This window comes from Pelophylax lessonae, assembly GCF_965119305.1.
Source record: "Pelophylax lessonae genome assembly, chromosome: 10".
NCBI lineage: Eukaryota > Metazoa > Chordata > Amphibia > Anura > Ranidae > Pelophylax > Pelophylax lessonae.
This window is the reverse complement of record NC_138777.1, coordinates 174,146,955-174,435,312: the sequence shown is the minus strand read 5'-3', so window position 1 is coordinate 174,435,312 and position 288,358 is coordinate 174,146,955. Positions and strand designations below refer to the sequence as shown.

Here is a 288,358-nt window from a genome sequence, read left to right as displayed (position 1 = left end):
CTATTCAACAGCTTAAGTAGGAATCATTATCCTCTTTCACTAATATACCTTACTGTATTTATTGCAATATGTTTCCATTTAGAATTCAAATTCATTTTCAGATTTGGATAATTTGTTTCCTTAGAATTTATTTTGGATTCGTTGAAATTTGTTACTATTGTGTGCCTGCGTCCTCCTGCCCCCAGTGTCTACAATGGATACAGCTTCAGTCTCCTCCATGCCTCCTGAGTCCTAGTGTTCTTCAGAGTCCCAGTGCATCCTCCATGCCTGCCATCAAACCTCAGAGTATTTCCTCCATGCATCATCAGCTGTCAGTGACCACAGTACCTTTGCCCCTCCATTGCACCCCTGTACACCCTATGACTCTAGAGCACTCTGTGTCACCTAATTCAGGGCTGGTCCAAGACATTGTACTGCCTGGGTCCAAGAATAAAATGCTGCTCCTCCCCCAACTGCCCAAAATATCACGCCCACCAAAAGGCCCCCACATTCTATATTTTATATAGATAGAAAATTTAGAAAATATTATATTTATACTGTTATCTTCTTACATAACTCACCACCAGATCAGTCCACCAAACACCCACTGTCTGTCCCCAGTCCTCCTGTCAATACTGTGTTTGCCACGAGCATGCTGGTGTCTGAAGTCATTGCGCACACCACGATCACGTGAGGGACGTTCACAGGAGGAGACGCTCTGTCTCCTCATACTCGTCATCAGTTTGCACTACAGACGGCATTACAAAATGTGCAAATGCCGCCAAAGTGCCAAAAGAAACTGAAAACTGCTGAAAATAAATCTTGGGCATCAATTTGCTGCCCCTCTCAAAGTGCCGCCTGGGTCCAATTGACCCAGCGGGACCCATGAAAGGGCCGGCCCTGACCTAGTGACTCCAGGGTGCCTCTGTGACTCCAAATGTACTCAAGAGTACCCTGTGAAATACAGTGATTCCTAATGCACCTCTGTGCACCCCTGTCACTCCAACATATTCTGTGTCATTTAGTGACTCCTATGGGCTCCCATGATTCCAAGTGCAATCCAAAGGCATCCTGTGTCATGAACTGACTCCAGTGGTCTCCTGTGCACCTATGTGACTCCCATTGAACCCCAGTGCATCCTGTGCCATCTAGTGACTCCTATTGCACCCTGTGCACCTCATGACACCTAAGTCTTCATACAGCCTCCGATATGCTTCTGCATCATCTGAATGGTCCTTTTATTAGTGGAATTAGACCCGAGTCCACGAGAGTTTGCTCAGACCATGAATCCAACCAATGAACCTCAGTCACCTACCAATATGAATAATGGCGCTTTTCCACTGCATGAAACCGAACGGTTTGGCTCGCTTTTGTGCTTTTCCACTGCTGGTACCGCATGGTATAGTGTAGGAACGGTTCGGTACGGTACGGTATGGCGGCGCTTTTCCACTGCATGGAACCGAACGGTATGGCTCTCAAAAACAGTACCTACTCGATTGTGGTTCCAACAGGTACTATACCCGGTACCATATCCCACAATCCTTTGCATGCAGTCACTACTAGCCACAGATTGGTCAGAGAATCCCACCCACCCCGTTGTTATCCCACCCACTTAACTTTAGTACTACTTTAGTGGAAAAGCAAACCATACCGTACCCTACCGAACCATTCCAACACCGTACCATGCGGTACCAGCAGTGGAAAAGCAACCCGGGCCAAGTAGGGCCGAGTAGAGCCGAGCCGGTACTTGCATTAGTGTCTGTCTCAAAGAGTCCATGCTCAGCATAACAGACAAGTCAAGGTGATATGACATTTCTACATTTACTCAGCTCTCAGTCTCCAAACCTCTTGCCCATCTTACCCTCCTCCTGCTCAGTCATCTGTGATGTTTGTGACCTCTACACTTCACTTACTGCCTCCTTCACATTTCTTCAGGGATCCCAAGTGGCCTATTTAATTTCCCCACTCTCTGGGAAGGCTTTGGCCTTGGCATCCCTGCTCTGAGAAAAAAAAGGCAACCTTATGCCTAACAACATGGCTGCTTTTATGTCTCCCTTTCATTCAATGCTTGATGAACCTTCTCAAGCCTCCTCTGCAGCATGTGCCCTGCCACACCTCAGCCAAGGTTCAATTACTGAATGACTGAAGTTGCAAACTCTCAGCAGGGCCGGCGTTAGGGGGGGGCAAACTGGGCAACTGCCCAGGGCCCCGAATGTCCAGGGGCCCCGGGCCCCATGTCAGTGTCAGCAGCGGCTCCAGGGGCGGACTGAGCGGTCGGACACTTCGGGCGGGAAGGGAACCCGCCGCCCAGTACAGCACTAATTCACCCGATGTTGTCTCAGAGACAACATCGGACTATCGGGAACCGCCGCAGCGCCGCTCGGCGACCAGCGCTATGGAACTAGGAGGTGGGGCCCGGCGGCCAGTTCTATGTTGAAGTGTGAGGAGGGGAGACGACCTGTAACCCCGCCTACACATCAGCCGAGTCATTCTTAGCCCCGCCCTCTGTGATCATTAAGGACGCCTAGCCCCGCCTACACCACAAAGAGTCCCTCTTAGGCCCGCCTTCTCATTGGTCCGTGGCCGTGCACATTAAAGAGCTCTAGCCCCGCCCACACTCCTAGCCCTCCCCAGTGAATATTGACAGGTAGCTCCACCCACACATTGGCCGAGTCACTCTCCTTCGTCACGCTGAGGGCACCTAACCCCGCCCCGTCACGCTGAGGGCACCTAACCCCGCCCCGTCACGCTGAGGGCACCTAACCCCATCCACACCTCAGCGGAGTCACGTGAACGTGACGTTGTGAAAGGTCCTGTGGCCCGCTCCGCCTTCGGATCTATGGTGTCCTCATAAGTGGTGAGGTCAGGTCAGTGAGTAGATAATAACAGGAATACAGTACAGTAGTACAGGTTTTGTTCAAAGCAAACACCAGCTAACTACCACATCCACTGACACCCCCACCAACATGTGATCTCCCCTAAATTCACCATAGTGGTGAACTTGGGGGAGATCACATATTGGTGGGGGTGTCAGTGGTGAATTGTGTGGTGGGGGGACGATGACACAGCAGTGGTGAACTTGGGGGACATCACATATTGGTGGTGGTGTGGGGGGAATGACACAGCAGAGGGGAATTTGGGGGACATGATCACATATTGGTGGGGGTATCAGTGGTGGTGTAGGGGTGGGAATGACACAGCGGTGGTAAATTTTGTGGGGAAATCACATATTGGGGGGTCTGTGGCACAGACCCCCTACCAATATGTGATTTCCCCACAAAAATCACCACCGCTGTGTCATCCCCCCCACCACTGACACCCCCACCAATATGTAATCTCACCAAATTCACCACCGCTGTGTCATTCCCCCCCACCACTGACACCCCACCAATATGTAATCTCACCAAATTCACCACCGCTGTGTCATTCCCCCCCACCACTGACACCCCACCAATATGTAATCTCACCAAATTCACCACCGCTGTGTCATTCCCCCCCACCACTGACACCCCACCAATATGTAATCTCACCAAATTCACCACCGCTGTGTCATTCCCCCCCACCACTGACACCCCACCAATATGTAATCTCACCAAATTCACCACCGCTGTGTCATTCCCCCCCACCACTGACACCCCCACCAATATGTAATCTCACCAAAATCACCACCGCTGTGTCATTCCCCCCCACCACTGACACCCCACCAATATGTAATCTCACCAAATTCACCACCGCTGTGTCATTCCCCCCCCACCACTGACACCCCCACCAATATGTAATCTCACCAAATTCACCACCGCTGTGTCATTCCCCCCCACCACTGACACCCCACCAATATGTAATCTCACCAAATTCACCACCGCTGTGTCATTCCCCCCCACCACTGACACCCCACCAATATGTAATCTCACCAAATTCACCACCGCTGTGTCATTCCCCCCCACCACTGACACCCCACCAATATGTAATCTCACCAAATTCACCACCGCTGTGTCATTCCCCCCCACCACTGACACCCCACCAATATGTAATCTCACCAAATTCACCACCGCTGTGTCATTCCCCCCCCACCACTGACACCCCCACCAATATGTAATCTCACCAAATTCACCACTGCTGTGTCATTCGGAGGGAATGACACAGTAGTGGTGAATTTGGTGAGGAGATCAGTGGTGAATTGTGTGCGGGGGGGTATGATACAGTGGCGGTGTAGCCCCCCCCTAAACCACACAATTCACCACTGACAACCCTACCCTAATATGTGATCCCCCCACCAAAATCACCACACCTTACCGTCCGCCGTCAGAGAAGAGGCACCGGGCGGCGCCGACCGAGTCGCAGCGCCATGGAGGAGGAAGAAGTCGACTCCCGAGCAGCACGGTCGCCAGGGAGTCGGGATGGAGACGGGTGGCGCGCATGCAGGTCGAGACGAGGACTCGGAGGGAGAAGACGTCCGACCGAGTCCCGAGCAGCACGCCAGGCACGGTGACGGCGGTGGCACCAGAGGTAAATGAAGTCCTCCGGGGGGGGGGGGTCACGCATTGATGGGGACATGCTGGACACTGCATTGATGGGGGACATGCTGGTCAGGTCACTGTGCATTGATGGGGACATGCTGGTCAGGTCACTGTGCATTGATGGGGACATGCTGGTCAGGTCACTGTGCATTGATGGGGGACATGCTGGTCAGGTCACTGTGCATTGATGGGGGACATGCTGGTCAGGTCACTGTGCATTAAATGGGGACATGCTGGTCAGGTCACTGTGCATTGAATGGGGACATGCTGGTCAGGTCACGTTGCATTGAATGGGGACATGCTGGTCAGGTCACTGTGCATTGAATGGGGACATTCTGGACACTGTGCATTGATGGGGGACATGCTGGTCACTGTGCATTGATGGGGGACATGCTGGTCACTGTGCATTGGTGGGGGACATGCTGGTCACTGTGCATTGAATGGGGACATGCTGGTCACTGTGCATTGGTAGGGGACATGCTGGTCACTGTGCATTGAATGGGGAAATGCTGGTCACTGTGCATTGGTGGGGGACATGCTGGTCACTGTGCATTGATGGGGGACATGCTGGTCAGGTCACGGTGCATTGAATGGGGACATGCTGGTCAGGTCACTGTGCATTGAATGGGGACATGCTGGTCAGGTCACTGTGCATTGAATGGGGTACATGCTGGTCAGGTTACTGTGCATTGAATGGGGACATTCTGGACACTGTGCATTGATGGGGGACATGCTGGTCACTGTGCATTGATGGGGGACATGCTGGTCACTGTGCATTGGTGGGGGACATGTTGGTCACTGTGCATTGAATGGGGACATGCTGGTCACTGTGCATTGGTAGGGGACATGCTGGTCACTGTGCATTGAATGGGGACATGCTGGTCACTGTGCATTGGTGGGGGACATGCTGGTCACTGTGCATTGATGGGGGACATGCTGGTCACTGTGCATTGGTGGGGGGCATGCTGGTCACTGTGCATTGAATGGGGACATGCTGGTCACTGTGCAGTGGTAGGGGACATGCTGGTCACTGTGCATTGATGGGGGACATGCTGGTCACTGTGCATTGGTGGGGGACATGCTGGTCACTGTGCATTGAATGGGGACATGCTGGTCACTGTGCATTGGTGGGGGACATGCTGGACACTGTGCATTGAATGGGGACATGCTGGTCACTGTGCATTGAATGGGGACATGCTGGTCACTGTGCATTGATGGGGGACATGCTGGTCACTGTGCATTGATGGGGGACATGCTGGTCACTGTGCATTGGTGGGAGACATGCTGGTCACTGTGCATTGAATGGGGACATGCTGGTCACTGTGCATTGGTAGGGGACATGCTGGTCACTGTGCATTGAATGGGGACATGCTGGTCACTGTGCATTGGTGGGGGACATGCTGGTCACTGTGCATTGATGGGGGACATGCTGGTCACTGTGCATTGGTGGGGGACATGCTGGTCACTGTGCATTGAATGGGGACATGCTGGTCACTGTGCATTGGTGGGGGACATGCTGGACACTGTGCATTGATGGGGGACACGCTGGACACTGTGCATTGAATGGGGACATGCTGGACACTGTGCATTGATGGGGGACACGCTGGACACTGTGCATTGAATGGGGGACATGCTGGACACTGTGCATTGATGGGGGACATGCTGGTCACTGTGCATTGATGGGGGACATGCTGGTCACTGTGCATTGGTGGGGGACATGCTGGTCACTGTGCATTGAATGGGGACATGCTGGTCACTGTGCATTGGTGGCGGACATGCTGGTCACTGTGCATTGGTAGGGGACATGCTAGTCACTGTGCATTGAATGGGGACATGCTGGTCACTGTGCATTGGTGGGGGACATGCTGGACACTGTGCATTGATGGGGGACACGCTGGACACTGTGCATTGAATGGGGACATGCTGGACACTGTGCATTGATGGGGGACATGCTGGTCACTGTGCATTGATGGGGGACATGCTGGTCACTGTGCATTGGTGGGGGACATGCTGGTCACTGTGCATTGAATGGGGACATGCTGGTCACTGTGCATTGGTGGCGGACATGCTGGTCACTGTGCATTGGTAGGGGACATGCTAGTCACTGTGCATTGAATGGGGACATGCTGGTCACTGTGCATTGGTGGGGGACATGCTGGACACTGTGCATTGATGGGGGACACGCTGGACACTGTGCATTGAATGGGGACATGCTGGTCACTGTGCATTGGTGGGAGACATGCTGGTCACTGTGCATTGAATGGGGACATGCTGGTCACTGTGCATTGGTAGGGGACATGCTGGTCACTGTGCATTGGTAGGGGACATGCTGGTCACTGTGCATTGAATGGGGACATGCTGGTCACTGTGCATTGGTGGGGGACATGCTGGTCACTGTGCATTGATGGGGGACATGCTGGTCACTGTGCATTGGTGGGGGACATGCTGGTCACTGTGCATTGAATGGGGACATGCTGGTCACTGTGCATTGGTGGGGGACATGCTGGTCACTGTGCATTGGTAGGGGACATGCTAGTCACTGTGCATTGAATGGGGACATGCTGGTCACTGTGCATTGGTGGGGGACATGCTGGACACTGTGCATTGATGGGGGACACGCTGGACACTGTGCATTGAATGGGGACATGCTGGACACTGTGCATTGATGGGGGACACGCTGGACACTGTGCATTGAATGGGGGACATGCTGGACACTGTGCATTGTGGACACTGTGCATTGATGGGGGACATGCTGGTCACTGTGCATTGTGGACACTGTGCATTGATGGGGGACATGCTGGTCACTGTGCATTGTGGACACTGTGCATTGATGGGGGACATGCTGGACACTCTGCATTGAATGGGGACATGCTGGTCACTGTGCATTGATGGGGGACATGCTGGACACTGTGCATTGATGGGGGACATGCTGGTCACTGTGCATTGATGGGGGACATGCTGGTCACTGTGCATTGGTGGGGGACATGCTGGTCACTGTGCATTGAATGGGGACATGCTGGTCACTGTGCATTGGTGGCGGACATGCTGGTCACTGTGCATTGGTAGGGGACATGCTAGTCACTGTGCATTGAATGGGGACATGCTGGTCACTGTGCATTGGTGGGGGACATGCTGGACACTGTGCATTGATGGGGGACACGCTGGACACTGTGCATTGAATGGGGACATGCTGGTCACTGTGCATTGGTGGGAGACATGCTGGTCACTGTGCATTGAATGGGGACATGCTGGTCACTGTGCATTGGTAGGGGACATGCTGGTCACTGTGCATTGAATGGGGACATGCTGGTCACTGTGCATTGGTGGGGGACATGCTGGTCACTGTGCATTGATGGGGGACATGCTGGTCACTGTGCATTGGTGGGGGACATGCTGGTCACTGTGCATTGAATGGGGACATGCTGGTCACTGTGCATTGGTGGGGGACATGCTGGACACTGTGCATTGATGGGGGACACGCTGGACACTGTGCATTGAATGGGGACATGCTGGACACTGTGCATTGATGGGGGACACGCTGGACACTGTGCATTGAATGGGGGACATGCTGGACACTGTGCATTGATGGGGGACATGCTGGTCACTGTGCATTGATGGGGGACATGCTGGTCACTGTGCATTGGTGGGGGACATGCTGGTCACTGTGCATTGAATGGGGACATGCTGGTCACTGTGCATTGGTGGCGGACATGATGGTCACTGTGCATTGGTAGGGGACATGCTAGTCACTGTGCATTGAATGGGGACATGCTGGTCACTGTGCATTGGTGGGGGACATGCTGGACACTGTGCATTGATGGGGGACACGCTGGACACTGTGCATTGAATGGGGACATGCTGGACACTGTGCATTGATGGGGGACACGCTGGACACTGTGCATTGAATGGGGGACATGCTGGACACTGTGCATTGTGGACACTGTGCATTGATGGGGGACATGCTGGTCACTGTGCATTGTGGACACTGTGCATTGATGGGGGGCATGCTGGTCACTGTGCATTGTGGACACTGTGCATTGATGGGGGACATGCTGGACACTCTGCATTGAATGGGGACATGCTGGTCACTGTGCATTGATGGGGGACATGCTGGACACTGTGCATTGATGGGGGGCATGCTGGTCACTGTGCATTGTGGACACTGTGCATTGATGGGGGACATGCTGGTCACTGTGCATTGTGGACACTGTGCATTGATGGGGGACATGCTGGTCACTGTGCATTGTGGACACTGTGCATTGATGGGGGACATGCTGGACACTGTGCATTGAATGGGGACATGCTGGACACTCTGCATTGAATGGGGACATGCTGGACACGCTGCATTGATGGGGGACATGCTGGTCACTGTGCATTGATGGGGGACATGCTGGTCACTGTGCATTGATGGGGGACATGCTGGTCACTGTGCATTGTGGACACTGTGCATTGATGGGGGACATGCTGGTCACTGTGCAGTGAATGGGGACACGCTGGTCAATCTTGAACCAACCTAATGATTGTTTGTTAAGTCACGCAATTTTTTACAGCGTTTTTTTGCCGCAAAGCAATGCCTATTACATTTTTCTGTTTGCGCCCCCCAAAAATTTGGAGCACCAGCCGCCACTGGTAATTCGTATGTGTCCTGGATTAAAGGGGTGAGGTAGCAACCCTACCCCACCTAGACCTGGCAATTTACTATTGTAATGCTCTGGTTTTGTCTATGTATGATTTTTGTAATGCACTGGTCTTGGTTTGTGAATTATTTATATTGCACTTGTTTATAAATTATTGCACTTTTGTTCCTTGTGTCTAAAGATTGTGTAGGGTGTCTGGAGGCGGGATGTGGGTGTGTCTGGAGGCGGGGCAAGGGTGAAACTGGAGGCTGGACATGGGTGGGGTCTGGAAGGGGGCCCTTGATTTATTTTGCCCGGGGGCCCTGAGGGTTCTCAGTCCGCCCCTGGCGGGCTCCATTTTACAAAGGGGCCCTGTCACTGTCAGGAGCCCATAGCACCGATCTTACAGATTCCTAGCGCACCTGTGGAAGGACACGGCCCCTCTCTTCCCTTTCCCTTGCCGGTTGGTGCAATTGGGTGCCGCGCAGCATATGGCGCCTATATTTTTGGTAGAATATAAAAAAATTTGGGGCCCCACTTTTAGGTTTGCCCAGGGCCACACTTTGTCTAAAACCGGCCCTGACTCTCAGAGCTGAATTTGCCTAAAATAATGAAACCCTCCTGGCCACCTTTTGAAAGGGTTTGTCTAAACGAATTAAAGATGAACTGACTGGAGGTGATATTCCTACTGTTCTCGATGACCTGGTCACCCTGGTTATACAGACATTACCTTTTAGGAGGGCTCCCAAGAGAGTTCTTGCCTACTTCACCTGCCCTAGAGGAGCCTTTGCAACTTGGTTGCTCACGACTATCCCAGGAAGTATTGTCCTAATGTCAATCCCAAGGCCTTGGTATTTACTGTGGACAAAAAAGAACATTTTATTCTCAATATCTACAGTCACTTGGAAAATTGTATCCTCTAGCATGCCTGTAGAGACCATGCTAGACTACTCTACTCTCCCCTCCTCATAATTACCAACAATTCTAGTGCAGCTGCACCTTGACGAGTCCACTGTCACCTTGGAAACCCTCATGAATTCAGAAGCAGCAGGCACCTCAATTTCCGTGTACCTCATCCATAAATTTGCCTGGTCATTTGAGCCTCCCTTCAATCCCTTTGAAACTCCACAGTAGATGGCACCATCTTTTCCAGTGTGCCCATCTGATCTCAAACTATGCCGTTTGTGTCTTTTACTATCATTCTCATTTCTTTCTCATTCATTCTACACCCTAGGCCTTCCCTGGCTCCAATCTACACTACCCAGTGCTGAATTGGTCCTTTTCTAAGTTAATGGCTTAAGGGGTCCTCCTGTCATTCAATGTGCCTCACCAAAGACTTACCAGCCAAGCTTCTTCCATTGCTATTTTTGAGGTAAATTCCTCACTTCAAGCTCATTACCTGGATTACCAAAATGTCTTCTCTAAGTGCAATGCAGATCAGTTCCCACCACATCGTCCCTTCAATTGCGCCAGACTCTACTCCCCTTGGAGGACAGGGACTGCATACACTTTTAGTCTTCATGTCATATAATACAAATACAAAAGGGTTTTATTAGCAAGTCTTCTTTTTCTGCTGGGGCAGGATTCCTCTTTGTATAAAAGAAAAACAGTACTCTCCACCCCTGTATTGATTAAAATGAACATAATGCCATCACTCTCAAGAACCGCTACCCGCTGCCATAGGCGTCCGCAAGGGGGGGCAGGGGAGGGGGAAGTGCTCCCCCCTGGAATCTCAACTTCCCCTTTAAAGTTGTTGGTAAGCCACTTTATACCATCCTGTCTGATCTTTTTAATAATCCTGTGTGCCCATGCCCCTGTGTATGTGTATGAAAAAAATAAGCCGTTCTTTACCAGTTTTCAGAGCACCAATTGCTGCTCACGTGACCCGCCGGTTCTCTCCTCTCCCGTCTGACAGCTGCCTGCAGTGGGCTGGGCAGAGGATTCTCTGCTGATGTCAGTCGGGAGGGGAGGAGGAAAGGCAGAGAGGATGAGAGAGGCGGCGGGTCACGTGAGCGGCAAATGGCGATCGGCGCTCTGAAAACTGGTAAAGAATTACTTGTTTTTATAAAACACAGACACAGATGCACACAGGGTTATTAAACAGACTGTAAACAGGATATGAAACAACAGCAGCAGCAGGGGAGGATGCGGGCACTGACACAGGAGCAGACAGGCAGAGAGGGAGGGGGGAGAGAGGACAGCGGAGGACAAGAGGGCTGCGAATGATGGAGGCACGTAGACTGATCACAGTGTCAGGGCTCAGCAGCCATGGTATACCATGATCAGTTTACAGAGGGGAGGACATAACCAGGCAGGATCAGACAGATATTTTAGGTGATAGAAGGGGCCAAATTACACAGCACAAGCACTGTGCTGTATAACATGCTTTAAGGAAACAGGATAATTTTTTTTTTTTTAAGTTAACAAACGCTTTAAAAATAAATTCTGCCGTTTCCCATTTAAAAATAAATACTCGTGAGTCCCGGCTCACATGGTGACTGACGTTGCCTTCATGACATTTTCGAAAAGGGGCAGAGCATGGGTGACCCTAAAATAATGCCCCCCCCCTGAAAAAATTTCTGCGGACGGCCATGCCCGCTGCCCCTTTCTTAGGACATTTTTGATCTCCTCCATGGAACCCAAGTGTTCACTAAACTTAATCTATGATATGCTAACAATTTAACTTGAATCAAAGGAAACAAATGGAAGACTGCCTTTAATAATAGGGATGGTCACTATGAGTACCTAATCTGACAGGAAGCCAGGTATATTAGTGCGTGTTGTCACAGACGGGAGATACATTTCTGCCTTGTTTAGACAATTCACCAATTACTATCAGGTGTCGGCTGCGGAGGTAGCCAGAAAGGTTTAAGGGCGTTGGAAAGCTTCAGCTATTCAGAATGAGGCAATTAAGGCCTCTATAAGTTATCCAGAGGATAACTACTGATTGCTGCATCCTGAGGCTTTTTGCATTAAGGAGAGCAGTGAGCTGAGAAAGACTTCTGAAGGTAAGGTGGTGTTGACTTTTTCTGTGTGAAAAGAAAACAAATAGACTATTGGTTTTCTGCTGTATGACCAGCAGTGTCTGCCCAGCAGTAGGTTGGGACAGACTCCATAGGTAGGTTCCTGTGTTGTGAAGGTAGACGCCCCAAGTGGCCAGGGTTTATTTTATGTTTGTTTGATTTATGCCGTTTAGATGCTTGCACTTGTTTCCAGCAAATTGGAAGAATAAACCATAGACCGTTGTTTTCAACCACTCCTCGGCTGTCTCTCTGTGTAGCGAACCCACCCAAGGGGTCACCCACACCCGCTACCGAGCCAACCCCTTACACTAATAATACCCTTTGGCATCAATAATGCCCCTGCAGTCTTCCAGCACTTTGTTAGCAAAATTGTTACATACTTGGTCGAAGTCAAGTTGAAGAGAGAGAGAGAGATTAGCCTTACTTCATCTTACTCTCTGCATTAACATAGTGTAGCAGGATAAAGAGTGGTATAGGTGCCTGCAGTAGATCCAGACACAGTGGTTGGTCAGAAAACAGGCTTGGGTCTGATGAGATGCTGAAGCTGCTAAGACCAGATCTAGCACAAAAAGCTGAAGCAGGTAAGGCACTGGATCCTACAGACCCATGACATAGTCAGGATGAGCAGAGGTCAGCAACAACCAAGCAACAGAGGTACTGATTCAGTAGGCAGTAGCAGCATTACAGTCCAGACCAAGGTCAATACCAGACTGGTAGCAGAGCTACCAATCCTCCAAATCAGACGAAATCCTTTGTTCCCTGACCATGTGTAAGTAAGAAACCTACACAAATACTGCCTCCAATCCTACCAGCCAGTGGCTCACATTGGTTAACATACCAGATCTCTGACTTTAAAACTTTACATTTATTATTTATATTTGAAAATTATCAGAACCCAATCATAATTTTTTTTTCTCAATCTCCATTGTTAATAGTTTCTGCTCTTGTTTTCCCAGTTTTTTTTTCTCATATAACTTCTTTCAGGTACCAGGAGAGGGATTGGTACTGGAAAGGAATCTTGTTAATCTCATTCTCTTACCCTATAGCTGTACTTTTACTAGCATACTATTAATCTTGAAGAACTGATTTATTTTCTGCAATTGTGAATCCTATGCCAATTTACCACCATTATCTTTATAGTGCCAAGAAGGAAAGGCAACATGCAGTGTATACTGGCATCACATGCTGCACGCCATCACCTACTGACTAACTGTCTATCACTATCTTAATACTTTTACATGGATGTAGCACCCTCCTAGGTAAACTAAGTTTTTGGCTTCTTCTGTAATTAGGGGAGCAGTAATTGTTTGTTTTGGCCTGCTCAGCGTTTCACAGGCTGGAGGCTTGATTACTTCCCCCTGCCTCTGGAAGAAGCTTCAAAATAAACAACATTTTTGGCTTCTTTTTTAATCAGGGGAGCAGTAATTGTTCATTTTGGTCTGTTCAGTTCCACAGGCTGGAGTATTGATTGCTTTCCCCTGCCTCTGGAGGAAGCTTCCAAATAGCCAGCCTAAATATTTATCATCCTCCAGCCCATCACTGGAGAGGAGTGTCCAGAAGGGGGCTTAATGTGTGATAAATAGTCTAAGGCACTGGGGAGCTGGGTTCCTTCTCCCCAGGAGGGTTCCAGAGCCTTAGGTGCTGCTGCCCTCAGGCAGCCAATGGACTGTGCAGTTGCTCTAGAGGCCTCAGTGGTGTCAGGACTGAGGGCCTGGATAGAACTGCTTAGAAGCTAATTGCAGGACCACACCACAAGAGATCTGGTCTGGAGAAGGGCCGTCTCACTCACTGGACTGTGTTCAGAGGAAGCTGGAGGATGGCAGCTGTACTGGGGACTTATGAGTAAAGACCTAAAATGGATTCCTAGGACTGTGCAGTGTTCTGGAACCCGTTCTGTGGATCTTTGGAGTGTTAAACTGTGGGTCCGCATATAGCAGTGTAGCCAAGGCTATATTTCTCCGAAGTGTTCTTGTCTGGAGTTTTCAAAACCTGCCTGCCAAGAAGTAAATGAAAAAACAAGAATATCAGCGCAAGCATGAATAAATAAATGGATGGAAATAGATAAAAGCAGCTGACACCAAGGTAAAAAATATGTAAAACCCAATGTAAAACTGATAATGAAAAGTGCAGCGCTAAAACAATAAGACAATAAAAACATCAATGGATAAATGAAGAGTCTATGAATGGCACACAGTAGTCTTGTAAAAAAGAGGAGAAAACAGTCCAATAAGAAATCCCAATGAAAGTGCTCAGTGCTGATCAGTAAACAGGACACAAGTGCTTGTTCAGTGCAATCCTTCACCAGAGGTGCTAGCCTCTCACCTGTAGGCTGTGAAAAGACAGCCTTAAAAGTACACTCCCAGCAATGTGAAAATCCTGACCAGGACAGCAATCACAGAGGGCATCTCTCCTTTCTGTTAAGGTGTTCACAACGATCCCCATGTAATAGAAAGGGGGCAGACCATAGTGCAATATGTTTCAAACACCACAATTTATTGAAAAAACAAATGGACAGCCTCTTACTTCAAGGTAATGCAAAAACGAGCAGTACAGCAATCCAGCTGGTCTCCAGACAGAGCGGAACTCTCTGCTGACAGGGGCTACGAGTGACGTCACGATCTCCTCTCCTTGCGCACGCGTATCGTCCGTGGGAGCTGCCAAGAAGTAAATAGACCCATGGAGCTTTGGACCGGTTTAATTCCTCAGAAGTTGTTAGCCATTCCCTCTCTAATGGCATGCGGTACTTTTCCTTTCCTGGCACCGATCTATGGCAGCATACTGACCCCATCCAGTTCTTTCCTAGCATTTTATAGGGAGTGGGCTATTGTGTGGACGTCAACACTTTATAGCTATGCATTGGTCTTGGGGCAGAAGTTGGCAGGGCTATTATCACCTGTATTTTGCCATGGATTGGTGCCAGAAATGGAAAATTATGAAGTAAGTATGCTAGAATTTTTATTTTTTCTCAAAAACTCTTTTACTTCCCTCCATGCTGTAGAACCAGTCCCCGCAGCCTCTATCCCCCCCCCCCCCGTTCTCTGCTGGTTGCAGGTCCTCTGATATCTTCAAGTAGGATGCAGAGCCCAAAGCCCTGCTATAAACGTGAGGATACAGTGGAACATTCCACTTCCAGAGCAGAGCGGAGTAGAGGAAAGCGCCCGCTGCCAGGGGAGCAGAGAATCGGGTATTTAAAGCTTCTTTTTGCTGATGTAAGGTAAAGCAGATTTCTGCCACCAAAAGGCCAGTGCAGACTTATGCTTGTGCTTGTGCTTGTGCTCGTGCACATTGCACACGTGCTAATATTTATAAGCGGAAGACCAATGTCACTTCTGCATTACCAGTTCATCGCACAACACTTGCACATACCAATTAGCACTTGGCCCCAGTGGCCTATTTAAACTGCTCTATTACTGTGAGCAGTTGCTGAATGGTCTTCAGCTTGTTCCTGTGTTCCTGAGACCTGACCTGTTGTTTCTTCTGTTTACCCGTGTATGACCCGGCTTGCCTTTCGACTTTGCTTTTGCTTGTGCTCCAGCTCTGTTACCTACTACTCCGACCTTGGCTTGCCTACTGGATATGATCTGCCTGCTGACCTTTTACCGCATTGCCCTGCTGTTAACGACCTTGGCCTATCCTCTGGACTTGCTTGCCTGCTGATTCAGTACCTCACTGCCCGGTTGCCGCTGACTGCTGCGTGTCTCCCGGTTCTACTCCCGTCCCACGCTTTGGTGCCAAGCTGCTACTGCATCCAGTTCCGAGGACTGCGACTACCAGCTCTACCCACCTACTGGGAGGACATTCAATGCCTTTACCCTCTCTGTTCCCACCTTCAGGAGTGTTAGGTGGGAGGTGCAAGAGAGGCCTCCAGTTTTCACCAGATATGTGATATATGAAGGCCTAAAGGAGCATTTAACCCTCACAGTGTGGGGTCAGTCACACTGCAACACTGCAAATGAGCATTTTTCCTTTCCCTGGAGAAGTGTTACAATTGGTGATAAAACAATAATGTAAATATAAATACATAGGTGTCCTTTTATGAAACGGAGATGAGCAGTGATCCTGCTGATCACAGCTCATTTCTGATCATTCTCAGTTTATGAAACAGAAATGATCAGCGGAGAACATGTTCTTCGCTGATCATCTCTTCACACGGGAATCTGTCATTGCCTGACACAGAAACAGCCAGGCTATGAAGCTGCGATCTCCGCACTTCACTGGCGATCTGTGCCAGAATTCACACTCCCCGATTCACCATCCTGGAGCTTGTGAAGCGGGGAGTGAAGACAGAATCGGGGGAGAACTGAGGGGGAAGAAGGAAGATTATCGACTTCCTTCTTCCTCGTTCAGACCCCCCAACACAGTAATCATGTCCCCCTGCCATATTTATGTATATACTGTATATATATACATGTATATATATATACACACATACATGTAGATATATATTTAATGTGTATATATATATATATAAAATCTATGCGTGTGTGTATTCAGTGTGTATATATATATATATATATATATATATATATATATTTATGTAAGGGGACTATTATTTATTAACCTTAGTGGGGATCGTGTACTCAGCAGTGATAATTTATCACTGCTTGTTAAAGAGCGCCTTTGATTTTCATACTACGGTAATCTCGCTTTGTCTCACGAGATTACAGGCGCTCCCATTCACTTCTACACAGATCTCAGAGAAAACAGTTCTCCTCTGATCACCCTGGGAGAACTGAAGTTCTCCGCTTCATAAAAAGGGTGCCAGAGGAGATAATTTTCCCCGGAGAACTGCAGAGAACCGAATAGAGAAAAAAATTCACCCTTTCATAAACGTACACCATAAGCCAGATTCCTCTCATACAAAGTTAAAAGTGCATTTGTTGGCAAGCCGATTCCTGCCAAGCTGGCCAGGGGCTCCCCTCAGCTTCTTCTCCGGATAGAGTACGTATATACCTATTCTGCCATTTTTGTCTCTCTCACTTGAGATCTGAGTCTTACTCCTGCCACAGTTTCTTCAATAAAAATAGAAAAAAAGAGTGCTACTTCAACAATTTACTGTAGAACTGAAGGTTATTACATTGACACGTCACAACTTCACAGTTACAATGTACTTCAGTCCAGCCATCTTCCCAAATGCTCTCTTATAAGTTCCCCAGCAGTGGGTTCTCACATAGAGTCTTTTCCCTGTGCCTAGGCCCAGCAGACCTACCAAACTTCCCGGCTACAGACTTACAGCTGCAAGAAAAAGTATGTGAACCCTTTGGAATTATATGGATTTCTGCACAAATTGGTCATAAAATGGGATCTGATCATCATCTAACTCACAACAATAGACAATCACAGTCTGCTTAAACTAATAACACACAAAGAATGAAATGTTGCCATGTTTTTATTGAACACACCCAGTGTTGCCAACCCCCCGGAGGGAAATTTACTGGCAGAACGTCCAAAATTTACGGACGGCACAAATTTTTTACTGGCATTGCAAAAATGTACATAAACAGGCTGTTTTCAGTGCTAAACCGTGCAAATATCAATACTTAAACTATTAACATGTAGATAGTGCTATTAGCAATGTGTTTAGGTTAAACAAAAGTCAAAAACCATATTTCTCCATTTACATGAAGATCAGATTAATATAACCCAGCCAGCACAGCGTTCCCCCATATATCAGAGTGTGCAGGATTCCCCCTTACAGTGTAACTCTGACGTAAAGAGGAATGCTGCAGATCTTGTTTTAAGGGGGAACTCTGATTTAAGTGGGTGCTCTGGTGACCAGAAACCGCCTTATATCAGAGTCCACTGCATTCCCTTTTACATCAGAGTTCCCTTTTACATCAGGGTCCGCAGAGTTCCCCCTTCGCACTGTAAGGGGAGAATCCTGCAGACTCTGATGTAGAGAGGAATATCAGGAACTCTGATGGGGGAGGGGGGGGGAACTCTGGTGACCAGAGACCACTTTCCACAGATTAATTACACTAAGGTAAGGGGGGGATTCCCTGCTATAAGGGGGAAACCTTTATATCAGTTCCCCCTTACATTATTGTATTTACCCAGCCCTTGCATCAGTGACCCCCCATTAGCCTGGCCTGGCAGCGCTGTCACTTACCTGAGGGTGGTCAGAGGCTGCGGAAATGAAACGGGAGGTGGTCAGATGCTGTGGACATCATACAGGAGGTGGTTAGAGGCTGCGAACATGATACCGGAGGAGGTCAGACTACGGACGTTCTACAGGAGATGGTCAGAGGCTGCGCGGACATGGTACAGGAGGTATTCAGAGGCTGCAGACACCCCCCATTCCCCCCCCAAACAGTAGTGTCCTAATCTGCCCCACTTCACCCTCCACATCAGTGTCCACCTCTGCCACCTTTTACATCACCCTCCCACAGCAGAGTCCTCCTCTGCCCACCTTCATATACCCTCTACAGCACTGTCCTTCTGTGCCTCCTTCAGCCCCCATAGCACTGTCCTTCTGTGCCCCCTTCAGACCCCATAGTACTGTCCTTCTGTGGCCCCTTCAGACCCCATAGTACTGTCCTTCTGTGCCCCCTTCAGACCCCATAGTACTGTCCTTCTGTGTCCCCTTCAGCCCCCATAGTACTGTCCTTCTGTGCCCCCTTCAGACCCCATAGTACTGTCCTTCTCTGCCCCCTTCAGACCCCATAGTACTGTCCTTCTCTGCCCCCTTCAGACCCCATAGTACTGTCCTTCTGTGCCCCCTTCAGCCCCCATAGTACTGTCCTTCTGTGCCCCCTTCAGACCCCATAGTACTGTCCTTTTGTGTCCCCTTCAGACCCCATAGCACTGTCCTTCTGTGTCCCCTTCAGAATCAGCCCCCACAGGCACTGTCATTCCCTGTCCCCTTTAGTCCCCACAGGCACTGTCATTCCCTGTCCCCTTTAGTCCCCACAGGCACTGTTATTCCCAATTTCCCTGTCCCCTTTAGTCCCCACAGGCACTGTCATTCCCTGTCCCCTTTAGTCCCCACAGGCACTGTCATTCCCTATCCCCTTTAGTCCCCACAGGCACTGTCATTCCCTGTCCCTTTTAGTCCCCACAGGCACTGTCATTCCCAATTTCCCTGTCCCCTTTAGTCCCCACAGGCACTGTCATTCCCTGTCCCCTTTAGTCCCCACAGGCACTGTCATTCCCAATTTCCCTGTCCCCTTTAGTCCCCACTGGCACTGTCATTCCATGTCCCCTTTAGTCCCCACAGGCGCTGTCATTCCCTGTCCCCTTTAGTCCCCACAGGCACTGTCATTCCCAATTTCCCTGTCCCCTTTAGTCCCCACAGGCACTGTCCTTCTCTAGCTCTGCCGGGTCTGCCCCCTTCTCACAAGTTCTATGAGTGTCCTCCTCTTCTCTAGCCACAGCTACTCTCACCGTGGATAGGCTCAGGCAGGGGGAGGTAGCGGCAGTGGCGGGAACATTCTGGGCGGGCCATGGGCAGGGCACAGGCGGAGGCGGTCAGGCGGGGGAGGAGGAGATGATGATGAGACTCAGAGACTGACTGATGAGAGTGTCCGGCGACGAGACCAAGGCGCACGCCGCGCATGCACAGTCAGATTGTCTCGCTGCAGCCATCGTTTTAACTGGCACTTTTTTCCTGCTACGGCATTTACGGGCAGGAGAAAAGTGCCCCGATTTTACGGGCTATCCGTGAATATACGGACGGTTGGCAAAACTGAACACACCATGTAAACATTCACAGTGCAGGTGAAAAAAGTATGTGAACCCCTAGATTAATGGCATCTCCAAGAGCTAATTGGAGTGAGATGTCAGCCAACTGGAGTCCAATCAATTAGTTACAGCTGACCTGCCCTATAAAAAACACACACCAGTTCTGGGTTTGCTTTTCATAAGAAGCATTGTCTGATGTGAAGGATGCCTCGCACAAAAGAGCTCTCAGAAGACCTACGATTAAGAATTGTTGACTTGCATAAAGCTGGAAAGGGTTATAAAAGTATCTCCAAAAGCCTTGCTGTTCATCAGTCCAAGGTAAGACAAATTGTCTATGAATGGAGAAAGTTCAGCACTGCTGCTACTTTCCCTAGGAGTGGCCGTCCTGTAAAGACACAGCGCAGACTGCTCAATGAGGTGAAGAAGAATCCTAGAGCGTCAGCTAAAGACTTACAAAAGTCACTGGCAAATGCTAACATCCCTGTTAGCGAATCTACAATATGTAAAACACTAAACAAGAATGGATTTCATGGGAAAATATCACAGAGGAAGCCACTGCTGTCAAAACAAAACACTGCTGCACGCTTTCAGTTTGCACAAGAGCACCTGGATGTTCCACAGCAGTACTGGCAAAATATTCTGTGGACAGATGAAACCAAAGTTCAGTTGTTTGGAAGAAACACACAACACTATGTGTGGCAAAAAAGAAGCACAGTACACCAACATCAAAACCTCATCCCAACTGTGAAGTATGGTGGTGGGGGAATCATGGTTTGGGGCTGCTTTGCTGCTTCAGGGCCTGGACAGATTGCTATCATCGAAGGAAAAATGAATCCCCAAGTTTATCAAGACATTTTGCAGGAGAACTTAAGGCCATCTGTCTACCAGCTGAAGCTCAACAGAAGATGGGTGTTGCAACAGGACAATGACCCAAAGCATAGAAGTAAATCAACAACAGAATGGCTTAAACAGAAGAAAAAACGCCTACTCAAGTGGCCCAGTCACAGAGTCCTGACCTCAACCCGATTGAGATGCTGTGGCATGACCTCAAGAAAGCGATTCCAACCAGACATCCCACGAATATTGCTGAACTGAAACAGTTCTGTAAAGAGGAATGGTCAAGAATTACTCCTGACCGTTGTGCACGTCTGATCTGCAACTACAGGAAACGTTTGGTTGAAGTTATTGCTGCAAAAGGAGGTTCAACCAGTTATTAAATCCAAGGGTTCACATACTTTTTCCACCTGCACTGCGAATGTTTACATGATGTGTTCAATAAAAACATGGCAACATTTCATTCTTTGTGTGTTATTAGTTAAAGCAGACTGTGATTGTCTATTGTTGTGACTTAGATGATGATCAGATCACATTTTATGACCAATTTGTGCAGAAATCCATATCATTCCAAAGGGTTCACATATTTTTTCTTGCAGCTGTACCTGCAGGGGTAGCCAAGTCCCATCCACCTTCTCCCAGGGCCCCACCTACACCAGAATATATAAGGTCCAACCAGGGTGCCTTCTGGGCTTATCTGGGGTACCTTGGCCAAATGCAAATAAAATTGCCTCACATTTCCCAAAATTGACAACAAGCCGACAGGTGGTACTCACCTGCATTTTGTTGCACAAAGCCACAGGTTTTGTGTAATAAACAGATTTTGCCTGTTTATTGACTACATTTCTGCCTGCCGCCTGGACCAAGCCTTTGCCTGTTTGCTGATCACATCTCTGCCTACTGCCTTGAATGACCTATCTGCATGTCACACTGACTATGTTCATGCAATACACCAGTCCTGGCCGTCCCTTGCAGACAAGTGCACTTCGGAAAACACAGGAACTCTTTTATTCAGCCTCCTGTACTTCTTGGACAGTGAACATGGTAGTTCTGGGGGCAGGCATGTTCCAGTAGGCTAGGCTGCTTTGGCTTGGTAGGGGGACTGCTAAAGGTGTCACTACACCAAGCTATGTTGCTTGACCACTCATACAGAGACAATCATTGCGACACAATGTTTTTGATACAATGTTGGTTAATTTTTGCAATACACAAGATACAATGTCTGATAGATAACCAGTCCAAACACTGAAAAAATCTCACATATGTGGTATCGCCATACTTGGGAGGAGCAGCAGAATGTGTTTTGGACTTTAATTCTATTTATGCCAATGCTGTTTGTGAGAAATATCCTATTAAATTGACATCTTAGTGTACAAAAGTAATTTTAATTTTCTTTACGCATTTTCCCAAAAATTGCGGCAGAAAAAGGAAATCTTCAAAAGATTCTTTATGCCTCTTAGAAAATACCTTGGAGTGTCTGTTTTAAAAAAACATGTTAATTTTGTGGATGTTTCTACTGTTCTGGCACTCCAGGGCCTTCAAACAGGTGATACGTAGTAATGAAATTATATGCCCAATTTATGCCCAGTGAAAGCTTGAAGGTATTCCTTGGATTTTAGGCATCTCTATGCGGCTAGACTGCAAAAAGTCTTACAAATGTGGTATCTCCACACTCGGGAAGAGTAGCAGAATGTTTTTTGAGGTATAAATCTAAGTATACATACACCTATAATTATTTAGATGTCAGCGCACACCCTTAAAGTGGTTGTGAACCCACTTTTTTTGACATTTACCTATAGGTAAGCCTATATTAAGGCTTACCTATAGGTGCTATAAATATCTCCTAAACATGCACCGTTTAGGAGATATTTACCGTGTATGCAGCCGATGACGTCATCAGCACATGCGCTCTGAAGATACGGCCACCCGTGCCGTTCCTTCAGAGCCCAGTGCCATGAACGGCGGCTTCCGCGCATATGCGCAGTGATGTGATCGTGCCTGCGGCCAATCAGATGGCCGGAGGACGCGAACAAGGAAGCAGGGCGGCCGGACATGTCAGCCGCCCTGTTGCTGAGCGGTCGGCACTGCGAGGGCTTCATTTTAAGGTAAGTATTTCATAATGAGCTAATATGCGATGCATACTAGCTCATTATGCCTTTGTCTTTACAGGTTTTTTTTTCTCTTTTTCTCCTTTTTTTTTTAGGGTTTACTTCCACTTTAAGGATCGCTACAATTGCTGATCGCTAAGACTACAATTGTTCTATGTAAATCTTAGTATGCCCATGCTGTGTATGAGAAAAATTATTAATATATATTAATTGGCAGCTGTGTGCAAAACAATATGCATTTTCATGTTTTTTCTTCACTTTTCAAAAACTTGTGTTTTAAAGTATAGCGAAAAAGCAGTACTAATAACCCGTACACAATCGTATATGCGTTCATGGGTGCAAAAAATATAATTACAATAACTACATACTTTTTATATAGCTGACATGTTTAAAGAAAAAAAAAATCTTGCATATGTAGAATTGTTTTCTAAAATGTCTGCATATATAGAATTGAAATTATTATTTTGTAAGAAGAAAATATCTGTCATTTAGATGTATTATATACATGCGTGATTAAAAACAGCTAACTACATTTTTTTAAAAAACTGTATAATCTTGCTATGTCCTGCATAGTGAAATGCTATTTTAATGCCAAATATGTGTTTTTTTTGCAGTGTGTGGATCCATTCATGTGCAGAAGATGCTTCATTTATCAGAACAATCCCCTTGAGAAAGAAGAAATCTGCTGAAATCAGCAAATGGCGTGCTATCCGCTCTGCAAATTTCTATTTGCTTTGATTCATCTGAATGAGCACTTGTACATCCAGTACAATGCGTTATCCACAATTTTTCCTATTAAACGAAAGTTAAAAAAATTGATAGAAATCAGAGTAATAATTGTAATACTTTTTAGGTTAATCATGCATTAATGCTTAAAATAATTCTATATACAATAAAAAAAAAAAAAATCTCTTTTGTAACTTAACAAACGTCTGTTTCCTCTGTCAGTCTGTGTCTCAAACAGTATTCATCTCCTCTTTGTCAGACATAGTATTATCTTGTAATCAGCACAATGTGTAAGGTAGTAATTAGCTTGGGCTGGTTTGTCTGTTTGGATAATGTGGGCGAATTTTGATTGGCTGATGGTGATGTCATCCTGTAAGGAAGGGAGGGTGCTTGCAGTCGTCATTCAGTGTCACCCTCTGCACACACTAGACACACACACACATATACACACACGCCAACAGGCTCAAACACAAAGGACATGCACAAGCACTGACACTGAGGAGTCAGTCATGCACAAATGAGGCCAACTATTAAGGAATCCATATTAACTGAGGAGGGGAACAGCTGACAAAGGTACAATTGTTTGGAATTATATGCAATCACTAATGTATCATTTTTTTTAAATTCTTGCATGTTTTTACATTACAAAAAAAGAAATAAGTATAATACAGAAAGTATCATTTTAAATATATATATACATTTATTGTGCATGCTAATCTTTTTTAATTCTAAGCAAACGCTATTTTTAAATACTCTTATTGCTGAGCATGCATTAAAAATTCCTCTAATCCTAAGTAGTGACTATTATCCCGATGTTCAATGATCATAGATTACAGTTGATGCACTGCATCCTAGCGGTACAATTACATACTGTGATACTTGTGGGGATATGCATGCCTATGCAAATTATACAAGTCATTACAATATTAAATGCAACATTTTTGTTACATCAGTTTTGGATAGCAGGCTTTTTTTTTTTGTACTGTGGCGTATTTGGTGAATATGGCCTGTACATTGTGTTTTGCAAGGCAGCAGTGTCGTAGAATCCCTGCAGTATGTGAAGGTGATCTCTGCGTATTAGATGGAGCTCACGTTTGAAAGAGGCAGCCACTGCAGAACCACAAACAGCAAACAGGCAGCACAGCAAATCAAATGTAAAGCAGAGGAAATGAAGACAAGATGCATAAATCCACACTTTTTTGCTCAAACAATAAGGAATGCAATGTGTGTAATAAAGACCCAGTGTATTGTTACTTATAATAAGTGAATTAACTTTAAAATGAACAGTAGCTATGTACTGTATTGTTTGTCAGTCTTTGCAAGGCAACCCAAAAGACATTATTAAAATGAGTCATATTATTTTAGACTCTTAATGGAAAATGATGTAGTTTAGACTCCTGTATTACATGGTTATTAATTGGTAATTCCTATTTTTCTTTACAGCATTATGCCCCCTGTTCCTCTAGAAGATCGTTCTGCTCCCCTGCCTCGTCCCCGCTCCCTTCCTTTGCGGGTTGCACCTCATACGCGTATGGCTCCTGAAGTCAGAGGCTTGCAGCCTGCCCACCGGGCACCATCACATGCTGACCTCACTTTACCTGGACCTCTTCCACAGCTTCAACCCCCCCGCTGGCCACGGGAATCCTGTTCTCGTCGGAGGGGTTCTCCTCCATCACCATCTACACGCTCCCCTTCATGCTTCCGTTGGGCACTTCACCCTTTAAAATGTGGGTGCAAAGGCTGCTGGCGCCTGCTACGTCCTCCAAGAAAATCTGTGGGTTCCTCCTGTAGCTGTGACCCTATCGTGACTTTTGATCCACAATTTATGGGGAGCTCAAGGGTGAGCTATGATGAGGATGATGATTACAGCGTACGTGCTATTTGGCCAGATGAGTTGGCTCGAAAAATTATGTCACGGACAAGGGGTGGAATGCTTGGGGGATCACCCCTGCTACTGGACCCCAGAGGTTTAGAGGGTTTGGAGGTAGATGAACCAGCACGTCCCAGTTCTCCTCCTCCACCATCAACACCACCACCACCTTTGTCTCCAATTGAAGGGACAAACCGGAGGATTCAGAGTCTGTACCTTCTTCTTGAGCCATTAACGGACAAAGAGAGTTCAGGGGGAACAGGCAGAGGTGAGTGTCAGGAATTAAAATGAAAATGTGCAATGTTTTTTTTAAAAAACAAAGGAGAGCAAATTATTTCATAGGAAATGCACTGTGTGGCAAATAATATACATCCTGACATTAAACTTTTCCTTATATCTTGCATATAAGATTCACTGACCATTTGTACCCAACTTTGAAATAGTCTCAGATAACAAAAGCTGTAACAGTTTAATAATAGACCACAATGAAAGGATTACATGGTCCATCAAAATTTTTGAAAAATAGAGAGCTTTATTATACCTTTTTATATGGCTAATTGGGTAGGATAAAGTACCAAGCAGTTAAGCATTTGTATTTTTCATAAAGACTATATGGAAAACATAACCTGCTAGTGGACATTAAGGACAACATTTGCAAAACACTTGACCGTATTGTGCCTAACGAAGACGCTTGTGTAATGCCAGTTTGAAATTTTAATCTGTTAAATTAAGAACAGTTATTACAGTTACTGCAATCATACAAGATGAAGGTGACAAAAAAAAGAAAAACAAGTGAAGATGCAGGGACAAAAAAGTAAAACCTATTTAAGACCATCAAAATAAGAATGTACCAATCAGACTAATGGCCAAATATTTGGATATACAATTTTGTAAGAATTATTCTATAAATGATAGCGAATTTCTCTACTGATAAAGTTGTACTTTTACAAAAAACACAGGAATTAGTGACAAAATTAAATCAGTGGAATTTCTAGGTACCACCTGCGCATGTGTATTGCATGTTCAACTTTGGTCAACATTCTCAAAAAGTTCTCATAGCTAAGAGTGATGGAGCATAAAAGACCCTGACAACATTTTTTAATCACTGAAATATAAACGGATCCTTCATAGAATGAAAAGTTGGCTTACGACAGGGCAGGTAAAAGTCCCAAACAAGAGGCACGTGTTAAAGGCACCATAATTGAGATACAGGGATGGCCCAATGTACTCAGTGAATGTGACTATGCTAGTTCTAGATGCAACATACGGTGGCAATGAACTGTACTAATAGCAACAAGACAGGTCATCAAAAACAAACATGTAAACAGGAAGGCAGCCGATATGCACGTGACTGTGATTTATAAGAGAAACATGTTTGCTCTGTGACACACAGACTCAAATATGCAGCTAGTTCTGAATTGTCTGTATGGCGGCACTTGCAGAGAAAATGAATGTGTCCCTGAGGAGTGAGGTCAGACAGATTCCTATTATAATAGCATTTTTCCTGTTGTAAATGAGTTAGAAGCACCCTTGAACATGGACTATAGATGTCATAGCTAAATACATAACCATGCATCTAAAAGCATACACAGCACATGTCTGAAAGTTGTGCATTGGTCTTAGGTGCTTCGGGACCATGCATTTAGACATTTTTTTCAGTGCAAAGATAAAACATGAATTTTTAATGTAATCTCCTATGCCATATCCCTACACTTAATACTATACCTCTTACAAATAATAAAACCAAAACCATAAACTAACAAACTTATCACTTAATTTATCCTAATCCTCTAAAATAATATATAAAAAATCCTCTAAAATAATATATATAAAATAATAAACACTTCCTTAACACTTAACCTTAACCTCCATCCCAACCTTAAAGCGGAGTTCCAGCCTCAAAAATTTATTTTCGATAAAAATACACCCCAGGACAGTCAGGGCTAGTGCATTTCAGCAGTGATAGCCTCTGAACTTTAACCGGGTTCACTTACCTTTTAGAAGAAATACTTACCTTGAAAATGTCTTATCCAGCGCTGCCATCTCAGGTGTGGGCAGCTGAAGCCAGATCGTCCTCTTCGGTGACATCGGGAGTCCCAGAACGCCCTGCACCGGCCCTGCTTGTCACTTCTGGTGCAGGCACGTCATCCATGCCCAGAAGCTGTTTAGCAGAGAAAGACGCGCCTGCCCCGGAAGTGACGAGCAGGGCTGGTGCAGGCGCATTGACACATGGGAGCGATGACGTTCAGCTCCCAGGAGTCAATGCCAGCAGGAAGAGATGGCACGGGCTGCGATGCAGAGGGAGGAAGTGGAAGGAAGGTAAGTATATTTTCTTCAAAAACAAGGTAAGTAAAGCAAATAAAAATTGTGATTATACAATTCTTTTTCAGGTTACTTAGAGCAAGCGGATGTCAAATTTTCATTTTGAGGCTGGAACTCCACTTTAACCACTTAAGCCCCGGAGGATTTGGCTGCTAAACGACCAGAGGGTATTTTGCGATTCGGCACTGCGTGACTTTAACGGACAATTGCGCGGTCGTGCGACGCTGTACCTAAACGAATTTGGCGTCCTTTTTTTCCCACAAACAGAGCTTTCTTTTGGCGGTATTTGATCACCTGTGCGATTTTTTGATCACGCGCTATAAACAAAAAAAGAGCGTAAATTTTGCAAAAATAGCAATATTTTTCCCTTTTTTTTATATGAAATTCCCCCAAAAAAAATGTAAAAATCAAAATTTTTTAATATTTTCGGCCAATTTGTTTTATGCTACCTATGTTTGGTAAAAAAAAATCGCAAAAAGCGTATTTTGATTGGTTTGCGCAAAAGTTATTGCGTTTACTAACAAAGGGAAAGATTTTTGTCACTTTTGTTGTTTTTTTTTTTAACGCGTAATGGCGGCGATCTGCGATTTTTTTTGCGGTACTGCGACATTGTGGCGGACAGATCGGACCCTTGACTGACATTTTTGACACTTTTGGGGTTACCAGTGACATTTCTACAGTAATCAGTGCTATATATATGCACTGTTACTGTAAAAATACACTGGTAGTGAAGGGGTTAACTTTATTTGAGAGGGAGGGGCTGTGTGTGTCCCTAGGGGCGTGATTCTAACTGTGATTGGCTGTGGCTTCAACTGTATGCAGAGTGATCAATGGATCTACATAGTAGATCCATGTGATCATCTCTCATACAGAGAGGAGAATGACAGGCAGCTTGTTTACACAAGCTGCCTGACTTTCTCCCTCTCCCCCGCCGATCGCAGAGTGGCCGGCGGCGATCGGGTCCGCCGGTCACACGCGCGGGGGGGTCCGTGACCACGCGGGAGCGCGCCTCCGGCGGCGCGCGCTCGCTCCCTAAACCCTCACAGGCGAGCGACGTAGACCTACGTCACTTTGCCTGTGAGGGGCTGACCGCCGCCGTAGATAGTCGTGCGGCGGTCGGCAAGTGGTTAACCACTTCCCGACCGCCCTATTACAGATTGACGGCGGGAATGTGGTTGTATTATCCTGACCGGACGTCATATGACGGCGGCAGGATAATACAGCTCTGGGCGCCCCCCCGGGGGCGCGCAGAGCGGCGATCGGTGATGCGAGGTGTCAGCCTGACACCCTGCATCTCTGATCTCGGTAAAGAGCCTCTGACGGAGGCTCTTTACCATGTGATCAGCCGTGTCCAATCACGGCTGGTCACATAGTAAACAGGAACAGCCGTTGATCGACTTTCCTTAGTTCGTGCCTGACAGGCACGAGTAAAGGAGCGCCGATCGGCGGCTCCCCTGACAGGGGAGGGGGGGGGTCGGCACTGGTAATCAGATCATTGATTACCAGTGCAGACCCTCGGGGGGGGGATGCCACTAGAACCACCAGGGATGCCCACTATGACCCCAGGGATGCCCACTATGACCCCAGGGATGCCCACTATGGCCACCAGGGATGGCAATCAGGGCTCAAGGAGCCCCCATTGCCCTCCCCATCAGTGCTGCCCGCCAGTGCCCTCCCTATCAGTGCTGCCCACAAGTGCCCATAATTGCCAGATTTCAGTGTCGCCCACAAGTGCCCATTATTGCCCACCAGTGCCGCCTATCAGTGCCCATTAGTGCCCATCAGTGCCGCCCGTCAGTGCCCATCAGTGCCGCCCATCAGTGCCGCCTATCAGTGCCCATTAGTGCCCACAAGTGCCACCTATCAGTGCCCATCAGTGCCAACTATCAGTGCCCATCAATGCCGCCTATCAGTGCCCACCAATGCTGCATATCTGTGCTACCTATCAGTGCCTATCAGTGCCACCCCATCAGTGCCTCTTCATCAGTGCCTGTCAGTGCAGTCTCATCAGTGCAGGAAAAAACGTATTTATTTACAAAATTGTATAACAAACAAAAAAACTTTTTTTTTTCAAACTTTTCAGTCTTCTTTTTTTATTTGTTTAGCAAAAAGGAAAAAACCCAGAGGTGATCAAATACCACCAAAAGAAAGCTCTATTTATGGGGGGAAAATGACATAAATTTGGTGTAGGTACAGTGTTGCATGACCGCGCATTTGTCTTTCAAAATGCAACAGCGCTAAAAGGGGAAAATTGGCCTGGGCAGGAAGGGAGGAAAGTGCCCTGTATTAAAGTGGTTAACATCCTAATCTCTCATTCTAAAGCCTAGTACACACTGTTAGTTTATTTTTCATTCAACTCAGCAGGCTGAGCGAAAAAAACTGACAGCACAGGTCAGAGCCGCAGTATGTACAATCTGATGTTAGTACAGCGATGCTCTGCTATTGTGTTCCGACAGGGGGATGCCCCCTCCAGAACACTCGGGTCAGCACACTCAACTATTGGCTGAGATCGCTGATCGGGAGACGGTTGGCAGACTCTTTTTGTGTAGTGACCCTTAGACCACCCTCTGTCCGACCAGCTGCAGTACACACGGGCCAGTCGGCCTATGCGTACAGGGCTTTAGACATAGAAATACGGAAGAGTGATGGCAGAAAGAAGACTTATGTGGTCCGAGTCTGCCCCATTTTTTTTACTTTTTTTGTCTTGCGTATAGATCTATAATTTTCCCAAGTATGCTTGAATCTAATCGCCGTTGACTGACTCACTACCTTTCCTGTAAGCCTATTCCAAGCATCAACTATTCTTTCATCAAAATAATACTTTCTAGGGTTAGTTTTGAACTTTTTTCCTTCTAGTTTATGGTCCTGTCCCTGTGTTGTTGACCTTAGTCTTAGGTAAGATCAAGACTAAAGATAGGTCTATATTTTACCATTTTAGTGTTGAACATAGTGGTGAATTGTTATAAAGCCTACTGTTTTTTTGCTTTTTTTGCCATCTGTGTCCCCGCAGGAACATTTTTCTGTATTTTCTGCCCCAGAGACAGAGCAGAGGAGATCTCTTCAAAGAGAGGGGATTTCCATTCTTGGACAGAGGTCACCACAATGTGTGTTTCCATTTGAAGTTATACCCTCCTGTTTTTGGGACAACTTAAAAATGTTGGATTTACCATCAGTTTCTGTACAGGAGAAAGTGGTCACCAGGACCAATAGTGAGGTTAAAAAAATTAAAGAAGGGAAACAGACAGCAATGAAACCTGACAGAGATTCTCACCCTTCCCCATTCTATCCAAAAATAGTTTTGGGTTTACATTAGTTAACCCCTTAAGGAACCTGTGTAGAGAGCTGAGAGAAATGTGGGAGCTGTCATTTGCTGACCTCTTCTTCTGAGAATGCTAGTTGCCTGGCTGTCACGTGTCAATAATTCTGTAGTCACTGGCATGTACCAGTATGCAAATCAGGGCTTCTGAATTCACTTTAACTTCACTGGATGCATGTATGTTTCAGGTCACTGACTGAAAAAGTAATTATAAGAGAAATATGGCTAAAGCAGGCTAAATCCCACTGTTGACTGACATCACAGAGTCACTCCAGGCTCTGGAAGGATCCCAACATTCATGTCAGGATCCTACCAGATGCCTGACCGGCAGCTGGCTCAGGTTCGCAACATGCCAGAGCCTGACACTCCTTCCCCTCTCCATTGACCGCTGGAGGGGCAGAACAGAGAGCAGTGACTGACAGTCACTGCTCTCTGCTCAGAGCAGACAAAGAACTGAGCAATCATCAGTCATGTGATCACTCAGTTCTCGGGTTTAGAGCTACTGGGGGACAGCTGCATCACACTGAAGCCACAGCAAGGAGGTAAGTATGTATATTTATTTTCTTTGTTTTTCCACACTTCTCCTTTAACCACTTTCATACTGCGCCATAATAAAATGACGGCAGCAGGAAGTGTTTGTTGATCCGGGCGGCTGTCATATGACGTCCGCCCGCTCTCGCCGCTACTGTGCGCCACCGAGGGCATGCAGCGCAGGCGATTAGGGATGAGGCTCGTCCCTCGGACATAGCCCATTCCTGATCTAGGTAAACAGCCAATGAAATTGGCTGTTTACCACGTGATTGGCTGTGTCAATCACAGCCAATCACATGAGCGGCTCCAGCGCGAGCCACTCGTTCTCTCCTCAATGCGCGCCCCGGGGGGCACGCAGCGCGGCGATCGGGCCACGAGGCTCGTCCCTCGGACAGATCTAGGTAAAGAGCCAATGAAATTGGCTTTTTACCACGTGACCGGCTGTTAATCACAACCGGTCACAGAATGTCAACAGAGAACACGGTAACTAGCTGTTCACTGATCCTGTGTGAGGAGGAGATTGTGGTAGCAGCTAGTTACCGATTACAGTGCACCCCAAAACACACTGATTGCCCCCCCCCCAATAAAGAGGACCTGTCACTAGCCCATCAAAGTACCTGTCACTAGCCCATCAAAGTACCTGAGTACCTGTCACCAGCCCATCAGAGTACCCGAGTACCTGTCAACAGCCCATCAGGTACTCTGATGACAGGTACTCGGGTACTCTGATGGGCTGGTGACAGGTACTCAGGTACTTTGATGGGCTAGTGACGAGTAAAAAAAAATATATATATATATTTCTTCATTTTTCCAAGAATTGTGGGAAAGAATTACAACTTCAAAAAACTCACCATGCCTCTTACTAAATACCCTGGAATGTCTACTTTCCAAAAAGGGGTCATTTGGGGGGTATTTGTACCGTCCTGACATTTCAGGGCCTCAAGAAATGAGATAGGCCGTCAGTACATCAGGTGTGATCAATTTTCAATGATTGGCACCATAGCTTGTAGACCCTATACCTTCACACAGACTAAATAATACCCACTAATTTGGGTTATTTTTACCAAAGATATGTAGAAGTATAAATTTTGGCCCAAATTTATGAAAAAAATTACTTATTTGCAAAATTTTATAATAGAAACTAAAACAAAATGTGTTTTTTTCAAAATGTTCGCTCTTTTTTCACTTATCGCAAAAAAATAAAAAAAACTAGTGGTGATTAAATACTACTAAAAGAAAGCTCTATTTGTGTGAAAAAAAAATAAAAAAAATTTGATTGGGTACAGCGTTGTATGACTGAGTAATTATCATTCAAAGTGTGAGAGTGCTGAAAGCTGAAAATTGGTCTGGGCAGGAAGGGGGTGTAACTGTTCTGTACGGAAGTGGTTAAGTCAGAGTAACCACGCAATCTTTACATCACAGTCAGCTACCATTTTCAGCAATTGCAGCTTCCATACTCCTCTCGGTAAAGGTTTTCTTTGATCTCAAAAATTAAATTGTCACTGGAAATATTAAATGATACTTAACTTTCACCTGAATACTTACCTAATGTTCACTTTACCCCATGCCATTTTTTTACCACATTCTGCAAAAAGACATTTTGGTGCCTAAATTGCAGCACAGCAAACTCCTGCTCTGCCTGGTAACATGCATCCCAAAAAGAAAGAACAATTTTGTAATGTGCAATGGTCCTTAAATGAAGATATAATTGTTTCCCCTAAACACAAGACTAGTTATGCTGTGAGGATGCTAAAGTTAGTTGAATCAACCATTATAATTTCTCATTCCCGGTATGATTTCTCATTTCTCTACATTTAAAAACAGTTTTTATACAAGAGAACCTAATGAAGTCCATAAATACATGTGTAATAAAAACTCAACAGCTTGAGAAACGTATTTGAGGATTTGATGGATTTTCAAGGTCACTTGTAAGAAATATTTTTATACTATTAGCTGTTTCAGTCTAGCTAATGAAAATTTTTTATCTAGATCGCTAGAAATAATCTTAGGAAACCAAGCATGCATAAGACACAATTATATCCTCATACTGTTTGATAATTGTCTCAAATAAATTAGTATCTTCAACTGCAAATGATAAATTGCTTTGCACCTGTTGCATTCAATGTACAATATATGTATAACACAGATTTTTTTTTTTTCTAGCTTTGAATGATGCCCCGGCTGATGATTGTGTTCTGCCAATGGAGGTGTCTCCTCTTGTGCCACTATCTCCTGACCTTGAGAAAGCTGAGCTTAGCCTCATCTTGCCTTTTTTGTTCCTGGGGAATGAGAAGGATGCCCAAGACCTAGCCTGCATGATTACCCTAAATATAGGGCATGTGTTGAACGTCACAACTCATCTGCCATTGTACCATGCTGACTCTGGGGCCTTGAGGTACAAGAGACTACCAGCTACTGATAACAGCAAGCAGGACCTGCGTCAATACTTTGAGGAAGCCTTTGAATTTATTGGTAAGTAAAATGCCCTAAGAAAAAATGTTAGCAAATTTCTTATCGGTCATTGAGGGATGAAAATTTTACATTGTAGAACCGTAGAGTGCAAAATCTGGTGCAGCTGTGCATGGAAGCCAATGAGTTTCTAACTTTAGCTTGCTCATTTAAGCGCTAACAGAAAAATCTGGAAGCTGATTGCTTTGCAGAGCTGTACCCGATTTTGCACTCTTCAGTTTTAGTAAGTCAACACCCTTCTTCTTTCTCTTTATATACTATTTATATACTATATATACATTTCCCAAAAGATACACTATGTTGTCAGAGGTATTGGCACACCTGCCTTTACACGCACATGAACTTTAATGGCATCCCAGTCTTAGTCCATAGGGTTCAATATTGAGTTGGCCCACCTTTGCAGATATACCAGCTTCAACTCTTCTGGGAAGGCTGTCCACAAGGTTTAGGAGTGTGTCTTGGTATACTGCTGCCTTAAGGCTACGTTTACATGTTAGCGTAGCGGACCCAGAAATCATTGCAAATCGCGGGACGCATGTGTGTTGCCGCTGATTTGCAATGGCACCCCAAACGCTGTGCGATGTTGCCACGATTTCCGCCTGCCGAATCGCGGTAACATCGCGCAAACAAAATCGCAGGTCGCATGACACCCCAAAGAAGCTCTTGTACCTTTTTTGAGCGTCATGCGACCTGCGATTTTGTTTGCGCGATGTTAACGCGGATGAGGAAATTGCGGCAACATCGCACAGTGTTTGGGGTGCCATTGCAAATCAATGGCAACGCACAGGCGCCCCGCGTTTTGCAATGATTTCCGGATCGCGGGCAGAACCGCGGTGATGCTGCCGCGGTCCGCTATGCTAACATGTGAACGTAGCCTAAGAGTTCCCTTCACTGGAACTAAGGGGCCCAGCCCAACCCCTGAAAAACAACCCCACACCATCATCCCCCCTTCACCAAATTATTTGGACCAGTGCACAAAGGAGCATACAAAGGAGATACTCCCAACAGAAACACGTCTAAAGGGATGCAGACCCAGCAGATTTCCTCATTAGTGCTCTGCAGGCGCCACAGCTGATTGATAATTATAAAACCACTCCCTTTAGACCCACATAGCACAGGGGCACTGAGGAACAAACAGGGATTCCTTTAGAATAACAAAAGGTAGGAATCTGCAACTAAGTTTGTTAGAATCCTTGTAATGTACATAGATCCCCCAGAGGGGAATGTTTTTCTTCTCAACAAAAGTGGAGTTACACTTTAAGCTGTTTCACCTGTGATAGAATTTGTATTTCCTGTTATGTCTGTCTGTTCAGTCCTAAGATTTACTGTGCACACATCACTGTTAATTTGGCGACCTGAATTTTCTTTGCTGCAGGTTAACCAACAAAGCTAGGTTACTGTCCTTTTCCTAGCCTATGACTGGACAGTATAGGAACAGCGACAGACTAATGACGTCATCTCTCTGCTCTCTCTCCCTGTCAGCTTTTTCAGCACATGAGAATGCATTCTATAGATGTTTCTCAATCATCTCTTCTTATCTCTTGTAGAAGAGGCTCAGCAGGAAGGCAAAGGAGTGCTGATCCACTGCCAGGCTGGGGTCTCTCGATCTGCGACTGTGGTCATCGCCTACTTAATGAAGCACACTCTGATGACTGTGGGAGATGCATACAAGTTTGTCAAGGGGAAGCGCCCAATTATATCTCCTAACCTAAATTTTATGGGGCAGCTTTTGGAATTTGAATCTGATCTGAATGCTGGAATTACCCCAAGAATTTTGGTCCCCAGGCTACGTGGTGTTGAGAGTGATGTGTGATGAACAGAAAAGAAGAAAGGAGAGACTTCGGTGTGGAATGGGGGGGGGGGGGGGGAGAATGGAGAGGAACAAAAATGAGTCATGATTAAACATGTAGCAAAATCTACAAAAAAGCAACATATCACTGACAGCCTGCAGCCCAATTAGAAAAGCAAGAGTCAGATCCCAGTGGACGCACAGTCTCGGTGTCTGCAGAAAATCCATCTTTACACCCCAGCAGTCTTGAAGCCCATTCACAGTAAAATACTACAGCAGCAGTGTGCAATCCCAGAGGAGCCTCACAATCTCACATCTCAATTCCCACAGACTCCGTATTTAACGGACAAAAATGAGATAATCACATAATGTGATTTGGATGCAAATTTCTATGTCACGGTTCTCTAATTGCTTTTGCAAAAAATGGCGCATCCTGCAGTTTAGGTTCCAGAGATATCAATACTTTATAATGGTTACTTTTATTTTATTTTCGTTCAGCAAGGAACTCGAGTGACCTCTCGAAAGAGCTAAACATCATTTGTCCAACAACAAGTTAGCCACCAATGCCCCACAGGACTGAGATATTACACATATCGTGCAAGAGTGGCATTTGGTGCTTTTGCTGACGTGGAGATTATTTTGATGCCCTCAGATTACTTTAGGTTAACTAAGGCATGTCTCAGTGTTTACTCACTGACCATAGCCATGCTTAACCTAGTTTGGATGTCTGCATTCCCACACCAGATTACTACCACCTACTCCAAACCTCGCCAGATCATTTCGTTATTGCTAGGCCACATCTGCCTGTGCAAGCAGGTTATGGCTAATGTTGCTGTTCTCTCCTGTGGTAACATGGCCTTGCTATGTGCAACACTCATAACTAAAGCAGAGTTCCACCCATTTTTTCATCATCATTGCAAGACCATGCCCAACCGCAGAACAGTATGTAATGGCAATCATTTGTTTTGTTTTTTTTTTTTAATGCTAAATATCTTATTTTTATCTCTGCTGTTTGCATTTCCTGTCCCGACCGCCTAGGCGGTTTCGTCATTAGGCGATTCCCTAGGACTTCTGGGATATCGTCATCATTTATCCCAGAAGTCCTAGGGACAACTAACAATGAAATCTCGCAGTATCTAGAGACAGGAAGTTCTGTGTTGATAAACAGGTTGCCATAATAACAGGACGGGAAATTCTGCCGATGCCGAAACTGTTATGGCAACCTGTAAACAATACGCCACGCCACGTATTGTCATTACTGCGCAGGTATGAGTCGGCTGCTCAGAATCCTGGAAGCAAATAGGAACGGGCTTCAGATGCCCACATTACGAATGGTCGCTGCCTGCCTTCTGGAATCCTGTGGATAATACCAAATTGGTTAGTAAGAAGAAGGTTTACACTTCAAGCAGTAACCCAATTTTATAGTACAACTAACAAGAATCATGGGGGTGCTTTTTGAAGAAAAATTGTCAAGGAGGCTGGAACTCCGCTTTAAATGCTCATATGCATACACAGTGCTGGATGGAAGTATTGTACTACATTCATAACCAGCAAAGTGATGCACTGAAAATGTATATGTATATTTTTATACATGTCTAAAAATTACAGCCTAAAAGCTTGTGAATTTATTTCTTGTCAGCCAGCAAGTTCTCATTATTCCAGAATGAATTTACTGCCCGTCTGAGCAGTAAATGCTTATATTGGCAAACTACATGGGCGGTATCAACTGGATGGACAACTGGGCTGGCTGACTTAGGCCAGCCATAGATGGAATGAATCTCAGCCAGTTCCGCAGGGGCTGGCCAAAATTTCATCCATCTATGGGCAGGCTGGTTGTATTGAAGTCAATCCTATTGATTGAGTTTAATACAACTAGCCTGTCAGATTTATTTTAATGCGATCACTGCCAGCGGCTATAGCTGCAGCAGTGATCACTGCATTCTGCCCGCAGGGAAGGATCCCTGAGGGCGTAACACATTAGCACTGCGGGAGGGATTCCCCCATCAACCCTGACTGCATTGTTGGGGGAATCGAGAAATTTTCTTTCCTTTCACCTATGGTGGAAGAAAAGAAAATTGCATACATTTTGGCCTGCTTTTGATTTGTTCTGAAAGTTTATCCCAGACAGAATGAAAGCACCATGCATTGTAGCTGTAAGTTCCTTAAAACGGAAGTAAACCCATCCATTTAACCATTTTAAACATGGCAGCTGTAAATTAAACAAGCTGTCCGCTTCCTTGGCTGAAAATAGGAGGGTTTTTTTTAAGTCTAGGTCAGTGATGGCGATCCTTGGCACCCCAGGTGTTTTGGAACTACATTTCCCATGATGCTCATGCACTCTGCAGTGTAGTTGAGCATCATGGGAAATGTAGTTCCAAAACATCTGGGGTGCCAGGGGTGCCAAGATTTGCCATCACTGGTCTAGGTTCACACCAGAACGCGGTGCTGGAAACCCACCATCCGTGTGTTCAAAAAAACGCACTGTGTTTGTGATCTGCAGCGGGTTTCAGTGCAATGTTAATGACACCCCAAATGCAGGTCGCAAATGCAGTGTGTTTGCCTGCACCGGATTGCATAGTACAAAAGGCTGGTTGCAGTGTGTTTCCAAAAGTAGTGCATGCACCACCTTTGGTGCGATGCAGTGCGATTTGAGCCCATTAAGAATTAATGGGCCCAAATGCACCACACTGAATCTCATGTGAATTGCAAAGAAATGCGCTGTGCATTCCTGTGAGATTCATGGTGTGAACTGGGACTAAAGCCGTATCAAACCATAAATGTAATAAATTGCAGCACCTGGTGATCTGGCCAGTAACACACTGACTGTATTAGAGTGCCCCCACTCTGGATGAAGGAGAAACAGAGACACCTTTAGGCAGCAACATTGTTAATCTGGGGGAGCGGAGTGCTAGCAAATTAAAGCCAAACTCCAGTTTACACTTTTTATAAGAAGTTTACAGCAATGGTTTTGTTCCTTTTGGGATAAAGGATTTACATAAGCCTTGGTTCACATATGTCCGGTCGCAGTTCCCAGCATGGGGTCCGGTGCATCCCTGTTCACCGATTCAGGTGCGATTTAGTTCCAAATTTTTGCCTAAATTTGCAGCTGAACCAGACCCAAAGACGCACAGCACCCTTTTGGAATGCGAACCGTGGCTGGCCCCAACATGTGTGAACCGGCTCCATTGCGAGCCGGGCACTTTTGTATGTCATGCGAATTGGATGCAGGGAAACCAACATCCAACACATATGTGAACCCAGGCTAAAGGAATAAAAGCTGACCATTGTAAGCATTGTCTCATCACTCCAACTGATACATCTGCAGAACAGTTTGCTAGCTTACTAGCTGGATCACCAGGTGAAAAAATAAAGACCAAAATAGAAAACGAATGCAGCCATCACATCTAAGAACTGGTAAGCTGCAATATAATGTTTTTCTTTTGGGTTTAATACTGTGTTAAGTACATTATTAAATTGATACATATAAATAGTATACCCAAAATTGCCTTGATATCAGCCTCTTTCTTCCCCTGCACAGCAGAATAGGGGAGGGAGGGGTAGCACTTAGAGCCAATCAGGCTCTGCTAAATGCACATGTGCTGAATGGGAACATGATAAAAATGACGAGAGACAGAGCGGATGACTTACCTGCATCCTCATTTTCCAATAAGTAGGTTGTAAATAGGGATGTGACACCAGTTTATCCCTTATTGGTAACTGAGACATTGGCATCAGCCTCCTGACTTTGCTATTTGTTAACGATGTATGAATCACAAACATGGCTAGATAAAATGAAGAAATTCACTTTACATATTTGCATTTTAACTATGTATTTAGCGGTTTGTTTGGCGTCCAGCTTTATATGGGATTGGTGGAGACTTTGCATACCAATTGACTAAATATATATACAAACAAGGAGAGAGATAGATGTACGCTATTAATATGCAAAGGCTGCATACTAAACACATCATTTTTTTTATGGCTTTTGCATTTTATACATTGAACTGTTACATCACATAAACCAAGTACAGCAGAGATTCACATGGAACAAGAAGAGATTACACAATTACACAACATTAATCTGCTGGATGACAGAGGTAATCCCTTTTTAACCACGCTGCATGGAACGATAAATGAAAAGAAGAACAATAAAGTATACCAGGGTTTTTTACTTGCAAAAAAAAATGAAAAAGAAATTGGACATCGAACAATATTTTTTTAAAACATTTTGCAACATATTAATCATGTGCAATAAGGACGTGACAGACTTGCGTGTTTTTTTTTTTTTTTTATATTCCATTGTAAAGCAAATTAGGTATTTGCCAGAAACGTAGCAACCTTTGCCCATTGCTGTCCAAACCAGGGGTGTTTTCAATGCCAACTTCTGCCCAACTCCTGTTTTGTGTGTCTTAAATCTTCCGTGCTGGAGACTGAATTACCTCGGGCGTTAAATCCCCTAATTACACTGTGAAACTGGGCATCCTCCAAAGATGGAGGAGGTAGCAACAAAATGCCCTCCATCCCAATGTTTTCCTCATTGCTCCCTAAATTTTATCTGGGGAACATATGGTCTTTATTTATTAATCTATACTATTTATTAAAATAAAGTCTTTTTACAAAAAAGTGCGTTTGTGTAATGATAATTGTAGTGTTATGTATGGGGGTTATGCTCGCTTCCACAATCATATTGCTCATTGAACAGCTCACAACTCACAGCTTACATTTCCTTTTACAGCAAGCTTATGTTTCCTAATAATTTACATATTTTTTGATTTACTGAGCCAGCTAGGAGGTTAAAGCAGGAGTACAGCCATACACTAGACCAGTGATGGCGAACCTTGGCACCCCAGATGTTTTGGAACTAAATTTCCCATAATACTCAACTACACTGCAGAGTGCATGAGCATCATGGGAAATGTAGTTCCAAAACATCTGGAGTGCCAAGGTTCGCCATCACTGCACTAGACCATCAAAAGTATTGGGACACCTGCCTTTACACGCACATGAGCTTTAATGGCATCCCAATCTTAACCTGGATACAAACTATACACCTTTTGTTGTTTGATTTCCTTTAGATTTAAGCCCTGTACACACGCACAGATTGTTGGCCAACTGATCGGCCAACTTTTGTCCAGTGTTGTTTGTTGGTTGAAATGTGCTCTAGACTTGCAATGGACTTTTGTTGGCCAACAAAAACCAACTTCAGAAGTGATGTCATGTGATGGTTTACTTTCAGTGTGTTTTTTCTTCTCTGAGCATGCCCAGTCTTGCTCATCTGATTTTTGTCTGCCGAAATCTGTACTGACTGAAGCTGGATACACACTATCCAACTTTTGTGGTTAGATTTCCTTCAGATTTACCTTTTCTTTGTAGTGCAAGGGCCGGCCAGATTGCATACAAATTGAAAGTGTTTAGGTTTGACCTCATATTATATGGTTTTGGTAAGTCTAAAGGAAAAAGTCTTCAGAAAATCTTATAGTGTGTACGGCCCATGAGGAACAATCGGCCGTTCTTTGTTGGCCAACAAAAATTTTATAGCATGCACACCAGATTTTTTTTGGCCGAAAATTTGCAGTTGGTTGTCGGAAGCATCATACTAACAAGCCTACAATCGGCAGATCGGACGTTGGCGTCCAATTTACGGCCAACAATCTGTGCGTGTGTATGGGGCTTTACCTTCAACTATGTAGTGCAAGGGCCTGCCGGACTGCAAACATATTTAAAGTGTTTAGGTTTGACCTCATATTATATGGTTGTGGTAAATCTAAAGGAAAAAAACTAAAGAAAATTGTATAGTGTGTATCCAGCTTTAGTCTGTAGGATTCAATATTGAGTTGGCCCACCCTTTGCAGCCATAACAGCTTCAACTCCTCTAGGAAGGATGTCCACAAGGTTTAGGAGTGTTTCTATGGAAATGTTTGACCATTATTCCAGGAGGGGTATATGTGAGGTCAGGCGCTGATGTTGGTGAGAAGGCCTGGCTCACAGTCTCTGCTCTAATGCATCCCAAAGGTGTTCTATCCAGTTGAGGTCAGGACTCTGTGCAGGCCAGTCAAGTTTCTCCACCCCAAACTCGGTCATCCATGTCTTTATGGACCTTGCTTTTTTTGTCATGTTGGAACAGGAAGAGGCCATCTCCAAACTGTTCCCACAAAGTTGGGAGCATGAAATTGTCCAAAATGTCTTGGTATGCTGATGCCTTAAAAGTTCCCTTCACTGGAACCAAGGATAAAAGAAGGGGGAAGAAGCGCCACTTGAGTGCAGTAAAAAAGGTTTTATTGGACAAGCAAGATATGGTGACTCACATCTGTACATTCATTGTAGTGCGCTCCGTGGTGTTGTCAGTGGCTGGGTGCCTGCTCTGGATCCGGTGCAGTCCGATCATCCGGGAAAGGTCCGGGGGTAGGCTCAGGCGACTTCCGGGTCGGATCGGCGGTGGAACATGAGGAGAGCTGTAGCTGCGGCCGGCAGCGTCTGACGTCACGGGCAGTGTGGGCTGTGTGGGCGTATCCGGGCTTCACTACGCGTTTCAGAGCATGCGCAACATGCCACTGTCGGGCATGCGCACTCCTTTATCAAGCGCACTACAATGAATGTACAGATGTGAGTCACCATATCTTGCTTGTCCAATAAAACCTTTTTTACTGCACTCAAGTGGCGCTTCTTCCCCCTTCTTTTATGCTTGATACAGAGCTGCTTCGCTCACCCGGATAGCAGCCCAGAGTGCCGCCCAGCCCACCTCCCCCCCTCCACCTGAAGAACAGTGGATTCACACCCCTGCCTCTCCCCTCCCTGAACCGAGACTAGCCCATCACCACCACTTTATATCACAGGCACATGAACCCTCCATCCTATCCCCTCTAAGGCCTTTCAAGCTTGCAGCTTTCCGATGTGCCAGTGCCCTTATTGACTACCACCTGATCACTTGCTTTTACTAGCAGCCAACAAAAAGAGTAGCACCCCCTGTGAGCGCCTAAAATATACTTTCTAATCACTGGAACCAAGGGGTCAAGCACAACCCCTAGAAAAACAACCCCACACCATAATCCCCCCTCCACCAAATGATTTGGATCAGTGCTTAAAGAAAGGTCCATAAAGACATGGATGAGTGAGTTTGGGGTGGAGGAACTTACACACAGTCTTGACCTTAACCTGATAGAACACCTTTGGGGTGAATTAGAGCACAGACTTCGAGCCAGGCTTTCTCGTCCACATCAGTGCCTAACCTTACAAATGCGCTTCTGGATGAATGGTCAAACATTCCCATAGACACACTCCTAAACCTTGTGGACAGCCTTCCCAGAAGAGTTAAAGCTTTTATAGCTGCAAAGGGTGGGCCAACTCAATATTGAACCCTACAGATTAAGACTGGGATGCCATTAAATTTCATGTGCGTGTAAAAGCAGGTGTACCAATACTTTTGACAATATAGTATAGGTGTGATGCTCTTAATGGCGTATTCGTAAAACTGGAAATATACAATCAAATAGGGGTGCGGGTCCCCAGGCAGTATGTGCATTGACTAGAGGCTCACGCAAATAGCATGGGCAATAACACCCTGAAAGGAAGCCAATGATCCTGTGGTAATAACCAGGATGGCCGTGAGGCCACCGAGTTGCAGAACAGGCACCTACCTATTGCTCCATGCACTTGCAGCATGACATTTTATTGGGGTGTCCCCAGGGTGAGCAAGAAGTCACATTGACTAGAATTGGCCGTCATATCTACCAAAAGTGCACAATAAGTCAACAAACTAGTTGACCTTAGAAAGGAGGAGAGCAGTTAGCTAAACTAGAGCTGGCCCCCACAGAACAATATAGCTTATGCATTGTCATTCCCATGCATGTGGAAAATGACAGGGCTCCGCATGTGCTGGAAAGTAGATGTTACTAATTAGGCTTGTGACGGTATCAGATTTTCATGCTGCGATTAATTGATTAAGGTTTTGCCACGGTATACGGTATTATCACGGTATTCAATTATTAAATTTAAATTATTAAATTTCTACCTCACTTGAATTTCATTGCTGAATTTAGGGACTTTGGTTCACTTATGCACATTATTAGATAGTCAGTCAGTACAGACTCTGTGAACCAGGCCTAAAATAGGTCATCAAGCAGTGTCTGGCCTAACTGGTCCTGGCGCTCGGCTCCGATCCGATGGCCTGGTCATTAAGGGGGCAAATCCTTGTGGTCAAGAAGTGGTTAAACCTGAAGGAGGTGTTGTTATTTATAAATTACTTTACTATTGCTTTAGGCCTGGCTCACATGTATGCGGGTTGGCGGCCCACATTTGCACAGGCATAGCAGACCATTGATTTGAACAGGCTGCTATGCCCTCATTTTCTGCAGAAAAAAGGGGCATGCAGCATTTTTTTTAATTTCAGTGGCCTTGAAATCCATCCTGCTTTTGCACCATGCTACTTACCTGCAGTTCCTGCTCTGGCAAGCTTTCTGCATTTTTTATATACGTGGGCACGGCATTTAAAAACACAGTTTGCGTGTGCAGCAACGGCAGGTAAGTTGTATGGTGCAAAAGAAAGATGGATTTCACGGCCACTGCATTTTTTTAAATTCTGCATGCACCTTTTTTCAGCCAAAAACGCAGGCATAGCAGCTCAAGCCCATTCAAATCAATGGGCTGCTATGCCTGTGCAAATCTGAGCCGCCAACCCGCATACATGTGAACCAGGCCTAAAGCAATAGTAAAGTCATTAATAGATAAAAACACCGGTCCTCCTGCAGGTTTAACCACTTCTGGACCGCAAGGATTTGCCCCTTTAAAGACCAGGCCATTGGATCAGAGCGCCAGGACCAGTCATCACCAGGTAGGCCAGACACTGCTTGATGGCTATATAATAATGTAATGTGGGCTGCTATGCATGTATGTATGTATATATATATATATATATATATATATATACACACACACTGCTATGCCCATGTATGTATGTATATCTCTATCTATCTATATATAAATATATATATATAATATCATTCTATCTATCTAATTCTATCTGCAGAAACTTGCTTGTATTAGCAGTGTTTCTGTCTGTCTGAGCCCTGGAAGAAGCATGTGGGTGTGTGCTGAGTGGGAGCCGTCTGATTGGTTACAGGGAGGAGCTAAGTCTCTCACTCTAGGATCATATTACCAGAGCTGTTTCTATTGAGTGAGTGAACTGCTGAGTGAGTGAATGAGTCATCCAGCTCACTGAAATGTATCTATTCAAAAGGTCAGACTTGGGGCTCTTTCACACGGGCTTTCCGTGTTAAAGGTCCGCTGCGGGACTTTTTTTTTTTTTTTTCACGGAGCGGATGACATTTCTGTCATCCGCTCCGTAGGTCCGCATATCATCCCATCCGTTTGCGGATGATATGCGGACCTAATGTAAGTCTATGGGGATTGCGGATGTCAGCGGATGACACCGCTGACATTCGATTTTCCTTCCTTTCCGTTTTTTGAACGGAACAAAAATAGGATTTTTTCAGTTCCAAAAAACGGAACAGAACTGACAGGAGGAAAATCGGATGTCAGCGGATGGTATTCCGCTGACATCCGCAATGCCATAGACTTACATTATGTCCGCAAATCATCCGCAAAAAAATAGGATGATTTGCGGACATACGGAGCGCCCGTGTGAAAGGGCCCTTGAGGAGCAGATAAAGACGGTATTTTAAAAATGCCACAATAACAATACCGTGGGTATGCAATACCGCGATATATCGAATTACCGAAAACCGGCATATGTCTAGTTACTATTAACCACTTCAATACAGGGCACATTCTTCCCTTCCTGCCCAGGCCAATTTTCCCCTTTTAGCGCTGTTGCATTTTGAATGACAATTGCGTGGTCATGCAACACTGTACCTACACCAAATTTATGTCGTTTTCCCCCTACAAATAGAGCTTTCTTTTGGTGGTATTTGATCACCTCTGGGTTTTTTCCTTTTTGCCAAACAAATAAAAAAATACCGAAAAGTTTGAAAAAAAAAAAAAAAGTTTTTTTGTTTATGTTATACAATTTTGTAAATAAATAAGTTTTTTCCTGCACTGATGAGCACTGATGAGACTGCACTGACAGGCACTGATGAGGAGGCACTGATGGGGTGGCACTGAAGGGGTGGCACTGATAGGTAGCACAGATATGCAGCATTGGTGGGCACTGATAAGCGGCATTGATGGGCACTGATAGGTGGCACTGACGGGCACTGATAGGTGGCACTGATGGGCACTGATAGGCGGCACTGGTGGGCACTGATGGGCGGCACTGATCGGCACTAATGGGCACTGATAGGCGGCACTGGTGGGCAATAATGGGCACTGGTGGGCGACACTGAAAGATGGCAATGATGGGCACTTGTGGGCAGCACTGATAGGAAGGGCACTGGCGGGCAGCACTGATGGGGAGGGCAATGGGGGGCTCCCTGAGCCCTGATTGCCATCCCTGGTGGCCATAGTGGGCATCCCTGGGGTCATGGGTGGGCATCCCTGGTGGTTCTAGTGGCATCCCCCCGAGGGTCTGCACTGATAATCAATGATCTGATTACCAGTGCCGACCCCCCCCCCGTCAGGGGAGCCGCCGATCGGCGCTCCTTTACTCGTGCCTGTCAGGCACGAACTAAGGAAAGCCGATCAACGGCTGTTCCTGTTTACTATGTGACCACATAGTAAAGAGCTACCGAGATCGGAAATGCAGGGTGTCAGGCTGACACCTCGCATCACCGATCACCGCTCTACGCCATATGACGTCCGGTCAGGATAATACAACCACATTCCCGCCGTCAATCTGTTATAGGGCGGGCGGGAAGTGGGCAGGAAGTGGTTAAAAAAAAAAACCCTATGAGCTTTACAACAATATGAGCTTTTCAGTAAGGCTGGAGGGTGGTAAAAAAAGAAGGTAGAGCTGCCCTTGTGCCCCCACCCTTAACCCAAGACACTGGGGTTGATTTACTAAAACTGGAGAGTGCAAAATCTGGTGCAGCTCTGCATAGAGACCAATCAGCTTCCAGGATTTTTTTTGTCAAAGCTTAAGTCCTCATGAACACAGGGCGTTTTTACTTTTTGCAGTGTCAAGACGTTTTTTCTTATAGCTTCAGAACGCCTCTCCATGTTATTCTATGTGTCCATGCACACACAGGCTTTTAAGAGCTTTTAGTGGCATAGGCGTTTAGAAGCTGTAAAAAAAACCCGGGGCCAGAGCGTTCTGGAGCAGCAGCGTATTGCCAGGAAAAATGCTCACAGCTCCTAACTCTCTCAAACCCCGCTAAACGTGTCAACCGTTTAGCAGAGTTTTTGTTCTTTTTTGAAGTGGAGGCCGCCGGTGTCTTTAACAACCAGTGATTAGCTGGTTATTAAAGAGCAGGGCTGGGAAGCCGCCCACTCCGTCCTTAACAACAGATTAGTCATCAGCTGTCAGCGAGATTCCTCGCTGACAGCTGAATTAAAAAAAACGGAATTTTTGTAAAATCTTACCTGTAAAATTCCTTTCTCTGAGTCCTCCGACAGTCGCCGCCTCTTCATATTCGTCACATATGGGGTATTAGACTTTGCTCCGAAGGAGTAGCTAGGCAACAGAATATGTTAACAATAAAGCTTTAACATATCCCACCCTCAAGGGGTGGTCCCCTCAGTCAATACCCTCCTACTTCCTGCAACAATATCTCAGTTTTAGTGGAATAGCAGTAGAGTATACATTCAAACCCCAAAAGAGGGGCGGGGGCGGCGACTGTCGGAGGACTCAGAGAAAGGAATTTTACAGGTAAGATTTTACAAAAATTCCGTTTTCTCTTACGTCCTCCGACAGTCGCCGCCTCTTCATATTCGTCACATATGGGGACGTCCCAAAGCAGTGCAAACATGAGGGGTGGGAAACGCATCCGCGCCGAAAGGCAACGCAGTCTCCACATCAAAGAAAGGAACCTTACCAAAGGAAGGAAACCAGCTGGGCAACAGCAAAAATAAGTGCTCAACAGGAGCAACAACCCAGGAAAAGACAAAAAAACCAGGGGATACAAAAAACTATCCCAACAGCCAGGAGTCCCCAACAAGGGACCCTATGGAACAGCCGCACTGAGAACCTTGCGGCCAAAGGAAGCATCCGCCGATGCCTGAACATCTACTTTGTAGAATTTTGTGAAAGTGTGCACGGTCGACCAAGTCGCCGCCTTACACACCTGGGCTACAGAAGCCCCATGACGGCAGGCCCAAGACGTACTCAGAGATCTAGTAGAGTGCGCCTTCACAGGCACAGGGGGAACCTTCCCCTGCAAGGCATAGGCCTGTTCAATGGTCTGCCTGATCCATTTGGCGATGGTAGAGGCCGAAGCCGCCATGCCCTTCCGAGGACCCTCTGGAAGAACAAACAAGGAGTCCGTCTTACGAAAAGACTCAGTCGATTTAAGGTAAACCCTTATCGCCCGAACAACATCCAGAGAGTGCAATCTCACCTCCTTTGGATGTGTAGGCTTCGTGCACAACGAAGGCAAAACAATATCCTCGTTAAGATGGAATTCCGAAACTCGTTTCGGCAGAAAAGAAGGATTAGGTCGCAAGACCACCTTATCCAAATGAACAACCAGGTACGGAGACTTGCAGGACAAAGCCGCCAGTTCCGACACTCTGCGAGCCGAAGTGATCGCCACCAAAAAGGCGACCTTTTTGGACAACATAGACAACGAGATCTCCCTGATCAGTTCAAAAGGAGTACGTTGTAACACAGATAGAACGAGATTCAAGTCCCAAGGGGGCAAAGGATCCCTCCTAGGAGGAACCAGATGCCGCACACCCTGAATAAAAGTGCCAACCAAGGAGTTGGAAGCCACGGGACGTTGAAACAGAACGGCCAGCGCAGACACCTGACCCTTTATCGTAGCCAGCGCCAAACGCTGATCGACACCCGTCTGAAGGAAAGACAGCACACGGGAAACCGAGAACGTGCGGGGTGAAAACCCCCTGGACTCACACCAGGCAAAATAGGCCTTCCAAGTACGGTAATAAACCTTCCCCGAGGAAGACTTCCTCGCGTTGATCAAAGTATGAACGACCTCTGGAGAGAGACCCTTCTCCTTCAGGACCTCGGTCTCAACAGCCAGGCCGTCAAAGCCAGCGACTGTAAAGCAGGATGGTAAATCGGTCCTTGAGACAGTAGATCGTCTCGAAGAGGCAGACGCCAAGGGGCGTCGACCGCCAGATTCACGAGGTCTGCGTACCAGGACCGGCGAGGCCAGTCCGGTGCCACAAGAATCACCGTGCTGCGTTCCGAGTGTAACCTGCGAAGGAACCTGGACAGCAACTGAATCGGTGGAAACGCGTACATCAGCCTGTACTGATGCCACGGGGCCACTAACGCGTCCGACGCGTCTGCCCGAGGGTCGCGCGTCCTTGCCACGAACCTCTTCACCTTGTAGTTGAGGCGAGACGCGAACAGGTCCACATCTGGAAGACCCCACTTCGCGCACAACATCTGGAAGACAGCCGGGTGGAGAGACCATTCCCCCTGATCCAGGGTCTGGCGACTCAGATAGTCCGCCTGCCAGTTCTCCACTCCCGGAATGTGAACCGCCGTTATCGCCGGGACATGAGTCTCGGCCCAAGACAGAATGTCGGCCACTTCTCGAGCCGCTCGGGCACTCCTGGTGCCCCCTTGGTGGTTGATGTAGGCCACCGCCGTGGCATTGTCCGTCTGCACCCGAACCGGGCAGCCCTGCAGCCGGTCCGTCCAGCGATGAAGACAGAGCCTTATCGCACGCAATTCCAGAATTTTGATCGGGAGGGAAGACTCCCCCTCCGACCAGGTCCCCTGGGCGGACAGAACGCCCAGAACACCACCCCAGCCCGACAGGCTGGCATCCGTGGTGATTATCGTCCACGAGATCGGACGAAACGACTTGCCCCCGGACACCAACGGGGACTGGAGCCACCACAGAAGGTTTTCCCTGGTGCGATGACTCAACGAGATCTGAAGATCCAGAGATTGAGGTCGCCCGTCCCACTTGGACAGGACCTCCGCTTGGAGACCCCGCGTGTGAAACTGCGCGAAAGGAATCGCCTCGAAGGCCGAGACCATCAATCCCAGACATCTCATACACGTCCGCAGAGACGAGTGTGGAACGTCCCTGAGGGACCTGACTTCCTCCTGAAGAGTCCTGAGTTTGTCTTCCGGCAGGAAGACCTTCGCCTGCACCGAGTCCAGTATCATTCCCAGATAGGGGAGACGAACCGACGGACTCAGTGTCGACTTTGGAACATTTATCGTCCAACCAAACTCCTGCAGAGTTTGCATTGTGACAGACAGGTCCTTCTCCAGACCCTGTCTGGTCGCAGACCGAACCAGAATGTCGTCCAGATACCCCAGGACAGAAATGCCCTGGGCCCTCAATAATGCCAGAACCGGTGCAAGCACCTTGGTAAAGACCCGCGGAGCCGAGGCGAGACCAAAGGGCAACGCCACGAACTGGTAGTGATCCTCCGCAATGGCAAAACGAAGGTATCTCTGATGACCCTCGAATATGGGGATGTGAAGGTACGCATCCTTCAAATCGATGGAGGCCATGAATTCCCCCGGAACCAGGGCAGCCACCACCGAGCGCAGGGATTCCATGCGGAACTTGCGAACCCGCACAGAGCGGTTCAGAGCCTTCAAGTCCAGAATCGGACGAACCTTGCCCTCCTTCCTGGGCACGGTGAACAGATTGGAATAAAACCCCCGAAATCTGTCCCGATGAGGCACCGGAACCACCACTCCCTGAGCCCTCAGGTCCCGCACCGCCAGGTGCAGATCCCGCAGGCGCTCTGGAGACAGTTGAAGATTTGAGGGAAAAAATCTGCTCTCCGGCCGAGAGAGAAACTCGATCTTGTAACCAGATCGAACGATTTCCAGAACCCATCTGTCCCGCACACGGGCCAACCAGGGCTGAAGAAAACCGAGCAAGCGTCCCCCCACCCCAAAACTGGGTGAGGGCGCCCCTTCAGGCCGAACTGTTATGGGCAGCAGGTCCGGATTGGCCGGACTTCTGTTTCCCAGACCAGGGCTTCTTCTGAGAGCCTTGGCCTTTGAACGGTTTGCCCTTGTAGTGCGGCCGAAAGGCACGAAAGGACCCCTGAGGGGGCCGAAAATTAGCATGCTTCTTCCCAGAAGCCCCCTTAGCCTTGGGGAAATGGGGCAAGAGAGTGCTCTTACCCCCGGTGATCCCCTTAATCAACACATCCAGGGACTCCCCAAAAAGGCGAGACCCATCATAAGGTAGATTGGCTAAGGTCTTACGTGAAGATTGGTCCACCGACCAACATTTCAACCAAACCAGGCGGCGAGACAACACCGCCACGCTGTGCACACGTGCAGCCAACGGAATCAGGTCCAGGTCCGCATCACACAGATACATGACACCCTGGTGGATCTGATCCACCATATCCAGGGTCGCCGCCGAGGCCGAATCGGCCACTAGGACGCGCCTAAGCATCTGCGTCCAACTTGCGATCGCCTGGGCCGCCATGAGAGAAGCAAACAGAGCCTTAAGCATAGAGCCCGTAACAGAATAAGTATGACGGGCAAGAGACTCCAGTCTCCTATCCGTGGCATCACGGAAAACAGGGGAACCCTCTGCAGGAATCGCAGTGGCTTTGTTCAAAACCGCAATTGCATGATCCACTGGCGGAGGCACACACCACCGTTCATCAGTGGCAGGCGAGAAAGGATAACGCAGCTTGAATTTACTTGGTACCGCAAAAGGCTTGCGCAGATCGCGCCATTGATCCTTAACAGCGCGCTGAAAATCAGCATTGCAGGGAAAAACCTGCGGCGTCCTGCGTTTTCTCTGCGTCCCATAAGCCGCCAAAGCAGCGGGGGGACACACTTCGTCCTGCAAACGTAGCGTTTGCTTAATGGAAGCAATCAACTCATCCATGATTGCAAGCTCTTCAGGCGAGCCAGGGGGAGAATTATCAACCCCCTCAACTTCAGCCTCTACCTCAGACCCCACTAGATCAAGAGAGGAGCGGGACCCCGATAGGGGGGTCCCTGCCAGAACAGCCCCATCACCTTCACCCTCAGAATCAGAGGACAGAGCAACTCTGGGCCGTTTAGTAGATTGAGCAGCCACCAGCATTTGCACCTGGGCAGCAAGGCCAGCCACAATAGTGGCTAAATCCCCCCCTGGGGGGGAAACAGCGGTCCCCTGGCTTTCCACCAATACTGTAGGAAACTTGCCCTCCTGAGAATCCATTGCCCCTGTAATGCCAGACAACCAAGGGTTAACTGCCCCCTTTTAGCAAGCGCGGCAAGCGCAGCCCACCGCACCACACTCAGGCACAATGAGACCCCCACAGGGAATATACAAACTGAGTACAGGCAATGGAGAACAAGAACAGAAGGATAAACCTGAGGAGACCCCGCTGCTGCTGCTGCCTCGATCGGTGTTCCAGGAGAGAGGAAGTGATGCTGCTAGGGCGCTCTATGCAAGCCTATGGAGGCTACAAGAAAATGGCCGCCGTGCATGTAAACCATGCGGCCGGAGCGGGCGCCGGTAAAATGGCGTCGTTTGGCGCCGAAAACGCCGCTCCACAGTGCATACAAAACACACACATTACATCCCAATATAAGGATACATGTTAGATCGCCGCAGCGATCGCTGTATATGCCCAAACATGCCAAGAAAAAACATGCCCCACAGCACACAGCTCCTCACACTGCCCAGCCTGACACACACAGTGTCATACAGCCCCCCCCCCCCCCCTTGCAGCCCACAGCATGCAGCCGAGAGATAGGGAGACAAGCAGTGTGATTAAAGGCAGGTTACACAGTCCCAGACTGAGACCCCCCCAGACAGACAGGTCCCCACATAAATACACTTACCTCACATGGCGTGGGGAACCCGCACAGGCGAACAAGCCGCTGCACATGAGGCAGGGAGAGTCGCAATTCAAGACGCACATAATGGAGGTTAAGAAACCGCACAGCGTCCGGTGAGGTAGCCACCTCACCAATCATCCCTGCACCGAACAGGGATGGGTCGTTCACTGTGCCAGGAGCGTTACCTGGCTGAACGCTCGATGGCAGACTGGGAAGCCACTGACCCACGACCTGCGACCAGGGGGATCAGCCCGAGACCCAGTCCGCATGATCCTCTTCGTCCGAAGAACTAACTAATGCTGACAAAAATAACAGCTAAGTAAAGGTAGAGAGAAAACTCAAACAAAATATTAAAAAGAAGAAAGAGTCTGGGACAAAAAGTCCCAGCACAGAGAGAGCCAGCCACTCCTGACAAGCTAGACATTAAAACTGAGATATGGTTGCAGGAAGTAGGAGGGTATTGACTGAGGGGACCACCCCTTGAGGGTGGGATATGTTAAAGCTTTATTGTTAACATATTCTGTTGCCTAGCTACTCCTTCGGAGCAAAGTCTAATACCCCATATGTGACGAATATGAAGAGGCGGCGACTGTCGGAGGACGTAAGAGAAAAAAAACATTGTTGGCAATACAAAAAAGTGAAAAAAAATGGCTTAGGATCACCCCAAAATCCATACCAGAACCAGTATGAAGCCTAGCAGCTGCCAGGAAAAGGGAAGGGAACAAGCGAGCGCTCCCCCCCTCCTGAACCATACCATACCACATGTCGTCAACATTGGGGGGGGGTGCTTTGGGGCCCATGTTGATGGGAGAAAGGGCCTCTTCCCCACAACCCTGGCTGGTGGTTGTGGGGGTCTTCGGGCGGGGGCTTATCGGAACAATAAAGGGTCCCATTTCCCGCCCTCCCCATGTGAAAAAGTGGGGTACTACTACTCATTCACCAAAAAAGTGTTAAAAACAAAATAAATAAACAACATAAGTTTACTGTGTTTACTGCTATTCACTGGTTGTTAAGGACACCGGCGGCCCCGCTCCTTAATGCTGCAGCTACTACACGTAGCTTACACACTAGGCTAACACTGCTAAACGCCAGCAAAAAACACTAAAACATTAGTGTGTTGTGCATTTTTACTGAAGCTTTCTAGTGTGCATGAGGCCCAATTGAACAAGCTGAAGTTAGAAGCTGATTGGCTACCATGCACAGCTGCACCAGACTTTGCACTCTCCAGTTTTAGTAAATGAACTCCACTGACTAGAATGGGTTGTGCACATATCATGGCTGCAGACTTTTCAGGGTTACGCAACACATTGCCTCCCAGCCACCTGTCAACAGCCCTATTAAAAGCTTTCCACCGCTGACCGCTTTTTGGAGGAACAATAGTTGCCGCTATTGTAAACGAGGCCTAAGCACTAATTGCAGCAGAAAATAAATGCATAGTATGTCATCTTCGCAAATTATTCAGGGAGACGAGTTACGTCATCTCTAAAAAGAACTGCCAATGGTATTTTCTCTGCCTCTGAATTTGATTGAAAAGTCAGCAGACTGGAAGGACACTAGAAGATAAATAACAGTAGTGTAATAGTAGGAGGTCCGAGGTGTAGCCTTCTGTTTGCCAGGTCATGGGTTTGAGACTAGCCATTCTTACCTACATTTGTTTTTTTTATTCATTCTTTTAAAGCTGTTGTATACTGAAAAAAAAACAAAAAAAAAAAAAAACAAACCCTGCAAGACAAAGGCATAATGAGTTAGTATGGAACTCTGAAGGTCCGCCGGACCTTCAGAGCGCATGCGCTGCTAGCGTCAGCGGCTGCATGCAGTGCAAATATCTCCTAAACAGTGCAGGTTTAGGAGATATTAATTGTACCTACAGGTAAGCCTTATTATAGGCTTACCTGTAGATAAAAGTCACAAAAATTAGTATACTACCGCTTTAACCACTTGCCGACTGCTCACAGTATATTTACTGCGGCAGTCAGCCCCTCACAGGCAGAGCGACGTAGGTCTACGTCGCTAGCCTGTGAGGCTCTTGGGAGCGAGCGCGCTCCCGCGCGGTCACGGATCCCCCCGCGCGTGTGACCGGCGGACCCGATGTCCGCCGGTCACTCGGCGATCGTCGGGGGAGAGGGAGAAAGTCAGGCGGCTTGTGTAAACAAGCCACCTGTCATTCTCCTCGGTGTAAAAACACTGATCACACGGATCTACTATGTAGAACCGTTGATCTGTGTCCTTACAGCTCAAGCCACAGCCAATCATAGTAGAAAGCACGCCCCTAGGGACACACACAGCCCCTCCCTCCCAAATAAAGTTAACCCCTTCACTACCAGTGTATTTTTACAGTAACAGTGCATATGTATAGCACTGATTACTGTAGAAATGTCACTGGTAACCCCAAAAGTGTCAAAAATGTCAGTCAAGGGTCCGATCTGTCCGCCCCAATGTCACAGTACCGCAAAAAAAAAAAAAAAATCGCAGATCGCCACCATTACGCGTTAAAAAAAAAACAACAAAAATGACAAAAATCTTTCCCTTTGTTCGTAAACGCGATAACTTTTGTGCAAACCAATAAAAATATGCTTTTTGCAATTTTTTTTACCAAACATATGTAGCATAAAACAAATTGGCCGAAAATGTTAAAAAATTTAGATTTTTACATTTTTTTTGGGGGAATTTCATATAAAAAAATGTGAAAAATATTGTTATTTTTGCAAAATTTACGCTCTTTTTTTGTTTATAGCGCAAAAAGTAAAAAGCGCACAGGTGATCAAATACCACCAAAAGAAAGCTCTGTTTGTGGGAAAAAAAGGACGTCAAATTCGTTTAGGTACAGTGTCGCACGACCGCGCAATTGTCCGTTAAAGTCACGCAGTGCCGAATCGCAAAATACCCCCTGGTCGTTTAGCAGGAAAATCCTCCGGGGCTAAAGTGGTTAAGCTTAGGTTTTTTTTTACTATTTTAACTATTCAGAACATGCTTGGTCCTTTCATATCAGCCACTAACCTATGCATGATATTACCTTAGGAACATTGTCTGCAGGACAATAGAGTTATGACAAGGCTCTGCAAGTGCAGGAAAGTAGAAAGCTTGATTTTTAAACATAAGAAATTGAATGAAAAGGACATATATTACTATATAAAAACAGCTTGTCAGTAAGAGCTTATTCCCATTTGCGGCCTGGGGGGGGAGTAAACATGAGGTGTGCTTTTACTGCTCCTCTCTTAACACAAGACAGTGGGCAGAAAGTGTTGCACACATGGCTGTGGGATTTCAGGGTTAAAACAAATAGGGAGGAGGTGAGCATGCTATTTACCTAGCTAACTAAATGGTCATTTGGAAAGTGAATGTTAGTGAATAGGGCAAAGCAATGTCCCTAAAGCCCCGTACACACGTACCGATGGTCGGCTTACAAATGTTCCTCTTTTCTCCCCGGGATGTCGGTGTCTGCTGAAAAGTGCAAAGACAGCACAAGGACAGCACAAGAATTTTGTCCGCCGACTGCAGAAGTGATGTCATGTAATGGTTAACTTTCCCTGTGTTTTCTATTTTCTGAGCATGCCCAGTCTTGCAAATCTGCGGTCTGTCGGCCGAATTGTGTACTGACAGGCGAACAATCGTCCGTTCTGGTGTCGGCATACAAATATTTTCATGTTTGCACGAAAGACTTTTGTCCGCGGATTGTGCGCAGACATCTGTCGGAGGCACCATACTAACACACGTACAATCGGCAGATCCTTCGTCCACCGACGTTTGTATGCCGACGATCGGTACGTGTGTACGGGCCTTAAGACACACAGAGCGGGCCCCCACTACCACCTCACTGGCTGTGATTGACAGCATGGGGAACCAATGGCTTCCACTGCTGTGTTTGAGCCAATGAGGAGGGAGAGAGCGCCATACTAACAATCCGAAAATCGGCAGATCGGTCGTCGGACGAAATTTCCCTTCCGAATTTCTTACCGTGTGTACACGGCTTCAGTCAATGCTCCGGGCCAGGAGTCATATCAGTATAAATTAGTCAGGTAATAGGATTTACTTCAACAGCTCTGTGTACTCCTTAAACACATTTGTACTAGTAGAACCATTTTTTAAGTAATTTCTCCCAAAGGCCTTTTCCCGTAGCCACCAGGTCCTCCATCTCATTGATTGAAATGTACAAGAGAGTTAGGGCTCTTTCACACACTCCGTCCGTTGGACGGAGTCCGTTTTTCTCAGCGGGGGATCGAGCCGCCGATCCCCCGTTGAGCAGCAGGAGGACAGCTGTGTCTCCGCGCTGTGTGCGGAGACACAGCTGACAGTTCCCCATGCATCTCTATGGGGGAAATCGGATGTCAACGGATCGTCAGTCCGTTCTCACCCGATCCCATCCGATCCGCTGGACGGATGGAAAATAGGGTTTCCATCCGTCCAGATTTGACGGATCGGATCGGGTCGGATGTCAGCGGACATGTCTCCGCTGACATCCGATGCCCCATAGGAATGCATAGGGGGACCGTTCAGATCCGCCAAAAAAACGGACAGGCGGATCTGAACGGTCCGCCTGTGTGAAAGGGGCCATAAGGATTCCTCTACACACCTCCAACAAAAGTCAGAGCATTGGGGGAACATCCTCTGGATCTTCACTGACGTATGGTACCGCCGGGTCAGAATCTTAAACCCAGATTCCTGATGCTTACGCTTGGCAAATTTAGGCCACATTTTTTATAATAACTGTGTGGATTAAGAAAATGTATATTCCAGTCAAATATTTCTTATGTGGCACTATTAAGTCACAATAGTTTTTCTGCATTTACACATTTTTCTTCTCCTTGTCACTAACTCTACAGTGAATATGATCTCAGAACATAGTATTGTTTCCAGTTTTTCCAGTCATTACATTACTCTATAAATCAACTGGCTACAAAGAAAAAATATGATTGTGCAATAATTTAATAAAAGACATAAAAAAAAATGGGCAACAGTTTAAGATTATGTCATATTTAAAACGTGTCCCTGTGCTGTATTATATAAGTAATGAAAAAACTATATCTTGATATTTTTTTTGTTTCCAGGGAGATTAAATGTAATCTCTTGTACCCATAAAACTGGAGCAGGTTCATATAAGGATACTTTACTTTCCCGCTGTTGTGATGGTGCTTGTAGTTACCTTCAACTTAGTAGCTTTATTACTGAGTACATGGTAAGGCATGGACTGTGAGAATTGAAAATCAAATTTTTTGATTTGCAGCATCTTTACTTCCAAAAAACTTTAATTGAAAGATATTTTTAACATCAATGCCAAAATTACAAAGCAGCAAAGCAAGCTGTTTTTAAAGGGAAAAAATTATTTCCAGCATTTCTATTATTTTTCAGTCAATGAAACTGTGTGCAGGGAGAGGACAAGCATAATTAAGTGAATAGATAAGGTGGTGGTGGTGGTGGGGACAAGCATAATTAAGTGCATACATAAGGTGGTGCTGGTGCTGGGGGCGGGGGGGTTAACTAGCAGAGGTAGGAGTGCATCTTCCTTAGCTCTATTTTTTAGCAAAGGATTTGTAATCTTTGCAACCACTGTCTCTGTAATAGTGGATTGCAACAGTTTTTGCAAACACCAATGACAGATTTAGTTTGTAATTATGACAGTTTACACAATTCCTCAGCATGCAGCCCAGCTAGCCTTCTAAAACCGTTTTAATCTAAAGTTTAAGTTCACCTTTAACCCCTTCCCACCGACATAACGCGAATATGTAGCCTCGGCTTCAAGGGGTTGTACGAGGGTGATGCCTGCAGCTAGAGGAATCAACCCAGTACCATTTTTTAGAGCCAATGGTCAGCTTACTTTTAACCACTTAAGGACCGGAAGGGTTTACCCCCATAATGACCAGGCCATTGTTTGCGATACGGCACTGCGTTAATTAACAATATTTTTCACTTTCTGCTATATTACATTCCCAATAAAAAAAAAATTTTAAATCTAATTTTTTTCATAATTTTAGGCCAATTTGTGTTCTGCTACATATTTTTTAAAATCCCAATAAGTGTATATTGATTGGTTTGCGCAAAAGTTATCGTGCCTACAAACTAGGGAAAAGATTTATGTCATTTTTATTTTTTATACCAGTAATGGCAGCGATTTTTAGCAGGACTGTGACATTGCGGCGGACAGATCGGACACATAACTGACATTTGACACTTTTCAGGTGATCAGTGACATTACTACAGTAATGTGTGCTAAAAATATGCACTTTTACTGTACTGACACTGGCAGAGAAGCAGTTAACACCAGGGGTGATCAGACGGTTAAATGCGTGCCTAGGGTGCTTTCTAGCTGTGTGGGGGGATTTACTAACTGAATGAACACAGAGACCTGTGTTTCTAAATAGGAGGAACACAGGATCTCTGTGTTCATAACTGACAGAACAGGGGTCTGCCTCATTTACGTGTTCCTCCTATTTAGTTACACAGGTCTCTGTGTTGAATCCATAAGCCCATCCCCCCACAGTTAGAAAACACCCCCTAGGCTCACATCTAACCCTTTGACTGCCCCTGAATTAACCCTTTCCCTGCCAGTGTCATTAGTACAGTAACAGTGCATGTTTTTAGCACTGATTACTTGTCCCCCCAAAAGTGTCAAAAATGTCAGTTAGGTGTCCGATCTGCCTGTCGCAGTCCCGCTAAAAATCGCTGATCGCTGCCATTACTAGTAAAAAAAAAAATAAATAAATAAAAATTACATAAATCTTTTCCCTAATTTGTAGACGCGATAACTTTTGCGCAAACCCATCAATATACGCTTATTGGAATTTGTTTTTACCAAAAATATGTAGCAGAACACAAATTGGTCTACAATTATGAAAAAAACTGAATTTTTGTAAAATCTTACCATAAAATTCCTTTCTCTGAGTCCTCCGACAGTCGCAGCTCACTCACAAGTCTTCACCAATGGGTATTGACCTTTGCTCCGCAGGAGAAGCTAGGCACAAGATTTGCTAATAACAAAAGCTTTTAGCATAGACACACCCCTAGGGGCTGTCCCACTAGTCAATACCTATCTGCACCAGCATTCCCAACTCAGTTTGGTAGCATAGCAGTAAGAGTACACAAAAACCCCAAAAGAGGGGCGGGGGGCGGCGACTGTCGGAGGACTCAGAGAAAGGAATTTTACGGTAAGATTTTACAAAAATCCAGTTTTCTCTTACGTCCTCCGACAGTGGCCGCCCACTCACAAGTCTTCACCAATGGGATGTCCCAAAGCAGTGTAGACATGAGGGGTGGGAGACGTAGCCGCATACCAAGCAACGCAGTACCCACATCAGAGAAAGGAACCGTACCATAGTAAGAGAACCAACCGGGCAACAGGAATACGTGCTCAACAGGAGCAACAACCCAGGAAAACAAGTAACACAGGGGCAAAACACCCCAACCGCCAAGGACCCAAAACAAGGGTCCCTAAGGCACTGCCGAACTTTTCGGCCAAAAGAGGCATCGGCCGATGCCTGAACATCCACCTTATAAAACTTGGAGAAGGTGTGAATGGACGACCAAGTCGCCGCCTTACACACCTGGGCCACTGAAGCCTGATGCCGGAAAGCCCAAGACGTACTCAAAGACCTGGTAGAGTGCGCCTTCACAGGGAAGGGTGGAACTCTCTCCTTCAAGGCATAGGCCTGCACAATGGTTTGTCTGATCCATTTGGCGATTGTCGCAGCCGACGCCGCCATGCCCTTCCGAGGTCCCTCAGGAAGGACAAAGAGGGAATCCGACTTGCGAAAAGATCTAGTGGACGACAGGTAAACCCTGATCGCCCGGACAACATCCAAGGAATGTAAGGCAACCTCCTTAGGATGCTTAGGCTTCGCGCAGAGCGAAGGCAAGACAATGTCTTCATTGAGGTGAAAATCCGAGACCACTTTCGGAAGAAAGGATGGGTTAGGTCGCAAGACCACCTTATCCTTGTGAATTACCAAGTAGGGAGAGCTGCAGGACAAAGCCGCCAGCTCCGACACCCTGCGAGCCGAAGTGATCGCCACCAAAAAAGCCACCTTCCTGGACAACAGAGGCAACGAGATCTCCCTGATCTTTTCAAAGGGAGCATGTTGCAACGCGGACAGAACTAGGTTCAAGTCCCACGGAGGCAAAGGCTCCCTCCGTGGAGGGGCCAAATGGCGCACCCCCTGAACAAAGGTGCGAATCAATGAGTTTGACGCCACAGGGCGTTAAAAAAAGAACGGCCAGCGCAGAAATCTGGCCCTTAATCGTGGCCAGCGCCAAACGCTGGTCCACTCCAGTTTGGAGGAAAGCCAACACTCTCGACACCGAGTATGAGCGAGGAGAATACCCCCTGGACTCACACCAGGCAAAGTACGCTTTCCAAGTACGGTAGTAAATCTTCCCTGAAGAGGCTTTTCTAGCCTTGATCAAAGTGGGAATGACCTCAGGGGAGAGACCCCTATCCTTCAGGACCTGGCTTTCAACAGCCAGGCCGTTAAAGCCAGTGACTGTAAAGCAGGATGGAATATCGGCCCTTGAGACAGAAGGTCTTCCTGAAGCGGCAGGCGCCACGGAGGTTCGACTGCCAGATTGACGAGGTCTGCGTACCAAGACCGGCGAGGCCAGTCCGGTGCCACCATAATCACCGTATGCGGTTCCGAGGCTAACCTGCGAAGGAGCCTGGACAGCAACTGAATCGGGGGAAAGGCATACATCAGACGATACTGATGCTAGGGCGCCACCAACGCGTCCGAGGCGTCCGCCCGAGGATCGCGCGTTCTTGCCACGAACCTTTCCACCTTGTTGTTTAGACGAGACGCGAACAGGTCCACATCTGGTGAACCCCACTTCGCGCACAACATCTGGAAGACATCCGGGTGAAGGGACCATTCCCCGTGGTCCAGGGTCTGGCGGCTCAGATAATCCGCCTGCCAGTTCTCCACCCCCAGTATGTGAACTGCCATTATTGCCGGGACGTGCGTCTCGGCCCAAGACAGAATGTCGGCCACTTCCCGAGCCGCTCGGGCACTCCTGGTGCCCCCTTGATGGTTGATGTAAGCCACCGCGGTGGCATTGTCCGTCTAAACCCGAACCGGACGGCCCTGAAGCCGTTCTGACCATCGTAGAAGGCAAAGCTTTATCGCTCTCAATTCCAGAATGTTGATCGGAAGGGAGGATTCCTCCTCCGACCATGTCCCCTGGGCGGACAGATTGCCCAGGACACCACCCCAGCCTGACAGGCTGGCATCCGTGGTGACCACCGTCCACAGCCATGGACGAAAAGACTTGCCACCCGACACCGCCGGGGACTGGAGCCACCACAGAAGACCCCTTCTGGTGCGGCGGCTCAATGAGACCCGCAGATCCAAGGACTGCGGTCGCCCATCCCACTTGGCAAGAATCTCCGCCTGGAGATCCCGCGTGTGAAACTGGGCAAAGGGGATCGCCTCGAAAGCCGAGACATCTCATGCATGTCCGGAGAGACGAGTTTTGGTTGTCCCCGAGGGACCTGACCTCGTCCTGAAGTGTCCGGAGCTTGTCTTCCGGTAGGAAAACCTTCGCTTGTACAGAGTCCAGAATCATCCCCAGATAGGGAAGGCGAACCGAAGGACACAGAGTCGACTTCGGAATGTTTATGGTCCAACCGAACTCCTGCAGCGCCTGCATCGTGGTGGACAGTTCGGTCAACAGGCTCTGGCTGGCATTCGACCTTATCAGGAGATCGTCCAGATACCCCAAGACCGCAATGCCCTGTGCCCACAACAGGGCCAGGACCGGCGCCAGCACCTTGGTAAAAACCCGCGGAGCCGAAGCGAGACCGAAAGGTAACGCCACGAACTGGTAGTGTTCCTCCGCAATGGCGAATCGAAGGTACCTTTGGTGACCCTCGAAAATGGGGATGTGTAGGTATGCATCCTTCAAATCGATGGAGGCCATGAACTCCCCCGGACTCAGCGCAGCCACCACTGAGCGCAGGGATTCCATGCGGAACTTCCGAACACGCACAAAACGGTTCAGAGCTTTCAAGTCCAGAATCGGACGCACCTTGCCCTCTTTTCTTGGCACAGTGAACAGATTGGAGTAAAACCCCCGAAATCTGTCCTGATGAGGCACCGGAACCACCACCCCCTGGGCCCGCAGGTCCTGCACCCCCAGGCGCAGATCCTGCAAGCGCTCCGGAGACAGCTGAAGATTTGAGGGAAAAAATCTGCCCACCAGCCGAGAAAGGAATTCGATCTTGTAACCCGATCGAACGATTTCCTGAACCCATCTGTCCTGGATGCGGACCAGCCAAGGTTGGAGGAAACCGCGCAAACGTCCCCCCACCCCAGAAGCGGGTGAGGGCGTCCCTTCAGGCGGAAGTGGAATGGGTTGCAGAACCGACTCGACCGGATTTCTGCTTGCCTGCCCACGGCTTCTTCTGTGAGCCTTGGCCTTTGAAGGGCTTGCTCTTGGATTGCGACCGAAAGGCACGAAAGGACCCCTGAGAGGGCCTAAACCAGGAGTTCCGCTTGCCACGGAAGTACTTGTTCTTGGGATTCTGTGGTAAGAGAGTACACTTGCCACCAGTAACTACTTTCACTAGAGTATCCAAAGCTTCGCCGAAAAGGCGAGAACCAGCGTAGGGAAAGTCCGCCACCGTCTTGCGAGATGATTGGTCGGCCGATCAACTCTTCAGCCATATCAGACGACGGTTGAGCACCGCAACACTAGACAGGCGGGCAGCCAAAGGGGCCAAATTCAGGTCTGAATCACACAAGTACATGACTTCCTGATGGATCTGATCCACCATAGCCAGCGTGGTCGGCGGAGCCGAATCAGCCACCAGGGTGCGCTTTAGCACCTTCGTCCAATAGGCCACCGCCTGAGCTGCCATAACCGAAGCAAAAATAGGCTTGAGCATAGAGCCAGCAACCATGTATGCATGACGGGCAAGAGACTCCAATCTCCTGTCCGTAGGGTCCCGGAAAACCGGTATCCTCAGTAGGAACTAGGGTAGCCTTGTTCAAAACGGCTACAGCGTGATCCACCTGGGGCGCCACACACCAACGCTCGTCGGTGGAGGGCGCAAATGGATAAAGCAGTTTAAACTTATTAGGCACAGTAAAGGGCTTCTTTAAATTGCGCCACTGCTCATTAACAGTGTGATGAAACTCCGCAGGGCAGGGAAAAACCTGCGCTGATTTGCGGGTTCTGTGTGTCCCAAAAGAGGACACCCTAGCAGGAGGAGGAGTGGGCTCATCCTCCAGGTGCAGCGTCTCCTTAATGGAGACAATCAGCTCATCCATGAGTGCAAGCTCTTCAGGCGAGCCAGGGGGAGAAGTGTCAACCCCTTCCACCTCTGCCTCCCCCTCAGACCCCATAAGGTCCAGAGATGAGCGAGACCCTGAGAAGGGCACGCCAGCCCCAGCAGCCACATCGCCCTCTGAATCAGAGGAAATGGATAACCTGTCCCTCTTAGCAGATCATTCAGCCATCAGCACATGCAGTGTACAGTACAATGGAGGAAAAAACCTGGAGAGAGCACAACAGGCTGCTGCCACCGATCGCTGTTCCAGAGAGAAGAAGAAGTGATGCAAGAACCGGCTGAACTTATATAGCCTATGAGGCTACGGCAAAATGGCTGCTCGGCATAAGGGAAAGAGGCTACAGTAAGATGGCCGCCGGCATGTGCTCGAAAAAAAACTAGCGCATGTCCTCGCCAAAATGGCGCCGATTGGCGCCAAAACACAGCGCTGCACCAGGTCCAGAATAAACTGGCCGCCCACATCACATTACAAAAAAATGGCGGACCGCTATAGCGGCCGCCGCCGCCACATGTCTGCACACATATCGCTCCCAGAGGAATTCTCACAGTAGAGCGGGGAGAGTCCCCCCCCCCCGCAGCCCATAAGGCATGTTACCCCCAACAGGGATCTACCAGGGAGCCCGCACCTAACAGACATGGGGGGGTATACACACAGCCACAGACTGACACCCCAGACAGATGGTCCCCACACAGAAGGTGCTTACCGTACCGGATGGCGTGGGGAGCCGTCTCCAGGCGACAAACCGCTATCCTTAATGACAGGGAGTGCCGCAGCCAGGACGCAGTGGACCGCAGCACGAGACCGCAGAATGGCGTCCAGTGAGGTAGCCACCTCACAGGCAGCATCCCTGCAGCGAGCAGGGATGGGTCGTTCATGGCGCCAGGGCGAACCGTAGCTGAACGCTCGATGGCAGGCTGGGGATCCATCTGGCCCTCAGCCCTGGGATCCAGGGCGGCCAGTGCGAGACCCAGCTCCGCATGACACATCTTCATCCGAAGATCCCTAACTAAGAGCTGACAAAATAACAGCTAGTAAAGTAAAGAGAAAATACTTGAAATAAAACCAAAAAAAAAGGGTAGAAGGCTGAGACTGAAGCCCCAGCACAGGAAAGCCTGCTACTCCTAAGCTAGGCAAAATCAAACTGAGTTGGGAATGCTGGTGCAGGGAGGTATTGACTAGTGGGACAGCCCCTAGGGGTGTGTCTATGCTAAAAGCTTTTGTGATTAACAAATCTTGTGCCTAGCTACTCCTGCGGAGCAAAGGTCAATACCCATTGGTGAAGACTTGTGAGTGGGCGGCGACTGTCGGAGGACGTAAGAGAAATTTGATTTTTTATTTTTTTATTGGGAATGCTATATAGCAGAAAGTGAAATATTGTTTTTTTTTTTCAGAATTGTCGTTCTTTTTTTGTTTAAAGCGCAAAAAATAAAAACTGCAGGAGGTGATTAAATATCATCAAAAGAAAGTTCTATTTGTTGGAAAAAAAGGACATCAATTTTATTTGGGTACAGCGTCGCACGACCGCGCAATTGTCAGGTAAAGTAACGCAGTGTCAAATCGCAAAAAATGGCCTGGTCATCAAGGGGGGAAATCTTCCGGTTCAGAACTGGTTAATCTCCTATCTATACCTCTCAGCGTGTACATACAAGAGGCATTCTAATTGGTCAGCATTGTCACATGGGCGGTAGTGACCAATTCGAATCTGCCTAGCTTGTCCTTTCAGCGCTGTGAGTAGAGGAGAGAAAACCATGAGAATTTCAAAGCCCTGGACTGGAGAAGCCCCACAGCGAGGATTTGCGGGACTACAGTACAGAGGGACCAGGGAGGATGGGGAGGGGGGGGGGGTCCAGTGTAAGGCTACCTTACAGATTCATATTTATTTTTTTTTTGTATCTTTATAACCCAACTTTAAGCACCTGGAAATCTGGAAGATGTGACCAGTAAGTGGTCCCTGAAGACAGGTTTGATAACCACATTTAAGACTTTCCACAGATGTAAGACAGTCCTTGTAGGACTTGCTGCTGATTCCTCAAATTGTTCTATACATAGTAAGAAACTCTCTTCTAAAAATTTAGGTAAAAGGGTTACCCAACTTTTCATTTTCCAGATATGTGCCTATTGTACCATGTACTTGTGTTAACAAGTATCCAATCCAACCAGTTTCCTGTTTCAAACTGACCACACTAAATATGTGAGCATATCCATTTCAGTGTAGTCAGTTTTCTGACTGTGCTGGGAGGACAGCCTGGCTGTAAATTAATGATCAGACTTGTGATGACACGCCCCCCTGGAACAGCCATTTACTGGGAAGATCAGTGTGCTGCTGTTTCTCCAACCCCACTAGTTTAAGCCCCTTTTTGCAGCTGAGAAAAAATATGGGATCACTTTAAAAAAAAAAGAAAACAAAAATGTATTTATAATATTTTTATTGGTATATACAAATGTTTTGCCTTATAGGTTCTAAACTAAATGGGTTGTTTTACAAGGTGGGGGTTCACATATACTTTAATATTTTATGCCAGAAATGTGTTTTTCTACTTTTGGATAGAATGGGTAAGGATTAGAAGCGCTGTCAGGATTTGCTGCTTTCCAAAGCTCCATCAAAGAGATTTACCTTCACTTTCTGTCCTGCTGATGTCTTCCCCAGAGGGGACAAGAGTCCATAATAGCAGACATGCAAATAATGGATTAGCAGGCTCATCCACAGGGAGTGATACTAGGAGATTTATGCCCCGTACACACGTGCAGATTATCTGCAGACTTTTGTCTGCAGACTTACCTTTTCTATGTAGTGCAAGGGCCTGCCGGATTGCATACAAATTGAAAGTGTTTAGGTTTGACCTCATATTATATGGTTTTGGTAAGTCTGCAGACAAAAGTCTCTGCACGTGTGTACGGGGCATTAGAGGGAACACCGTCACACTCCACCACCACTGTGCCAGGAAAAGTGTAGATGAATTGGAGACTCACCAGATCACACTCTCATGGATCAGGCATAATCAGCGTGTCACCATCAGTTCACCTCATCCAATCCAAATCAGCACTTATCCTGTAGTAGTTCCTCTCATACATGTAAATGGGGATAAGAGCTGGTTCACACTATTACGACTTGCCAGGCGACTTGGTCAGCCTGGCAAGTCGCGCACCGTCGGGTCCATTGAGTAGTACAGGACCCGTTCTAATAGGAGTGACACAAGTCGCTCCGACATAGAAAAAGGGTCCTGTACTACTTCGGTGAGACCTGGAGGCGACTTGCATTGACTTCAATTATATGAAGTCAGTGCAAGTCGCGCCAAAGTCGCGGTGCACGCGACTTCACAGGTCGCCCCCGTAGTCGGAGCGACTTAATGTGAACGGGGTGTAAGAGAAAGAAACCTCCACTAGCGCGATACCGTTTTAACTGTAGTGTTTATTCAATAAAACCAGCACACATTAAACTTACTTGTTGGAAGAGCAAATCGCACATTAAATCCACATGCAGGAATAGGAGTCGCTAATGATCACCAGTGAGCTCCACGCTGGACGGATAAGCAACCAGAGGCTCCCACCGCTCTATATAAAACCAGATTATGGACGCCGTATAGCCGCGCTCTGACGCGTTTCGTTATATCCGACTTCATCACCGGGGACGCCCCCGGTGATGAAGTCATATATGTTATCATTGGCGACTCCTATTCCTGCTTGTGGATTTTAATGTGCGATTTGCTCTTCCAACATGTATGAGAGGAACTACTACAGGATAAGTGCTGATTTGGATTGGATGAGGTGTACTGATGATGACACGCTGTTTATGCCTTAACCATGAGAGTGGGTAGGCATTGGGATCTGGTGAGTCTCCAATTCATCTACACTTTTCCTGGCACAGTGGTGGTGGAGAGTGACGGTGTTCCCTCTAAATCTCACTAGTATAACTCCCTGTGGATGCACCTGCTAATCCATTATTTGCATGTCTGCTATTATGGACTCTTGATGGACTATTTTAATGACTTTTATGATCTTAGGATTAAGTGTGCAATAGTCCGGTGATCATAGTACAGTCTGGTGCATTAGAGTGACCAGTATCTTTATTATAAACAACATTTGAAGGTGGGAAGGGGATTCCACCATTCCTGCACTACTGAAATTGATGTTTGGTATTTACCTTACCTATAGTGTAATATTTCATACAAATTTCATTTTTTGCATATTGTTTCTGTTTAAGTAGCAGCATTGTGGTCTTTGGATACTTTATACTCCTAAGCTCTTAGGATCACTGTAAATCGCCTGTCTTTTGATAGGCAGTTGTGCAAGCGTTTTCTCGTAAGAAAAAAAAAAGACCAAACAGTGTTTTGAGAGTTAAAATCCTATGCACATGAACAAAAGGTTTTCACAAATAGTTTTTTCAGGTAATTTTTTATTACCAAGAAACACTGAACTGTGTAATCATTACTAATAGGGAGCAAAGACTTTCTGGTTCTAAGTGTGCCTATGTAGCATTAATAGCACAAAATAGAGTTGCATTGCATTGCTTATCCTTCTTGTTGTATATCAGCTATATACCTCACGCTGTGAATTTGTGCTCTTCAAAACACTTTCAATTTTCTCTTGTTGTATAGCCATATAGTCCTCTGCGTTCATATTTGGTTCGTGATTTTTGTGCAAATTTGGCTGACTTTCCATCTCTTCCTGGCACATGTTTGTGTCACTTATTCTGCTTCTGTCATGACATAGAGAGTAGATGTGCTTTTCTTTGTTCCAAGTCTTCCACAGGGCATTGCGGGTTTTTTCAGGGTAATGGACAGACTCTGGATGGCGACGTTGGGCATGACGTTCAAAAGTGCAGCTTCTTAGTGATCGCATGTGCAACCCACACAGTATACAGACAGCTTCCTCTGTCTTCCAATCAAAGTCTACCAAGTACTTCTGGCGCCAGTGTTCCTGGAAATTACGCATGTGTTTTTGTTTTTTTAATACCAACTGCGGGATATCTTTTTTTCTGTGGGTATTCAAAATGTGTTGGCTATCTGGCTGCTTTAAGAGGGTACCAGATTCCTTATCTTCATGTTGTGTTGCACACTGTACAGTGTAATACTCGGGCTGATTATTTACCCTGTTTTCATTATGTGTGCTTTGTGGTTGCTGGACATACAGACATTTCTGTGCCTTCTGCTGTACTGGGAGTCTGGCGTTATGCTGCACAATGGGAGTCAATTTATCCTGCGTAGCTTGCCATCTTTTTATTTCAAATTCTTCCTTACAATCTTCCTGCCATTCCTGCAGTTCTGAAAAAAATAAAAATATTTAGATACTCAATTTACTTGTAGAGGATTTGGGATATGTAAACTGTCTGTCAAATAACAGTGATTTTGTTGAGTTAGGAGATGGAGTAGGAACACATCTGAAATTTAGGTTCCGTTTACATCAGGCATGTCCAACTTGCGGCCCAGAACCGCAGGCAATGCGGCCCACTGCCCCCTGACAATTTATTTATTTTTGCTGGGGAGAAAGGAAGTCGAGTCAGGGGCACGACCACAGAGGCAGCCTCGGAGGGGATCATCCACTAGTTGTATTAAATTAGTGCTGGGGGGGGGGGGGGCGCGGCAGCGTTTTATTACTTATATACCTTAACTAATAGTATATATTTTATATTCGGCCTGAGAGAATTTCTGTACACTCGATGTGGCCCAGAGAGCCCAAAAGGTTGGACACCCATGGTTTACATACAGTATCTCACTAAAGAGAGTACACCCCTCACATTTTTGTAAATATTTTATTATATTTTTTCATGTGACAACACTGAAGAAATAACACTTTGCTAAAAATGTAAAGTAGTGAGTGTACAGCTTGTATAACAGTGTAAATTTGCTGTCCCCTTAAAATAACTCAATACATAGCCATTAAGGTCTAAACCGCTGGCAACAAAAGGGAGTACACCCCTAAGTCAAAATGTCCAAATTGGGCCCAATTTAGCAATTTTCCCTTCCTGGTGTCATGTGACTCGTTAGTGTTACAAGGTCTCAGGTGTGAATCGGGAGCAGGTGTGTTAAATTTGGTGTCATCACTCTCACTCTCTCATACTGGTCAATGGAAGTTCAACATGGCACCTCATGGCATAAAACTCTGAGGATCTGCAAAAAAAAAAAAAAAAGAATTGTTGCTCAACATAAAGATGGCCTTGGCTAGAAGAAGTTTGCCAAGACCCTGAAAATGAGCTGCAGCACGGTGGCCAAGACCATCCAGCGGTTTAACAGGACAGGTTTCACTCAGAACAGGCCTCGCCATGGTCGACCAAAGAAGTTGAGTGCACGTGCTTAGCATCATATCCAAAGGTTGTCTTTGGGGAATAGACATACGAGTTCTGCCAGCATTGCTGCAGAGGTTGAAGGGATGGAGGGTTTAGCCTGTCAGTGCTCAGACCATACGCCGCACACTGCATCAAATTGGTCTGCATGGCTGTCATCCCAGAAGGAAGCCTCTTCTAAAGATAGTTGCACAAGAAAGCCTTTAAACAGTTTACTGAAGACAAGCAGACTAAGGACATTGATTACTGGAACCATGTCCTGTGGTCTGATGAGACCAAAATAAACGTATTTGGTTCAGATGGTGTCAAGCGTGCGTGGCGGCAACCAGGTGAGGAGTGCAAAGACAAGTTTGTCTTGCCTATAGTCAAGCATGGTGGTGGGAGTGTCATGGTCTGGGGCTGCATGAGTGCTGCTGGCACTGGGGAGCTACAGTTCTTTGAGGGAACCATGAATGCCAACATGTACTGTGACATACTGAAGCAGAGCATGATCCCCTCCCTTCAGAGACTGGGCAGCAGGGCAGTAATCCAACAACCCCAAACACAATGCCAAATAGACCACTGCCTTGCTAAAAGTAGTTGAGGGTAAAGGTGATGGACTGGCCAAGCATGTCTCCAGACCTAAACTCTATTGAGCATCTGTGGGGCATCCTCAAACGGAAGGTGGAGGAAGGCAAGGTCTCTAACATCCACCAGCTAAGTGATGTTGTCATAGAGGAGTGGAAGAGGACTCCAGTGGCAACCTGTGAAGCTCTGGTGAACTCCATGCCCAAGAGGGTTAGGGCAGTGCTGGAAAATAATGGTGCCCACACAAAATATTGACACTTTGGGCCCAATTTGGACATTTTGACTAAGGGGTGTACTCACTTTTGTTACCAGCGGTTTAGACATTAATGGCGATATGTTGAGTTATTTTGAGGGGACAGACAATTTACACTGTTTAGGAAGCTGTACACGCACTACTTTACATTGTAGCAAAGTGTAATTTCTTCAGTGTTGTCACAGATATAATAAAATATTTCCAAACATGTGGGGGGGGGGTCTACTCACTTTTGTGAGATACTGTATATGCGAATTGAATGCATTTTGAACCACATCTGATTCGCATGACTTGTGAATCAAACCGTTTTTCTATGGAGCTGGTTCCTATATACGCGGTGCAGCGGCAGTGCAAATTCGCTGCAAATTTAAAGAGTCCTGTGCTTTTCTGAGCACTGTGGTGCGATTCAGATGCAAATTAGAGGGCTCATTGCTTTATGCGGTTAAACATCTGATTAGTTTTAAACACGAATTTGATCAGAAAAGAAAAAAAAAAAAAAAAAAAAAAAAAAAAGATGGAGTGGGGTCCCCCCCCCCCTGAATCCATATCGGACCAAAAATGTGCATCTAAACCGCATCTATATCGCAGCTGATCCAATAAACAGCTGCTTTGGAAATTCACAGAGAAAACTGGGGGGAAATTCTCACTGGACATGTGTGAACCTAGCCTTAAAGTAAACCTGTAAAGAATGAAATATGAAAAATGCAACGGCCTACTTGTTTTTAAAGGTGCAGGTATCTGTAAATTGGCTTTGTTACCTAGCGAGTCACTGACCTTGGACAAGCAAACAGTACATAATGCGTACACCTATATTGATCTCCTTTGTATAGACCATCTTGCCCTTTGGCTCTTGCAGTCGTCGTCTATGAGGAACATTACTATTTCCGATCATGCCCCGGTAACGGTTACTCTTGCCCTGCCACCTGGCACCCGTAAGGCCTGGTTACAGATGTCTTGACTCATTATTTCAAAGAGAACAGTACAGAGGGTATTGGCAAAGGGATTGTCTGGGAGGGTCATAAGGCAGTGGTGAGGAGGGAGCTGATTTCCATTGGCACTAAGCTCAAGAAAGCGCGCCAAGCGGAATTTCAAAAAGGTACTTCTTGCCCTTCAGCAAGCTGAACTTCAGCATAAAAATAGGGGAGACCCTGAGGCACTGACGAAGCTGACAAGAGCTATTCTCACGCTTGCTGGATCGGCAAGCCCGTAAGCAGTTAAGATACTAGTCTCATAAATATTATGAGCACGGAAATAAATGCAGTCGCATGCTGCAAGAGCTCTTCGAAAGAAACGTGCCCAAGCGTATGTTCATAAGCTTCACTCCTGGAGAGATTTTTGCCCAGTCCTCTAAAACTGCCTCGGGGTTTCGCGATTATTATCCTGAACTATACAATTTAGACTCAAACTTCTCCCCAGATGCTCAAGCGGCCAAGCTGATGGCTATACACGAATATTTATCCTCTGTTAGCCCCCCTAGCGGATGAACAACTCTCCACTTTGGAGTCCCAAATCACTTCTACGGAGGTTGAATCAATTGGGAAGTCCCTACCTAGTGGGAAAAGTTCAGGACCCGATGGGTTCACTAAGGCATACTACAAGGTACTTTTCCCCCCCCTTCTATCTGACACCATGTGCAATGATTTTAATTCCATAGCAAGGGTCAGTGCAATCCCCCCCAGAGGCTCTTTTAGCACACATCTCAGTACTCCGGAAGGAAGGTAAGGATATGACTGTACCCCAAACCTACCGCCCCATATCCCTTAAAAAAATTCTGGCAAAAATTTTAGCAAACAGATTGAAACACCTTATGCCCCATATTATCCATCCGGACCAAACAAGATTTATTACAGGTCGGGAAGCTAGAGACAACTCCATTAGAGTGATACAACTCATTCACTGGGCACGTAATTGTCAAGATCCCTTACCCAACATCGTTTTGTCAAAAGCATTCAATCAAGTTGATTGATCCTACCTGTGTGCGGTGTTGGAGACTCTGGGATTAGGTCCCAATATGCTCACATGGATTATGGCTTTATATTCTGCCCCAAGCGCTCAGGTCAAGGTTAATGGACTTTTTTTTCCCTCCAGGTTCTCCTTCAGGAGGCGGGGCATGAGGCAGGGGTGTCCCCTCTCTCCCCTTCTTTTCGCTTTGGTACTTGAACCTCTATTACGCAAACGAATATGGACATTAAGGGATTGAAGGTCGGTAATGCTGAACACAAACAGCATATGCTGATGATATGTTATTCCACCTCACAGAACCCTTGATTTCACTGCCCAACCTGATGCAAGAACTCGCATTTTGGAGGGTCTGGACATCCCTCTTTCTCCTGTTCATTTCCTCTTGCATATCCCTCCTATACAGATTAGCCAGCATAAGAAGAGCACATTGCACCATCTACTGAACACCGCAAAGCATTTGCTCCCAATATATTAGAAGCGAGCACAGGTTCCTGGCCGAGAGGAGTGTGGATTCGCAAGGTTAATGATATAAGGGAAGGGGAGGATTGGATAGCGACTTGCAAAAGGTAACCATGAATGCTTCTCCAGCATTTGGTCGTCTTGGATGGATTACATTTGTGACCCCAGACAAATGTCCTCCAGTTTAGATCTGGCATTGCTGGAATTGGCAGAACCATCTTTTAGGCAGCGTACCCAACCTCAGTAGCAGTGAGACGAGGGTCATTGTTTTTTTTCGTGGTAGACACGACTACTCCTATTTCTTTACAATTTTCTTCCCTCTAGGATGTTGGGCTTGGTGTGGGCGAGAGCACTGGTTGCGAGAACTAAAGTACGTTACTACTCCCTTTTTCTTTCCCTTCTCTTTGAACAGTTGAATACGTTTCTTGTTTTTTGGGAATCTGGTTTAAGTACTACCTCATAATGCACTAACATGATGGGCAGTCCCAGTGTTTTGTCACTGAGGGGGAGGCCTCCTCTCCTGAGGGTGGCACTACTTCTCCCCTTCGGTGTTTACATTAGGACTCAGGGTGGTACCAGTGCTGGCCGTGTAATGGGGGAGGTTTGATGGAGGCATATTTGCCCCCCTCCCCTAGCATCTGGGCCAGCCGGGCGGCTCTATATTTCATTTAACACTCTTATTAGCACATGTTGGCCTAGTGCTGGCCACTGGGTCCTCTTGTCAATACCTTTTTTTTTTTCTTTATTTACTTATTTCTGGATTCACGTATTTACACACTAGTTGGTGACAGACTCAAGGAGGCAACCTCAATTCCTTGAAGAGAGAACTCCATTATTACTCTGTCATACAACTGTTGTTCTTCCTTTTATTCTCTTGTTTACTACTTGTACCTCACATTTAATACGTGTCTTTGAAATGTATGTTTTTTGCATTATTGAAAACGTTGATGTGATATGTTACTTTCTCTTAAATAAAGATTATATAAAATAACAAATCAGCAAATGTAGCATTTTGCTGCATGCCCACATTTCTACACTCACATGTTAGACATATAGGCTGTATAACCTCACCCTCGCCCAGACCTCTCATCGCAGTTCTGCTGAAATGAAGTATGCGTCAGTATTTACTCTTTATCTTTATGAGATTCACATTTGTCATTCATTGTCTGTCAATTTAAATGTGGTGATTTCACTAATTATATATACACACCTAGGTGACATCACCGGACAGAACAAAGTGTTTCCTCATACAGATGAGCTTAATGCTGGGATGCCAGATTATGTATCTCAGACTTCAATAAATATTCAATAATAAATAAGCTATAAGAATAGCTTATCTGTGACAGCATTATGCTTTTAGATGTGCTTTGTGGCAGACAAGCTAATGATCCACATCCAATTTCAGACTGGTCTGTTTCCTACACAAATAAATCTATTTATGTCCAGTACTATGTTCATTATTACAGACTGATGAACATAGTCCTGAGTCAAAAGTAGACCCATACAAATTCAACATTGGTAATTAATAACCCAACTGGAGAATTAAGGGTGCTGGAGTTTGAAATCCAAGTACATGTACTTTTAGCATTCACATTAAGGCTGGGTTCAAACTGATGCGGTGCAGGAACCACAGCGATTCCTCTGCGGGTTACGGCACCACATCAGAATTGCAGGCAGTTCACACTGCTTGATGCCATTTCACCAGATCTGCATCAGTGTTTGAGCTGATGATATGAGCATTGTACTTATACCTTTGTGAGTGTTTTATCCCATTTTTATCAATAAATACATTTTGGTATAGAGAGCTCTATGGTTTCTCCATTTCAGTTTTACGATATATTCAATGTAAATCGAGAACAAGAGACGGAGGTTTAAGGATTCAGGTGTGCCACCAGAGGGTACGTTCCCGTATTATCCAATACCATCTTTAATGGAGGACAATTAAAGGCTGGTTTGACTCTGTGGTGGGGTCATTTATTGGAGGTGAGCAGGAATTCTGGCAGAAGGTGATGGGCACAGAACACGTTTGGATACAAGTTATTTACAGTACTACAGTTGCACTGCGGTGGATTCACTTGAATGGGACTTGGATATTTATATTGTTTGTTTAATATCAATTGGTTTTTGTTATGTACATGTTGTTTTACTGACAGCACTACACTTGTACGTTTTATTATAGTATTGTTTCATGAGGTGGGTGGACACACTCTTAAAATTGTGAGCAGCAGTCATATAGTTCTTTTTAGTGTTTTAGCACTTAATATTGTTAAAAGTATATTTTTGTTTTGGTTGCGCCGATTATTTTTATACACATACTGGTTGAATTAGTTCACACTGCAATCTGCAAACCTCTTCGGGTGTCAATATAAAGTTAATGACATCCCCCAAATCGGATTGCAAAGCAAACTGCAGAATCCGATAGAATCGAATCGCATTGGGTCTCAACTCCCATGCGATCTGATTCCAGTGTGGACAAAAAAGGATCCTGCACTTTTTTGGTGCAGGTCCCGTATATACATGATGTATGGCTCAATTCGCACCGCACTGAATTAGCTTGTCATTTGCACAGGAATCCGGTGCAATTTCTGTACAAATGACATGCAGTGTGGTAGACCGCATTAGTGTGAACCCAGCCTTAGGGCTAATTCGAATGACCAAAAGAAATCCAGTGTTGACATGCGCATAGTTCTGTGTGCATCTAAACACAGCACTATGGTAATCAATGAGCTCATACACACAGCTGTACCTATCTGCGAAAATGTGCACTGCATTTAAATGCACAGAAACAAAGTAGGACACTTCTGTGTCCAGGGCCACACAAATCTGCAGATTTATGGGGTCCTTTCACACGGGCGGTCCGTATGTCCGTTCTTCATCCCCTCCGTTTGCGGATGAAAAACGGACATAACGCATGTCAATGGGATTGCGGATGTCAGCGGATGACCATCCGCTGACATCCAATTTGCATCCTTTCCGATCAGTTCAGTTTTTGGAACGGAAGAGAACCCTATTTTTCTTCCGTTTAAAAAAAAAAGGGACCGGACGCAAAAACGGATGTCAGCGGTGTCATCCGCTGACATCCTCAATCCCATTGACATACATTATCTCCGTTTATCATCTGCAAACGGATGGGATGATAAAAGGACTTACGGAACGGACACTCCAAAGTGTCATCCGTGTCCCTTTAAAAAAAAAAAGTGCCTGAGCAGAGGAAAATACGGACCGCCCCATGTGAAAGGATCCTTAGGCACCTAAATGCAGATGCAAGTAAATGTGTAGCCATTCATTTGAATGAAAGAAGAATTGTTCACGTCTAAACGCTGTATGCATCTAAACGTGTCTAAATGCAAGTACTTTAGATGCATATTTTCTGCAGGATCTACTGCCAGCAAGAACCTACATTCATGCAGAAAACGCACACACGCCCGTGTAAATGGACCCTTATAACAGAGATTCAATAAGTCGACATCATCTGATATTGTGCAAATATTCAGACATTTGTGTTTTCACTACATTTCCTTAAAGTGGAGCTCCACCCAAGAGGGGAAGTTCCACTTTAAGGCCTTCTCCCCCGTTCCTAATTATGAAATTGAGCTTTTGGTTGGGGGGATTTTGACAGGTACCCAATCCCACTTCCGCACTGACCACCTAGGAGATCGGAAGTGGACGTTCTCCTCCCCCTCCCTTCCGCAGTCTTCTGGGAAACGTAACAGGTCCCAGAAGACTGCGGGCCCATTCACAGTGTGTAAAGCTTCTCGCACATGCACAGTGGGCACCTGGCTGTGAGGCCATAAGAGGTCACAGCCAGGTGCCCATGGTAAATATTGCAGGGAGAGAGGACGCAGGTTTAATACGGCTGGGCAGGGCACAGTGCTGGATCGTGGAACAGGTGAGTGGCTGAATATTAAGAGTCGGCATCTATAGTTTTTGTAGCTGCTGATTTTTAATTTTTACATAGGAGACTGGTGCTCCTCTTTACCTACTTTTACACCAAGACATTTTTTGTACACATGTGAAAATCTGTAGCTTTTGCTGTAAAATTTCTTTAAATCCCCAAATAATAATATTTTCTGAAAGCAGAGGCCTTGTCATATCAAATGGTGGTAGTTGCAATTTTTTATGTTGCACAATATTCGCACAACTATTTATCAAATGCATTTTCAGTCAGTGTTGGAGGAATCCGTACTGCAAAGTTATTGTGCTCTCCCGGTGGAGAGGGGGGAACCCTCCCTGCCGGGAAAACACCACGATTATTGCGAGCGGCTATAATCGCATGTAAAAATTTAACATGCTGGTTGTACCCAAGCCGATCAATGGATCCGCTTGGGTATAACCAGCCTGCCCATACATGATTTCAACCTCGGCTGGATTCTGCTGAACCGGCCGGAATTAGAAAAAACATCTATGGGTGGCTTAGGTATAAGACTCCATTCACACCTATACATGGGCGAAAATGCACATGTGTTTTTCGCTCATCACAATAGGGAAGCGAAAATTGTACAAAAAAGTGCATATGCCTTATTCTTTTTAAAGCATTGACACTGGGACGGGATGGGTTGATTCTCTCCATGACACACACAGACTTTTTTTATTTTTTTATTTGTAGATTGGAGAAAAGTTTGTTCTTTGTCGGATTTTAACTACTCTCTGTGCACAGACTCCGTGCTGCTCAGCGGGGGATCGATACACTGATCCCCGCTGAGCAGGCAGATGACAGGTCCCTCTCCGCTCTGTGTGCGGAGAGGGAGGTGTCAGAGCCCCGCTGCTCTCTATTGGGAATAGGATGAGAGCGTACCGCCTGTCCGCTCTCATCCGATCCAAACCCCTGGACGGAAGGAAAATAGGGTTTCCATCCGTCCGGATTTCACGGACAGGATCGGATGCGGATGGCAGCGGGTGTCAGTGGAGATGTCTCCGCTGACATCCACTGCCCCATAGGGATGCATGGAGGATCTGATCAGATCTGCCTAAAAAACTGACAGGCGGATCTGATCGTTCGTGTGAAAGAGCCCTTACTGAACAGATTATTTTTACTTTCTGTGTAGTAATTGGGGCAGAAAAGGACAGAAGACCTCCCTAATGGAAAAACAGCCAGAAACAAAAACCTGACAGGGGTACTAACCTTTTCTTGTTCTGACAAAACCTTAAAGTTCGGTTCCTGACTACTTTTTTGGCATAAATGTCCCCCAAGTTTTAAAAAAAGCAGCTAAGGCTACAATACCCACCTTCAATCCAAAGTTTTTCCCCCGTAGTATCGATTTTCAGTCACAAAATCTTTCAGTGCCACCTAGATAAAGGTAAGCCTGTGGATGTGTTGTATCTGGACTTTGCAAAGGCCTTTGACACCGTTCCCCACAAACGCTTACTGTTCAAACTAAGGAAGGTAGGTATGGACCATAAGGTGAGTACCTGGATAGAGAACTGGCTCCAGGGGAGGTTGCAAAGGGTGGTGATTAATGGGGAGTCCTCAGATTGGGCGGGTGTAGAAAGCGGGGTCCCCCAAGGTTCTGTCCTGGGGCCAATCCTGTTGAATTTATTCATAAAATGATCTAGAGGAGGGGATATCTAGTACAATCTCGGTATTTGCGGATGATACTAAACTAAGCATGCCAATATCTTCTATGCAGGATGTGGAAACCTTACAAGCGGACCTGAACAAAATAACGGGATGGGCAACTATATGGCAGATGAGGTTTAATGTTGAAAAATGTAAAGTAATGCACTTGGGTGCCAGAAACCAGAAAGCAAGCTACTCATTAGGGGGGGAACCTCTGGGTGAGTCTAGGATGGAAAAGGACCTGGGGGTACTGGTAGACAACAGGCTTGGCAGTGGCATGCAATGCCAAGCCGCTGCAAGCAAAGCCAACAGAATACTGGGATGTATAAAAAAGGGGATTCACTCCAGAAATAAAGAGATTATTCTCCCACTCTACAAGACTCTGGTCCGGCCACATCTGGAGTATGCTGTCCAGTTCTGGGCACCGGTCCTCAGGAAGGATGTGCTGGGACTGGAGAAAGTCCAGAGAAGGGCAACAAAAATAATTAGGGGAATGGAAGACATCAGCTATGAGGAAAGACTACAAGCACTGAACCTATTCTCTCTGGAGAAGAGACGATTGAGGGGGGATATGATATCAATGTACAAATACTGTACTGGCAACCCTAGCATATGGAAAAACCTATTCAGAGAAAGGGAATACAATAAGACACGTGGCCACTCACTAAAACTAGAGGAAAAATGGATTTTTGTAAGATCTTACCGTAAAATCCTTTTCTCTTAAGCTCATTGACAGACGTAGTCTTCTTGATTCTCAAGAGCTGGGTTATGTTGTCTCCGCAGGAGTAGGACTAGGCAGAAAGACAAAACGTTCTGGCTCCACCTTAGGGGCAGTCCCTGAGGGTATATCCTCCCTCTCTCTGCTACAGGGAATCAGTTCTGTTCTAAAGCAGTAACAGAGAATTTAACCCAACCCAACTCAATGATAGAGGGGCGGGTACTACGTCTGTCAATGAGCTTAAGAGAAAAGGATTTTACGGTAAGATCTTACAAAAATCCATTTTTCTCTATCGCTCATTGACAGACGTAGTCTTCTTGATTCTCAAGAGCTGGGACATCCAGAAGCAGTGCCACAAATGAGGGGTGGGATTGACAAAAATCAAAATCCAATCTAGAAGGCCCAACCGGTGCCAAACTAGAAGTTTTAAAGGCTCATTATAAACAAAGAATGAGACTCAAAAGAAAAATTTCCAACGGAAAAAAACCCTTGAGGCAGACCACTGGTCTCCTCAAATGGCGGCCTGCAAAACCTTGCGGCCAAACACGGCATCAGATGATGCCATTACATCAACTTTATAATGTTTTGTAAAGGTATGCACCGACGACCAGGTAGCCGCCTTGCACACCTGGACCACTGACGCCTGATGGCGAAAGGCCCATGACGCACTAAGCGCCCGAGTGGAGTGCGCCTTAACAGGGAACGGGGGCTCCCGACCCTTAATAGAATAAGCCTGTACCACCGTCTGTCTGATCCATTTGGAAATGGTCACGGCAGATGCAGGCAACCCCGTTTTGGGTCCATCCGGGATCACAAAAAGTGAATCCGTCTTGCGAAACGAGTCTGTCGTTTTTAAGTATACCCTGATCGCCCGGACCACATCCAAGGAGTGTAAAGCAAACTCCCGAGGATGACTGGGCTTAGGACACAGGGAAGGTAATACAATTTCTTCATTCAGATGAAATTCTGAAACCACTTTTGGTAGGAAGGATGGATTCGGACGAAGAACCACCTTATCTCTATGAACCACCAGATATGGGGAACGACAAGATAATGCGGCCAGTTCTGACACCCTGCGTGCAGAAGTGATAGCCACCAAGAAGGCCACCTTCTGGGACAACGTAGGTAGAGGAATCTCCCTAATATCTTCAAAGGGAGGTTTCTGAAGAACTGACAATACTAAATTAAGATCCCAGGGTGGTAACGGCGTGCGCTCTGGCGGAGCCAGATGTCGCACCCCCTGGATGAAATTCCGCACCAAGGAATGAGTAGCCAAAGGCTTCTGAAAGAAGATAGCTAATGCTGAGACCTGACCCTTGATAGTGCTCAAGGCCAGTTTCTGCTCAACCCCTTGTTGCAGAAAAGCTAATATTCGACTAACCGAATAAGACCGTGGACGGAACCCCAAAGGTTCACACCATGCAATGTAGGACTTCCATGTGCGATGATGAATCTTTCTGGAAGTCGCTTTCCTTGCTTCAACTAGAGTAGGAATAACTGAAGCTGACAATCCCTTGTCCTTCAGCACCTGGGTCTCAATAGCCAGGCCGTTAAAGCCAGCGATCGTAAAGCAGGATGGAAGATCGGTCCCTGAGACAGTAGGTCCTCCCTGAGAGGAAGTCTCCACGGGACGTCCGCCACCAGTCTGACCACGTCGGCGTACCAAGCTCGACGAGGCCAGTCCGGAGCTACCAGAATTACTGGAATTCCTTCCTCCTCTATCCTGCGAAGAAGTCTTGGCAGTAACGCGAGAGGAGGGAAGGCATACATTAGCTGGTATTGCCCCCACGGGGCGATCAGTGCGTCTGCGGTCTCTGCTAGAGGATCGCGGGAGCGAGCCACGAATCTCTGTACTTTCCTGTTGAATCGTGATGCCAACAGATCCACATCCGGGGTGCCCCACAGTAGGCACAACTGGTGGAAAACGTCTGGATGGAGGGACCATTCCCCCTGATCCAGAGTCTGACGGCTGAGATAATCTGCCTGCCAATTCTCCACCCCCGGAATGAACACCGCAGAGATAGCTGGAACAAATCGTTCCGCCCAGCGAAGAATGCAAGCCACTTCTTTGGCCGCTCGGACACTCTTGGTGCCCCCCTGGTGATTGACATAAGCCACGGCCGTGGCATTGTCCGACTGGATCCGAACCGGGCTGCCCTGGAGCTGCTCGGTCCAGTAAATCAGACAAAGTCTGATCGCTCTCAGTTCCAATACATTTATCGGCCACCTGGATTCTTCCAGGGACCAAAGTCCCTGGACAGATAACTGACCAAGAATTCCTCCCCATCCGGATAGACTGGCATCCGTGGTCACTATCGTCCAATATATTGGCAGAAATGACTTTCCCTGGCTGAGCATCGGAGACCGAAGCCACCAGACCAGAGACTCTCTGGTCTGTTTGCTCAATCGGATCCGATTGTCCAGGGATTCCGGATTCCGATTCCATCTGAGAAGAATCTCTTGCTGAAGAATTCGGGTATGGGACTGGGCAAATGGGACTGCTTCGAAGGAAGCCACCATCAACCCCAGAACCCTCATGCAAGTTCGAAGAGAAGACCAGCTGTTGGATAGTAACAACTGGACTGCTAATTGAATCTTCCGGAGTTTCCCTACCCGAAGAAAAACTCTTGTCCTGACTGTGTCTAGAATTAGACCCAGATATTCGAGCCTCTGGGTGGGAACCAGAAATGACTTTTGCTGGTTCACCAGCCACCCGAATTCCTGTAAAAAAATCATAGTAATTTCTATGTTTTGTAGCAAGGTCTGAGGAGACTCTGCATGAAGCAGAAGATTGTCTAGGTAACCAAGAATCGATATGCCTCTTTGGCGCAGTAGTGCCAACATTGGGGCCAACACCTTCGTGAAGACCCGAGGAGCCGTGGCGAGACCGAAAGGTAACGCCACAAACTGATAGTGGTTCTCTTCTACGGAAAAGCGTAGAAACCGCTGATGTCCTGCGAAAATGGGAATGTGAAGATAGGCGTCCTTGATGTCTATGGACGCTAGGACATCCCCTGGATGCAGGAAGGCTGCTACTGTGCGAATGGACTCCATTCTGAATTTTCTTATGTTGACAAAAGAATTGAGTGCCCTTAAGTCCAGAATTGGACGCACTTTGCCCTCTTTCCTGGGTATTGTAAATAGGTTTGAATAAAACCCCTGAAAACGTTCTGTCCAAGGAACGTGGACTACCACTCCTTGTTGTAGTAAATCCGTGACTGCTCTCCGCAGATCTTCTAAACGATCCGGAGATAGTCGAATATTGGAAGGGAAGAATCGCGCCGGTGGGAGAGATCGAAACTCGATCTTGTACCCTGACCTTATGACTTCGCAAACCCACTTGTCCGGGATTCTGGAAAGCCATGGATCCGGGAACCGGCGAAGACGTCCCCCCACCCCAGTTATGGGTGGGGGCGCACCTTCAGGCTTTGGACGATTTATCTTCAGGTCTGGAGGGGGCGGGCTTTTGCTTGCCCGACCAACGTCCCCTGAAGCCTCCTGAAGGAGCTTTGGAGGACTTAATTTTTTCACCCGCGGGACGAAAAAACCTCTTGTGAGCAGAAAAAGAAGGCCCTCGTTTTTGACGAGTTCCTTTACCTTTAACATTTTGCGGTAAAAAGGTGCTCTTTCCACCCGTGAGATCCTTAATGATCTCATCTAAGTTGGCTCCAAAAAGACGCTCTCCTAAAAAGGGGATATTAGCCAATGCTTTTTTGGAACCTTGGTCGGCTAACCAACCTTTTAGCCACAGTGTACGCCTGAGAACCACCGCTGAGACTGATGCTCGCGCCAATAATGGAGTGGCGTCTAACGCCGCATCACACACAAACTGTAACCCCTGTATCATTTGTTCCAACAAATCTGATACCGCCTGAGGGACCTCTTCTAAGTCCCGGCGTAACCACTTGGTCCATTCAGTTACAGCCTGCGAAACCAGACCAATAGCAATTACTGGTCTGAAAGCTGATCCAATCAAGGTAAACATGGTGCGAGACATAGCTTCTATCTTGCGATTCACTGGATCTTTAAAAGACGGAGCGTCTTCTAGAGGAATAACCGTGGCTTTATTCAATCTAGCAATTGGTGAATCCACCACAGGTGGTTCTGTCCATTTCTTAATGAGGGTTTCCTCAAACGGATAACGCCTGTTAATGCGTTTAGAAATAGTAGAAGTGCGTTTTGGCAGACTCCATTCTTCTTTGATTGGATTGCCAAAACATTTGGGCAATGGAAAAACCTTCGCCACTTTGATGCGTTTTTTAGTCCCAAAAGGGATTTCAGTTTCAACTATTTCCGACGGAATACCCTGTAATCTTAAGGTTTCTTGAGCAGATACAATGAGTGAGTTTACCAACGCTTCCTCTTTGGCTATGGCTGATGCCGAAACATCCTCCTCACTGTCTGAAGAGACAGTACACGAGACACCAATCCCAGATGAGGTACCTGCAACTGCAGAAATAGGCTCAGAGTCTGAATCCGAGGTTTCAGATAATAAGGGGTTAGGCGGGGGTCGCTTTCTTGCGCCCTGTCCCTGACAAGCCACTTCCACCCGGGACACAAAAGTTTCCATAATAGCTGACAATGATTCAATGATCAGTGGGGTGCTGGAGGATGCTGCAGACCCCTCGAGGGGATCCGGAGGAGATACATGAGTGGCAGGGTCCATGTTAATTCAGGACACCTTTGCCAGAAAAACAAACAAACTTTTTTTTTTTTTTTTTTTTTTTTTTTATGCGTCTCCCCCTAGCGCAATAGCGCCCCTCAGAGTACCTGCTTCTCGATCCCCACAGAGAGAGAGAGGGACCCCCAAGGCTCACCAACCGATGCAGTGAAGTTTTCAACCAACTGCAGTCAGCGTCTGTCTTTTACAGACTGGAAGGAGCTGTTGCTTTTTCCCGGGTAGAAGGACGTGGCTCTGCCCCCTGTGTACGCCTTCCGGCGTTCCCAGCTCTCCACGAGGTAGCTGGGCTCATGAAACATGGCCGCCCCCATACAAGAGACATTAGACTCCAAAAACATGGCGGCCGGCGTGACCTGAGGACATACATGCACCTGGTCTACGGCAAAATGGCGGCGGACCGCCGAAAATCGTTTTTCCCAGCAAACCCACCTGCATCTCTGCTAAGTGGCGATTTATTGATCTACAGGAGATACACTACAAATAAGGTAGGATTATACCTCCTATGTCTGCTGTAATGCTACAGTCTGCTGGGTAGAGTGTTAGCTCTCAAACCAAGTCCACTTCCCACAAACACATACTGTATTTACAAGGGGGACTTTTAGTGTCAGATATATACTGACCATGTATGGAGGGGCCCATAATTCATACTGCCTCATAACGAGGAAAGAAAAAAGGGAACGTTTACTCACCATACCGAACCGACAGGCACCCTCTCTTCACAATACCCTCTCCACCGGGGTGGGGGGTTGTGGACCACTCCGGACGCCTCGACTCTCTGGTTCCTGGCGTCCAAGCGAGACTTTTAACTCGCAAGGTCAGTCCCTCCACTGGGACTCCGTCGCGGCCGACCCAGCGCGGAGCTCTGGTCTGCACGCGCTCGTAGGCAGAAACCGGGGTGACCACTGGATCTCAACATCCAGCCCGTCGCCCGGCCCCGCATACTTACTTGAATGTGTCGCGGCCGACCAAGCGCAATGCAATGGTCTGCGCGCGCTCGTAGGCCGGCTGGGGTGACCACTAGTGTCGCCCAGTCCGGCGTTTTTGCTTGAAGATCTCACAGGAAAAAAACACTGGAGAAAAACTACCTAAAAAATATTTTCTCTAAAGAAAAAATCTTGCCAGGACCAAAAAGATCCCAGCAAGGAACTTAGGTCCTTACTCCTGACTAGACAGAAAAAAACTGATTCCCTGTAGCAGAGAGAGGGAGGATATACCCTCAGGGACTGCCCCTAAGGTGGAGCCAGAACGTTTTGTCTTTCTGCCTAGTCCTACTCCTGCGGAGACAACATAACCCAGCTCTTGAGAATCAAGAAGACTACGTCTGTCAATGAGCGATAGAGAAAGGCGGTTTAACCTTAAAATACGCAGGGGGTTCTTCACTGTAAGAGCAGTAAGGATGTGGAATTCTCTTCCGCAAGCAGTCGTATCAGCAGGGAGCATCGATAGTTTCAAAAAACTATTAGGTGGGCACCTTAAAGACCACAACATACAGGGGTATACAATGTACGGTTAACAGCAAACACACACACACATGATAGGTTGAACTGGATGGACTGATGTCTTTTTTCAACCTCACTAACTATGTAAGTGTCATTTTTTTACCAGTGACAAGAAAACTCAAAAAAGGAGCAGGATGGAAAATCTCTCAAACAAATTTCTAACATCTGCCACGTCAACATAAATGTACAGGTGAGAATTTTTAAATGAATGCTTGTACAAATGTTTGTTCAAAAATCTACTAGTTCTAGTACTAGGTTTGCTTTATCCTGGGTTCACACTATTGTGAACACAGAGATCGCATGTGATTCGCGCCGCATTGCTGTGCAGATCACATGTCATTTTGTATGGCTGAACTCGCATTGCATTTGCATCAAAAAAGGTGCAGGAACCTTTTTTTCCCACATCACATGGATGTTCACACATACGCGATTTGATTCCTATCCAAATTCACAGTTCGCACTGCAATCTGAGAACCAATCTGGGGGTGTCATTAACTTTGTATTGACACCCACGGTGGTTCACAGAGGGCAGTGTGAACTGCCTGCGGGGGAAATGCAATGCGGGAACTCTCACTAGAATCTTGCTGGTTCCATAATCGCAGTAGTGTGAACGGGGGGCTTCTTCTCTTTTAAAATCTGCAGTTGCCATTGTGCTGCATAGTAGTATTGGCTGACTTTACTTTCCAATCTTCAGTTTGTAAAGTAAATGTCCAGACAAAACCTAACTAACGCTAAACCTGGTCTGAACCACATTCTAAACCTAATCTATCTAACCTTGTAAAGCAAAATTGGCTATACCTACCTTTTCTGCACCTGATCCGGTCTCCATCGACGAAAACTGTGTGCAGGGGAGGACTGACAGCGGCTGAGAAATGAATGGGAAGGGAAGTCACCCATAGACTTACTATGGGGCTTCTGCTGTCGGAAGCCTCTCCTGCACACGCCTACACACTGAAGCCACGTGGGACAGGACCGGATTGGCAACAGAATAGTTAAGTACAGTGATTTTTGCTTTACAGGGTTAGATAGATAAGGTTTAGAATGTGGCACAGAGCAGGTTTAGCATTAGTTAGGTTTTGGCTGGACTTATCCTTTAATTTGCCCGACAGAGAAAATATTATAGTATGTGCATATTAGGCAGCCATATACCCCCTGTGGTTCATACCTGGGTCACAATGCTTGATGAAACCTGTTTGGCTCTCCATCACATTACTGCACACTTTAAAGTCACTCATTCCACTTGCAGCATTAAGGAGAGGAAAGCTGTGCTGCCCTTTGTTCCAAGATTCCCATAAAGCATTGCGCGTTTCCTTTGAGTAAAGCATGGACTCTGGGTGGCGACGTTGTACATGTCTTTCAAACGTGCAGCTTCTGAGACTGCGCATGCGCAATCCACATACTAGGCACACAACTTCTTCTGCCTTCCAATCATAGTCTACCAAGTATTTCTGTTGCCACTGGGCTTGGAAATACCGAGTTTGTTTTTGTTTTTTGCTTGGTGAATTCTGTATGGTATTTACATTACTCTGAATATTAAAGTTTTGATGGGTATCCGATTCTCTCCTCTCGTCATTATTTGCTACACAATGTACAGTGTAATCCTTAGTCTGGTTGCATAACCTACTGTCATTAATTGTGTTCTTTATTTCCTGGACATGTGAATAGTGCTCCAGTTTCTGCAGTGTATTTTGCTGCATGCTCAGAGAGCGGGATGTCATTTTTTCCTGTTCATTTGGTAAACTTGTCATTTCACGCTTCTCTGTACATTTTGTCTGCAGCTCCTGTAATTTGTGCAGCCCTGTAAAAAGAATATACAGTCTTAATAACTAAGCAACCCTATCACCATACAGTATAACCAACACATTACACAGCTTAAAAAAATTCAGAAAAAGTATTACTAAACCCACAACAATAAAATCAGTCTGTATATGCAGTAAAGCATGCTTGTTATACTCACTGTGGAACCTAAGGGGTTAATCCTCCACATTGTTTAAAAATGCTGTTTGATCCTATCTCTTTGATCCTCCCCTTCTTCCACTGTCCCCAATTCAATTGTTGATAGCACAGAGGAGTCACTGGAGTCATTTGTAGGAGTCACTCTGCACATGCTTAGTTTGGTGTGTATTGCTACAGAGTTTTTTTTTTTGGGCGGGTGCATGTGATCAGCACAGAGCAAATGGGCACTGTCCAGACAGGAGGTCAGGGGTCATGAAGCCTCATAGGACAGCCAGAGGAGAATGAAAACTCCTCCTAAAAGCTTTAACCAGTGCTTAGCTGGACACTAATAGAAGTCACAAGACTGCTATATACTGCTGATGAGAAAAGGTATTTGGCAGTTTATATTTACTAAACTAATTGCATTTTCGATGTTCTGTGTACTGTGGGAGACCAGCTATAGTGAATGCAGGGTCCTGGGTTTAGTAACACTTTAACTGCCATTTGGCTCTAACACATTACTATAGCCTCACATGGTTGACGGGATGATAAAAGCTGAAAGACAGTGGGGGAGATTTACTAAAACTGGAGCACTCAGAATCTGGTGCAGCTGTTCATGGTAGCCAATCAGCTTCTAACTTCAGCTTGTTCAATTAACCACTTAAGAAGAAGATTTTACCCCCTTCCTGACCAGGGCCTATTTTGCGATTCGGCACTGCGTGACTTTAACGGACAATTGCGTGGTCGTGCGACGCTGTACCCAAACTAGTTTGACGTCCTTTTTTCCCCACAAACAGAGCTTTCTTTTGGTGGTATTTGATCACCTGTGCGATTTTTTGATCATGTGCTATAAACAAAAAAAAGAGCGTCAATTTTGCAAAAATAACAATATTTTTCACTTTTTTTTTATATGAAATTCCCCCCCAAAAAAATTAAAAATCAAAATTTATTTAACATTTTAAGTCAATTTGTTTTATGCTACATATGTTTGGTAAAAAAAAAAAAAAAAAATCTCAAAAAGCGTATTTTGATTGGTTTGCGCAAAAGTTATTGGGTTTACTAACTAAGGGAAAGATTTTTGTCATTTTTGTTGTTTTTTTTTGTTTTTTTTTAACGAGTAATGGCGGCGATCTGCGATTTTTTTTGCGGGACTGTGACATTGCGGCGGACAGATCGGACCCATTTTTGACACTTTTGGGGTTACCAGTGACATTACTGCAGAAATCAGTGCTATACATATGCACTGTTACTGCAAAAATTACACTGGCAGTGAAGGAGTTAACTCTATTGGAGAGGGAGGGGTTAAGTGTGTCCCTAGGGGCGTGTTTCTAACTGTGATTGGCTGTGGCTACTAGTGTAAGAACAGAGATCAACGGTCCTACATAGAACCGTGTGATCTTCATTCTTACACAGGGAAGAATGACAGGCGGCTTTGTTTACATTAGCCGCCTGCCTTTCTTCCGGTGTAACGGACGATCGCGAGTGCCCGGCGGACATCAGGTCCGCCAGGCACACGCGGGGGGGGGGGGGGTCCGTGACCGCGCGAGAGCGCGCCTCCGGCGGCGCAAACTCGCTCCCTAGAGCCTCATAGGCTAGTGACGTAGTACTATGTCGCTTTGCTTGTAAGGGGCTGACCGCCGCAGTAAATAGTCACGCAGCGGTCGGCAATCGGTTAAGCTGTGACGAGAAGACCTGGAAGCTGTTTTTTGTGCAGAGCTGCACTGGATTTTGCACTCTCCAGTTTTAGTAAATCTCCCTCAATGACTTGCTCTTTCAAATGAATCACAGCAGCATGTGGAGGAAAGAAATAGCCTGATTTACAAAGAGTCTGAAAAAAACATTTGAGTTGGCCAAACCATCAAATCAAACTGCCAAGTGGAGAATAACTAGAAATCACAGAGCCCCACAGTAAAATGTTGATGAACTCCCCCACCATCCTGGCCTTTTAGGGACCTCTCACTATGGCATCCAGCCTATTTTACACACCTGATAATAGTCCCCTTTACAATTGGTAGCCAGCAGACCTGAGAGAGCCATAACATAATACCCACAATATGTGTTTCCTTTAGCACGGTCAAACAATAGAGTAATATTTTACAGCTGTATGAGCATGGGAGGGGACATTGAAAAGGGGCAGAGCAGGGGTTGTAATGGTCATTTGTATTGGGCACATGAATAGCTGTGTGTGTAGCAGCAATTTTGCTCACATCACAAGCCTCCTTTGCCACTTTTTCGTTTCAATGTTTTTATTAAAGTTTCCATTTCACAACATAACATACAAGTAAGCAGTATTAAACATACAAACAAGCACATGAACCGTAACATACTTAAAGCTGACTGCCTTCAGTAGCACTGAAGGGGCATATATGAGTGGGGTAGGCTATAACCAAAACGACATCAGTAAACAACAAAAATGAAGTCCCTCATAATCCCCAACTCTCTTGCTGTAGGGCTCCGCCTTGTGTGGGGTCCCTATGGGTATGCGGGACCCCAAGGGTGCCTCAAGAAAGTTGGGTTTGGAAAGACCACCCTAGAAAGAGAGAAAGGAAAAGAAAGGAAACACAGAGAAAAGAAGAGTAACAAAGAAGGAGAATATTGGATAGAAGGAAAGTACTTCAGGGCTGTGAGAAGTGAGGCACTCAGTGCCGACTATATAGCCAGTCTCATACGACCTATAGGCTCCTCTATACTGTCTACAGCTGTCCAGCTCGGGGGTCCCCCTCCAAATACCGAAGCCACGGGCTCCAGACCTTTTCAAAAATTTGCACTTTATCAGCGAGGATGGCCGAGAGGCGCTCCTTAATCATTATCCAGGATAATTTTGCCTTTAGCAGGTCGAAAGGTATGGCTGCAGACTTCCATGACCTTGCAATCACTATCCTGGCGGCCACAAATATGAATCTGATTGTGTGTGTTTCGCGGATCTTCGTAAATTCACCTGGGTCAGGGAGTATATAAAGTTGTACAACCGTATCCAGTATTGTCTCACCTTAGGACACTGCCACCATATATGGAATGCAGTGCCCGGTTGACCACAGCCCCTAAAGCAGAGTGGAGAAGCCCCCAAGACATATGCGGCCAATCTGGTGGGGACCATATACCATCGTAAGAGAACCTTGTAGTTCGCTTCAATTATGGAAGTCCTTTGCCACTTTTTTAATAAGAAGGCATAGCCACAGTGACCTTCCCCCCCCTCCTTCCTTCAGTTTATACAATACACAAACTGTTAACTGATACCAGAACCTTCTGATTAGATCAGGACAGATACAGGCCCTCTCTTCCCTTTTAGCCGATTCCACACTCTGAAAAACCTTAATAAAAATGTCTGACTTGCCCGCTTGAACGATTGGAGTTTTAACAGATATCTGCAGCTTTACCCCGATCATTAACTCCGTAGCACTCTACATTCCTGATAGACTGGTTAGCAACAAAGACTAAAACTTCAGTATATTTCATAACTCATGAAATAATAACAGCACAGCCAGAACAAGGACGCATTTACCTCCCTAAGTTAGTTAATTTGTAGGATTTTGAAACACCCCTATGCTAGGAGGTACCAGAATGGATTAGGCCTCCACACTCCTATGAGAAATAGATATCCGAGAGCTGTCATATCTATATTCGTTTCAATGCTAATTTCATGTTGGACAATAATATGCAGGGTAGCCAACTGTACCCTGCAGATATTCAGAGATATGAATACTTATAAAAAATTGTATCTGGGCCTTGGTCATAAACGTGATGACATCCCAGAAACCACCCCTAAATCGGATGATTGGTCAGATGGGTCTCTATCAACACCCTCCTTGATGTGAAGAAAAGTGGAATGCATCCACATTTCGGGAGCTCTCGTGTACCAGCAAACAAAAGAAGACCTGTCAAGTTATGAGAGCCAATAGATCGCTTTGCTCATGGATATAATTCTGCTGAAACAGGACTTACAGGTGTAGCACCCTACAGGTAGGTGCTAGGCAAATGTATAGTGGGCCTTGTCTGCCTAAAAGCAGGGCCATGATTTCTTTTTGCCAGGGTGTCATGACTTCCAGGTGTTCCTGCTGAGAGGGGAGTCTCCCCACTGGTCCCTGTGAGAGGCTTCTCATAGGGGGGTGGAGGAAACTCAATCAGGGGACACATTCAGGCTTGTAACTACCCCAGAAGGCAGATTATGCAGCAAGGGATTCTGGGAGTGGGTATAAGTTTGTGGGAATGTGCGTGACTGGGTGTCTTTAGCGGGAGCAGAGTCCCAGGAGGGAGAGGACGGCTGTCTCTCCTGTTTGAGGAAGAGGATGTCTCGGGTGCTGCCTGAGAATCCAGAGAGTGCTGAGTTGAGCCAAGGGGGATTCGGTGTGCTGAGAACCAGCGGAGAGCGAGAGGGGTCCAGTCCCAGGAAAGGCTACACAGAGTACTGAGGATTGCCCCTGGGGGTTTGCCTGAAGTGTTAGAGGGGACCACTCTGGAGAAGGTTCTAGGATCCAGATATCAGCTAACTGTAAACGGGGTACCTAGGTTGAGGACCCTGAAGTGACAGAGGGGGTACCTAGTCAGGGGACCCTGAAGAGTTAGAGGGGGCACCTGCAGTTTGGGCCCTGAAGAGACAGTGTGCAGTGTCTTAGTTGAGAGTTGCAGCCATACAAGAATTCATATAAATCTACCTCAAGCCAGTGCAAGGCTGGAGGAAGAAGTCAGTGACTTTGCAGTGCAGCAGTGTTAGAAGCTCATTGTTCTATAGTCCTGGATCTTCTGGACCCCAAGTCAGGGATTCAGCACTTCCTTCAAGTTAGTGTGTTCTGAGCGTCAGTGAGCGTTGGCTGGCGTCAAGACAGCGTTGACAGACATTTTCTGAGAAAGTACCAAGTTCTACTTAGTTGAGCCTAAAGGAGTATCCCACTCATTCCCTTCTCCCATCCCCTTAAATACAATAAAACAACAAAACAAAGATGCCGGAGTTGTCCATGTCTCAGTTCTCACACCCAGGGTCGCAGCTCACAAGGGCTGGAGAGGTAACCGGTAACAATGACAGACCCATATCAGGCCCAATGCCTGGAAAACCTGCTACACAAGTATTTTTAATTTTTCACCCCTTTATCTTCTGTGCTTATTGTCTCTTTGTTAGCTTTGTGTTTTTTTTGTAATTTTATTTGCACCATTTTACCCTTTTCAATATTACCACGTCCCTCCCGCCTAACCTAGAAAACAGACTGAGTGAATCTGTTTCATTCAGTAAAAATGGTTGCTTATACCAGTGAAATTCATTCCATTCATTCAAGAAAAATCCTGATCACTTCCCCAGAGTAGTACAGTGCTACTATGTATTAACTGTATATAACTGTATTGCTCAGGTCAGTGTTTAAAAAAGAAAAAAAAATGTAACATTTATTTATTTATTTTTACATATGATCACCAGTCAGTGTCCCTGATCACCGCAACACCTGTTATACTGCACGGGTGACAGTGGGATTTATTTATTTTAATTAATTTTCACAAAAATTGTGACAAAAAATTACTACTTAAAAAAAAAAAAAAAACAACTTGCCCTGCCTCTTACTAAATACCTTGAACTGTCTTCCAAAAAGGGGTCATTTAGTCTGGTTTAACAAAAAAACACAAGTCCATCTAGTTCAACCAATAATGAAAAAAAAAAAAAAAAACACATACAATGCCATATACACAATCCTATACCCACAGTTGATCCAGAGGAAGGCAAAAAACCTCAGCAAAGCATGATCCAATTTGCTACAGCAATGGGACAAAAAAATTCCTTCCTGATCCCCCGAGAGGCAATCTGATATTTCTTGCAATCTACTGAGCTGGCCAGAACCACCTCTGGAGGGAGTCTATTCCATATTTTCACAGCTCTTACTGTGAAGAAACCTTTCCGTATTTGGCGATTAAATCTCTTTTCCTCTGGATGTAAAGAGTGCCCCCGTGTCCTCTGTAAAGACCTTAAAGTGAATAACTCAATACCAAGTTCACTATATGGACCCCTTATCTATTTATACATGTTGATCATATCCCCACTAATCTCCTCTTCTCAAGAGAGAATAAATTAAATTCCTCTAATCTTTCCTCATAGCTGAGCTCCTCCATGCCTCTTAGTTTGGTTGCCCTTCTCTGCACTTTCTCCAGTTCCCAGATATCCTTTTTGAGAACTGGTGCCCAAAACTGAACTGCATATTCCAGATGAGGTCTAAATAATGATTTGCACAGGAGCAAAATTTTATCTCTCTCTGGAGTCCATACCTCTCTTAATACAAGGAAGGACTTTGTTTGCTTTGGAAATCGCAGCTTGGCATTGCATGCCATTATTAAGCTTATGATCTATCAAAACCCCCAGATCCTTCTCCACTATGGATTCCCCCAGTTGTACTCCCATTAGTATGTATGATGCATGCATATTCTTAGCCCCCAATTGCATATCTTTACATTTATCAACATTAAACCTTATTTGCCACATAGTGGCCTTATTAAAAAGTGCGTGGAGGTCAGCTTGTAAGTTGGAGACATCTTGTAAGGCTGTTATTCCACTGTATAACTTGGTGTCATCTGCTAACACTGAAATGGTACTTTTGATCTCAGACCCTATATCATTTATAAAGATTTTAAAAAGTAAGGGTCCCAACACTGAACCTTGGGGTCCACCACTGATAACCTTAGACCATTCAGAGTAAGAATCATTAACCACTACTCTCTGAATTCTATCTTTTAGCCAGTTTTCTATCCATTTACAAACTGAGCTTTCCAAGCCTGTAGACCAGGGATCCTCAAACTAAGGCCCTCCAGCTGTTGTGGAATTACATGTTCCATGAGGCATTGTAAAACTCTTGATATTCACAGACATGACTAGGCATGATGGGAAGTGTAGCTCCTGAGCAACTGGAGGGCCATAGTTTGAAGATCCCTGCTGTAGACTTTACCTTACACATTAGCCGTGTGTGGGGAACTGTGTAAAACACTTTTGCAAAATACAAGTATACTACATCCACAACCACCCCTCTGTCCAAGGTTTTACTTACCTCTTCATAAAAATAAATCAGGTTTGTTTGACAACTTCTGTCTTTCATTAATTTATGCTGTTCGTTGCTTAAATATTGTTTTCAAGCAAGAACTCATCAATGTGGTCTTTTATTAAACACTCCAGTATCTTCCCAACTATAGAAGTTAAACTAACAGGTCCATAGTTACTTGGCAAAGACTTTGATCCCTTTTTAAATATAGGCACCACATTGGCCCTACGCCAATCCAGCGGTACTATTCCAGTCATTAAAGAGTCCCTAAAAATTAGAAACTGTATAAGGATAATGTGATCTTTACTGATTCCTACATCACAGTGTGATAATAATTTTATCAACACATTTATGATGAACCCTATAAAGGTTTAATATTAAAATAGATGATAAATTAGGGTAATATATTAACATATCCTAATGTATTTTCTATATTAATAAGTGTGGCTAAAATGGCGCTTGTGAGTTTGTTAAAATATGTTTTCTAAGATGTTATCAGGAGAATACCACCGTGGGCAAGTTGCCATTTACTAATGTGCCATTCCTTAAATGTGTGTTGTGTGATAAGATACCCTGTAAAAGGTGGGTCTGATATCCATCAGATCAGAGCATACAGGGCGGCTTTATAGGGGTGTGCTCTCATTTATCTACGTAATAAACCTTTGAAATTTGGAACTCTCTCTTCTGGAGGTTGATTTCATTTCAGGTATTCCTATTCAAAACAATGGCATCGAAATGACAGAGCTGAATTCTTTGGTCCAGGTGCTTTATCCACCTTTATTCTGTCTAAATATTTATGGACCATATCAATGTTGAGCCATTGTGGATCATTTGGGGCTGTGTCAATACCATCCCCATTATGGACATGAGCTCCCCCATGCTTCTTTGTATACATAGAGCTGAAGGAAAGTATTTCATAAATTTGCCTTCTCTTTGTCCCCAGTCACCCACTCCAGATTATTTTGTAAAGGGCCTACATGCTCAGACCTGACCTTTTTACTATTAATATATTTAAAGGGGTATTTGTACTTTCCTGGTGTTTTCTGGCCTCAAGAAATATATAGAGATTTATATCATAGTCTGTGGACTCTATAACTTTCTTACAGACTATTAAACACTGATTTAGTGATTTCAGAAAAAAAGCAGAATACATTTTGTCCTAAATTTATGAAGATTATGTATTTGCTAAATTTTATAACAGAAAGTAAGAAAATGCATTTATTTCACAATTTTCTGCATTTTCTTTTTCATTTTTTTAGCAAAAAAAATAAAAAAACCCAGTTTAAATATCACCAAAAGCAAGCTCTGTTTGTGTGAAGAAAAAAATAAAAATGTACTATGGGTATAGTGTTGCATGATCGTACAATTGTTATTCAAAGTGTGACAGTGTGAAAATTGGCCTGGGCAGGAAGGGTGTGAAAGTGCCCTGTATTGAAGTGGTTAAACTATATTTTGAAAAGTGTTAAAACGGTCTCTAAATGCATTAAAGTAAAAGTAAAAGTATCCCTGTCTCTTGAAGAGCCCTACTATAGTATAACCGTCTGAACACACCTATGAAGAAACAAGCAGAGCGCCTCAAAGTGCAGTATTAATTTATTCCAGGGAAGCACAAAATATGAATAACTCTCATGGGGTAAAAGATCACAGGCTCTGTATCCGTCCGGTGGTCCGCGGGGATAGCTGTAGGATCCAGCGTCCGGATATGTAAGGATGGTGGAAGCCAAGGAGATGAAGCTGGGAGACGGAGAGGCCGGCTTTGCCTGTTTCCGGAAACCAAGCTGGAACACAGCGTGCGCCGCGTGACGTCACCGGGGCCGGAAAGATGACACAACGCATTTCAGAGCATGCGCCAAGCTTACAACGGGCATGCGTGCTCTTTTCTCAATACCTACACTTGAGAAAAGAGCGTGCGTGCCCGTTGTGAGCTTGGCACATGTTCTGAAAAGTGTTGTGTCATCTTACCGTCCCCGGTGACGTCACGCGGCGCACGCTGCGTTCCAGCTTGGTTCCTGGAAACAGCCGAACCCGGAAGATGCAAAGACGGCTGCTCCGTCTCCCGGCTTCATCTCCTTGGCTGCCACCATCCTTACATCTCTGGACGCTGGATCCTACAGCCATCACCGCGGACCACCGGACTGATACAGAGCCTGTGATCTTTTACCCCATGTGAGTTATTAATATTGTGTGCTTCCCTTGAATAAAATAATACTGCACTTAGAGGCGCTCTGCTTGTTTCTTCATATGCTTTCTCCCACAGAGCTGACTTCCCTGTGCTGTGGAGCCAGCCCTTACTGCAGTCTTATACAAAACTCCTACGGGCACACTGTCTCTTCCCTGTGACTTTTATCTACTACTATGGAATATCGTCCATGGTTCCCAATGTATATGATTGTTTTCTTATACATTACATAAGTTATATCTAACCTTTTTTAATCCACGATTAATTTTTATTGTCCGACCATTGTTTATATATTGGTTACATCCGACCCCCCCCCTACAGAGGTGCCCCAGAGCGCTTGCTTTTTTCCCCATTATACTGCATCTATGAACACACATGTCTGTAGTTTTACCCCCTTCCTGCCCAGGCCAATTTTCAGCTTTCAGTGCTCTTGCACTTTGAATGACAATTGGGCGGTCATGCAAAACTGTATCCAAATAAAATTTTTATACTTTTTTTTTCACAATAACAGAACTTTCTTTTGGTGGTATTTAATCACCACTGGGTTTTTTATTTTTTGCTAAAAAAACTAATAAAGACCGAAAATTAAAAAATGGGACTGCACTGATAATCAGGACACTGATAATCAGTGTACATGTTTCTTTTACTGAAGCTGGTTATCAGCTCTCTTCTCCTTGCATCATGCATGCCAGCATGAGGAAAGGACTGCTGATAACTGGCTTCTGTTTACGTCCGTGATCAGCTGTGATTGGACACAGCTGATCCCTTGGTAAAGAGCTGCTGATTGGCTCTTTACCTCAATTTGTGATCAGCAGTGTCCTCTTCCCACTGCTTCTACAGAGTGCGCTGCCTGTAATCACGGGACGCCGTCATATGCTATAGCACTGTAGCCGTCATTTGGCTATAGCGTGGTTAAAAGGGTTAATTACTTAGTTAACCTAACCCAGTGACAATCACTCTCAGTCTGTTGGCACTTAAATTGTGGTCCTGCAAGCTGGAAAATCTATGGGCTGAGAGTGTCATTGTTGTGTAGGTGACAGAGCGGTGTGAGGTTGACCAGTCTTGTCATGAGATGGTAAGAAAGGGCAGTGGTCCGGCACCACGTTTCGACACAGGGGTGTCCAACCTGCAGCCACTGGGTCGCATGTGGCCGAAGATTGCTATGAATATGGCCCAACACAAAATCATGAACTTATTTAAAGTTATGATTTTTTGGGAGGTAATATTTGTAAAAAATGGATTTTTGTAAAATCTTACCGTAAAATCCTTTTCTCTTAGCTCATTGACAGATGTAGTCCTCGGTGATACAGCACCTTCGGGTTATGTTGCCTCCACAGGAGCAGGACTAGACAGGAAATAAAAATGCTCTGGCCACACCCCAGGGGCAGTCCCCGAGGGTATATCCTCCCTCTCTCCGCCACAGCAAATCAGTTATGTCACAAGAGCACTGCTTAGAGAATTTAACCCAACCCAACTCAAAAACAGAGGGGCGGGTACTACGTCTGTCAATGAGCTAAGAGAAAAGGATTTTACGGTAAGATTTTACAAAAATCCATTTTTCTCTATCGCTCATTGACAGACGTAGTCCTCGGTGATACAGCACCTTCGGGAAGTCCCAGAGCAGTATCACAAATGAGGGGTGGGAAAATGGAAATCAAATCCAAATCTAGAAGGCCCAACCGGTGCCAACTAGAAGTTTACAATGCTCATCCTTAATGATGAGACTCAACAAAAAAATTTTTCAACAGAAAAAAAAAACCCTCGAGGTAGACCACCGGTCTCCTCAAATTGCGGCCTGCAGCACTTTGCGGCCAAAAGAGGCATCCGCCGATGCCATCACATCAATTTTATAAAATTTTGTAAAGGTATGTACCGACGACCAGGTGGCCGCCTTACATACCTGGACCACTGACGCCTGATGGCGAAAGGCCCAGGAAGTACTGAGCGCTCGAGTGGAGTGCGCCCTAACAGGGAACGGAGGACTCTGACCCTTAATAGAATAAGCCTGTACCACCGTCTGTCTAATCCATTTGGCAATAGTCGCGGCAGATGCAGGCAACCCCTTTCTGGGGCCATCCGTGATCACAAAAAGTGAATCCGTCTTACGGAACGATTCCGTAGCCTTCAGGTATACCCTGATTGCCCGAACCACATCCAAGGAATGCAACGCATGTTCCCGATGATGATTGGGCTGAGGACACAAGGAAGGTAGTACAATATCTTCATTCAGATGAAAATCTGAAACCACCTTGGGAAGAAAGGATGGCTTAGGATGGAGTACTACCTTATCCCTATGAATCACCAAGTATGGGGACTGGCATGATAAAGCAGCCAGTTCTGACACCCTGCATGCAGAAGTGATAGCCACCAAGAAGGCCACCTTCTGGGATAAAGTAAGCAAGGGAATCTCCCTGATGTTTTCAAAAGGAGGTTTCTGTAGAACCGACAAAACCAAATTAAGATCCCAGGGCGGTAAGGGCGCGCGGACTGGTGGAGCCAGGTGCCGCACCCCCTGGATGAAATTCCGCACCAAGGACTTGGTAGCTAAAAGTTTCTGAAAGAAAATTGCTAATGCTGAAACTTGACCCTTGATGGTGCTCAAGGCTAGCTTCTGCTCAATCCCTTTTTGCAAAAAGGCCAATATTCTAGTCACCGAATAGGTACGTGGAGGAAATCCTAAAGATTCGCACCACGCGATATAAGTCTTCCATGTGTGATAATAGACTCTGCTGGAAGTCGCTTTCCTTGCTTTAATAAGGGTAGGAATGACTGAAGCGGACAACCCTCTGTCCTTCAGTACTTGGGTCTCAATGGCCAGGCCATTAAAACCAGCGACTGTAAAGCACAATGGTAGATTGGTCCTCGAGACCGCAGATACTCCCTGAGACGCAGTTCCCACGGAACGTCCGCGACTAGCAAGTCCAAGTCGGCCAGGCCGGCTTGACGAGGCCAGCCTAGAATTTCTAGGACCACTGGCACTGACGAGATCTGAACCAGGCGTCCCTAGAGCTATCTGGCCCTGACCATCTGACAAAGTCTGGTCGTTTTCTGTTCCCACACATTTATCCGACACCTGATTCCTATCAGGAACGGTGATCTCTACTGGTTGAATCTCAGGGACCGAAGTCACCCGGCTAGAGGCTTCTTGGTCTGTCTGGTCAACCAGATCCGATTCCTGTGGGGAATTGAGACTAATTTTAGGAAAAGGTAAAGGAAAAGATCTATTCAGGGAACAGTGACTACCGCTCCCTGTAGTACTTAAATGTTGGAAGGGAAGAATCGCACCGGTAGTAGTAGTCGATGCTCGATCTAATGTCCTGAATACCGGTGAAAACGTCCCCCCCACCCTCAACCCGGGTGGGGGCGCACCTTCAGGCTGTGTAATCCTTTGCTTCGGGTTTGGCTGAGTCGGTCCTCTGTTTGTCCGACCAGCCTTTCTTGAACCCTCCTGGAGGAGTCTTGCCTTTCCCGCTTGTTCCAGCCGGGCGTGCGAACCCTTTATGGGCGGTAAAGAAAGGTCCTCGCTTGTTGCGAGGTCCCTTAGCTTTAGCAGCCTGTGGCAAGAAAGTGCTCTTGCCCCCAGTGGCGTCCTTAATAATTTCATCTAGGGTGGCCCCAAATAGGCGATTCCCCTGAAAGGGGAGATTCGTCAAGGTCTTTTTGGAACCTAGGTCAGCTGACCAGCATTTTAACCACAGCACACGTCTGAGGATTACCGCTGACATAGATGCATGCCCTAATAGGGGGTAGCATCCAAGGCTGCGTCACAGACAAACTGTAGCCCTTGTATAATCTGTTCCATCAAATCAGATGTTCCCTGGGGGATATCTTTTCCCCTTAGGTCTTGGCGTACCACTCTCGCCCATTCCGTTAGTGTCTGGGAAACTAGACCAATAACAATTACTGGTCTAAATGCTGACCCTATCAGGGAGAAGATAGTGCGGGACTCCGCTTCCATCTTTCGATCCACCGGATCCTTAAAGGACGAAGTGTCCTCCACTGGGATAACCGTGGCTTTATTCAGCCTGGAAATAGGTGGATCCACCACTGGTGGTACCGTCCATTTCTTAATGAGGGATTCTTCAAACGGATAGCGTCTAGCAATACGCTTGGAAATAGTAAAGGTACGCTTAGAATGCTCCCATTCTCCTTTTGCTTCTTCCTGAATTATAGCGGGAGAAAGAACGTCCTCCTCACTGTCTGAGGGAGCTTTACCTGAGATAACAGCCCTTGCAGAGGGACCTGCAGCTGCAGTGACCATCTCTGAATCTGAGTCAGAGGTGTCAGATAATATAGGGGTAGGCGGGGGTCGCTTTCTTGACCCCCGTCCCTGACAGGCTGCCTCCACCCGAGCCACCAAAGACTCCAAAACTGCTGTAAATGCATCCATACTCTGTGCACCGGCGGGTCCCGTGGCCCCCTCGAGGGAAACAGGTGGGGGTATTTGTGTGGCAGGGTCCATGATTATTCCAGTAATTTCCCGGAAAATACAATTCAAATTTAAATAAAAAACTTTTTTTTTTTTTTTTTTTTTCAGACCCCCAGCGCCACAAAAGCCCCTCAGTGTTACCTGCTAGGGATCCCTATTGATCGAGAGAGAGAGAGAGAGAGATAGACCCCCAGGCTCACCACTTGATGCTCAGAGTTCACTGCAACAGGTTACAGCGCTGTGTTCACAAACAGGAAGTCTTTTGGCTGGCTGCCCAGGAAGAAAGGAGGCGGCTCCGCCCCTCTGCACGCCTTCCGGCGCCTCCCCTAGCTCCACGAGGTGTTTGGATCACCTCAAACATGGCCGCCCCCATGCTGGAGACACGAGGCTACGCCAAAATGGCGGCCTCGTGCGATCTAGCAAACAATGGCGGCGGTTAGTACCGAATAGCGGCGTGACTGCAGAGCATCACAACACCTTCTCTACATGGGGATTTAGCCTGGTCGGCGGTACCGGCCCTGGCGGACCGCATGGCCGTTCGGAAGGCCTGCTATCGCTGGAGACTTGACTAGGAAAGCAGTCTACATGTCCGTGGCTACTGACTGGTAGGGTACTTATATTATCACAGTAAGATACCCATACTGCCACTAATTACAATCTTTTTAACATGTTTACAATTAGATTGTCAGCTCCCAAACCAAGCCTCCTGGCTTTTTGCACATAAAATCACACTCAAAGTAGGGGGATCTGTGCCATGTTATAGGATAGAGGGGAACTCATCCTTACCATACAGAGAGGGGCCCGCGTTCACCACAAGACCCGTCAGGGGAAAAGGGGGAACATGCTACTCACCATACCGGAACCAGGCGGGCACCAACTCCTGACAGTACCCCTCTCCACCGGGGCGGGAGGGCTGTCGACCAATACGGACGCCGTGACTCATGGTCCTTGGCGTTTCAGCGAGACGTTTAACTCGCGGGGTCAGTCCCTCCAGTGGGACTATGTCGCGGCCGACCCAGCGCGGAGCTATGGCCTGCACGCACTCGTAGGCTGAACTGGGGTGACCACCGGATCTCAACATCCCGCCCGTCACCCAGTTCAGCTTTCTTGCTTGAAGATCTCACAGGAACACTGGAGAAAAAAGCTGTCTAAAAAATATTTTTAAGAAAAAAATCCTGCCAGGACCGAAGATCCCAGCAAGGTATCTAGGTCCTTACTCCTGACTAGACAGAAAAAAACTGATTTGCTGTGGCGGAGAGAGAGAGGATATACCCTCGGGGACTGCCCCTGGGGTGTGGCCGGAGCATTTTTATTTCCTGTCTAGTCCTGCTCCTGTGGAGGCAACATAACCCGAAGGTGCTGTATCACCGAGGACTACGTCTGTCAATGAGCGATAGAGAAAAGGGAGTTTACATCTAGCAAAACCAAGTGGCCAAAGAAAGATTTGACAGTGCCTCTTTACTTGACTTTTAGAAGTTTTATCTTCTCAAAGAAAAATATTCCCACTCTTCACAATCACACCTTATTCATGTCATCAGTTTTTGACAGTACCTATATTTGTGAGAAACTATTTTCAAGGATTAAGCACGCAAAGGGCAAAATAGCTGATAAGCACCTTGAGAATTGCTACTACATCCATCGAATCAGATATTTAGGCGTTCGTTTATAAAAACAGTGTCAAATATCGCACTAGTGTTATGTTGCCTACTTTTACTTTTATAAAAAAATATAACAAAAAAATTAAGTTGACTCAGATAAGTATATTATCTATATTAGTGATCGTTAAACTTGTGATCTGCCCAACTTTTTATTTTCATCGGCAATCCTTATTGTTGGTGTCAGGGGGGGGGAGTACCGCGCTTAAAAGGTGCTTAGTGCATATTATTCATACTAATTACATTTAATAATTTACTTTCAGTGCTTTCAAATGTTTATAATAAAATATCAATATTCTCCAGTGCATAAAATTATATAAATATTCTCCAGTGCATAAAATTTAAAAAAATTCTCATTAATAAATAAAATATTTCTTACAAGTGATGTAAATATGTGCTATAAACAATCCTTAAATATATCAAAATTTGTAAAAATAAAGTGCCAGTGATAAATTATGTGCTTATAAGTTTCCAATAATTAAATAATTCAAAAGTGAAAAAGTGCCAAAGTGTCCTTATATATATAGATAAAATGGTGTATATTCAGACGCCTTTTCTTTCCCAAAATTCATGCAGGTGCTCTTCCATGCAGTGGCCACTAGGTGTCCTAAGCGCTCACCTCAATTGGCTTTATAACCAGCTTTGTATGGTATCATATGTAATCCTCCTTTTCTATGGTTGATGGGTCCGGTCACTAATTCTCACACTTATCCCTTTTAACACGATATTCCAGGGGGTGTGTGTGGAGCCTTTGAATCTCCAAAATAAATGGGGCCACAATAGTGAGGTACCGTTTGGTGATTTTATTAAAAGAGATTAAAAATAACAGACTCACATTTTCCTTCGTCTTTGCCAATGCATAACAATTGTAAATGTCGCTACGTCACTTCCGGTTTGGCGTCCTACGCGTTACGCTGCGTGCCCACACAGCTTCTTCCAGGGATCCCTGGAAGAAGCTGTGTGGGCACGCAGCGTAACGCGTAGGACGCCAAACCGGAAGTGACGTAGCGACATTTACAATTGTTATGCATTGGCAAAGACGAAGGAAAATGTGAGTCTGTTATTTTTAATCTCTTTTAATAAAATCACCAAACGGTACCTCACTATTGTGGCCCCATTTATTCTGGAGATTCAAAGGCTCCACACACACCCCCTGGAATATCGTGTTAAAAGGGATAAGTGTGAGAATTAGTGAGTGGACCCATCAACCATAGAAAAGGAGGATTACATATGATACCATACAAAGCTGGTTATAAAGCCAATTGAGGTGAGCGCTTAGGACACCTAGTGGCCACTGCATGGAAGAGCACCTGCATGAATTTTGGGAAAGAAAAGGCGTCTGAATATACACCATTTTATCTATATATATAAGGACACTTTGGCACTTTTTCACTTTTGAATTATTTAATTATTGGAAACTTATAAGCACATAATTTATCACTGGCACTTTATTTTTACAAATTTTGATATATTTAAGGATTGTTTATAGCACATATTTACATCACTTGTAAGAAATATTTTATTTATTAATGAGAATTTTTTTAAATTTTATGCACTGGAGAATATTTATATAATTTTATGCACTGGAGAATATTGATATTTTATTATAAACATTTGAAAGCACTGAAAGTAAATTATTAAATGTAATTAGTATGAATAATATGCACTAAGCACCTTTTAAGCGCGGTACTCCCCCCCTGTTATAAATTTCTGAATTGCGTAGGTTACCAATAACAGTACCTGCAGCTTTAAAGGAATTTAGGATTCATATAGAGTGACAGCGCGAGAATTTCACCAACCCAACTTATTGTTGGTGTATTTTAGGTGTGGCCCAAAACACATTTTCATCTTGCAATGTGGCCCAGGAAGATCAAAAGGTTGTTACCTTGGCGTAAAGCGATTTTCTTTACCCCTGTTTGGAGGCCTAAATTGCACCCCTTCTGCGCAGAAGGCCAAAAAGTAGCCACATGCTTTGAGTTGCACTTCTGTTCCTTGTATCATTGTTGAATTCAAGTTAGGCCATAACAGTAGGTGTTCAAATGGTTATGATGAAAAACAGAAAATATGTATCATTTCACACACTGAAGACATAAGTTGCTCACCTTGTCTTCTCTTCCAGGCCTGATGTATTTCCTTTCTCACACGGTGTGGCAATTCGGCCGAGTACGGGTGCCAGTTCCTGATGTGACAGGCAAGATTGTCCATCTTGGCAGAGTTAAGTCTTTTGTCACATACCATGCACTGCAGGGTAGAGTTTTTGCCAACTGCCACCAAAAACCTCCACTTCCATAAGGTTGGTACCTGTCCTTTCCTTGTTCTTCCCTTACCCTTCATTTTACTCTGGCATGGTTTGTGGCATGCTAGCCGTTTCTCAGTACGCCATACATGCAGGATATGACTAACACTATCCGGATTCAGGTTCGTATTGTGGACTATTTCAGAGAAAGGCTTCCCCATATACCACAGGGTAATCACTTTCAGGCACTGATCACGGAGTATAGACAAGGCAAATATCCTTCTACTTGACAAAGAAATTTCATTAGTTCCAGTCCCCTTCTTTTCTTGCAGGTTTTCTGCATTGTCGTGTCCAAGAACCTTGGATGTCACAGCACAGGCTTCGAAAGAAAATTGTGAACCTGTCAACATGTAGACAACAAACTCTTAGACATTGTAACTCAAAAAGCAAAGTCAAGACCATACATGGATGCTATAGATAGAGGAACACTCTGGCTTTCCTATTTGGGAACACTAATAATTTTTCATGTCTTATTAATACTCAATGTTAGTTGAGAAGTCACCTGACATACGTTATGGTGAACCCTAAATATATACCCTTTGAGTTTTGTATATTCACCTGTTAATTCGAACATGGCTACTGTAGGGTTGGAAGTATACATGTATGTTTACTATGATAACATGTGAATGTCTGAGGCCCCGTTCACACTGGGGCGATCCGACTTCCCGGGGCGACCTCCGAGGTCGCGGTGCGAGCAGCGCGCCGCGACCTCTGAGCGGCCGGCACGGACTACATAACATTGAAGTCTATGACGGTCGCTCTGGGTCGCCCCAAAGAAGCTCCGGACCCTTTTTCTAAGTCGGAGCGACTTGTGTCGCTCCTATTAGAACGGGTCCGCAGCTTCTCTATGGAAGGCGACCTACGGCGACCTGTGAGGCGACCAGGTCGCCTCACAGGTCGCCCCAGTGTGAACGGGGACTCATGAGCTGGAATTGTTTTCTTTAATTTCTGTTATTTTATTTTCTTGTTTCTACTTTTTTTTTGTTTTTCTTTTTGTACAGTTTGTTTGTATACATGCAAAAAGTCTAATAAAAATTTATTGGAAAAAAAGAAGTCCTAGAATATTTGGAACAGGAAGTCTGTTGTGTATGGGAAAATCCTTCCCCATGAAATGTAAAATCTTAGTTGTGATATGTGCTTAAACTTTACAGAGATACTGCCAAAAGTATGTGAACAACATTTAAAACAAATGAGGTCAGGTGCACAAAGCCAGGTATATAAAGTCATAGAGGAAATTTACTTAACCACTTAAGCCCCGGAAGATTTTACCCCCTTTCTGACCAGGGGGTATTTTGCGATTCGGCACTGCGTGACTTTAACGGAAAATTGCGCGGTCGTGCAATGCTGTACCTAAACGAATTTGACGTCCTTTTTTTCCCACAAACAGAGCTTTCTTTTGGTGGTATTTGATCACCTGTGCGATTTTTTGATCATGCGCTATAATCAAAAAAAGAGCGACAATTTTGCAAAAATAACAATATTTTCAAATTTTTTTTATATGAAATTCCCCAAACAAAATGTAAAAAATCAAATTTTTTTTAAATTTTTGGCCAATTTGTTTACTGCTACCTATGTTGGTAAAACAAAAAAATCACAATAAGCGTATTTTGATTGGTTTGCGCAAAAGTTATTGCGTTTACTAACTAAGGGAAAGATTTCTGTAATTTTTTTTTTTTTTTTTTAACGAGTAATGGCGGCGATCTGCGATTTTTTCTGCGGGACTGCGACATTGCGGCGGACAGATCGGACCCTTGACTGACATTTTTGACACTTTTGGGGGGTACCAGTGACATTACTACAGTAATCAGTGCTATACATATGCACTGTTACTGTAAAAATGACACTGGCAAGGAAGGGGTTAACTTTATTAGAGATGCAGTGACTATGTGTGTCCCTAGGGGCGTGCTTCTTACTGTGCAGGGATGTGGCTGTGTGTGTGTAACAGTACAGATCAACGGTCCTACATAGCAGGACCGTTAGATCAGTGCTTTTACACAGGGGAGAATGACAGGCGGCTTTGTTTACATTAGCCGCCTGCCTTTCTCCCTTCACAGCGGACGATCACAAGTGACCGGCGGACATCGTGAACGAGCCGCTATTGGCTCCCAGGCTAGTGACTTACCGGTACGTCACTTTGCCTGGCAGTGGCTGACCGCCGCAGTATATGTACTTGCAGCGGTCGGCAACCAGTTAAAGTAGAATTTCACTCTCCCAATCAACATTGATTATTTTTTAATCATCATGCTACTAGCATTAGTAAATGGATAGGAAAGTATATCATACTTGCTTGTTTTACACTTTTTTTTTTTTTTACATTTCTTCAGTTAGTTACTTTTTTGGTTTCTTGCCTGGGCAAATGAGGTCATACATCCCAGGAATCTTCAGGAAAGGAGAAGGAGGAGTATTCACAGCTCAGCCCACTCTCCTGCATGCATACCTGAGCTAAGGGCAGGAAGTAAACGCTACATGAATCATTTGCCCTTACTCCAGATGTAATTTCTCACCAAAATAAAGCATGAAGACATGGATGGATTGGGGGAGTGGGGTTTACTTTGAATAATAAAAATGAATTTAATAGTGTTTTTGGTTTGTGGTGCTCAGATGCAGTAACGATCCGCTTTAAAGAGGAGCTCCAGGCTCCTGGAGAAAAAAAATTAAAAGTCAGCAGCTACAAATACTGTAGCTGCTGACCTTTAATATTAAGGATGCTTACCTGTCCAGGAATCCAGTGATGTCCTCGCCCGAAACCGATTTTTCAATCAGCTATCAAGTGCTGCTGCCGCCATCTCCACTGAGATAAACTGGCAGTGGAGCCGTGCGACTCTCTAATTGGGCCGGCTGTGGGGGAAGTGGGATCGGGTAAAACCAGGTAACTGCTCCCCCCAAAAGGTGCCAAATGTGGCAGTGGAGGGGGAAGAGGAGGTAGATAAGCAGAGCTTCCCATTTGAGTGGAGCTCCACTTTAAATTGGAGAGGACAGAATCTGGAGCAGCTGTATTTGGTAACCAATCAGCTTCTAGCTTTGGCTTGTCCAGTTAAGTTTTCTAAATGAAAGGTAGTATCTGATAGATTGTCTTTGCACAGCTGCTCCAGTCTTATGGCAATGCACACTATATGCGGCGACATATGTATGACTGCATGGTAAAACATTTGTCACTGCAGGGACACATAGGAAACAGTGTCCTATTCACAATGCAACGCAGCCTAGCGCTGCGCTGCACCGAGAAATGCAGACATGCTGCATTTTATTGCAGCGCACCGGCCCAAATCACACTACAATGTCAGGCAGCGCAGTGCATCGCGCCAACCTACACTGCAGTGAATTAAGTGTACATTTTGTGCACTTCAAATAAAGTTATACAAAACAAAAAAAGGATCAGTGCGATGCACAGGATTGCGCAGCACACTGCCCCTTAGCGCAGCCATCAACAGAGAACTGTCATGGCAGTAAAGTGCTTCAGCAGCTCTCCTTACAGAGTGAATTCCCCCTTAGTGCTCTTTCACACTCGCAGTAATGCTTACCTGTTGTGTGGCAGCAGCTGGTAGGCGTTCTGGAGGCTACCGATGCCTGCTGATGCCGATTTTCTTTTTTCTCTGGTCGAACAACATCCTCTTACCCACAGCCACCATCACATTTTAAAATCAGCTTCATATAGCCAGGTCATACACTCACATAGATCTGTGTGAATGTATGTAAATGAATAATCTACAAGACCCATATTCCTTTGCGGCAGATGGCTCATAAGTCTCACTGAACTTTGAGTCTGCTGATGGGTGCACATATAGTTCATTGACACCTACTCCAGCTTTCTGCCCGTACCTGTGGAGGATGTGCATGCAGGAGCCGGGCATTGCACCTGCAATCCACGGATTGTGGGCGCAATGCTTTGCTGGCTGCTGGAGGAAAGAAAAAAAATCATAAAATGCACATTTTCTTTTTTTATGGCAAAAATATGTGAATTTATTATTTATTCCTTAGCAAACTTAGCCTTTCAGTAAATACCAGCAAAAGTGTGCCTATTCCAGAACTGGCAAGGTTAGGGATGGGGTAGGGAGTCATGAGGAAGTGGTAGCTGAGGTGGTTGCATTTGTGATGAAGGGGGGCAGAATTAACTTTAGCTGATCGTGACCTCCAGCAGAAATCTCTTGAAAAAATTACATGACCAACCCAGGTGAGTTCCTGCATCAGTGATTTTCCCAGAAAAACTAAGTATTTAAGTCCTTCTCTTTATAAGATGTAGTTAGGCAACATATTAATGATATTATTGTACTCATAGTAGTACTTAGATTGGTATTATCTTCATCACTGACACTTAACTGTGCTTTTAGGGGCTTTAAAATACCCACACTAATATAAACACTATATTGTCAAAATTATTGGACCCCTGCCTTTACATCCACATGAACTTTAATGGCATCCCAGTCTTAGTCCGTAGGGTTCAATGTTGAGTTGGCCCACCCTTTGCAGCTATAAAAGCTTCAACTCTTCTGGGAAGGTTGTTCATAAGGTTTAGGAGTGTGTCTATGGGAATGTTTGACCATTCTTCCAGAAGTGCATTTGTGAGGTCAGGCACTGATGTTGGACGGAAAGGCCTGGCTCGCAGTCTCCGCTTAAATTCATTCCAAAGGTGTTCTATTGGGTTGAAATCAGGACTCTGTGCAGGCCAGTCAAGTTCCTCCACCCCAAACTCGCTCATCCAGGTCTTTATGGACATGCTTTGTGCACAGGTCCAAATCATTTGGTGGGCGGGGGATTATACCAAGACATTTTGGACAATTTCATGCTCCCAACTTTGTGGGAACAGTTTGGGGATGGCCCCTTCCTGTTCCAACATGACTGCGCACCAATACACAAAGCAAGGTCACTAAAGACATGGATGAGCGAGTTTGGGGTGGAGAAACTTGATTGGCCTGCACAGAGTCCTGATTTCAACCCAATAGAACACCTTTGGGATGAATTAGAGCAGACAGACTAGTCACATGACACTCTCAGACACGACCAAGTACTACACCTCCCGCTCACCGTTTCCAACACAAATATAAAAGTGTGGAAACTTTTTGAAGACCCCCTCGTACATACACACAGTACTGTGGAAAAGTTTTAGGCAGGTGTGAAAAATGCTGTAAATTAAGAATGCTTTCAGAAATAGAAGCATTAAGTGCCCATTCACACTACCGCGACTTGTCAGGCGACTGGTCAGCCTGACAAGTCGCGGTCCATGCAGTGCTACGGGAACCGTTCTAATAGGAGCAACTCAAGTCGCTCCGACTTAGAAAATAGTTCCTGTACTACTTCGGGGCGACATCGGAGCGACTTGCATTGGCATTCATTATATGAAGCCCGTGCAAGTCGCGCCGAAGTTGTGGTGCACGCGACTTCACAGGTCGCCCCTGAAGTCGTGCCGCGGTAGTGTGAACCGACACTAAAAGTTTTTTTTTTTTTTTTTATCAACTAACAAAATGGAAAGCAAACAAACAAAAAATCCAAATCAATTTAGGAACCATCTTCAGCATAAAGAAGCACAAGGAGCCCTGGCCCTCACAGAGCCCTGATCTCAACGTCATCGGTCTGGGATTACATGAACAGACAGAAGGATTTGAGGCAGCCTACATCCACAGAAGATCTGTGGTTAGTTCTCCAAGATATTTGGAAGAACCTACCTGCCGAATTCCTTCAAAAACTGTGTGCACAAGCACTGTGTGTACTTAGAAGAAACTGATGCTGGTTTGTGGCCAAAGGGTAGCCACACCAAATATTTATTTGATTTAGATCTTTCTTTTGTTTTCTCAGTTTGCATTTTGTAAATTGATAAAAAAAAAAATATATATATATATATATATATATATATATATATATATATATATATATACACACGCACACACACATTATTTATAATATATATATATATATATATATATATATATATATATATATATATATATATATATATACATACATACATACACACACACATACACACTATATATATATATATATATATATATATATATATATATATATATATATATATATATATATATATATATATATATATATATATATATATACATATATACACACACATATACACACACACATACCCATATATATATATATACACACACACACACACACACACACACACACACATGCTTTTTTTTATATTTATTTTATCATTATGGTAGGAAATAGAATTCAAACTTTCATTACTGTTCAGATCTATAGTGATTACCTACATGGTGTCAGAGACCTACTGTAAACTAAATGCTCCTCACTCACTAACCACCTAACTTGATTTACAGCAGCAATGTCTCAATGTCTCTTGAGCTAACCAATCAGAGTAACCAGTAAAATCCCCTGTGGTCAAGGGAAACAGCTGGAGCATCTGCAAAAATCAAACAGAGCATTGCAGCAAGCGCAAATTATTGGAGAACTTTAGTTCAACAAAGAAGTTAAGATCTCTAATTTGTGGGACTTTTTTTCCCGGTCTGGAACAGTTAATTTTGTGAACCTTAGCAGCTCCCTGACCACTTCCATTCTTTTGCTGCACTACCCACTTGTCTGGTGACTGATAGCAGCTCCAAAAAAAACAGAGTCAGGAAACATAATAGCTGGAAGGCTCCCTTCACACTTGTGCGACTTGTCCTGCGACTTGGGACTGCAAAGTCGCATGACAAGTCATACCCCATGATTTCCAATGGGTACTGTCCATATCTGTGCGGCTTCAAAGTAGTCCCTGCACTACTTTGGTCTGATTTGAGGTCCATAAACCTCAAGATTACACAGGCATTGCTTCAAGTCACATCAAAATTGCGTCCAAATCACGTCAAAGTCACGCAACTTTTAGGTCGCACAAGGGTGAAAGGAGCCTTAAACTTGCACCACAGTATCATAACTGTACACATACACACATTTATAAGTACACACAAACATGGGTTACTTTCAGATTTCACAAAAATATGGGTACACTGACTTACTCAGCACATCTTGCTTAGAGCTGGATAAATCCTCGAAGTCTAAATACACCTCAATTTCGGCTGGACTTTGTACAGATATTTCCCTTGCTATGCAAAGTTCAGATATATCCGATGGCTTTGATTTTAGGGGCAGGGAAATTGTATTATCCTCTTTCACTATAGTCAGGGGAGCTTTCTCACGCTCATGTATTGCAGAACGGACTGTCTGAATATCTTGTATTTCCGATGAATCAGATTCGGCTTCCATTTTTACATTGATAAAAAAACCTGGAGATTCTACTTTGATCTGGAGAGGGGGAGTTTCATGCAAAGCACTCCATGCTGTAACTGGCAAATCCTGCTGTTCTTCTTTAATATGGACCGCCTGCTCTTCCTGTTTGATAGTGATTTCTTCTGATAGATCAGAATCTGCTTCTTCTTTTACATTACTAATGATACCTGGAGATTCTACTTTCACTAGGCGAGGGGTAGTTTCATGTAAAACGTTCCACACTGTAACTGCCAATTCATGTTGCCCATCTTTATTAGCGACCTCCTGCTCTTCCTGTTTGATAGTGATTGTTTGCTTTACTTCTTCCATAGTGACCCGCTGTGGCTCAGCTGTATTAGCTTCTTGTTACTCCACTATTATCATTACTTCTTGCACTTTCCAAATACTGGCATCTTGCTCTCCCTTACTAATAGTGTCTTGTTCCTTGATGCAATCACAGAAAAGTTGAATCCTGTGAATAGAAATAATGTTTATTGTGAATGACCATAATGTCCAGCTGACAAATACGTCCTAGACAAAACAAGAAGCTGACAGAAATTTAGCACGTGGAGTTAGGCTTTAAAGTGGACAGGAAAGAACATTTTGTGGGTAAGTGGAAGCCAATAAACTGGTACATAGAAAATGTAAACAAAAAAAGTAACTTTATAACTTATGAACCCGTATGGAACTGCAGGAGAGCCCCTAAGCCTCTGGTGCCCCCTTCACTTCCATGACCATCAATCGGGGGTTAACTCTCATTGCCCCTGACCATCAATGTGAAGGGGAGGGAAGGGTTAAAGTTTACTGCCAGTTAATAGTACTGACACCAGTGACCTATAATAATAGTGATCTATTATTGCACTCATGACACCAATGTTGGGTTTTATTATTGCTTCCACTGACTGAACCAATGTTGTGGGTTGTTATTGCGTCCACTGACACCAATGTTAGGGATTAATATTGCATCTACTGACACCAATGTTGGGGGTTACTATTGCCTCCACTGACACAATGTTAAGGGTTATTTATTCCACTGACACCAATGAGTGATATAGGGAGCCTGCCTATTGCACGCTTCCACCAGCGCTTGCTACACGATTATAACATAGGTAATAATAGCCGTGATTAGATTTATATCCTAAAATACATATCAATGAATAATAATCTTATACCCAGTGATTACACATAAAAAAGTGCATCATATATAATACATATGTGCCAATGCAAAGTGTCCATAAAAAAGTGATTCATATTTGGCATGGGTGCGGGGTAATCTATCCAAGAAGCAGCAGGATCGTTCTGAGATTTCCTTTCCTGATCAAGGTGATCACACAAGCGTGATTTGATCTTGTTGCATCTGGGGAGTTGGCAATTTATTAATTCCTCTGACAGCACGGGGTGCTTTATTTTATACTTAACACCCACAGGGAAGGAGTTCTGACGGCTGGTCTTTCCATTTTTACCTTTTCTGAACTAAATGAATCACTTTGTTTATGGACACTTTGCATTGGGCACATATGTATTATATATGATGCACTTTTTTATGTGTAATCACTGGGTAAAGGATTATTATTTTCTGATATGTATTTTAGGATATAAATCTAATCACAGCTATTATTACCTATATTATAATTGTGTAGGAAGCGCTGGTGTGAGCATGCTATAGGCAGGCTCTCTATATCACTCATTTAGTTTTTGCCCACAGCACCTGCTTTTTAATATAACTATACACACATATTTATCACCATTGTTCATATTATAGTTATTGTTTAATATGGTTAATTTATCTAATTGCATTGTGTAGCAAGTGCTCGTGGGGACGTGCAATAGGCAGGCTTTTTGTATTATTATCCACCGACACCAATGTTGGGGGATTATTGATTCCACTGACACCAATGTTGGGGGTTATTATTGCTTCCACAAACACTAATGTTAAGGGTTATTACTGCATCCACTGACACCAATGTTGGGGGTTATTATTGCATCCACTGACACCAATGTTGGGGGGTTATTATTGCTTCCACTGACACTAATGTTAAGGGTTATTACTGCATCCACTAACACTAATGTTAAGGGTTATTACTGCATCCACTGACAACAATGTTGGGGGTTATTATTGCATCCACTAACACTAATGTTAAGGGTTATTACTGCATCCACTGACACCAATGTTGGGGGTTATTATTGCTTCCACTGACACTAATGTTAAGGGTTATTACTGCATCCACTAACACTAATGTTAAGGGTTATTACTGCATCCACCAACACTAATGTTAAGGGTTATTACTGCATCCACTGACACCAATGTTGGGGGTTATTATTGCATCCACTGACACCAATGATGGGGGGTTATTATTATGTCCACTGACACCAATGGGGGGGGGGGGTTATTTTTTCACTCACTGACTGCACTTTGGGTCCTTTATCATTTTCAAGTTGACCACCACTGCCCTAAACCAGAATCTTGCAGCAGATTGGGTACCACAGTCCACTGTGGTTTATTTATTTTTTCCGTATTATTATTATTTTTATTAAAGCTGAACACTAGGACAGTAACTAAATCTCTACAATAATTATAATAAAGCAAAACCGCTTAAGTTGCAGTGTTTAAAATGTTACACTTTTGTAAAAACTCACTATTTAAAATTCTGTGATGTCATTGCTTCAACCCAAATATTCATTAATCCCCGTCTCTAGGAGGAGGTATCTCAGAATAGGCGACGTCACTTCCTCTTAGTATTATTCCACTGTTTTCACCATCTGGAGTGACTACATGTAAACAGCAAGTTGCTGGAGGAGATTAGCAACCCCTAAATGGAAAGGAAAAAAAAAAAAGAAAAACAATATATTATAATAAAAAAAAATGCATTTTTCAGGATACAGGGTTCTTTAGCAAAATGTAATCCAGTTATGGTTTTACATCTATTTCAACACTGTTTAATATGACATGGATAAAGAACTATCTACTGTATATTCAGAAGTCATTAATGCAGAATTCCTGAAAATAACGGCTCACAAATGTATTCTAAGAATTGCATTTTTTACAGATTTCCCTAACTCATCTCCACCAAGCCATTTTTACTGGTTTCTCCACCCACTGCTCCATCCTCGCACAAGTTATTTCTCAGTTTTTATTGTTCTCCCTCCTTGTCCTGGGAGTCCCCTACTGTTTATGTAAGGAACTCAGTACGACTGCCATGTACTTCTCAGGAAATAAGCTTGAAATAAAGGGGTCTATTTACGAAGCAGCGATAATCTACTGCTGATGAGATCGCTAGCATTCTCCTCTAAGTGCCAGTTTATTAAAGCATGTAGATCGCTTTTCATAATGAGAAGAGAAAAAAAAAAATCTACAAACTCTTTCAGCTGGTGAGAACACAAGAGAAACACAAGAGAAGGGAGAAAGCAGCCCGTAATCTCGTGAGACATCAACAGGTTACAGTAAAAACTGTTTTAAAAGTTAATGTAAAGACACCAAATAACACAAAAAGAAAAAAGAAAAGGTTCCCTAAAAACTCAATATTATGGAAATCCCACAAATGTTCATATTTTCACATACAGTGCGGTGAAAAAGTTTAAGGCAGGTGAGAAGAAATGCTGTAAAGTAAGAATGCTTTCAAAAATTATATATTTAAAATTGTTTGTTTTTATCAATTTAGAAAAAGGAAAGTAAGCGAACAGAATAGAAATCTAAATCAAATCAATATTTGGTGTGACTACCCTTTGGCTTCAAATCAGCATCAATTCTGTACACTTGTACAAAGTCAGGATTATAGGATTAGAGTCAGGTGTATGATTAACCATTTATATCAAGCAGGTGCTAATGATCATCAATTTCATATGTAGTTTGGTAGTTTGGAATACAGTTATTAACCGCTTGCCGACCGCCGCACGACTATTTACTGCGGCGGTCAGCCCCCCACAGGCAAAGCGACGTAGGGCTACGTCGCTAGCCTGTGAGGCTCTAGGGAGCGAGCGCGCCCCACCGGAGGCGCGGTCCTGGACCCCCCCTCTTCCGTTACACCGGGAGAAAGGCAGGCGGCTAATGTAAACAAAGCCGCCTGTCATTCTTACCTGTGTAAGAATGGAGATCACATGGTTCTACTATGTAGGACCGTTGATCTCTGTTCTTACACCAGTAGCCACAGCCAATCACAGTTAGAAACATGCCCCTAGGGACACACTTAACCCCTCTCCCTCTCCAATAAAGTTAACTCGTTCACTGCCAGTGTCATTTTTACAGTAACAGTGCATATGTATAGTAATGTCACTGGTAACCCCAAAAGTGTCAAAAATGTCAGTCAAGGGTCCGATCTGTCCGCCGCAATGTCGCAGTCCCGCAAAAAAAAAAAAAAAAAAAAAAAAAACGCAGATCGCAGCCATTACTCGTTAAAAAAAAAAATGACAAACATCTTTCCCTTAGTAAACGCAATAACTTTTGCGCAAACCAATCAAAATACGCTTTTTGCGATTTTTTTTTACCAAACTTAGGTAGCATAAAACAAATTGGCCTAAAATGTTAAAACATTTTGATTTTTACATTTTTTTTTTGGGGAATTTCATATAAAAAAATATTATTTTTGCAAAATTGGCGCTCTTTTTTTGTTTATAGCGCATGATCCAAAAAAAAAAAAAAAATAATAAAATCGCACAGGTGATCAAATACCACCAAAAGGAAGCTCTGTTTGTGGGAAAAAAAGGACGTCAAATTCGTTTAGGTACAGTGTCGCACGACCGCGCAATTGTCCGTTAAATTCACGCAGTGCCGAATCGCAAAATAGGCCCTGGTCAGGAAGGGGGTAAAATCTTCCGGGGCTTAAGTGGTTAACTGAAATGGAAACAGCTATGTAGGAGGCTTACAATTGGGTGAGTAACAGCCAAACTCTGCTGCTGAAGTGTGGCTGTGGAAGACAGTTTCATGTCACAGGTCATACACCATGACAAGACTGAGCTAAGCAACAAGACACAAGGAAGTTACACTGCATCAGCAAGGTTTCTCCAAGGCACAGATTTCAAAGCAGACTGGGGTTTCAAGCCATACCTCTGATGTGGAAACAAGGCTAGATGACTAAGCTATGCATAAAACATAGGAACCGGAGTGCAGATAAATGGCAGCAGGTGGTCTGGACTTAGGAATCAAAATTTGAAATATCTGGCTGTACCAGGTTGCCCGGAGAAGGGCTGGAGAGCAGTACAATAATGGGTCTTCAGGCAACAGTGAAGCATGGTGGAGGTTCCTTGCCAAGTCTGGGGCTGCATTTCTGCAAATGGAGTTGGAGATTTGGTCAGGATCAATGGTGTCCTCAATGCTGAGAAATACACGCAGATACTTATCCATCACTCTATACTATCAGGGAGGTGTGTGATGTGCCCCAAATTTATTCTGCAGCAGGACCATAACCCCAAACATACAGCCAATATCATTAACAGTGTCTAGTAGGTTCAGTCCTTCTGCTCTGCTGCCAGGATCCCCCCTGTCCCAGTACAATGCACTTTAGCTGTGATTAATCACAGCTGCATTGAAAAGTACACAGAGAAGGTTCCAGCAGCAAAAGATGCTTAAAAAAAAAAAAAAAAAAGCAGTCTGGCAATGTTTATCAACAACATTGCTCAGCTGTGAATACAGAACGCTACAATGAAACTATGGGGTGGATTTACTAAAGGCAAATCCACTGTGCCCTACAAGTACACTTGGAAGTGTAGTCACTGTAGATCTGAGGGGAGGATCTGAAATGAGGGGAAACTATGCTGATTTCTATCATCCAATCATGTACAAGAAAAAATGCTGCTTATTATTTTCCTTGCATGTCCCCCTCAGATCTACAGCAACTGCACTTCCAAGTGCACTTGTAGTGCACAGTGGATTTGCCTTTAGTAAATAAACGCCATTGTAACTTTCTGTTTATTCATTTACAGATCAAAGGGATGAACTTCAATCTGCAAATGAAGTCAGTTAAATCAACCTGACAAGTAAAAAAAAAAAAAAAGGTGGAGTTTTTTTTTAAATCCTCCTCTATTAAACCTCTTATTAACCCTTAGGCCCCTTTCACACATGGGAGTCCGTCGGTGGACTCAGTTTTTCTCATCAGGGGATTGATCCGCCGATCCCCCGCTGAGCAGGCGGATGGCAGCTCTGTCTCCGCGCTGTGTGCAGAGACAGAGCTGTCAGGTCCCTGCTGTCCTCTATGGGGAAACAGGTGGTCCGTTCTCATCCGATCCCATCTGATCCGATCCGCTTACCCTATTTTCCATCCGTCCAGATTTAACAGACCGGATCGGATGTCAGCGGACATGTCTGCGCTGACATCCGATGCCTCATAGAGATGCATGGGGCATCCGTTCAGATCCGCCTGAAAAACCGACAGGCGGATCTGAATGGTCCGCTAGTGTGAAAGGGGCCTTACTTTACAAATATGACAAATATGCCTGAAATTTACGGCTGAAAAAGGAGATGCTCAAACAGGAGTATCGTGTGTAAGAGGCCTAACAGCACCCTCTTTAGCCGGTAAAACATCACTACTCAGTGCCAGAGACTTTGTAACAGCATGGTGAAAGCAATAGTGAGATTCCCTCTGGGGCTTCTTTCTTCTGGGACGAGGTCCCAGAACAAATCAAATATACTTATTTTTCACCATGGTCCTGCGCCCAATGCTGATCAAAGAACATTATTTGCATTGTGCTGTTTGGGCTCATTCTGTCATGTGGCAGCCTTTGCTGCCCTCTGAAAAGTGATTGGTGGTGCTTTTCAGAAAGGCATGTGGTTGCAGGGTAGATACAGCAAAGCCCCATACACTTAAATAGACTTGTTTGGCGGCACTCCAGCCTGCCAAATGTGGCATGCATTTTAGATTTTGCTGTGGCATGTGTACATCCCTGCCCTTTTTGCATACATACAGCTGGCCACAGATGACTAGCATATACAGGTAACCGCTTCCTCGAGGGCTTTCACACGTGGGTTCACATCCTAGTACGAACACGTCCAAGTTCATGTAAACTAATGTCAACAATGCAGAAGCCTGTGCATTGTACCAGCGACACGAGGGGAAGATTTACTAAAATAGTGCACACACAATCTGGTGCACCTGTGCATAGAAAACAATCGGCTTCCAGGTTTTGTTGTCAAAGTTTAATTTAACAAGCTTAAAGTGGTTTCAAAGCCGCTTTGTTTATTTAATAGAACCCCCTATGTTCCACTAAGTTATGTGCCCTGGTGTACGTTTTATATAAAAGATATGTCGTTTTATACCTTATTTCAGAGTGCCGCTCCTCCCCCAGTCTGATAACTACAGCGGGAGGGTCTGAGAATCCCCCGTTTACATCAGCCGGGAGTAGGGGAGGAGTGGAGAGGAGGGGGATGGTCACGTGAGCGCCGCTCTGAAATAAGGTATAAAGTTACAAATGTTTTATATAGAACATACACTGAGCACATAACTTAATGGAACATAGGGGGATTCTATTAAAGTGTTACTAAACCCATAACAGTAAAATCAGTATGTATATGAGTAAAGCATGCTTTTTATACTAACTGTGGAACCTAAGGGGATGTCTTCAATACATCTTTTAAAATTTACAGAGCCAAAGGACAAGCTGCACACACTCAGTTTGGTGTGTTTTTTATTCTTTGGAGAGTGCATGTGATCAGCACAGGGCCAATCAGTACTGTCCAGACAGAGGGTCAGGGGTCATACATTCTCATAGGGCAATTGTGGGGGAATGAAAACTCCTCCTACAAGCAGACACTGATAGAAGTCACAAGACTGCTATATTCTGCTGATGAGAAAAGGCATTTAGCAGTTTATATTTACTAAAATAATTGCATTTCTATGTACTGTGGGAGACCAGATATAGTGAATGCAGGCTCCTGGGTTTAGTAACACTTTAATAAAACACAGTAATTTTAGCAGCAGGAGGGGAGGGGAGGGGAGCAGATTGGCACTGACACTAACTAACAGGCGGGGAGAGGGGACAGAGGAGAGACAGCTGGATGACAGAGGCACATAAACTGACCATGGTATCAGGGCTCAGCAGCCATGATAAGTTTGCTCAGTTTACAGAGGGGAGGGCATTACCAGGCAGGATCATCCAGGTATTTAAGATGATACAAAAGGTACAAATACACAGCACAAGCACTGTGCTGTTATTCATGCTTTAAAGCAGGGGTGTGGAACCTTTTTTCTGCCAAGGGCCATTTGGATTTTTGTAACATCATTCGGGGGCTGTACAAAATGTATACATAAATGTAATAGGCATTGGTTTGCGGCAAAAAATGCTGTAAAAAATTGCGTGACTTTGAGGTCACAAAAGTGTGAAAGGGGCGTTCAGTAATCAAGGTATAGTGTGCCCCCTTTCAATGCAGACTGACCACAGTGTGCCCCCTTTCAATGCAGACTGACCACAGTGTGCCCCCTTTCAATGCAGACTGACCACAGCATGCCCCCTTTCAATGCAGACTGACCACAGCATGCCCCCTTTCAATGCAAAGTGACCACAGCATGCCCCCTTTCAATGCAGAGTGACCACAGCATGCCCCCTTTCAATGCAGAGAGACCACAGCGTGCCCCATTTCAATGCGGAGTAACCACTGCATGCCCCCTTTCAATGCAGACTGACCACAGCGTGCCCCCTTTCAATGCAGACTGACCACAGTGTGCCCCCTTTCAATGCAGAGTGACCACAGCATGCCCCCTTTCAATGCAGAGTGACCACAGCATGCCCCATTTCAATACGGAGTAACCACTGCATGCCCCCTTTCAATGCAGACTGACCACAGCGTGCCCCCTTTAATGCAGACTGACCACAGCGTGCCCCCTTCAATGCAGACTGACCACAGCATGCCCCCTTTCAATGCAGAAAGCCAGTGCACTTATCTGCAGCGGCGGCTTCTCCTCAAGTCCTACCACCTCCTCCTCGACCAATGGCATGGTTTCGCCTCTCGGCCAATCAGGAAGCGGGTCTCGGACACGCTTCCTGATTGGTTAGGAGGAGGATCCGTGTGACAATAGCTAATTTTCATTCGCTATTGTCACACAAATGGGTGGGCTCTGGGCGCACTGCTCTGCGCCCCGGGGTCACCCTTTTCTGAGACTCACACTGTCATCGGCTCCTTCCGACAGCTCCGCTGGCATACACAGGCTCAGCGGCACGGGTGGACGCAATGATTGTGCGGGCCGCAGGTTCCCCACCCCTGCTTTAAAGGAACAGAAATTCTTTTTTCTTTTGGGTTACAACCACTTTAAGTTAGAAGCCGATTGGTTACTAGGCGACACTTTACCAGGTTCTGTGTACACACGTTTTAGTAAGCCCTGGAGTGACTTGTCATGCCATTTGAAAGGCCAATTCGCATGACAGTCGCATCTTATTGCCGGCAATCACACTGTTCAAATTGGTACGACGGCAACTTTGCAGTGCCCCATCAATTTGAAAAAGTGGTAAATGCACTTCTTTGGTGCGACTTGAATAGATATCTGTGCATTTTTTTTTATTGGTTGAACTAGATGGACTGGTGACTTTTTTTAACCTAACTATGTAACTCAAAGTCACACTAAGCTTGGCATTGGAATCAAGTGATTTCAGATGAAATCGCATGATTTTAAAGCCAACAGTCAATGTAAGCGGGGGGCTAAATCTCCTCCATTTACTGTGAAAAGAATTCCATGCAGACTTTGATGCAAAAAATTTAATAAATACATTTTTTTTTATTCTAATAAAGCAGAGATAAAGTTTATCTGTTGTTCAGGTTTTTTTATTGCGGAAGAAGAGGCAGGCAAAATACACCCACCTGCCTGTTCACAGCGATCCCTGGAATGTAAACTGGGCTGTGCATGTGAAGCTCAGCTTACCGTGGCCAGCCTGATCCCTGTATGCCGGAATGATGGCCTCCTGCACGGGCGCATCAGTGATATCATCTCGTGCTGACCAATAAAGATGAAAAAAAATGGCACACAGACGAGTATGGTGGCGTCAGGAAATGATGGGGACTATCGGAGGAAAGGGGAGTATAAGCTGCCTTTAGTTCTGCTTTAACCATTTCTGGATTGGAATATTTTCACCCCTTAATGACCAGGCCATTTTGTGCAATTCAGCACTGTGTTTCTTTAACGGACAACTGCACGGTCATGCGACCCTGTACCCAAATAAAATTGATGTCCTTTCTTTCCCACAAATAGAGCTTTCTTTTGGTGGTATTTGATCACCTGTGCGATTTTTATTTTTTTTGCGCTATAAACAAACAAAAAAAAAAAAAAAAGATGAAAAAAAAAAAAAAAAAAAAAAATATATATATATATATATATATATATATATATATATATATATATATATATATATATATATATATATATATATATATATATATATATATATATATATATATATGTATTTTTCACATTCTGCTATATAAAACATTCCCCACAACAAAAATGTAAAAATCAATATTTTCCATCATTTTTATGCCAATTTGCATTCTGCTACATATTTTTGGTAACAAAAAAAAATCCCAATAAGCGTATTTTGATTGGTTTGCGCAAATGTTATTGCGTCTACAAACTAGGGGAAAGATTTATGTCATTTTTATTTATTTATTTTTTTTTTTAACTAGTAATAGCGGCGATCGGCAATTATTAGCAGGACTGCAACATTGCGGCGGACAGATCGGACACCTAACTGACATTTTTCTACACTTTTGGGGGGACCAGTAACATTACTACAGTAATCAGTGCTAAAAATATGCACTGTTACTGTTAATAATGACACTGGCACGGAAGGGGGTTAACCCAGGGGCAATCAAAGGGTTAAGTGTGAGCCTAGGGGGTGTTTTCTTATTGTGGGGGGGGGATGGGTTAATGGAATCAATACAGAGACCTGTGTTCCTAAATAGGAGGAACACAGGAGCTCTGCATTGATACAAGAGAGACCGCTGTTCTCTGTTCACAGGGAGCGATCGCGGGTGCCCGGCAGAAATCGTGGATTGGCTTTCCTGCTGGTAAGTGGGCGCGCGCCCGCGCCACCAAGATCGCTCCTGCGAACCGGCATACAGGTACGGTGATTCGCAGAAACCTTCCGCCGGTGGCTGGTCAGCAAGTGGTTAAATAGGATTCCATTTCTTTTTTTTTCAAAAAGGTGGACTAGGTCTTTAAATATAAATAATATTCTATACATCTTTATTACAAAGACAAACATTGCCCTGCACACTGATGTATAAACATGATACAACCTTTGTTTGATTTACAGTATTTCCTGGTCGAAGCACACAGCCTTGTTCCCAGCATGAAATAAAACACAAAATAGGCAGAAAGATTCCATACACATAACAGTGAGTAATGAGCTCTCTTTGCACCAGGTGTATATAAATGGCAGAGGCTGCTGAGAAAACTAGACATTCCTAGGAAACAATACTGACACAGCCGTGCCATCTTACCAACACCCAAATCCTGCCATTCTGCTGCACATCTGTCACTGGGCACACAGGGAAACATCGCTTGGAGGACTGTATAACTCGCACCATAGAGGTGAAAATATTCAGGAAGCAGAAAGCCCCTAACAACAAACTTTATTGACAGCTCCTGAAGTGAAAACACAGCTAACGGAAATGAGAGTCACAGGATAGAGCGTCTCCTTCCCGTCCGCCCTCAGATCATAGAGTAGAAGGGGGCGTGGCCGCTGTAACTCAGCCTCCAATAACCTAACATGTGGATGGGGAGAGATGGTGGAAGGGAAGTGCCCTGGGACAATAGCATTTCCTAGAACAATTCCCAATCTATTCTTTGGGGAATAAGTATGTTTTGTCTAATAAAGATTTGCAGTGTATAACAGTCCATGCAGAAGTAATAGTTACATCACACCTATCCAGCTATTTTGTGTTCCTTGGAATTTTTGTAAAAATTATATTGCAGCTTCATGAAATGTTGGGCTGTGCTGTGGGCTTGGACAATCGTAATCGATCCACCAGCCAGTCTCCAGCGTCACCTCACAATCAATGACGTTATGTGAGGATGGATAGTAGGATTTCTGTCCAGACCTTCCGGTCCGTCTAGTGTTAAAGGGAAGGGGACTGTGATGGGGACACCGGATGGACCAAAGGATTTACCCCTTAATGACCAGGCAATTTTTTGCGATTCAGCACTGCGTTATTTTTACGGACAATTGCGCGGTCATGCGATGCTGTACCAAAAAAAACAAAATTGATTTCCTTTTTCCCACAAATAGAGCTTTCTTTTGGTGGTATTTGATCACCTGTGCGGTTTTTAGTATTTGCGCTACAAACACAAAAAGAGCGACAATTCTGAAAAAAAAAAAAAACAATATTTTTTACTTTCTGCTATATAACATTCCCAATAAAAAAAAATCAAATGTTTTCATCGTTTTATTTGTATTTGTAATTTGTATTCTGCTACATATTTTTGGTTAAAAAAAAAATTCCAATAAGCGTATATTGATTGGTTTGCGCAAAAATTATCGCGTCTACAAACTAGGGGAAAGATTTATGTAATTTTTTTTTTTTTTTTACTAGTAATGGAGGCGATCAGCGTTTTTTAGTGGGACTGCGACATTGCTGCGGACGGATCGGACACCTAACTGACACTTTGACACTTTTGGGGGGACCAGTGACATTACTACAGTAATCAGTGCTAAAAATATACACTGTTACTGTGCTAAAGACACTGGCAGGGAAGTGGTTAACACCAGGGGCGATCAAAGAGTTAAAAGTGTTCCTAGGGGGTGCTTTCTAACTGTAGGGGAGATGGGCTTGCTGCATGAACACAGAGACCTGTGTTCCTAAATAGGAGGAACATAGGATACCTGTGTTCATAACTGCCCGGTGGCAATCGCGGTCGCTGGACCTGCTAATTAGCTTCCCCTGTGGCGAATGGGTGCGCACGCGCCCCCGCTAGCGGTCCCACAACCCAACGTACAGGTACATCGTTTCGTGGGACAGAGCCAACCTGCCGCAGTAAAACTTGGTTGGTCAGCAAGCGGCTATGGGCTGGTTCACACTGGAATAAATGCGTTTGCACACTTAATATCACCTGTACGTGTCCAACATGGGCAGCGCCTTCCTGTGCGGGAAATGTGCACGGAAACGTCTTTCCAGCACCCTGTACTATATAGAGTTGTCACCTCATCCCTTTAAACCTGAACACATATGAATTACACAGGTTCTGGGGCTAATTTAATGCAGATAAGGCACCAAGTGAGTTTAATTACCACCTTAATCAGCCACAGAACCTGTGTAATTAATATGTTTTTGGGTGTAAAGGGATGAGGTGGCAACCCTAGTTCCATACCTCCCAACTTTTTGAGATGGGAATGAGGAACACCTATTAGCAAAAGCATAGGACACACCCCCTGCCACACCCTCTTAACCACTTTACCACCGGAGGATTTTGCTGTCTTACGTCCAGGCCACTTTTTGCGATTCGGCACTGTGCGACTTTAACTGACAATTGCGCGGTTGTGCGACGCCGTACCCAAACAAAATTTACGTCCTTTTTTTTCCACAAACAGAGCTTTCTTTTGGTGGTATTTGATCACCTGTGTGATTTTTACTTTTTGCGCTATAAACAAAAAAAGAGCGTACATTTTGAAAAAATAACAATATTTTTCACATTTTTTTATATGAAATTCCCCCCAAAAAAATGTAAAAATCAAAATTTTTTAAAATTTTTGGCCAATTCGTTTTCTGCTACCTATGTTTGGTAAAAAAAAATCACAATAAGTGTATTTTGATTGGTTTGTGCAAAAGTTATTGCGTTTACTAACTAAGGGAAAGATTTCTGTCATTTTTGGTGTTTTTTTTTTTTAACAAGTAATGGCGGCGATCTGCGATTTTTTTTGCGGGACTGCGACATTGCGGCGGACAGATCGGACCCTTGACTGACATTTTTGACACTTTTGGGGGTACCAGTTACATTACTACAGTAATCAGTGCTATACATATGCACTGTTACTGTAAAAATGACACTGGCAGGGAAGGGGTTAATTTTATTGGAGAGGGAGGTGTTAATGTATGCCTGGTGCTTACTAACGTGTGTGGGGGGAGGTGACTGAGTGACACAGGGACAGATCGCAGGTTCAGCTATGCTGAACCCTGCAATCTGACCCTGTCTGTCACTTAGGAGATCCGCCGGCTTTGTTTACACAAGCGGGCGGATCTCCAGACTCGATTCCCCGACGATCGTGGAAGAGCGGCGGTGATCATCGCCGCTCCTCCCCTGGCCCGACTCCCGCTGTGACTGAATACAGCGGGAGCGAGCCTCCGGTGGCGCGCGCGCGCCGCCCATGAGGGGATGAGTCCAGTGACGTAGGTCTACATCGCTGGACGGGAACGAGCCACTTTGCCGCAGTACAGTCAACGTGACTGCTCGGCAAGTGGTTTAAAGTGGAGTTCCACCCTATTTTTATACTTACCTCCATCTTCTCGCTCCGGGTCACCTGAAAAAGAAATGGATAATCGCATTTTTTTTTTTTTTTTTACTTACCTCGTAGCGAAGAAAAAATACTTACCTTACTTCCTTCTTCCTCCTTCCTCGGCCGCGGCCCGTCGTCACTTCCTGGCTCTGCAATGATTCCTGGGAGCTGAACGTCATAGCTCCCAGGAATCATTGCGCCTGCACCGACCCCGACGTCACTTCCGGGTCGCGCGCGTCATCCCCTTCTAAACAGCTTCTGGGCATGCCCAGAAGCTGTAGAGGAATGACGCGCGCGACCCGGAAGTGACGTCGGGGTCGGCGCAGAGCATCGTGGGACCAAAGAAGGCGGAAGAAGACGCCGAAGGGGATCTCGCTGGCTTCAAGCTGCCCACATCTGAGATGGCAGCGCTGGACAAGACGTTTGCAAGGTAAGTATTTGTCCTAACAGGTAAGTGCAACCCGGGACAGATCAGAGGCTAGCCATTGTGGAATGCACTAGCCCTGACTGTCCCGGGGGTATTAAAAAAAAAAAAAAAATCCAGGGTGGAATTTCGCTTTAAGGAGAAATATACAAAAAAAAATGATTAGTTAAACCCACAAGGGATTTTTCTTTTTACCACTGCTATTCCTTTTTACTGGCTTTTTACGTTTACAAATGCAGCAATTTATAATATGGATGAAAGGTTTAGCAAAGGAAAACACTTTTAAAAAGCTAAAACTACATGGCGAAATCACTGAGTTGAAGATTAAACAGGCAATTAAGGGCTTACACCCCTCCAAAGCACCTGGACCTGATGGATTTCCGGGTATATATTACCGCAAATTTCAGGACATTCTGACCCATCTCTGCGCATTTTTTAACGCAGTACGTCTGGGGGGGGGGGGGGAACCTCCCACCTCAGGAGAAATTGGCATTCATTCATGTCCTCCCGAAACCGGGGAAGGATCACAGTACTTGTGAGAACTATCGCCCGATATCCTTAACTAGTTCTCATCCGCGCTACAGCCTATATACGGCTGCAGCGCGGACTCGAATTTTCGGGAGGCCGTTTTTAAACGACCTCCCAGTGACACGCCCCCCGCGCGCCCCCTGCAAGCGCGCAGCGGGGAGAATCTGGTGAATCTGGCCATTCACCACGATCACAGATCGTGGTGAATGGCCAATCACAGCGGCCATTCACCACGTGATCGGATCATCCAATGAGAGATGATCTCATATGTAAACATATGAGATCATCTCTCATCGCTGGCGCTCCTTCCTCACACGGAGCCTGCAGTGTGAGGAAGGAGGGAGAGCTGCACAGCGCCAGGGACAAAGAGACATGTAATCAGGGCACTGATCACCAGTGCCCTGATTACTAAAAGGTAAAAAACATACACAGTGCCCCCCCATCAGTGCCCACAGTGCCCGCCATCAGTGTCCCCCATCAATGCCCACAATCAGTGCCCATAGTGCTGCCAGTCAGTGCCCATCAGTGCCTGCTCATCTAGGCACTGATAAGCACTGACTGGCAGCACTATGGGCACTGAGTGTGGGCACTGATGGTGCTGCCCATCAGTGCTCATCAGTGCTGCCCATCAGTGCTCATCAGTGCCACCCGTCAGTGTCCATCAGTGCCATCCGCCAGTGCCCATCAGTGCCGCCCGCCAGTGCCGCCTCTCAGTGCCCAGCAGTGCCACCTCAGTGCCCAGCAGTGCCACCTCTCAGTGCCCAGCAGTGCCGCCTATCAGTGCTCATCAGTGCCGCCTATCAGTGCCGCCTATCAGTGCCACCTATCAGTGCCGCCTATCAGTGCCACCTATCAATGCCGCCTATCAGTGCTCATCATTGCGGCATATTAGTACCTCCTCATCAGTGCCCATAAGTGCCACCTCATCAGTGCCCATCAGTGCAGCCTATCAGTGCCCAACAGTGCCGCCTCATCAGCGCCCTTCAGTGAAGGAGAAAATTTTATTTTCAAAATTTACTCACAGAAAATAAGAAAAACTTTTTTTTTTTTTCAAAATTTTCTGTCTTTATTCTTTTTTTTTGTAAAAAATAAAAAACCCAGAGATGATTAAATACCACCAAAAGAAAGCTCTATTTGTGTGAAAAAAAATGATAAAAATTTCAAATGGGTGCAGTGTAGCATGACCGCGCAATTGTCAGTCAAAGTGTGACAGCGCTGAAAGCTGAAAATTTGCCTGGATGGGAAGGGTGTTTAAGTGCACAGTAGGCAAGTGGTTAATTAATTCAGACTTATAAATTTTGACAAAAATTATGGCAACTAGACTCGGTTCTTTCCTGTCTCGCTATATACACCCTGATCAGGCTGGGTTCGTCCCGGGACGTCAGGCCTCTGACCAAACTAGATGAGTATTGGACATCATTTCAGCAATCCACTCAGATTGGGATAGGGAGGGCCCTCGAAAGAGTATGCTCCTTTCATTAGATATTCATAAAGCTTTTGATTCCCTTTCATGGGAATACCTATTTGATGTTTTGGCGAGATATGGCTTTGGCAAGCCCTTCCTCACCCTGTTGAGGGCTCTCTATAGCTCTCCCACGGCCACACTCGTGTTGAAGGGTTACACGTCAGGTCCCATTTCCAATTGTAGGGGAACCCGCCAGGGTTGTCCCTTATCCCCCTACTTTTTGTGTTGGCTTTAGAACCACTGGCACTCAAAATCCGTGCATCTGCGGATATTAGGGGTGTGGTCTGCGGGGGATCGGAGCACAAGTGCATCTTGTTTGTGGATGACATTTTGGCTCTGATCTCATCGCCGATCACGACTCTTCCCAACCTTTCTGTGCTGCTTGGAAAGTTTGCATGTATATCGGGCTTAAAAACGAATCAAGCCAAATCGCAAATGATGAATCTGGAGGGATCGACGGTCGCCGTCTTGCAACAGTCCTATAAATTTATTTGGCAAACAGAAACACTGCCTTACTTAGGCATACATTTGACACCATCCTTACATACGCTATACACTAGCAATTATCCGCCCCTCTTTGCTCGACTACTGGCTGACATGGACTGGTGGCTGCTTCACCCCCCGTCGTGGTTTGGCAGACTACACTGAGTAAAAATTAATATCCTACCAAAAGTGTTATATTTGTTTCACACATTGCCTATTGCTTTGCATAGAACTAATGTACAGAGGTTTCAGGGTAAAGTGTTGTCTTTTATCTGGGGGAACAAGAGACCTAGGGTGAACAGACAGACGCTCTTTACTTCTAGAAACAGAGGGGGCCTGGGGGTGCCAGATTTGATGAAGTATTACTATGCTGCACAACTGGCCCAACTAGTGAAGTTTCACTCGACCTGTTCCCCTACCATCTGGATGCAGCTGGAGGCGCGCTCTGTTCCTGATAAGCTGATTTCTCATATTTTGCAGCAACCGCCTAAAGAGCGCCCCCCCCATATTATGCCTGGCCCTATCCCATTCATTGGCCATTTGGGACAGACTGTCTAAAGCTCACAACCTTAAAGTGGAGTTCCACCCTCATTTTATACTTACCTCCATCTTCTCGCTCCGGGTCACCTGAAAAAGAAATGGCTAATCGCATTTTTTATTTTTTTTTTACTTACCTCGTAGCGAAGAAAATATACTTACCTTACTTCCTTCTTCCTCCTTCCTCGGCCGCGGCCCGTCGTCACTTCCTGGCTCTGCAATGATTCCTGGGAGCTGAACGTCATAGCTCCCAGGAATCATTGCGCCTGCACCGGCCCCGACGTCAGTTCCGGGCCGCGCGCGTCATCCCCTTCTAAACAGCTTCTGGGCATGCCCAGAAGCTGTGGAGGGATGACGCGCGCGACCCGGAAGTGACGGCGGGGCCGGCGCAGGGCATCGTGGGACCGAAGAAGGTGGAAGAGGACGCTGAAGAGGATCTCGCTGGCTTCAAGCTGCCCACACCTGAGATGGCAGCGCTTGACAAGACGTTTTCAAGGTAAGTATTTGTCCTAACAGGTAAGTGCAACCCGGGACAGATCAGAGGCTAGCTATTGTGGAATGCACTAGCCCTGACTGTCCCGGGGGTATTTAAAAAAAAAAAAAAAATTCCAAGGTGGAACTCCGCTTTAAATCACTCCACACCCCCCTGGCTCCTGTGCTCAATAATAGCGGGTTCCCCCCGGGTCTCTCTTCATGTGGTGGACGAATAAGGGGCTCATACGCATAGCAGATTTTTGTGACCATAGGGGAATTCTAACAAAACAGAAATTGATTGAGAAATATGCCTTGCCTGTGTCTGAATACAATCGATTTACCCAAATCGCACACTACCTACGCATTTTATCCCAGCTCTCAGATATCACCACCATGACCCCTATGGAATATTTGTGCCCGAAATACGACAAGCTGCACAGCTATATATCCGCATTATATAATATGCTGTCAGATTCTTCCGTGAAAATGTCATATATGGTTCAGTGGGAAGCTGACCTGGGATAGTATTGAGCTTGCCCACTGGCGACTTATAGCTCAGGACGCCTCCAGATCGTTAATTAATACTTCAATTATAGAAGCGAACTACAAAGTACTACTGCGCTGGTATATGGTACCGGTGCGAATATCGAAATATGTACCTGGGGCGTCTTCTTTGTGCTTCCGGGGCTGCGGTAAGCAAGGAAAAATGTTCCATATCTGGTGGCAATGCCACAAGGTACACCGATTTTGGATACGGGTATACAGATTTATATACACCCTTACACAAATTAACCTGACTAAATCCCCACAACAGGCCTTATAGGGTCTGAAGGTGGAGACAGCCACGAGGGCCCAGAGAAGGCTTATTACATTTATTTTCACGGCTGCGAAAATTACGATAGCACGGTCTTGGAGGTCCCCTGTCCTGCCATTCAAGCAGCTCCGTCATAAGCTTTCATTGTTCGGCATTAGCTACCCCGGAGCTGTGACACGGTGATAGGCTGAATAAATGGCTGATATTCAGGTTCTGTGTTACATCCTTCATTTCTTGCTCCTAATGCTCATTGTAGCCTGTTGCTTGTATCAACCAATACTTGATTAATGTTACACTGTTTAAAGACTTTCCACTTTCTCAGGGCGACAGATCCAAATGCACAGCACGATAGTGCACCATGATTGTTTATAATGCTTGTCTTTTCTCCTTCTTTATTTTATGCTTGCAGTGGGACAATTGGGACTGATGTGCCTATGTTTACAGTTTTCAATTTGTACCTTTGATGTTCCTTCTAAACAAAACTTTCAATAAAAATCAATGAAACAGAAAAAAATAAAAAGCTAAAAATACAACTATTTAGATCAGACCAAATCAGGGACTGTCCCTTGAAATCAGGGACAGTTAGGAGCTATGCCGTTCTGGTGTAAACAGGCTCTGGAGGGGACACCTGATGTATGGGAGAACTCTGATGGGGAAACTATATGTGAAGGGGCACACTAATGGGGACACCTGATGTAAAGGGGCAATCTGATGGGGGACACATGATGTAGGGTGACATTCTGATGGGGACACCTAATTTAGGGGTTGCTCTAATTGGGACACCTGTAAGGAGGCACTCTGATGGGAACCCCTGATGTAGGTCAGCACTCTGATGGTAATACCTGATGTAAGGAGGTACTCTGAGGAGGACACATGATGTAAGGTGACATTTTGATGGGGACACCTAATGTGAGGGTGAGGGGGTACTCTGATAAGGGCCACATGATGTAAGGTGACATACTGATGGGGACACCTCTTGTAAGGGGGTTGCTCTGATTGGGACACCTGATATAAGAAGGCACTCTAATGGGGACACCTTCTGTAAGGAGGCACTCTGATAGGGACACATGATGTAAGGTGACATTTTGATGGAGACACCTAATGTGAGGGGGTACTCTGATGGGGACATCTTATGTAAAGGGGCATCCTGTTAGGGATGCCTCATGTGAGGGGGCAATCCGATCGAGACACCTGATGTAAGGGGGCACTCTGATGGGGATACCTGATGTAATGGGTCACTCTGATGGGGACACCTGATGTAAGAGGGAATTCTGATGGGGACACCTGTTATAAAGTGGCACTCTGATGGGGACACCTGATGTAAGGGGACACTCTAATGGGGACACTCTGATGGGGACATCTGTAGTAAGGGGGCATTCTGATGGGGACACCTAATATAAGAGGTCACTCTGATGGGGACACCTGATATAAAGTGGCACTCTGATGGGGACACCTGATGTAAGGGGACACTCTGATGGGGACATCTGTAGTAAGGGGGCATTCTAATGGGGACACCTGATGTGGGGGGCATTCTGATGGGGACACCTCATGTGAGAGGGCACTCTGATGGGAACACCTGATGTAAGAGTAGCACCCTACAGGTAGGTTCTAGGTAAAGTATAGTGTGCCTTGTCTGCCTAACAGCAGGGTCATGATTTATTTTTGTCAGTCAGTCCAGGTGTGTCTGCTGAGAGGGGAGTCTCCCCACTGGCTCTGTGAGAGGCTTCTCATTGGGCAGTGAAGGAAACCCAATCAGTGGCCCAGTCAGGCTTGTATCTACCCCAGAAGGCAGATTCTGCTGCAGAGGATTCTGGGAGGGGGTATAAGTTTGAAGGGAACGCATGACGCAGCGTCTTTGGCGGAAAGCAGAGTCCCAGGAGGGAGAGTACGGCTGTCTCTCCTCCTGTCGGAAGGATCGGGTGTCTCGGGTGGCGGCCTGGGAATCCAGAGAGTGCTGAGTTGAGCTGCAGAGGGAATCCGGTGTGCCAAGGACCAGTGGAGGAAGAGGGATTCAGTTCCAAAAAAGCCTGCCAAGGTCGTGAGTACAGTGAAATGCCCCTGGGGGTCTGCCTAGTGTAGAGGGGACCACTCCAGTGAAGGTCCCAGGGATCCAAGAGTCAGCTATCTGTAAAGGGGGTGCCTAGTCAGAGGACCCTGAAGTGTTAGAGGGGGGTACCTAGTCAGAGGACCCTGAAGTGTAAAGGGGGCACCAGTGGTTGGGTACTGAAGAGTCAGTGTACAGTGTGCAGTGTATAGAGTTAAGAGTTGCAGCAGCACAAGCAGTGACAAGGAGCTACCTCAGCCAGTGAAGGGCTGGAGGGAACTGTTCAGTGACTTTTGAGCTAACTCGAGTGTCAGGAGTCAAGTGTTCTACAGTCCTGGATCTTCTGAGTTAACAAACAAGTTAAAGTTGAGGTTCCAGCAAAGTTCAGTATCACAGTGATTTTTAAGCGTCGGGAAGCGCTGGTCGACATTCAGCTGGCGTCAAGACAGTGCCAACGGGCATTTTTCTGTACAGTGTCCTAGTCAAACCTAGTTCAGCCAGAGGAGCATCCCACTCATTCCCTTCTCCCATCCCCTAAATACAATAAACAAAACAACCCAAAGATGTCGGAATGGTCATTGTCTTAATTCTCACACCTGGGTTCACAACTTAAATGTCTTGGAAGTGTCACCGGTAACAATGACAGACCCACCTCAGGCCCAAGGCCTGGAAATATTGCTATTTATTAACAATTTTTTGTTTGTGGGTTTAACTGTATAGCTATCACAAGGTAGCAAATTGCCTCCTCACTGCCTGTAAATGCTCTATGAAATGCAATCCACTGCCTCAGAGGGACAGAAATAATAGTCATGTGTCTGAACAAGCCCTAAAGTCTGCCATATACAGCTCCAATTTCAGCCAATCAGACAAAATTTGTGCCATAGGTGGCCCTGTTTGTCACCACCTGGCTTAAAGCGGAGTTCCGGCCTCGGAAACTATTTTTCAATAAAATACCCCCGGAATAGTCAGGGCTAGTACATTTTATAATGGATAGCCTCTGAACTGTCCCAGGTTGCACTTACCTTTTAGAAGAAATACTTACCTTGAAAATGTCTTGTCCAGCGCTGCCATCTCAGATGTGGGTAGCTGAAGCCAGCGCGTCCTCTTCGGCGTACTCTTCTATGTCCTCTTCATCCCAGAATGCCCTGCACCTTCCCCGCTCATCAGTTCGGGTGCAGGCGCGTCATTCCTGCACAGCTTCTGGGCATGCCCAGAAGCTGTTTAGCATTGAATGACGCACCTGCACCAGAACTGTCAAGCGGGGCCGGTGAAGGCGCATTGATTCCTGGCAGCTGAACGTCTTCGCTCCCATTGCTCAATGCAAGCAGGAAGTGACAGCACGGGCCACGGCCGCAGAGGGAGGAAGTGGAAGAAAGGTAAGTATATTTTCTTCTATAACAAGGTAAGTAAAGAAAAAAAAATCCTCATTATCCATTTTCTTTTTCAGGTGAATGTCAGCATGCGGATGGCCCAAAGTCATTTTTGAGGCCGGAACTCTAAACTGGTCTTTAACTGGTAAATCAAAAAAAACAAGTGGAAATTTTTTGTCTGAACAGTGATTGCATCCAATCAGATGCAATCACTGTTCAGGTGTTCAAACTGCAATAGTTGCTGGCTGTCTGAAAACAAAAGCAGGCAGGGGAGATTTCCTCCATTCATGTTGTTTAGTGTTGATGGAGAAACCGATTCAATTTTTCTTGTTCAGTCCACAAAGTTGACTGAACAAGAAAATTCTATGCATGTATGGCTAGTCTATTCTTCTTACCTCTCCTTACCTTACCTTCTCCTCTGACCTAAAATGTTATTTTCTCCAAGCCAAGAAAGGATGGTATAATGGTAAATCTATGCAACATGGACACAGTATATTGGAGAAGAGATATAACTTTTCACACTGTTTTATTATTATTATTCAGGATTTATATACCGCCAACAGTTTGTGCAGTGCTGTGCAATCTAAAGGGAGACAGTACGGTTACAATACAAGGGGGTTAAGAGGGCCCTGCTTGTAAGAGCTCTTGAGGCACTTTTCCTTCCACCGATACAAGGCACTATCCACCCCCACTGACACCAACAATGGGGCACCATTCCTCCCACTGACACTAGCAATGGGGCACCATTCCTCCCACTGACACTAGCAATGGGGCACCATTCCTCCCACTGACACCAACAATGGGGCACCATTCCTCCCACTGACACTAGCAATGGGGCACTATCCACCCCCACTGACACCAACAATGGGGCACCATTACTCCCACTGAATCTAGCAATGGGGCACTATTCCTCCCACAGATGCTAATGATAGGACACTGTTCCTTACCCTGATACCAACAATGGGGCACTATTTCCATCACTGATACCAATGTTGGGACTTTTTTTACTTACTGGCCACAGCTTGGCCCCCAAAGGTCTGAAGGACAGTAAACTGGCCCTTTGTTTGGAAAGTTTGGAGATCCCTGCAATAGTAATTATTAAAACAAACATTCCTATGAACATTGTGCGAAAACTCTCAGTACATTCAATGACTTGATGAATGTCCTTTGAATGTATTTCAAAATTTAGTTTTCTTCTAACAATAATTTTAGGAGTGAATGAATTTTCCCGAAAGAAAACCACATTCACTGTTAGAAAGGTACAGTATTTGTTTGGGAATCAGCTTTTAAAACCTGTCTTCTCCCTATACCTGTTTCCTGGGTTGTTCTGTTTCAATAGACATACTCCACACATGGTGCCCTATGCTCTCTAGGTTTTGTCCTAAAACCTGTTTTTGTCCTTAAACTCTTATAATCATGACTAACTTGTCCCTTTCAAAGAGAGGCATGGTACAGTATGTCCTATTACACCTGAAACCGCTGGGCCTCACTAGGTCTCAATTTAACCAGTTTACAATCGCCCGCCGCAGATGTACTGCGGCAAGCAGCTGCTCCCAGGCAATCGCCGTACATGTACGGCGCTAACTCTCGGGAGGCTAGGGGACGAGAGCGTGCTGCTGGCGGCGCGCTCCCGCTCGTCAGCGGGAAAGCCGATGCAGCGGGCAGGTGGCTCCGATTGCCACCTGACACCCGCGATCGTTCCCCGCTGAGAGAGAAGAACGGTCAGCTGTTGTAAACACAGCTGACCGTTCTTCTCCCTGAAATGATCACAGAGCGCCTGTGATCCTTCTCTATAGAATCACATGTCTCTATGATCATTTCAGAAGCCACGCCCCCCCACAGTTAGAATCACTCCCTTAGGCTCCCATTTAACCCCTTGATCACCCATAATGTTAACCCCTTCCCTGCCAATGTCATTATTACAGTAACAGTGCATATGGGAACAAAAAGGAAATCATTTTATTTTGGGTACAGCGTCGCACGTCCACGCAATAGTCCGTTAAAGTAATGCAGTGCCGAATCGCAAAATAGGGCCTGGTCAGGAAGGGGGCAAATCCTTCCAGTCTTAAAGTGGTTAAACTGGCCGCATATGAATTTTTCTGTTTTTACCAATGAAAAGCTCTCCAGTCTTCTCCTAGACATGCATGGGAAAAGTTTTTTAAAATATGGACCCTGTGGATCCAATATGCTCATCTTTCTATACCTATAGTCAGTTATGTACTGGTATAGGCACTTGATTCCCTTAGATTCCAGCTAAAGTGTCCCCAACATCCTCTCCCCTTCTCTTTTCTTCCCCTCTTTACACTTTCCCCCTTTCTATTCTCTTCGGCTCTCCTGCAGGGGAGGCCTCTGTCTATAGATTTCTATGTTCTCTACATAGCGAATTTATTATATTTGCATTTAACTAATGAGTTCCTTTTACCTTGTTATTGGCGCTCAGTTCCAGTTTTTATATACAGTTGTAACGCTCCTGCGTTTCTTATATGGTGTGGATTTTCAGCTGCAGAAATAGTTCCACGTCAGTAGTCATGTAAGAGATATGCTGAGATACCATTCCCAACCTCAATGACTCATCATGTGTGGAAGGTCTTATTTCAGCCAGTAAATACACACAATTAGCAAGCTGGTTCCTAGAGTGACTTTATGTATGTGGTAACACAATGATGAAGGTTGAGGGATAGGTTGAGTGGAGGTGGTAGGTGATAGACACTTGAAGGTGAGACAGTAGCAGATGGATGCAGGAAGGTTTAGCAATGTTGTATGGTAGCAGATGACAGAATAGCAGGTGGACATACAAAAGAGATCAACCCAGTGCAGAAAAGTAGCAGTAGTCTCAAGAGCTAGCAATCTAGTTATGCAGATGTGATAAACAGTCTTTACTATGCAGAGCTAGATAGTGTAAGCTTAGTATAAGTTTATAGAGAATTCCCCTGCGGGGTACTTAGCACTATTAGCGATACAGCCGAAGGGTGGTTCAGGAGAGGCGGATGATCCAGTAGCGGGATACAGGGATCAGCGCAGCGAGGTTCCGTCAGCGAGGTAAGCTTGCAAGCATGGAAGCTTCAAGCAAGGTTAGCATCCAGGTAAGGGTGTTTGAACGAACACATGTGAGTGAGAACCGGCGCTTTAAATAGCCATCTAGTCCGGCGCTGGGTGATGACAGCTCCAGTCTTAAAGGTGTATGCGCACCTTTCCAAAAGTAAATGGTGGGGCGCATACACTTGTGGAAAGTGTAATTTAGGGTACCAAAGGTACCGGAACATTACAACAGTACATTGTTCAATTGTTATTGCACAATTAACGTGTACTATGGTATACTTATTACTCTGCCTTTTGTAACTCCTTTTATACTTGATGTGTTGCTACTGTTTTGTAAGTCACTGATACTCCAATTTTACTTATACATTTGTATAAAGTTATACGTCGTATCCTTTAAAATCTTTAATAAAAACATATTGAAAGAGAAATTTTTTTGTTTTAGAAAAAATTTCTATCCATCTCCTTCAAATTTTCTTGTGACTATGGTCAAAAGCAAACATCTATTTGATCTCACTAACAATTATAAAATTAAATGAACTTTCTTAAAACAAAAAAGTTTAAATAAAATTGTGCTAGTGTATGGCCAGCTTTAAAGTGTTTTTTTTTTTTTTTTAGGCCTCACGTACACTGCTGTTTATAAACGGACATTTGATCTCACTAAAAATTAGAAAATTAAATGAACTTTCTTAAAACAAAAAAATTTAAATAAAATTGTACTAGTGTATGGCCAGCTTTAACCACTTTACCACCGGAGGATTTTGCTGTCTTCCGTCCAGGCCACTTTTTGCGATTCGGCACTGTGCGACTTTAACTGACAATTGCGCGATCGTGCGACGCCGTACCCAAACGAAATTTACGTCCTTTTTTTCCCACAAACAGAGCTTTCTTTTGGTGGTATTTGATCACCTGTGCGATTTTTACTTTTTGCGCTATAAACAAAAAAATAGCGTTTATTTTGAAAAAATAACAATATTTTTCACATTTTTTTATATGAAATTCCCCCCCAAAAAAATGTAAAAATCAAATTTTTTTAAATTTTTGCCCAATTTGTTTTCTGCTACCTATGTTTAGTAAAAAAAATCGCAATAAGCGTATTTTGATTGGTTTGCGCAAAAGTTATTGCGTTTACTAACTAAGGGAAAGATTTCTGTCATTTTTGGTGTTTTTTTTTAACGCGTAATGGCGGCGATCTGCGATTTTTTTTGCGGGACTGCGACATTGCGGCGGACAGATCGGACCCTTGACTGACATTTTTGACACTTTTGGGGTTACCAGTGACATTTCTACAGTAATCAGTGCTATATATATGCACTGTTACTGTAAAAATGACACTGGCAGGGAAGGGGTTAATTTTATTGGAGAGGGAGGGGTTAATGTATGCCTGGTGCTTACTGACGTGTGGGGGGGGAGGTGACTGTGTGACAGAAGGACAGATCGGATGTCCAGCTATGCTGAACACTCCGATCTGTCAGTCCCTGTCACTATGGAGATCCGCCTGCTGTGTTTACATACAGCGGGCGGATCTCCAGACTCGATCCCCGACGATCGGGGCAGAGCAGCGGCAATCGCCGCTGCTCCTCCGCTGGCCCGACTCCCGCTGTGAATGAACACAGCGGGAGCGAGCCTCCGGCGGCGCGCGAGCGCCGCCCACAAGGGGCGGAGTCCAGCGACGTAGGTCTACGTCGCTGGACGGGATCGCGGCACTTTGCCGCAGTAGCCTCCATGTAAGCGGAGGTAAAGTGGTTAAAGTGTTTTTTTTTTTAGGCCTCATGTACAGTGCTGCTTATAAACTTACGGACATTTAGGAGCAGTTGGGGTTTTTTTCAGCAGCCCCTGAACTCTCCTCTATGTTATCTTATCTGTCCATGTACACTACGTTTTTTTATAGTCATTTATAGGCAATTGCATTTAGAGGCATTTTCTTCAAAGCAAAAATAAATGTGTTCAGGACAGAAGTTTATAGGCATTTGAAATGCCAAATGTTTCTAACAGCGTGCAAATGTGTCTAAACACGGTAGAAATTTTTAAAGGCAACCTTCTCCAGAGTGCTCTGGACCTCAGACTGGGCCGAAGGTTTACCTTCCAACAAGAGAATAACCCTAAGCACACAGCTAAAATAACGAAGGAGTGGCTTCACAACAACTCCGTGACTGTTCTTGAATTGCCCAGCCAGAGCCCTGACTTAAACCCAATTGAGCATCTCTGGAGAGACCTAAAAATGGCTGTCCGCCAACGTTTAACATCCAACCTGACAGAACTGGAGAGGATCTGTAAGGAGGAATGGCAGAGGATCCCCAAATTCAGGTGTGAAAGACTTGTTGCATCTTTCCCAAAAAGACTCCTGGCTGTATTATATCAAAAGGGGGCTTCTACTAAATACTGAGCAAAGGGTCTGAATACTTAGGACCATGTGATATTTCAGTTTTTCTTTTTTAATAAATCTGCAACAATGTCAACAATTCTGTGTTTTTCTGTCAGTATGGGGTGCTATGTGTACATTCATGAGGAAGAAGAATGAACCTAAATGATTTTAGCAAATGGCTGCAATATAACAAAGAGTGAAAAATTTAAGGGGGTCTGAATACTTTCCGTACCCACTGTAACTAGATTAACTAATCTAAATGAAACAAATTTTTTCGTCATGCACATGTCTAATTTCGAGTTGTTCTTTGGTTGTAGGTTAAGGTAGTAACAAGAAATCAAACATATAAATATGTGATAGTGCGGCTATTAATAAATAATAATACACAACCTCACTAACTATGTAACTATTGTAAGAACGGTAAGGATGTGGAATTCTCTTCCACAAGCAGTCGTATCAGCAGGGAGCATTGATAGTTTCAAAAAACTATTAGATGGACACCTTAAAGACCACAACATACAGGGGTATACAATGTACGGTTAAAAGCAAACACACACACGCATCATAGGTTGAACTGGATGGACTGATGTCTTTTTTCAACCTCACTAACTATGTAACTATGTAACAAAAATATAACATGGTGTAAAATAAAGTGCTAACAATATAAAGAGTTCAGTGAAAAAGACGTCTCTAATAGCTTGATGTGCAATCCAAAATAGACCACTCCGTAAGTGCAAAGAGTGCAAAAAGGTCCAATGTCTCTGATCAATTAAAGTACATGTGAAAGCCACTCCTTCACTTTTGTGCTCAAATCTCCAGGTGCAGTGCCCGCTCACCTCCATTGTATATCCACACAGGGTCAATATAGCAGATGTGAAAATAATCTCTGGCGTCCAATTTTTATGCGACTCCACATTGGTTACATATGCTCCAGAAGGAATAATATCCAATAGTGCAGTACCCGGGTTAGTAGTTTCAATAAGCCACAATGCCCCAGCTTCATACCTTACACTCAAATTTATTAAAAGTAAACAAAGCATGTATAAAATCAATTCCAGCAGTTCTCACCGCTTGGCACCTCTACACGTTACGCCACATCCCACATGGCTTCATCTGGAGGGTAAACCGAGCATTTTTAGGGGCAATTTATGTGTCTATAGAGTCAATCAAATTGACAGAAAATATGTTCCGTGCGTGCACGGTGACCCCGATCCGTCTCGGAGGTTCGTGCATGCGCATTGTGATTGCTCTAGTAGAAAACAGAGCGGTACTCCACTAAGATGGCCGAATTAAGGACAAAAAAACTATATTGCCTGCATGTATACAGCAGATCGGATATTAACATTGATAAATGAATAACATAGAACAATATATATATATATATATATATATATATATATATATATATATATATATATATATATATATACACTGTGATTGAAAGTTTGGGCACCCCAGGTAAAAATTTGTATTAATGTGCATAAAGAAGCCAAGGAAAGATGGAAAAATCTTCAAAAGGCATAAAATTACAGATTAGACATTCCTATAATATGTCAACAAAAGTTAGATTTTATTTCCATCATTTACACTTTCAAAATAACAGAAAACAAAAAAAATGGCGTCTGCAAACGTTTGGGCACCCTGCAGAGTTAATATCTTGTACTGCCCCCTTGGGCAAGTATCACAGCTTGTAAACGCTTTTTGTAGACAGCTAAGAGTCTTTCAAATCTTGTTTGAGGTATCTTTGCCCATTCTTCCTTACAAAAGTCTTCCAGTTCTTTGATATTTCTGGGCTGTCTGTCACGCATTGCTCTTTTAAGGTCTATCCATAGATTTTCAATTATGTTGAGGTCAGGAGATTGTGAAGGCCATGGCAAAACCTTCAGTTTACGCCTCTTGATGTAATCCCTCGTGGATTTCGAGGTGTGTTTAGGATCATTATCCATTTGTAGAAGCCATCCTCTCTTTAACTTCAGCTGTTTCACAGATGGCATCAAGTTACCATCCAAAATTTGCTGAAATTTTATTGAATCAATTTTTCCTTCTACTCGTGAGATGTTCCCTGTGCCATTGGCTGCAATACAACCCCAAAGCATGATTGATCCACCCCCATGCTTAACAATTGGACAGAGGTTATTTTCATTAAATTCTTTGCCCCTTCTTCTCCAAACATACCTTTGCTCATTCCGGCCAAAAAGTTCAATTTTAACCTCATCGGTCCACAGAACTTGTTTCCAAAATGCATCAGGCTTGTCTATATGTTCATTTGCAAAGTTCAAACGCTGATTTTTGTGGTGAGGACATAGAAGAGGTATTCTTCTGATGACTCTTCAATGAAGACCATATTTGTACAAGTACTGTATCTCTTTATAGTGGAATAGTGTACCACAACTCCAGTGTCTGCCAGATCTTTCTGGAGGGATTGTGCAGTCAAACGTGGGTTTTTAATTGTTTTTCTCACAATCCTGTGAGCTGTTCTGTCTGATATTTTTATTGGTCTTCCAGATCTTTAACTTCCACTGTTCCTGATGACTGCCATTTCTTAATTACATTCCGAACAGAGGATGTTGACATCTGAAAACGCTTTGCTATCTTCTTATAGCCTTCTCCAGCTTTGTGAGCATCAACTATTTTCAGTTTCAGTTCTCTAGACAACTGCTTAGAAGATCCCATGGTGCTGATTGTTGGGGCAAGGTCAGATGAGTCTGGGCATTTAAAATCTTTGAGATTGACATCACCTGGTCTTCCCAGACGATGATTGAGAACAATCCATGACACTGGCAGGTCTCAGCCTTGCAAAGGGGGCAGTGCATGCTATAAATTCTGCAGGGTGCCCAAACTTTTGCAGATGCCATTTTTTTTGTTTTCTGTCATTCTGAAAGTGTTAATGATGGAAATAAAATCTAACTTTTGTTGTCATATTATAAGAATGTCTAATCTGTAATTTGATGCCTTTTGGAGATTTTTCCATCTTTCCTTGGCTTCTTTATGCACATTAATACAAATTTTTACCTGGAGTGCCCAAACTTTCGATCACCACTGTATATATAAATGGTCAAAAATTATTATGTAGATAAGGTAAAATACATACCTATTACAGGTATAACTGGGGAATAAAGAACATACGGGACTATAGTTACTAGAAATAGCTGCAAAATACTATGAAAACACAGCTATCTCAAACAATTAAATTGTATTATTAACAAACTAAATCAATAAAAAATCCCACTAAGCAATGTAGAACTAAATGTTATTATTATTAAAAATAAAAAGATATATACAGTATTAATAATCCTTGCTAGTTAAAGGGACAGTAATAAATATAAAATAATAAAGGATAAAAAACAACCTTTGAGTGAATAATTAAATACACTAGCAGAGTCCAATATGTTAAAAACCCAAACTGAGTAGGGTACATATGCCCAATTAAGGGGCCAAATGGGAAAATAATCTAATATAAGAAAGTAGCGTAGCAGGTTTTCTAGGCCTTGAGCCTAAGGTGGGTCTGCCATTGCTACCGGTGACACTTCCAACACATTTGAGTTGTGACCCCAGGTGTGAGAGCTGAGACAGTGACCATCCCGGCATCTTTGACTTGTTTTTTTTTATTGTATTTAGGGGATGGGAGAAGGGAATAAGTGGGATACTCCTCTGGCTCAACTAGATACACTTTAGGACACTTGAAAAAAAATGCCTGTTAGCGCTGCCTTGACGCTGGCTGAATGCCAACAAGCGCTTCCTGATGCTCAAAGATACTGTAGTACTGAAACTGTGCTGGAACCTCGACTTTAACTCAGAAGATCCAGGACTGTAGAACACTTGACTCCTGGCACTGCTTTTAGCTCAAAAGTCACTGAACAGCTCCCTCCAGCCCTGCGCTGGCTTGAGGTAGCTCTGTGTAAATACTTGTGCTGCTGCAACTCTTAACCTTGTACACTTCACACTGTACACTGACTCTTCAGGGTCCAAACTGCAGGCGCCCCCTTTAACACTTCAGGGTCCTCTACCTGGGTACCCCCTCTAATACTTCAGGGTCCTCTCACCAGGTACCCCCTTTACAACTAGCTGACTCCTGGATCCCTTGAACCTTCTCCGGAGTGGTCCCCTCTGACACTAGGCAGACCCCCAGGGGCAATCCGCAGTACTCACGACCTTTGTAGGCTTTCCTGGAACTGGACCCCTCTCTCTCTCCGCTGGTTCTCAGCACACCGGATCCCCTCTGCAGCTCAGCTTCATACTCTCTCAATTCCCAGGCCGCCACCCGGGACACCCGCTTCCTCTGACAGTGTGTCTACCTCCTGGGACTCTGCTTCCCGCCAAAGACACTGCGTCATGCGCCCCCTTCAGACTTATACCCACTCTCAGAATCCTCTGCGGCAGAATCTGCCTTCTGGGGTAGTTACAAGCCTGCATGTGTCCCTGATTGGGTTTCCTCCACTGTCCAATGAGAAGCCTTTCACAGGGCCAGTGGTGAGACTCCCCTCTCAGCAGACACACCTGGAAGCCATGACACCCAGACTGACAAAAATAAATCATGGCCCTGCTGTTAGGCAGGCAAGGCCCACTATACTTTACCTAGCACCTACCTGTAGGGTGCTACACTAGTTTAAAAGGAACCATATTAAGTAACTGTAAGCAAGGACCAATAACCAATTTCTAAAAAATGTGAATGGATAAATAAAAACCCTACTGTACAAAATTGTGTAATAAATCAATATATGTATGTGAACTAACATATTAAATATATGGCAGAGATAAGTAGCGAATATGTAATTAATAATTGCTAATAAAGCAGTTGATGTCAAATTCTATGTTATGTCCTAGTGGTTGGAGGGTCTGCATTTCATGGATCCAAAAAGATTCTCATTGGCTCAAGATGGTGATTTTATTGCTCCCTCTCCAATGCGAGTGATACTTTTGAATTTAATAAAAAGAAGACAGCGCTAGCAAAAATGATACATACCAGAATTCATATACTCAAAAAAATATCTACATAAAGTGGACAGTGCTAGAAAGCATATAGGTGAAATCATTTACAGTGAAATGAAAATCAATAAATAAATATAAATAGATAAAGTCCAAATCTTGTGCAGCTAAATGTTCACAATTCTTGAGGAGCTAGAATGCTGGAAGTGCTGAAGTGCTGGGGTGCTGAGATACAAGAAATCCGTGCAGGGTGCCTTAGATCCCTCCCAGAGCCGCACTTACCAGATATGGTGGACCCCTAATAGGGGTCAAACAAGTTTGAAATATGAACGATACTTTTGAATTGCCCAAAAAAACAGGGAGGAAGGGTCCTTGTTATGATGTGTAGCATAGTGTTTAGACACACTATGTTTTGGATAGCCCTTAGTGATATTTTGAATATGCTCCCTCATTCTTTTCCACATTGGGCTTTGGTACGGCCTATGTACTGGATCTGGCAGGGGCATTGTAGGGCATATACTACTCCTTCCATGTGATACAATCTTTAATTTCATATTCCATTTCTGTTGTGGTGGATAAGAATGTATTCCTTTTGATATGCTGTATTTTTTGTTTTTTGTTACAAAGTACATGCATAACATTGTTTACATGGATGGAAACCTTTTCCTCTAAAAAAGGTAAAGTTGGGTTTTTTGGGGAATCTAACACATTTTTGCCAGTTTGTCACGTAATGTGGGATCTCTCCTGTATGTAAACTTAGGATTCATGAGTAACACCTGTTGTAGGTGTTTATCAGATGTCAGGATAGGCCAATGTTTCCTAAAGAATTTTTCTATTTTTTTTTTTTTTGTTTCAATAATTTTTATTAGAACGTTTTGTAAAAAAGTACAACAATACAAGTATAAAAGCATGAGAACGGCCCCCGTGTAGGAGACAATAACATAAACCGACGGCGTCAAACAGATAAAGGGTCCATGACGATAGAGGCTGTCAATCTGTGAAAACATATTTTAGCAACGTGGGAGTATGGGCGGGCTCAAGAGAAACAACCCAAAACATGCACCCCCCCCACCCCATTCAGCTCCAACTCCACACCATCCTAGACAAATAACAATACGGGGGAAGGAAAGTATAGGGGAGTGGGGGGACTCACTGCCTCTGACCCATAGGTCACCATGAAACGTCGTCCCCGTGGAAAGACCTATAAACTAGTACCTTGAGGGGGAAGAGAAGAAAGAGAAAGGGAAAGGAGAGAGAGAGAGAAAGAAAGAAAGAAGAAAAGGGGAAGAGGAAAGGGGGGTGAGGAAGGGGACATAGAATCAGCGCATTGGATTCCAGCTGGCATAACTAAGTGGCCATCCCTAAGGAAGTACTCGGCCTCCCTCAAGCCTACCCCAGAGGGGCCTCAATGACCCAAGAGGCTCAAATCAACCCAAGTCGGTCCTGGGGTCTCCCTCCAAATATCACAGCCATTTTTTCTATTTTTTTATGTTGTACTCCATAGTTTAAAATAATTGGTATGTTCTCTTGGTATTTATCTGTTTTCTCTTTATCTTTAAGCAGATTTTTTCTATCCATTTGATCAACTTCTTCAATTTGATGTTTAATGAAAATTCATCATATCTCTTCTGCATAAATCTTTGGCCAAACATTGATGCTTATTCCTTGAAATCCTTTTCTTCCGTGCAATTCCTTTTCATCTCATTATTTGGCCTTTCAGGATATTCAATAATCACGGGGCATAATGGCAGCTTTTCATTGGTATATATCCATTAAAAAATACACTTTTTGGGGGGCTCCTTCTCCCCTGTTCGTCTCTGTAGGTTTGTATGGGTGTTCTGTCCTGTTTTCCATCCTCTAAAAATGCCTGGGAACATCCTACCTAAGTATCCTAGGCACTACGTTCTCTTTAATAAATCTATCATGTGAGATAGTGTCCCACCATGTATTAAGCTTTCTCTTCATTAAATGTCCCAATTTTCTAAATTTATTTTTAACATCTTGCGACTGGTTCATGTCTGTGGTGTTAAATATTTCATCTAAACTTACTTCCCGTGTTTCTAAAAATCCAAAACTTCCATGGTTGCTGCACAATTCAGAGTGAATATATAAGAATAAATGGAAAACAAAAATAATTGTGCGCTACCAATGTGAATCCTATGCCAAATCAAAAAATCTAATACAACAATATAAATAATATGTGTATAGCTACTGCTATCACCTAAATGTGTTCCCACATCAAAGGCATCAAACGTGTAAATATGTGATTTTTTTTATTGATTTATTTTGTTAATAATATAGTCTAATTGTTTCAAATAGCCCCGTTTTTATAGTATTATGCAGCTTTTTCTAGTTACTACAGTCAAGATGTTGAAAATGCATTTAGAAAATTGGGATATTTCATGGAGAAAAAGGTAATGCATGGTGCTCACATGATAAATATATTAAAGAGAACCTAGTGCCTAGGAGACTTGGATGGGATGTTCCCATCAATGATGGACTTGGTGATCAAGAGTCCATAGAAGAATGGTTCCAATTTTTTAATTCCAGAGGATTAGAATTAATGACATTTTTTTCTGGAAAAAAAACTGAGAAAAATTAGAAAGTTAGAACAACAGATCACTGAACATAAAAATTAATTGGAACCACTTAACCACTTGCCGACCGCCGCACGACTATCTACGTCGGCGGTCAGCCCCTCACAGGCAAAGTGACGTAGGGCTACGTCACTAGCTTGTGAGGGTCTAGGGAGCGAGCGCGCCGCCGGAGGCGCGCTCCCGCGGGGTCACGGACCCCCCCCCGCGCGTGTGACCGGCGGACCCGGTTCGGCGGGGGAGAGGGAGAAAGTCAGGCGGCTTGTGTTTTATTGTATTTTTTGCAATGCAGGATATGCTTATTTTTTCGTCTTAAAGATATATGTGTTATGTTTTATCATTATAGTTGTAATTTCGCATTTTTTGGGAGGAGTTTTCCATTGAGACCTGTTCCTGACCGGGGGATGGCGCTGCGTCCTGTGGTGTGCCCTGTGTGGTGGTGCCACCTGAGTGTATTTATGCACTATAGGACCATTAGTGTCCTTCCGGTGAGAAAACACAATTATCTATAATGTCATCGGTCCTGCAATATGGATTCGAGTCTTACTTGTATGGGATCATCGAGATATGCTGTTATACAGCGCTCTGGAGGTTCCCATATGTGTAATTGATTAAGTTTTAATTGACATATTAATAACATTGGTTTGATGTCCGGGGTGCTGGCACGCAAATTGCTAGCTTCCGGTTCCGGACCGTGTTGATTCCGATGTCAGGGATGCTGGTACGCAAGATACTGGCTTCCTGTTCCGGACTATGTTAATTACGACCTGCTAGTTCCAGTCGTTGGAGCGCAATCGCTCAGCTTCCGTGATCCGGGTCGATGATTGGATATCCCGCCCCATCAGCCTCGCTCAGCATATAAGTATTGATGGTTTACCGCAGGCCACACACCCTGACGACGTCATTGGCTGACGAAACGCGTAGGAGGAGCCTGCTGCACGCCACGCTGAGACACACGAGGGGACGCGGCGGCCATTTTCTTGGTTGGGAACCAGGTCCTGGGATCGCTCCCTTGAGATATATGCTCTAATATCTCCTTCTAAATGTGAGTTGCCACTTTTTAGTCCTTGCTTTAATAAATTTGTGACTGTACTTCACTATGGGAGTTGTCCCCTTTCTTTATTTATGCACTCATATCGAGCGGAGCTGATGTGGTTACCGTAGTGAGCTGGGCTGTCATCTACATGGTTCATCCGATTTCCAACTTAAGCGGTTAATGATCTCTGTGGTGGGGATCATTGTATTGTGGTAAGGGGCCATTTCTCTCCATTTGGTGGTGGTCTTTATGCACTGGACTTCAGGATGGTGAAAGTGTGACATGCATTACGGGGAGCACATCTCTCTTTCTTTGATGGACTTGATTTCCAACTATTTGATTTTATTTGGACTGTTTAGTTCAATATACTATTAATATGAGCGCTACACCATATATGCTATATCAAAAAATATATGCTGTCTAAACCTCTAGAGAGCAATATGATACATCAAAACAATGACTACCAACATACGACACTAAAGAATAAATCATTACTCAATCCCACAGTGAGTGATAATGGCCACATAGAGGTATTTAAAAAGTTAGTCACACAAGACTTACAAAAAATTGAATTACGGAAAGCTAAAGAAGCCAAAGATATTGAAATTTGGATTAAACAGTTGGAAAATCGAAAAAACTTGGTGATTAGACCTGTGGATAAGGGGGGAGGAATTGTTCTCCAGACAAACGAGGCCTATAAAGCAGAATTAGACAGACAACTTAAGATCATTACAACTTACTTACCCTTTAAAAGTAATCCCAAAAAAACATACAAAAAGGAGCTGGAGAAACTGGTGGATAAGGGTTTAAAGAAAGGGCTTTTAGATAAGAAAGAAGCAACATACTTGGTTCCAAATACATGTAGGACCCCCCTGGACATCCTATAGTGGACGGTATACAAACAGTTGGAGCCAGGATGGACCAATACCTAGATGAATTTCTACAACCCTTTGTAAAGAAGACTGAAGCATATCTGAGGGATACTAAACATGTTATTCAACTGCTAGAAGAATTGGAAATAGAAGATGTGCCTTGTATATTAGCTACAGCTGATGTTAACTCTCTGTATACAATTATTGGACATCACAATGCGATGAGAGCAACCAAATAGGCATTAAAAAATTTAAGTGATCTAAAAAGGAAACAACAAGCTTTTCTGGCAGAAAGCTTAGAATACTGTTTATCACATAACTATTTTTGGTATTATGATATATTTTACAAACAGATTAAAGGGATTGCCATGGGGGCACATTTTGCGCCAAGTGTGGCAAATATTTGAATGGCCAATTGGGAAGAAAACTAAATTTACCAAACCAGACCAAAACAATTAAAACATTTACAAAAGGTATATAGATGATGTAATCATAGTCTGGAATGGAGATGAAGAATCATTACTCCCATATCTTAATAGTCTGAATCAGAATGACAAGAACATCGCTTTTGCACTTTTTACAATAAGGAGTAGATTCATTTCTTAGACCTCACCATCCCACTAAACAATAGATCAATTATGACCAAAACCTATTTTAAAATGTATTTTTATTTTATTTAAAAGCAGGCTTCCAAGAGAATTAAATAGCGGTAGTTCCAATTTCTTATGTCACATGTTATTACCGCTAAAGTCTAGGAAGCGTAAAATTTCAGTAAACAATACACCAAAGTTAATTTTAGGGCACACAAACGTAATATATTACCCAATTTTTTGTTAAAATCTGAAAGATGAGCTTGCATTGAGTAAATACTGAAGATACCCAACATCTCAAACCTTAAATTGGTGTGCGCCTGTGAAATGGTGACAAACTTCAGTACCCTGTAACACTTTAAAAGCCCCCTATAGGTCATCAGTTTAGTGTTACAGGGGAGGTCTGTTGGTAGAAATAATGCTCTTACTCCAGATATGTAACATGTGTATCACAATAGGTGTTTTAATGCGTAGGCACCTCGATGCGTACGTATGTATATGTGGGGGCCTCAAAAAAAGTTTCAGGAGGGGGGGAATTTTATGTGCTTAGGTGCAACTTTAACTTTTTAGTATTCATTTTTTTTTTTACTTAAAGTGATTGTAAATTATCACCTTGTAAAACAACCCATTCAGTTTAAATTAGAAATGAAAGTAAAAATATTTCTGTACAGATATAAAAAAACATTATAAATATATTTTTTCTCTTTTTTTTTTTTTAATGATCCAATTACCTCTGTCCTCAGCTGCATACGAGTTAGGGGGAAAAGCTGCAGCACACTGAGCTTCCCAGTGAATGGCTGTACAGCGGGGGGGGGGGGGGGGTGTCAGGACTAGTCTTAGAGAAGAGTACACTGAGTTCCCAGCATAGCTAGAGAACTGACCAAGGTGAGCTCTCCTGCATAGTGTGGTCAGGTTTTAAAAGGAAGCAAGGGGACTGGCAGGATCGCCAGGAATTTCACACAAAGGAAACAATTCAAAGAGAACGGGATACTTTATCATACAACTGCATGGCACAGCAGGCACATATCAGGAAAATGAAGTGTTGGGGTAACAAACACTTTTACTTTTTTTTTTTTTCATCACATATGGAGCTTAAAGTCCCATATGTGATTATTTTTGACGACAGATTCTCTTTAATGAGACATCCAGGGTCTAAAAGACTCCCTAAAAGGGGACAGCAGCTAGCGATACCTGCCGTAATCCTGAGGAAGAAGTGAAGAATGAGGTCAGTTGAGGTGCAGGTAAACTGCTGTGCATCCATGTGAAAGCAGCGTAAAGCCTCTTTTACACTATCGGTCGATCGGGTCCACCCATCTGTTTTTAAGGTGGACCCAATTGGACCCTCCATTCTCCTCTATAGAGTGGCAGATGTAAACGGACTTGTGTCTGTTTACACCCGCCTATTTCCAATCCGACCCACTTAAAAAAACATAAAGAGATCTGTCCCCTTCTGTCTGGGTGGATCGCATCGGAGGGCCCATAGGGTAGAGCAGGCTGTGTCCATGTCTGCGCTGCATATGCTAAGTGGACACAGACCTGTCACCTGCCAGCTAGGATCATTGTGGCCTGCGACCGGTTACCAAGTCGCTAAAGTGGCCCTCGCTCCTCAAAGGGTATATATATATACAGTATATATATATACATACACGCACACTTTTTTTGAGGTGGGGGGGATATTGGGTGAGTTCCCACACTTTTTTCCCCAAGACTTGACCCCTGCAGTTAGGGTGCCATTTTCTAGCCTGTAGAGGTCTGTGCATTCCTCCATGGATCTGCCTCCCCAGACCATCACTGACCATCACTGGCAAATGCCAATCAAGCTTCACGGTGCCGGGCAGTGAGCACAGGGCTCACTAGAGAATGTCGGGCCCTCAGGCCACCCTCATGAAGTCTGTTTCTGATTGTTTGGTCAGAGACATTCACACCAGTGGCCTGCTGGAGGTCATTTTGTAGGGCTCTGGCAGTGCTCATCCTGTTCCTCCTTGCACAAAGGAGCAGATACTGGTCCTGCTGATGGGTTAAGGACCTTCTATGGCCATATCAAGCTCTCCTAGAGTAACTGCCTGTCTCCTAAAATCTCCTTCATGCTCTTTAGACTGTGCTGGGAGACGCAGCAAACCTTCTGGCAAAGGCATATATTGATGTGCCATCCTGGAACAGTTGGACTGCCTGTGCATCCTCTATAGGGTCCAGGTATTGCCTCATGCTACCAGTAGTGACACTGACCCTAGCAAAATGCAAAACTAGTGAAAACAGTCACAAAAGATTTCAGTGGCCTCCACCTGACAAACCATTCTGTTTTGGAGGTTGTCTCATTTGTGCCCATCTAGCGCCCCTGTTGTTAATTCCATTAACACCAAAGCAGCTAAAACTGATTAACAGCCCCCTCTGCTACTTAACTGACCAGATCAATATCCCAGGAGTTATTTGACTTGATGCCATACTGTGATTAAAAAGTGTTCCTTTAATATTTTTTCCTGGGTATACTGGCTGGCAACACCAAGAGGCGGACCCGGAGGTGGTGTCAAACACATCATTTTTAAAGTCAACAACAAGGAGGGGAGCAGAACGGACATGTGTTCACTCTTCTCCCTCCCCTCTACCTGGCAAGTGGAGCCTGGGATACATGGCAGGGGTGTGCTGTTGCTGGGATTGTATGAAAACATACGCAGCTCACTGTGCAAGGGCAGACATTCAGGTAACTTTGATGCCGAAGAGACATAACATATCTCTTCTGAAATAAAAATACTACTGTTCGCTGATTTGTAGTATTTGCCATAAAGTTCAACTTTATGTTCTCTCACACATAATTGGGTATTCAAAGTAAACACGTTTCCCTTTATTTACTAACATTTGCTTTGCAAAATCCTTTAAAACTCATACATAAACAATATTGTCAAAAGTATTGGGACACCTGCCTTTACAAGCACATGGCATTCCAGTTTTAGTCCATAGGGTTCAAAATTTAGTTGGCCCACCCTTTGCAGCTAAAACAGCTTCAACTCTTCTGGGAAGGCAGTCCACAAGGTTTAAGAGTGTGTCTATAAGAATGTTTGACCATTCTTCCAGAAGCTCATTTGTGAGGTCAGGCACTGATGTGGATGTTCCTACACCACAAATTCGCTCATCCATGTCTTTATGGACCTTGCTTTGTGCACTGGTGCGCAGTCATGTTGGAACAGGAAGGGGCCATCCCCAAACTGTTTCCACAAAGTTAGAAGCATGAAATTGTTCAAAATGTCTTGGTATGCTGACGCCTTAAGAGTTCCCTTCACTGGAACTAAGGGGCCAAGCCCAACCCCTGAAAAAAAATTCACACCATATTCCCCCTCTACTAAATGTTTTGGACCAGTGCACAAAGCAAGGTGGGTGAGCGAGTTTGGGGTGGAGGAACTTAACTAGACTGCACAGAGTCTTGACTTCAACCTGATAGAACACCTTTGGGATGAATTAGAGCAGAGACTGTGAGCCAGGCCTTCTAGTCCACATTAGTGCCTGACCTCACAAGTGCACTTCTGGAAGAATGGTCAAACATTCTCATTGACACACTTCTAAACCTTGTGGACAGCCTTCCCAGAAGAGTTAAAGCTGTTATAGCTGCAAAGGGTGGGCCAACTCCATATTGAACCCTACGGACTAAGACTGGGATGCCATTAAAGTTCATGTGCGTGTAAAGGCAGGCGTCCCAATACTTTTGGTAACATAGTGCAGCCTTTTTTAACCAGGGTGCCCTTAGGTTTCTTTAGGGGTGCCTTGGCAAAATGCCTAACAGCAGTAGGGGAAGTCAGTGAGTGAGTGAGTGTGTTCACTGTGTCATTTATAAAAGGAAGAGGCCAGTAAATGACTTATTAGCTAGGCTTTTCCCCCGCTCTCCATCCTAAAACATCCTCCGCAGCAGCCGAGGAAAGAGGAGAGAAGCCCAGGCAGTAGGGGAAGTCAGCAACACACAGAGTGATTAGGGTACACCTGGCACACCCCCTGCGGGCACCTATGATTACAACCTTCCAGCCGTCGATGTCCTAACAACTAATGATGTCATCGATTGATAAGGAGGACGTGGAGTGCGTGCATGGCATCTTTGTTTTCCCCTCTCCTCTCCCCCTTCATCAGCAATGGGGTCACATTAGCTGAGCGAGGGAGAGAAACATTGGAACCCTAATCAGTACCAGTGTGCAAAGGTGTATATGCTTTGGAAGAACAAGTCATGTTGTGTGTTTTGTATGGGTGGATTTTGCTATGTTACGTAAAACTATTAGGCTCCATTCACACCTTAGCGTATTTTTTTCAGGCATTTTTTTTTGGTCTTTTTTCCGGCGTTTTTTGCAGGTGTTTGGAGGCAGGCATTGACATCTGACCAAAAACACCTGTAATCAGCCAAAAAAGAGGCTCATATACTTTTTGGAGCATAAGGCATTTTTCTTCTAGGCGACAAAACGCTCAGATGTGAACAGGGGCCATTAAAATGAATGGGATTTTGCTTGTTGGGCATTTTGAGACTTCAGAGTTGAGCGTTTTATGAGCTGAAAAACGCTCAGGTGTGAATGGGGCCTTAGTTTCATTTTAATGGGGTGCCTTAACCACTTAACGCAAACTGACGTAGACCTACGTTGGCTGACTTTAAGTGGTTGTACCGGGATGACGTCTCTAGCTAGAGGCATCACCCCGGTACCGTTTGATAGAGCCGTCGGTCGGCTTTCTGGCGGTAATGACCGATGCGGCTCGGGAGCCGCTTGATTGTTATCCCGGCGAGTGGGAGTGGACGCCCCCCCCCTCCCGCGGCTTTGCCCGGGTCTTCCGTCCCACCGGGAGACCTGAGCACCCAGCCGGCACGTCCGTCGGCTGGATGGAGTCCCGATCAAAGCCGGAAGCGGCTTTGATCAGGTCTCCGATGGCGTAACCCGGAGGCGGCATCCATGACGTCACGTCCGGGTTACTCTGCTGCTAAAGGCGGCAGATTAAAAAAGTGACTGTATTCAAAAATGCCGTTTTGGGCGTTTTGAATACATTGAAGTGCAGTGGAGGGGTCTAGGGTCTTTTAGACCCTTGATCCCTCCATAAAGAGTACCTGTCACTGCATATTGCTGTCACAAGGGATGTTTACATTGCTTGTGACAGCAATAAAATGGATCCGATTTTTTTTTTTTTTAAAAACCTGTGTTAAAATAAAAAAAAAAAAAAAAAAATAGTAAAAAAAAAAAAAAAAAAGGAAGCCGCCCCGCCGCCGTTAGCTCGCACACGAAAGAAAATGTATGTGGAAGTCGCGCCACACCTGTGAGGTATCGCCCCGATCGCTAGAGCGTGAGCAATAATTAAAAAAAAAGAGCTACACTCTAACTCTAAACTGGTAACCGTTAAAATGTTTTAAAGCGTCGCCTATGGAGATTTTTATTGACCCTAGTTTGTCGCTATTCCGCAGTTGTGCGCAATTTTAAACCGTAACATGTTGGGCATCTGTTTACTCGGCATGACATCATCTTTCACAATATACAAAAAAATGGGCTAACTTTACTGTTTAGTTTTTTTTTAAATGCAGTGAAATGTGATTTTTCGTAATTTTTAAAAAAAAATGGTGTTTGAATGACTGCTGCGCAAATACCACGTGACATAAAATATTGCAATGACCGCTATTTTATTCTCCAGAGTCTTTGCTAAACAAATATATATAATGTTGGGGGTTTTAAGTAGTTTTCTAGCAAAAAAAAAAAGGATTTTAACTTGTAAACAAAAAGTGTCAAAAATAGGCTTGGGGGTAAAGTGGTTAACCACTTGCCGACCGCTCATAGTAATAATACTGTGGTAGGGCGGCTCCCCTGGGTCCAGTCATGTAGCAGACACAGCGGGAGGCGGGCCACAGGAGGAGAGGCGGCAATTGCCGCCTTCCTCCTGGATCGACCGGTAAGCGGAGAGAAGACCCGCCTGCTTATGTAAACAAAGCAGGCGGATCTTCTGTGAGACAGGCAGGGACAGATCAGCAGTTTCAGCTAAACTGAAACTGTGATTTGTCTGTGTCTGTCACAGAACCCCCCCCACACACAGTTAGTAAGAATACAGGCATACATTAACCCCTTTGATCCCCCCCAGGGTTAACCCGTTCCCTGCCAATGGCATTATTACTGTAACAGTGCATATTTTTAGCACTGATTACTGTAGTAATGTCATTGGTCCCACCAAAAGTGTAAAAAATGTCAGTAGGAGTAAGATCTGTCCGTCACAATGTCGCAGTCCCGCTAAAAATTGCAGATCGCCGCCATTACTAGTAAAAAAAATAAAAATAAATAAAAAATTACATAAATCTTTCCCCGTAGTTAGTAGACGCGATAACTTTTGCGCAGACCAATCAAAATACGCTTATAGCTATTTGTTTTACCAAAAATATGTAGCAGAAAACAAATTGTCCTAAAATATTACAAAAATTTAGATTTTTACATTTTTTTGTCATATAGCAGAATGTGAAAAATATTGTTTTTTTTATCACAATTGTCGCTCTTTTTTTGTTTATAGCGCAAAAAATAAAAATCGCACAGGTGATCAAATAACACCAAAAGAAAGCTCTATCTGTGGAAAAAAGGACATCAATTTTGTTTGGGTACAGTGTCGCACGACCGCGCAGTTGTCAATTAAAGTAATGCAGTGCCGAATCGCAAAATTGGGCCAGGTCATTAACCACTTTACCACCGGAGGATTTTCCTGCTTTATGTCCAGGCCACTTTTTGCAACTTGGCACTGCGCGACTTTAACTGACAATTGCGCAGTCATGCAACGCCGTACCCAAACAAAATTTACGTCCTTTTTTTCCCACAAACAGAGCTTTCTTTTGGCGGTATTTGATTACATCTGCTCTTTTCATTTTTTGCGATATTAATAAAAAAAGAGCGAAAATTTTGCAAAAAAATTTACATTTTCTACTTTGACAGTTAAAAAATATCCAATATATTCAATTTTTGTCATATATTTAGGCCAAAATGTATTTAGCTACATGTCTTTGACAAAAAAATCCTCAATGAACGTATTTTTAACCGCTTTAAGACTGGAAGATTTTACCCCATTCCTGACCAGGCTATATTTTGAAATTCGGCACTGCGTTACTTTACCGAACAATTGCACGGTCATGCGACGGACCCCTAACTGACATTTTTTGACACTTTTGGGGGTACCAGTGACATTACTACAGTAATCAGTGCTATACATATGCGCTGTTACTGTAATAATGACACTGGCAGGGAAGGGGTTAACTTTATTGGTGATCAAGGGGGTTCAATGTATGCCTCATGCTTACTGACATGTGTGGGGGGAGGGGATTGTGTGACACAGACACGGATTGCAGGTTCAGCTATGCTGAATCCTGTAATCTGTCCCTGTCTGTCACATAGGAGATCCGCCCACTTTGTTTACACAAGCGGGCGGATTTCCTCACTCGATCCCCGACGATCGGGGAAGAGCGGGGGTGATCACCGCCTCTCCTCCCCTGGCCCGACTCCCGCTGTGTCTGAATACAGCGGGAGCGCGCCGCCGAGAGGGTGCGTTGTCCAGCGATGTAGGTCTACGTCGCTGGACGATAACGAGCCACTTTGCCGCAGTACCAGCTCAGTGAGCGGTCGGCAAGTGGTTAAGGGGGCAAATCTTTCCGGTCTTAAAGTGGTTAAAGGGTGTCTTGACTGACAAAAGGTTAAGAAAGACTAATATAGTGTATCTCTTCTGACATAACAATCCTACCTGTTCGCCCATTTGTAATATTTGCCATAAAGTCCCACTTCATTTTCTCTCACACATAATTGGGTATTAACCACTTGCCGACTGCTCACTAGAGCACTACTGCGGCAAAGTGGCTCGATAACGTCTGGCGACGTAGTACTACGTCACCAGACATTCCCCTTTCTCGGCGGCGCGCGCGCGCCGCCAGAGGCTCTCTCCCGCTGTATTTAGTCACAGCGGGAGTCGGGCCAGGGGAGGAGCGGCGGCAATCGCCGCTGCTCTTCCCCGATCGTCGGGGAATCGAGTGTGGAGATCCGCCCGCTTGTGTAAACACAAGCGGGCGGATCTCGTAAGTGACAGGCAGGGTCAGATTGCAGGGTTCAGCATAGCTGAACCCTCGATCTGTCCTTGTGTCACTCAGTCACCTCCCCCCACACACGTCAGTAAGCACCAGGTATACATTAACACCTCCCTCTCCAATAAAATTAACCCCTTCCCTGCCAGTGTCATTTTTACAGTAACAGTGCATATGTATAGCACTGATTACTGTAGCAATGTCACTGGTACCCCCAAAAGTGTCAAAAATGTAAGTCAAGAGTCCGATCTGTCCGCCGCAATGTCGCAGTCCCACAAAAAAAAATCGCAGATCGCCGCCATTACTCATTAAAAAAAAACACCAAAAATGACAGAAATCTTTCCCTTAGTTAGTAAACACAATAACTTTTGCGCAAACCAATCAAAATACGCTTATTGTGATTTTTTTTACCGAACATAGGTAGCAGAAAACAAATTGGCCAAAAATTTAAAAAAAATGTGATTTTTACATTTTGGGGGGGGGGGGGGGATTTCATATAAAAAATTTTGAAAAATATTATTTTTTCAAAATTTACGCTCTTTTTTTGTTTATAGCGCAAAAAGTAAAAATCACACAGGTGATCAAATACCACCAAAAGAAAGCTCTGTTTGTGGGGAAAAAAGGACGTAAATTTAGTTTGGGTACGGCGTTGCACGACCGCGCAATTGTCAGTTAAATTCGCACAGTGCCGAATCGCAAAAAGTGGCCTGGACGTAAGACAGCAAAATCCTCCGGTGGTAAAGTGGTTAAAAGTGAACACCGGCTTCTCTTTATTTACTAACATTCACTTTGTAAATTCCTTTCAAACACATATAGATGTGCCTTTTGCCATACAGTGTAAGCTGTTGGCGGATTTCTGAGATACCCAGCTGTGGGCACACTTCTCCTGCATAACCCTAAGGGCACAGAACTGCATCTGCAATTTACCAAAAATGTGCCCATATACAAGCCCTTGATAAATCAATTGCATTTTATTGAAATATTTTTCTGCTGTAGTTGTAAGTCACTTAGAATCACTTTATTATTCTTTATTGTTTTTATGCATGTATTTATTTAGTTCTTCTTGCAGTTATGGTGAAAGGACATGAGGCAAAGTTCCTGAATGTGCACATTGGCTGATAAGCAGTTAAATCGGGGGCCTCTTCCCCTCCCATGGGCCCCGTTGCCATAGTGACAGGCCAGGGGCACCATGATCCAGCTACATTCTATGAGTGAGTGACGTCTGTAAACGCGCCCAGTGGGCGGGCAGAGCAGTTCCTCGCAGCTCATTGGACGCCTTAGTAGTTGTACTATAATGGCATAGCAGTGTATAATATGACGCGGGAGCCCGCAGGGCCCAGCACGGGGCTCTGCATTGCTGTAGTAGGCGGGTAGCCCCGTGAACAGCCTGGGTTGGACAAGGTGCCGCGTACATGAACTCAGCACACAGAACATGTCGCAGCCACGCTGTCCCCGCCCGAGCTGTCACACGTCTCCTCCCCCTGTCCCGTGCGGCGCCCTGAGGAAAGGAAGGAGGGCACACGCCCCACAATGAGGAACTCTCCCCACCCCACTCTATTCACGTGCGGCGCCGAAATCCTCCTCAAACCCCCTTCACGTGACGTCATCCACCCCAATCCTTCCCCAGTCCTGTGCGGCGCTGGGCTCTAGCTCCGCCCCCGCAACGTCGTTGTCCCCGCCCCCCAGTCCTGTGCGGCGCTCGGCGGTAGGTGACACCGTCCTTCCCTTCGCGGCAAGTGAAGGCCCCGCCCTCCCGTGCGGTGCTGTAGACGGCGCTTATCACGGGGGGCCCGCCGCGTTGGAACCGTTCACGTTTCTATAGGAAGAGCGCCGACAGACGTAAATGGAGCAGACGAAGGAGTCAGGAGACATGGAACGCGCTGCGCTGAGCGAGGAAGATGCGGAGCTGACTCTAGGGACCAGCACCACCTCGGGCACAGAGTCACCATCGAGGAGCGGGAGCGTAGACCATGATAGTCCGATGATGATAGGGAAGGAGGAGGAGGCCGCAGGGGGTGAGTGGCGGAGCTTCTTCTTGGGAAAGGGTGCCTCGTGGCGGTGTACAGACGTAATTACAGGATGCGCGCTCTAGCGGCGCTCGCTGGCTGTGTGCGGTATTGCAGGATGTGTAGTGGATCGTAGAATGCAGAATGCTTGCAGCTGCGGGATGCTTCCGCCATTGCAGCTTCTCACCACATGTGGCGCTGTAGCGTGGTGGCGGGACTACAAGTCATATGCTGACTGGCAGCCAGCCGGGGAGTTCAGGACTTGTATTTCCTCAGCGGAACCAAAGCGCTGCTTCCGTTCTGTACTCCCAGCATGGAGTGCCAACCCTCTGATCTGAATATCCTGCTCATTGCCTCCTATTGGGAATCTCGTATTGTCATGATTTACATACCCTTGACTTCATGAATGACAGCAATGTATCTGATGGGATGTAGGTCTAACAATGTATCCTGTAAAGTATTACAGTGCCTATGGCCATGACATTTCCCAGTTTAACCGGCATCCAACCATTGCCATAAATCATCTAAGGCAAAAATCAGCTGAGCTGTAAAAATAATTTTTTCCTAAAGAACCGGACATTGGTTGATCTGTGAAAATAATTGGTTATATCCTAATGGAAAATAATTCATAGGATGTTTAGGGATTAAAGAGTCCCTGTCAGGTGTCTAAAAAAGTTAAAGCAGAACTAAAGTCCTGGATTTAAAGTGATCAAGTCTTGTTTTTTTTTTTTTTAACCACTTAAGCCACTTTTGCGATTCAGCACTGCGTGACTTTAACAGACAATTGCGCGGTCGTGCGACGCTGTACCCAAATGAAATTGACTTCCTTTTTTTCCTACAAACAGAGCTTTCTTTTGGTGGTATTTGATCACCTGTGTGATTTTTTGATCATGCGCTATAAACAAAAAAAGACAATTTTGCAAAAATCTTTTTCACATTTTTTTATATGAAATCCCCCCCCCCCCCCAAAAAATGTAAAAATCAAAATCTTTTAACATTTTAGGCCAATTTGTTTTCTGCTACATATGTTTGGTAAAAAAATCGCAATAAGCGTATTTTGATTGGTTTGCGCAAAAGTTATTGCGTTTACTAACTAAGGGAAAGATTTTTGTCATTTTTATTGTTTTTTTTTAACGAGTAATGGCGGCGATCTGCATTTTTTTTTTTTTTGCGGGACTGCGACATTGCGGCGGACAGATCGGACCCCTGACTGACATTTTTGGGGGTAGCAGTGACATTACTACAGTAATCCGTGCTATACATATGCACTGTTACTGTAAAAATGACACGGTCAGGGAAGGGGTTAACTTTATTGGAGAAGGAGGGGTTAGGTGTGTCCCTAGGGGCGTGCTTCTAACTGTAAAGGGGTGTGGCTAGTGATGTAACCACAGAGACATACGATCCTACATAGCAGGATCGTATGATCTCTGTTCTTACATCAGGGAGAATGACAGGCGGCTTTGATTACATTAGCCGCCTGCCTTTCTCCCTCTCCACCGGGAGATCGCAAATGACCGGCGGACATCAGGTCCGCCGGTCACACGCGCGGACATGTTAGGGAACGAGCGGGGGCGGGAGCGTGCCTCTGGCGGCGCCCACTCGCCCCCTGGAGGCTCTCAGGCTAGCGAAGTAGTACTAAGTCACTAACTAATTTTGAGGGAAAAGTCATGGAGGGGGGCATGGGCAGGGGGGAATATTACTAGCTCGGTTTTAGAGAGATTTAGTTTGAGGAAGTGGTGCGACATCCATGTTGATATGTCAGTAAGTAAGTTAGCAATGCGAGAGGAGACTGAAGGAGTGAGGTGAGGAGTAGACAAATATATTTGAGTAGTCCAAATCCTCCTCTTCTCGGGTCCCTGGCTGAAGCTCCTGGCCCCTCCCTCCTGTTGAGTGCCCCCACAGCAAGCAGATTGTCTGTGTGTCCATTCAGACATGGAGCAGTGGCTCTTCTGCCCCGCCCCTTCTTTCTTCTCATTGGCTCACTGACCTTGACAGCAGCTGGAACCAATAGTGCCCACCATACAGCCAATGGGATCCCAGCCACTCAGCAGGGAGAGTCCCAGACAGCCAAGTCTTTCATGCAACATCGCTGGATTGAGATGGAGCTCAGGTAAGTATTAGGGGGAGCTGGACACAGAAGGTCTTTATCTTAATGCATAGGATGCATTAACTTTCTGCCTTTAGAACCACTTTAACCACTTACTGACTGCTGTAGGTATCCATACGTCCTGTCAGCAAGTGGGTCTACCGATCATGGCTACAACCATGATCTTAGTGTCATTCTATACAGCCGGTGATCTTCTGGTTTGCACTTCTGAGAAGTGCTGCCTCCGGCTGCAGGGGTTTCTGGCTCCCCTGTTCTCTCGGGATGCTCCGGTCCGCAGTAAACATCTGGCATTGGTGAACACAGAGGTGATGGAGGGTCGTCCCTTCCCCCATCTCTTCTGTGTTGAAGTAAGTCAGAAGTGATGAGGATTTACTTCCAAACTCAGCGGGGAAGCTAGCGCGTGTGTTAGACGGCTCCGATTGCCACCTGACACTCTCGATCTCTCCCCCCTGAGAGAAAAGGACGGGCGGCTGATGTAAACACAGCCGTCAATCCTTCTTCCTGCAATGATCATAGAGACAATGCGATCCTGCTATATAGGATCGCATGTCTCTGTGATCATTTCACAAGCCCAACCCCCCCACAGTTAGAATCACTCCTCTAGGCCTGCATTTAACCCCTTGATCACCAACAGGGTTAACCCCTTCCCTGCCAGTGTCATTATTACAGTAACAGTGCATATTTTTTGCACTGATTACTGTAGTAATGTCACTGGTACCCCCAAAAATGTCAGGGGTCCGATTTGTCCTCCGCAATGTCGCAGTCCCGCAAAAATCGCAGATCGCCGCCATTACTAGTAAAATAAAAAAAAAACAATAAAAATGACAAATATTTCCCGTAGTTAGTAAATGTGATCACTTTTGCGCAAACCAATCAAAATACACTTATTGTGATATTATTATTTTTTTTTTTACTAAAATAATTTAGATTTTTTTTTTTTTTTTTCGGGAATGCTATATGGCAGAATGTGAAAAAGATTGTTTTTTTTTTTTTCAAAATTATCGCTCTTTTTTTGTTTATAGCCCAAAAAATAAAAATCGCACAGGTGATCAAATACCACCAAAAGAAAGCTCTATTTGTGTGAAAAAAAGGACATCAATTTTATTTGGGTACAGCGTTGCACAACTGCGCAATTGTCCGTTAAAATAACGCAGTGCCGAATCGCAAAATAGGGCCTGGTCATTAAGGGGTAAAATCCTCCGGTCTGAAAGTGGTTAAATAACCACTATTTGTACATTTTAGATTGCACCTTTTTGCAAAATGGTGAAAATCAAAAAAACGCAAAAATGGAAATATCCAAATTTAACAAAAAAAATCTAGAGGTTTTCATTGTTCCCTTACAGCTTTCATAGTTGTAAGACCCCCCCCCCAACCATATATTTTCTTAAAGCACATGACCTGGAGAATAAAGAGGTGCTACTGATTTTAATACCCTGCGATATTTGCACAAATTATTATCAAAACAATATATTCACTAAATATTCTCTAAATTCATTTTATTCATTTTAGTAGTTATAAACAGAGAAAATTTCACAAAATTCCTGCTAAACCCCTACTAAATATAAAAGCTTAACCTGTACTGAGTTAATAAATAACAAATATTTGTCATTTTTAATTTACACCTTTTTGCAAAATGGTGAAAATTGAACAAATGTAAATAACCACATTTCTCTAAAAATCTGAAGCTTTTACATTGTTCCCTAAGTCCGCGTTCACACTAAGGCGACCTGTGAGGCGACTCCTCCCGAGTCGGATCGCCCTTATGTGAACGGGGCCTTACAGCTTTCGGAGTTTGATAAAGACCCTCTCCCCCTTACCCCCTAAACCATATATTTTCTGAAAGCATAGGACCAGTAGAATAAAAGGAAGGCGCTACTGACTTTTAAGGCCCCCACAATATTTGCACAAATGTTTACCAAATCAACATTTTTGCTAAAAATACTTTAATCATAAAATCATTAATAGTGGATTTATACATGGCAAAATGTACAAAATTCCTACTAAATATAAAAGTAAAAACTGTTTTGAATTAATAAATAACAAATATTTGTGCGTTTTTAAATTGCACCTTTTTTGTGAAATGGTGAAAACTGTACGCAAAACTGTAAATAAAAATCATTTAGGCCCCGTTCACACTGGGGCGATCCGACTTCCCGGGGCGACCTCACAGGTCGCGTCGCGCTGCTCGCACCGCGACCTCGGAGCGGCTGGCACGGACTTCATAACATTGAAGTCAATGCAGGTCGCTCCGGGTCGCCCCAAAGAAGCTCCGGACCCTTTTTCTAAGTCGGAGCGACTTGTGTCGCTCCTATTAGAAAAGGTCCACAGCTTCTCTATGCCAGGCGACCTGTCAGGCGACCAGGTCGCCTGACAGGTCGCCCCAGTTTGAACGGGGGCTTCCTCTAAAAATCTAGAGGTTACCATTTTTTACTTACAGCTTTAGAATTTGAAAAGTCCCCTCAGGCTTGGTTCACACTGGTGCAATGCTGAAAACCCTGCGAATCCAGTGTGGGTTCCTGAATCGCACCTGAATCGCCAGCTTTTCACACTGCCTTCTGTGAACTGCTGCCTCTGTCAATAGAAAGTTAATGACACCCCCAGATCAGTTTGCAGAATTTGAACAGGAGTCGAATTGCATGAGTGTGAACACCCATGCGATCCAATTCTGGTGTGGACAAAAAAATAGGGTCCTGCATGAGTTTGGTCCGAATGCGATGCTAATTGCATGCGATGTCTGGCATTGCACCAGTGTGAACTGACCCTCAAACCAGACATTTTCTGAAAGCACGTGACCTGTAGAATAAAGTGCTACTGATTTTTGGGTCCCACAATAATTGCGCAAATGTTCATCATATCGCTATTTTCATTAAAAATAAACTAAAATCAATAATAGTGCACATAAACACAGCGTAATTTGCAAAATTCCTGCTAAATTACTACTAAAGCATCGTTCATACGGGGCATACTAAAGTGTATGCCCATGGAGGGCCATGTTTACCTGCACAGGGATGCACAGGTAGTCCAATTTATGTCAATTGGAATGCAATGGCTGCACAGGCATAGCTGCTGTTCCCAATCTGACATCTGTGTGGGTGCACGACCCCCAAACGCAGACAGTGTGAGCTCAGGGACTTGCACGCAGACCTACATGGATGTCATACTGTAAGCAACGGCTCTCTTCGTGGACTTGCTACATCCCAAATGATGTCAATGGGACTGCCTGCACAGAGATGCATGGAACACCTGTGCATCCCTGTAAAGGTATGCTGTGTATGCCCGGTGTGAACAAGGCCTTATGCCCCTTTCACACAAGCAGACTGATCGGGTCTGCCTGTCCATTTTTAAAGCGGGCCCAATCGGACCACCCATTGTTTTCTATGGAGAGGCTGATGTAAGTGGACATGTGTCCCTTTACACCGCCTGCACCTGATCCGGTCCACTAAAAACAGACAAATGGGGATCCCATTCCCCATCCATCTAGCAGATCGAATCGACTGAAAACAGAAAGGCGGTCCGTTTTCATCCGACCACCCCATAGAGGACATTGGGCTGTGTCCGTGTCTGTTCTGCATGAGTGGACGTTGACTTGTCATTCACCTGCTCAGCAGGGATCAGCAGAAAGATCTGCTTGACAGACCGCTCCATGTTTGTTTTTTATTTTTTTTACTTTTTTAATTTTTTTTACAAATATACATATACAGTGGATACGGAAAGTATTCAGACCCCCTTAAATTTTTCACGCTTTGTTATATTGCAGCCATTTGCTAAAATCATTTAGGTTCATTCTTCTTCCTCATGAATGTACACACAGCTCCCCATATTGACGGAAAAACACAGAATTGTTGACATTGTTGCAGATTTATTAAAAAAGAAAAACTGAGATATCACATGGTCTTAAGTATTCAGACCCTTTGCTGTGACACTCATATATTTAACTCTGGTGCTTTCCATTTCTTCTGATTATCCTTGAGATGGTTCTACACCTTCATTTGAGTCCAGCTGTGTTTGATTATACTGATTGGACTTGATTAGGAAAGCCACACACCTGTCTATATAAGACCTTCCAGATCACAATGCATGTCAGAGCAAATGAGAATCATGAGGTCAAAGGAACTGCCTGAAGAGCTCAGAGACAGAATTGTGGCAAGGCACAGATCTGGCTAAGGTTACAAAAAGATTTCTGCTGCACTTAAGGTTCCTAAGAGCACAGTGGCCTCCATAATCCTCAAATGGAAGACGTTTGGGACGACCAGAACCCTTCCTAGAGCTGGCCCTCCGGCCAAACTGAGCTATCGGGGGAGAAGAGCCTTGGTGAGAGAGGTAAAGAAAAAACCAAAGATCACTGTGGCTGAGCTCCAGAGATGCAGTCAGGAGATGGGAGAAAGTTGTAGAAAGTCAACCATCACTGCAGCCCTCCACCAGTCGGGGCTTTATGGCAGAATGGCCCGACGGAAGCCTCTCCTCAGTGTAAGACACATGAAAGCCCGCATGGAGTTTGCTAAAAAAACAGATGAAGGACTCCAAGATGGTGAGAAATAAGATTCTCTGGTCTGATGAGACCAAAATAGAACTTTTTGGCCTTAATTCTAAGCGGTATGTGTGGAGAAAACCAGGCACTGCTCATCACCTGTCCAATACAGTCCCAACAGTGAAGCAAGGTGGTGGCAGCATCATGCTGTGGGGGTGTTTTTCAGCTGCAGGGACAGGACGACTGGTTGTAATCGAGGGAAAGATGAATGCGGCCAAGTACAGGGATCTCCTGGACAAAAACCTTCTCCGGAGTGCTCTGGACCTCAGACTGGGCCGAAGGTTTACCTTCCAACAAGAAAATGACCCTAAGCACACAGCTAAAATAACGAAGGAGTGGCTTCACAACAACTCCGTGACTGTTCTTGAATGGCCCAGCCAGAGCCCTGACTTAAACCCAATTGAGCATCTCTGGAGAGACCTAAAAATGGCTGTCCACCAACGTTTACCATCCAACCTGACAGAACTGGAGAGGATCTGTAAGGAGGAATGGCAGAGGATCCCCAAATCCAGGTGTGAAAGACTTGTTGCATCTTTCCCAAAAAGACTCCTGGCTGTATTAGATCAAAAGGGGGCTTCTACTAAATACTGAGCAAAGGGTCTGAATACTTAGGACCATGTGATATTTCAGTTTTTCTTTTTTAATAAATCTGCAACAATGTCAACAATTCTGTGTTTTTCTGTCAGTATGGGGTGCTATGTGTACATTCATGAGGAAGAAGAATGAACTTAAATGATTTTAGCAAATGGCTGCAATATAACAAAGAGTGAAAAATTTAAGGGGGTCTGAATACTTTCCGTACCCACTGTATATTGGGGGCGGGGGTCTTTGGTGAGATATCAGGCCCAAACAGACCCCCCATATCTCTCTTTTTTTTTTGAGACAGAGAAAGGGACTTAAAGTCCTTTTCTCTGCAGCACTTTACATGATGATTAAGAACTGTATAGAGACTCCTTATCCAATCATAAACGGACAGTCTGACATAGTAAACTCGGTTTACCATGATCAGCTGTCAGTAGCAATGGCTGTCGGATCAGCTGTTGGGAGCAATGGCTGCCTCTGTCCCCTGTTCTACAGGGAGGGGGCTGGTAAATACATGTTTACCAAGCCCTCCCAATTCCCAGCTTCTCCCCCGCCCCCCACTAAGCCTGACAGCTCGCTGGAGTGCTGGTCAGCAGCTGCAGGCGGCGGGAGGGATGCCATGCCAGAGGGATGGATAGATTGGGGGTGCAGTGGGCCAGGTCAGGGGGGGATCAGCCTGGCAGGGGGACAGACTGTGTTCCCCTCTAAGTACCTGAAGCCAGCAGGAGAGGAGGGATGCCGGCTCCTAGAGGTAGCTGCAGGGATTGGGTTTTGCAGGGGGTGGATCGGGTGTGGGGGGAGAGTCAGCGCTGGGGGTGAAGAAGGGGATTGAAGGGGATAGGAAAGGAGAGCGGGGGGAGTAGTCTTAGGTGACGGGGAGCGGGCTGGAGGTGGAGAGGCTGAGGACAGAGAAGCGGCAGCATTGGGGGGGGAGTTCATTTCCAGTTAATCACTCTGATCACTACAGATGTGGGTCAGATTTTCATTTTTAATTACTATTACTATTCCCTCCTTTGGTCCTCCATTCTGTCCCGAAGAAGCTGCTTGTGAAACGCATTTGCAAAGGAGGATATCTCACCACTGGAAATATTATGGGCCAGTTACTTGGTGATTAGCTAGTAGCTCTTTTTCTCGAACAAGGAGTCCTGTATAAGATGTGGATTCTTTTAGGATTGGTGGCTTTTAATCAGTATATGTAAATGTCAAATGGCTCCATTCACGAAGCAGTATCTACCGCTTTAGGATCAGCTGTAAAATGTCTCACTATTACATAAACGTAACCACTATTTATTGAAGTGAGGCGGTATTTTAGTAGTGAACACTTACTGTGTTTTAATGTCAGCAGCCGCTGGTGTCCTTACAGTAACAACCAGTAAATAGCTGGTTATTAAGGAGCCAGCACCCGAAGAGTCCTTAACAACTATGACTCCTCTGCTGTCAGCGGGATTCCCCACTGATAGCAGAATGTAAGCAAATAAAAGCCAGAATTAAAAAAAAAAAAAAAAAAAAAAAAAGCAGCATTGGATCCTTCCCCAATCAGGTCTAGTATGGACTTTGAGGGTTACCCCATGCCAAAATTGAAAAAAAAGAATGGTGTGGGTCCCCTCAAAATCTATACCGACCCTTATCTGGGCATTCAGCCTGGCAGACCAGGAAAGGGGTGGACAAGCTAATGCCCATCCAGCCCACCCCCCAAACCATTTCAAACCACATGCCCCTAAAGTTGGTGAGGACAAGGGCCTCTTACCCCTCAAACCCTAGACCGGGGGTTGTGGGAGTGCGGTTTTTGACTTGTCAGAATGTGGAAGCCCCCTTCAACAAGGAGCCCCCAGATTGCGGCCACTCTCCCGCATAGTACCCCTACTCATTCACCAAAAAGTGGGCAAAATAAATAAAAACAAAGAGACCATTATTGACAAGTCCTTTTTAACCCGTTGTTAAGGACACTGGCGGCTGTTGACTCCTAATTAACCACTTCTGGACCGTAAGATTTCTCTGTCGCTCATTGACAGACGCAGTTCTCATATTTTGATATCAGTAGGGTAATGCTGCCCCCTACAGAAGTAGGACACTAGGCAGAAAAAAGTTATGGCTACACCTATGGGCAGTCCCAGGGGGTATACCCTTTCTCTTCCTGCTATATGATGTCAGTTATGTATCAAAGCAATGTCAGAGAAATCATACCAACCCAACTCAAAAATAGAGGGGCGGGTACTGCGTCTGTCAAAAGAGCTTAAGGATTTTACGGTAAGTCAAAAATCCATTTATTGTGTATTGACAGACGCAGTTCTCATATGTTGATATCAGTAGGGACGTCCCAAAGCAGTGCCATAATTGAGGGGTGGGACAGCATAAAAAACAGTCCACAAGGCTAAAACATAGCCACCCAGGAAACATAGGACTCATCGGAAAAAAAAGATGAGACCCACCTGAAAACAAACAGAACCCCCAAGGTAGACCAAGGGCTCCCTCAAACAGCAGCTTTCAAAACTTTGCGGCCAAAAGAGGCATCCGCAGATGCCAGCACATCAACCTTATAAAACTTTGTAAAGGTATGAACAGACAACCAGGTAGCCACCTTGCAAACCTGAAGTACAGATGCCTGATGGTGAAAAGCCAGGAAGCACTAAGTGCCCGAGTAGAGTGCGCCTTAACAGGGAAAGGAGGAACCTGACCCATAATTGAAAAAGCCGACACCACCGTCTGCTTGATCCATCTTGAAATATTCGCAGCAGACGCAGGCAACCCTTTTCTAGGTCCATCCGTGATCACAAAGAGCGAATCTGACTTACAAAAAGAGTCAGTAGTTGCCAGGTACACCCTGATTGCCTGAACCTCCAGTGTGCAGTGCAAATTCCTTAGGATGGTTTGGCTTAGGACACAAGGAAGGCAACACAATATCTTCATTCAAGTGAAAACTGGAAACAACCTTCGGAAGGAAGGACGGATCCAGACAAAGAACCACTTTATCCCTATGAACCACCAGATAGGGGGAACGACAGGACAACTCAGCCAGTTCTGACACCCTGCGTGCAGAAGTAAAAGCCGCCAAGAAGGCCACCTTCTGGGATAAGGTAAGCAGGGGAATCTCTGTAATATTTGAAAAGTGAGGTTTCTGGAGAACCAACAGACCCAAATTAAGGTCCCAGGGTGGCAATGGAGGGTGCACCGGAGGTACCAGGTGCCGCACCCCCTGGATGAAATTACGCACCAGGGAATAAGTATCCAGTGGCCTCTGGAAGATAATCGCCAAGGCCGAGGCCTGACCCTTGATAGCACTCAAAGCCAGCTTCAGCAACAATTCTTTTTTCAGATCCTCAGAGAGTTCTTTGCCATGAGGTGCCATATTGAACTTCCAGTGACCAGTATGAGAGAGTGAGAGCGATAACACCAAATTTAACACACCTGGGACCTTGTAACACTAACGACGGGTAATTGGGCCCAATTTGGACATTTTGACTTAAGGGTATACTCACTTTTTTGTTGCCAGCGGTTTAGACATTAATGGCTGTGTGTGTAATTTTGAGGGGACAGCAAATTTACACTGGTATACAAGCAGTACACTCGCTACTTTACATTGTAGCAAAGTGTAATTTCTCTTACGTCCTCCGACAGTCGCCGCCTCTTCATATTCGTCACATATGGGGTATTAGACTTTGCTCCGAAGGAGTAGCTAGGCAACAGAATATGTTAACATTAAAGCTTTTAACATATCCCACCCTCAAGGGGTGGTCCCCTCAGTCAATACCCTCCTACTTCCTGCAACCATATCTCAGTTTCAATGTCTAGCTTGTCAGGAGTGGCTGGCTCTCTCTGTGCTGGGGCTTTGTGCCCCAGACTCTTTCTTCTTCTTTGATTTTGATTTTTTGTTTGAGTTTTCTCTCTACCTTTACTTAGCTGTTCTTTTTGTCAGCATTAGTTAGTTCTTCTGATGAAGAGGATCATGCGGGCTGGGTCTCGGGCTGATCCCCCTGGTCGCAGGTCGTGGGTCAGTGGCTTCCCAGCCTGCCATCGAGCGTTCAGCCAGGTAACGCTCCTGGCACAGTGAACGACCCATCCCTGTTCGGTGCAGGGATGATTGGTGAGGTGGCTACCTCACTGGACGCTGTGCGGTTTCTTAACCCCCATTCTGTGCGTCTTGTATGCGACTCTCCCTGCCTCATGTGCAGCGGCTTGTTCGCCTGTGCGGGTCCCCCACGCCATTGTGAGGTAAGTGTATCTATGTGGGGACCTGTCTGTCTGGGGGGGTGTCAGTCTGGGACTGTGTAACCTGCCTCTGTTCTCACTGTTTGTCTCCCTATCACTCGGCTGCATGCTGTGGGCTGCAAGGGGGGGGGAGCTGTGTGACACTGTGTGTGTCAGCCTTGTCAGTGTGAGAAGCTGTGTGCTGTGGGGCATGTTTTGTGGCATGTTTGGGCACTATACAGCGATCGCTGCGGCGATCTACCATGTTTTTTTATATATGGATAACATGTGTGCATTACTGTACTGTGGAGCGGCGGTTTCGGCGCCAAACGGCGCCATTTTGCCTACACTCGCTCCGGCCGCATGTTCTACATGCATGGCAGCCATTTTCTTGTAGCCTCCCATAGGCTTTAATAGAGCGCCCTGGCCGCATCACTTCCTCTTCTCCCGGATACACCGATCGAGGCAGCAGCAGCGGCGAGGGTCTCCTCAGGTTATATCCTTCTTATCCATTGCCTGTGTCAGTTTTATTGTCCCTGTGGGGGTCTCATTGTGCTTGTGTGTGGTGCGGTGGGCTGCGCTCGCCGCGCTTGTTAAAGGGGCAGTTAACCCTTTATTATCCGGCATTTGATATTGGGGCAATGGATTCTCAGGAGGGCAAATTTCCTACCGCCTTGGTGGAAAGCCAGGGGACCGCTGTTTCCCCCCCAGGGGGGGATTTAGCCACTATTGTGGCTGGCCTTGCTGCTCAGGTGCAGATGCTGGTGGCTGCTCAATCTGCTAAGAGACCCAGAGTTTCTCTTTCCTCTGATTCTGAGGGTGAAGGTGATGGGGCTGTTATGGCGGGGGCCTTCTTATCGGGGTCCCGCTCCTCCCTGGATCTAGTGGGGTCCGAGGTGGAGGCTGAAGTTGAAGGGGTTGATAATTCTCCCCCTGGCTCGCCTGAAGAGCTTGCAATCATGGATGAATTGATTGCTTCCATAAAACAAACGCTGCGTTTGCAGGATGAAGTGTGTCCCCCCGCTGCCTTGGCGGCTTATGGGACGCAGAGAAAATGCAGGACGCCGCAGGTTTTTCCCTGCAATGATGATTTTCAGCGCGCTGTTAAGGAACAATGGCGCAATCTGCGCAAACCTTTTGCTGTACCAAGTAGGTTCAAGCTGCGTTATCCTTTCTCGCCTTCCACTGATGAACGGTGGTGTGTGCCACCCCCAGTGGATCACGCAATTGCGGTTTTAAACAAATCCACTGCGATTCCTGCAGAGGATTCCCCAGTGTTCCGTGATGCCACGGATAGGAGATTGGAGTTTCTTGCCCGTCATACTTATTCTGTTACGGGTTCTATGCTTAAGGCTCTGTTTGCCTCTCTCATGGCGGCCCAGGCTGTCGCAAGTTGGACGCAGGTGCTTAGGCGCGTCCTAGTGGCCGATTCGGCCTCGCCGGCGACCCTGGATATGGTGGATCAAATCCACCAGGGTGTCATGTATCTGTGTGATGCGGACTTGGACTTAGTCCAGTTGGCTGCACGTGTGCACAGCGTTGCGGTGTTGTCTCGCCGCCTGGTTTGGTTGAAATGTTGGTCGGTGGACCAATCTTCACGTAAGACCTTAGCCAATCTGCCTTATGATGGGTCTCGCCTTTTTGGGGAGTCCTTGGATGTGTTGATTAAGGGGATCACCGGAGGTAAGAGCACTCTCTTGCCCCATTTCCCCAAGGCTAAGGGGGCTTCTGGGAAGAAGCATGCTAATTTTCGGCCCCCTCAGGGGTCCTTTCGTGCCTTTCGGTCGCACTACAAGGGCAAACCGTTCAAAGGTCAAGGCTCTCAGAAGAAGCCCTGGTCTGGGAAACAGAAGTCCGGTCAATCCGGATCCGCAGCCCATAACAGTGCGGCCTGAAGGGGCGCCCTCACCCAGTTTTGGGGTGGGGGGACGCTTGCTCGGTTTTCTTCAACCCTGGTTGGCCCGCGTGCGGGACAGGTGGGTTCAGGAGATCGTTCGATCTGGTTACAAGATCGAGTTTCTCTCTCGGCCGGAGAGCAGATTTTTTCCCTCAAATCTTCAACTGTCTCCAGAGCGTTTACGGGACCTGCACCTGGCGGTGCGGGACCTGAGGGCTCAGGGAGTGGTGGTTCCGGTGCCTCATCGGGACAGATTTCGGGGGTTTTATTCCAATCTGTTCACCGTGCCCAGGAAGGAGGGCAAGGTTCGTCCAATTCTGGACTTGAAGGCTCTGAACCGCTCTGTGCGGGTTCGCAAGTTCCGCATGGAATCCCTGCGGTCGGTGGTGGCTGCCCTGGTTCCGGGGGAATTCATGGCCTCCATTGATTTGAAGGATGCGTATCTTCACATCCCCATTTTCGAGGGTCACCAGAGGTACCTTCGATTCGCCATTGCGGAGGATCACTACCAGTTCGTGGCGTTGCCTTTTGGTCTCGCCTCGGCTCCGCGGGTTTTCACCAAGGTGCTTGCACCGGTTCTGGCATTATTGAGGGCCCAGGGCATTTCTGTCCTGGGGTATCTGGACGACATTCTGGTTCGGTCTGCGACCAGCCAGGGTCTGGAGAAGGACCTGTCTGTCACGATGCAAACTCTGCAGGAGTTTGGTTGGACGATAAATTTTCCAAAGTCGACACTGAGTCCGTCGGTTCGTCTTCCCTACCTGGGAATGATCCTGGACTCGGTGCAGGCGAAGGTCTTCCTGCCGGAAGACAAACTCAGAACTCTTCAGGAGGAAGTCAGGTCCCTCAGGGACGTTCCGCACTCGTCTCTGCGGACGTGCATGAGATGTCTGGGATTGATGGTCTCGGCCTTCGAGGCGATTCCCTTCGCCCAGTTTCACACGCGGGGTCTCCAAGCGGATATCCTGTCCATGTGGGACGGGCGGCCTCAATCTCTGGATCTTCAAATCTCGTTGAGTCATCGCACCAGAAGAGACCTTCTCTGGTGGCTCCAGTCCCCGATGGTGTCCGGGGGCAAGTCGTTTCGTCCTATCTCGTGGACGGTAATCACCACGGATGCCAGCCTGTCGGGCTGGGGTGGTGTTCTGGGCGTTCTGTCCGCCCAGGGAACTTGGTCGGAGGGGGAGTCCTCCCTTCCGATCAACATTCTGGAATTGCGTGCGATAAATCTCTGTCTTCATCGCTGGACGGACCGGCTGCAGGGCTGCCCGGTTCGGGTGCAGACGGACAATGCCACGGCGGTGGCCTACATCAACCACCAAGGGGGCACCAGGAGTGCCCGAGCGGCTCGAGAAGTGGCCGACATTCTGTCTTGGGCCGAGACTCATGTCCCGGCGATAACGGCGGTGCACATTCCGGGGGTGGAGAACTGGCAGGCGGACTATCTGAGTCGCCAGACCCTGGATCAGGGGGAATGGTCTCTCCACCTGGCTGTCTTCCAGATGTTGTGCGCGAAGTGGGGTCTTCCGGATGTGGACCTGTTCGCGTCTCGTCTCAACAACAAGGTGAGAAGGTTCGTGGCAAGGACGCGCGACCCTCGGGCAGACGCGTCGGATGCGTTAGTGGCCCCGTGGCATCAGTACAAGCTGATGTACGCGTTTCCACCGATTAGTTGCTGTCCAGGTTCCTTCGCAGGTTACACTCGGAACGCAGCACGGTGATTCTTGTGGCACCGGACTGGCCTCGCCGGTCCTGGTACGCAGACCTCGTGAATCTGGCGGTCGACGCCCCGTGGCGTCTGCCTCTTCGAGACGATCTCCTGTCTCAAGGGCCGATATACCATCCTGCTTTACAGTCGCTGGCTTTGACGGCCTGGCTGTTGAGACCGAGGTCCTGAAGGAGAAGGGTCTCTCCCCAGAGGTCGTTCATACCTTGATCAACGCGAGGAAGTCTTCCTCGGGGAAGGTTTATTACCGTACTTGGAAGGCCTATTTTGCCTGGTGTGAGTCCAGGGGGTTTTCACCCCGCACGTACTCAGTTTCCCGAGTGCTGTCCTTCCTTCAAACAGGTGTCGATCAGCGTTTAGCGCTGGCTACGATAAAGGGTCAGGTGTCTGCCCTGGCCGTTCTGTTTCAACGTCCCGTGGCTTCCAACACCTTGGTTGGCACTTTTGTTCAGGGAGTGCGGCATCTGGTTCCTCCTAGGAGGGATCCTCTGCCCCCTTGGGACTTGAATCTCGTTCTATCTGTGTTACAACCTGCTCCTTTTGAACAGATCAGGGAGATCTCGTTGTCTATGTTGTCCAAAAAGGTCGCCTTTTTGGTTGCGATCACTTCGGCTCGCAGAGTGTCGGAGCTGGCGGCTTTGTCCTGCAAGTCTCCGTATCTGGTTGTTCATTTGGATAAGGTGGTCTTGCGACCTAATCCTTCTTTTCTTCCGAAGCGAGTTTCGAAATTCCATCTTAATGAAGATATTGTCTTGCCTTCGCTGTGCGCGAAGCCTAAACATCCAAAGGAGGTGAGACTACATTCTTTGGATGTTGTTCGGGCGATAAGGGTTTACCTTAAATCGACTGAGTCTTTTCGAAAGACGGACTCCTTGTTTGTTCTTCCAGAGGGTCCTCGGAAGGGCATGGTGGCGTCGGCCTCTACCATCGCCAAATGGATCAGGCAGACCATTGAACAGGCCTATGCTTTGCAGGGGAAGGTTCCCCCTGTGCCTGTGAAGGCGCACTCTACTAGATCTCTGAGTACGTCTTGGGCCTGTCATCATGGGGCTTCTGTAGCCCAGGTGTGTAAGGCGGCGACCTGGTCGACCGTGCACACTTTCACAAAATTCTACAAAGTAGATGTTCAGGCATCGGCGGATGCTTCCTTTGGCCGCAAGGTTCTTAGTGCTGCAATTCCCTAGGGTCCCTTGTTGGGGACCTCCGGCTGTTGGGATAAGTTTTTTATCCCCTGGTTATTTGTCTTTTCCTGGGTTGTTGCTCCTGTTGAGCAATTATTTTTCCTGTAGCCCAGCTGGTTTCCTTCCTTTGGTAAGGTTCCTTTCTTTGATGCGGAGACTGCGTTGCCTTTCGGCGCGGATGCGTTTCCCACCCCTCATGTTTGCACTGCTTTGGGACGTCCCCATATGTGACGAATATGAAGAGGCGGCGACTGTCGGAGGACGTAAGAGAAAACGGAATTTTTGTAAAATCTTACCTGTAAAATTCCTTTCTCTGAGTCCTCCGACAGTCGCCGCCCCCGCCCCTCTTTTGGGGTTTGGTTGTATACTCTACTGCTATTCCACTGAAACTGAGATATGGTTGCAGGAAGTAGGAGGGTATTGACTGAGGGGACCACCCCTTGAGGGTGGGATATGTTAAAAGCTTTAATGTTAACATATTCTGTTGCCTAGCTACTCCTTCGGAGCAAAGTCTAATACCCCATATGTGACGAATATGAAGAGGCGGCGACTGTCGGAGGACTCAGAGAAAGGAATTTTACAGGTAAGATTTTACAAAAATTCCGTTTTCTTCAGTGTTGTCACATGAAAAGATATAATAAAATATTTACAAACATGTGAAGGGTGTACTCACTTTTGTGAGATACTGTACATGTATGCACATCCACACATAAATGCATGTATACATTAGAGCTGCACGATTAATCATCAAAAAATCGCGATCTTGATTACCCCCACCAGTTTAAAATGGCATGTCCGTATGTATGGGCAGTTTAACCTCATATACATATAACACATTTGTTTTTTTTTTTTTTAGCAGAGACCCTAGAGAATAAAATGGCGATAATTGCAATCTTTTATGTCACACTGTATTTGCGCAGAAGTCTTTCTAACGCAGTTTTTTTGGGAAAAAATACACTTTAATGAATTTATAAAAAAAATAAAGCTAGCCCAATTTTTTGTATAATGTAAAAGATGTTACACCGAGAATTATGTGAGAGAATCATGATCTTTATTCTAAACAAAATAATTGTGATTCTCATTTTACCCCGAATCGTGCAGATCTAGTACACATACATGACTGACTAGGCACACACACACATACATGCATACATACACACATTCAAAGATGCATTCATAGATACACACATGTATATGCTTACATGCAGGGCCGCTGATAAGGGGGGACCACCAGCCCTCTTGTAGGGGGCCCGAGCACAGAGGGACGCCCACACAGAGAGGGGGATTAGTGATGGACAACAAATACAGAAATCTTCCTCCAGCACCTGAATCTGATCTGTCCCTCTCCCTGCTATCAGCTTGTATCTGTTGAGAAAGAGACAGTTGTCCCTCACTAATCCCCCTCCCTTGTGTGGTCCCCCCTCCCAGCACTTATCTCTGCTCAGGAGTTTATTTGTAAATTGTTACTTTGTTTCTCTCTCTCTGATCACTGAGCTCCAACTTGCCCAGGCTGTATATTTTTCTCATCTCATCTTCTTTTTTATTTAACATAGTTTTTTTTTTTTTTTTTTTTAGATTTAACAGGAATTATGCGAGTTATGTTATATTTGTGTCTGCTAATAGTGATTTTTGTTGTAATTTTAGCTAAATATATCTTTAATATTTTCTTGGGGGGGCCCTGCCAGGTAGTCTGTATGGGGCCCTGCGATTTCTAACAGCAGCCCTGCTTACATGTACGCATGCACATATACATACATACATATACACACAGGGACACACACACACATGCATACAGACATGCATTTATAGTAACACACATGTGCGGTGGAAAAAAAAGATCATGCACTATTTTGGGGTGGATGTGAAGTGAATTTTAAGATATGCACTGCTGGAATGGCACCACACGGACCTTGCATGTGATGTGCACAGAAATTCAATGCAATTCCTGTGAAAATCACACATAGTGTCATCATCGCACAAGTGTGAACCCAGTGTGCTTATATTGGCATGATCTATGTACATGATTGATTTGCATGATCAGTTTATATGATTGATGTTTATGATCAAGTTATATGTTCACTGCACATGATCGATTTTATATGATTGATTTTTATGAACTTTTTACTTGAAATTGTGTATGAAAAAAAAGTGTATAACTATGCCTGCATGCAGTCATTTTGTATACATAAATTTGGGAGAAGCTGTATTTCTAAATATAGAGTTTTAGAAAATGTTAAAAATTCTTTGCTTGTTAAAACAGACAACCCTTCCCTTATAGCTGTTCTCTCCCTTAATATTACACTGAGACAATGCTGCTTTTACTACGAGACAGGGGAGGAGCAGCTTCAGGTAAACATGGTCATTAAAGGCTGTAGGAGAGGGGAGTGGCGGGAGAGGTGGCGTTCATGCTCTGAAAGCTAGCTACAATGCGCTACGGAACTGAGGGGAAGTGGGGAGATGGAGATACGCACAGAGGAGAGCTGCAATGATGGCGGCACGTATTCAGACCACGATCTCATAGCAGCCATGATAAATGTGGTCAGCTCTCTGGGGAGGGAAGTCAGGACCAGGCAGGATCAACCAGGTGATGTGGGAGATAGAAAGAGGCAATTGACAAAGCAAAAGTACTATGCCACAGCTTGTACCTGAAAGTGACAGGAGTATCTTCTTTTTTTTTTTTTTGGGGGGGGGGGGGGTATAACAATCCCTTTAAAGGATTTGGGCATTTCTGAGTCTGTAATTCTTCCCTTTGCTAAAAGTGAGCAATGGCACTTCCAGGAAGATCTATTATACCTGGAAATTTTATTTTGGCTGGTTTGAAGGAGTCAATTCAGTCCCAGGTGTTACTATGTGCTTCACATTCTGGCCTTCCGGCAAACGGGTCTTGACCAGAACTTGGCTCTAAGCACCCTTTAAAGGCAGGTATCCACTTAAAGCCCTATACATATGGGCTAAATGCTGGGCGGGATCGACCGGTTCAATAGAATGGAATTAGACCCGTGTGTACTGCAGCTGGTTCGACAGAAGCCGGCCGAAGGGCATGACTGAAAATGGTCTGCCGACCAATTTCCGATCAACACTCTCACCCAGTTGCTGAGAGTGCTGACCGGAGTGTTCTGGCGGAGATGCGGTCCCTCAGTAAGAAGACAACAGAACAGCAAGGGAGATCACTGTACTAACATCGCATGGCTAGTACAGCGGCTCCAACCTGAGCTGTCAGTTGTTGTTGTTGTTTGTGTTTTTTTTTTTTCATTTAGCCTGTGGGGTTGAACGAAAAAAAAACTAGGTTGTAATATGCTTTATTCATCTTTTCTCTTTTGTCCACCGATGGACGTAGCTGCTGCTTTAAATCATAGACCTCCCACTAGGGTTGATCAGGTAGAGCAAAAGGCTTTGACACGCCCAGGGGGGGCGGGGTCCATGGGTTATTACACCTGGCCTCACCGTTGCATCTTCCGTTTTAGCTGCCTGGTCTTAGGAGTGGCCACACAGCTCCCTGCTGGGACCTTTTTGTCCTAGCTCTGTTTTAAACATCTTAAAGGAAACCTTTTTTATTTTACTTTTTGTTGCTGCTGACTCCAGTTCCTGTGAAATGCCGGCTGGGTTTCGGGCTGGCTATATGCCTTAGTTTGTGCCAGCGAGCGCTTGCAGACCGTAGCTCAGCGCTGGGTCTCCATAGCGACTATAGTCCCACGGACGGGGTCTGGCCTGCGGGTGATGAAACACCCTGCCGGGACACGCACACCTGGCATGCCAGCGTCACAGCGTGCCCCTTGGCCAACAGTGCCCTCACTGCGGTGCAGAGACAGTCTGTCAGGATGGACACCCACCCTCAGCAGCGTTGTCCGGTAAGTACAGTCCCCCTGTCTGGTTAGCGGGCCTGAGGCGGACGTGGGCTCCTCCATAGGTGAGTAGGACCCTCGGGTACCCATACCTCCTACCACCCTCCTCCACTATGAGGGGTCACCTGGGACCTTCCCCTCCTACCCTGACCTCTCCCTACCCTGGGCTCCGGACCCCTGGGACACTTTTAGTGGGGGGTCCCCTATGTTAGTCGCCTCAGGTGCTATAACGGGTAGTGGACGGTGGGAGGCCTCGGAGGGGGGTACATGGTTGCGCCTCATACCGCTATCTGGGGGGGGGGGTTAATCCGCTGGGTTGATCCCCCGCCAGGGCCCCCAGGCCTGTTACTAGGGAAAGCCTCACTAGGCCCGAGGTCACGTGCTCATCGGCGCGAAGCCGCCATTTTGCCGTGGCCTGCAGCCTTAACAGGCCTCAGCAGCCTGCTTGGGTATCCCTATCACTGTAATGCCGGTGGCCATTTTGCTGGAGCCGGAGACAAAACGGCACAGGAGCTTCTGGCTCTTGTGGGCGGGGTTGTTTCCTTCTACCTTCTCTTCTCCATGCTGCTGTTGGATCTTGCTGTGTTCTCCATGTGGTAACTACTCTAGAGGAGTTTAATTACCCTGGCCTTCACCATTCCATCTTCAGAGGGGTTTCAGGCCTTTAGGGGGCTTAGGATTATCCCCCAGAGAAGCTCTGGGTGCGTCGCGATCGCCTCTTAAAGGCACAGTGCACGCCGGTAGCGGCGGACTTACTGGGACCTGTGGTGCCTTTGTAACCTCACTTAGCCTCAGGGGCGGTAATATTTGGAGATTGGGCGCGGATTGCTCCCTCTTAGACCATTGCTCCTGTTTTCAGGAGGAGCTTCTGTTTAACCCTTTACGGTGCAGGTTCCGGTGTTTTCCTGTCTGCTCTTTACACTTTTACTGTGCAGTCCTACTGTTTGGCTATATGTCTAACATGGATTGCCCTAGTTTGTCTGCGACCCCCCGATGTATCGTTGGGGCCCGCTTCTGATGCTCATGATGTGACTTTATCGTCTGTGATGCAAGAAATGTCCAGAAAAATGGACAAAGTTATTGCGGCAGCATTTACTAAGCAACTCCCTTCGGCCCTCGCCTGTCTCCTCTCAGACATCAGATTCTGAGGCCGATGTGGTCGCCGGCGACGCAGACTCCCTTTTGGAGGATGCGTCCCCGCATTCAGACTTTGCTGACACGGAAGAGGATGTTTCCACACCCGCCTTGGCACAGGAAAAGGCGCTGGTAGATGCTTTGATATCCTCAGTGAGGAACACCCTAAAAATCATGGATGTGATTTCTATCCTTTGGATCCCTCAGGGCAAAGAAAGCGGCCGAGGTTTTCCCTTGTTCCGAAGTCTTGTCCGCCTTAGTGGAGGAACAGTGGCGGTGACCTAATCGCACGGTTGCAATTCCCAAACGTTTGGCTAGACGCTACCTGTTTGAGGAAGAGATCTTATGCAAATGGACGGTTCCCCCTCAGGTGGACCCCCAGATATGCGGTGTTCACAAGGCCGCGGTTTTACCGGTGGCAGAATCCTCATCTCTCCCTGGGCCGGTTGACAGACGTATTGAGGTCTTATCCCAACGCCTGTATACGGTAGTGAGATCTATTCTCAGGCCTGCCCTGACTACCATTTCAGTCTCTCAGACTATGTTTGAATGGGTAAAGGCTCTGAGAGAGGCACTGACGGTAACCCCGTTACCGTCATCTGCCCTGGAACTCGCTGACCAACTATCACAGACTCTGCAATTTGTATGCGATGCTAACCTGGTCGTTCTTCCGCTCGCGGCCAGAGCATCAGTGGTAAGTGTGCTCATCAGACGTGCGATCTTTCTAAAGTCCGACCAGGCTTCTAAGAAGCTTTTGGCAGATCTTCCCTTTCAGGGTGATCGCCTTTTTGGTTCCTCCTTGGATGACTTGATCAAGACGGTCACTGGGGGAAAGAGCACACTCCTTCCTCACTCGACAAAGGGTAAATCTCCCTCGTGTAAGCGAGGTCCTTCCTTTACAGCCCAGAAGCGTCTTTTTCGTGCGACCGCGTCCAATCTTGGACCTCCAAAACTCTGAACCGCTTTGTGCACATCCAGAAATTTTGCATGGAGTCTCTGCAGTCAGTGGTGGCTTTCTTGCATCAGGGGGACCTGCAGGCCTTGGTTGATATCAAGGCTGTTTAGAGCAAGGTATTAAGGGACAGGGGTCTGTCCGATTCTGTGATCCCTACCTTACTCAAGGCTAGGAAGTCCACTTCTCGGAAGATTTATCATCGTACGTGGAAATCGTACATTGCTTGGTGCGAATTGCTGAAGCTGCATCCTAGATCCTTTTGCTATCAGCAGGATCCTGACCTTTCTACAGAATGGAATTGACCAACGTTTGGCATTGAGCACTCTTAAGTGTCAGATCTCGGCCTTGACTGTGTACTTCCAATGCCCTTTGGCTACGCACTCGTAGATTCGTACGTTTCTTCAGGGGGTTAGCCACTTGGCTCCCCTTACCTCTTTGGGACCTTAATTTGTTTCTATTGGTTCTTCAGAAATCTCCTTTCGAGAACATAAGACATATTTCCTTGTTAGCCTTGTCGCAGAAAGTTGCCTTTTTGGTGGCTATCACCTTTGCCCGCAGGGTTTCTGAACTCGCTATCTTGCCGCTCTCCTTATCTGGTAATACACAGGGATAAGGTAGTTTTTATGGCCTAATCTGTCGTTTCTTCCTAAGGTGGTTTCATACTTCCATCTGAACGAAGACCTAGTGCTTCCGTCACTCTGTCCGAAAACCTTCACATCCTAAGAAAATTACCTTGCATTGCTTGGATGGGGCTCGGGCGATACGGGTGTATCTGGAGACTACCGAGTCCTTTCGTAAGTCGAACTCTGTTTGTGCGGATGGACCCCGTAAGGGTAAGGCAGTGTCTGCAGCGACCATCTCTTGATGGATCAGACAGACGGTGGTGAAGGCGTATTCTCTTAAGGGCAAGGTTCCTCCTTTCCCTGTCACGGCTAACTCTACGTGGGCGTTGAGTGCCTTTTGGGCTTTCTACCATCAGGCATCAGTGATGCAGGTTTGCAAGGTGGCCACTTGATCGTCTGTACATACGTTCACCAAGTTTTACAGAGTAGATGTGTTAGCATCCTCAAATGCATCCTTTGGCCGCAAGGTTTTGCAGGCCGCCATTTAAGGAGCAGTCTACTTTTCCTTCTCCTTTGTGGTTTTGCTACAATTGAGCCCCAGTTGTTGCTTGTTTGGCTCCATGTTATATAGTTGGCCATGTTAGCCGTGGGAATTGCATTCTTTTAAGTTTGTCCTTTCCCCACCCCTCAGTGGTTACTGCTTTTGTACGTCCCATCTGTCTATGATTTAAAGCAGCAGCTACGTCCGTCTGTGGACGAAAGAGAAAATGGGATTTTTTACTTATCGTAAAATCCATTTCTCTAGCTCCCACCCCTCTCTTCTCTGAAGAGTTGGGTTTTGGTTCTTATTCACTGCTTGCAACTAAACTGAAGATGCAATGGTGAGGCCAGGGGTAATAACCCAGGGACCCGCCCCCACTGGGCGTGTCAAAGCCTTTGGCTCTACCTGGTCACTCCTAGTGGGAGGGGCTTATTACCCATCTGTCTATGATTTTAAAGCAGCAGCTACGTCCGTCGGTGGACTCAGAGAAATGGATTTTACGGTAAGTAAAAAATCCTATTTTTTTTCAAATGCTGGCTTTACACTTCTTGTTAAAAAAAAAAAAAAAAAAAAATTGAAAACTTTTTGTTAAATGTGTCCTTTTGCTATCAGGCCCCTCTTGTATGACCCTATGCTTCCCTGGCACCTGAAGTTGGTTCTCTCTGCTCACCCTTTGAACCTATCATGGAAAAGGCAGTCTTTTTGGTAGCTATCACATCTGCCAGATGTGTTTCTGAACTGATGGCCCTTTCCTGTAAAGTGCATTTACTCATACTCCACAGCGATAAGGTTGTTTTTATGCCCAAGACTATCCATTGTTCCAAAGCTGGATTCAGTGTTTCGCTTCAAAGGTTATTGTACTGCCATCCTTGTGCCCAACTCCTAAGCATCCAAAATAATTGTCTCTATATTGTCTGGACATAGCCAAAGTCATTGGAGTATACCTTAGAGCTGCTGTTTCCATTAGAAAAATGGATTCCGTTTTTTTTTTTTTTCCCCTCAGAACCTTACAAGGCTCACCCTACTTCAAAACCCACCATTGCACGATGGATAAGGAGCTTGATTGCCTTAGCTTACGCAAAAACCTTTGTTTTGTGACGTGAGCCTTTTGGCATTATGTGCTGTGTTGCCCATCCTTCAGTTGGACTGCTTTAGAACGGTGAAAGAACCTGTGTTAGAGTACCTTGTCACTAAGAAAATAGTATTTTTTTATTTACCAGTATAGTCCATTGCTTGGCGCACAGGTCTGAGGTTAGCTAGGTGTGGTGGGTTATGTAGGAGATTTGCCTGCAGCTTTCTTTTTTTCCAGTGAATAGTCACATGAAGGTAGCTGTATATAACACAGTTGTGATGATTAAAGAGTCCGTCTCCTGTACTGTAGTCCAAGAAAGGATTTTACTGGTAGGCAAACTCCTTTAAAAAAAATCTTGTCCGTGATGGAAACCTTTTTAGAGAACCCAACTGAGAGATAGGCAGTAAAGCAAGTAAAACATTGCTCTGAATCATTCATTTGTGGGTACACGGTTCAGCTTGAGATTTTGTGCTCTGTGAGCAAGCTATTTCAACAGTTGGGAAAAGGGGTACAAGAAAACATATGGAAAGGACCCTGTGATCTCAGTATGCTAACTGCATGAAAATTCAAAATATCTGTATGCAATATTTCATTATTACAAATAATTTACTTCCAATCATAATGAAACATGATGCACAAAACCACTCTGTATTCTCTTTTAAAAGGGTAATTTATTACCCTATTGAGGTATAAACTGACCCAGAATTTTTATTTTTTTTGCCTTTTTTTCCCCCCCTCCCAGTTTAGTTGGTAAAGTGCTTATTTAGTTATAGAGGACATGTTAAAATACATTTACTTATCTGCTTGTCTGCACTGCTAGACTGGTAGCCACAGTGTCTTCTCCCTCAGTGATTAAGGGTCTTGACATCTGCCTACAAGTATGGGGCAGCCCCACAGCAGTGGTTGATGTTCAAGTTTCTCAAGAATTAGGCTTTGAATAGAAACTTTGCATCATGCTGAAATGTTTCTGGACTGGACATTGCTCATTTATAAATGCATACATCCTAAATGAGTTATTTTACAGTAGCAAGACATCCAATATACCTTTCATACAATATTTAAAGACTTAGAATCTGTGCTGATCATATTGGGCTTCCAGTATGAACAAGGAAACCACTTTTTTTTTGGTATACCATGACATAGAAATGCTGCCTACATACAGTACTAAAATGAGCACAATATTATACACTCAGTGGACACTCTCTTAGATATACTTATAGTACTGGGAAGGGTCCCTATTTGCTTCCAGAACAGCTATAAGGGATCTTCAAGACATAAGTTCAGCTGGGTACAAGAAGCATTTTATAAGGATTTAGACCTATGCTAGGTCTGCTTAGAGACTTGTTGGACATTTTTCACTACCAGAATTTAATGAAGTCACTTCATCTTCTCGAAACATGCTGGCTACTGCGGACTCTTTGGGTTGGGTTAGGTCTCTGAATAGCCCCACCTAGTACTGTTCATCCCCCACATACTCTTTCTTGAGCATGAAAAAGAACCTTGAAAGCCCTTCTCCTATGTAGATCAAGCTAAATGAGCCTTATGTAATGATTGGCCCAATTCAGAGAGACTATTCCTGATTCTTTTGATGCATTGTACCCCATGGAAGAGGAGTTAAAGTGATTGTAAAGGTGTTTTTTTTTTTATTAAAGTAACAAACCTGTTATACTTGCCTGCTATGTGCAATGGTTTTGCACAGAGCAGCCAATGGCTCCCACTGCTGTATTGGAGCCAGTGAGGAGGGAGAGAGTCTCAGCTCTTGTGCACATTTCTGGATCGAGATCGGGCTCAGGTATTTATTTAGGGGGTGTGGGTGGAGCTGCATGCAAAAGGTGTTTTACCTCCCAGCATAGAATACAGCAAGGTAAAAACCCTCCTGCCTTTACAACTGATTTAAAAAGAAGTTCCCAATGTGGAGTCTTTCTTGCACTTAATATTCCTATCTACTGTTACAATTGATGGTATGTCATCCTTTATGGATTCAGTTGGAGTTTGCCTTTGCCTTGGCGGGACCAGCCTTGCACCTGCCTATTGCCACCTTGTTGATTGCCCAGACCATGGCAAAACTGGACTGGAGAAATCTATGGTGAACTTTTTCAAATTTTATAGTCCTTGTTGCAAAAATACAACTCTTGTCATCAGCACTGCCCTTCTGTCTGTATGGATACCATAGAGAACTTAATCAAGTCTTGTGCATATGTGCAGAATTTTATGGCTTAAAGCCTTGTCGGTAGAATGCCTTCAATAAAGGTGCCTTTTTAAAAGTACCTTCCTCTTTGGAAGCACCTTTTACAGAATACATTAAGTCGCCGGCTAAGAAAAAGGGCCTCCTACCCACCTATTCTTAATCTTGCCTCCCCTACAATGCGGAGAATATCTGTTTATCCCTCAGAGAGACATCATCTGCTGCAGGTCCTTCCCGTCATGGCAGACCCCTCACACCTCACAGCTGAGCCCATGAGACCTGCTCAAAAACCTTCACATTAAAAGAGGCCCCACTCCTTAAAAAAGAGAGGAGGGGAAAAAAGTGCCAGAAGGACATCTATTATCATAGGTGTCCTGTAGACTTGCCATTTGGTCAAATGCAGCAGAGTGATTTCTGGCAGATCTTCTATAGACATACCACTAAATTTTACATATGAGAGAGCCTGTAACGTTAAAAGCAAGCGTAATGTCATGAGGTTATACTCCCCATCTCTCCCTACGTTAGTGTAGGTTTTTCATTGCTGAACTCGACACATCTTGTGCTTTATCATTAGACCCCTAACCACTAGACCAGGGGTCTTCAAACTATGGCCCTCCAGTTGTTCAAGAACTACAATTCCCATCATGCCTAGTCATATCTGTGAATGTCAAGAGTTTTACAATGCCTCATGGGACTTGTAGTTCTGCAACAGCTGGAGGGCCGTAGTTTGAAGATCCCTGCACTAGATCTTGGGTTGTCTTGTACCTGGGTGCAATAGAGACCTTTTTCTGATTAAAAGGTATCTCAGTCAATTCTGAGTCGATGCTCTCACTTCCTCTTGTGGGTTACATCACAACCTTCTTGGATTTTTATCTGACCTTGTACTGCTCAGAATATCTTGGCTTAATATATCAGTTCTGCTGGAAGATTCCTTTGGGAAAGCTATTGTCTGCTTTCTTCACTCCAGTAACCTGCTCTTCTAACTTAGCAGTCTTCTTGTCCCAAACCCTTAAAGTTGATCTGGACAGTGGTCAACTTTTATGCCGATTTTTAATGCTTGGAAAGGATGCATCCTCAATTCCCCTTTTATGTGCCTGTCACTTTTCCATATGTGGTCTGTAAATACCTCCGATTTTGTTTGCCCATCTCACCAACCACATGCAGCTGCTCTACAGACTCACGCTTCTAGATCTCCCAGCATCTCTAATCCCTTGATATTCATTTTATTAGTTAAACACATTCCAACTTCTAGATTGGGTGCTCTCCCTCCCATGCACCCCCCCCCCCCCCCAGGGTAGGTAGTTTTCACCTTGGGTGATTAGGGAACCCAACCTAGAAATTGTTCACATTCCTCATCCAGTAACTTCTATTGGATCCGCAAGACACCTAGCCCTTGCTACCTGGCAGGTCTTGGTTAGACATTAAATATCTTCTTTAAAATACTTATTTTTAGTGTTGCTCCCCTTTTGCAAAAAGTTGCTCTTTGTCGCATTTGTGACCTACTCTAGGGCCTTCCTCAGGTGCTCTTGCACATTCACAGCACAGTATTCCCCTTGTGTTTTACAATGTTTACTCCCACAATAAGGCCTTAAGGAATGGAACCTTCGCCTTTCCATTACTTGGAACAGCAGTAGTTCTGATTTTGGCTTCCCTTGCATTCTACCTGGGGGCCTCCTTTTCTTACACTTCATAGGAATGAGGTTTCTTGGAAGTCAGTCCTTCTTGCTTGCCTTGGACTTTGTTTCCTTCCGTGGGAATGTCATTCTTCCTCTCTCTGTCTTGCTTTGGGGATGTGTCTTATGGATAGGGTCAGGCCTGTCATGTATGGCTACCTGCTATTTATTACCTTTCAAACTGACCTTTTCCATGTCTCTCAGGGTGATTCCTCTAGGGCAGGGGTAATGAATTAAAATTCAAGGAGGTCCGGTTGCTAAAATTTTCTTTGGGCCGAGGTCCGAATCTGAAGTCTTTGCTATGACTCAGAAAGATGGGCAAAACAAAACGTGTCCATCAGCGGTGCTCTTAACATAAAATGTGCCCATCAGAGTGCCCCCTAACATAAAATGTGCCCAGAGTGCCCCCTAACATAAAATGTGCCCATCAGAGTGCCCCCTAACATAAAATGTGCCCTTAGCATAAAATTTGCTCATCAGCGTGACCCTTAACATAAAATAAGGGACACGCTGATGGGCACATTTTATGTTAGGGGGCACTCAGATGGGCACATTTTATGTTAGGGGGCACATTTTATGTTAGGGGGCACTCAGATGGGCACATTTTATGTTAGGGGGCACTCTGATGGGCACATTTTATGTTAGGTTGCACTCTGATGGGCAAAACAAAACGTGTAAATCAGCATTGCTCTTAACATAAAATATGCCCATTAGAGTGCCCCTTAACATAAAATATGCCCCTCAGCGTGTCCCTTAGCATAAAATATGCCCATCAGAGTGCCCCTTAGCATAAAATGTGCCCATCAGAGTGCCCCCTAACATAAAATGTGCCCATCAGAGTGCCCCCTAACATAAAATATGCCCATCAGAGTGTCCCTTAGCATAAAATAGGCCCATCAGCGTGACCCTTAACATAAAATAAGGGGCACGCTGATGGGCATATTTTATGTTAGGGGGCACTCTGATGGGCACATTTTATGTTAGGGGGCACGCTGAAGGGCACATTTTATGTTAGGGGGCACTCTGATGGACACATTTTATGTTAGGGGGCACTCTAATGGGCAAAACAAAACGTGTAAATCAGCGTTGCGCTTAACATAAAATCTCCCATTAGAGTGCCCCTTAATATTAAATATGCCCATTAGAGTGCCCCTTAACATTAAATCTGCCCATTAGAGTGCCCCTTAACATTAAATCTGCCCATTAGAGTGCCCCTTAACATAAAATAAGGGGCATGCTGATGGGCACATTTTATGTTAGGGGGCACTCTGATGGGCACATTTTTTTTATGGGGCACTCTAATGAGCACTACAAAATATGCCCATCAATCTGCACACTTTAAAAACCTCCCATCAGCTTTAAGTGCAGCTTTGACCACTTTCCTTTCTCCCCTTGTGCTCCACATACCTGGAGCCAGGAGCCGAGCCAGTGCCACGAGCAGGGGGGCGGGGAATGCGCACATAATGTCACGCCCCAACTCGCTGCCTGGCTGAATGGGAGCCGCAGTCAGGAGCGGGGGTCACGCCCCTACTCGCGGCCTGACAGGACACCGGGAGCCGCAGCGCACACACAGCACGTCACTGGTTGCTGGGACACCCGCGGTCCCAGCAAACCATTGAATGAATACAGGAGGCGGCCTCGCGGTCCGGGTGAAAGCATCGTGCGGGCCGCCAGTGGACCGCGGGCCGCCATTTAGTGACGGCCGCTCTAGGGGATTTCACTTTTCCTTTTTACTTCCTTTTACTTTTACTTGAGTGGTTAATTTACCTTTCTTTAGGGCTTCTGCCATCAGGAAACGAGTCCCTCATTCCTACCTGCACCCATTCCTCCTGGTGGTTGGGGTTTTTGGGTCCTTTACAGCATCTAGCATCAGTCCTTTTCAATGGTTGCAGGACCACTGCCTGTTCTTCTTCTGTTCGTGTTTTTAAACCTTTTCTTGACAGATGGTTGTTTGAGCCTCTGCTTATACATGCTTTGGCCATAAAGTGCTTCTGCTGTTGGTGTGTTTGGGTTCATTGACCCTTCTTCTTCTTTCTGTCAGCCTGTTGCTGTAATTTTGGCTGTTTTTGTTGCCCACCCCTCATTTTATTTCTTGGGGACCTCCCCATCATATTAGAATCCGCTCCTGTCCTGTACTATAGATTAAAGATCATAAGAATTTTGACGTACCTGTAAATTCTGTATCTTGCAGTACAGTACAAGACAGAGGTCCCTCTCTCTTTCTCTGTGATCTCCTTACTTCTTGATAAAACACTGGAGCCGCAGGTTTATATGGATACACTGTGGGGTAGTTCTCAAGATAGCTTTTGCCAGTGTCTAAACACCTAAAGGTAGTGGCATCTAACGAATGGCATCAACTTCTGTATCCTGTACTGTACCCCAGGATAGAAATTTTGAAGTACTTGTAAATTCCATATTTCTCTTTCGTTCATTAAGGAACACAGCTCCTGATCTTCATGACCATTGGTTTATACTGCCCCTACAGGAGTAGGACACTAAGCAGAAAAAGAATCTAGCTATGTGTGTGGGCAGTCCCAGGGGGGTATACTCCATCTCTCTGCTATAGTTTCTCAGGTTTCTTTTATTGCCTAGTCCAGAGTAAGGACCTAGTTCCTTGCTTGGATCTCTGGTCCTGGCATTTTTTTCTTTTTAGATAGAAATTTTTCTCTGTGTTTTTTTTTTTTTTTTCCTGTGAGATCTGCAATCAACGGCCAGCGAGCACAGGTAGACCTCAGCTTCTCGTTAGGTCTGCCACGACATAGCGGCATCGGACGGGGGCTGGCCTGCAAGATAAAGGCCTTGCGAGGTCACATAAGACCGGGTCTCGGCCTGAGTCGCAGCGTTCTTTCTGGCCGACAGCCCCTACATTTCGATGGAGAGGAGGTTCTGTCGGGAGCGGTGCCCACCTTGTTCCCATCCTTATCTCCTGGTGTTGACTCCTGGATCTTTTCCCTTTTCTGATCGCCGCACATGGAGTGCAGATTATCCTGGTGGCTGCAGGTGCCTGTTTCTGCTTGGTGAGTCTGGTGGGGTTTTCTCCCTCGCTGCTGAGGATCTCTTGGTGCTTTGTGCCTAGCCACTGGGTGGTGCTGCCACCGCAGTGGAGGTTGTCCCTTTGCAGTGTTTTACACTTTTTTTTGGGTCCCCCCTGGTGACTCATGAAGTCTTTGGAGCACATATCCCCACCTGATCCCCTCTTTGAGGCTGCAGGGCCCTCTGGGTCCCAACCGTCCATCGATGCACTGATGTCGATCCTGGAGTCATTTGTGTCCCGGGTGAAGGTGGCTTTCAGGCGACGGGCTAGCAAAAAGCGCCCCCGCCTTCCCCTGCCTCCTTTGTCTTATCAGATCCTGAATCTGATTTGGCCACCGTAGATAAGGGTCACCCTGCTGGGTATGCGGCCACGCGCCCGGAGTCCTCAGACAGTGAGGTTGATTCCTCCACATCTGCAACCGCACATGAAAAGGCGCTGGTAGAAGCACTGACTGTATGTGTGCATAAGACCTTGAAGATGGAGGACGCAGCTGCAGCTGCGACAGAGGCACAGGTTCCCTGCCATCTAGAGCAGCAAAGGTATTTCCCTTCCCTGCCTATTTTGACCGGACACTGGAAGAGTCCAGACTACCGATTTAATGTCTTGGAACTCCAAGCGATCAGACTGTGCCTGAACCATTAGATGGATCGTCTTCTGGGATGTCCAGTCCACATTCAATCGGACAATACCATGGCGGTGGTTTTTTCAATCACCAAGGGGGCACAAAAAGTGTCCTGGCGTCTCTGGAGGTAGCTGGCATTCTAGGGTGGGCAGAACGGTTCTTTCCAGCCCACTCTGCCGTACACATTCCCGGGGTGGAAAACTGGCAGGCGGATTACCTCAGTCGACAGGCGTTGGACCAAGGGGAGTGGTCCCTTCATCCGGTGGTGTCTCATCAGTTGTGTCTCTGGTGGGGCATCCCCGAGGTGGCTCAACAGAATGGTGCAAAGGTTTGTGGATCGGTCACGGGATCCTCTGGCGGACACCCCAGACGTGCTGGTTGCCCAGTGGGGTCAGTATCGTCTGTTTTACGCCTTCCCTCCTCTCAAGCTTCTGCCAAGACTTCTACGCAGGATTGAGGCAGAAGGGATTTCGGTAATTTTAGTGGCTCTGGACTGGCCTCGCTGGGCTTGGTACGCCGATCTGGTGCAGCTAGTCACTGATGTTCCTTGGAAGCTTCCTCTCAGGGAGGATCGGCTATCCCAAGGACCAGATAAAGCAAAAAAAAAAAAACAATGCGCTGCCAGTGAAATAAATGTGAAAAATTAATAGCAAAATCTAACTAAGGTGTACGTGTAATACAACAAATGATGAAAAAGCTGCCGATCTCTGTAGTGTCACCACATACCAATAAGAAATCTAAAGAAACGTATAAACCAGCGCTAATTCCAATAATGGGTATGTAAAAAACAATCCTAAAGCATACAATTAGAAATGCATAATAAACTTGTTAGAAATAATTAATTAGTGGTTATTATAGTAAAGTCCATGGGAATGTGCAAAGGAGATATGATTAATAAAAATGGTGATCCAAAACGTGTTAATAAAACCATCCAAATGGTGTCATAGATGTGAAAATCCCAATACAAGATCCACCATTAATGGCACTTTTCCACTGCATGTACCGGCTCGGCTCTACTCGGCCCTGCTTGGCCCGGTTTGCTTTTCCACTGCTGGTACCGCATGGTATAGTGTCGGAACGGTTCGGTACAGTACGGTATAGGTTTGCTTTTCCACTAAAGCAGTACTAAAGTTAAGTGGGTGGGATAACAACGGGGTGGGTGGGATTCTCTGACCAATCAGTGGCTAGTAGTGACTGCATGCAAAGGATTGTGGGATATGGTACCAGTTTGGTACCTGTTGGAACCACAATCGAGTAGGTACTGTTTTTTCAGAGCCGTACCGTACCGTTCGGTTCCATGCAGTGGAAAAGCAAACCTATACCGTACCGAACCGTTCCGACCCTATACCATGCGGTACCAGCAGTGGAAAAGCACAAAAGCGTGCCGAACCGGTACGGTTCCATGCAGTGGAAAAGCGCCTTAAGTGCAGTGGCCGCTCACCTCAATGATAGATAGATAACTAAAGCGTTTATCAAGGATATATGATTAATCCGTGTAGCTCCTATATTGGCATTGGCTCAGATGGAATGGAGATGTAGATAGATCGCCAGACATGTTGGAAGTAATATCTCGTTGGTGGTTCGCTCATATAAAAACAAATGAGAGCTCCATAGTGTAGTATATAAAGTGATGTTTAATAGAAAAACAATAGTATTTACTGTAATAACCACTATTTAATGAATTATTTCTATTACAGTAAATACTATTGTTTTTCTATTAAACATCACTTTATATACTACACTATGGAGCTCTCATTTGTTTTTCTATGAGCGAACCACCAACGTGATATTACTTCCAACACGTCTGGCGACCTATCTACATCTCCATTCCATCTGAGCCAATGCCAATATAGGAGCTACACAGATGGTTAGATAAAGTGTTTATCAAGGATATATAATCATCTGTGTAGCTCCTATATTGGCATTGGCTCAGATGGAATGGAGATGTAGATAGGTCGCCAGACGTGTTGGAAGTAATATCTCGTTGGTGGTTCGCTCATAGAAAAACAAATGAGAGCTCCATAGTGTAGTATATAAAGTGATGTTTAATAGAAAAACAATAGTATTTACTGTAATAGAAATAATTCATTAAATAGTGGTTATTACAGTAAATACTATTGTTTTTCTATTAAACATCACTTTATATACTACACTATGGAGCTCTCATTTGTTTTTATATGAGCGAACCACCAACGAGATATTACTTCCAACACGTCTGGCGACCTATCTACATCTCCATTCCATCTGAGCCAATGCCAATATAGGAGCTACACAGATGATTATATATCCTTGATAAACACTTTATTTATCTATCATTGAGGTGAGCGGCCACTGCACTTAATGGTGGATCTTGTGTTGGGATTTTCACATCTATGACACCATTTGGATGATTTTATTACGTTTTGGATCACCATTTTTATTAATCATATCTCCTTTGCACATTCTCATGGACTTTTTTATGGACTTTACTATAATAACCACTAATTAATTATTTCTAACAAGTTTGTCATGTATTTCTAATTGTATGCTTTATGATTGTTTTTTTACATACCTAATATTGGAATTAGCGCCGGTTTATACGTTTCTTTAGATATCCCAAGGACCAATCTTCCATCCTGCTTTACAGTTGCTCGCTTTGACGGCTTGGCTGTTGAACGCCAGGTGCTGATGGATAGAGGTTTATCTGAGTTGGTGATTCCAATGCTGTTAAAAGCTAGGAAATAGACTTCTAGGAAGATCTATCATCTATCATCATAAGTGGAAGACATACATTGCGTGGTGTGAGTGTCTTGAGGTTCATCCTCGCTCCTTCTCGGTGGCTTGGATTTTGACCTTCCTTCAACTGGGGGTTGAACAGAAATTGGCCTTGAGTACCATCAAGGGCCAGGTGTCAGCTTTGGCGGTCTTCTTCCAATAACTCTTGGCCCACACACTTCCTGGTGCGTACCTTTCTTCGGGGGGTCTGTCAGTTGGTTTCTCCAGTGCAGTTTTCGTTGCAGCCTTGGGACCTCAATTTAGGTGCTTTCTGTCCTGAGAATCTTCGGTAGATTCTCTTGCTTACGCTGTCTCAGAAGGTGACTTTTTTGGTGGCTATCACCTCTGCACGCAGGGTGTCAGAACTGACAGCGTTATCCTGTCGCTCACCTTTGTGATTTGACAGATAAGGTGGTTCTTCGCCCTTAAAAAAAAAAAATGAGTGCTATTCAGCACCTCACTCCTGCGCTCAAAACCCGGTTCTCAGGCTGCCTCAATCCCGGAACTCGTACTTACACTTGGCATCCAATATGGCTAGGCTTTGCTGCCCCTTACGACCAGGGCGGTCGACCAGACACTGTAGATATAAAACAAAGAAAAGGGCGCACCAGCCTAGCGCATTATCCTCAGCGAGTTTATTTAAAATATCAAGAAGCAGAGGGCTGACGCGTTTCGAGGCTGTGCCTCTTCCTCAGCCCTCCTGAGGCTCTGAGGAAGAGGCACAGCCTCGAAACGCGTCAGCCCTCTGCTTCTATGAGATATTGGACTCCTATAATGAGGCGGCTTTATGGAACTGATATGCTTGTTTTCTACGTATGTTTGTGAGTAGCCGATTTTTATCTTGATATTTTAAATAAACTTGCTGAGGATAATGCGCTAGGCTGGTGCGCCCTTTTCTTTGTTTTATATCTACAGGTTCTTCGCCCTTATCTGTCGTTCCTCCCAAAGGTTGTCTCTGATTTTCATTTGAATGAAGACATTGTGTTGCCTTCCCTGTGTCTCAGGCCAAAACATCCGAGGGGAAATTGCCTTGCATGCCTTAGATGTGGTCTGGGCAATTGGGGTGTACCTAGCAGCTACGGAGTCTTTTAGGAAGTCAGACTCTCTATTTGTGCTCATGGATGGGCCTTGGAAAGGGTTGTCCGCTTCCTCTGGGACCATTTCCAGATGGATCAGACAGACGATTATTCAGGCCTATTCCATCAGGGGTCAGGTTCCTCCTTTCCCTGTCAAGGCGCACTTTACGTGGGCGCTCAGTGCCTCCTGGGCCTTCATAAGGCGTCAGTGATGCAGGTTTGCGGGGCGGCCACCTGGTCGTCGGTACACGCTTTCACAAAGTTATGTAAAGTGGATGTGTTGGCATCTGCAAATGCTTCTTTTGGCCAAAGATTTTGCAGGCTGCTGTTTAGGTGACCTGATCCTTTTTTGAGGGTGTATTGTTGTTGTTGTTGTTGTTTTTTTTTTTTTTTCAGGTGGGCTCCAGTTGTTTTTGGTTAAGCTGCCTGGTTGGCTACTGTTTAGCCTTTGGAATTTTTTTTTTTTTTTGCTGTTCCCACCACTTATGTTCAACACTGCTTTGGGACATCCCAATGGTCATAAGGATCAGGAGCTGTGTCCATCAATGAATTAAAGCGAAGGGATTTTTGACTTACCATTAAATCCATTTCTCTGATGTTCACTGACGGACACAGCACCCACCCCTATGTGGAGTTGTATATCTTCTGTTTTGTAACAAAACTGAGTAACTATAGCAGAGAGAGGGAGTATACCCCCTGGGACTGCCCAAAAGTGTTGCCAGGTTCTTTTTCTGCCTAGTGTCCTACACCTGCAGGGGTCAGTATAACCCAATGATCATGAAGATCAGGAGCTGTGTCCATCAATGAACATCAGAGAAATGGATTTTACTGTAAGTCAAAAATCCAATTTTTTAATGATAAATATTGATAATATCTGCAATCAGAATCACATGCACACATATGAGATGCATGCAAGCTTATGGAAAACACTACACAACCTTTAGAATCTTGCAAAGCTATCACTTTTTTAACCTAAGAAGACATCTGACACAGAAGCCAAAAGTGCTATATTCTCAGCTAGAGTAAAGAAAAAGGTTTTTCCCCCAAATATTGCAGAATGGCCATCAACATCTGCCAATTACTTTTTTTCTAGTTGTCTTTTAAAAGTAAGAACTTTTATTTACTAGCACAGCAACTGATTTATTTATTTTTTTCAACGGCCCCCTCTGAACAATGGAACATGATTGCATACAGTGTAATTGTTCATCGGAGTCTGGCCAGCGATATGTAACGGGCCAGAGGCAGCTTAAATTGTAGGGAATGGTTGTCAGGTATTCGAATCCGTATTCCAACAACCACCAATAATGTAATTTATATAATATGGTGTTAGCAGGTGGAAAAGACATTTTAACTAGCCAAGCTCCATTCAAAACTACATTTTGAATTTGGGGTATTAATCCTTCTTAACCTAATACATTCATTTATTTTAAACATTGCTGAGACATAGCTTTAGCGTTTGTTTGCCCTGTTATTTTAACCCCTTATTCTTTCACTTTATTATAGATTCAAGCTCAATAGATGTCTTGTATCCAGATCCATCAGATTCATATACCGGTGGGCTTTTCCCAGGTTCCACCTCTTTTGACTGGAGTTCCCCAGATAGTAGTGGAGAGGGGAGAAACCTTGAAGGAGGGCAAGAGAACTGCGAGGAGCGGGCTTCCCGGCCAGGGAACAGTCGCATTCCTGGAAAAGACCACCGGCGTTACTATCACAGTCACTGGAGGCTTGAGTATTTGATGGACTTCAATGCACGTTCTCATAGCATGATCTGTATGGTGTGTGGCAGTTCCCTGGCCACCTTGAAACTCAGCACCATCAAACGACACATTCAGCAGAAACACCCCTATTCCCTCACTTGGACTCCCTGTGAAAAGGAGGTCATCATTGGTGGCTGGGATGCCCATCTATGTGTTGATGCTCAGACCCTTACAGGAGGCGAAGAGCAGGGGGCAGGTAAATCTTGGTCTACAAATATCACGTCTGGCAGTGGTCAATTCCAGGATACTTTTCATTGACAATATTCAAAACTACAGGCCTAGTATACCTGGAAGCCAAATCCGGGGGTCCATTATTAAATGGGGTGAGGGCCTGTGGCCCAAACGCACTCAGATGGTAAACAAAGTGTTTACTTTGCTTCCATTACTCCTGCAATTAAAAGCAACTATGAGGTTCAACAGGCTATCAAAGCAACAGTCCATTCACCTGCACAGAAAACCCTTGCACGCACACACTCGGCAGAACAGTAGGACCATGTCAGTACATTCGAGTGAGATTTTGAGTGTTTAGTATGAAAAGAGCAGAAAGCTCTTGTGTTTACTAGGCCTTTTTTGTCTTGTCACTATGTTAAGCATTTGTGTATTTTGTCTTGTAAAGAATTCCTTTCCGCCATTAACAGTCTCATATTTTGGTTCATTTTTTTTAGACTGTGTTTCCATCTACATCTCTATATATATATTTACATATATACATCATCGTTAGTATGTATTTAAACTCCCTTTCTCTTTCTACAGATGGTATTACAGTTACACCTGGTCCAAAAAAGAAGCGTCGTCGTCTTCCTCTTGCATCAAAAGGATCATGGCGTCCTCTATTAGGATCTGAGATTTCTCTGCCTCCGCCTCCAGACAGAAGCCAAATAGAACAGTACATGAATGAGTCTTTTAAACAATGGTTACGATTAGAGTTTTTGATGGATTATGATTGTCAAGGGGACAAGTTGTATTGTATGATGTGTGCAACAGCCTTACAAAGTCTCAGTATTAATGATATTAAAAATCACATATTAGACAATCATCCCACATCCATTTATTTCAACTCTGCACAGAAAGGTATTATAGTAGAGTCATGGATAAATCGTAAGGAGACTCCCGAAGAGATTGTAGATGTTGAGGATGAAATGGATGAAGATGAGGAAGAAGATGCAGAGGTTGATCTGACAAAAAATGATTTAGATGAAGAGGATTATTTGGTAGAGAAAACAATTACACATCCAAGACTGCAAAAAAATGTGGGGAAAGAAAACGTTAATGGAGAAACCAAGCAAAATGGAGAGCAAAAAAATGTTGAGGCTTTGGAAAAAGAAGGTCTCAAACCTAGCAATGCTCAACAGTTGAAAACTAAGTTAGATGCCAGAAATGTAACTTTACTGGAGGAAGAAAAGACTGGAGAAGAGGAGCACTCAGAGGAAGAAGAAAGCAACATTGGAGAGGCAAAGCTCCAAGATGAGGGATTGAAAGATAAAGTATTGAAGAAGCTGGAGGAGCAAGGAAAGGTTAGAGAGGCACAGTCTGAGAAACAGAAAAGTAATGAGCCACAACTGTTGGAGGAGGAGGAGAAACTTAAAGCCAGTGAAACAAATGTCTTGAAGGAGGGGCAGAGAAAAACTACTGGGGCACAGCTGCTTGAAGAAGAGAAACATGCCCTGCTCGAAGAAGAGACTGCTCGAAAAGCTAAAGGGGTACAGCAGAAGGAAGAAAAGCTTATGACTATTGAAGAACCATTGCTGGGGAATGAGGAATTAAAAGCTAAAAAGGTGCAAGCCCTTGAGGAAGAACAATGTAAGGCTGCAGTGGCACAGTTGGAAGATGATAAAGTAAAAGTGTCTCACCATATGGAACTTGTGAAAGTGGTCCAAACATTATCAAAGGAAAAGCAATGTGTGCATGAAAACATGAAAATAGGGAGCCAACAGACTGAACCGATCATGAGACTTAAAGGACAGGTTCTTGCTTCAGCTGTGGAGACGGCTGTTGGGAATATCAAAAATGAGCAGGAGACACATAATTGTCCAAAGATGATAGAAGAAGGGAAGGGACTGTCAAAAACTCCAGAGAAACATATAATTCAGGTGCAACAAGTTCCACAAGTACAGCAAGCTCCAGCAGTGTTGGGAATTGGAGTTCCTCTGTTAAAAAGTGAGTTACATCCATAATAGATAAGTTAAAGCAATTTTATAAGCATCAGTATTCTATTTATTTTAATGTATGTCCATTCATATGCTTTTCTGTTTGTTTTTACTTTACAGTGGAAACTCCAGCACCTATAATTATCACTCGGGTCTCCGTTCTACCAGAGCATACAGTGATTACACCTCCAAAACCAAAGCCCTCTACCTCTACTTCTGACGCCTCAAAAAACTATCGGGTTATTGCTCCCAAAGTTGTTGCAGTTCCAGAAGACCTCCAGATACAAAAGCCATCATCTTCTGTTAGCACCGAGCCTTCTCCGTGGCCTGCAGGGGTTGACCCTGCCATATGGGAGGTTAGTTTGTGGCAAGATAATAGTGGTAATTCCATGAACAATTTCCAGGGCAATGTTTATCAAATGCGTTGGCGCTCAGATTTTCTGATGGACTACAATGGACTGCGAGGAAGTGTGGTCTGCATGTACTGTTGCTCCTCACTAACCGTACTGAAAGATAGCAGCATAAAAAGACACATTCTACAAAAGCATCCTCATACATCCAACTTCTCTGCTGAGCAAAAGGCAGCTATCATTCTTGACTGGGAAAATAAGCTGGCCGAAGTAAAGAAACTGATGGCAAAGCATAACATGGAAGGATTCATTCTAGGAGGTAAGAGGAACATTGAGAATATATTTGTATTTTGTATATGTGTGTAGAATGAATGCATAGAGGATCTTTACCCTAGGAACAAATAAGTAATAGTCGGCAGCTAAAAAGACTGTAGCTGCTGACCTTTTAATAAAAGGACACCTTTACCTATTCAAGAAGCAGGGGGGCTGTCTTTGCCTGATCCAGTTCTTCACTGGTCTTTGGGTCCCTGGCGCCGTCATTTTTATTTTATTGTTTTAATTAATTGTATTAAGTTTTGTAATAACCAATACAAAAAACAGTAAATGACAGCCTGATAACAGGCTTCACACTACAAACCTAACACAAAAAAACCTCAGCACTGGACTCACTGTATAACCCTGAGAATGAACATGTGGAGAATACTAACAAGTTCTGCATAGATAAATGGTATATAAGACTTTACAAAAGTATTGGCTCCACATACCTAAGATATACCACATATCATCAAAAAATCAACAGACTCATAGAATGATGCATGGGTCCACACTCACCCCCCGAAGGGAGGTTGGTATGCAATCCCTCTTATCTCCAGTCCAAACTTCACACGTGCAATACATTTCATAGTCCCCGTAATATGTCAGTTTCAATCAGATACCGTGGATGCCCTGTTTATCCAAACACCCCACAGTTTATCAAACTTATTTGATTTTCCTCTGCTAGCATACGTAGCCTTATATAAGGGGAGGGCTTTGTTAATGAGTGCCTTCCATGCCGAAACAGCTGGAGGGGTAGACTTTTTACAGCAAAGCACTATTAACTTCCTAGCGTAATAAAATAACGTAAAAAGAGTATGTGTCACTCCCTTGAGAGCCAGGGCATCAACAAGTCCCAGGAGACACACCTCAGCCGTTGGCTGTACACTAATTGCAGTGACCTTCTCCACTCGCCAGAAAGTTTGGATAGCCGCACAGTCCCAGAACATGTGTAAAAAATTTGCATTGGATGAAGTGCACCACCAGCAGCCAATCTGGCCAGAGTAAGGTTGATGCAATGTAAAAATTTGTATTGAATAAGGTGATCCGTGCCAGCATCTTTAGCGTGGAAAGCCGCATGTGACTCCTTGCGGCTTCACAATTGGCCCCTACTATGCATGTGCTTTGTTAATGGTCCTTCAGGCTTCTGGGACCTGTTGTGTGTTCTAGAAGGCTGTAGGCAAAGGGGGGTGCCTGACCCCCAAAACAGTATCCAGATGTGATGGGGGTGAGGAGGAAGTGGAAAAGCTATCCCTTTTTGGGTGAAATTTTTCTTTAATTGAAATATTTAAGACTTGTAGATGGTGTGTTTGTTTTTTTTTTGTTCTTTTAAATAAGGAAGATCTTTCTGCCAAACTTGGTAGTTTTGGTTGGTGATTTTAATGAACCTCTCAGCCACACTGAACTTTTAAAAGCAAATGTCCTGCCTAATAGCAGGCCCCAAAAGGTTAGTTAATAGTTTGATTTGTTTTAAAAAAAGCTTGCCTTCTCCAACCCCAGGACTAAACCCTATCCGTTGTCCATTGAGATCTCCTATATTTGCCACCAAACCACTTATTGGATACAGTGATAGCATTTGCTTGGATATAGTCATTCAAAGAAATGCACACATGAAGATTTTCTGGCCAATAAATGTAATAGCAGGCATGCTTTGATCTCTGTTTGTATACAGACCGTTTAAATGTGTAAAAATGACTGACGGGTTTGTTTAATCTGGAAAATCTGATATTTCTTTCTCGTTCATTGACGGACACAGCTCCTGCCATTCTTGACCATTGGATTTTCCTGCCCCCTACAGGAGTAGGGCATTAGGCAGAACAAACTTTTGGCTACACCCATGGGCAGTCCCAGAGTGTATACTCCCTCTCCCTGCTATAGTCACTCAATTGTTTTTTTTTTTCTGCCTAGTCAAGAGGCCTAGTTCCTTGCTGGGATCTTTGGTCCTGGCAACATTTTTTAGATAGAGAAAAAGTTTTCCTCCTGGATTTTTCCTGTGAGATCTACTATCAACTGCCGGACTGGGCGACGGAATGGATAATGTAGATCCAGTGGTCACCCTAGTCTGGGCAGCAATCGCGCACAGGCCTCAGCTCTGCGCTAGGTCGGCTGCGACATAGTGCCACTGGATGGGGCTGGCCCTGTGAGTTAAACATCTCGCAAGGTCGCACAAGACCTGGCCTCGTCCTGAGTCGCAGTGTTCCTCCTGGCCAACAGCCCCCCTCCCCCATTTCGATGGAGAGAATGATCTGTCTGGGGGTGTGCCCACCTGGTTCCTGGTATGGTGAGTATCTGTTCCCCCCTCTACCCCTGGAGGGTTTTGGGTTTGACTTGGGCCCCTCCTTTGGACGGTCAGACCCCCGCGTTCTCCTCCTTCCCACAGGCACCCCCCCTTGTCAAGTCACTCATCCTGCCCCCCCCCCCTCCACATATGCTGAGGATGTATTGTTTTGGGTGGTCTGGCCACCTTCCTGGGGGTGCGGCGGCCGATTGTGCGGAGGGGGGGGGGTTGTACCTGGTGGGGGCTCTTGCCAAGGCCTTCCCATCCTGCCTATATCTGTCCTGAGGCCTGGTCACCCATTCTAGGTCTCTGTTTGCCTCGTGGTGCCGCCATTTTGTTGTAGCCTGTGTGTTTCTATACAAGGCGGCCATGTTTGTGTAGACCGGCGGGCATTTTCTTATGGTTTACCATTGGAAATAGTGGTGGCCATCACAGTGAAGCCCCCTGGGCGGCGATTTCGGCTGTGGGAGCCCCTCCTTTTCCCCTGGTGCTGATTCCTGGATCATTTAGCTTCCTGATCGCTGCACGTGTAGTGCAGAATTTCCTGGTGCCTGCAGGTGCCTGTGTCCGTGGGTGGGGAGTCTGGTGCGGCAAAAGGGTTTCCTTTCCCTGCTTATTTTGACAGAATTGTTGCTAAAGAGTGAGGACAACCAAAGCGTCCCCGTGGGGTTCCTAAGCGCTTTCCTAGGCGTTACTCCTTTGAGGAGTCCCTTCTTAAGAAGTGGACTGTGCCACCAGTGGTGGACCCTCCGGTTTCCAGATTAAATAAGGCACCCATGATTCCGGTGGAAGAGTCCCTGGCCTTTAAGGATCTGGCTGACCGGAAGTCGGAGGCTGTGGTATGCATTATGTACACCTTAGCAAGTTTGGCAATGAGGCCAGGATTTACCATTGCCCTAGTGTCGCAAACGTTGACCGAGTGGGTTAAACTCCTACGCCGTGACTTGGAGGGTGAACAACTCCCTCCTACCTTTTGCTGAACTGGCGGACCAGCTGGTCCAGGGATTACAGTTTATCTATGATGCCACCTTGGATGCGGCTCCCCTGATGTTTTGGCGGTGGTCTTTTGGCGTGTCTTTTGGTTTAAATGCTGATCTGGGGACCAGACTTCTAAGAAGGCCTTGACTGATCTTCCTTTTCAGTGAGATCGTTTGTTTGGAGCTACCCTGGATGACATTAAAGGTCTCACAGGGGTGGAAGAGTACCTTTTTTATTCTACAGGATACTAAGGGTAAGGACCCTCATAGTAGACGTGGACCATCCTTCTCGGCTCATACGTTTTTCGTCTCTCAGGGTCGACTGACAAGGACTCCTCTGGTGGCTCCAAACTATCCCGGTCTGGCAACCTGAGAGCAGGCTTCTCCTAGAGACTTTGCCGCGGACAAGGCTTCTTTATCACAAAGGTGCGCCCTCACCCGTATCAGGGGTGTGGGGACATCTTCGCTGGTTACCGGACCGATGGGATTCCCTGGTGCAAGACAAGTGGGTCCACAAAGTTATTGGGTCCGGTTACAAGATCGAGTTTCGCTCTTGTCCCCCGGCAAGTTTTTTCCTTCAAACCTGTATGCAGACCGGTTACAGGGTCTGTTGGAGCGGTACAAGATCTGTTTCTTCAAAGGGTGATTGTCCCGGTTTCGACTTCAGAAAGTTTTCAGGGTTTTTACTAGGGCTGAACGATAGTCGATGTTCACATCGACATCCTGTGGTGAGCCTGGGCGATAGTCACATCGCCGGAACATGCGATAGAAGACAGTGTGTGTGGTGGCAGAAAAGTGTGTACGATCACACACAGCGCTGCCAAAGGGAGGGGGCACACGGGACATCTGCTGCCCAGTGTCCCACTCGCAGCTATCATCCTCCTGTAACAGCAGACACCTCTCTCCCAACTGGCAGCCCGCACATCTTACTGAGTATCCCCCTCCCCCGGCACATGTTCGGATGTAAACAGACAGGAGAATGAACCCGGGAGGAGGGAGATTTCACTGCCAGAGCCGCACTGATGATCTGAGGTCTGTGTATTGGTATAGATACAGTGGAGGGGGGGGCACAGTAACCAGGAAGGGCAAGTAGCACACATGATGGAGTAATTGGTGGGGGTGCAAGAGGATATGTATTGGGAGGTGCTTTGGGAGGAGACAGTACTTCTGCTGGTGGAGGGGGGGGGTCCTCTCCCCTTCCAAAGCACCCCCAATACATATTCTTTTACCCCCCCTCTCCCCCAAATCAAAAGATGCCGCGTCCATCTCTGCCCTCCTTCCACGGCGTCCCTCTGCCCCCCCCCCCCCGCGGATGTCAGGCTGTGTTTTTCTACTCACTTTGAGTCCCGACTTCTCTGCCTTCCACCACAATGTCTTCTTAACCTGCTGTGATACTTCCCACCCAGTTCCTTACGCGACGAAGAGGATTCGCCGCAAAAAAATATCGCAATATATATCGTTGGGAAAAAAATATCGCAATGTGATTTTTTTTTTTTTCAATATCGTGCAGCCCTAGTTTTTACTCAAACCGGTTTACAGTCCCCAGGAAGGAAGGCAAAGTGCGTCCAATCCTGGACCTCAAGGCGCTAAACTGCTTTGTGCAGGTACAGAAATTCAGAATAAGGTCCATTCAAACCGTAGCGGCATCACTGCGTCAGGGGGATTTTCTTGCTTCTATCGACATCAAGGATACTTACCTTCACATTCCAATATGTGCCAGTCACCAGCGTTTTCTACGCTTTGCTGTGGGAGAGGAGCATTATCAGTTTGTCGCGTTACCCTTTGGTCTAACCTCCGCTCCTCCGGTCTTCACAGAAGTGTTGGCTCTGGTGCTAGCTTTGCTACACCAACGGGGGATCATGGTACTGGGCTACTCCTGCGAGCAGAGTCTCCATCTGCTCTGGTGGAGAACAATACGAACTCTGTGGGAGTTTGGCTGGATTGTGAATTTTCATAAGTCTGCCCTGGCTCTGTCCACAAAGATGGACTATTTGGGCCTGACTCTGGACTTAGCCAGAGTGCTTCTTCCTCTGGACAAACTCCAGGAATTGCAGGGTGCCACTCGCCTCCTGCTGTTCAACAAATGGTCATCCCTCCGAACTAGCATGCGGGTGCTGGGCCTGATGGTATCCACCTTTGAGGCAGTTCCCTTTGCGTAGTTTCATACAAGGTCCCTGCAAAGGGAGATTCTGACCAAATGGGACAAGACTCCACAGTCTCTGGACAATCAGATCCGGCTGAGTCGGGGAACAAAGGAGTCCCTGATATAATATGGTGGCTTCGCTCTCCGGTGCTTCGACTGGGAAAATCATTCCTCCCCTTGTATTGGACAGTGGTCACCACGGATGCCAGCGTGTCCGGCTGGGAAGGCGTCCTCGCAAGCATTCTGCTCAGGGGATCTGGACGCTGGAAGAGTCTAGACTACCGATCAATGTCCTGGAACTGTGAGCAATCAGACTGTCTGTCTGGATTATTTGACGGATCGTCTTCAGGGATGCCCTGTGCGCATTCAATTGGACATTGCCATGCCTAATGGCTTATGTTAATTGCCAAGGGGGCACAAGAAGTGCCCTGGCCGCCCTGAAGGTAGCCGGCATTCTAAGGTGGGAAGAACGGTTCACTCCACCTCTCTCCGCTGTGCACGTTCCCGGGGTGGAAAATTGGTAGACGGATTACCTCAGTCGGCAAGCGTTGGACCAAGGGGAGTGGTCCCTTCATCCGGAGGGGTTTCATCAGCTGTGTTTCTGGAGGGGCACGGGCCCCCCCCCCCCCCGAGGTTGATCTGTTTCGGCTCAACAGAAAGGTGCAGAGATTTGTGGCTTGGTCAAGAGATCCTCTAGTGGACGCCACAAACGCACTGGTGGCCCTTTGGGGTCAGTATGTTTTTTGTTTTACGCCTTCCCTCCTCTCAAGCTTCTGCCAAGACTTCTATGCAGGATTGAGGCAGAAGGGATTTTGGTCATCTTAGTGGCTCCGGACTGGCCTCGCCGGGCTTGGTATGCCGATCTGCTACGGCTGGTCGCAGACATTCCTTGGAATCTGCTGTACATCCAAATCTTCCATCCTGCTTTACAGTCCCTGGCTTTGACGGCTTGGCTGTTGAACGCCAGGTGCTAAAGGATAGAGGTTTATCTGCTAGGAAATCTACTTCTAGGAAGATCTACCATCATGTGTGGAAGACGTACACTGTGTTATTTGAGTCTCTTGAGGTTCATCCTCGCTGCTTCTCGTGGCTCGGATTTTAACCTTCTTCAATGGGGGGTTGAACAGAAATTGGCCTTGAGTACCATCAAGGGCCAGGTATTGGCCTTGGTGGTCTTTTTCCAACGACCTATGGCAATACAGTCCCTGGTGTGTACGTTTCTCCAGGGTATCTGACATTTGGTTCCTCCACTGCGGGCTCCGTTGCCACCTCGGGATCCTAATTTGGTGCTTTCAGCTCTACAGAAGCCTCCCTTTGAAAATATTTGGAAGATTCCCTTGCTTACTCTGTCCCAGAAGGTGGCCTTTTTGGTGGCTATCACCTCTGCGCACAGAGTGTCGGAGCTGGCAGCGTTATCCTGTCATTCACCTTTTCTGGTGATTCACAAGGATAAGGTGGTGCTTCGCCCCTGTCCGTCATTCCTTCCTAAAGTGGACTCTGACTTTCCTTTGAATGAAGACATTGTGTTGCCTTCCCTGTGTCCCAAGCCTAAATTTCCGAAGGAAATTGCCTTGCATGCCTTGGATGTGGTCCCAGGCAATTAGGGTGTACCTGGCAGCTACAGAGTCTTTCAGGAAGTCAGACTCTCTATTTTGTGCTCACGGATGGACCTCGCAAAGGGTTGTCTGCTTCCTCTGCAACCATTTCCAGATGGATCAGACAGATGGGGATTCAGACCTATTCCATCAGGGGTCAGGTTCCTCCATTCCCTTTCAAGGTGCAATCTACTGGGGCGTTTAGTGCCTCCTGGGTCAGTGACGCAGGTTTGGAAGGCGGCTACCTGGTTGTCTGGGTACCCTTTTTTGAAAGTTTAATAAAGTGGATGTGTTGGCATCAGCGGATGCTTTCTTTGCCCGCAAGGTTTTGCAGGCTGCTGTTAAGAGGACCTAATCCTCTTTGAGGGTGTATTGTTTTCTTCAGGTGGGCTCCAGTTGTTTTTGTTGACCCCCCTGTTGCCTGGTTGGCTAACATTTAGCCTTGGGATTTTTTTTGCTGTTTTCCACCCTTCATGTTTAACACTGCTTTGAGATGTCCCAATAACACTGCTTTGAGAGGTCCCAATGGTCAAAAATGACAGGAGATGTGTCCGTCGATAAACGAAAGAGAAAATGGGATTTTTGACTTGCTGTAAAATCCATTTCTCTGATGTTCATTGACAGACACAGCACCCACCCCTCTGTGGTGTTATAATTCTCCTGACACTGCTTGTAACAAAACTGAGTGACTATAGCAGGGAGAGGGAGTATACCCCCTGGGACTGCCTATAGGTGTAGCCATAATTTTTTTTTTTTTTTTTCTGCCTAGTGTCCTACTCCTTTAGGGGGCAGTATAACCCAATGGTCAAGAATGACAGGAGCTGTGTCCGTCTTCAGAGTCCTCCTTGGCTCCACTGGGTGAGGCTGCGTCTCCTGCCTTATGGACTGGGGTCTCTACTACAGTTACACCAGACTTTGTGGCCACATAAACCCAGTTTCTGGCTGGTTCTGACCACCGAGGTTCTAAGCTTGCTCATTTTTTTTTTCATTTCAGTGTCTATTGCTAATCTACTCACAGCCTTAGCGTAGCAAGGCAAATGGTCGCAGCAAGATTTTCTTACATTGGGTCACCTCAGTCTCTCCCCAATGAGAACATATTTGATGAATCAGTCTGCTATTAACCCATATTTAAAGGCAAACATTTCAGCTCATATTGATGCGGTACATTCTACTCTGCTTCTGAAGGAAGCCTGCTGTCTTCAATATCAGATTTTTCACAGCTCTTACAACTGCAACGACCCGCCCATTATACCCGCTCTTTGAGGGATTTTACGTAGATTGAAAGCACTCTGATGGGCTCTGGACACCCCCTGCGCCCTTGCTAGGTTTTGATAAACAGTGGTCTACATCCACTCTGGATCTGCAAGTAGCCCACCGTAACGGGGAAATGACTAGGCAAGTAAAGGATGTCTTCTCATTCCAGGATTCTCCCAACCAGCGGTTAGATCCCTCTTCAAAACAGAGTATTTGCTGGTGAGCCCTGCCCTAAACTATATTTTAGCTGAGCATGGCAGAATTGTCTAAATGACTCGAAAGGGGATACCCCCACCATGGCAGTAAATCCTTCCTTTATTGAGTGTGTAGAGCAGATGTCTGGAGCTTTACACTTTTGCTTTTATGGCTTGCTTTCGTTCATTGACGGACACAGCGCTCCATTCAGAACCATAAGGTTATATCGCTCCCTACAGGAGTAGAACACTAGCCAAAAAAAATAATCTGGTCTATGCCTATGGGCAGTTCTAGCTGGTATCAATCCCCCTCTATGCTATAGGCATCTAGTTTTTTTTCTGCCTAGTGTCAGGAGTAAGCACCTAGCTCCTTGCTGGGATCTTCGGTTCTGGCATTTTTTTTCTCTTTTATGTGTCGTTTTTTGCATCCTTTCTTCTTCTTGGTTTTTTCCTTTGGAGATCTACAATCCACTGCGGGGCTGGGCGATAGGTTGGATATTTAGATCCAGTGGTCCCCCCAGTCCAGCTATCGAGTGCGTGCATACCGGAGCTACATGCTAGATTGTCCGCAACATAGCCCCTCCGTACAGGGGCTGACCAGCGAATTTAAACGCTCTCGCAGGGTAGCATACCACTGGGCTCTGGTCCGAGTCGCAGCGTTCCCGGGCCAACAGGTGGCTGCCTAGGGAACGGGCGAGGGGTTCTGTTTGGGGTGGTCAGACCTTTTGAGTTCCCCTCCTCCCTCCCAGGCCACATGTGGCCTTTCACTCTGGTGGGCATTGGGCACTGTACCTGCGGGGCCTGTCGCCAGTGGGTTGATGACCCTGTGCGGGTGGGGGTGCTGCTGGATTTGGGGTCACTTTTCCGGCTTCCATGCCAATGTGGTGGCCCTTTGCTCCAGGGATGGGTTCCATTGTCCCTGGAAGCCTCTTGGTGCGGTGTCCGGTGGCCATTTTCTGCTTTGGTCTTCAGGATTGGTGAACATGTTTTTGGATTCTATGTTTCCTCCGGGGTGGCCATTTTTTTGTGTTCCGGCTGGCCATGTTATGTTGGTCCGACATACACTGCAGTGGAAGCCATGCTTTTGGAGCTGCGCGGCGGATGTTTCCTTCTGGGCTCCTCCTCTATTTCCTAACATGGATTTCTGGGCTCTCCTCCTCCTAGACGCTGCACATGAGTCTATTGCTCTTCTGGTGCCTGGTGTCCGGCGCTCCTGCGGTTGGTGGTGGCGAGTCCTGGTGAGGTCCCTCTCTCTGCTGAATAAAAAGAAAAAATGTGTAATGGCGCCCTATACTATGTAGAGGTACAGTATAAGCAAATAATACATTCACAAAACCAAAAAAGGTGCTGATGATAACAGAACAAAAAGTAAATAAATAATGATATAAGGTGCACTAGAACACCAAAAGCCTAAATGTAAAGTGAATAATAGTCCTCCTTTTTAATAGGTGCAAAAAACAGAAAAAAATTCTCTAATAAAAAGATGTGCTTCCCAACAACACACACTATGTGAATCCACTCCTTTGTTCACGTGGTCCAAACACCAGGTACAGTGAATGCTACCCTCCACTTGAGACCCAAAAAAATGTGAGCGAACCTCAGACAGACAGGTGCGGCCGCAAGGTGCCTTCAAAGTCTCGATGATCAACAGGGGGTCAACACAACAAGAATCAGGAAAAACCTCTGACGTATAAATTCTTAAATGGCTCCAACTGTTCCTACACAGCTCCAGGGTAATATCTACAGTGGGTACGGAAAGTATTCAGACCCTCTTAAATTTTTCACTCTTTGCTATATTGCAGCCATTTGCTAAAATCATTTAGGTTCATTCTTCTTCCTCATGAATGTACACATAGCACCCCATACTGACAGAAAAACACAGAATTGTTGACATTGTTGCAGATTTATTAAAAAAGAAAAACTGAAATATCACATGGTCCTAGGTATTCAGACCCTTTGCTGTGACACTCATATTTAACTCAGGTGCTTTCCATTTTTTCTGATCATCCTTGAGATGGTTTTACACCTTCATTTGAGTCCAGCTGTGTTTTGATTATACTGATTGGACTTGATTAGGAAAGCCACACACCTGTCTATATAAGACCTTCCAGATCACAATGCATGTCAGAGCAAATGAGAATCATGAGGTCAAAGGAACTGCCTGAAGAGCTCAGAGACAGAATTGTGGCAAGGCACAGATCTGGCCAAGGTTACAAAAAGATTTCTGCTGCACTTAAGGTTCCTAAGAGCACAGTTGCCTCCATAATCCTCAAATGGAAGACGTTTGGGATGACCAGAACCCTTCCTAGAGCTGGCCGTCCGGGCCAAACTGAGCTATCGGGGGAGAAGAGCCTTGGTGAGAGAGGTAAAGAAGAACCCAAAGATCACTGTGGCTGAGCTCCAGAGATGCAGTCAGGAGATGGGAGAAAGTTGTAGAAAGTCAACCATCACTGCAGCCCTCCACCAGTCGGGGCTTTATGGCAGAGTGGCCCGACGGAAGCCTCTCCTCAGTGTAAGACACATGAAAGCCCGCATGGAGTTTGCTAAAAAACACCTGAAGGACTCCAAGATGGTGAGAAATAAGATTCTCTGGTCTGATGAGACCAAAATAGAACTTTTTGGCCTTAATTCTAAGCGGTATGTGTGGAGAAAACCAGGCACTGCTCATCACCTGTCCAATACAGTCCCAACAGTGAAGCATGGTGGTGGCAGCATCATGCTGTGGGGGTGTTTTTCAGCTGCAGGGACAGGACGACTGGTTGCAATCGAGGGAAAGATGAATGCGGCCAAGTACAGGGATATCCTGGACAAAAACCTTCTCCAAAGTGCTCTGGACCTCAGACTGGGCCGAAGGTTTACCTTCCAACAAGACAATGACCCTAAGCACACAGCTAAAATAATGGAGTGGCTTCACAACAACTCCGTGACTGTTCTTGAATGGCCCAGCCAGAGCCCTGACTTAAACCCAATTGAGCATCTCTGGAGAGACCTAAAAATGGCTGTCCACCAACGTTTACCATCCAACCTGACAGAACTGGAGAGGATCTGCAAGGAGGAATGGCAGAGGATCCCCAAATCCAGGTGTGAAAGACTTGTTGCATCTTTCCCAAAAAGACTCCTGGCTGTATTAGATCAAAAGGGGGCTTCAACTAAATACTGAGCAAAGGGTCTGAATACTTAGGACCATGTGATATTTCAGTTTTTCTTTTTTAATAAATCTGCAGTATGGGGTGCTATGTGTACATTCATGAGGAAGAAGAATGAACCTAAATGATTTTAGCAAATTGCTGCAATATAACAAAGAGTGAAAAATTTAAGGGGGTCTGAATACTTTCCGTACCCACTGTATATATACAGTATATGTATGTATGTATATATATATATATATATATATATATATATATATATATATATATATATATATATATATATATATATATATATATATATATGTGTATGTATATATATATATATATATATATATATATATATATATATATATATATATATATATATATATTCTTTTATGAGAGAGTATGACCAGTATGAGAGAGAGAGAGAGAGCGATAGCGATAACACCAAATTTAACACACCTGCTCCCCATTCACATCTGAGAACTTGTAACACCAGGGAGGAAAAATGGCTCAATGGGCCCAATTTGGACATTTTCACTTAGGGGTGTACTCTTGTTGCCAGCAGTTTAGACATTAATGGCTGTGTGTTGGGTTATTTTGAGGGGGCAGCAAATTGACATTGTTCTACAAGCTGTACACTCACTACTTTACATTGTAGCAAATTGTAATTTCTTCAGTGTTGTCACATGAAAAAATATAATATATTTACAGAAATGTGAGGGGTGTACTCACTTTCTCTGTCGCTCATTGACAGACGCAGTCCTCTTGATTAATATCAAATCGGGTTATACTGCCCTCTACAGGAGTAGGACACTAGGCAGAAGGAAAATGTTCTGGCCACACCTTAGGGGCAGTCCCAGAGGGTATATCCTCTCACTTCCTGCTACAGGATGTCAGTTTTTTCTGTCTAGTTAGGAGTAAGGACCTAAGTTCCTTGCTGGGATCTTTGGTCCTGGCAAGATTTTTTTTAGAAAAACTTTTTTAGGCAGCTTTTTTCTCCAGTGTTCCTGTGAGATCTTCAAGCAAGTATGCTGAAACTGGGCGACGGGCTGGATGTTAAGATCCAGTGGTCACCCCAGTCAGCCTACAAGCGCGTGCAGGCCCTAGCTCCGCGCTGGGTCGGCCGCGACATAGTCCCACTGGACGGGGACTGACCCTGCGAGTTAAACGTCTCGTCTGGACGCCGACGACCAGTTGGAATTGGTCAACAGCCCCCCCACCTCGGTGGAGAGGGGTTCTGTCAGGAGTTGGCGCCCGCCTGTTCCGGTATGGTGAGTAAAATGTTCCCCCTCTCCCCCTGACGGGTTTGTGGGTGGACGCGGGCCCCTCCCTGGGATGATCAGACCCTTATGATCCTGGATCCCCCCTCTATCCTATAACCGGTGCCACAGATTCCCCTCTTGAGGGTGATTTAGTGAATAGGAACCAGGAGGCTTGGTTTGGGAGCTGACAATTGGAAGTTACTGTATGAGGGGCACTGTAAAGGGACCATGACTGAAGTCAGTGGCTGGCATTACTGTTAGGATGGCCATGTAAGAGGGTGATAGCATCCTACCTGATATGCGCTGGGGGACTACGGAAAAAAAAAAAAGTTTTTTTCTTTGCAATTAATTTTTTTTTTTTTTTTTTGCTGGCAAGTGTCTTGAATAATCAGGGACCCTGCCACACATGTATCCCCACCTGATCCCCTCGAGGTGGCCGCAGGACCCTCCAGTACCCCGCTTGTGATTGATGCATTATCAGCAGTTTTGGAGTCTTTGGTATCCCGGGTGGAGGTGGCCTGTCAGGGACGGAGGTCAAGGAAACCACCCCCGCCTACCCCTATTTCATCTGACACTTCAGATACAGATTCTGAGCTGGTCACTGCAGCTGCAGGTCCCTCTTCTGGGGCTGCTGTCTCGGGTACGGTCTCCTCAGACAGTGAGGAGGACGTTTCTGCCTCCGCCATAGCGTTGGTGGATGCACTAGTCATGTCTGTCCGGGAAACTTTAAGTCTTGAGGTTACACCAGCAGAGGTAGCTGACTCTGAAATTCCCTTTGGTACCAGCAAGCCTACAAAAATGGCGAAGGTTTTTCCCTTGCCCAAATGTTTTGGTAATCTAATTAAGGAAGAATGGGATCGTCCGAAACGAACCCCTGTTATTTCCAAACGCATTGCTAGGTGCTATCCGTTTGAGGAATCCCTCCTTAAAAGATGGACGGTACCACCAGTGGTGGACTCACCGATTTCCAGACTAAATAAAGCCACTGTTATCCCGTTGGAGGACGCTCCGTCCTTTAGGGATCCGGTGAATCGTAAGATGGAAGCGGAATCCCGCTCCATTTTTTCCCTGATAGGGTCAACTTTTAGGCCAGTGGTTGCCATTGGTTTAGTTTCACAAACATTGACAACAGTTCATCTGTGACCCCGCCCTGGACGCCACTTCCTTGTTAGGGCGTGCATCGGTTTCAGCAGTGGTCCTCAGACGCGTGTTGTGGTTAAAGTGCTGGTCGATGGTGCGCCCCCACCCATCTCTGGGGTGGGGGGACGTCTTCACCGGTTGCCGGATCCATGGCTTTCCAGAATCCCGGACAAAGGGGTTCGCGAGGTCATATGGTCGGGATACAAGATCGAGTTTCGATCACTTCTACCGGTGCGATTCTTCCCTTCCATCATTCGACTATCCCCGGATCGCTTAAAAGCTTTGCGGGGGGCAGTAATGGACTTGATGCAACAAGGAGTGGTAGTTCCCGTTCCTTGAGCAGAACGTTTTCAGGGGTTCTATTCGAACCTATTCACAATACCCAGAAAGGAGGGCAAGGTGCGTCCAATTCTGGAATTAAGAACACTCAAGTGTTTTGTCCGGGTACAAAAATTCAAGATGGAGTCCATCCGTACAGTGGTGGCCTCCCTGCATCCGGGGGATTTCCTGGCGTCCAGAGACAGCAAGGATGCCTATTTTCATATCCCCATCCTCGCAGGACATCAGCGTTTTCTTCGCTTCTCCCAAAGATCATCCCTGGTTCCCACCAGGAGACTGAACTATCTGGGCCTAACTTTGGATACATCCTTGGCAAGAGTGTTTCTCCTTGCGGAGAAACTCCAGAAGATTCAGTGAACGATTCGGATGTTGCTGTCCATCAACTGGCCTTCCCTTCGGACTCGCATGAGGGTCCTGAGACTGATGGTGGCCTCCTTAGAGGCAGTACCGTTTGCCCAGTCTCATACCCGAATTCTCCAAAAGGAGATTCCTCTCAAATGGAATCGGAATCCCGATTCCCTGGACAAATCTGATCCGGTTGAGCGAGCGGACCAGGGAGTCTCTGGTCTGGTGGCTTCGGTCTCTGATGCTCAACCAGTGGAAGTCATCTCTACCGAAAGAATCCAGGTTGCCGATAAATGTATTGGAACTGAGAGCGATCAGACTTTGTCTGATTTACTGGACCGAGCAGCTCCAGGGCAGCCCGGTTCGAATCTAGTCAGACAAGGCCACGGCCGTGGCTTATGCCAATCACCAACGGGGCACCAAGAGTGTCCTGGCGACCATCGAAGTGGCCAGCATTCTTCGTTGGGCGGAACGGTTTGTTCCGGCTCTCTCCGCGGCAGATTATCTCAGCCGTCAGATTCTGGATCAAGGGGAATGGCCTCTTCATCCAGAGGTATTTCACCAGCTGTGCCTTCATTGGGGCACCCCGAATGTGGATCTGTTGGCATCTCGGCTCAACAGGAAGGTGCGGAGGTTTTGTAGCCTGCTCCCGAGATCCTCTAGCGGACTCATCAGACGCGCTGGTCGCCCCGTGGGGACAGTATCAGCTACTGTATGTCTTCCTTCCTCTCAAGTTGCTGCTGAAGCTTCTTCGCAGGATAGAGGTGGAGGGAATTCCAGTTATCCTGGTAGCTCCGGATTGGCCTCGTCGACCTGGTACGCAGACTTGGTCAGGCTGGTCGCGGACGCTCCTTGGAGACTTCCTCTCAGGGAGGATCTGCTGTCTCAGGGATTACAATCGCTGGCTTTAACGGCCGAGCTGTTGAGACCCAGGTGCTGAAGGACAAGGGATTGTCAACTTCAGTTATTCCTACTTTAATTAAAGCAAGGAAAGCGACTTCCAGAAAATTCTATCATCGCATGGAAGTCTTATATTGCGTGGTGTGAATCCCTTGGATTTCCTCCACGTGCCTATTCGGTGACCCGAATCTTGGCTTTTCTGCAACAGGAGGTTGAGCAGAAGCTGGCCTTGAGTACGGTCAAGGGTCAGGTTTCAGCGTTAGCAATCTTCTTTCAGAAGCCTTTGGCTATCTATTTCTTGGTGCGGAATTTCATCCAGGGGGTGCGGCGCCTGGCTCCGCCGGTGCGCGCCCTTACTGCCGGTGCGCGCCCTTACCGCCCTGGGATCTTAATTTGGTGCTGTCGGTTCTTCAGAAACCTCCCTTTGAAAATATTAGGGAGATTCCCTTGCTATCCCAGAAGGGGGCCTTTTTGGTGGCTCACTTCTGCACGCAGGGTGTCAGAACCGGCCACATTGTCCTGACGTTCCCCATATCTGGTGGTACATAAGGATAAGGTGGTTCTTCGTCCGAATCCATCCTTCCTTCCTAAGGTGGTTTCAGAGTTTCATCTGAATGAAAATATTGTGTTACCTTCCCTGTGTCCTAAGCCTAGCCATCCTTGGGAGTTTGCATTACACTCCTTGGATGTGGTTCGGACAATCAGGGTACACTTGACTACTACGAACTCGCTTCGTAAGACGGATTCACTTTTTGTGATCACGGATGGCCCTAGAAAGGGGTTGCCTGTTTCTGCCGCGACTATCTCTAGATGGATCAGACAGAAGGTGGTATAGGCTTATTCTATTTAATGATCGGGATCCCCCGTTTCCTGTTAAGGCGCACTCTACTCGGGCGCTTAGTGCTTCCTGGGCCTTCCGCCATTAGGCCTCAGTGGTCCAGGTTTTCAAGGCGACTACTTCGTCGTCGGTTCATACCTTTACAAAATTGTATAAGGTTGATGTGCTGGCATCGGTGGATGCCTCTTTTTGGCCGCAAGGTTCCTGCAGGCCGCTGTGTGAGGAGACTGTTGGTCTACCTCGAGGGTTTGTTGGGTTTTTCACTTAGGTCTCATCTTTTGCTCGATGAGTCCTTGATGCTTCTGGTTGGCTCCGGTTGGGCCTTCTGGATTTTGATTTCTGTTATCCCACCCCTCATTTGTGGCACTGCTTTGGGACGTCCGGATTTGATATTAATCAAGAGGACTGCGTCTGTCAATGAGCGACAGAGAAAAATGGATTTTTGTAAAATCTTACCGTAAAATCCTTTTCTCTTAAGCTCATTGACAGACGCAGTACCCGCCCCTCTACTTTTGAGTTGGGTTGGGTTAAATTCTCTGACACTGCTTTGTGACATAACTGACATCCTGTAGCAGGAAGTGAGAGGATATACCCTCTGGGACTGCCCCTAAGGTGTGGCCAGAACGTTTTCCTTCTGCCTAGTGTCCTACTCCTGTAGAGGGCAGTATAACCCGATTTGATATTAATCAAGAGGACTGCGTCTGTCAATGAGCTTAAGAGAAAAGGATTTTACGGTAAGATTTTACAAAAATCCATTTTTTGTGAGATACTGTATATGTCGGTATAGTTATGCTGGAACTGTGGCCTTGTTTTTACTTTGGATCAACAGCCGTATTTATGGTGTATATATGTATATGATCTTAATTATGCAGCTTATGCCTCGATTTCGCTGATAATTTGTCCCATATTTTGCCATGATTTTGAAGCACTACTTTTCACTTCCACAAGAGCGAGCACCATGTGTAGTCTTTGCAGTCTTCCAGGATGTTCCGGGTTCACCACGCATGCGCGAAACAGAGTTCTCTCGCTAGATTGTCACTCTCAGCATATAAATTCTCCCCACCACAACCGGTCGGTTTACCCTCCAGATGAAGCCATGTGGGAGGTGGCGTAACGCGTAGAGGTGGAATCGAATACATGGAATTGTGAGCAGTTGGAATTTTTTTACCTGTGTTAATCTATTTTAAGAAATGTGAGTACATTTTATGTATCTGGGGGTATTGTGATTTATTGAAGCAATTAACCCAGGTACTGCACTATAGGAGGCAATTTATTTATATTTTTTTATATATTACCATGAAGCTGTTTGGGAACAGTTGGAGCCATTGAAGAATTTATACGTCAGAGGTTTTTCCTGATTCTTGTTGTGTTGACCCCCTGTTGATCATCGACACTTTGAACGCACCTTGAGGCCCCCGAGTTCCTCCCGGGGCCGCACCTGTCTTAGGGTCACTCAAATTTTTGGGGGTCTCAAGTGGAAGTGAGCTTTCACTGCACCTGGTGTTTGGAGCACGTGAACAAAGGAGTGGATTCACATAGTGTTTTTGGGAAGCACATCTTTTTATAAAATACTTTTTTTCTGTTTTTTGCACCTATTAAAGGAGGACTATTATTCACTTTACATTTTAGGCTTTTGGTTTTCTAGTACACCCTATATCTTTATTTATTTTCTTTTTGTTTTATCATCAGCACCTTTTTTGGTTTTGTGTCTGTATTATTTGTTTATACCTCTACATAGTAGTATATGGTTTATGAGTGGGTTAGCAGCACTATTACACATTTTTTTTTTTTTCGTTTATCCATTATGGATGTGGGAACACATTAGGTAATAGCAGCAGCTTGTTCTTATGCTTTTATGTAATAGTAGCAGCGCACGATCAACACATTTACACCTCTCTCTGCTATAGTGTGGGTTGTACAGGCACTGAGTCAGTTGGTCACCTGGCATTGCCAAGCACTTTTCCTGTGGTTCCTCATTTTATTCTTAATGGAGTCTCAGGGGCATGTTTCACCACCTGATCCCCTCTCAGAGGCGGCAGGTCCCTCGGGGTCCCAACTTCCCATTGAGGCACTGACAGGTCCTGGAGTCCTTTATTTCTCTATCGTCTGTCGACAGACGCAGCCTCATCTCCATGAGCTGAGTGGGTTTATGCTCCTCCCATCAGGAGTAGTCTAGGCATAAAAAAATTAGAATACACACGCCCAAGAGGCTCTCCCTCTCGGCATTAACCCCCACTGCATGACTCAGCACATCAGTTTGTTTCTGCCTAGAGAAGGAGTAGGACCTACAGGGAGTGCAGAATTATTAGGCAAATGAGTATTTTGACCACATCATCCTCTTTATGCATGTTGTCTTACTCCAAGCTGTATAGGCTCGAAAGCCTATTACCAATTAAACCTATTAGGTGATGTGCATCTCTGTAATGAGAAGGGGTGTGGTCTAATGACATCAACACCCTATATCAGGTGTGCATAATTATTAGGCAACTTCCTTTCCTTGGGCAAAATGGGTCAAAAGAAGGACTTGACAGGCTCAGAAAAGTCAAAAATAGTGAGATATCTTGCAGAGGGATGCAGCACTCTTAAAATTGCAAAGCTTCTGAAGCGTGATCATCGAACAATCAAGCATTTCATTCAAAATAGTCAACAGGGTTGCAAGAAGCGTGTGGAAAAACCAAGGCGCAAAATAACAGCCCATGAACTGAGAAAAGTCAAGCGTGCAGCTGCCAAGATGCCACTTGCCACCAGTTTGGCCAGATTTCAGAGCTGCAACATCACTGGAGTGCCCAAAAGCACAAGGTGTGCAATACTCAGAGACATGGCCAAGGTAAGAAAGGCTGAAAGACGACCACCACTGAACAATACACACAAGCTGAAACGTCAAGACTGGGCCAAGAAATATCTCAAGACGGATTTTTCATAGATTTTATTGACTGATGAAATGAGAGTGAGTCTTGATGGGCCAGATGGATGGGCCCGTGGCTGGATTGGTAAAGGGCAGAGAGCTCCAGTCCGACTCAGACGCCAGCAAGGTGGAGGTGGAGTACTGGTTTGGGCTGGTATCATCAAAGATGAGCTTGTGGGGCCTTTTCGGGTTGAGGATGGAGTCAAGCTCAACTCCCAGTCCTACTGCCACCTTCTTCAAGCAGTGGTACAGGAAGAAGTCTGCATCCTTCAAGAAAAACATGATTTTCATGCAGGACAATGCTCCATCACACGCGTCCAAGTACTCCACAGCGTGGCTGGCAAGAAAGGGTATAAAAGAAGAAAAGCTAATGACATGGCCTCTTTGTTCACCTGATCTGAACCCCATTGAGAACCTGTGGTCCATCATCAAATGTGAGATTTACAAGGAGGGAAAACAGTACACCTCTCTGAACAGTGTCTGGGAGGTTGTGGTTGCTGCTGCACGCAATGTTGATGGTGAACAGATCAAAACACTGACAGAATCCATGGATGGCAGGCTTTTGAGTGTCCTTGCAAAGAAAGGTGGCTATATTGGTCACTGTTTTGTTTTTGAATGTTGAATGTCAGAAATGTATATTTGTGAATGTTGAGATGTTATATTGGTTTCACTGGTAAAAATAAATAATTGAAATGGGTATACTGTATATTTGATTTTTGTTAAGTTGCCTAATAATTATGCACAGTAGTAGTCACCTGCACATACAGATATCCCCCTAAAATAGCTAAAACTAAAAACTACTTCCAAAAATAGTCAGCTTTGATATTTAATGAGTTTTTTTTGGTTCATTGAGAACATGGTTGTTGTTCAATAATAAAATTAATCCTCAAAAATACAAATTTTCCTAATAATTCTGCACTCCCTGTAGTTTTTCTGCTGGGACCCTGGTCTCAGTTTTTTTTATTCTTTTCACATTATTTTCTTTTATTTCTCTTTACTCACTCATTTGCTTGCTAGTTTTCAGTGAAGAATTTTCCTGGTGCAACGATGCCGGCTGGGGCTTCGTACTGGATAATCTAGATCCTTATGGCTCCCCCCCCCCCCAGTCTGGCCTATGAGTGTGAGCAGGTTATAGTTCTGACCTAGGCCTAGCCACAACGGTGCCCCCTAGTCCCGAGGGGGGGCGAACCTTCGCTAGGATGCCTCGCCGGGACACATGGACCTGGAATGCCCTGAGTCACAGCGTACCCATCGGCTGGCAGCACCCCCACTTCGGGTAGGAGGCAGTCTGCTCGGAGCGGAGCCCATCCGGTCCATGGTATGGTGAGTAAATGTGCGCCCCCCCTGCCCCAGCTGGCCTTGGGGGGATAAGGGCCCTCCCCTGGGGATAATGGGATTTGTGCTTCCCAAGAGATCCCCTGGTCTGCCCGGTTTTGTGTGTCCTTCCCTCTCCCTGCCCCTATGAGGACTGTATATCTGGAGTGCTCTGGCACTCTGGGGGGGTGTAAAATGGTATCTTGGGCTTGCTGGTCCCTGTTGTTCCTGAGGCCTGCATGTGTCGGTCCATAGTCACATGGTAAGCCATGGGCGCAACCATCTTAAATGTGGGCAATGTATTTTTTACCCATAGACTTGTATGGGGCAGCCATTTTCCCTGCAGCTTCCTATTACTTAGTATGGGCTTCCATCTTTGTGTAGCCATGTGCTTTACTCGACCGTGCTTCCCTATCAGGCGACATCACTTCCTGTGTGGTAATTTCCTGCTGCAGTTCAGAGGTCACTTCCTGCTTTTCTCTCATGCTGGAGGAAGAGTGTCTGAGGTAGTAACGTAATTGGGGGTCCCTGCGGGCATATCCCTACACTTTTTGATATCCGTTTGGATTAAAGGGGTGCCCTGCAGTTTGGATTAAAGGGGTCCCCGGCACCCGTTGGACGGTGCCACCCAAAGTGGACCATCCTGTTTCCAGATTGAACAAATCTACCCTTGTGCCTGTGGAGGATTCCCCAGTGGAACTACTGGACAGGCGGATGGAATTCCTTTCCCGCCATCTTCATGTGCTAGCGGGTTCCATTTGAAACCGGTTTTTGTGTCTGTTTTGCTTTAACAGACGGTGACAGAATGGATTAGGGGGTTGCGGGAGTCTTTGGACCCTGAGACTGTTCCTCCGGAAGAGCTGGAACTGTTGGACCAGGTGATCCAGGCTCTGGTGTTCCTGTGTGATGTGTCTATGGATGCGGCTCCCCTGGTGGCCAGGGTTTCAGCCGTGGGCATTGTTTTAAGACGCATGGTCTGGTCGAAGAGCTGGTCGGCTGACCAAACTTCTAAAAATGCCTTAGCTGATCTCCCCTTTCTGGGAGACAGGTTGTTTGACGACTCATTGGATGAGATGATCAAGGGCCTGACTGGCGGGAAGAGTACTCTTCTTCCTCAATCCTCCAGGGGTAAGACGCCCCGTGCTAAGCGGAGTCCCTCCTTTTCTGCTCACAAACGTTTTTTTCCTGCCTCCGGGGTGCAAGAAAAAGGTAAGCCATTCAGAACTTCCGGAGGTGCTAAGAAGCCCTGGGGCAAGACCAAGGCCGGTCAGTCCGGTGCTGCAGACAAGTCCTCTTCAGCATGAATGGGCGCCCTCACCATCTCAGGGGTGGGAGTGGGGGACGTCTGGCTTCTTTCAGGAACCCTGGACTTCCTTAATTCAGGACGATTGGGTTCGCAACCTGGTTTGTTCCTGGTACAAGATCGAATTCTGGTCCCGGCCAGGGGACAGGTTTTTTCAGTCAAATCTTCACCTGTCTCAGGAGCGTTTGACGGATCTGCGGGAGGCTGTGCGAGATCTCCTGGCTCAGGGGGTGACTGTGCCGGTCCCCCCCGCAGGAACGCTCTCAAGGTTTTTATTCAAACCTGTTCACTGTGCCCAGAAAAAAGGGCAAAGTGTGTCCAATCCTGGACCTCAAGGCTCTGAAGCGCCTTGTGCAGGTGCAGAAGTTTTGAATAGAGTGGAGTCAATTTGGTTGGTGCTGGCATCTTTTGAATCAGGGATTTTCTGGCTCCACCGATCTCAAAGATGCGTATCTCCATGTCCCCATATTCCAGGGACATCAGCGATTCCTCCGATTTGCGGTGGCAGAGGAGCATTTTCAATTCGTGGCATTACCCCATGGTCTCGCCTTGGCTCTCAGTGTTTTTACAAAGGTCCTGGCCCCTGTGCTGGCCTTGTTGCGTTGCTGAGGTATCTCCATTGTGAGGTACCTGGATGATCTTCTGTTGCGAGCAGGTTCCTATTCGGATCTGCTGGACAACGTCTCTATCACTATCCAGACCCTGCAGGAATTCGGGTGGACGATCAATGTCGCCAAATCTGCCCTGACTCAGTCTGTGCAGGTCACTTATCTGGGGCTGATCCTCGACTCTGCGATGGCGAGGGTCTTAATTTCTTTGGACAAGCTTCATAAGTTGCATAGGGCGGTCGGGTTGCTGATGGAGACCGAGCAATCCTCCTTGCGGGTTTGTCTGAGTCTGATGATCTCGACCTTGTGAAGCAATCCCGTTTGCTCAATCTCACACAAGACAGCTGCAGAAGGAGATTCCGTCCAGATGGAACAAAGATCCTCGGTCATTGGATCGGAAGATCGGTTGAGCCGTTTTGCAAAGTCGGCTCTCACTTGGTGGCTCCAGTCACCTGTCCTATGCCAAGGCAGGTCCTTCCTGCCAGTGTTTTGGATGGTGATTACCACGGACGGCAGCCTATTGGGCTGGGGTGGAGTGCTGGGGAAGCTCTGTGCCCTGGGAACTTGGATGATGGAAGAGTCTTCCTTACTGATCAATATCCTGGAACTGAGAGTGATCAAGCTCTGTCTGCTTCACTGGACGAGTCGGCTACTTGGCTCTTCTGTTCGGGTCAAGTTGGACAATGCCACGAGGCTTACATCAATCATCAAGGGGGCAGCAGGAGTGCCCTGGCGGCCAAGGAGGCGGCCGAGATTCTACTATGGGCAGAACACAATGTTCCGGCTTTTTCCGCGGTCCACTTCCCAGATGTGGAGAATTGGTAAGCGGATTACCTGAGTCGTCAGGTGTTGGATCAGGGGGAGTGGTCCCTGCATCTGGAGGTGTTTCATCTCCTGTGTGCCCAGTGTGGGACTCCGGAGGTGGATCTGTTTGCGTCTTGCCTCAACAGGAAAGTTCCGAGGTTTGTGGCCAGGTCTCGGGATCCTTTGGCCGACGCCACAAACACTTTGGTGGCTCCTTGGAGCCAATATCGCCTGGTTTATACCTTCCCTCCACTCGTTCTCCTGCCAAGGTTTCTCCGCTGGGTGGCAATGGAAGGCATTCTGGTGGCTCCAGACTGGCCTCGGCGGTCTTGGTACGTAGAACTGGTAAAAATGGTCGTGGATCTTCCATGGCATCTTCCTCTGCGGGAAGATTTACTATTTCATGGACCGATCTTCTGTCCTGCTTTACAGTCGCTGGCTTTAAGGGCTTGGCTGTTGAAAGCAAGGTGTTGGGGGATAGAGGTCTCTTTGATTCTGTGATCCCTACCCTTTTGAAGGCCAGGAAATCATACTTGGAAACCGCACATTTCATGGTGTGAATCGCTGCAGCAGGGTTTTGCCCTTTTTTACAAAAGGGAGTTGAGTAGCGCTTGGCGTTGGGGACTATCAAAGGCCAGGTGTCAGCCTTGGCCATTTATTTTCAAGGTACGTTGGCTATGCCTAGTCTGATTCACACTTTCATTCAGGGGGTGCGCCATCTGGCCCCTCTAAGGCGATCCCCGTTGCCTCCGTGGGATCTTAATCTGGTTTTGTCTGTTCTTCAAAAGCCTCCTTTTGAGAATATTAGGGAGATTTCTCTTCTTTCTTTGTCACAGAAGGTTGCCTTCCTAGTGGCTATCACTTCTGGCCGCAGAGTTGAGTTGGGGGTGTTGTCCTGTCGTTCACCTTATTTGTTGGTCCACAGGGAAAAAGTGGTCCTCTGACCTAATCCGTTCTTTCTTTTTAGGGTGGTGTCAGATTTTCACCTGAATGAAGACATTGTGTTGCCTTCCCTATGTCCTAAGCCTAAACATCCCAAAGAATTTGCATTGTACTCTTCGGATGTGGTTCAGGCAATAAGGGTTTATCTGGCGGTTACTGAGCCCTTCAGGAAGTCGGACTCTCTTTGTCCTTCCGGACGGTTCTCGCAAAGGTTTGGCTGTGTCCGCTGCGACCACTTCGAGATGGGATCAGGCAGACGGTTGTTCAGGCTTATTCAATCAAGGGTCAGGTTCCTCCTTTTCCTGTGAAAGCGCATTCTACTAGAGCGCTGAGTGCCTCTTGGGCGTTTCGCCATCAGGCCTCGGTTGTTCAAGTTTGTAAGGCGGCGACTTGGTCGTCTGTACACACTTTTTTACCAAATTTTACAAGGTGGATTTGTTGGCATCTTCAGATGCCTCTTTTGGTTGCAAGGTTTTGCAGGCTGCTGTTTCATGAGAGAATGTTTTTCTGCTATTCTCTTAGGGGTCTTTTACCTGGGTGAGCTCCTGTTGTTTGGTTGAGCTCCATGTTGCCCGGTTGGCTACGTTTAGCCTTTTGGAGTTGACTTTACTGTCTGGTTGCGTTTTCCCATCCCTCATGCCTTTACCGCTTTGGGACATCCCAATCCGCTCACAGAGATGAGGCTACGTCTGTCGACGGACGATAGAGAAAATGCGATTTTTTGTAAGTCTTACCGTAAAATCTTTTTCTCTGATGCACCCGTCCGTCTGGGGTAGGTTCTTTGTTCTCACTGCTTTAAACTAAACTTATGTGCTGTGTCATGCAGTGGGGGTTTATGCCGAGAGGGACAGCCTGGGCGTGTGTATTGAAATTTTTTTATGTCTATACTACTCCTGATGGGAGGAGCATAAACCCACTCAGCTCATGGAGATGAGGCTGCGTCTGTCGACAGACATCAGAGAAAAAGATTTTACGGTAAGATCTTAAAAAAATCTTATTTTTCTGGGTAGAGGTGGCCTTTGGGTGAAAGGCAAGCAGGAACTGTCCTTTGCCCTACCCTGCTTTATCTGTCTTGTCAAATCCTGAATCTGGCTCTGCCGCCACGGACGTGGCCCATCCAGTAGGACTTGACGCCACGCTCCCCGATCCGTCAGATAGTGAGGATGACTCTACGGCCGCTGCTGCACATAAGGAGGTGCTGGTGGGCGCACTTAAAGTGTGTGAAACTTTAAAGATGGAGGATGTGGCTGAGGCAGTTGCAAACGTGGCTGTCCCCTTGGCACTCACAAGACGTCTCACACGGCCCAGGTGTTTCCTTATCCTGCCTATTTTGACAAATTTGTCTACAAGGATTAGGAGTGTCCAAAATGTCCCTTTGTAGTCCCTAAATGTTTTGCGGTGCGGTATTCCTTTGCGGATTCACTTCTTAAGAAGTGGACTGCTCCACCGGTTGTGTACCCTCCTGTTTCCAGGTTGAATAAAGCAACCATGATTCCGGTGGAGGAATCCCCATCTTTTAAAGACCCGGCTAACAGGAAATCGGAGGCTGTGTGGCCTGCAACATTTTTACTATTGCTGATTCGACATTGCGACCGGTCTTAGCCACTGCCCTGGTGTCTTAAACACTCACTGAATGGGCTAAGCTTTTGCGCCATGGTCTGACTAGTGAGCAAGTTCTTCCTGCTTACTTTAAACTACATGACCTGTAGGTACAGGGCTGCAATATGTGTGCGATGCATCTTTGCTTTCCAAGCTCATTGTTTCGGGGGTGGTGTTTCGGCGAGTTTTGTGGCTTAAGTGTTGGTCTGCGGATGAAACCTCCAAAAAGGCCCTCGCTGATTTCCCTTTTCAAGGCAATCGCCTGTTTTTGGGGCTACCCTGGATGGCTTTATTTAGAGTCTCATGGGGGGGGGGGGGGTACTTTTTTCCTTCCACAGTCTGGGAAGGGGAATGAGCCTCGTCATAGATGCGATCCTGCTTTCTCGGCACATAACTTTTTTTTGTTCCCCAGGGACCACTGACAAGGGTAACAAATCTTTTTAGCCCTTCTCGGGAGGCTTCAATCAACCCTAGTCTGGCAAGCCGGAAGGGGACAAGGCCTCCTCGGCAAGAAGGTTCGCCCTCACCCATGTCAGGGGTGGTTTCCGGCTCCCTGGACCTCCTTAGTGAACGACAAATGTGTTGATGAAGTTATTCTATCCAGATACAAGATAGTTTTGTTCTTGCCCTCTGGACCTGTGTGCGTCTGCCCTTGGATTGGCTGCAAGCTCTTTTAGGGGTGGTGCAGGACCTGTTGCTTCAGGGGGTTATTGTCCCGGTATTGGAATGGTTTTAAGGGTTTTATTCAAACCTATTTATGTTCGAGAGGAAAAAGGGCAAGGTTCGTCCGATTCTGGACCTCAAGGCCCTGAACTGTTTTGTGTGGGTGCATAAGTTCAGAATGGAGTCCATTTGATCGGTGGTAGCATCCCTACATCAGGCCTCCTTTGACCTAAAAGATGCCTACTGTTTAATTCTGATATGTGCCTGACACCAGCGTTTCCTCCGCTTTGCTGTTGGAGAGGAGCACTATCTGTTCCTGGCGTTACCTTTTGGTCTTGCCTCAGCCCCTCAGATCTTCGCAACAGTGTTGGCCTGGTCTTGGCATTGCTGCTTCAGCAGGGGATTGCTGTGCTGTTATCTGGATGACCTTCTCTTGCAAGCAGAGTCCTCTTCTGCATTAATGGGTGACGTGGCGATTACTATCCTGACCTTACAGGAGTTCCATACCCTTACAGAAGTTTAGCCCTGACCCCATCCAGAAAATGAGATAAAATATAGTAATTTTCTGCGCCTAGCTACAATAAATCAAACATCAATGAAAGCGAAAAGCGGCCAACACAAAATCTTGAATGTAGTAAGAGATCGTTTAAACCAGTCATGTCCAAAGTCTGGCCCGCGGGCCAAATGCGGCCCACGGACCGCTTTAATATGGCCCCACGGTAGGTTTATATAGCGTTGATATGTAGTTAACCCTTGTGTGACTGATTAGGGAGCACGTATGCTCCAAATTAAGATGAATACATTGTAAAATCTCAGTTAATGTCCGTTGGTCTAAATCAGTTATAAATATATTTGGACACGACAGGTATACTTGGTGTTATGTTCCTGTTTTTGTATTTTTTTAACTTAAAAGTTAACAGACAACCTTTATTACCAATAACATGTAATGTACTTTACAATGTTCCTGACATATTTCAGCTTACTGGATTTTTTTTTCATCTGGCCTTCAGATATGAAAGGCAGAGCGATTTAACACCTGTTTAGATTTGTCATTCATGTGACGAAATGAAAATTTACCGTTTGCAATAAATTTTGCATAAAATAGTTAATTTGCATTTAAATTTAATGCTCCAAAGAATGTCATCAAATCTGGCCCTCTGAAAAAGGTTTGGACACCCCTGGTTTAAAACAATAAAAACAAATGTAGCGCTAATCAAAATAAAGTCAGCTTCCACATCCAAGGGGAAAAAGGACCAAACAAAGGGTGTTTTCTGCTGAAAAGTTCTTCTGTGAGTTGTAAAGAGGCCGTCACCAGCACCCAACTACACAGCCTCTTACCGAATCACATTGACCCTCATTACAAAGGTCAATATAAGCAACAGCCGCAAGATCCTCTCAGCAATCGCCCCCGGTGTTCCTCTAGCCTGGTCGTGCGAGTTCTGGAAAAGATGTAGCAACAGGCCAAATCTGTAACGTTCACTCACTCAGTCACCAAGGTGAACAAGATGCACTCAGGAATGTGCTGTACTCATAATTGTTTATGAAAATGAGATTACCTGGGTCTGACTCTGAAATCAGCGCTGGACAGCGCGTTTCTCCCTCTGGACAAACCCTAGAAGTTGCATTCTACAAGTCATCTGTTGCTGTCCCACAGGTGGTCTTCCCACTGGACTTGCATGCAAGTAATGGACCTGATGGTGTCTACCTTCAAGGTGGTCCCGTTTTGCACAGTTCCATAAGTTGTTCCTTCAGAAGGAGATCCTATTGAAGTGGGACAAGTGTCCCAATTCTCTGGACAATCCGGTTGGTCTGAGCCGGGGGGCAGGGGTTCTCTGGCCTTGTGGCTTTGCTCTCCGGCAGGGCAAGCCTTTTCTCCCCCTGTATTGAACAGGGTCACGTCGAGGTCAAAATGGATGCCAGCCTATCCAGATGGGGAGCCTATTCAGCTCAGGGTTGTCGAACGCTGGAGGAATCTAAGCTTCCGATTTAATGTCTTGGCACTTCGGGCGATCCGGCTGTGCCTGGATCACTGGGTGTCCCTGTTTAGATCCAATCAGACAATGCCACGGCGATGGCTTATATCAATCACCAGGGCGGAACACAGAGTGTGTTGGTGGCGCTGGAGGTCTCCGGCATCCTCTGATGGGCAAAATTATAAGCTCCAGCACTCTCCGCCGTGTACATTCCAGGCGTGGACAATTGGCAGGAGGATTACCTCAGTTGGCAGGTGCTGGACTAAGGGGAATGGTCCCTTCATCTGGACATGTTTCGTCTGCGGTGGGGCACCCCTGACGTGGATCTGTTGGCGTCTCGGCTCAACAGGAAGGTACCGAGGTTCGTGGCGAGGTCACGTGATCCTCTGGCAGATGCCACAAATGCACTAGTGGCATTATGGAGCCCGTATCGTCTGCTTTATGCTTATCCTGATTCTGGTGGCCCCGGACTGGCCCCACCGATCCTGGTACGCTGACTTAGTGAGGCTGGTCGCGGACGTCCCTTGGAGGTTGCCTCTCAGGGAGGACCTGTTGTCCCAAGGGCCCATCTTTTTTATCCTGCTTTACAGTCGCTGCCTTTGGCGGCTTAACTAATTAGAGCCAGGTGTTGAGGGATAGAGGTTTGTTAGGGTTGGTAATTCTGACTATGCTGAAGGCTAGGAAGTCTACCTCCTTGGAAGGTATACCATCGTACTTGAAAGGCGTACATCTCGTGGTGTGAGACAGTCGGCGCTCTTCCTATTTCTTTTTCGGTGGCTCAGGTTTTGTCTTTTCTTCAATGGGGTGTTGAGCAGAAGTTGGCCTTGAGCACCATCAAGGACCAGGTGTCTGCCTTGATGGTCTTTTTTCAGCGACCAATGGCCACACATTCTTTGATTCGCACCGTCCTTCAAGGAGTTCAACACATGACTCCACCAGTGCGATCTCCCTTGCCGCCGTGGGATTTGAACTTAGTGATCTCTGTTCTCCAGCAGCCTCTTTTTCAGAATATTCGGGAGATTGCTTGCGTTGTTACAGAAGGTTGCTTTTTTGGTGGCTATTACCTCCACTCGCAGGGCCTCCGAGCTGTCGGCTTTACCTTGTCCTACTCCTCCCTATTTGGTGGTCCACAAAGATATGGTGGTTTTTCGTCCCTGTCTGACGTTTCCAGCAAAAGTTGTCTCTGACTTCCATTTGAATCAGGACATTGTGTTGCCTTCCTTGTGTCCTAGGTCTTCCCATCCCAAGGAATTTGCATTGCATACCCTGGATGTAGTTAGGGCGGTTCAGGTGTATCTGGCAACCACAGAGTCCTTTCAGGGGTCAGATTTTTTTTTTTTTGTGATCAGGGATGGGCCAAGGAAGGGCTGTCTGCTTCTTATGCTACCATTTCCATTTGGATCGGACAGACAGCGATGCAGGCCTGTTCTATCAAGCATTCTGCTCGGGTGCTTTTTGGGCTTTCCGTCATCAGGCTTCAGTGTCGCAAGTTTGTAAGATGCCCACCTGGTCGTCGGTTCACACTTTCATAAGATTTTACAAAGTGGATGTTTTGGCATCTGTGGATGCTTCCTTTTGGCTGCAAGGTTTTGCAGGCTGCTGTTTAGGGGGTCTGTTCCCTCTCTGGGGGTGCGTGTTTTTTTTTTTTCCCCAGGCTCCTGTTGCCTAGTTTTGGATTCTTGTGTTTAGTCTTGGGTTTTTGCCACCCCCCCCCCCCCGCCTTGTTACTGTAAAATCCCTTTCTCTGAGTTCATCGACTGACACAGCACTCACCCCCCCCTGGAGTTTTTTTTTAATACTTCTGATACTGCTTGTTACTAAACTGGATGTCTATAGCATAGAGGGGGATTAATACCAGCTAGGACTGCACATAGGCGTAGCCAAGTTACATTTTTCTGCTTGGTGTTCTCCTCCTGTTGGGGGCGATATAACCCTATGGTTCTGAATGTAGTGCTGTGTCCGTCAGTGAACTCAGAGAAACTGAATTTTTGTAAAATCTTACCATAAAATTCCTTTCTCTGAGTCCTACGACAGTCGCCGCCCACTCATAGTAGCTAGGCAAAAGCCGACATGTGCTCGGAACGATCGTTGCCACACACAAGATGGCGTCGTAAGGCGCCAAAACACTACACACAATGCTAGACAAGCGCCCACAGTGAAGCCAGACATGCTGCCTACACCTAAAATGGCGGACCGGCAGTTTTTAACCACGCAGCGGTCGCCACGCTAGTCTGTACCTCCAAGCACCTTAGTGACACAGGAGAGGGATCCCCCAAACCCCACACAGCCCAGGCTGTGAGAGAAACCCCCCCCCCCCCCCCCCGCAGGGACCAGGATCAGGGAGCCCAAAAAACGCACAGACATAGGGGACACCACAGACACAGAAGACTGCTGACCCCAGACAGAGGCCCCACACAGAGTGTACTTACCTGTACCCGATGGCGTGGGGTGCCTCATAATAAACGGAAAACCGTCCACCCTCAGATGGCAGGGGTGCACGGACAAACCGTGCATGTGTCCGGTGAGGTAGCCACCTCACAAGGCTGCATCCCTGAGGACAGGGATGGGTTGTTTGTGAGGCCAGGGCAAACACATAGCCTATTAAACGCTCAATGGCTGGGATTCCATCTGATCCTCTGTCCTGGAGAACCAGGATGACCAGTCCGATTCCCAGCTCCGCAAAATCCATCTTCATCCGAAGATCCGACTAACTAAAAGCTGACAAAATAAACAGCTAGTAATGCAAAGAAAAAATGACATTTTCAGAAAATAAAATCCTAAAATAGAAGGCTGAGACTGTAGCCCCAGCACAGGGAAGCCTGACTACTCCTGAACTAGGCAGAAGACAAACTGGGTTGGGATGGCTTTTGCAGAAAGGGTATTCGACCAGTGGGACAGCCCCCATGGGTGTGTCTGGAAATGCTTTTGTTTTAACAAGTCTTTTGCCTAGCTACTCCTAAGGAGAGGAAGTCAATACCCATTGGTGAAGACTGTATGAGTGGGCGGCGACTGTCGGAGGACGTAAGAGAAAAGGGATTTTACGGTAACATCCAATTTTCTTAATTTTCTAAAAACTTATGACAAAAAATGACTTAAAAAAAACTCGCCATGCTTCTTACTAAATTCATTGGACTATCTAAAGTCAGGTCCATAAATATTGGGACATCAACGCAATTCTAATCTTTTTGGCTCTATACACCACCACAATGGATTTGAAATAAAACAAACAAGCTGTGCTTTAACTGAAGACTTTCAGCTTTATTTTGAGGGTATTTACATCCAAATCAGGTGAATGGTGTAGGAATTACAACAGTTTGTGTATGTGCCTCCCACTTTTTAAGGGACCAAATGTAATGGGACAATTGGCTGCTCAGCTGTTCCATAGCCAGGTGTGTGTTATTCCCTCATTATCCCATTTACAAGGAGCAGATAAAAGGTCCAGAGTTAATTTCAAGTGTGCTATTTGCATTTGGAATCTGTTGCTGTCAACTCTCAATATGAGATCCAAGCAATCATTAGGCTGAAAAAACAAAACAAACCCATCAGAGAAATAGCAAAAACATTAGGTGTGGCCAAATCAACTGTTTGGAACATCCTTAAAAAGGAAGAATGCACCGGTGAGCTCAGCAACACCAAAAGACCCGGAAGACCACAGAAAACAACTGTGGATGATCGAAGAATTCTTTCCCTGGTAAAGAAAACGCCCTTCACAACAGTTGGCCAGATCAAGAACACTCTCCAGGAGGTAGGTGTATGTGTGTCAAAGTCAACAATCAAGAGAAGACTTCACCAGAGTGAATACAGAGGGTTCACCACAAGATGTAAACCATTGGTGAGCCTCAAAAACAGGAAGGCCAGATTAGAGTTTGCCAAACAACATCTAAAAAAGCCTTCACAGTTCTGGAACAACATCCTATGGACAGATGAGACCAAAATCAACTTGTACCAGAGTGATGGGAAGAGAAGAGTATGGAGAAGGAAAGGAACTGCTCATGATCCAAAGCATACCACCTCATCAGTGAAGCATAATGGTGGTAGTGTCATGGCGTGGGCATGTATGGCTGCCAATGGAACTGTTTCTCTTGTATTTATTGATGATATGACTGCTGACAAAAGTGGCAGGATGAATTCTGAATAATTCTAGCACTAGACCTCCTCTGTAGCTCTAAACAGGTAACCTGTAAACAGTTTTAAAGCGTCGCCTATGGAGATTTTTAGGTACAGTAGTTTGTCGCCATTCCAGGAGTGTTTTAAAGCATGACATGTTTAGTATCCATTTACTCGGCGTAACAACATCTTTCACATTATACAAAAATTGGGCTAAGTTAATAGTTTGCTTTTTTTTTTTTTTTTTTTTTTATTCTAAAAAGTGTATTTTTTCCCAAAAAATTGTGTTTGTAAAACCGCTGCGCAAATACAGTGTGACATAAAAAATTGCAACAATATCTCCATTTTATTCTGCAGGGTCTCTCCTAAAAAATATATATGTTTGGGGGTTCTAAGTAATTTTCTAGTAAAAAATACAGATTTTTAGGCATGGTCCTTAAGTGGTTAAATGCCACCAAAAGAAAGCTCTATTTGTGTGAACAAAATGATAAAAAATGTAGTTTGGGTACAGGGTTGCTTGACCGTGCAATTGTCATTCAAGGTGTGACAGCGCTGAAAATTGGCCTGGGCAGGAAGGGGGTAAAAGTGCCCCGGGTTGAAGGTGGTTAAAGCAGATCTTCACTGCATCTGAGCATCATAAATCAAAAACACTATTTAATTTTTAATATTCAAAGTAAACTCCCCCATCTATCCATGTCTCTCTTATGTCTCTGCTTTATTTTGTTGAGAAATCACTTTGAAAATCTGCCCCCTGGCATTTCTGGCTGTGACCATCTTGAGTAAGAGAAAATTATTCATGTAGTATTTACTTCCTGAAATCCATGTGCCCTTAGCTCAAGCGTGAAAAAAGGAGAGTGAGCTTAGCTGATAAAACCTCTCCTCCTCTCCTCCCCTCCTGAAGACTCCTGAGATGTATGATATCTTTTGCCTAGGCAAGAAACCAGGAAATAACTTAAGAAATGTTAAAAAAAAAGTTTAAAACAAGTAAATATGATAAACTCTCATACCTATTTACTAAGGGAGGATTAAATAATAATCAATTTTGATTGGGAGAGTGAAGTTCCACTTTAATTGCAGAGAGTGCCGTTTCAGGGTTAGCATGAACCCTTTGCCAATAACACTCTCTTCAGCCCCTCACTTTCCACCGTCCAGTGCCGCAGCACTGACTAACAGACCTGACTAATTATTCTTGATTTCCTGTACCCATTTCATTTTTGGAGCGGTGCCCCAATCCTGCCTTTGGGTTCTTTCTCTCAGAGAAAATGTTTTGGATCTTTTGAGATATGGTATCCATCAGATCTACCATCTCTGTTCTTTTCCAGAGGGACCTTTTTGACCTTTTTGGTCAGCCAAAGATGCGCACTTAACCACTTCTTTCCTCAAACTTTAACTCCCTAGTCTCACCCCTGTATCCTGAGTTTCTTTCAGGGTACTGTCCCCAGTGTTTTCCATATTGCCTTCTAATGATGACCACATTGTGGGACACTCAGGTGACCTCCTGTGGAGAGAACAGGTAACATAGGCCTCTAGCGGAAAATGTCTTCTTGATGGCCTAAGCATCCCCAAAATTTGGAGGGATCTTGTCAGAATGCAGCACTGGAAGCTTTTCTTTGCCTGCACATCCCAAACCAGAATAGTTCTGTGGCAGGGGAATCTATAGTTAACTCCCTCTCTCTTATGTCCCTTTTCCCTGGTCAGAAAGTTGCCTGTCACTCTGTTGCAGGAGAATAATATGCTGAAAGGCCATCCTCTGAAGCACCTTCTTTAACCCAGTCTCTTCTCGGATTACTCCAGACCCTTCATCTGCTGTTGTGGATTAGGGTTCTCAGCATAATAAACTGTCTGCTCCTAAGTAACAGGTAGTTACTGACCTTGTGAATCAGTCTTTGTTATTAGGGAAGATTTCTGTTATTAGGGAATATTTCTGTTCCTTTTGTCTAGAAGGTCCTGTCTTCGAGAGCCTACATCTTCTGGTCTACATTCTAGGGATAGACTGATATGGTTTTTTCAGGACAGATACCGATATTTTGGTCACAATGCATCGGTATAGGCCGATATGGGCGGATATTTTGTACATTTTAAAGTTTTGAAAAATAAAGACAATTTTTGACACAAATCTGGTACTGAATATGTTAATTTTTGTTTAATACTTAATGGCTGGCTTGCTGGCACCCTGTGGTGGGTGGTTGGCTTGCTGGCACTCTGTGGTGGGTGGCTGGCTGGCGCCCTGTGGTGGGTGGCTGGCTGGCGCCCTGTGGTGGATGGCTGGCTGGCACCCTGTGATGGGTGGCTGGCTTGCACCCTGTGGTAGGTAGGGGCTGGCACAGGGGCTATGGGTGGCTGGTACAGGGCCTGTGGGCAACTGGCTGGTACAGTGCTTGTGGCTGGCTGGTACAGGGCCTGTGGGTGGCACCCTGTCTGTGGATGGCTGGCTGTCTGGCACCCTGTGGTGGGTGGGTGGCTGGCACAGGGGCTGTGGGTGACTTGCTGGTACAGGGCCTGTGGGTGGCTGATTGGCTGGTACAGTGCCTGTGACTGGCAGGTACAGGGCCTGTGGGTGGCTGGCTGGTGCAGGGCCTGTGGGTGGCTGTCTGGCTCGCTGGCTGGTACAGGGCTTCTGGATGTGGGTGGCTGGCTGGCACCGGGCTGCTGGGGGTGGGTGTATGGATGTGATACACTCCCGCAAAACTAGTCCTGACTCCAGACGAGGCTGTCTAAGGCGAGGGAGGCGGCCTAAGAAGGCAGAATGACGTCACAAAAATATCGGCCAGTTCCAGGGCCAATACCAATATGTCGGGGAAAGTGCATATCGGTCATTGATATATCGGTCTTGCCGACAATCGGTCTATCCCTACTACATTCTGTAGTTCCCGAGCAGGTGTTTCATCCTACATTGTGGGCTGGTTTCCTAGATAGGTCTCCTGATAGACTACTGTTGGACAGCATCATGGTGCTAGCATGCCTCTACCATTGAGGAGGAACAGAAAGTTTTGCTGTGTAAAAAAAAAAAATTGTTTTTGATCCTGATTTAGGAGGCAACCTTGTATTCTAGCCTTGTCCTCTCTACTCACTTTGAAGGGAAGTCTTCAGAGGGCCAGTTTTTTCCAATTGGCTTCTTCTGCACATAAGGGAGTAGTGTTCTGCATGGAAGTTGGAGGATGGAGGAGGGAAGATCCGTGACACCCTGGAATGTCTACATGTTTAACAAGCAAGTTTCATGATGCAAGAATCCTCTGGCATTAGAAGGGAATGCTCCAGTGGTAGGCATTCCTGGCAATTTTCTTTGCTCTCTTTTAACCTGGGCAAATTTTGTTATTCACCATCTTGATAACACTTATGGCCCATACTCCACACACTCTGATGTCTCTGGATGTGGGGAATCAAAAATTGCTGAAATACCTTGCCCATCAAGGTGCCTCAAACAGTCACAAAGCTAGAGATGCTTCTTTTTTTTTTTTTTTTTTTAGGGCTACTTACCCAAGGTGCATCCTCCTTGCTGATGGATGATTATTGGGGCTGAAGTCCTTCTGGCTGTCTTAGAAGGAAGAGTTCTGTCTTGAATCCCCTCCCTACCCTTGTATACAAACTTCAGCTATTGGTATTGGTATTATTGGTATCTGCCTGTGCATAGTGAAGCTGAGTCCTGGATTATGCATTGCTTCCTCTAGTGTGATCTGGTCATCCACCCGTTAACCCCTGAGAGGACTGCTGTATCTGACCCTCTGTGATTCTTGGGTAAGACGGTGAGGTGAGAGGCTTTATATATTTTTTGGTGGCGGATCCAGGAGCACATTCACGGAGGCATACAATATCAGGATACACCTTTGATCACTGGGACTTTTTATTTAGAAGCACAATAACAGAGGTGTACAATATTAGGATACACTTGTGATCACTCTGACTTTTTTATTTCAATATACAGTATTTCTTTATTGAATATAGTATTTGATATTTTCACTTTTTGTCCTAAATTTCTATATTTTCTGGCGCAGCATTTTTTTGATTTTATTGTACATTCTGCTTTTATCACTTACCATTACTGTGGGTCCTCCGACAGGATATAGAGTCCTCTGGGGCTAAAGGAGGAATTCTTTGAAATGTCTACTGCTTCAGTTATTCGTAATTTCTGGCTAGAAAACAGTACAGATGTGCCGCTGAGCATTACTTGGGATGCCTTTAAGGCTACCCTTAGGGGTTCTATTTCTGGTGTAAATTTACAGCTTAGGTCTGACAGAGAGTGAAAGCTTCAAGCCCATGAACAAGCGGCTATGGACGCTGAACTGGAATATATTAACCATCTTCCTTTCACTATAGAATCTGGAGAGATCACTTCACAATTGGGGACAAGAATAGTAAATTCACAACTTATTTGGCCCGATCTGAATATGCTTCTGCTTCTATCTCCTGTATTTATGATGCTGGCCAGGTTCTAAGCACCTTCCCAGATGAGATTACTTAGCCATTTACAGAGTTCTACTCACATCTCTGCTCCTTCCAGGTTAATTATGCGGTGGAAGAGGTTCAGCAATATTTGGCCTCGATTCCACTATCTGTATTGCCTCAGGAAGTGGTAGTCGACCTAGATCTCCCCATTACTACTAATGAAATAGAACAGTGATCCTCAACTCCGGTCCTAAGGGCCCACTAACAGGCCAGATTTTAAGTATTACCTTGAGGAGATGCAGACTAGAGTACTGCAATCACTGAGCAGCAAATTATATCACCTGGGATAAATTTCACTTATCTTTCAAACCTGGCCTGTTGGTGGGACCAGGGTTGAGGACCACTGAAATAGAACCTGTGATACAATACTTCCATCATAAGACACCTGGGCCAGATGGCTACTCAGTGGAATGATATTGTACTTATAAGGCATTTCTGGCCCAGAAATGCCTTCTAAGTTTTGATAAGCGAGTTCTCCCTGAGTCTCTATGGGAAGCTCTTAATTGGTCTGAATCCCCCATCTCACAAGGACCCCAAATATTGTGATCCTATCGGCTGATCACTTTAATGTTGATGCTGAAATTTTGGCGAAACGGTTGAATAAAGTAATGTAACGGATCAACCAGCACCCCGTTGTCAGATGCTCCTAGTGCTTCCCAAGGGCTCCAAATACTCCACCAGACACCGTAACCACTTCAGACCCCACAAACTGCCACAGCTTGGTTAGGGTCTCGCCGTCTCCTACCCACCCTGGACCTACAACAAGGCTCCAGGTTCCCGTCGATGACCCTCTCTTTCCCCAGAGAGTGAAGCAGGAACAAGCTCTGGCAAAAGCTCTTACAAGAGCTTAGTGATTATCCAAGGGAGTATGCAAGCATAGCAATCCCTTGTAGACGATTCCCCCAATGAATGACAGGACTCTAGATTGAGGGTGAACTAGCTCAACTTTATTGAACAAGAAAAAGACTTGTATACTGTTTTCCCCCACAAGGTTACTGCCTAGGTGGACCTTGTTGAGGACTGGATGTGACATTCACAATCCAATAGAAACAGAGTTTTACACTCCCATACAGTGTACACAAAAATATACAATGTGGGACAATCCCCCCTCCCCCTTAGCATCCAATCCACACACATATATACATCCCATAATAAGTTTCTCTGCCTCTTAAGGCAAACAGACAGACAGAACAATGTGAGGTCATGAACATTTAACAATGAGACAGGGGCAATCCACATTCCCTCCCAATACACAAACAATAGGGAAAACCTGTCTGACATTGAGGGATATGTAATACACACATTATTTAGGAATTACAGATTTCATGGCAATGGGAATAAATCTTCTTCATATTTCTATATGGAGATATTTCTGACAAATATGACTGTCCCATCTGAAGCGATTCAAACCATTAATTATCTGTTTTTAATTTCCAGTGACGGTGAATACTGTCACAGGTAATAGCTTCTATTATCCATTTGGACCAGACTGGTTTCATACCAGGGCGCTTAATGAACGGCCATTAATCTCTGTTGATTGTTCACAATTTGCAAACTAATAAGAATACCCCTGATACCAAAGTTGTGGTGTCATTAGACACACAAGGCTTTTGATTCTGTTGAGTGGCCTTATCTCCTGGCGGTCCTTGGGCTTTTGGACCCAAATTTATTGCTTGGGTTAGCTTGTTATACAGTAAACCTGTGGCCCGTATACGAGTTAATGCTGTGATTACAAATCCCTTTGGTATTGGCTGGGGCACTAGGCAGGGATGCCCTTTGTCGCCCCTGTTGTTTACCTTTGCTATAGAGCCACTTAAAGCCTTGGTGAGGGTGGATCCTGCCGTTAGGGGTTATTAAACTGATACTTTGGAGGAAAAAATCTTCCTCTATGTGGATGATATGCTTCTATATTTAGGGACTGTGGCTGCGTCTTTGGATGCATTTCTAGGTTTGGTAGCTTTTTCGGGGTTTAAAGTAAACTGGGGTAAATCCATTATATTCCCATTTGATCCAACATATACACCTGTCTTATCCTCGAATGTTTCCTTGCAGGTGGTCTCTTAAGTTTAGGTACTTGGCGGTTGAAATCCAGTTTCCCCTAGCAAAATATATGCCCAATAATCTTTCTGCACTTATTACCGGGTTAAGGGATAATTTTGAAAGCTGGTCTAAGTTGCCCTTTAACCTTTTATGTAGAATCTATTTATTTAAAATGGTCCATTTCCCTAGATCCCTCTTCATATTTTGACATGCCCTTATATACATCCCCAAGAGGGTCTTTCTGGAGTTAAATATATTGTCTTCCTTTGGGAGCCTAAACCTCCTTAAATCTCACTTGATACTATGTACCTAGCACATGTGGAGGCCTAGTTCTGCGCAATCTTTAGCGCTACTATCTTGCAGCCCAATTAACACACATTCATTGGTGGTTCTTCTCTACTTTGAATAGTGCATCTGTGGCCACTCAGGCTGCCCTCATGCACTGTTTTGAGACGTTGAGTGACGTTCTTTATAGAATTGGCCCTTATTCTCCAGGAGGGGCTGATATCCTAAATTGGCCTATAAAATTTTCCACATCTGTAACCATAGAGTTGGGGGAACAGCCTTATTCAATTCTCTCAATGCTCCCATATGGTGTAATCCACAGTTGCCTGAACTTTAGAAGATCCCAGCTGGGACTCGTTAGGCAAAGTTTGGCATGAAATATGCTAATCAATTGTTTTGCTTACCACACATTTAAGGTTTTACAATTGGAGTCCGGGATACCCAATAATTCTTTTTCTTTTTTTATCTACAACTATGCCATGCAGTGGCAGAGCAGTTTGGGCTAACAGAGGTGTCCCCTACATCCATCAAAATTAGAAGCGCTTCTATTTGAGGCTGACCATTCAAAACTAGTTTCAAGATATTACCTGATGTTGCGGTCTTCCTCCACTAGGATGAAAAGGGTCTTTAGACAGTGGAAGTCAGATATCCCATCCTTGACTACAAAGGGAGCAGGTGTATCACTTTGAACAGTGGAACCACAAGGTATCAAGAGTTAGAGGCCATCTTCCAGGTGCTCAGGCTAAGGTGTCCTCTCAACACCAGTAGACAGATTAGTCAAACAAAGGGAACAGCTGGCAACCCGTAAATCCTTATATTCTTTATTGTTGCATATCAGCAAGTAGAAAACAGTGGCGAACGCATTTTGGCGATAAGCCTTGATAACCATCCTTGACTAAAGAAACACAGATGGATTTAATCTCAACTCTCTACAGTTATATCTGCCTGGAATAAGCTAATACGCCCTAAATATTTTCACAGAATCTACTATACCCCCTGTAGTCTCTGGACTGCCCCTACTGCCATTCTGATTTGAGGGAATTTTTCCTCATGATTTGGGCATGTCCTGAAGTCAGGAACTTTTGGTTAGCTATCCTTAGGTTTCTCTAGGAAAAATTAGCTCTTCCAAATATTTGCTCCCCATCTAGGTGTCTTTTGAGTGGCTTGCTGAGGAAGAGCTGAGTGGCTCTTAGAAGACTTTATTACGGATGGTGTTTTTCAATGCTATAAAAGCCTTGGCACTCAAATGGAAGGATCCTTCCCCCCTCCCACTCAAATTTGGGTTGATTTAATTAAGTCGTTACCACTATAAAAGTTGACAAATTCATCTAAGGGTTTTCCCAAAAAGTTTGAAAAAATCTTGGCAGGATGGCCTACTTTAGTTTCCGGGGATATTGATATTTGATTAATGAATGTGCTACTACTGAACTTCAGGGATAAATGTTGGGCTCTGGGATACTCATGCAGCTGTGAAGTTTAGACATACACTCGTATGCCAGCAGTTTGGTTTAGGTTATATTCTTTTTGGTTTTTGTGTTTTAGTTTGTCTTTGTTTTTAATAGGATGGCAACAGCATTTTCACTAATATGTGCTTTTTATCTACGTCTATGCCAAAATTGTACATGCTGTTGTGATTTTGGACCACATGACAATTCTGAAATGGATCTTTCTTTTCTGATATACAATGTTGTGGTGCAATATTCGGTTTGTATGTTGCTGTTTCCATGTTCAAACTCAATAAAATTACCCTTTAAAAAAAAAAAAAAAAAAAAAAAAGCCTATAGAAAAACAGCCGTAGAAGACGAGGGTGAGGGCAGAAGAGCCGGCATGGGCTGTAGCAGTTAAAAAAGGCTCTAGTTAGTAGTGTGGAATATATAGGTTGAAGAGGGTGAGGGGGTAGTTGGACCCCAACATAAATATATTTATAGGCTGAAGAGGGTAAGGGGGTAATTGGCTCCATCATAAATATATCTATTTTTAATCCTTTTAGGTAGCTTTTAATAAGAGATAGCATGCCTTATTCTATGTTTTTCTACATTGTGGCAGAAGTACAGGTTGTGGACAGTAAGGTTTGAGCAAGTGTGCGAACAGCTTTGGGCCGGAAGCACCATTCAATTAAGTAGCAGGCTGACAGCACCCACTGCCACTCTCGCATGTAATCGACAAGCAGTGATTCATTTGGGATATTCGACCCAGGATGCAGACAGGACTGTTTCATAAGATGCTGTACTTCTTTTTTTCTTTAGTATTAAAACTTGTTCACATAATCTTAAACCCAACTCCAGCCAAATATTTTTGGTTTTCTATGGTCTGAAAACATGTTAGAACCTCTGCTTGATTTGTATTTCTTTCCTACTGTATACAATTTCTTCTTAGTGCCTGTTATAGTGGCATTAAGGAGACAGGAAATTATAGGAAATCTCATTAATCCTTTTTTTATTTTTATTTTTTTATTAGACTGTGAAAAGGTAGAAACCTATGCAAGGGAAGAAACTTATGAAGTTTTTATTGATCACTGTCTTCCTGTCCTGGTGACACTTGCTCTCCTTTTTTTTTTTTTCCTCGTTTCCCAGGAACAGCATGTGATTATAAAGCAATATTCCGTATGGGGACACAGCAATTAAAAAAAAAAAAAAAAACACTGATGGAAGTTTTTACCCTTCCCCACTATATCCAAAACAATATAATGGCTATAGTTGGCCTTTGAATGAAGTGCAGACTTATCTGATCAGATAGAATGGTTATATGGTAAAGGAGTGTTGTTTGCATTGCATATTGACAGGGCATGTGCTTCAGTGAATGCAAGGCATGTGGGATTTGGATGTGAAGCAAAAGAGAAAAATGCTAATTTCTTTTGTTCATTGACAGACATAGCTCCTGATATTCTTAACCATTGGGTTATACTGCCCCCTACAGGAGTAGGACACTAAGCAGAAAAAATGTCTGGCTATGCCTATAGGCAATCCCAGGGGGTATACTCCCTCTCCCTGGTATAGGTACTCCAGTTTTTTTATGCCGAGTCAGGAGTAAGTACCTAGTTCCTTGCTGGGATCTCTGGTCCTGGCAATTTTTTTCTTTTTAGGTAGAATATTTTTTGTCCTGGATTTTTCCTGTGAGATCTACAATCAACTGCCAGACTGGGCAACGGGCTGGATAATCTAGATCCAGTGGTCACCCCAGTCTGGCCAGCGAGTGTGCGCAGACCTCAGCTCTGCGCTAGGTCGGCCGCGACAAAGCCTCACTGGACGGGGGCTGGCCTGCGAGTTAAATGTCTGGAGTCACAGCATTCCTCCTGCCCAACAGCCCCCCCCCATTTCGATGGAGAGGAGGTTCTGTCTGGAGCTGTGCTCGCCTGTTTCCTGGTATGGTAATTAAGCTGGTCTCCCTCCCCCTGGAGGGTTTTGGGGTGGACATGATCCCTCCATGGGCGGTTGGACCCCTGGTTCCCCTCCTTTCCGTTAGGCACCCCCTTATCAGTCTGGTGGTCCTTGTGGACCACCCCCCCTTCACTGATGCTGGGGCTGTAGGGTGGCCTAGTTCACCGCCTAGGGTGGGGGTAGGGTGCTGTGTGGGTGATGGGGGCAGGGGGGGTGCGCCGGCGGCGATCGGCTGTGGGTTGAGGGCTTTACCTGGTGGTGGTGCTCCTGCTAGGGCACCCTCTTCCTGTCTGTGCCATTTTCTGAGGCCTAGGGATCCCTCCTGGGTCCCTGGGAGCCTCATGGTGCCGCCATTTTCTTGTAGCCTGTGTGCTTAATGCACAGCGGCAATGTTTGTGTAGTCCAGCGGACATTTTTCGATGGTTTGCAATTGAAAATAGCGGCGGCCATGACAGTGGAGCCCTCTTGGCAGAAATTTTGGCGGTGGGAGGCCCTACTCACCCACTGGTGCTGACTCCTGGATCTTTTCATTTACTGATCTCCGGTCTTGCAGTGCAGATTCTCCTGGTAGCTACGGTGCCTAGTTTCTGCATGGCAGCCAGGCTGGTGTGGTCCTCTCCCTCTCTACTGATGATCGATTGGTGCTCTGTGGCTGGCAACTGGGTGGGCTGCCAGAGTGGTGGAGGTTGTCCCTAAGCAGTGTTTTACACTGTTTTGTGGGGTCCGCCTGGTGACCGCCTTTGGAACACATCTCCCCACCTGATCCCCTCTCTGAGGCTGTGGGGCCCTCTTGGTCCCATCCATCCATCGATGCACTGACGGCGATCCTGAAGTACTTGGTGTCCGGAGTGGGGGTGGCTTTTGGGCGATGGGATAGCAAAAAGGGCCCCCTGCCTCATCTTTCTTATCAGATCCTGAATCTGATTCGGCCGCCGCGGACATGGGTCACCCTACTGGGTCTGCGACCACGCGCCCTAAATTCTCAGATAGTGAGGAGGATTTCTCCACTTCTGCAACCGCGTATGAAAAGACACTGGTGGACACACTGATTGTAGTTGTGCATGAGACCTTAAAGATGGAGGACCCAGCTGAAGCTGCGGCGCAGATGCAGGTTCTCTTTGGCATTCAGAAGCCATCCAGAGCGGAAAAGGTGTTCCCTTACCCCTCCTAATTTGACAGAATTGTCACTAAATAGTGGGGATGACCAAAGCGCCCCCCTTGGGGTCCCTAAGCGATTTTGCTATTCGTTGCCTCTATGAGAAGTCCCTTCCTGAAAAGAGGACTGTTCCACTGATGGTGTCCCCTAGGTTTCCAGATTGAACAAGGAAACCATTATTCCGGTTGAAGAGTCCCCGGCCTTTAAGGACCCAGGCGACAGGAAGGCGGAGGCTGTGGCTGGTTCGGCACTGAGGCCGATATTCACCATTGCCCTGGCTTCGCAGACTGACCAAATGGGCTAGGCTTTTACGCCGTGACCTGGAGGGGGGAGTAGCTGCCCTCTGCCTTTGCTGAGCTGGCGGACCAGCTGGTCCAGGGGCTGCAGTTTATCTGTGATGTCTCTTAGGATGCGGCTCCCCTAGTGACTCGGCTCTCTGTTTCAGCAGTGGTCCTTTGGCGTGTCTTTTGACTCAAATGCTGGTCTGCGGACCAGACTTCTAAAAAGGCCTTGACTGATCTTCCCATGCAAGGCGCTCGCCTGTTTTGTGCTACCCTGGATGACATCATTAAGTCTCACGGGGGGGGGTACCTTTCTTCCGCAGGCTACTAAGGGCAAGGACCCTCGTTGTAGACGTGAGCCTTTCTTCTAGGCTCATAAGAAGTTTTTTCACCCCTCAGCGTCAACTGACACGGGATCGGAGCCCTTCAGGACCTCCTCTGGAGGATCCATGCGAACTTGGTCTGGCAAGTCAAGCGCAGGCTTCTCCAAACCCATGGACAAGGCTCCTTCAAGGTGCGCCCTCACCTGTATTTGAGGTGGGGGATGTCTTCAATAGTTTCCCCAGACCCGTGGACTTCCCTGGTACAAGTCAGGTGTGTCCACGAGGTAATTCGGTCCGGCTACAAGAGCGAGTTTCGTTCTTATCCTCCGATGGAGTCCGTTTGCATGGTGGTGGCTTCCTTGCATCAAGGGGATTTTTCTTGCCTCCATCAACATCAAGGACGCTTACCTTCACATTCCAATATGTGTTGGTCTCCGCACTTCCTCCGCTTTGCCGTGGGGGAGGAGTATGATCAGTTTGTGGCGTTATCTTTTGGTTTCGCTTCTTCTCTTTGGGTCTTCACAAAAGTTTTGGCCCTGGTGCTAGCATTGATACGCCAATGGGGGATCGCGGTACTGGGTTACTTGGGCGACCTCCTTTTGCGAGCGGAGTCTCCTACTGCTCTGGTGGAAAACCTGGAGATCACCATACGAGCTTGAGGGTGTTTGGCTGGATTCTGAATTTTCAGAAGTCTGCTCTGTATCTGGCCTGATGGTGTCGACCTTCGAGGCTGTTCTGCACAATTCCATACGAGGTCCCCGCAAGGGAGATTCTGGCCAAATGGGACAAGAATCCGCAGTCTCTGGACAATCCGATCCGCCTGAGCCGGGAAATGAAAGAGTCCCTGATATGGTGGCTTTTTGCTTCGGCTGGGCAAATCCTTCCTCCCCTTTATATTGGACAGTGGTCACCACGGATCCTAGCCTGTTCGGCTGGGTAGGCGTCCTCGGGAAATTTTTTTCCAAGGGGGTCTGGACACTGGAAGAGTCCAGACTACCAATCAATGTTTTGGTACTCTTGAGTGATCAGACTGTGCCTGGAACATTAAACGGATCATCTTCAGGAATATCCAGTGCGCATTTAATTGGAAAATGCGCATTTATTCGTCAGGCGTTGGACTAAGGGGAGTGGTCCCTTCATCTGGAGGGGTTTCATCAGTTGTGTCTCCGGTGGGGCATCCCTGAGGTGGATCTGTTGGCGTCCCGGCTCAACAGAAAAGTGCAGAGGTTTGTGGCTTGGTCATAGAATCCTCTGGCGGACACCACGGATGCGCTGCTGGCCCGCGGGGTCAGTATCGTCTGCTCTCAAGCTTCTGCCAAGACTTTTTACGCAGGATCGAGTCAGAAATGATTACGGTCATCTTAGTGGCCCTGGACTTGCCTTGTGGTGCCGCCACTTTCTTGTAGCCTTTTACACTGTAGATCGGCGGCCATGTTTGTGTAACCTCGATGGCCATTTTCTCAATGAAAATTGCGGCGGCCATGTTTTTGAAGCTATATGGGTGGTGATTTTGTCAGTGGTAACCTCTTTTCATCCCCTATTGCTGACTCCTGGATCTTTCTCTTCCTGATCGTCGCATGGCGTGCAGTTAGCTTGGGGCTGTAAGTACTGATTGGGTAAGTCTTTTTGTAGGGTTCTCTCTCCCTCTCTCTGCTATAGCAGCCAGTGCGGTGGGAGTGTCCCTACCAGTGTTATACACTTATTCTTGTGTGGGTCCCCCTCTTCAAGCGTCCCCCGCCTTCACCTGCTTCATCTGTCTCATGAAAAGGTGGTGGTGGATGCGCTGATTGTGTCAGTGTGTGAAACTTTATAAAAATCCACAATGTCATGGCGCTCTCTAGTATAGGTGGGTAGTATGGAAGGGGGGGGGGAATAACGGGGGTTCCAACCTGTGATGGAGGAGGCCACGTTCAGCGGCTGCCAGCTGGAGTATGGAGGGGCTCTGAGGAACAGAAACCAGAAGAGAGCAGCGCCAGCTTAGTGTAGCATAAAATTTTATTGGTAGACCATAAACCTAGTAACTTACTCAGAGGTAAGGATAAAACGGTGTAGTGAGTGATGGAGGATCATCTGTCTCCTTCTCCGTCTTGTGCGGTGTGGGGTGGGAGCAGGGTGCCGGCGTTCCCCTGGGGAGGCTGGTGTGTGGCAGCTGGTCCGCAGGTTAGGCGGTGGTGGAGGACTCGTGGCGAGGCTCCGACTTCCTGCTTCCGGTCCTGTAGACGTCACATCCGGTGAGAAGATGACAGGGGGTGCACCCGTTCGGAGCCTGACGAAGGAGCACGAATGCTCCGAAAGCATGCACCCCCTGTCATCTTCTCACCGCATGTGGCATCTACAGGACCAGAAGCAGGAAGTCGGAGCCTCACTGCGAGTCCTCCACCGCCACCTAACCTGCGGACCAGCTGCCACACACCAGCCTTCCCAGGGGAATGCCGGCACCCTGCTCCCGTCCCACGCCGCACAAGACGGAGAAGGAGACAGATGATCCTCGATCTACATCTAACTAAACCGTTTTATCCTTACCTCTGAGTAAGTTACTATGTTTATTTTCTACCAAAAAATTTTATGCTACACTAAGCTGGCGCCGCTCTCTCCTGCTTTGTGAAACTTTTATAGATGGAGGATGTGCCTAATGCTGCCCCGAAGGCGCCGGTCCCTTTTGGCAGCCACAGGCCCGCCAAGGCGGCGAGGGTGTTTCCCCTTTCCCGCCTACTCTGATAATATTGTCACAAAACAATGGGGTTGTCCAAAACGCACTTTTGCGGTCCCTAAGCGTTTTGGATGCGGTATCCTTATGAGGATTCCCTGCTTAAAATGTGGACGGTCCCACCTGTAGTGGATTTGCCTATTTCCAGGTTAAATAAAGTCACCTTAATTCTGGTTGAGGAGTCCCCGGCCCTTAAAGATCCAGCTGATAGGAGGTAAGAGGCTCTGGCCCGCCGTATGTTCACTGTGGTTAATTCAGCACTTAGGCCGGCATTTACTATTGCCCTGGCGTCGCAAACTCTGACCAAGTGGGCTAAACTTTTACGCTGGGACCTGGAGGGGGGAACAGCTTCCCCCTGCCTTTGCGGAGCTGGCGGCTCAGTTGGTCTGGGGGCTACAGTTTGTCTGTGATGCCTCTTTGGATGCGGCTCCTTTTGATTTCTACACTGTGTGTCTCAGCAGTGGTCCTTCGGCGTATTATCTGACTTAAATGCTGGTCTGTGGACCAGACTTCTAAGAAGGCCTTGTCCAATCTCCCATTTGTGGGGGATCGCCTGTTTTGAGCTTCCTTGCATGACATCATTAAGGGCATCACAGGGGAGAAGAGTACTCTCCTTCCGCAGGTTTCCAAGGGCAAGGAGCCCTGTCGTAGACAGGGGCCTTTCTTCTGGGCTCATAAGAGCCTTTTTGTCCCTCAGGGTCTCGAGACAAGGGACCTTGTCTCAAGACAAGGGATTCAGGAGAAACTGGTCTGGCAAGCCACGAGCGGGCTCTTACAGACCTGCGAACAAGGCTTACTCTTCTTGAAGGGGCGCCCGAGCCCATATCTGGTGTGGGGAGAGGTCTTTGCTGGTTTTCAGATCCGTGGACCTACCTGGTACAGGACAAGTGGGTCCACTAAGTCAAGATCGAGTTTCGGTCTTATCCTCCGGAAAGGTTCTTCCCCTCCGACCTTGTCCCCAGATAGCTTACGGAGTCTCTTTGGGGTAGTGCAAGACTTGTTACTTAAAGGGGTGATTGTCCCGGTTCTGACTTAAGGATGCTTTCAAGGGTTTTACTCAAACTGTTCACAGTTCCAGGAAGGGAGGCAAGGTACGTCTAATTCTGGACGTCAAGGTGCTAAACTGCTTTGTTTGGGTACAAAAGTTCAGAATGGAGTCCATTCGCATGGTAGTGGCGTCCCTACATCAGGGTGATGTAGCCAGTCACCAGCGCTTCCTCCACTTTGCCGTGGATGAGGAGCATCACCAGTTTGTGGCATTACCGTTTCGTGAAGGCCCGAGGAGCGGAGGCGAGACCAAAGTGTTGCCCCGGTACTAGCATTGCTTCAGCGGGGAATTGCGGGTACTGGGGTACCTGGATGATCTTCTTCTGCGAGTGCAGTCTCCGACTGCTCTGATTGACAACTTGGAGATTACTCTGTGAACTCTGAGGGAGTTCGGTTGGATTCTGAACCTTCAGAAGTCTGCTCTGGTTCTGTCCACATGACTGGACTATCTGGGTCTGACTCTGGACTTGGTCTCAGCCGGAGTGTTAATTCCTCTGGAACAACTCCAAACATTGCAGGAGGCAATTCAGCTTCTGTTGTCCAGCAGACAGACGGTCATCCCTTGGGGCTTGCATGCGGATGCTGGGCCTGATGGTGTCTACCTTTGAGGCGGTTCCGTTTGCACAGTTCCACACAAGATCTCTGCAAAAAGAGATCCTGGTGAATTGGGACAAAAACCCTCAGTCTCTAGACAATCTGAACCTGTTGAGCTGGGGTACGAGAGGGTCCCAGATCTGATGGCTTTGTTCTCTGGCACTTCGAAAGGGAAAATCCTTACTTCCCGTGTACTGGACGGTTCTCACCATGGATGCCAGCCTGTCTGGGTGGGGAGGCGTCCTTGGCACAGATTGTGCTCAGGGGGTCTGGACTCTTCCAGAGTCAGGGCTGCCGATCAATGTACTGGAACTTGAAGCGATCAGACTTTGTCTGGATCATTGGACAATTCGTCTTTAGGGGTGTCCAGTACGCATTCATCAGACAATGCCACGGCTGTGGCCTATGTCAATCACCAAGGGGCACAAGAAGTGCCCTGGCGGCTCAGGAAATAGCCGGTATTCTAAGTTTGGCAGAACGATTCCTTCCAGCCCTCTCTGCTGTACACATTGCAGGGATGGAAAATTGGCCAGCCGATTACCTCAGTCAACAGGCGTTGGACCTGGGGGAATGGTCTCTTCATCCATAGGGGTTTCATCAGTTGTGTCTCCAGTAGGGTACCTGTTGGCCTCTCGTCTCAACAGGAAGGTACAGAGGTTTGTGGCACAGCCTCTTGCCGACGCCTTAGTAGCCCCTTGGAGTCAGAATCGTCTGATTTACACCCAACCCCCTCTCAAACTTCTGCCAAGACTCGTGTGCAGGATTGAGGCAGAAGGGATTCCGGTCATTCTGGTGGCTCCAGACTGACCTAGCCTGTCTTGGTACGCTGATCTGGTATGGCTGGTCTACCTGTAGGAAGATCTACCATCGTACTTGGAAATCGTACATTGCGTGGTGTGAGTCTCTTGGGGTACACACTCACTCCTTTTTGATGGCTTGGATATTGGCTTTCCTCCAACGGAGGGTTTGTAATCACAGTTCTGCCCCTTCCCCTATCTTTAAATTTCCCTGTTGCCATTCCTTTCCATGACTTGATAAAGTGTATGGCGTGGAACATGTAGTCATCGCAACCATATAGCTTGTGTCCCACCCTGCTTCCTGGTGTTTTCCCACAAGTGGTGCCTGTCCAGCTGATGTCACCGCTCCGGAACTACAGCGGAGTCCTTTCATCCTCGCGCCGGCTGGTTTCCGGCTTTGTGCACACACTGCTCAGCAGTCCTGGGAGACTGACCTCCTCGCACTTGTGTTGCTTGCTGCCAGGTGCCCTTGTCCCCTCCAGACCAAGGGGATGTAAGCATTTTATGTACTTAGTTTTCCTGTTATCAATACCAATAAACTGTTAACCTTTTCTATACTGGTTGTTCACCTGACTCCTTTATCCATTGCATCCCGGTGTGGTTCATGCGCTGCCTTCCTCATTTACTTTTGTCCGTATCAGCACCCTTCCTATGCTCATTGGCTAGCAGCAGAACAACCGCTGAGGAGCCTCACAGGCTTACTTCTATCCCTCCACCCTACAGGCGTGAGTATTGCTTTGACTTCTGGGGGGTTGAGCAGCAACTGACCTTGAGTACTATCAAGGGCCAGGTTTCGGCCTTAGCGGTTTTCTTTCAATGTCCATTGGCTACACATTCTTTGGTGCGTACTTTTCTCTAGGGAGTTCGACACTTGGCTGTTTCAGTGCGGTCTCCATTGTCGCCGTGGGACCTCAATTTGGTGCTGTCAGTTCTTCAGAAACCTCCCTTCGAAAGTCTTTGGGAGGTTCCCCTGCTTACGTTGTTCCAGAAGGTGGTCTTTTTGGTGGCTATTACTTCTGTGCGCAGGGTGTCGGAACTGGTGGCGTTGTCTTGTAGTTTACCTTACCTGGTGGTTCACAGAGATAAGGTGGTTTTTCATCCCTCTCCGTCATTCCTTGCAAAGGTCATCTCTGATTTCCATTTGAATGAAGACATTGTGTTGCCCTCCCTATGTCCAAGGCCTAAACATCCTAAGGAAATTGCCTTGCATTCCCTAGATGTGGTTCGAGCAATCGGGGTGTACCTGGCAGCTACGGAGTCTTTTAGGAATTCAGACTCACTATTTTTACTCACTGATGGACCTCAAAGGGTTGGCTGCTTCTGTTGCGACCATTTCCAGATGGATCAGAAAGAAAGTGATTCAGGCCTATTTAATTAAGGGTCAGGTTCCTCCTTTTCCTGTTAGGGTGCACTCTACTCAGCGCTTAGTGATTCCTGGGCCTTCCGTCATCTGGCGTCAGTGATGCAGGTATGCAAGGCGGCCACCTGGTCGTCTGTGCACACTTTCACAAAGTTTTATAAGGTGGATGTGTATTTTTGGCCGCAAGGTTTTGCAGGCTGCTGTTTAGAGGACCTGCTCCTCTTTGATGGTGTATTGTTTTTTCAGGTGGGCTCCAGTTGTTTATGGTGGAGCTCCTTGTTGCCTGGTTGGCTACGGTTAAGCTTTGGAAATTTTTTATTGCTGTTCCCACCCCTCATGTTTGACACTGCTTTGGGATGTCTCAATAGTCACTAAGATGAGGAGCTGTCCGTCAATGAACGAAAGAGAAAATGGGATTTTTGACTTTCTGTTAAATGAATTTCTCTTATATTCATTGACGGACACAGCGCCCACCGCTCTGTGAGTTGGCTTTCTTCTGACACTGCTTGTAACAAATCTGAGTGCCTACAGCTGAGAGTGGAAGTATACCCCCTGGGTCTGCTCCATAGGCGTAGTCGAGCTTTTTCCTGCCTAGTGTCCTTCTGGGCCAATGGTCAAGAAGATAAGGGGCTGTGTCCGTTAATGAACATCAGAGAAATGGATTTTACGTTAAGTCAAAAATCCCATTTTTGTGGCTTCGGACCTTGACCTTCCTTCAACGGGGTGTTGGGGGGGGGGGGTTGAGCAGACACTGGCCTTAAGTACTATCAAGAGTCCGATGTCAGCCTTAGCAGTCTTCTTTCAACAGGCCTTGGCCACATACTCCTTGGTGTGTACTTTTATTCAGAGAGTTAGGCACTTGGCCCCTCCATAGCGGTTTCTGTTGCCGCCTTGGAAACTCAATTTGGTGCACTGTCCTCCAGAAGCCTTGTTTTGAGAATCTTCAGGAGATTCCCCTGCTTACGCTGTCCCAGAAGGTGGCCTTTTTGGTGGCTTTCACCTCTGCGTGCAGGGTGTCTGAATCGGCGGTGTTACCCTGTCGTTCACCGCTCTTTGCCCCTGTCTGTCGTCCCTTCCTCAGGTTGTCTCTGATTTTCAGTTAAATGAAGACATTGTGTTGCCTTCCCAGTGTCCCAGGCCAAAACATCCAAAGGACATTGCTTTGCATGCCTTGGATGTAGACCGGGCGATTAGGGTGTACCTGGCAGCTACAGAGTCTTTTAGGAAATCAGGCTCACTATTTGTGTACCATTTACAGATGGATCAGACTGACAGTGATTCAGGCCTATTCCATCAAGGGTCAGGTTCTTCCTTTCCCTGTCAAGGCGCACTCTACTCGGACGCTCTGGGCCTTCCGTCATCAGGCATCAGTGACGCAGGTTTGCAAGGCAGCCACTTGATCGTCGGTGCCCTTTTTCAAGTTCTCGAAAGTAGATGTGTTGACATCTGTGGATTCTTCCTTTTCCCACAAGGTTTTGAAAGCTGCTGTTTAGAGGACCTGGTCCTCTTTGAGGGTGTATTGTTTTTTTTTTTTCAGGTGAGCTCCAGTTGTTTTTGGTTGAGCTCCTGTTTACCTGGTTGGCTATAGTTAGCCTTGGGAATTTATTTTTCGCTGTTCCCACCCCTCAACACTGCTTTGGGACATCCCAATGATTAAGAAGTACAGGAGCTGAGTCCATCAATGAATGAAAGAGAAAATGGGAATTTTTGACTTACTGTAAAATCCATTTCTTTGATGTTCATTGCGGACACAGCACCCACCCCTCTATGGAGTTGTAATTCTTCTGACACTGCTTGTAACAAATGGAGTACCTATAGCAGAGAGAGGGAGTATAGCCCCTGGGACTGCACACAGGCTTTGCCAGACTTTTTTTTTCTGCCTAGTGTCCTACTCCTGTAGGGGGCAGTATAACCCAATGGTTAAGAAGCTCAAGAGATGTGTCTGTCGATGAACATCAGAGAAACTTTTTTTTTTTTTCCATGTTTTAAAATGCTCAGTGACATTTTGTAAAATAATTTGAAGATTGTCTACAGTTAAGTCTCTCTACTCAATTCTATTTGTTTCTACCCCTCGTCATTGTAGATCCAGGAATGACTCCTTTAAAAGTTCCTGATTGTGATCCTGTGGAAGACGAGGAGCAGGAGCCTAGCTGGGCTGGAGCATTGTCGGAAGGGAAAGGTGCTTCTTGGGAATTTGCTTTTGGCAGAGTGCAAGGAAGTGCTCCAAAGGACCCACGCAAGTACCAGCATGACCGTTGGAAATTAGAATTCCTAATGGATTACACCCCAAGCAAGGATGGCTTGATCTGTATGGTATGTGGGGTGACCTTAATAAACCCAAAAATCAGCACTGTGAAGATGCACATCCAGCAGAAACATCCGGATACCATTTACTTGAGTGATCAAGAGAAGGCAGTAGTGATTGAAGAGTGGGAGCAAAGACTGAGTGCTGGCAAGAAAGGATCAAATCACCAAACTGGAGATGATGAAATCTGTATAGAAATAAAAGGTAAGGAGAGAGAGAGCGTGTGTAGAGGTACATTATCATTTACTATGTTACACTCCAGTCAACATCTCGTAGCCTAACAGTTTTTTACAGCTTCCTTTTTTTGTTTCTTGCAAGATTGCATGTATTACATTTGTAAAGCCCTTATGATTTTCTCTATGATTTTGGTTTTAGCTCTTTTGGCTGCCCAGCCCAGAGATAAAAGAGCAAGAAGACAGGGAGGAATATTGAAAGATAGAGACACAATCTTTTACATGCCCCAGATCCTGGCAAAGAATGAAATTGTTTCCTACAGAGAACTTCCTTTAACCACTTGCCGATCGCCTGCCGCAGATATACTGCGGCAGGCTGGCTCGGTTGCGTGAATCGCCGTACCTGTACGGCGGTCTCGCACAGGGCTAGGGGGGAGGGTGCCTGGCCTGGACCTGTTGATCGGTTCTTTCTGGCGAATTGCAGAATGTCCTGTGCCTGTGTAATGTAAACACAGGCACAGGATATGATGTAATTTCCTCTCCGGGAGTCCTTTTCGGTTTCAGTGTGAGAGGAGAGAACATCGACTGTGAGTACCGAAGCAGCACACTGACACCAGTACTCATAGGCAAATATTTAATCCCCTGATCACCCCTTTATTAACCCTTTGTCACAGTGCACACTATAAACAGTACAGATGAAATTTACTGATCACTGTATTCTTGTCACTTGTGACTTCAGACAGTGTGGGAGGCAGTTAGTGGTAGTCCCAAATAGGTTTAGGGTCCCCCCCCCCCATATATCCCCCAATAAAGATTTAACTCCCTGTTCACCCCCGTTAACCCTTTTACTCCCTGTCACAGTGTACACTATATATACAGTATACAGACAATTTACTGATCACTGTATTAGTGCCATCTGTGACTTCAATTAGTGTGTGAGACAGTGGGAGTTGGAGGGAGTCCCAGATAGGTTTAGGGTACCTGCCATATATCCCCTAATAAAATCCCCTAATCACCCCCAGTTAAACCCTTCTTTGCCCTTCCACAGTGTCACTATTCTAATGTACAAATCTTTTTGCTGATCACTGTATTAGTGTTAGTTAGCATCAATTCAGGACAGCGTCAGATTGCCCGCCACATATTTAGTAATACAATTTTAACCTATTGATTGCCATTGATACACACACACACTATACACCTCCAGTACTAGCTTAGTGTCTGAACTATACTAGCATCCGCAATAGTTTAGTGTTTCCAAAACGCAGCGTTAGCAGGATAAGCCTTGACACCTGTCAGCATCTGCGTTTAGCCCCTCGGTCCCCCCCCAAGAAGTGCAGAATCAGCAGATTACTGTCACTTCCAATACACCGCACACTAAACGGTAGCGTTTGCAGAGTAAGGCCTGATCTCTGCCAGCACTAGCACTAACAGTTACATTTTTTGGTAGGGATTCAAACAGTCCTTGACAACCAGGTGCTTTTTTTACCTGTGAGTCACACTAGGTACCTATAAATTTATTGGGCAAAATGTCCAAACAGAGGTACACTAGTGAAGAGGTCTACACAATGCTGACCATAACAGATGAGAGCGATGGGAAAGCCTCACTGTCAGAACCAGGCTCTGTATTTAAAACCTGTAGACAGCAGCGGCTTCCTGACAGGATAGCTCTGACAATGGAGTAGTGGTCCCTGTTAAGGTCAGGTGTACCCGACCCTGTTCTTCTGTTGCTGAGGTGCAACAACCGCAATTTTCTTGTATGCAGCAGAGTGTCAGTACTAGTGCCGCTCAACCTTCTGGTGAACTGGAAAGCACCAGCAGCCTAGTACAATCCTGGTTATAGTCAAACCAGCACTGCAGTAACACTTTAGACGTGGCGAATCCCATAAGTGCAGTTCAAGCTGGTGCGGTGGATAGCACAAATAGTGTCCCACGGCCACCAATAATTTGAAGACAGGCCCGTAGAGCCCATACTGTCTTTCCTGATGGGCTTGCAAATCCTGATTGGGAGCCCACCACTTCTGCAGCGCCCGTACTCCCCCCCCCCCCCCCCCCGACCCATTCACTGGCCAACCCAGAATTCAGGTGGAAACAGCCAAATTTTACTTCCCTTGATTGTTTATGAGCTGTTTTTCACAGAAGATCTTTACAGATCTATTGAGGACCAAAGCAATCTATATGCCAATCAAGTAATCGCTGCAAATCCAAATTTGACCCTTTGCCAGAGAATTTGCATGGAAACGTATTATGGTTTTCTGGGACTATCCCTCCTCATGGGCATTACTAAAAAGAGTGAGTTGCGGTCATATTGGTCCACTGACCCAATTCACCATATGCCCGTGTTCTCTGCTGCCATGGCCAGGACTAGATACGAGCGTTCGTGGTTCGTGCACTTCAGTGACAATGAACTCTGTTGTCCTCAGGGTGACCCTGGATATGACCGCCTCTACAAAATTCAGCCCCTCGTAAACCACTTCAACCAGAGGTTTTAAGCCTTGTATATGCCCCAACCAGCTTGTCTGCATTGATGTATCCCTGAATACATTTTCTGGCCGCCTTGCTTTCAAACAGTTTCTCCCCAGCAAGCGTGCTAGATATGGGGACAAGATGTATAACCTCTGTGACTGGGCAACAGGCTATACATGTAGTTTCTGGGTTTACGAGGGGAAATATAGCAATGTGGAGCCCCCCAACTGCCCAGACTACATGGGGAGCAGTGGCAAGATTAGGACTTGGTGTCACCCTTATTCGGAAAGGGGTACCATTTATACGTGGGAAACTTCTATACAAGCAATTGGCGCATGTGGCACCGTGCGACCTAATCGTCGGGGCTTCCCTCAACAGCTTGTAGATTCCCGACTTAGACGGGGGGAGAGAGCCTGCTTGAAGTCTGATAAATTGCTTGCAGTGAAATGGAGGGACACATGGAATGTTTTCGTTCTGTCCTACATTCATGCAGATTCGACAGTCCAAATTGCAATGGCGACTGGTGTTATTGAGAAGCCCCTCTGTGTCCACTAATACAACATTAACATAGGAGGGGTGGACTTCAACGACCAGATGATGGGACCCTACTTAGTTGCTCGTAAGGCCACACGGTGGTACAAAAAAGTGTCTGTATACTTATTTTATTTGGCTCTGCTGAACGCTTATGTGCTATACAAAGTGTCAGGAAGAAGTGGATCCTTCTTAAAATTCCAGGAAGAGATCATCACAGCCCTTCTGTATCCAGGAAGTGCTTTGGCCCAAATTCACTATCCAGATGCAGTGAGCCAGCTGCATGAGAGGCATTTTCCAGATGTCCTCCCTAGTACCCCTACCCAAAGACACCCCAAAGAAGATCTGTCTGTAGTAAATGCGGATTTAGGCGTGACACCTGTTATTTTTGTCCCTCCTGTCCTGGCTAACCTGGTCTCTGCATCGGATACTGTTTCCGTTGCTACCACACACTAGTAGAGTATTAGTATAGGGTATAGCACAGTCTAGGGCAAACTTTTTCACACAGGGTCTCGAAAGATGTTGGCTATCGCATTTTGAGAGATCCTAACCTGGAACAGTTTTTTTATAGTTATAAAAATAAAAAGTGTAAAAAAAAAAAGTAAAAAAATAAAAATAAAAAAGCCAAAAACAGTTGACGTTTTAATGAGTTAATGTTCTGTTCTTACTCTACTTTTCTACTCTTTATACCGGGGATCGCTAAATGGCGGACCGTGGGCCAAATGCGGACCACGGCATGTTTATATTCAGACCGCCACGGTATCGCTATTTAGCAGCCTTTTCTTCCCCTGCCGTCTGCTATGTAATTCATTCCTCGCAGAGCAGACAGCAGGACCGTTTTGTATGGAGGGAGGAGCTGGGCGGAGCTGCCCGAGTTTAACAAGCAGGTGATTGGCTGCTAGGATGAAGGGCAGTCCTAGCAACCAATCACGATCTTGCAACACCCCCCCCCCTCCCCCTCCATCCAGATATGCTGTGCCTGTGCCTCCCTCCAACCTTCGATCTGTGTAAACAAGGTAAGACAGTGAGGGAGGGGGTGAAGTCACGGGGAGTGAGGACACTAGTTTGAAAAGCCGGAAATGAGGAATGTGTGTGCTGAGGACAGTGAAGTGGGAGAGCTGAGGACTGTGATGTGTGTGTGTGTGTGTGTTGAGGACTGTGGTGTGTGTGTGTGTGTGTGTGTGTGTGTTGAGGACAGTGAAGTGGGCTGAGGACATTCAAGTGGGGGACTACGTCCTCTAATGTGAGGGGGTTGGGACATTAAAGTGGGGGGACTAAGTACTGTAATGTGGGAGGGTTAGGACATTAAAGTGAGGGACTAAGTACTGTAATGTGGGGGGCTAACACACTAATGTAGGGGACTAAGTACTGTAATGTGGGGGGGGGGGTTAGGACATTAAAGTGGGGGGGGGGACTGAGGACTGCAATGTGGGGGGGGGGGGTACTGAGCACATTAAAGTGGGGAGGTTGAGGACTGTGATGTGGTGGGCTGAGGACATCATAGTGGGGGGGGGCGCTAAGGACATTAGAGTGGGGCCCTGGGGACTGTGATGTGGGGGGGGGGGGGCTGAGTACATTACATTAAAGTGGGGGACTGAGGACTGTAATGTGTGTGTGTGTGTGTGTGTGGGGGGGGGGGGGACATTCAATTGGGAAATTGGGGGAGGCTGAGGACTTTAATGTATGGGGGTGGGGACATTAAATTGGGGGAGGCTGAGGACTGTAGTGTGTGTGTGGGGGGGGGGACTGTAATGTGGGGGGACTGATGATTGTACTGTAGAGAGAGCTGAGGACATTAAAATGGGGGACTGAGGACTGTAATGTGTGTGTGTGTGTTCCATTAAATAAGGGGGAGGCTGAGGACTGTAATGTGGGTGGGCTAAGAAATGTAATGTGGGGGACAATAAGCACAGTAATGTGAAAGGGGCTGAGGACAGTAATGCGGGGTAGCTGAGGACTGTATTGTGGGGGGGGGATTGGGGGACCGAGGACAGTAATGTCGGGGGGGAGGGGTTGATGACAAGGAAGTGTAAGAACATTACTGTGAAAAGAGTGGGGGAGGGGGGGGGGTTGATGTAAAGGGGGACTTGAGGACACTCATCAAGAGGGGATCTTGATGTGAAGGCGGAGGGGACTGTGATGTGCAGTGGGAACTGAGGGATTCAGATCTGTACATGTGGAGCACACATCGTGGGCTGAACTACCCGCAAGAAAAATAGAGTAAGAAGTCCTTGACCTTTTTTTTTTCCCCAATATCATGCAGAACCAAGCCACATGGTGCTGCGGCAACATGCTTTTTGGCACATGCAAAAAGACGCCACGGGTTCCGACATGATATTCGCACCTCTGCTAGAAAAAAAATTTACTGGCCGGACCTCGGTAAAATTTAATTCAATACCCCTGCTTTATACTTTTACTGTACTTTATAATATATTGTTATACTGTAATGTTTTACTGTTAGTGTGTTTTATTGTTAACCATTATTTGCTTTGCAGGTAGGCCCATCAGCTGCAGCACTGATCTGTTCTGACAGCAACAGCGTTTTCTCTCACCATATACTTAATCAATGATTGTAGCGCTGCAGAAGGTGATTTCACCACCGCAGTTAAAAAAAAGAGCATATATAGCGAAGCATAGGGGATGGGGTGGACACAGCGGGTGGATCTCCCCTATACTTCGCCATGTATTTTTTAACACTTTTCTTGGCATAGATTTTTTCATCCACATGCGTATGGAGGAATCTGCTGTGTTCTTTTTTTTTTTCCTTCAATGGCTGAAGGAAAAGAAGAACATTGCTTATATGTCCGTCATTAGAAGTGGGTGGATGCTGGGAGGTCTAATGGTGGGCATACCGCACACTTTCTGGTATGGTTCTCTACAGCCAGCGGTCAGCTTTCATGTAAAAACAATCCTAGCAGAAATCCCCCCCCCCCCCTTCCGCCGCCTTCCACTGTTTTCTCGGGCTCTCCTGTCCCACCAGCAAACCCGAGACTGCAGCAGTGGTTCCGTCAGCTGACCATAGAGCTGATTGGAGACCAGAATGGCTCCAATCATCTCTATGGCCTAAGAAACCGGAAGCTACGAGCATTTCATGGCTTCGGTTTTGCCAGATATAAACTGTGCCATTGGGAAAGCATCTTATCACACCAATCTTGGTGTGGTCAGATGCATTAAGGGCAGAGGAGAGATCTCAATAGACCCCAATTTTTTGAAAAAAGAGTACCTGTCACTACCTTTTGCTATCAAAGGAGATATTTTTTTTATTCCCTGTGATAACAATAAAAATGATAAAAAAAAAAAAAAAAAAATTAAAAGAGAAGGTGTCAAAATAAAATAACAAAGCAAAATAAATAATAATAATAAAAAAATTCAAGCACACCTTTCCCCCCCACGTTTGTGCACAAAGGCAAACGCAAGCATCGGTCTGGTGTCATATGTAAACAACAATTGCGCCATGCATGTGAGGTATCGCCGTGAACGTCAGTTTGAGGGCAGTAATTCTTGCAGTAGACCTGTAAATCTAAAGTGGTAACCTGCAATGGCTTTTAAAGGCTTTTAAAAATGTACGTCGTTGGTTGCCGCTGCACGGGCATGCACAATTTTAAAGCATGTCCTGGTTGGTATGTATGTACTCGGCATAAGATCATCTTTTATATTTTACCAAACAATTAGGCAATATATAGTTTATTTGTGCATTAAATAAAAAAAGTGTTTCTCTTACGTCCTCCGACAGTCGCCGCCTCCTCTAAGTCATCACTGTTGGGTATTGTCTTCCCATCCGCAGGAATAGCTAGGCATATAGACTTAGTCCAAAGACAAAAGGCATTAGCATATACACACCCATGGGGGCTGTCCCATCTGGTCAATACCCCCCCTGCATCACCACTCCCAACTCAGTTTTAATCTGCCTAGCGTCAGGAATAGTCAGGCTTCAGTCTCAGCCTTCCTAATCTTTTATTTGATTTTCTTTGAAAATGTCAGTTTTTTTCTCTTACTTTACTAGCTGTTTATTTTGTCAGCTTCTAGTGTTAGTCTTCTCTTCGGATGAAGATGGATCATGCGGTGCTGGGATTCGGACTGGCCGCCCTGGTTCTCCAGAGCAAAAGGGTCAGATGGACCCCCAGCCTGCCACCGAGCATTCAGCTATGGTTCGCCCTGGCATTACGAACGACCCATCCCTATTCGCTACAGGGATGCAGCCGTGAGGTGGCTACCTCACAGGACTTGTCTGCGGTGCTGCAGCGTCATGTCCCTGGCTCACGGCACTCCCTGTCAGATGAGGACAGAGGTTTTCCGTGCATTGAGGCTCCCCACGCCATCTGGTACAGGTAAGTACTTTTCTGTGTGGGGCCTCTGTCTGGGGTGGCAGTCTGTGTTGCTGTGTGTTCCCCGTGTCTGTGCCTGTGTGACTCCCTGTGCGATCCCTGCGGGGATCGCTTGTGCAGATGTGTATGTTGCCTGGGGGTCCCTGTCCCTGTGTCACCTAGGTGCATTGTTGGGGGTGCAGACGTTTATGTTTTTGCGGCGACCGCAGCGGTGCATTTTCGAGCGGTCCGCCATCTTTGCTATGGGCACACATGTGTAGCTCCTCTGGGCTGATCCTGCATGTCATTTTGGCGCCATCTGCCGCCATTTTGTGGGCGGTGGAACGATCTGTCCGGCCGCATGTCGGCGGCCATTTTGGCGTAGCCTCCAATGCATCCCTATGGGGCAGCCATTTTCCCAGGGTCTGGCATATAGTCCAGCCCTCTCCAGCAGCACTTCCTTTCCATCAGCAGCAAGGACACTGGTAGCAACACTCTGCGGGCTCTGCAGGTTATCCCTGTCAATTTCCCTCTGTATATCGCTTCTGGCTCAGTTTCTTTTCTCCTTTGGGGGTCTTTCATCACTGTAGCAGTAGCGGTGGGCTGCGCACACCGCAGCGTTCTTAAAGGGGACAGTACACCGTTTTTGCACTGTAGTTTGTTCTGATAACTTGAGCCATGGATTCTCAGGAAAGCAAGTTTCTTCCAGCTTTAGTGGGGGGCCCCAGTTCTCCTGTGGCTCCGCTGTGACCGGATCTGGCTGCTGTAGTAGCGACTTTGGTGGCAAATATGGAAATGCTGATGTCTGAACGGGCTGCAAGGAAGAGGCCCAGGTTGTCTCTCTCTTCTGATTCAGATGGGGATATGGCTGCTGCTGCGAGCGTGCTCTTTTCAGGGTCCCGCTCATCCTTAGCCCCCCCGGGGTCTGAGGGGGAGGCTGAAATGGAGGGTGTTGATACATCCTCCCCAGGGTCACCTGAAGAACGGGCGACCATGGATGAGTTAATTGTTTCTGTTAAAGAAACCTTGCATTTAGAGGATGAGCCCTGTCTGATGACGTGCCGCCTGCCCGGCTGGAAATGGTGGATCAGATCCACCAAGGAGTCATGTACTTGTGTGATGCAGCCTTAAATGAGGCTCCCTTGGTGGCTCGCCTCTCTAGTGTCGCGGTACTTAATCGGCGACTGATATGGCTGAAGAGCTGGTCGGCCGACCAGTCCTCGAGGAAAACTGTTGCTGATTTTCCCTATGCTGGCTCTCGCCTTTTTGGCGAGGCATTGGACACCTTAGTGAAAGGCGTCACGGGGGGCAAGAGCACTATGCTTCCCCAGAACCCGAAGAACAAGTCTTTCAGAGGCAAGCAGGGTTCTGCGCCTAGATCCAATCAGGGGTCCTTTCGTGCCTTTCGGAACCAATCCAAGGGCAAGCCCTTCAAGGCTCAGGGCAACTAGAAGAAGCCCTGGGCGGGTAAGCAGAAGGCCGGCAATGCTGGCTCGGCGGGACAATCCGCCTCTGCCTGAAGGGGCGCCCTCACCCGTTTCAGGGGTGGGGGGACGTTTGCATGGTTTCCTCCAACCTTGGCTGGGTTCAGGAAATCGTTCGATCAGGTTACAAGATCGAATTCCTTTCCCGGCCGGCGGACAGATTCTTTCCCTCCAATCTCCATCTGCTTCCGGGGCGTCTGCAGGACTTGCATCAAGCGGTGCAGGACCTGCTTGCTCAGGGAGTGATTGTCCCGGTGCCTCATCGGGACAGGTTTCGGGGGTTTTATTCTAATCTGTTCACTGTGCCCAGGAAGGAGGGCAAAGTGCGTCCTATTCTGGACCTGAAAGCGCTGAACCGATTCGTGCGTGTTCAGAAGTTTCGAATGGCCTCTCTCCGTTCGGTAGTGGCCTCCTTGAGTCCAGGAGAATTCCTGGCTTCGATAGATCTGAAGGATGCGTACCTGCACATCCCCATTTTCGAGGGTCATCAGCGGTACCTTCGGTTTGCTATCGCAGAGGACCACTACCAGTTTGTGGCGTTACCTTTCGGTCTCGCTTCGGCACCAAGGGTGTTTACCAAGGTGTTGGCGCCGGTTCTGGGCCTGCTGCGGGCCCAGGGCATTGCGGTCCTGGGGTACCTGGACGATCTGCTTCTGAGATCACGTGCCAGCCAGGACCTTGTGCGCGATCTGTCCATCACGGTACAGACGCTCCAGGAGTTCGGATGGACCATCGACGTTCAAAAATCGGCGTTGTCTCCATCGCTTCGCCTTCCCTATCTGGGAATGGTTCTGGACTCTGCTCAGGCAAAAGGTGTTCTTGCTGGAGGACAACCCCTGGACTTTGTGGGACGAGATCAGGTCCCTCAGGGACAATCTGTCCTCATCACTCAGGACCTGTATGCGGGGCCTGGGGTTGATGGTTTAGGCCTTCAAGGCGATTCCTTTTGCCCAGTTCCACACGCGGGCTCTCCAGACGGAGATCCTGGCCAGGTGAGACAGACTACCTCAGTCCTTGGATCTGGATGTCTCCTTGAGTCGCCAGACCAGATTGGCTCTTCTGTGGTAGATCCAGTCCCCGTCGGTGGCGGAAGGCGAGTCCTTCCGTTCGTTGGTGTGGACGGTGATTACCACGGACGCCAGCCTGTCGTGCTAGGGTGGAGTCCTGGGCAACCTGTCTGCCCAGGGCACTTGGTCGGAGGAGGAGTCCTCCCTCCCGATAAATGTGCTGAAATTATGAGCGATCAAACTCTGTCTCTTCCAGTGGTCGGACCGTCTCCGGGGCCTGCCTGTTCACATACAGACAGACAATGCTACTGCGGTGGCTTACATCAACCACCAGGGGGGCACCAGGAGTGCTCGAGCGGCCCGGGAGGTGACCGACATTCTGTCTTGGGCTGAGACTCATGTCCCGGCGATCTCAGCAGTTCACATTCCGGGTGTGGAAAATTGGCAGGCCGACTATCTGAGCCGCCAGACCCTGGACCAGGGAGAATGGTCCCTACACCCGGAGGTCTTTCAGATGCTGTGTGCGAGGTGGGGATCCCCAGACGTGGATCTGTTCGCATCCCGGATAAATCAAAAGGTGGAAAGGTTTGTGGCAAGAACGCGCGATCCGTTGGCGGACGCCTCGGATGTGTTGGTGGCCCCTTGGCATCAGTATCGTCTGATGTACGCCTTTCCTCCGATTCAGTTACTATCCCGGTTCCTTCGCAGATTGGTCTCGGAACCGCACATGGTGATTCTGGTGGTGCCGGACTGGCCACGCCGGTCCTGGTACGCCAACGTTGTTCACCTGGCAGTGGCGCCTCCGTGGCGTCTGCCTCTGCGGGAAAATCTCCTGTCTCAAGGCCCGATCTTCCATCCTGCTTTACAGTCGCTGGCTTTAACGGCCTGGCTGTTGAGACCCATGTCTTGAAGGACAAGGGTCTCTCCCCTGAGGTTATCCCTACCCTGGTCAAGGCTAGGAAATCCTACTCTGGTAAGATCTATTACCGTACCTGGAAAGCCTATTTCGCCTGGTGTGAGTCCACGGGGTTCTCCCCTCATTCTTACTCGGTGTCGAGAATCTTGGCTTTCCTCCAGTCTGGAGTGGATCAGCGCCTGGCGCTGGCCACGATAAAGGGCCAGGTATCTGCACTGGCTGTCCTTTTCCAACGCCCTGTGGCGTCTCATTCCTTGGTGCGCACCTTCATTCAAGGTGTGCGACATTTGGCTCCTCCCAGGAAGGAGCCTTTACCCCCATGGGACTTGAACTTGGTTCTGTCCGTGTTACAGCGTGCTCCCTTTGAAAACATCAGGGAGATATCGTTGCCTCTGCTGTCGAAAAAGGTTGCTTTTCTAGTGGCGATCACGTCGGCTCGCAGGGTGTCGGAGCTGGCGGCGTTGTTTTGCCGCTCCCCTTACTTGATAATTCACAAGGATAAGGTGGTTTTGCGACCACCCCCATCCTTTCTTCCCAAGGTAATCTCTGAGTTCCACCTTAATGAGGACATTGTCCTGCCTTCGCTTTGTACAAAGCCTAAACATCCGAAGGAGATTGCCTTACATTCCTTGGATGTTGTCAGGGCGATCAGGGTTTACCTGTCGTCTACGGAATCCTTTCGGAAGACGGATTCCCTGTTTGTCCTTCCTGAGGTATCTCGGAAGGGCATGGCTGCGTCCTCAGCGACTATTGCCAAATGGATCAGACAGACCATTGAGCAGGCTTACGCCTTGAAGGAACGGGTTCCACCCTTCCCTGTTAAGGCGCACTCTACCAGGTCTCTGAGTTCATCCTGGGCCTATTGGCATCAGGCCTCGGTGGCCCAGGTGTGCAAGGCGGCGACTTGGTCGTCGGTGCACACCTTTTCCAAATTCTACAAAGTAGATGTTCTGGCATCAGCTGATGCTTCTTTTGGCCGCAAAGTTCTCTGTGCGGCAGTGCCATGATGGACCCTTGAATTTTTTTCTGGGTCCCTGGCTGTTGGCATTTGCTTTCCTGGGCTGTTGCTCCTGTTGAGCATTTGTTTTTTTTCTGTTGCCCAGTTGGTTCTCTTACGGTGCATGTAAGATTCCTTTCTCTGATGTGGGTACTGCTTTGCCTTTTCTACGGTTGCGTCTCCCACCCCTCATGTCTATACTGCTTTGGGACATCCTAACAGTGATGACTTAGAGGAGGCGGCGACTGTCGGAGGACGTAAGAGAAAATGGAATTTTTGTAAAATCTTACCTGTAAGAGTCCTCCAACAGTCGCCGCCCCCCCCCCTCCAAACTGAGTTGGGAGTGGTGATGCATGGGGGGTATTGACCAGATGGGACAGCCCCCATGGGTGTGGATATGCTAATGCCTTTTGTCTTTGGACTAAGTCTATATGCCTAGCTATTCCTGCGGATGGGAAGACAATACCCAACAGTGATGACTTAGAGGAGGCGGCGACTGTCGGAGGAGTTTTTATTTTCCCAAAAAATTGCGTTTGGAAAATCTTGCACAAATTGTGAGTGACAAAAAAAATTGCAACACCCATCATTTTGTTCTGTAGGGTCTGTGCTTTAAAAAAATATGTAATGTGTGGGGGTTCAAAATAATTTTCTAGTTAAAAAACATTTTTTTCATGCAAACAAAAAGTGTCCGAAAAGGCTTGGTCTTCAAGCGGTTAGAAGAGTGGGTGATGTGTGGCAAAAGCTTCTAATATTGGGCATAAAATTAGATTGTAAGCTCTAACGAGCAGGGCCCTCTGATTCCTACTGTATTAAAGTGTATTGTCTACCCTCAAGTTTTAAAGCGATGCGTAAACTGTCGGCACTATATAAATCCTATATAATAATAATAATAAAATGGCAGGACAGTTAAAACACCCCCCCCCCCCAAATTACCCCTTTTTAGAAATGAGACACTCCCAAGCTATTTGCTAAGAGGCAAATAGCTTAGAGTGTCTACTTTCTGAAAAGGGGTAATTTGGGGGGGGGTTGTGCTGTCTTGGCATTTCATGGCCTCCTAAACTGTAATAGGTAGTGAAGAGTGAAAGCAACAATTTACGCCCTTCGAAAGCCTGAAGGTGGTGATTGGTTTTCGGGGCCCTGTACGTGGCTAGACTGCCAAAAAGACTCACGCATGTGGTATCTCCGTTCATTTCACATATACCCATGGCATATTTGAGCAATATATCATTTACTGACAACTTTGTGTAAAAAAAAAATAAAAAAAAAATGGCATTTTCCCGATACTTGTGGCAAAATATAAAATATTCCATGGACTTAATATGCCTCTCAGCAAATAGCTTAGGGTGTCTACTTTCCGAAAAGTGATTATTTGGGGGGGGTTTTGCGCTATCTTGGCATTTCATGGCCTCGGAAACTGCAAAAATAAAGCATGGATACACGTATGGATGAGTTTTCTTTGAATATTAACCACTTCCCGCCCGCCCTATAGGCAAATGACGGCGGGAATGTGGTTGTGTTATCCTGACCGGACGTCATATGACGGCGGCAGGATAACTCCGCTCTGGGCGCCCCCCGGGGGCGTGCAGAGCGGCGATCGGTGATGCGAGGTGTCAGTCTGACACCCTGCATCTCCGATCTCGGTAAAGAGCCTCTGACGGAGGCTCTTTACCATGTGATCAGCCGTGTCCAATCACGGCTGGTCACATAGTAAATAGGAACAGCCGTTGATCGGCTTTCCTTAGTTCGTGCCTGACAGGCACGAGTAAAGGAGCGCCGATCGGCGGCTCCCCTGACAGGGGGGGGGGTCGGCACTGGTAATCAGATCATTGATTACCAGTGCAGACCCTCGGGGGGGGGGGATGCCACTAGATCCACCAGGGATGCCCACTGTGACCCCAGGGATGCCCACTATGACCCCAGGGATGCCCACTATGGCCACCAGGGATGGCAATCAGGGCTCAGGGAGCCTGCCAGTGCCCTCTCCATCAGTGCTGCCCACCAGTGCCCTCCCTATCAGTGCTGCCCACAAGTGCCCATCATTGCCATCCTTAAGTGTCGCCCACCAGTGCCCATTATTGCCCACCGGTGCCGCCTATCAGTGCCCATTAGCGCCCATCAGTGCCGATCAGTGCCGCCCATCAGTGCCCACCAGTGCCGCCTATCAGTGCCCATTAGCGCCCGTCAGTGCCACCTATCAGTGCCCGTCAGTGCCACCTATCAGTGCCCATCAATGCCGCCTATCAGTGCCCAGCAGTGCCGCCTATCAGTGCCCACCAATGCTGCATATCAGTGCTACCTATCAGTGCCGCATATCAGTGCCGCATATCAGTGCCGCCTATCAGTGCCGCCTATCAGTGCCACCCCATCAGTGCCACCCCATCAGTGCCTCCTCATCAGTGCCTTTCAGTGCAGTCTCATCAGTGCAGGAAAAAACTTATTTATTTACAAAATTGTATAACATAAACAAAAAAACTTTTTTTTTTTTTCAAACTTTTCGGTCTTTTTTTATTTGTTTAGCAAAAAGGAAAAAACCCAGAGGTGATCAAATACCACCAAAATAAAGCTCTATTTGTGGGGGGAAAATGACATAAATTTGGTGTAGGTACAGTGTTGCATGACCGCGCAATTGTCATTCAAAATGCAACAGCGCTAAAAGGGGAAAATTGGCCTGGGCGGGAAGGGAGGGAAGTGTCCTGTATTAAAGTGGTTAAAAATGAATTAAAGCGGAGTTCCACCCTGAAATTTTTTTTTTCACTGTCCGCTTGCTCTAAATTACCTGTAAAACAATTGGATAATTAAAAAAAAAATTTTATTCACTTACTTTGTTTTTAAAGAAAATATACTTACCTTACTTCCTCTTACTCCCTCTGTGGCCACGGTCCCCCGTCACTTTCTTGTTGCGTTGACTCCTGGGAGCTAAACGGCATTGCTCCCAGGAGTCAGTGTGCCTGCACCAGCCCTGCTCGTCAGTTCTGGCACAGGCGCGTCATTCACTGCTAAACAGCTTCTGGGCATGGTGCAGGGTATTCTGGGACCGAAGAGGACGCCCTAGCTTCAGTTGCCCACACCTGAGATGGCAGCGCTGGACAAGAAATTCAAGGTAAGTATTTATTTCTTCTAAAAGGTAAGTGCAACCTGGGACAGTTCAGAGGCTATCCATTCTGAAATGCACTAGCCCTGACTGTCCCGGGGGTATTTTTATTTACATTTTTTTTTTCAGGCCGGAACTCAGCTTTAACCAGTTTCCACCCAGGCTAATTTTAACATTTCTCTCCCATATGTAAAAATCTGTATTTTTTGTTTTGCTAGTAAAATATTTACAACCCCAAACATTTTAAATGTTTTTTTAGCAGAGGTCCTAGAGAAAAAAAATGGTGATTGTTGCAGTATGTTACACAATATTTGCACACACATTGTTTTTATATGTTTTTTTTTTTTTTCTTTTTTTTTTTTTAATACAGCCTACATTATAATGCAAACACAGTATATAACCCATTTTCTCTTTCGTTCATCGCCGGACACATTGCTCCATAAATCATAACTCCAGGAGTAGGACTAGGCAGAACAAAAAAACTTGGCTACGGCCATGGGCGGTCCTCAGCTGGTATATAAGCCCCCCTCTCTGCTCTAGGTAATCAGTTTTAATCTGTCTAGTCAGGAGTATGGACCTACAGTATCTCACAAAAGTGAGTACACCCCTCACATTTTTGTAAATATTTTATTATATCTTTTCATGTGACAACCCTGAAGAAATTACACTTTGCTACAATGAAAAGTAGTGAGTGTACAGCTTGTATAACAGTGTAAATGTGCTGTCCCCTCAAAATAACTCAACACACAGCCATTAATGTCTAAACCGCTGGCAACAAAAGTGAGTACACCCCTAAGTGAAAATGTCCAAATTGGGTCCAATCAGCCATTTACCCTCCCCGGTGTCATGTGACTCATTAATGTTACAAGGTATCAGGTGTGAATGGGGAGCAGCTGTGTTAAATTTGATGTTATTGCTCTCACTCTCTCATACTGGTCACTGGAAGTTCAACATGGCACCTCATGGCAAAGAACTCTCCGAGGATCTGAAAAAAAGAATTGTTGCCATACACAAAGATGGCCTAGGCTATAAGAAGATTGCCAAGACCTTGAAACTGAGCTGCAGCATGGGGGCCAAGACCATACAGGGCTTTAACAGGACAGGTTCCATTCAGAACAGGCCTCCACATGGTCGACCAAAGAAATTGAGTGCACGTGCTCAGCGTCATATCCAGAGGTTGTCATTGGGAAATAGACGTATGAGTGCTGCCAGCATTGCTGCAGAGGTTAAAAAACACAAAAAGATAACCGGGCTAGTGCAAATATATCAATAGCTGCAACTTCAAGTATGACCGCACCCTAAAGTAATAAATATATAATAAGTTGCGCTAAAAATGTGACAAATGAACTAAAATAAATGTCCATATAAGTGTCCATAATAATGATAAATAGAGATGTCCCTCACTGAAATCCCCTCTGGTAGTATACTTACCAAAACACTGTATAGATAGTGCCAAAAGAAATCAGGATATCCTAATAAGGATGAGAGCCTGGATGCCTCTTAGGAGTTGCAGTGAAGATTCTCAGAGGACCATAATGCGTTGGAATTCATAAAATAAAAACAAAAACAAACGCCGTAGCGTAAAACCAAACAAACAAAAAATGGGTGAAGAAAGGTGCACTCACAATTGAAAAGTGTACCACCTTCACCATAAATAATAAAAGGGAACACCAAAGTGTAGAACTTGTGCGGGTACTTCTTACCAAAAATTAAATATAAACTGCTTTATAATTAGGAAATTAGGGTATGCCTAGATAGTGTCAGCAAACAGGGGCCAGTGAGATCCACCACCAATCTTAAAGTCTCTTACCGGATCATAAATGGACTTGCACATAAACCAGATGTCAAATATGATCTCGCGGTCCGGGCAAATAAGACTCAGATGGCTCCAATAAAGGCCTAGAGTGATGTGAGGCTTGATCGTGTATCAGCAATATGCAATGGAAAAAAGGCGCATAAGCATAAAATCTGGTTTATGTGCAAGTCCATTTATCATCCGGTAAGAGGCTTTCAGATTGCTGACACTATGTAGGCATACATAATTTCCTAATTATAAAGCAGTTTATACTTAATTTTTGGTAAGAAGTACCCGCACAAGTTCTACACTTTGGTGTTCCCTTTTATTATTTATGGTGAAGGTGGTACACTTTTCAATTGTGAGTGCTCCTTTCTTATTCACCCATTTTTTGTTTGTTTGGTTTTACGCTATGGCGTTTGTTTTTGTTTTTATTTTATGAATTCCAACGCATTATGGTCCTCTGAGAATCTTCACTGCAACCCCTAAGGCTGCATTCACATGTCAGCGTATTGATCGCGGGCAGAATCGCCGCGATTCCGCCTGCGATCCGGAAATCATTGCAAATCGCGGGACGCATGTGCATTGCCCGTGATTTGCAATAGCACCCCAAACGCTGTGCGATGTTGCCGCAATTTTCCACCTGCCGAATCGCGGTAACATCTGGGGTGCCATTGCAAATCACGGGCAACGCACCGGAGTTTTGGTAAGCATACTACCATAGGGGATTCCAGTGAGGACATCTCTATTTATCATTATTATGGACACTTATATGGACATTTAATTTAGTTCATTTGTCACATTTTTAGCGCAACTTATTGTATATTTATTGCTGCAGAGGTTGCAGGGGTGGGGAGTCAGCCTGTCAGTGCTCAGACCATACGTCGCACACTGCATAAAATTGGTCTGCATGGCTGTCGTCCCAGAAGGAGGCCTCTTCTAAAGATGATGCACAAGAAAGCCTGCAAACAGTTTGCCGAATACAAGCAGACTAAGGACATGGATTACTGGAACCACATCCTGTGGTCTGATGAGACCAAGATCAACTTATTTGGTTCAGATGGTGTCAAGTGTGTGTGACGCCAACCAGGTGAGGAGTACAGAGACAAGTGTGTCTTGCCTACAGTCAAGCATGGTGGTCAGAGTGTCATGGTCTGGGGCTGCATGAGTGCTGCCGGCACTGGGGAGGTACAGTTCATTGAGGGAACCATGAATGCCAACATGTACTGTGACATACTGAAACAGAGCATGATCCCCTCTCTTCGGAGAGACTACCGCAGGGCAATTTTCCAAAATAATGACCCCAAACACACCTCCGAGACGACCACTGCCTTGCTAAGGAAGCTGAGGGTAAAGGTGATGGACTGGCCAAGCATGTCTCCAGACCTAAACCTTATTAAGCATCTGTGGGGCATCCTCAAACAGAAGGCGGAGGCTCGCAAGGTCTCTAACATCCACCAGCTTCGTGATGTCCTCATGGAGGAGTGGAAGAGGACTCCAGTGGAAACCTGTAAAGCTCTGGTGAACTCCATGCCTAAGAGGGCTAGGGTTAAGGCAGAGCTGGAAAATAATGGTGGCCACACAAAATATTGATACTTTGGGCCCAATTTGGACATTTGCACTTAGGGGTTTTCCTCACATTTGTTGCCAGCGGTTTAGACATTAATGGCTGTGTGTTGAGTTATTTTGAGGGGACAGCAAATTTACACTGTTATACGAGCTGTACACTTACTACTTTACATTGTAGCACAGTGTAATTTCTTCAGTGTTTTCACATGAAAAGTTAAAATATTTACAAAAATGTGAGGGGTGTACTCACTTTTGTGAGATACTGTAGGCTCCCTGCTGTGATCTCTGGGCCTAGCAATTTGCTCTCCTTCCTTGCATCTTTTTTATTTAATTTTTTTCCCTTTGGTGATCTGCAATCAACTGCTGTTGCTTGGCGACAGGCTGGATAATCTAGATCCAGTGGTCCCCCAGCCCAGCCAGCAAGCGCATGCAGACCCCAGCTACATGCTAGGTCGGCCGCAACATGGACAGAGGCTGGCACACAAGTTAAACATCTTGCAGGGTTGTATACGACCAGGCGCTGGTCCGAGTCGCAGGGTAAGCACAGTTCCCCCTCCTCCCCTTTTAGTGTTTTTTGGGGTGGACGTGGGTAAACTCAAGGGATGGTCGGGCCTTCCTGCAGGTTCCCTCCTCTCATTCTAAAATCCCTCAGTGAGCTGGGCTTCCCCCACTCTCCCCCCCCCCCCGTCCAGACCTGGGGTCTCCCCCGCTATCCCCACTCTGTAAGGGTCCCAGGATAGTGTGTGTCCTGCCCTGGTAGTCTGGAGGGGTTGCAGCATAGGAGACCCCTAGGTGCATGCAGGGTCCCAGTGCAGAGTGCGCAGAGGAGTCTCCCCTAAAGTGTGTCCTGTCTGTGGAGCACAGTACCTTTGGGGGAGGGGGGGTTCCCTTGCAGAGGGCACAACGTTGCAGAGGGCGCAGGGAAAATCCTGGCAGCATGCTTCAGTGTCTGTAGCTGCCAGCAGCCACGTTGGAGAAGTGAGATGACGTCATGGAAGCCCTTGGTCTAGCTGGTCTCTGGCTTTCGGCCATGTTTGTGTAGCCCGGTGTCACAGCATCCATTTTCTCTTAGTCCGGGAGACGCTGGAGACGACTAAAGCCTTGTGGGGATGCCAAAGCTCCTATTCCTCTTCAGTTTGCTCTTCTTGTGCCTGGGACATATGAAAAGGGATGGTGTCCAAGGTGTTGCGGGGTCCGAGTTCTCAGCGTTCCTCCGGCAGTATGGTGAGTCCTTGGGGGTCCCTGTTATCTCTCTCTCCCTGCTGATAGTTACCCTGAGCTTTGTGGGGAGTGGTGCCAAAAGATCGTTTCTGTACTGCAAGGTCTTCCTTTCTTTTTGGACCCTCATGGTCACATCTTCCCCACTGACCCCTCATGGAGGTGGTAGGTCCCTCGGAACCCCAGCTTCCCATGGTTGCACTGACGGTGGACCTGCAGTCCTTAGTATCCCGGGTGGAAGTGGCGTAAAGGCAAAGGCCCAGGAGGAAGTGTCCCCTGCCTTCCCCCGCTCAGTCTGTCTCATCTGATTCTGAGCCTGATGCCACCGTGGACGTGGCCCGTCCAGGGGGGCTTAATATCACACCCCAGATCCATTAGATAATGAGGATGATTCATTCATGGTTGGAGCAGTGAATGAAAAAAATAGACGCACTTATACTGCACTGCGTGAAACTTTAAAAATGGAGGATGCGGCTGATATAGCCACAGACATGGCCTGTGTCTTTTGGTACGCATAAGTCACCTCGCACTCAAAGTGTTTCCTTATGTGCCTTATTTTCGCAGGTTTTCCTGTAAGGAATGGGAACAACCAAAGTTACCCTTTGTGGTCCCCAAACGTTTTGCTGTGGTTACCCTTTTTGAAGAGTCACTTTTAAAAAAATGGACTAGTCCACCAGTGGTGGACCCTCCTCTTTCCAGGTTGAATAAAGTAACTATGATCCCAGTAGATGAATCCCCATCCTTTAAAAACCCAGCTGACAGGAAAACAGAGGCTGTGGCACGCAGCATGTTTACTATGGCTGGTTCAGCATTGCGGGCAGTCTTCGCCTTAGCCCTGGTGTCTCAGGCCCTATCTGAATGGGCAAAGCTTTTGCGCCAGGGTCTGGGTGGTGAACAGGTTCCCGCAGCTTGTGTTGATTTAGTTGGTCCATGGGCTGCAATTTATTGGTTATGCAGTTTTGGATACAGCTCCTGTGCTTTCTGTTTCAGCAGTGGTGATTAGTCGCATGCTACATAGTTACATAGTAGGTAGGTTGAATAAAGACAATAGTCCATCCAGTTCAACCTGTGTAGGTGTGTGTGGCTGTACTCATCTCTCATACCCCTGGATGTTCTGATCCTTGAGATGTAAGTCTAAGAGTCTTTTGAAAGCCCGCAGAAAACCACCTCTTGTGGTAGAGAATTCCACAATCTTGTAGCCCTAACAGTAAAGAACCCCCCAACGTTGCCTGTGGTTAAAACGCTTCTCCTCTAATCGCATTGTATGCCCTCGAGTCCTCATGCAATCCCTTCGAATGAACAGCTTTTTTTCTAAGCTGGGATCCCCATTAAGATATTTATAAATTGCTATCATGTCCCCCCTCAGACGTCTCTTCTCCAGGGAGAATAAATCGAGCGATTGTAGACGCTCTTCATAGTCAAGGTCCTCCAATCCCCTAATTAGTTTAGTTGCCCTTCTCTGGACTCTCTCCAGCTCCAACACATCCCTCCTGAGGACTGGCGACCAGAACTGGACAGAATACTCCAGATGCGGTCGGACCAGAGTTTTATAAAGTGGAAGGATTATAGTCTTATCTCTGGAATACATCCCTTTCTTTATGCATGCTAATATTCTGCTGGCTTTGGCAGCTGCCGCTTGACATTGCATGCTGTTGCCTAATCTATCATCAACCAAGACTCCCAGATCCTTCTCCATTTTTGATTCCCCCAAGGGTTCCCCTCCTAACGTGTATTGTGTTTTTATGTTTTTAGTCCCCAAGTGCAAAACCTTACACTTCTCCACGTTAAACCTCATTTGCCATGTCGTTGCCCACTCTGTAATTTTGTCCAGGTCATTCTGTAGGATATCTGCTTCATGCTGTGCAGTTATTGCCCTGGCCAATTTTGTGTCATCTGCAAAAACTGATAACGCACTACTGATCCCGTCCTCAATGCTGTTTATGAATAAATTGAACAAGGTCGGTCCCAGGACTGAGCCATGGGGCACCCCGCTTACAACCTCAGACCAGTCTGAGTATGCGCTGTTTATTACCACCCTTTGAACACGCCCTTTAAGCCAATTCCGTATCCAAGAGCAAACTCTGCTGTCGATACCTGCAGACCTTATTTTATAAATTAAGCGCTTGTGGGGAACTGTATCAAACGCCTTAGCGAAATCCAAGTACACCACATCCACTGGTCTCCCCCTATCTAGCTCACAGCTTACCTCCTCGTAGAATGCTAAGAGATTGGTTTGACAAGAACGCCCATTTGTAAACCCGTGCTGATTACTGCTGATGATGTTGTTGTCTTTAGCAAACTCTACGATATAGTCCCTTATCATCCCCTCCAGAAGTTTACATACTATTGATGTCAAACTGACAGGCCTATAATTTCCTATGGCCCTTTTTGAATATCGGAATCACGTTAGCTTTCTTCCAATCCCCTGGTACATCTCCTGTCCTAATACTGTCAGCAAAGATCAGGAACAGTGGTCTGGATATAACCTTACTGAGTTCCTTGAGTACTCTCGGATGTACGCTATCCGGGCCTGGTGATTTGTTTGTGTTAAGTTTATCCAGCCTTTCCCTGATTTCACCCTCTGTTAGCCATAGTGGCAAGTCCTGTGTATTACTACTAACCATACAGTCATGGTCAGTGTACCCCTCCGTTTCCTGTGTTAAGACTGACGAGAAAAAAGCATTCAGCACGGTTGCTTTTTCAGTGTCCTCTGTAACCATCCCCCCATCATCGTTAATTATGTGTGCAATATGCTCTGCCCTAGTTTTTTTGCTGTTGATATGCTGTGGCTTAAGAATTGGTCCATAGACCAAGCCTCTAAAAAGTTCTCATTAATCTGCCCTTTCAAGGCAATCGCCTGTTTTAGGCTATCATGGATGACATCATTAAGGGTATCACGGGGGGGGGGGGGGGGAGTACCTTCTAGGCCTATAGAAAATTGTTTTGTGCCTCTGGGACTGAGAATAGGGAAAATGGATCTTTCAAATCTTCCCCGGGAGATTCCAAGCAACTTTAGTCTGGTAAGCCTAGAGCTAGCTTCTCCGGACCCACAGACAAGACCCCTTTAGCATGAAGGTCTGCCCTCACCCATTATTTGGGTGGGGGGACATCTGCGCTGGTTTCCAGCCTTGTGGACCCCTTTTGTGAGCTTCAAGGAGGTCCACAAAATGTTTCTTTTGGGGTTTGTCTTGGGGTTTTGTCTATTTGAAAGGTTGTCTTTCTCAGGTCTTTTTGGTCTGGAGTCTCCTTGTGCAGATTTAATTCCTGCAAAGGTTTGGGCGACGTCCAAACTACCTAAGTTTCCCCCTATCCCTGTCCAGGGAATGGAATTACTTGGGTCTGATTTTTATTTCTCACCGGGGTGGTCCCTCCTCTTTAGGGGTATAAGAGTGGAATAACCACTACCCGCTCAAACTGGACAAATTGTCTTAACTGTAAAAAACAACAATAATATCCGCGCTATGGAGAAAATGGTTAGAAAGGCTGCTGCCTACCCCTAAAATATAGACTATAAAGTCAATATTAAAATTATAAAAGCAAATGAGGTAATTGGCGCTGCCTAAAAATGTATGAAAGGTTGAATAAAACCAATAACTAGGGTGCAAAGAATTTCTCAGATAAAAAATAAATATAAGTGCAAACAGCAGCTCAATACATAGAGTATCTCTCAGATATAAATGAATATAAATATAAAGTGCAAACAGTAAATCAATATGATCACAGATCAATCTATATGCACATGTGATTTATACAAATATATATAGTGCAAATTAGTGCAGAGACAGTGCGTGCACCCCAAAAAATTATATGTATATTAACAATCCATATAAAAAATAGTGAAGAAAGCCAGTGAAAAATAAATATAATAAGTGAATTGGTGCAATAGATATGGAATAAGGTGCAGTATAATCAAGAATAATATATAATAATAGTGAATAATAGTAAAGTGCTTTGACATCCACGATCCATACGGCTCCAAGAGGGTTGCACCAGAAGGATCAGCATACACGTATACCTTATGACCGGATAGTGGATCTTGGTCCTATATGCTTGATACCCCTGTAGGGGTGTGATTATCTGGTGAGTGCGGGATAAATTGGGAACAAGAGGGGTGCACTGTCCCCACACCCGGCACTTATACTACTGGAGCACTACAAAACACCCACGGAGTAGAATATTGCCACAGCTCACCCTTTATTGAACTTTTATGGACTTTTTTTTCCAATCGATCCGACCAAATGAATTACCTGTTTTTCGATCATAACCATAGATTAATCCTTTTATACATATTTTTTATGGGTCCTTGTAATTTAACACTTTCATAAAATTGAGTTATTTGCACTAACAAGCACTTTAGTATTATTCACTATTATTATATATTATTTTTTGATTATACTGCACCTTATTCCATATCTATTGCACCAATTCACTTATTATATTTATTTTTCATGATATTGTTGCACAGATATCCCTTTTACAGATAAAAGTTTAATATCTATTTTCGTTAATTCACTGGCCAGATTTCCCCACTGGCTTTCTTCACTATTTTTTATATGGATTGTTAATATACATATAATTTTTTGGGTTGCGCGCACTGTCTCTGCACTAATTTGCACTCTATATGTTTGTATAAATCACATGTGCATATATATTGATCTGTGATCATATTGATTTACAATTTGCACTTTATATTCATTTATATCTGAGAGATTCTCTATGTATTGAGCTGCTGTTATTTTTTATCTCAGAAATTCTTTGCACCCTAGTTATTGATTTATTGGTTTTATTCAACCTTTCATACATTTTTAGGCAGCGCCAATTACCTCATTTGCTTTTAAAATTGTCTTAACTGTGCTCTAATAAACAAAAATAAAATAAAAATAAAATGAAAAGCTGCTGGTTGTAAAGACCAAAGGTCTAGGGCAGGGGTACTCAAATGTAAACTTGAAAGGTCCACTTACAAATTTTCCATTCAGTCCGAGGTCCGGAAAAGTGACCGTCAAATTCCAAATACATAACGCCAACAACAAAAAAAGGCATTCCCCAAAACTTGCCCCCATTCAATGCAGAGTGATCAGTGTGCGTGCCCCCATTAATGCAGAGCGACCATGTGCGTGCCCCCATTAATGCAGAGCGACCATGTGCGTGCCCCCATTAATACAGATTGACCAGTGTGCGTGCCCCCATTAATGCAGATTGACCAGTGTGCGTGCCCCCATTAATGCAGATTGACCAGTGTGCGTGCCCCCATTAATGCAGAGCGACCAGTGTGCGTGCCCCCATTAATGCAGATTGACCAGTGTGCGTGCCCCCATTAATGCAGATTGACCAGTGTGCATGCCCCCATTAATGCAAAGCGACCATGTGCGTGCCCCCATTAATGCAGAGCGACCATGTGCTTGCCCCCATTAATGCAGGGCGACCATGTGCGTGCCCCCATTAATGCAGGTTGACCAGTGTGCGTGCCCCCATTAATGCAGATTGACCAGTGTGCGTGCCCCCATTAATGCAGATTGACCAGTGTGCGTACCCCCATAAATCTGGACCGCCGAAGCGGTCTGCTTCCTTCTGTCATCAGCGGGGGGCAGAATTGAGAGGATCGGAGTGGCTGTGTCTTACACTTGCAGCGCTGCATGATAACAAAAAGCCAAGTACAAGTTCTTACCCAGCGGAGAGGATGTCCTACAAAGTCCCGCCTCCTGGACACCGACTCCTATGATAGACGTCACCAGTGTTCTGTCTATCATAGGTAAGAGCCGGCCCAGGAGGCGGGACTTTGTAGGACATCCTCTCCGCCGCAGAAGAACTCGGCTTTTTGTAATCATGCAGCGCTGCAAGTGTAAGACACAGCCACTCCGATCCTCCCGATCCTCTCAATTCTGCCCCCCCCCCGCTGATGACAGAAGGAAGCAGACCGCTTCGGCTGTCCAGATTTAAGTGCGTGTGGGTCCGGAGGCGGCCCGGAGTACGCCTATTGAGGACCCCGGGTCTAGGGAATGTAAACTTCTAAAAACCGGTCAGCTCCTAATCTTAACGGTACCTTGCCAAACTACGCTAAAATATAAAGCGAATAAGTGCCAATAAATATATATATATATATATATATATATAGTGCGTAAGAGAATTAATCAAATTGTATGAATATAATTATAACAGATTGTGATTGATTAAATAAATAAAAGTGCTGGAAAATTAATAAATAATATCCATATACCACCAATGTGATGAATTAGTGCAAAAGGAAGAAATACTGTGCACTACATAAAACATATAATGTCCATATTGTGAATGAATTTAACACATATTGTCCATAATCATCACAGAATGTGGTTCACACGTGAAAAGACTTGTGGATCGCTCTTCAGAGGGGCTCACACGAAAGTAGTGTGTAGATAATGTGTCTAAATCCACCACCAGTAGCAATGCCTACTTACCAAAGGTAAGTATATAACTCACAGATAGAGATAATCCAAGATAGCACACACCTCCACCACAATGTTAGGCCATATCGAAGGTAGTTTAACACACAAAAGGGTGGGAAAGTATATTAAATCATCATCCGCATCATCTCGAGGATTCACATCCAAGGGAGACGAGAGAGAGGCTTCCGTGGTGTAGTACCGTAACATTTATTTGAAAATTACAAGATTAAAAACACTTACAATCTTAGAGATGGAAAAAAAACTCTTAAGGACAGGCAGGGATGCCCCTTGTGCTCCACCTGCGTTCCAAACGGCGGAAGTGACATGTCACGCTATCCCGTAACCCAACACGTTTCCTCAGAGACATCTGACATCATCAGGGATTGTGTGACATTCTTGACATTCTTCAAGGACCAGAGGCCGTGATTCTTCAGCTGCTGTCACACGAACAGTTCTCTCTCCTGACTTGCATACAGGTTCGGAGTCTGGTGGTATCCACCTTCAAGACAGTTCTGTTTGCACAGTCCTACATGCAGCTCTGTTTTTTATTTTGGCTGCACTTAGGCTTTAGGTAGTTTGGCAAAATACATTTGGACAGGGCTAACACAATTCACTGCACAAAAATGATGTGCATTATTAACCCATACCAGGACTTAGGAGGTGAGTATATTTCTTACACATCAATAGATAATGTTCTGTACTTTAGTGGGAAATTTACATGTATTACAGAGATGTATTGCATTTTTTATTTTGCCCTGACATAAACTTTGTGTTCCTAAATAACACAGGACTAAACCCGTTGCTGTACAGTGGGCATCTTTCAGTGTCCATACTTAACCATCCCTGATTCTGTCTGACAGAGCTGCACGATTATTCATTATAAATTGCAATCTATATTCAACCCCCTCACGATCTACATTCAGCATTTCCATGATTCACCGCAGAGCCGTTCTCTGCTCACAGCTGTCAAAGAAAAAAAAAAAAACAGTCGGCAAAGTTTATCACAACATTGTTCAGCCCTGAAAGATGAGGAGAAACCTTGTATCATGGTTCTTTTAGATCAAAGGGATTAACAGTCAGTAAATGAGGTCAGTTTAACCACTTAAAGACTAACGCTGGCCATACACTATACAATTTTCTTGTTCAGTATTTTTTTGTTAGAAAATTACTCAGAACCCCCAAATTATATATATATATATATATATATATATATATATATATATATATATATATATATATATATATATATATATATATATATATATATATATATATATATATATATATATATATATATAAATTTTTTTTTTTTTTTTTTAGCAGAGACCCTAGAGAATAAAATGGCAGTCATTGCAATATTTTATGTCACACAAAATTTATTTTGTGTAAAAAACACACTTCAGTGAATTAAAAAAAAAAAACAAAACAAAACCGTAAAGTAAGCCCAATTTTTTTGTATAATGAGATAGATGATGTTGATCCGAGAATTGTGAGAGAATCGTGATCTTTATTTTAACCATTTCACGTGAATCGATGTAGCCCTAGTGGTTGTACCGGGGTGATGCCTGCAGCTAGAGGCATAATCCTGGTACCATTTTTTTAGAGCCAGCGGTCGGCTTTCAGGTAATAACAGCCGATGCGGCTCGGGAGCCGCTCGGCCGTTATCTCAGGGAGCGGGAGGGGACGCCGGGAAACGCGAAAAAACAGCCGACACATCCGCCGGCTGGTTGGAGTCCCGATCAAAGCCGAATTCGGCTTTGATCGGGTCTCCGATGTAACCTGGAAGCGGCGTGATGACGTCATGTCTGGGTTACTCAGCAGCTAAAGGGGTCGAATTTAAAAAACTCAGTATTCAAAAATGCAGATTTCGGCATTTTGAATACATTGAAGTGCAGTGGAGGGGTCTGGGGTCTTTTAGACACCTCATTCCCTCCATAAAGAATACCTGTCACTGCCTATTACTATCACAAGGGATGTTTACATTGCTTGTGACAGCAATAAAAGTGATCAGATTTTTTTTGTTTTTTAAAAACTGTGCCAAAATAAAAAAAAAATTAAAATAAATAGGAAAAAAAAATGTTTAAAGCACCCCGTCGCCGTGAGCTCGCACGCAAAAGAAAACGCATTAGTAAATTGTGCCTGCAAATGAGAGCGCTGTTCAAACCACACGTGAGGTATCGCCGCAATCGCCAGAGCAAGAGCAATAATTCTAAGAAAAGAGCTACTAGAACTCTAAACTGGTAACTGGTAAATTTTAAAGTGTCGCCTATGGAGATTTTTATGTACCGTAGTTTGTCGCCATTCCGCGGGTGTGCGCAATTTTAAACCATAACATGTTGGGTATCTATTTACTCGGCGTGACATCATCTTTCACAATATACAAAAAAAATGGGCTAACTTTACTGCAGTGAAATTTAAAAAAAAAAAAACACGCGTTAGACCGCTGCGCAAATACCGTGGGACAAAAAATACATAAAATGTTTGGGGATTCTAAGTAATTTTCTAGCTAAAAATACAGATTTAAACTTGTAAACGTGTCAGAAATGGGCCCGGTCAAGAAGTGGTTACGCAAACAAATTGTGATTCTCATTTTATCCAGAATCGTCCAGCTCTAGTCTGACTCTATGATCACGACCTTGCCCCATGTGATTGCACTCCAGCACAGCAAGTGACTGTTCAGGCACTTATTACTGCATTCTGGGATGACAGGGTATTACTGATATTTCCAACAATGACCTGAGTGGTAGCCAGGATAGAATGAGTATAGGTATCAGACAGTGCCTTTTGTACAGCTAGGGGTGGGTTTTATTTTAATACAGTTGCTCTGTAGCATTCAGCTAGATCTGTTGTGAAGAAATTACGTTTTCATATGCCAGTTTGAATCAAACGTTTGCTTATTTTGATATTACTTTATTTTTTCAATACAGAAGACTCAACAACCTCCGAAACAGATGGGACCAGTACAGCAGCCTGCACTCCACGCACTGAAATAATTCTTCCAACCATCTCCAAGCCTTCTAAGCCTACCGCTTCTCTACCTCCACCGTGTAATAGTGCCAAGCGGAGCTACCAGGTCCGTTGGCGCACCGAATTCATGATGGACTATGACTGTCGTCGGCAGGGCCTTATCTGCATGGTATGTGGTGGTACACTGGCCACCCTAAAAGTCAGCACAATTAAGCGCCACATTGTTCAGGTGCATCCTTACTCTGTAGACTTCACGCCTGAAGAGCGTCAAAGGATTTTGGAGGCCTACAGTGAAATGGCCCTGCATTATATCCATTCAGAAGAGTGTTTTAAAGCCCAACCCCAGGAGGAAGCGAAAGGCCGTAAAAGAAAAGCAGCTGCAGTGGAGGATGCATGAGGTCCCTTTAAATTATACTTAAGCATAGGGGGAACTTTCTATACCCTATGGCCTAACCTAAAGTATCTCTACAGCTGTGGTGCATTGCACGCTAAAATGGTCTTTTTTCTTCCTCTTCATTCCCATGTTGAAACTGGTAGAGGTATGAATTCCCTCCTTTTCCTCAGAGACTTTCAATGAGACTGCTTATCGCTCCTGCTAAATGACCAACTGTGCATTGCTTAATCAGTTGTGTCTCAGCCACCTTCTTCGAGCAGGCTGTAACTCTGCACCTCTGTTTCAGCTTTGTGACCTACCATTACTACATCTACCAACAAAACTGTGTTTTTGTCTTCTGGAGAAAACAAAGGAGCAATTGCAATCATTTTATAACCCTTAATTTAAACTGAAAGGCTTAATTTCCCCCAAAAATATTATAACTGTTTATTACAACTATTGTGGTCCTTTGATAATTTATTTCAGGTTTTCTGTTAAACAGAAACAATGCTTTTTACATATGGGCTAAAGAAAAACTATGATGGAAAATACATTACAGAAAAAAAGCTGCATTGCAAGCAGTTTAATTTTTAATTTTTCTTTTTCATGTATTTTCCTCATTCATGCAATTCTTTTTTTATTTTTGCTAAACCAGGGAATGTCACCCCTTTGGAAGTCTTAAGCATCGCAGTTTATGCCTGGTGCTTAGATGGAACTATCCTTTATCAGGCGGAAAATAGAGCTGTTGTATTCAGCACATGAATTTCACATGGTTGGGAAAGGGATTTGTAGTAAGTCTTTTTTCTTTGCTCAGCCTGATCAAGCTTTCCCCAGTAAACTTGCATTTCATAGACTGGATTTCATACCAAAAATTTGGTAGCATACTTGGGGACCTTTCTTGTTTACTTTTCTGATGATATTAGTTGGTTGAGACAAATGAAAACTGTACTCAATAAAAGAAATGAAGAAAGGAATTGTATTCTGTAAATAAATCTTGCATTCTTGTAAAGGTTGTCTCTAGAACAGCTCACAATATTTGTGTACTCTGGGACAAAACTGTAGTGGGCCAAGGAGTCATGTGGTCTATTGTTTGTTCTTAAGACACCTAGCAAATCAGTGACCTTATACTGAAAGCTGAATGTACTAGGTTACTGCAAGTTAGTTCGGCTGTCTTGTGGAACACCAGAGGACCCAAAGCCAGGGGGTAATAGGAGCAAACAGCTTCCATGTTCTCTGTACATTTCCTCCTCCACCTTGCTGTTTTCTTTTGGCTCATTAATATGAAGGGGGACCCATAAACCAGTAGTAAGTTGCAAGGAGTAGCAGTAAACCACCTGCAAGCATGAAATCTGATTACACAGAAGATGGGTTTTACCTTGTTTTACCTTGTTTAAAAAAAAGTCTGTTCATGAATGTTGTGTAAACAGGATCTACCAAAACATATATAAGAATGTCTTGTTTCATTGAACAACTAGTTAGCATTCATCTGAATCTTATAGCCCAGACTCGGACAACAATTTGTTTACCATAATCACACAAACTTTTATTCATTCATTTTTTTAAAGTGTATAAAAAGATTGTCAAGACAGCTAGGTCTCATGAACACTTGGAATAAAAAGAGGCACGCAGTATGTATAACAGAGAAAAATGAAGACTTCTATGGCGTATGTAGTTCAAGGTATACAGTCGTGGCCAACATTTTTGAGAATGACACAAATATTAATTTCTTTCATTCATTGACGGACACAGCTCCTGATCTCTTTAACCATTGGGTTATATTGCCCCCTACAGGAGTAGGACACTAGGCAGAAAAAAGCTTGACTACGCCTATGGGTAGTCCCAGGGGGTATACTCCCACTCAACTGCTGGACTGGGCGACGGGCTGGATATTTTAAAAAAAATATCCAGCCCGTCCCATGTCTGGCCAGTGAGCACGTGAGCACGCGCAGACCAGAGCTCCCCTGTAGGTCAGCCGCGACAGTCCCCATCCTGGACCGGGACGGCCAGCGAGTTAAACGTCTCGCAGGGACACATATGACCGCACGTTGATAAACCTGGCGGACAGCCCCCCCACTTCTGTGGCAAGGAGGTCTGTCTTGAAAGTGTGACCTGCATGCATGCTGGACCAGTAAGTAGATGGCTCCTTCTCTCCTTTCCGGACTGTGAGTGGGGTGCGGGTACTCCCTGGGGTAGTCCGTCTCTCTGGGGTTCACCTCCACCCCCTTGCCATTGTACATGCCCTGTGTCCCCCTGGCCTTCCCCCTCTACTTGGGGTTGGTTGTACTGGGGGGGTGACTCACTTGGGCTGTGTTTTAGGCCTAGGAGACCGGGTGATCGGGTCCGCCCTCCATGTGGTCAAGTAATTTAGGCCGCGGCTTTGCAGCCTGCTGCCAGACGCTCCTTGGGGTGGCTCTAGTGAGGGTGGCTGAAGCCACCGCTCTCAGCTCAGGCACCCTTCCCCCCCTCCTCTGCCTCGGTCAGTCCCAGTTCCTTTGGAGCCACACACTTGCAGCTGGGCGTCAAATTTAGGCTGAGGCTTGCGGCCTACTAGCCGGATGCTCCGTGGGGCAACTCTAGTGCAGGTGGCTGAAGCCGCCACTTCTAGTGCAGGCATCCGCCCTCCCTTCTGCTGCCTCAGCCTGTTCTTTCAGATCCGCACATTGCAGACGGGTGTCCGAAAATTTAGGCCGTGACTTGCAGCCTACTAGGCCGTGCGGCTGAGCCGGGCCCCTTCTTCTGGAGGGGCAGTGCAGTGGGGGTGGTCCTGGTCTCTGACAGTAGTAGCCACCATTATGCTACCCTTCTTAGTGGTGCTGTGGGCCCTAGGGGGTTTCTAAATTGCGGGAATACCTGCATCAGAGAGGCAATGGTGGCGGGTCCTCAGCGGGCTTTAGTGGGTGTCAGCGGTCGGTGCCCCCTATGTAGGGCCTCAGTCGGCAGCCCCCTCTGGGTCTTTTTGTGTTCCCGGTAGCGCCCTCCTACTCTCTCTTGACTCATCAGTTGCCAGATCCTGAATCTGGCTCTGTCGCCGTGGATGTGCCCACCCTAAGGGGTTGGTCCACATCCCTGACCTGTCAGATAGTGAGGACATTCCCTCCACAGCTGTAGCTGCACTCGAGAGGAGCTGATTACATCTGTGTGGGAGACTTTGCAGATGGAGGGTGCAGCTGAAGTGGCGGCATAGGTTGCCATTCCCTTCTTTTGGCACTCACTAGCCGTTTTGCATGGCAATAGTTTCCTTATCCCTTCTATTTTGACAAATTTGTCTAGATTGTATGGGAGCATCCAAAATGACCCTTTATGGTTCCTAAAAGCTTTTCTGTGAGGTATCCCTTGCGGAGTCACTACTCCAGAAGTAGACTATTCCACCAGTGGTGGACCCCCCCCCTGTCCCCAGGTTGGACAAGGCAACCATGATTCCGGTAGAGGAATCTCCGACCTTAACGATCAGGCTGACAGGAAGGCGGAGGCTGTGGCCGTAATATTTTCTCGACTGCTGGCTCGGCGCTCAGGCCAGTACTGGCCATTGTCCTGGTGTCTCAAACCCTGATGGGTTAAGCTTTTACGCCATGACCTAGAGTGTAAGCAGGTTCCCGCCTTGGCTGAGTTAGCGGACCAGTTAGTCCAGGGGTGGCAGTTTATCTGCGATGCCTCTTTGGTCGCGGCTCCCCTGCTTTCCAAGTTTCCTGTTTTGGCAGTGGGCTTAATTGGTGTACAAGAGAGAGGGGCACCTCCTAAGTGTAGACTAAAAACAGTTTAATCCAAGTAAAAACATAGGCAACTCACAGCAAGGTGAATAAAATCAGGCACATCTGGATTGTGGCAGTCATAGGAATCCTTGGTAGGAGTGTGTTCCATACGCTGGCGACGTTGTGCAGAGAGATGCAGTGTGGGTGAAGCCTCGCTGGTCACCGCCTGTGAGCCGGCTGAGCGGTGGATGTTAGCCAGATCAAGGCTTTGGACGCAAATGACTTCAGGGGAGCTGGTTAGTGGCGTCACCGATTTGCGACGCATTTCTGAACATGCGCGCTGCAAATATTGCGGCAGCCGCACTCCTTCTTCAAAGCTTGACTACAAGAATATGCCTGAAGGTCATATGTGCTACTAGGGGGAGGTGCTCTTAGAACATTGAGGGAAAATGCTGAAGGTCCAGCTCACAGAAGGATGTATACAGGAAACTTTCTTACAAGATCACATGAAACAAATTTTATACTAAGGAAAACCGTAAAATGTATTCAACAACATTCAAATGACTACAAAACATAAAATGGAGCAATTTGTCAATGTCTTACCTTGCCTTTCTGTTGGCAGCCATCTTGGACATGTGCAGACTGCTGTCTTTTATAAACTCTGTTTGCAGCATCACTTACCTGCTGCCTGGACGTTCGCTCAGTGATGATGTTGCACACCTGACATTATCTATCTATCTATCTATCTATCTATCTATCTATCTATCTATCTATCTATCTATCTATATCACCTGTTGGCTTGCAGTCCTTTGCCCTTGTGTTTGTGCTCCAAGATGCATCACTTCTAGCAGTCTTCTGTTCTCAGTGTTCCTCTGTGCATGACCTGGCTTGGCTGACTACTTTCCTGGCTCTCGATTCCGCATCGGCAGACGACCTGGCATCGGCAGACTACCCGCCTTTGGAGTCGGGCCTGGCTTGGATGACTACCCGCTTCTAGACTCAATCCTGGCTTGGATGACTACCCGCTCTGGACTTGACCCTGGCTGTTTCTGATTTTGCTCTCCTCACTCTTGCTGTGCGTTTATTGTTGTTGCTCAAATAAACTGCTTTATTTTACTTGCATCTTTGTGTGGTCTGGGTTCCTGGCACCCTGACACAGGTTTAATAGGACATGCTAGAAAAATTAA

At 45.9% G+C, this 288,358-nt stretch overlaps 3 protein-coding genes across 3 annotated transcripts; 2 read left to right on the top strand and 1 right to left on the bottom strand.

Moving 5' to 3' along the window:
* Positions 1-23,908: 23,908 nt before the first annotated feature.
* On the top strand, positions 23,909-35,849 carry LOC309565037 (uncharacterized protein). Its single transcript, XM_082269774.1, has 4 exons — positions 23,909-24,056; positions 24,927-25,621; positions 33,686-33,994; positions 35,539-35,849. Exons 2-4 carry the CDS (start codon positions 24,931-24,933, stop codon positions 35,802-35,804), a joined length of 1,266 nt encoding a protein of 421 aa, XP_082125900.1. The 5' UTR covers positions 23,909-24,056; positions 24,927-24,930; the 3' UTR covers positions 35,805-35,849.
* A 32,577-nt stretch (positions 35,850-68,426) lies between these two features.
* LOC309566011 (uncharacterized protein) lies at positions 68,427-112,409 on the bottom strand (the record flags this gene model as incomplete). Its single annotated transcript, XM_082271030.1, has 4 exons — positions 112,351-112,409; positions 105,180-105,713; positions 87,041-87,673; positions 68,427-69,160 (listed from the first exon to the last, which is right to left on the bottom strand). The coding sequence occupies exons 2-4, from the start codon at positions 105,532-105,534 to the stop codon at positions 68,427-68,429; spliced, it is 1,722 nt and encodes a 573-aa protein (XP_082127156.1). The 5' UTR covers positions 105,535-105,713; positions 112,351-112,409.
* A 47,854-nt stretch (positions 112,410-160,263) lies between these two features.
* On the top strand, positions 160,264-283,876 carry ZFTA (zinc finger translocation associated). Its single transcript, XM_082269656.1, has 6 exons — positions 160,264-160,626; positions 197,778-198,227; positions 198,785-200,188; positions 200,299-200,847; positions 253,951-254,376; positions 283,070-283,876. The coding sequence occupies exons 1-6, from the start codon at positions 160,455-160,457 to the stop codon at positions 283,504-283,506; spliced, it is 3,438 nt and encodes a 1,145-aa protein (XP_082125782.1). The 5' UTR covers positions 160,264-160,454; the 3' UTR covers positions 283,507-283,876.
* Positions 283,877-288,358: the final 4,482 nt, after the last annotated feature.

Bases quoted from the DNA above. Each gene is read 5' to 3' on its own strand.
- LOC309565037 (XM_082269774.1), top strand. From the start codon at position 24,931: ATGCCCCCTGTTCCTCTAGAAGATCGTTCTGCTCCCCTGCCTCGTCCC. The intron at 25,622-33,685 runs GTGAGTGTCAGG...TTTTTTTTCTAG, and splicing joins TTCAGGGGGAACAGGCAGAG to CTTTGAATGATGCCCCGGCT. The intron at 33,995-35,538 runs GTAAGTAAAATG...TATCTCTTGTAG, and splicing joins GGAAGCCTTTGAATTTATTG to AAGAGGCTCAGCAGGAAGGC.
- ZFTA (XM_082269656.1), top strand. From the start codon at position 160,455: ATGGAGCAGACGAAGGAGTCAGGAGACATGGAACGCGCTGCGCTGAGC. The intron at 200,189-200,298 runs GTGAGTTACATC...TTTACTTTACAG, and splicing joins TGGAGTTCCTCTGTTAAAAA to TGGAAACTCCAGCACCTATA. The intron at 200,848-253,950 runs GTAAGAGGAACA...TCGTCATTGTAG, and splicing joins GGAAGGATTCATTCTAGGAG to ATCCAGGAATGACTCCTTTA.